This window comes from Myripristis murdjan, chromosome 2, assembly GCF_902150065.1.
Source record: "Myripristis murdjan chromosome 2, fMyrMur1.1, whole genome shotgun sequence".
In the NCBI taxonomy this organism is placed as follows: Eukaryota; Metazoa; Chordata; class Actinopteri; order Holocentriformes; family Holocentridae; genus Myripristis; species Myripristis murdjan.
This window is the reverse complement of record NC_043981.1, coordinates 4,138,657-4,427,014: the sequence shown is the minus strand read 5'-3', so window position 1 is coordinate 4,427,014 and position 288,358 is coordinate 4,138,657. Positions and strand designations below refer to the sequence as shown.

Here is a 288,358-nt window from a genome sequence, read left to right as displayed (position 1 = left end):
TTTAAAAAGTGTTCTTTGTGGCTCCAAAAGATACGGTCCAAAGCCAAAGAACATGCAAGAGTGCAGTTTCTATGAATACAGAAAGGAAATGTTAACACACCCCCGTTCTATATGCACATGAACAGCTCAATCCAATTTTCCGCCTAATGACTTTTAGGGGCTCGGTCAATGAATCAGGACTCATGTAAATCTTCAAATATGGAAATGTTACAAACACACACAAACTGGAGTTAATGGCACATCTGACAGACCTTTTTGATGGAGGGAGTGGTAGGGGGAGAGAGAGATAGTGTGTGTGTGTGTGTGGTGTGTGTGCATGTGGTTTGTGTGTGTGTGGCAGCAGCAGGCGTCGTTCAACAAGAGGCATGGCACCGATAAGCTTCTGGGAAACAGATGCAGGGGTGGAGAGGAGCCGGTGATGGCTGACTGTGAGTGTGTTCATCTGTGTGTGTCCCACTTTGATTCCAGTTCAGTAGTCGCATTAAATCTATTAGCTGAATAATTTCTTTTGACGGAAGCATAAATTCTGTGAGTGTGCATGCATGTATGTGACCACAAATGGACACAAGCAGTGGTCCGAGCATAGTGAAGATCTAATAAAATCTGATTTGAAGGTTGCTTCCTTTTGTACTATCATCAGTTATGAATAGAAGGACAGTAGACCGAGTGTGTAATAGGCGAGTGGTGAGATGTGGAATCCACTGCACAAACCACTGTATACTGTATTTAGAGGCAATATAAGATGACCAATCATTTGCTCATAATGCTATTGTTCCTTATATAAGTGCTATAGTGTTAAGTAAATGTGTCATGATTCTGAGTTTCTGGTGTTGTGGACTTTTGGTTTGGACTCTACTTTTGTTTTTTTCTGTGTTTTCCATGTGTTTTGGTGCAGTTTCCTTTGCCGTGGTATGTCATGCTCATCAGTGGTCTCACCTGTGTCTGATTAGCCTTGTTTGCCCCGCCCACTTCCTCACCTGTCCTGAGTCTGTGTGATGATCCCTGGTTGTCCTGATCCCTCCCAGTGTTTCCCTCAGCCTCTCCTCTGTGTTCTCCTGTCTGCTGCTCCAGCTCCTTCCCCAGGTCTTGTTATCTTATTAGTTCCTTGTGTATTTAAGTCCTGTCTTCAGCTCAGTTCTTTGTCTGATCATTGTCTTGTTATGTGCTTCCAGTGTTCCCTGTGTTTATTCCTAGTGCTCCTCGAGTTCCCAGTCTCTTTTTGTCGTTTTCTGTTAGTAAATTAATTTTCTTCACTGCATCCTGCTCCTGCATTTGGGTCTTAACAAACTTCCCCACACATGACAAATGACAACTTCCATTACTTTAATACAACTCATTATGAAAAATGGTTTGAATTTACATCATAAATTATTATCTGGCCTAAAAGGCAGACTAATCTCAGATGGGTTTCGACTCCACTACATTCTTGATTATATCTCACAGTGCTACATGGATTTTGTTCCTCTTATAAAGCCTTACTGAAGGCAGCGTCGCTTATCTGCAAAGCCTTTAAAAAAGTGAGTCAGAAGCAGTGTTGTGCCTCCATTTAAAAAGTATGGTTCTTCAAGGGTTCAGGGTAGGGTTTCTATATAGAACCATGAAGTATCAGACAATCCCCTGGTTTGTGAACTAACTGTGGTATTTTGGATTTGTTTTCAGCCTGGAACCTTTTGCTGCCTGTTGTCCTACCCTCTAACTCAATCCCAACCAGAAAGCACTCAGTAGAGCATACAGCCTCGCCAACACTATGCAACTGGGAAGATATACCATTTCCATGGGGTGGATATTCACCAAAGCTTAATCACACCCAACCCCATGACTCCTTTTGAAGTTTAATCCATTTTTATGCAAAGCCTTGCCTACTGCCCCCCTCTTTATCTTCCTTTCCCCATGACCACCCATTCCTCCAGTTTTCATTCAAATCTGTTCATTACTGAGATGTAATGATAAAAAAACAAACAAGTCCTCCAACCCATATGGTCATGTACATTATGTGTTCCAACCCCCTGGTACGACCCAAAGGACTGTTTCCTGAGCAAGCTAGTGAGCTAACATTCCTAATGTTAACCAAGTTAAGGTGAGGAAAAGGCCAGGGTTAAGTTTAGGAAATGTTACCCTAATATTAGTTAGCTGGCATAAGCTACCTATAAATGAACACTGCTATCACTTGAGACAGGATTTGGTTTAATGGAAGTCATGTTGATTGACCCACCTGCCACCCCTCGAACCTCCTTACATGGACTTTGTTGCTCCGTTAGTTCACCACAATCAGGACTATAGGTAGATAGAACTATAGGTCGTAGTAAGCTGCTGTACAAATGCTTTTTAGGTTGTTTTTTTTTTTGCCAGAGGACACTTTTCATGAAAACATAGTCCTTGTCCTGTTATTATTTCTGTCTTTGTTGGCAAATGTAATAAAAAAAGACTGGATGAACCACTGGGGCTCTTTGAAGGAGGGCTTTTTATACTGCTATTTTGGGATTTCATATTGTTCTTTAAGGCCTTTTCTCTTATTTGGAGGCTGTCTCCCCTCCAATACAAACTGAGTCATCAGCCACTTCTTTTTCACCTGATAGGGAGAGGCTTTGCTAGGAGATTATAATACATGCAGAGGTTCACACTGTCTCCCGCAGAGGAAGGTGAGAGCATGAACTTCCCTCTCAGGGATTTACAAAAAAAATGCCTATACAACCCACACCCAGCCACTGAGCAGTGCCACAGACGCCAGCACTCTCTTGTCATGCGTCGTGATGTAATATAACACAAATCTAATGCAAACCAGTCCACCAAAATAAACACCGCAAATCCAGTGGAGCCATTCTCTGTTATTCTCCTATAATATCACAAATCCAGCACACTCAGTCTTTGGCATCCACCTGTCATATCTTCTAAAACAAATGCACAAATCCTAGCACACCTGATCTCTCAAACTGAGATAATTCAAGCGCCCCCAATCTACTAAATATAAAATGAGACAAATCTAGCATGCCCCATCTTTGGCATCTCCTGTCATATGTCTCAAAATAGCTGTACAAATCCAGCACGCCTGATCTTTCAACCTAAAATAAATCAAATGCGCCCTAACAAGAATCATGTAGTGCCACAAAAGTAACCAAAAGCAGGCTACTGATGTAACAGAAATCCAGTGCGTCCAATCCCTGGCATTCACCTCGTCCTCCAATAAAAACCACATAAAACGAATACAGCTGGTCGCCCGAAATAAAACTCCACAAATCCCAAGCACCTGATCTGCATTGTCCTCTGTCATATCTCCAAAATAATCACACAGATCCAACGCCTCCAACGGATGGCATTCCCCATTGATACCCAACAACAATCACACAAATTTGGAATGCCCCAGGGCACCCAGCTTCTAAAAATAACTCCAACCCAGGCCACCGCATCTCTGACAACCGCCACCGCCCCCCCTTCGTGCCACCTAAAATAGGCTCCCAAATCAAGCAGGATCCATCGACCGCGAGATCAGGGGACACAAACATCATTTCAACACACTGAACACATGTTGTACACGGCGCACAAAGACAAATATAGAGGAATAAGAAAAGGCAGCAATCCACATTCAGCTGGTATGTCATGCAGACATGTAGTAATAAGTGTTAATCCGGCAACAGGGGCATGACTTGTCAGTGAGTAGAGAACAAAGCAGCTGTCACACAAAACTTTTAATGTTAAACTTATTTTTCAATATATAAAATACAGCACTTTCGCTGATTGCATACAGACAGTGTTCAGTGCTTCCATAATCTTTTTATAAATTTGTTTTATTGTGTTTTTGCCAATTCATGTCCCGAGGACAAATTTCCAACTAAATTCCAAAGACATTTTGATCATAATGCGCACAGAATGATCTGAATTATCCTGTGCAAAAAAAGGAAGGTACAATCGAAATTCAAGAGTTCCACATTGCTTTTGTGGTGACGACATGGAGAGCTGTCTGATGTTCAGTTTGGTTGAATGTGACCTCAGCTCTCCGGCTCCCTACTTCATCTCGTTTATAGAATACAGTAACACTGAGCTGCAAGCATTAACAAACATAGTACATTGAATCACTGCTTACACAACGGTGTCGTTTATTGTATTATGCCCAACTAGGGTGTATCATCATCTTTAAATTTAGCTGTGTGTATATGCATCATTGCATGGCAGCAATGGAGCTTTTTCACAGCAGGCGTTTTGACATGAAATAGCAGGGTAGACATAGGTGTTATTTCTGACATTAATCAAGGTTATATTCCTGCTGTTGTTCATGCTGAGTCACTGGAAAGACTCTGTTACACTTTAACCATAAATAATGTCATATCACCTGTGTTTTCCCTGCTATTTCATGTTAAAATGGCTGCTGTGAAAAAGGTCTATTGATTTAAACCAATGGAAGAATCCATAAGTTCCTTCTTTTGTCATTCGCCATCATTGAAAATGATCTGCACATCCTCCTGCACATCTTGTACTGCTGACGTTTTAAGTGCCTAACCAGCAAGTCTCTTTTGTTCAGGGTTAAAATCAAAAGTAGGTGAGTGTCGTTGGATGTTTCATCTTGTACTTCAGTTCACCTCTGTGCACTGAGGCTGATTTGATCGCTGCTCCTCAGTCCCCCTCCCTCACTGCTGAACTCTCTGCCCAGTGCGTGCCAGTTTTCAAATTAGTGGAGTAGACAGACTGGAAATAAAAATGATGCTCCAATATACAAGCATTTAAACCCATACTCCATCCTACAAGTGCCGTATAGGTCTAGCTTTGAACATTAATAAAAATACGCCTTTTACTTTATTTGATCATAGGCCTGACATGTACAATATTTACCCAATGTATTCTTCTCAAATTAAACTTGATAGCACAGTACAGTCAAAGCATACAGAGAGAGAAAGCTGAACCAGAGCCTTTGGCTGCTGTGAATCGTAGAGAGAGTGCAGTGCAGTCTTTTGTCCATCAGGGGCAGTGCTGAGCACCAGCAAAACAGTAGACTATATGGCCGTCAATGGGCTTAAATGCTATAAAATGATCAATACATTTGATTCCAAGTATTCCAGTTACTGGACCATTACTGTCATTGTCATACAGCCCAATATTTATATTAAAATCATAATTATGAACTGACGTGATTTCCCTTGCACTGATGCTGTTGACTTGCTGCATCACCACAGGAAAAAAAAAATATTCCAGATTACATTTAATTTAAAGAGCTAAAATAAATAATAATAATAATAATAATAAAAAGTCCCGTTGACTGCTGTTAATTTTCAGTGGTGGAATGTAACTATATGCATTTACTCAAGTACTGTATAATTTTGAGTTACTTTACTTGAGTATTTCCATTTTATGCAAGTTTATACTCCCACTCTACTACATTTATTTTGCATAGGACATCAATGCATCAGTGATTAGAGTCCAATTACATGATATATATATGATTCTGAGAAGAGCCATTCTGCATAATGAGTACTTTGGCTGTTGTCATTTAAAGTATATTTTGGTGCTAATACTTTTGTACTTTTACATGAGTAAAAATTTGAAGGCAAGACTTCTAACAAAGAATTTTAACACTGTGCATTTCTGCTTTTGCATCAACAACTACTCAACTAAATATTTCCTCCACTATTCATTTTGGTTGAGTTGTAGTGCTCTATACTGCCCCCTGGAGGTGGCCACAGATATCCTTGCAGGTGGAATATCCATGGATAAGTTTTGCGTATTATTCAGGTATATTTCCCTGTATAGACTACCTCTGGCACAATTACAGAAAAATTAGGCCATCAAAGTGAAAACTGGTTAATTATCTGCTCTCTGTGTTTATTCTGTGTGCCGCTGCCTAACTAAAACAGAAAGTGAACTCACTTTGAATTTCTCTACATGTTGTATTTGACATAACTGAGTCATGCTTGGTTCTGTATGGTCCACAGTCCAGTCTATATGAATGCAGTCATCCCTCTGGAATTGTTTTTAGATCCTTTCATTTTCTATAGTGGGGAATTTGTGAAATTATAAATGTTTATCCAGTTCCACATGGTAGTATGATGTACATCATGGTATTATAGTAATGTGATGGAAGCTCAAGATGGCTGCCATGAACTGAAGTGCTATTACAGGGGTTATTGAACATTGTAGAGGATAATGATTGCCTATGACTGCTTTTTATGATAATAATATTTGCTTAAAATATATTTCCTTTTGTCTTGTTTAACTTTTAACTGATTCATGTGACTTTTATAGGTGGGTTCAACCATTTTTGTGTGGTGGCCATGTTTGTAAAGCCTTCCAACAGGATGACGAGGTCATCTGAAGGACTTTGGGTAGTTTCTAAGGTGAACATGAAGGACCTTGACTGGCTGTCCAGGCATCTGCAGGGTCTGAACTGACTCATGTAGTTTCTTGGGCCTGGCGTGGGGACAACTTGGACCAGGCCAGTGGAAAAATAACTCGTCTATTTATAAAGGCCCATTTAACAGAAGAGGGTCATTCTCTGCCACTCATCGAAACACACACAGATATGCTGCCCTGGTGTTACCTCACACTGGTAGCATCATGTGGTATAAATACTTGTTTTACAAAAATTAAAAAATCTTAGACACACTTTCCTCTTCATGAAGAACACTGATGAGGTGAATCCAGACAAAATCCTTTATTGATCTCCTGTTTTAAGGATCCCAAAAAGAGGCTGAGGTGATGAAGATTGGTAAGCTTTGAGACAACCGAGATGTAGTTTGTCTGAGAGGGGCTACAACTCTATAGCAAAAAGATGGTCCTAATAGTTTGTAGATTCAGTGTATGTAAAGGTAAATAAGTCCTGTGAGAGAGACTACATGCTTCAGTTTATGAGCATTTAAAGTAGTTCATGTGGCCAGCTAAATATTTCACTGGAGTTTTTGCAGCTAAGCCACATGGTCGTGTCTACATTTAATTGATGTTTAAATATAATAGCTCTTAGTAGTCTGTGTTTGTAAAATGGCTACCACTTTGTGTGATTGTCAGTATCCATGCACATATGGTAATATTATGGTGCCACCATGTGGACCACTGGAGCATCACTGCAGCAGAAGATGTTCGTCCTGCCAGCGGAGGAAGTTCAGCCACCAGGCAGGACAGGAGCGGGCTAATACGGACCGTCGGGACTGCACAAAAGATCATCAGTGCCCCCCTGCCCACCCTGCAGGACTTGTTCTCTTCCAGAGTCCCAAAACAGGCAGGCAGAGTCAGTAGAGTCCAGCATACACCCAGGACACTGTCACTTTGAACTCCTAACCTCTGTCAAGTGCCACAGGGCACTGCAAAGCTAAAGACATGAGCAGTTTTCCCCACAGACCATTAAAACACTTCACATCATGGTGCAGTATAATGTACACTTCTTTAAATAACTCCTTCTCCCTTATGTCCTATTATTAAAGAGAGTCCTATGTCCCAGTCCAGGGGAAAAGACTGTCAGTAACAGTAATCTATCATTTTAATGTTTAAAAATGTTATGAATTGTATTTATTTATTTATTTGTTTATTTTGGGAGTGGGGGCATTTCTGTTTTGTTTGATAGTGACAGCAGAGAGAGAGGGGATGACATGCAGCAAGGGGCCCTGGGACAGATTAGAGGATAAGTGGTACACACTGTACCAGCTGAGCCACTGGGGTGCCCCACAAGTCATTATTATAATATTATGTTTTAATCTCATCGTTTTTGAATTTGTTTTGCTAATACAACACCTGGGCAATTCCATAATTAACACAAACCAAAAGATCTTTTCATATCCGTTTCCTGAGGGCAACATCACTTCAAGTGGGGGTTCAGAGCTTAACAAGAGTCAACCTGGGGGTCCAGAACATGAAAAAGTCTGAAAACCCCTGATAATACACTTGCTTAATTTTTATAGCCTATTCCCTAATACTGATATTGTGTCCCAGTCCAGGGAGACAGAATTCACTTACATACCTCAGATGTGCACAACCTCTTCTTCAATATCTCAGATTTTCATGAAATATAATTGTAAATAGCTCACAACTGCTGTACACTGATGGATGCTTATCCAAGAAACTCGTATAGTTGTGGCATACCTTGTTGTGAATACATACTTCTTTCTATTATTCCGTTTTTGTCATTTCAATTATTTTTTTTCCTCTTTAAATGGTGGCTTTGAACACTGTAGAAATGGCCCATGATCAGACTTACAACAGAAACTAGGCTATAATTTCCTCGACCTAGTCTGACAACTGACTCCACGACCATTCATTCTACAAAATGGACTGTATCTTAAAGCAATCGTTGACTTTACTTTAGGATTTGTCACTTTCTTATTGCCGCTGTCTCTCTGGATGAGAGTGGATGGAGCCCTGTTGGCAGGAGCAGGAACAGGACACTTGCACCTCCTGGTGGCCAATGCTGCCTGGTGCAGTCTGAGCTGCAGCAGCTCACTCACTGATCAGGAAGGATTCTCGTTTCAGTCCAGCCTGCATCTGGCCTCCACTGGCTCTCACGTCAACAATCAGATCAGCCTGCTTGGTTAAAGTTAGGGCTATGGTTGGGTGAGGGGTTTTGTCAAGTCTGTTTCAGCAAATGAGCAAGAAATTTTATCACCAGTCACAGTGCTGGTCGGTGGATCTTGTCCAGAAGTCAGTAGAATCCTTCATAAAACTTTACAGACATGTTGAAACGTAACTTATGGATTACTGATACTGAACTCTAAGAGATTTAAATCAACTGACATTCTGGTGAAGATCAATAGGAAACTATCCAAAGAAAATGTTACCTTATAATCAGTTCTAAAACTTACAGTGCTGGGGGCTAGGGTAGTACTGTTTCAAAGCCCTGCAGCTACATTGTGTTCAAATCACATTAATCACATTAGACAAAAGGGCTCTTATGTAACATAGAGGACAGTGCTAACTATTCAGCTTCATAAAACTAACAAGAGAGAAGTGGCAATGACAGTGCTGCCTATATGTGTAAATATCTGCACATTTTGGCAGGACATATTATTATCATTATTATTATTGTTGTTGTTGTTGTTATTATTGTTATTATTATTATTATTATTATTATTATTATTATTATTATTATTATTATTGGCATTGAATCAGGACTATTGCCTTTGTTGCTTACCTCTCCTGCCTAGGCTCAACTGACACCTGTTGAGTAACAATGGCAATATATCATGCCAATACTAAGTAACGGAGAGCGAGAGGGAGAGAGAGAGCCTGTTCATCTGGCAGCCTCGGTGTGGACGGGAGCCCCAGGCTGGTTCCTGCGGGCCACAGATGGCTCAGCCAGGTCTAATCCTCTTTCCAATGAGTCCCACTCCTCCTCCGCTCCCCCTCTCCTCTCCTCTCCTCATAATGCAGGTTACACGGGGGGATTTTCAAGTGGTAGCACTGCGCTATCGGGCGCTGTCAAGCTACAGTAACAAAACCTGATATCCGGTGCGCGTTTTCAAAGTAAATGACGTCTGCCGGACTCCCTCCCAGTGCATGGTGTTACTGTTTTTATTAATTAAATTTCAGATCATCAAACTAAACTTGATAAGACTCTGTACACATGCATTAGATTCCTTAGTGAAAATAAAATTATTATTATTATTATTGTTGTTGTTGTTGTTGTTGTTCTTCAGAAAGCGAGTCTATGCACTTCATTCCAGCTGATGATGATCTTTTTTTTTTTGTTTGTTTGTTTGTTTGTTTTGTTTTTTGTTTTGTTTTTGTTTTGTTTTTTGTTTGTTTGTTTGTTTGTTTTTGTTTGTTTGTTTTTTAATACACGTCAGTCCAGCAGAAGCCCTTATCCCGGCTGTATTTCCATGTATTTAAGCGTAAAACGTGTTGGACAGTCGGATAGCAGGAAACACACTGCGACGCTCTTATGATGAAAATGACGCACGACACGTCCGGGCTGATGCTGGCTGCGTGCGTCAGCCTTGACGCGGGGGGACTCACGCGCTCTCTGTGGAGCGAGCCTCCGGGGGACAGCAGCGGCCCTGTGGGGATCACGGAGCCGGCTTGAAGCTCAGTGCGGCTCGGCTGCGGCTCTGACTCTCGCCTCGGCGTCTCCTGTCATTTTCCCAGTTTGATGATCGGCTGTTCTCGCATCAGTGCCGTCGGGGACGCGTCCATGTTGGTGAGCCGCATCCTGTTGCTTTCCACCAGCCTTAATGAGAGATACAACTCTCATTGATTTGCTTTTATTGTGATTACTTGGGACTGTGTGTGTGTGTGTGTGTGTGTGTGTGTGTGTGTGTGTGTGTGTGTGTGTGTGTGTGTGTGTGTGTGTGTGTGTGTGTGTGTGTTGCTCCAGTTGTGTGGGATCTGAGGATGAGGTGAGTCATACACACCTGCTTATCTTATGGGATAAGAGTGTTTGTGTGTGTGTGTGTGTGTGTTTGAGAAAGATGTATTGAGCCCTTACGAAGAGACAGGAGAGGACACACAAATGTATGCCACATCATATACTGCAAGGTAAAGTACTTCTTTTAATTTCTTGTTATGGTTTTACACACACACACACACACACACACACACACACACACACACACACACACACACACACACACACACACACTTTTCTGTAATATGCAGAACACATTTCTAATCCTTGTTTAATAGCACAAGTGGTAGCAGCATCAGGTTTTAAAATCCAGCCATACTACTTGTGGAACAGATTTACCAGCTTTTTATGCAAAATACACATCATATGAACGTGATGTGAGTTTTCAATATTGTGGTGATATTGTAGGAATGAATATTGGTGATTTCATAGCATATTTTTTCTCACTGTATGCAGCCTTTACAATCAGGAAAACACAGTGTTTATGTAATATCATGATACTGCAATATCCAAAATCCAAGGCAACTAATTATAATGTTTAACCCTTTGAAACATGAGCAAATTCACTTGATATCTTTCTTTATCTCTGAGAAAAATATATTTGTATTCATTTTAATTATAGAATATTCAAAGTAAGTATTAGTAATATTAGACTACAAGTAAAAAATACCAGGAAATTCTCAAAGAAATTCCTCAAAAAATAGAAATAAAAACATATGAAGTGTATTTTGTGCACAGGGTGGAATGTAACCACCACAAGTTTTGGTTTCTTGCGGTTCTGAAAATGACATTTTGTTTCGTGTTGATGCTGGTAATCATTTGCCTCATAATGATCTCCAGATGCAGGTTAGATTTTATTTAGGACACTGAAAATGTGTAGCTTCCACAATACAAAGTAAGTTACTTATCCGTGTGTGGGGCAGTTGTTGCTTATCCAAAGCTTTACAGCTCTGACAGAATCTGAATTTAGAATGTGTAGCTCTAGAGGAGGAGACGGGGAGAGTCATGAAACTCCAGCTGGTGGCTTGTTTTCGCTGCAAAAACAGAGAACAGGCTGCAAAGTCTTGAAACACAGAAATGTCAGCTGCTGATGAGGCAGAGTTTGACTCAGTGGTGTTGATCAGCAAGCAAATCAGCCCCCTGCAGGTGAAAGATGCTCATTTGGTGGACGACTTCCAATCAGTGAAACTGTTTGATTGTAGCAGTTAAATCACTGAAATGAAACACGGGCATGCAGACACAGAATACACACATGGTGGCAAAGTGTTCACTGTTTGTGCAAACATTTGAAATTAAAAAGTGTAACCCTTTGAAACCTGAGCAAATTGACTTGATTTCACAAAGTAACATGGGTAAAATGCACTGAGCAAATTAGTAAGAAATTGCTTTATTTATTGCATTAATTATTTATTGATAGTATTGATTATTTATTTACTATTTATGTGCCTTTTTTTTTTTTTATTGTAAGTCCCCCCATGTGAGAGTTTTTAAAATCTTGTTATTTCAATATGACAATGACAATAAAGAACTTTCAACCTGAAAATTTGCAAGAAATTAGTAAAAGGTTACAAGAAAATAAACCTGAAAATTTGCAAAAAAAAAAAATAAAATAATAATAATAATAAATAAAATAAAATAAAATAAAAAAGGAAATGAGCTGAAATTTAGCAACCAAAAAAGGCTTGAAAATGAAATTTTAAAAAAGGAGAGAAAAGTCCAGATAATTAGCCAGAAAAGAAAATATTTTTCTTTCAACCAAATTTTATAAATAAATATAGTTAATAAATATAGTTTTCTGGATATTTTTCCTGAGTTGTGATAATTTTCTGATCTCTCTCTCTCTCTCTCTCTCTCTCTCTCTCTCTCTCTCTCTCTCTCCCTCTCTCTGCAATCAAGTCTATTTGCTGAGGTGTCAAAGGGTTAAAATGCTCATGAAATTTATTTAAACACTAGAAATCTGACATCCATCCAGGTCTCAGTGGGTTAAATGTAAAAACATGACACCTCTGGAAAGTGATGATTTGTTAGTTCATCCTTACACAAAGAGCAAACTGTTTGCACCAGCGGCTCTCCAGGGACGAAGCTCCTGGTTTGGCTGCCGAGCTCCTGTCAGCACAGGAACTACTCATCCATGACTTCCTGTCTACCCAGAATCCTCTGAGGCCCACCTTTTCTCTCTCTGGCTCGCTCATCAGAGCTGCAAACGTATGTCTCCCACCCAGTGAAGCGTGTGCCAGGCTCAGACCTCTGAAACACCGGCTTAGTATGAATTACAGCACTTGCTTCATAAAACAGTGAAATTCATTTAGTTAAGGTTTATATTTGTGGCTGATCAGTTGTTTGGATCAATAAACGCTGCAGAGTTGAGCTGTAGGCCAGGTTTACAAGTTGATGCTGGAGTGGAGGGTAACGATGATGCTGGGATTTCAAGTTCCTAAAGTATATCACCTGAGTTCATATGAACAATGGCACCTGTGAACACACACTAACAGTTACTGCTGGTCCTGTCTGCACCTGTCGGCCTCCGTCAGCCTCACATCATGCAGTCACAGTGACGGTCGTGTCTAGAAGGGAACCCTAGATTCGCTTCAAACTCCCACAAGTGCAGGTAGGGTTAACATTAAGGTTAGGTTTGCAGGCTTGGCAAGTCTAGGTTGCTCTGATTGGATAGCTCGACTCTTAAATCTTATGCTTTCATTCTGTTTTCTACACCCAATAACGACATGGTGAGTTTTAGATTACAAGTCAACTTTGCACGTTGGAGGCGAAACTAGGAGGCGAATTCCTGAAAGTTTGGAGGACCTCGTTACCTAGAAATTATGACGATATCAGGAATGATCTCTTCTGACTGGCTTGTTTTGTGCTTAAGTTTCAATTTGTCATGTCCTGCATGAGAAGACTTGCCGCCAGAATTAAGGATAAGAGAATTTGAGCCGGGCAGAGAGGGGCAATCTGTGGGGAATTATGAGGGATTGGATGTCCTTCTCTGTTATTCCAATTTAAACTTTGGACTTTGACTCAGAAGAATAAGATTCAGCAAACAAGGTGCAACTTAGGCTGTAGCCACCGTCTCTCTGTCTTGCTCTCTCTCTGACAGATGCCTCCCTGTTGATGCCATTATTAAGCTCAGGCCAGGATTGGCATTAATGGATCACTGCCCTCGAAAGAGAGGATTTTAAACCCAACAGGTCATTTACCTACATTTCCTTGAACCTAACCGTTTAATTTACGCTGCTGTGGTTGCTCATGTGTTCCCTGATCATTGCTGTAGCACTGTGCCAATATTAACTAGTTTGCCCATAATGCAGTTGGACATGTCGTCGGTGTTTTCTGTGATTTGTACACAGCAGGCACCCTGCTGAGAGACAGATTGTCTGGAGTTAAAATCCTCTCCCCCTAGAGGTGTGTGTGTGTGTGTGTGTGTGTGTGTGTTTGTGTGTGTGTGTGTGTGTGTCAGTAATAGACTGGAACAGAGAGAGAGAAAGAGGCGCTGGAAAGTTAGTAGATTTTTTTTACTTTTACAAACTTCTCCTTGTTATCAGGAAATCAGCTTTCCTCTCCCCCTTTGGCCTGACTGAAGTTCTTCAAACACACCACAGGACTAGGGGCTGGATTAAAAAAAAAAAAAAAAAAAAAAAAAAACACCCTCAAAACGCCCTTTTTCCCCATTTCAGACTCATAAACAGTTCTTATATATATATTTTCATTTTCTTCTTATGTCTCTTCCCTTCAAGATAACCCTTCACCTGAACTGGTATGCTTCCAGATTTGACAAAAATGACATTATTACCTATGCAGCATGTCAAAATTGAGAAGCTGCGGCACATGGTTGTTTTTGCGAGAGTGAAGACCTGTCTGGATTCCATAAACGGAGTCTGGTCTGTGTTTTCAATGAGGATGAAAAGTAACTGAGAGAGAGAGGTAACCATGCAGACTACATTTATTCTTGTTGACCATTCAGAAACAGCACTGAGATTTTTTGCATGTATGTGTGTTAGTATTTCTTACAAATAGACAGGCAGCTTTTGGAATTTGAACAAATTATTGGGTGGAAAATTAGGACAAAGGAGACAGCGGCAGAAGAGCAGAACAGAAATTTGTGTGCGCTTGTTATTGCAACCGGTGCATTCAATTGATTTTCACTATATAAATTAGTAAATTAATACTTCTCTTTGTGTTCAAGCCCCTGCCCCCCCCAACCCTCACCCCTCACCCCCAATGTACAGTATAAAATGTATGAATCCAGGTTTTCCACTGCTTGACAGACAGCATTAATATCGACTTTGACTTTTAATGAATGAAAATTTAAATTCAGTCTCCTAGCCTTAGTGGCAGTAAGGCTACATTTTGCTCACAATAATTCATTCAGGCCCTGATTTGAGACGATTGTTAGTAGGAATTTTAAACAGGTATGAAATGAGGGTGAGGAAAATAGTGAAGAATTGTATTTTTTAAGTGCTTTCTTCACTTTTTTCTCACATCATTTCTTCAGACTTATTTTAAGAACACATCGGGCTCAGATGGCAGCAGATGTGAGGGTCCAGTGACGTCGTGGTAAAAGAAAAGGACCTCCAGATGATGATCATTAACAACAGAACCACCAAATATTGTCATAGATCAAGTTATGTGTATATAAAAAAGTATAGTTTATATATTTTATATTTTTTTATTTACAACCTATAAAAACCGAAAAACAACATTAATCATAACAAATACAAAAGCATAATAATAAGAGTTATAGATAAGAGAGATAATTTAAGTTTATTTGACAGGCATAGTGCATATTAATAACATTTCTGAAAATATATCCAGAAAGGAATACAAAAACAATAATAATAACAGCAATAATAATAGGTAACTATGAGCCTAAAAGTGGGTTTAACTTAGTTGCATTTTAGTTAGAGGCTATAGAATCATATTTTACCTAATTTAACTTATTATTAAGTTTTCCATTTTATGGTCATTTTATTTAGATTATTTTTATATTTAGCAAAAATCACATTTGCTAAAAAAAAAAAAAAAAAAAAAAAAAACATAAATTAATTATATGCACTGTGCTCTGCAGGTCAGGTGCATCACTTGTCTCAACACCACCATCTTGGCCTCACCATAGCAACACCCCCCGCCCCACATACACACACACACACACACACACACACACACACACTCAAGTCAGATCCGAGGTGCTTAAGCAGGCTTTGTGTTCTATCCTTAGCCTCCCCTCCTCTCCTGTCTCCTGGTTTCTCCCCCCTCCCGTTCCCTCCTCCACCACCTGATTACTGGCCGCCATTTTACCAGGGGAGCCCTGGAACCCTGGGCTATGCTAGCCATCTCTGCGTGTGACCCAAACGGCACACACACACACATACATACACATACTCTCCTGGTCCGACTCGACCGGTCAGCCCCTGAGAGAATAGAAACCAACTCCCTCCGGCTGTTTTCTCTCTCTTTGGACCATGTTTCCTGAATATGTGAGTAGTGTGTTTTAATACCTGAGGGATGTAGTTAATGCATACTGGTGTGACTGTTGCTATAGGTGATAACTATTAGTGAAATTGCTCTTTAGGCAGCTTTAAAATGTTGCCATAGCTGATACACAGATATAAAACAGGTCTTCTGTTGGTGTATGGCAGTAAACTGGAGCTATAGCTCATATATACATTGGTAAAAGTGTTTCTTAATTTGATAAACAATGGCAAATAGGGGTCTTAAGTTGATGAATACTGATTAAAAAAGGTCCTTGAGATGATTGATAGTACTAAAAATAGATCTTTAGTTTACATATAGCGGTCAAAATGGTTTTGTAGTTGACATAGAGTGGTGAAATGGTTCTTTTGATCATAAATTCTGGTAAAATGTGCTCTTAAATTGCTTTAGTGGTGAGAATGATATTGACTTATAGTGTGAAAATGGTGTAGGAGTTGATATACAGCAATAAAAGTGAGTCTATATTTAATATTTAGTGGTGACAGTGGCTTTTAGTTGACGTTCGATCTTACATAGTGATTATTTCTTGCATCTTAAATTGCAAATTGCATGACTAAGAAAATTGCAAATATGGCTTGGTTCGTTTTATTCAGGGCTGTTGTGTTAATACAGTGACTGGGTGTGTGTTCCTCCGTGCCTGTGTAAACATTAACCTCTCTTGATGTTGGATTAAGTTGCCTCTTAAGGCCTCAGCGGGGGGAAATCATTTTTAAGCCGAGTTCTTAACCTGTGCAGTTCTTTCCACAGGACGGAGAGCATTAATCCTGAGTGACGGCTCAGGCCTACTTTTAGTGTAACAGCAGCATGCTCGCTCACCCTCAGTACTACCTCAGTGGGACTTTTAGGATGATAATATGATGACAATAACCGCGATCCACCAGCCATTTCATCACAATATTCAAATTTCTGAGCACCTCTGAAAACTTGCAACACAAAAAAGAAATACAGGATTCATCAGACTCAATCCTGGTTAAAAAAAAAAAAAAAAAAAGGTTCAAATGCACATTACAAGTTGTTATTGGCATTTCTTTTTTTTTTTTTTTTTGGCTTTGGCTTTGGCTTTGGCTTTGGCTTTTATTTTGATATACTTACTATTTTTGCGTGGGCCCTTTTTCTGACTCACCCAGATGTAGACAAGATATTCGATATCATTTTCATCTCTGTACATCCAGCGGTTTGATTCCTGTGGATAGCATTTTGTGTTAGCTTAGCATAAAGACTATGGGAGTCATTAGCCTAGCTCAGTCAAAGTGGAAAAAACTAAAGCTTCTCCTTCTCCTATTTTTTTTTTTAGTTCCAAGACATGTAATTCAAACACACAAGACACATTGTGTGACTAAGACAATGATCCCTATAGATTTCAAGTCTATCAGAGTCGTTAATGAGGAGCTAGCAGGACTACATTGCATCTTTAAGAGAACTAAGATGGTCCTTGCAGAAAGACAGAAAGAGAGAGAGAGAAAGTCCGATCAAAGGTGAAGTGGGATTAGGGAGCAGAGTGAGGCGGCCTCAGGTTAGGATTGTCCACAGCTATAGAGCAGTGATCTGCTGTGGCGTCTTGGCTCATGGGACTTAAGGTGCCCGCTAAGCTTGCTGACAACGCTCAGTGTTTCTTCATGTGTTCAGTTTTAAAAGTCATTGCCACTTTTTCCGTCATTCTGTATATTTTTTATTGCATTATTCTGTGTTTTTTCGGTGTTTGGCATGTTTGGAGTGCTGAAACATTGCAACTTACCGTGTGCACAGATTCATTTATTACCTTGCATTTCGATACTGCCCTGTCCACAGTACCATTGTGTAAAACGAGGTCTGGGTGATATCAACAAAATTCAATATCACAATATTTTTGACCAAACACCTTGACCATTATAGGGATGACTGCCTATTGGTGCGTTCATTAGAGATTGATGCACAAGAGATTTTTGATAAACAGTCATTAGTAATGTGGTTAAGATGACCAAGCAGGTGTAGAGGCAGATAATAAAACATCTATAAGAACAGCCAGAACGGAATTGCATCCCTTTACTGTAATGCAGCCTTTAAACTAGGAAAAGACAGTACTGATGCTAGATCACTATATTACAGTATCTGAAATCCTAAATGATATCTAGTTTTATATCATGACATCAGTGTAATATTGATGGATCGCCCAGCCCTAATTTTAACTGGGTTTCGGTTTTGCTTCATATGTATAATTAAAAAATGACTCACATGCACACAAACCCATGAAACTCATTCCAAACCCAACTGATGCTTCCAAGTATTGCCAACAAATATAAAGAGGTTCTTGTTGGTTGGATTCATGTTACAGTTTACTGTGATGATCAGTGTATTGTGATGTTATGAAAGTGAAGGTGAATTATGAGCTTGCATATTATGCAACCTAGCCTCTGCAGGCCATTCAGAAGCAGGGCAGACACTTTTTACTGTACGTCCTATCCAAATAGGATTTCTATACGCAGTAGCCTGCTCCTCTAAATATAGCAGCAGCAGTCTGTGGGAGGCTCTGTCTTTAGCCTGTGTATGCAGCTCCATGCATTTCATATGGAAAGCATATACTCTGACATTTCTGTTGTTGGGTTTATGGCAGTATAAGTCCATAAAGACGGGTCCACTGCGTCCAGAAGGACTGATCAAAGCACAGGACACAGCTGTACCAGGACAATAGGTGTCCTTTGATTGTATAATATAAAGATATCAGCAGCAACTGTAGTGTAAAATCACATCCAGGCCAGGGTGTTGTGAGAAACCTGGAGAATATGGTGTACAAGTGAATCATTAAATGTACACTGGGGTCAACTAAGTGAGGACTGTGCAGACTCAACCAAAAAAAATGGGATAAGCATGTGATTTGATCGCTGAGTCTACATGGTTCTCACACTTGCTGATAAATTGCATGCTGATTCCACATTTATGTGTAATAGGTCTAAAGAATCCTAGTTTCGATAGGCAGTTTTTCACAGTGTACCTTCAAAGGATCATCCCAGTGATTTTGCATGTTTAGCTTTAGCCACGTCACGTTTCTGCTAATCTTTTCCCAAAGCAAGCAGACACATTTTTAGAAGTGCCATATCATTTGCCCCCTTTTACCCAGCCACTGGTTTCCATTCTTTCCTCTGTGATATCAAAATGAACTTGTGTTTTGATCACTAAAATTGGCCAAAATGGTCCCTCCGCCAGTGAAAATAGTCCTCAGGGAAATGTTTGTTTTACACAGCCAATTATCACGTCTGTGGTTTATGAATGTTGATGATTTTGCTATCTGCCTGTTCATAACACTACAAGGTGGTTACTTCACCCAAAAAATCATATTTGAAAATCAGAGGATTTTGATTATTTGTTGTGAAATCTTAAGCACTCCCACATGAATTGCAAAATGGTGGGTAAAGTGGAGTAAGTGAGGTAAATATTCAAAATCACTGGTATGGTCCTTTAAGGAAAATGCAACAACAGTGAAACTACATCTATTGCGTGCATGACCTCAGCAGGAAAATAGGAAAACATGAATGTAACTTGTGTCAATCTACCAAATCATAGCTGTTCAGATTTAGTTGTAGACACACAATTGTAAGTGATCCTAGTTCGTTTAGGAGTTGCGTGACATGAATAGACCATACTGCTGTGTGATTTTTTTTTTTGTGACTTTAAATAGTTCTCTGTCCCCTTACAGTTCATTCCTAGCCATTTCAATGCACTGTGTGTAATAACATCGACATTTGAGCCTAATATGACGATTTTGCAGCAATAAGTGATGCAGAAAAGGAGGACTTAAGGATATCTCAAGGAAAAATTACATTTTCCTGGAGGTCTGCAGGCTTGATGTGAAAGTGGCTTTGTCCAAAAACATTTAGTCCTCTGATTGGATTAGCACCTTGTGAACTTTAACACCTCAGTCCTTGTTTTTTTGCCCGGTGTGTGCAGTCAAAAAAATACTGCTTCATCAAAACATAAGTAAAATCTTTTTTGCATAAAAATGACAATCACACTGTAGGTACTGTATGGTGTGTGTGTGTGTGTGTGTGTGTGTTTGTGTGTGTGAATTGAGTGCCTTTGTAATGTGAGCTTTTGTGTCTATGTGTAACTACTCTGCTACTTTAGGAGTGAAGGCTGGTCTAATATATAGGTTACATAAATAGATGTTATATATGTGTTATATAATATAAATGTTTTGTGTGTGTGTATCCCTCAGGTGAGAGTGAGTGGGCAGCATGTATTCGGTCCCAGTAGCGCTGTGGGACCCCCAGCCCCTGAATAAACATGGCTTGCCCCTCCCCTCTGCGCCCCCCTCCACCTCGCGCCACACCCATCTGACCACGACCACCCCGGCCAAGCGGATCACCTTCTATAAAAGCGGTGACAGCCAGTTCGGGGGCGTCAGGATGGCCATCCACAAGCGCAGCTTCAAATGCTTCGACGCCCTGCTGGACGACCTTTCCCAAAAGGTCAGAGCTCTGATCCGCAGTTTGCTAGAGATTTCTTTTGAAGCAGTCTGTGCGGATGCAGATGTACTCCACCCCGCAATACCTGCGCCTTTTCCTCAGCCCACTCCTGATGACATTTCCGTTATCAGGAGAGCTTCAACGAACAAAAATTAGTACATGAGCACCACCTTAAATTTTAACCTGTGCTGAAAGATACTCCCACCTTCCCATGGGAAAAATTCTAATTTAAATTAGCTTAAATTTTCCTGGGCTTCTGCGTGTTTTTTATTCAAGCCCTGTCTAGTAACAGTAGTGATTAAGCTGAGAACTGAAGAATCAGGGCACCTCAGTGGCTCAACTGGTAGAGCAACATATCAAGGCTCGAATAAAGCAGAAATTCCAGAAAAACATATTGAAAAATTATTGAATGATAGATAGATAGATAGTGCTGTGATGCTTAATGCGTATGTATGTGTATGTACATGTACAGGTTCCCCTGCCGTTCGGTGTGCGGACTGTGACCACCCCGCGCGGCACCCACAACATCAAACACCTGGAACAGCTCCAGGACGGAGGCTGCTACCTCTGCTCCGACCGGCGCCAGGCTAAGCCAATCAACATGGAGCTAGCGAGCAAACGCCTGGCCATCTGGCATCACCACGGCCGGCGTCCGCAGCGGCCCGAGGCCCCATCCTCCGCTCCGCCCAGCCACACTCCTTATAGGCAGCGGCGGATCCTGTTGGTGAAGAACAGCGATCCAGGGCTGAGGAGGAGCGTGGTGCTGAGCAGGAGGGTGACCAGGAGCCTCAGGGCTTTTCTGGACGAGATCTCTGAGCTGATGCAGTTCCACGTCCGCAAGCTCTATACGGTGGAGGGACGCAAGGTACAACACAACAGCCTTTAGGATTGTACACTATATTGCCAAAAGTATTCGCTCGGCTGCCTTCACACACATATGAACATGAGTGACATCCCATTCTTAAACCATAGGATTTAATATGATGTGGGCCCATCCTTTGCAGCTAGAACAGCTTCAACTCTTCTAGGAAGGCTTTCCACAAGGTTTAGGAGTGTGTTTATGGGAATTTTTGACCATTCTTCCAGAAGTGCATTTGTGAGGTCAAACACTGATGTTGGACAAGAAGGCCTGGCTCGCAGTCTCCGCTCTAATTCATCCCAAAGGTGTTCTCTCGGGTTGAGGTCAGGACTCTGTGCAGGCCAGTCAAGTTCTTCCACACCAAACTCGCTTATCCATGTCTTTATGGACCTTGCTTTGTGCACTGGTGCGCAGTCGTGTTGGAACAGGAAGGGCCATCTCCAAACTGTTCCCACAAAGTTGGGAGCATGAAATTGTCCAAAATGTCTTTGTATGCTGAAGCATTAAGAGTTCCTTTCACTGGAACTAAGGGGCCAAGCCCAACGTCCAAAAAACAACCCCACACCATAATCGCCCCTCCACCAAACTTTACACTTGGCACAATGCAGTCAGACAAGTACCGTTCTCTTGGCAACCATCAAACCCAGACTCGTCCATCAGATTGCCAGATGGAGAAGCGTGACTCGTCACTGCAGAGAACACGTCTCCACTGCTCTAGAGTCCAGTGGCGGTGTGCTTTACACCGCTGCATCTGATGCTTTGCATTGTGCTTGGTGATGTAAGGCTTGGATGCAGCTGCTCGGCCATGGAAACCCATTCCATGAAGCTCTCTACGCACTGCTCTTGAGCTAATCTGAAGATCACATGAAGTGTAAAGGTCTCAAGCTATTGACTCTGCAGAAAGTTGGCGTCCTCTGCGCACTATGCGTCTCAGCATCCGCTGACCCCGCTCTGTGATTTTATGTGGCCTACCACTCCGTGGCTGAGTTGCTGTCGTTCCCAATCGCTTCTACTTTGTTATAGTACCACTAACAGTTGATTGTGGAATATTTAGTAGCGAGGAAGTTTCACAACTGGACTTACTGCACAGGTGGCATCCTATTACATTACTATTACAGCACCATGCTGGAATTCACTGAGCTCCTGAGAGCGACCCATTCTTTCACAAATGTTTGTAGAAGTAGTCTGCATGCCTAGGTGCTTGATTTTATACACCTGTGGTCATGGAAGTGATTGGAACACCTGAATTCAATGATTTGGATAGATGAGCGAATACTTTTGGCAATATAGTGTATGTCTGGCATGGATTCTACTGTCCTGGTGGGAGCGTTGATTAAAACACCCAGGGAGAATTAATTTTACAGCTTCTTGATTAATTGGATATGGGGATGAACTGCAACTGATAGCAGGATGCTTTGAACTAAATAAAAACAGGAAGCACAGTTCCAGTGAACAAATTTGAGAAAATATCAAACAGTTTCTGAAATAAATCTGAAACTCTACTTTTAAAGTAAGCAGAAATGAATTTTGTTGTGTCGGAGAAGAGTTACTTTAGTTTAGTTTTGAAGATTTGTTATTCTTACTGATGTTCACAAAAGCAAAAATAACAATATGACATTATAAACTAAGGGGAAAAGGTCATGAAAAATTAATCATAATTGTAAAGAAATCATATTCAGAAAGGAGTAGGAAGAAGTTCAGCTTATTTAATCACAACTTTGGCAGTGGTTCCCTCCAAAAGTTGAGTGTATAAGTTAATATGTGCATGCCAGCACTTAGGTTTGTGTAGTGCTGGGCTAGATACTATGTCTGCATCAGCGTGTGTTTGGATGTCAGTGTCAGTATCAGTGTTTGGCTGTATGGTCAGTACCTGTTCAGCATTCTGTGTTGAAAATGGTGGGGTTTGCACATAAAAATGCTGATGTGTGTGTGTGTTTGTTTCCAGATTGACAGCGTGCAGAGCCTGATGACGTGTCCTGGTGTGTTGGTGTGTGTGGGTCGGGAGCCCTTCAGTCCACTGCTGCTAGATTTTATCAGGAAGAGCTCTGAGGAGAGGCTTCCTGGTCTGGGCAGCCGCTCCCCTGGTTTAGGCCCCAGGACCCCAGGGAATGGAGCCCGGTCGCCAGCTACTCAAGTAGTAAGATCCCCTCCTCATGGAGCTCACTCAAGAGGCAGCGAGTATAGTGAGGGGTATGACAGCAAGAAAAACGGTAAGTTGTTTAGGACTCAGGAGTTTGCATTAATGTTTGTGTTCACAGCTGCTCTACAGTAAGAGGAATTCATTTCCACTAAAATTTTCCCCTGTCTTTCCTTTCAGTGAACTTTGGTCTGCAAACTAAGAAGAGCATCATCCACCCACGCTCAGACTCCTCAAACCGCTCCACCCGTTTCTCTTTGTCTTCAGAGAAGTCGTACAGCAATGGGCTCAGCACTTGCTCCCACTCCCAGGCCAGGCCAGCCATTATGAACGATGACATTGAAAAGCGTGTACTCGTCAACAAAGATGGCAGCCTCTCGGTGGAGATGAGGGTGCGTTTCCGGCTCCAAAGCGACGAGACACTGCAGTGGTCCACACAGATCAAAAAATCCCCATCTATGAGCAATGACTCCTGCCCGCTGAGCCAGGCCCAGTCCCAGCCACATTACCTGCAGCAGGGCCAGTCAGAGAGCTGTTCTGACCCTGATTCCACCTCCTTTGACCCAGAAGGTATTGATTACGCCAACAAGCCTCTGCAACATGCCCTGGAACACCACTGCCCCTGCTGCTGCCAGAGACAGGAGCAGCATTATGACCTGTGGGAGAACCCTGCACACAGCCACAAACCACCTCCGGTCCCTCCACCGCATACATCCAGACACAACCACACTATGGTGAGACACACCCACTCCTCCAGCTCTTCATCCTCCTGTCATTCCCGGAGGGTGGTGCGCCGGCGAGCGAAGCTTTCCAACGGGGGAGGAGAGCAGGACCAGGTGGTCCAAGAGATGTGTGTGACAGAGGAGGTTCAGCGCAGAGTGGAGGTGGAGCAGGATGGAGACACCCACGTGGAGGTGTGCAGGATCAGCCGCTGCTGCAGCCGCAGTGAAGTCGTGGCCATGGAAAGCAACCTGCGACCCTGCAGCGGGAAGTCAGTTGAGGATGACAGGATTGACAATATTCAGGTCCATGATGAGTCAGTGATGTCAGAAGGGGTGGAGCGTCCATTATCTGCAGTCAGCAGCTCGTCACATGTCCTGCAGGCTCTGAAAGAAGATCAGGATGATGAGGTGGATGATCCGCCACCTGACTCCTGTCACTGTGGAATAGCCACCCCACATTTAGTGGATCAAGAGATGGATCAAGGTGCCAGGTCCTGGTCTAGAGCAAGCCGAGTCTCTCGCAGATCCAATAAAAGCAAAACCCCACATTTGGAGGAAGACGGGGTAGCAGATGATGAGGATGAGGAGGTGGAGCAGAGATTAGTAAGTGGCTTGTCCAATCAAACAAGGCTCTCAGTAGGCTCTGGTCAGTCAGAGGTATCAAAAGTATGTTCTCACTGTGGGGGCTGCAAAGGTGGGACCACCTCTGATTCTCGTGCCTCAGCTAGATCTGACCACAGGGTAAAGGAATCCAGCAGTAGAGCCTCATCCCATCATTCTCATCCTGCCACTCCAAAGCCTGCTTCACCTCTGTCAAACCAAAATAATGCTAATGGTGGCAGTGAAGATGCACGGACAGCCAGTGATATATCTGATGGCTCATGTGATTCAGCTGTGTCAACACGATCCAACAAGTCCAACCTTACCAATAATGAGCGCCTCTCCACAATGTCTAATGTCCTGGACGACAGAGCAGCTAGTGCCATGTCCAGAGCTTCCAGTCAAATTAAGCACTCTCGCTCTCCCACACCTGCAGAACCTTTGATAGCAGGAGAGGAGGAGGAGAGAGCACCAAGTGCTACCTCTACTACAAGCCACAAGTCCAGCAGGGCTCATGTCTGTAATGGCAGCACTGATCCCACAGCCAAAATAGATGAACAAAGAACCCCTAGCGCCATGTCAGCCAAATCCAACTTGTCTGCTAAGTCAAGAAATTCCCACAAGTCAACCAAAGTGTCAGAGCGGGCAGTTTCTCCCAAGTCAGAAACTGCTGAAGACATAACTGATAATCAAGGGCCTCAGGAGAGAGCTGCTAGTATTCTGTCAGTCAGATCAGCAAGATCTAATGTCTCAGGTAACTCTAGTAAGTCTCAAAAGACAAACTGCAGCTGTACTGCTCCTAACATCAAAACAACAGGAGAAGAAAGAGCAGCCAGCTCTATGTCTGCAAAGTCTGACAACTCAGTAAAGACTAGTGCTTCAGCTAAGTCTGAAAAGTCCCCTAAGTCCAACTGTCATTCAGGTGAGGGGGTTTCCTCTCCTGCTGACAATACAAGTGAAGAAGAGGCTGACAGAAACAAAAGAGCGTCCAGTGCCCTTTCTGCTACATCTAATGCTTCTGTTCAGTCTGGCAAGGCTTGTGCATCCATAGGTTCTGATGCACCGGGTAAAGACACAGCTGGGACCAATGAGCAGGGACATAGAGAGGAAGTCAGACCTAATAGCAAATTGTCCGCTAAATCAGCCAAATCAGCTAAATCAAATATTTCAGCAAAGTCCAGTACATCTCACAAGACTACTTGCAGTCGGTGTTCAAGAGCAGTGTCTCCAGGTTCTAAGGCAGCTAATGTCCCAGTTAGAGACTCAACAGACAGAGAAGAAGACCAAAATGAGGAAGGAAAGGAGATGGAGAAGAGAGCAGCAAGCACTATGTCAACTAAATCAAATGGGTCAGCCAAATCCAATAAATCTCACAAGTCCACCAATGCTTTTGAAAAGGCTCTTTCTCCTGAGTTAGAAGCTGAAGAAGATGGTGAAGACAGGACTGCCAAATCCACTAAATCTAGCATGTCGGTTAAGTCTGCAAAGTCTGATGTTCCTACAACTGAGACAAATGGAGAAGAGCGGGTGGCTAGTGCCATGTCTGGAAAATCTAAATGTTCAGTGAAGTCCAGCATTTCTCACAAGTCAAACTGTAACAGGAGTCTCAAAGCAATGTCACCCACTTCTAATCCACCAGATCCTGTCACCATGAAAACATCAGAGGAGGCTGGTGAGGATGGAAAAGAAACAACAGCAGAGAGAGCGTCAAGTGCCATGTCTACTAAATCAAGAAAATCTAATTTGTCAGATACCCCATCACATAAGTGCAGCTGCAATGGAACAACAGACATCCCTGTCATTGAAACCGAAGATGCAGATAAAGAGGAACAGGGAGTCGAAGACCGTGCACCCAGCACCATATCCTCCAAAACGGCCTCCACTATAAAATCCAAGCATTCAGGCAACAAAGGAGCAGGGAGGTCTAACAGAGCTTTGTCTCCTTCTGCTCAAACTCTCTCACCCAAGAACACACGCTCCCCTTCACCAAGATCCTCATCCAAAAATCCCTCCCTCAGTCCTGAACCTCCTGTGCAACAATTGCAACCAGGCTCCAGTGACGGGGAGCCAAGAGGGCCCAGTGCCCTCTCTCGTCACTCCACAGCCTCTTCTAAGTCTACCAGGTCAAAGTGTCAGTGTGGAGCTTCTTCAGTGCAGAAGGTGAAGAAAGAAGAAAATGAGGAGGTAGCAACAAAGGATGATGGACTTGAGGAGAAAGTTCTGAAAAGTGAGGAGGATAAAGAGGCTTCAGGAGTCACTGAGCAACCTCAGAGTTGTGCCTCATCAGGTTCCGTCTCTCTTGATTTGCCAGAGGATCAAGAACAAGAAACACCTGACTCAGACAGTGGCAAGTCCCACATCTCATTTCACACTCACCAGTCCACTCATTCTCAGAGTAAGGGCAGACACAAAACAGCAACTCCCAGTAATGTCCAAAAAAGCACTTTGTCTCCCAGTCCTCAATCAGTCATTATCCCCACTATTGAAACACCAAAAGGAGATGGAGAGAGTGCAGAATTGAAAGGGCAAACAACTGAAATAACAGTCAGAGCTTCTTCAGCCAAAAGCAATTCCTCACTTACAAGCAGTAGGTCTCATAAGCCTACCTCTAATGGCAGTGTCAAAGCAGCAGCACGAAAGCCAACCAGTAAGCCTGAGGACCAAGATACTAATGCCAGCCCAACCAAAACAGGAAAGGACCTTGGAACAGGAAGTGTGAAGTCTGCTTCCACTACAAGACCCCGCAGCACTGCAGGTAGCCATCAGGACACCTCTGACAACAGGACATCATCTGTAATGTCATCACAAAGTGCTAAGGTTCGGAGCAAATCTGCCATGAGTAATAGCTCCAAACCCACTGATGTTGCAAAAACACTTGCTGGCGATTCAGCCAATGAGGAATTCAAAAGTCCTAGTTGCCTCAGGCCAGAGTCAGCAGTCTCAGCTCACTCAGGCTCAAAAGTTAAAGCCTCAAAGGAGTGTAAGGGAGAGGAAAAATCAGTCCGCAGCACTTCAAATTCAGAAGTCAAAAGTCACAAGGTCAAATCCAGTGCAGCAAGCAACAATGGCAGTGTCCAATCTGTCAAAACATCTAGTTCTCAAAAGAAAGCAATGCCTAAAGAATCCTCAAGCCTCTGTCCGAACCCATGCATCAAAGTGGAGACCTCTAGTGAGAGCACTCTGTCTCAGTCTCTATCTGCTGCCGACCTGTTGAGAGAGACCATGCCTGCTGCACGTCCTCACAGCCGACAGTCAAAGGGCAGCGCTGGCAGCAAGAAGACCCAGAGTGAGAAGAGTGGGAAGTGCCATAGAACCAGGAACAAGGAGCAAGAGGAGTTGACACCCTCCTGTCTACCCAATGCATCCCCTAATGAGGTGGTCAGCGATTGGCTGCGGAGCATCCCGGCTAACAGCTGCATGCTCACACTTGGGGATGAATTGAATGAAGGAGAGGAAGAGGAGGAGGAGAAGGAGGCAGGAGAGGGACCTGTAGAGGAGGTGCCAGTTGAAGAGGAGAATCTTGAAGAGGACAAAGCGGAGGAGGAGGAGACAGTAGAGAAATATGAGGTGGAAGAGAAGGTGGACGAGCAAGATGATGATGTGGAGGATGAAGAGAAGTCAGATGCAGCTCCACCTGGTGCTGTGTGCACTTCCTCTCACCCCGCACTATTCTCCAGCAGTGACTCTCTGCCCAGGAGCTGCCATTCATCAGTTGCAGTGATGAAAGTTCTTCTGAACCCTACCGTAGGACGATGTAACAGCCTACCTGAGGTAAGTCAGTGATTACAATTGTTAGATGTAATTGTTACAAGTAAAATTATTTGTAATTTTCTGTAATCATGTAGTTATATATATCTTAACCTATCAAATTATCTGTCATATGGGACAATCTCAATGAGCTGATAAGGTTGTGTTCTTTGTCTCATAAGTATAAAAATATGATAAACATACACTACATAATAACACTATGAATAAATCATTATGAATAGCCATGCATTACATATTACATAATTGTATGTAAGACATACCCATTTAAAAGTATGTGATTCTGATTATTATGATTATATGATTATGATTATCACTGACAAATGATCAAGAAATTGTGACCAATTAACAGTGGATTCACAGCTCTCAAATGTGCATGTGTAATGTGCATGTGCAATGTGCATGTGCATGCAACTCTATGTCACACAGTGTTCACAGAGGTGAATCCAAACTGCAGATACCAGGCAAGTAGACCAGTGTAAAATCAAATGGTCTTTAATGAGACAAAAATCATAGTCCAAAATAATCCAGGTCAGAGCCACAGAAAGAAACAAGCAAGGTAAAGATACCAGAACAGCAGAGAGAAAATGAGAAAACCACTAAAACAGGCTACAGCTAGACACTGGACAAGACTTACTTAGGTAAGATTTACAGGTAATGCTGGCAAAACACAGGGAAAAACACTGGCACGATATGAGAAAGAACACGGATTAAACCACAGGTATATATACACAGAAGACTAACAAGGAAATGAGGTGCAGGTCTGAGAGGGCAGGAACAGAAAAGTGGAGGGAAATTGCATGATTGGCTCAGGGGAGGTGAAACCGGGGCCAGGGTGATGAGGCTAATTCAGGGCAGGTGTGCTTGGAAAAACAAACTAGGCATTGATATAGGATTAAAGGAGGGACATACAGAACACACAGACAACACCAGCACACTGAAGGCAAAGGAAAAAAGGGGATAGACAAACTGGAAAACTGGGAAGTGTGACTCTACATATTTATATAGTATGTAAATAATGAGAATTCTCTCATGCTTTCTTTCTTCTGCAGGTGTCTGCAGTGTATGGTCGAAGACTGAGCACATCAGCCAAGGGGCTGCTGGACTGCCTGGCACAGCTCCAGCTCATTGAGCCTGGAGCGAGCTCTGACTTTGAGCAACAAAAGGACCACAATGAGCGCTACAATGACATCATGGCCATTCTTCAGTCACTCTGGCTCACTGAACCCCAGGACAAGGAGAACAAGGATGCACGTGAAGAACAGATTACCCCACCGAGGTCCTCCTCAGGGGTGGATGTGAGAAGTGGTTCCGGTGGCTCAGGGAAGGGCAATGGGAATGAAACGCCACCAAAACCAACAGTACATGAGGGAGCAGCGGGAGAAATAAAAGAGGGAGAGGAAGGACCTGGAGAGGCAGGAGATGACAAAAATGCAACAGAGGAAGAATCAAAGCCTGAATTGCCAGAGCCATCTGCACAGAAAGAATCCTCAAAGCATGGAGAGGTCCTCCAGTGTCTGGACAGCCCAAAAGCTACTGACACCCCATCCTCATCAGACAAGAGCTCTGCCAACGAGGGCTCCAAATCCCCCACCGATAACGAGCGAGAAATACTTGAGGACTCCAGCTCTGGCACGCCCCCCACTGTCATGCGAGCCCCACTGTCCAAACGACAGTCCCAAGACCCTGATCCAGTGTGGGTCCTGCACCTTCTGAAGAAATTGGAGAAGCAGTTCATGGAGCATTACTCCAACGCAATGGCTGAGTTCAAAGTTCGCTGGGACCTGGATGACAGCATCATTCTGAACACCATGATCTCTGAGCTGAAGGACGAGGTGAGTCGGCGCATCCAGAGCAGCATCGAGCGCGAGCTGAAGAAGATCCAGGGTCGAGCCGGGAGAGGAGGGAAGTCACCAAGGCCACCAGAAGGAGGGAACCTCTCCAGAGAGTCCACTATGACAGAGAGGAGGCGCCGGATGTTAAAGGTTACAGAAACACACACAAAAAATCCAGTTGTCCAAAAAATCCCATAAGCATAACAGAAGCCCCATAGTTATGGTCTTTTTGTATTAACTTTTGATGATCTTTTTCAGATCATCCTCATATTAATTCTTACTTAAACACAAGAAGTCTGACCTCAATCCAGCATCACTGATTTGACCTTTTAATTTAAAAAATAAAATATAATTTTCTTATCACTATGTTGTCATCAAGTGAGTTTGCTCATGTTTCATATGGCGAATTGAGCTTTCAAAAAAACAACAAAAAAATGTGATTGGTTGTGGGGATCCTATACTGAGGATCAGGGCCCTTGGTGCCATGCCTGATCTGCCTAGTATACCCAATGGCTCTGACCTCCTCCTTTTTTATCCAGTGTAGTATTCTGGTTTGAATAGAAGATGAACAATGCTAATTTTTTGCAGGTCATGAAGAACCAATCGGTGAAGACTGCTGAGTCCCTCAGTGACGAGGAGATGGCAGGGGAGTTCAGCGACCAGCGCAGTGAGGACGAGTACTGCCCATGCGATGCTTGCATGCGCAAGAAAATGGCCACCCGGCCTCCCAAAATGGTCGCAGCGTCAGCTCCAGCACCGGTGATGATGGAGTTTGACCTTCTTAAGATCCTCCAGCTGAAGAAAGCCCCGGAGCCTGCAGCAGCAGCACAACCCATGGAGGCGAAAAGTGATAGTGATGTTGTAGGTGACGAGGGAGGAAATTTAGAGGTATTGCATGAGGAAGAGGAGGAGGAAGAGACAAAAGAGGATATCAGACCTGATGTTGTTTTAGAGGAGACGATCCCTGAGGAAAATGAGGAGGAAGGGAAGAGAGAGGAAGATGAGTCAGGAAAAGAGACTGAGGAGGGAGAAGAGCTAGAAGAGAAGGAAGGGGAAGAGGCCGAGGTCATGGAGGAAGAGGCGGCTGAGCAGGGGAATGAGGAAGAAGAGGAAGATGGAGAGGCTGAAAACGATGAGGGGGATGAGGTACAGGAGGTAGGACAAACAAGTGGTGAGGAAGCTGGAGAAGAGGAAGCCGAGGAGGAATGCACATGTCAGGCTTCGGGAAATGAGGGGGAGAGTGATGAAGTTGAGGAAGGAGAGGGGGGAGAAGGGGAAACAGCGGAAGGAGAGGAGGATGAGGAGGAGGCTGAAGATACAAGTGACAACACAGGTGAGGAAGAAACAGCAGCTGATGGAAAGACAGCAGAGGAGGGGGAGACAGGTGAGGAGGATGGAGAGAACGCAGGGGATGAGGGAGAGACAGGGGACAATGAGGGAGAGACAGGAAGCGAAGAAGAGGAGAGTGAGAAAGACACAGTAAAAGAGGTTAGAGGTGGAGAAACCATTGAAAATGGAGAGGAGGAGGACGAGGAGGAGGACGAGGAAAGTAAAGAGGAGGAGGGGGAGGAAGAGTGTGTGGTGTCGGAATTTCATCAGGATGAAGAGGAGACGACAGGGAAGGAGAGCGGAGATGATGAGGCATCTGGGGAGGCGGAGGATGACAACGCCGTGCACACTACAACAAACGAAGAGGAGTCGACGCTGGTGGAGGAGTTCGCCGAGGGAAACATCAGCGCCTCAGCGGAGGCAGAGGATGAAGATGATGGGGACGATGATGCTGCAGAGGGCACCTCAGACAAAGACACAAAGGGAGGAGAGAGTGAGGAGGCATCAGAGGAGGGAACAGCCTCACCACAGGTAAAGAGCAGTCAACCTGATGCAAAAAAGATGTTCCAGGCCTGTTTTTCATTTTTCTTTATACAGTCAAAATTTGCCCAGTCACCCTTTCTTTGGATAATCCACTACAGGTGTTCACCAGAATATCAACTGCTATATAAGTTAAATATAAGTAAAAATAAACAATGATAATATTTCCACATGTCAACATATCTATTAACATTCTGTTGTAGACGTTTGCTGCATTTTAACAAACATGTAAATGACGTTATTGCTTGCTGTGTTTTTATGAAACCCACCAGAGTTCTGGGTAATACACACATATACACACAGGCTTATGTCATGGTCAACAATTTTATTACCAATCACAGAACTGGTGGGCGTGTTTTGCCCATAACTCCAGTGGGATCTATAATAATGGACCACCGCTGGGGGGAAGACCTAGAAACTAGTCAGTTAACATTCTGTTGAATATCTATAACTGACTATCCAAAGAGGGTGTTTCCAGCTTCCCTCTTAACATGATTTATTATTTATCATTCCATACTAAAGACTATTAAAATTATTCAAATATCTAATAAGAGCTTTCTTTCCAAAGTAACGTCTGTGTTTAAGACAGAATTTTTCATGTTCTTGTCTGCCTTTCATTGTCACTACATTGTAAATTTCTTAATGTGGAACAAATCTCTTAAGATGTCAAGACAGATTTAGGGAGACAATTTTCATCCAGCTTCCAATGAGAATGATGAGAACACTTTACCGCCTCGCTAATGATGTTTAATACTAGTTTTAGTATCACCTTTCCTAAAGCATCAGTGAGTATTTGGATCCCAGTTTAAAAAGGAATCTGACCTACTGCAGCCTCCCACCCCCCCCCCCCCCTCGCCTCTAAGCCAGAGGGAAAAGATAATCTTGCTATCCAATTAGGCGGACTGAACAAATCTGTTTGGTTTGGCAACAACAGGGATCTGCCAGTGACGGACGCCTGCTGTTATTGCCACTCACCAACTGTTTTGTGAAAAATATTTGAGTATTTGGTTCTTTGGTTTGTATGACCCGGGTTAGGTTAAAAGTGCAATATGCAAAATCGAGGGTCAAATGAAGTGAGGCTGATTTTTACTTTTTATTTTTTATTTTTTCCCAGCTGAATCTAAATGATAGAGTCTTACCAAATTTGCACAGCACACTTTTAAATTTATCTTCAATATTTCGCAAATTTAAAAGTTAAATTTACATTTATTTTTTGTTTTTAACATTTATTAGAACAGGAGTCTCCCACAAAATGGGTTATATTAATGTGAACTGAGACCAAAGATGGAAAAGAAAAATAATTAATAAAGGACAAGAAAAAAAAAGCGATAGTAAAAAAAAAAGTAAGATTAAAGAAGAGGAGAGATATATCCTTATTTGCATTTTATATAGGCTTTCACATACACCTCAGATTATCCAGTAACATATAGTACACTAGTACAATTATACAGAGGATCATCTTTCAACATAAGCATCTATTCAGAGTTGTAGAGTTTTCCATACAGTTCATATTCTTAAGTTAAACGATAATTGTTAATAACCATTCATACAAAAGTTATAGAGGCTTCTTATCTGAGGAATTCATTGTGTTTGAAGCTATTTGACCACCACGTGGCTAGATTTACTGACACTCAGCTGCCACAGTAGTCCCTCAGTGATTTCACTTAGTCCATTGTAATTGCTCAAAGATGACCTCCAGTTGTGTTGGTTCCTACAGGGCCAGGAGGGGACTAAAGCTGCCTGTGTGACCGAAGGAGAGGAGGCAGATGCCGAAGACTCGGACAATGACAGCAAACGCCCGAGCGACAACAGCGCGGGCGAATCGGGACGCGAGGGGGACGGGACCACGGGAGACGAGGGCGAGAGAGAGGATGGAGGAGGAGAAAGCGAGGAGGTTGTGGAAGATGCTGTGGAGGAGTTTAAGCCTGAGCAGGAGGAGGAGGAGGAGGAGGAGGCGGCGGCAGTGAATGTTGAGGTGAGGAAAACCAAAGAGGAGGAAAAGCCTCTGCGCCATCAGTTCACCAGAACCTCCGTGGAGTCCCAGTCGGGATCCATGGAGGCCATCGACACGCTTACTCCCTCACGCGCCGCAACCGCTGTAGAGGAAACTGTGCACAAAGTGGCTCTATCCACCGGTGAGGGGGCTGCTGGGAAGGGCCAGAGGAGGAGCCGCTCACCGGCCAGAGTCAGACGCCGCAAACCCAAAGAGTGCGACGTGGAACTGGACGACCTGGAGCTCTAACTCACACGGAAACAACTCATGGTGCTTGAAAAGACCAGCCACCTGCTCCACCAAACACAACACACCTGTTACACTGACACAAAAAGCATAGAGCTGTGGAAACCATGAGGACCGCAACTTCCACAAACTCTCTCTCAGTCAGTGACGATGTAGGTAGACTTACTTAGGCCAGTGAACTGTAATCCTGACCACGAAAGAGACTGAAACACTAAAAGCACTTTATCACTGTAGATCTGGTGTAGGAGGAGTCTTTTCAGAGCGACGTCACATCATGTGACCGGGGGGGAAACGTCTGGCAAGGTTAGGAAACCAGAACCTGAAACTTGAAATTAACCATTATATCACCTAACACGATTAAAGACAGACTATGCTGTTTCAAATGGGAGGGTGCACCACTTTGCTTACTAATGTTTAAGATCAGGCCCAGGCAGGATAAATTATTAATGCAACACTTTTAAATGCCTGTCTTTAATTGAATGTTTTGGTGTCAAATGTACCAAAAAAAAGACCATAAAAATGCATAAAAATACTCCAATATTTGGGGTTATGATGGGGTTAAAGGCTTTTTGTAAAATATTTTCTTGTGAGAACTGAGTGGCATTCATCATTCTTTACCACATCATAACAAGTTAGGTGGGCTCCCCTTTGAAACTGCAGTCTTTCTTTAAAAACACAGCATATTTGTAATTGATATTTGTATATTTTTAGAAGCAAATTGTATTTATGTACATCTATTTTCAAGGGATATATCTATTCCTGTACTGTACATGTGCTTACAAATAAAGTGTGGTCGAGTATATTTTTGAACCACAAAAAAAAAAAAAGAAATCACATTTTTGAACACCTGAGCAACAGCTTGGTTCTGTACAGTGAAGCACAGATTAATGAATTATATCTTATAGCCATAAATATACCACATACCTCCAAGAGACGTTAGTCGACTGTTACCAATGTATCAATACTCGGTTAGTATCTCAGCTGATTGGGTAGGAGCTTTTGTCTTTTTCTGTTTATTTGTCTCAATAAGTCAGTGCTGGAGTCTCAGGGATCTGGGCTTGATATGACGCTGAATGCATGGGAGGGATGGGCATGTTGCATCCTACAGAAGCATAATGCATTCATTTCAGAATAATAATAAAAAAAAAAATCTACCCTGTTTTTTTCATTTAATGAGATAATTATCTCAATCTTTTTTAAATCTGTTTTTCAGATTTAATGAGAAGATTTTGCCAGAATTCTGATAAAAGATTTCTCTTTGAAATTGCTTTTCTGGTTTAATGAGATAATTATCTCATTAATTCAGAATTCTGATATACTTATATCATTATTCAGTTGTTTTCCTGAAATGAACACATTTTGCTTCCCTGGATTTCAAAGTGAAATCGATTGAGTATCCCTGATTAGATTTATAATCTGTAAAGTAAATGATACTCAAACTCAGCAATGTAATCTCTTACCATTATGAACCATTATTTGACAAAAAAAAAAATATATCTCATTTCTTTCTCAGCAACCTTACCTCATGATATTTACTGATTATATGTAATCAGATTGCTGTTACCCTTTACTCGCCCCCTGCAGCCCTGGTGGGAAGATTGCACACTCAGCAGAGCATTGTCACTGAAAAGGTGATTATTGTTCATGTGTGTGATGATAATAGCAGCCTTGTGTTTCTGATACATAAAGACTGAAATACCGGGATGCTGTAGTTTGACGCATACCTTCCCCCGTTCACAGCAATTTGCTTAGGTGTGTGTTAGACGTGCTGGACTCAGATGGGGCTTGCATAAGCGTGTGTCTGTGTGTGAGTGTGTTGGAGTGTGTTACTAATGCCTTACTGTATCCATGGTTATATGAGGGGAGATAGAGCGAGAGGAGGAGGAGGAGGGAGGCAGTTCGGTGTTTGTCTTTATTTGTACTGTGGTCTGACTGTGGCAATGGCTCTCAAGCAGAATGAGAGTCTATCAAACAAGCTGGGACGGGTGAAACCTATTTTTCAAAATGCTGGAGAACTTACTTTTTCAAATTTTTAACCGGGCTAGGTAATCGAGCAGGAGACGCTGCTGTCACCAAGCTAAAGTGAATTGTGCTGTTTAGGTTTCAAGAGGCCTGTTTGTTTGGGTTACCGAGGGGGAGGTGTGCCTATGCCTATGCTGCTATTGGTCTGTTTGGCTGTCCATCAGTGTATGACATCACCAAATGAAACACTATGTACCTAGAGCGAACAGTGTAAAGTTTCAAATGAACTATGACTGTAATAATATTGATAAAATCATCAAATAAAATGTTTGAATGTATAGTGAGGACTGTGTGTGTTATTTTCAACGTGTCTGATTAGTGTAACCCTTTGATTTTCCCTTAAATTTGCCCTGAAGTCACATCAAAGTTACAAAAAATAATTCATATTGTACAATCTGCATCCATATTGTGTATGTGCTGGTTGCTTTATTGAAGCTACATCGCACTTATATTGAGTGAAACATTCAAATCCATAATGACGTTGTTTTAGGATTATTTTACATCATTGCCCATTAATACAAAATTAAATTGTTAACTGAAATTGTGCTTTACAATTTCAAATGGAATGGAATTGTTCCAAAAAAAAAAAAAAAAGAAAGAAAGAAAGAAAATTTGCTCTTAAAGACTGATGGCCAACTGGTGAATCGTGAATTGAACTCAATTTACACAGACCTGAAAATAATCCAGTGATCAGTGAATATAATTAATTTGGTTTTGTTATATCTTTGTTTTATCTGAATGGCCTAGGTCTCTAGTTTGTGGTTGTAAAGCTGATTAGGATTGAAAAACTGTACAATCTTTTTACCTTGTTTGAAGAAAAACAAGATTCTAACACTGAAGATGAGACTCCATGACTTGTTAAGATGGAGATTTTTTTTAGTGTAATCGCGCTAGATATTGAAGTGGTCTCCATGCAGTACCACCATGTCAAGGCGTTACTTACTAAGAAACATCAGTAAGTGCTGTCTGGCCCTGGTCTGATGTGCACTTGACTTGTTTTTGCTCTGTACTTCCTTACCAGGAACTTGTTTGGCTCGGTCCCAGAGCTGGTTTGAAAGCTGCTCAGTTGCTCTCAAGATATACTCACACGTCATACTAATCCAGTGTGTGTGTGTGTGTGTGCATGTGTGTGTGCACGTGTGTCTGTGTGTGTGTGTGTGTGTTTAGTCACAGAGGGATTGGGGTTGACTTACATCACACAGACCAATATGGCAGAGTCTTTACTTCCAGAAAACTGTTACAGGACATAAACTGAAAGTATCGCGCACCATTCAAAGAAAATAATATTATATGTCACTTTAGACATGCATTTACCAAAAGCATGTCTATGGACATCATAAGAATAATAATTAAAAAAAAAAAAAAAAAAAAAAAAAAAAAAAGGCACAGGAAAATGACCCTAAAATTAGAACAAAAGGAAGGAAATGACCTGAAATTAAGCAACATAACCTGTTACATAATTTAATTGCAACCAAAAATTTTGTAAGTATAAATATAGCTTTCTGGACATTTTTAATATATTTTAGAATTTAATTGATAATTACATAATAATGTTTTTTTTTCATGTTCTTTTTTTTCATGAGACACTTTTATTGTATTTGCATGAGTCTGTAGTGCTCATTGTGTTGTCTTATGTGACACCTAACACATTAACAGGTTACAGAGCACGTTTGGCCTACCTGGCCACACATCAACAAAGCATATAACATGCTTACTGGCACTGAGGTGTTTTAAAGTAGTGTTATGTCTGCCACTTAGTGTCTGAATGTGGTATTGCAGCTAAGGCCTCCTCTTGCAGGGTGTGATACAAATACAAAGATCCCTTATATTGAAAACATAAGTAGACACCACTGTAGCAAAGATCAGAGTTATGTACATAAAGACATTTTGAAATAGCTTGCATGCAACTCACTTATTATGCCACATTCAATATAATTATGAATCTTTTTTCTTGAGATACACGTTTCACCAGATGAGCTTGGTGCCCTTAAGCAAAATATTAAACAGCTTCCAGCTACAGGCCCTGACCTTCCTGTGAACATAAAAGACCATCCCAGTGATTCTGCATGTTTAGATTTTCTACATTACATCATCATATCACTTAATAAATACATCAAGGCGTTTATATGCACGTGTGCAGGGATGATGTCGCAGCTGTGTTGATTATGACAGCCATGCCTTCACGGCGTCCCGTACTATTGGTTGCCGGCCCAAGTGAGCCTCCGCCTCCGAGAGAGAGCAGCCAGTCAGCAAGCAGACCAACGCAAGAGGGACCACCTAAAGAGAGAGAACATTTACATTTTGTTTATATGCAATTCTGTGTCTGATACACAGTTAAGTCAATCAAATCAGTGAATTGCAGAAAGAGGAAAGGGGCAAAGACAGAGTTAAAAAAAGAAGCAGGGTACCATATTTCAATAAGACTGCCCTTATAAAAAGTTCATGAATAATTAATAATTAGCTTAATAATTGGGTTGTGAACACTTCAAATCATACTATAAGATCAGAGTAAAAGCAGATCAGCAGCAATTTGATCTTGTCAAATAGTGAGCTTGCATAACTGTATGAAAACTTTTATACCTTGTTTGTAACTGGTTATTAACCCTATGAAGCCATTTGTATCATATATGATACACATTATCAAATAACACATTCCGTTTTCAGTTTAATCAATACTTGACCAAAATACTGTTGTATACCTGGACACTTCCCCTGTTCACCCTGGATCATACCATTGGCACTTCAAGTACTGTCATATATGATACAACAGAAAAATCATATGTAATAACATATTTTTTTGAAAAATCTTTTTTTTTTTTTTTTTAAATTTTGTTATAGGACTAAATAAAGGGTTCAATTTACAAAAAAATGGAATTTTCTGCCAATTCTTTCATAGTTCAGGCTTTATAGGGTTAATGATGTTTATAAGCTAAAATAACATTCATAAACTCTTTATAAGGTTAGTCTTATTGCAAGGTAGCAACAGAAGCAGCACAATCAGTAGATGTTACATCCATCCAAGCAGCTACAGGCGTCTTCTACCTTGCTCCTGGTGCTGGCGGTGTGTGTGTGCACGCTGAGGTCAGAGGACGCGATGGCCGGCGTCAGCTCGTCCACTCGGTACACGGCCTTCAGCAGCGCGTCCTCACACTGAGCCTCAGGGTGACCGGACAGCCTCTGGAAGGAGGAACAAGACTCAGCTCACCTTCAAAACCACTCTGTTCTCTTTCCCTCCCCTCAGAAACATGCAATCTGTTTATCAGTGTGTCATTAAAAAATGATAAAACATACAAGATGCTGATCAGACACAAGTCAAATTAAATGAGGTAAGACAAAACAGTGTACAAGCATTAATAAGTATCATTTAACATCACTGACTAATAAAGGTTTGCCTTTTGAGAATTTGGGGGGCAGGTCTTAGCACATCAACACAAAGTTTACCAGATAAAATAATACCCAATTTTTTGGTGTTATCAAGATCATAAAAAATAGCAACATATTCTTAAAGAAGGGAATAAGAGCTGTGTTGAGTGTATATCATGATAAATATTACAATGTAAAAGTCCATGGGATTGGGATTCAGCTTCAATATTACAAAGAGCACAGAGAGGTCTATTGATTGGAGTCTGAGTGAATCTATCTTGAGGTAATATTCTTAACATAAGGCTCGGTTTCCAGGGTAATTCTGATTAATACTCTGGCTTATTTACCAGCAGAAACCACTTCTGTTCATCACAGATTAACATTAAATAGAATTTTTTTAAACATTTGATAAGTGGGAGGCCAGGTGCTGTACATCCACAGCAACTGACGGTGCCGCTGTGTGTGTGTGTGTGTGTGTGTGTGTGTGTGTGAGTGAGTGTGCCTGTGTGTACCTGCAGTAAACGCGTGGCTCTGCGGTACAGTTTGCTGTTGGTGACCTGGACGTCGATCATGTGGTTCTGGTAAATCTTCCCCTTTAAGACGTGAGCCCCGGTGCTCACAGCGTTCAGCACCAGCTTAGTGGACAGCTCCCACTGCTGGGACACACAGAGACAGAGTGGACGTGTCTTCACCGCGTCAAAGGTAACGGCTGCTTCTCAGACAACTGTCCTCTGCAATGTCCTGACCATAAAGTGGCACTAAACAGCGAAAACCTGGGATTCATAATTCATAAGGAATAACCAAATATTCAGTGAAGACATAACCAGTCTTTAAAATGAACAGAGTCGGTCTCTGTCTGTGAGAGTGAATGAGGCAAAACAGTAATTTATCATGCTCCAGTCAGCCAGTGAATCAATGTGTGTGTGTGTGTGTGTGTGTGTGTGTGTGTGTGTGTGTGTGTGTGGTACCATGTGTAGTGAGCTCCCTGAAGCAGGTGATGGCCATGTGATTTTTAGCACCGATGAGCACAGCCCGCTGATGTGGTCCTGCAAAAATACATGCAGACACACAGCTCATTAAACTGACACACACACACACACACACGCGTACACCAGCCTGAAGTCAAACTGTATTCATGAATAAATCATAACGTTTATTTTACTGATTTGCCAGGTGTGGATGGAGAACACACATGCAGGAAAGTTTATTAAAACCGATTAACAAGGAGCGTTTTGTTTAGACTAAGCTATCGGCACTGCAATCAAAAAATGTTTTATTGCAAGTAAAATAAATTTGTGATTAAAATGGTCCAATCAAGACTGACCAAGAGACGTATCTTACATCTTTCAGCGTAGGTCCCCCCCACAAGACTCAGCTCAACAGCAAGCAAAACATTTGGACTCACAAATAAAACTTTTTGGATTTGCAAACAAAAGATTTTGATTTGCATTTTAATCACAGGTTTATTTTACTTGCAATTAAACAGTTGGTTGCAGTTTCTAGAGAATATTTATATAGAGTTGTGGAGAGTATTTCACTCAGTTCAGTTGTCAGATTAGAATAGAATAATGATCATTTCATACACATTTCCCTGCAATTGAACAGCACAGCATCACTGGAAACCAAATTAATTGATTTGTGATATATTGAAATATTTTCTCCATTCAGGCCAATAAGGGTTAGTTGAATTGAAGGGAAACAGTCTGGATTAACAAAAACAGATTTATATTTCTGCCAGGAAGGGTAGATGTCAAACAATATCTAGTCTGGTTGACTGATAACTAACTTGTCTTGCAGCTGCGGTGTCTCCATCAACCTGGTGATAGACAGCATGGAGGTTGGACGACTTTTCTCTTACTTTGCGTGCCAGCTTCTCAACTTCAGCCACATCCTCTGTAGAGAAATGAGTCATAAGACAAACATTTAATACCTTAAAATATACAGCAGGTCATCCAGTCTGTAAAAATGAGTTGCCTTATATTGAATTTGCAGGTTTTGTTTTACCTGTGGTTTAAAATGTATTTGTTTCTTTTTGTTGTTTTAACACCTCTCCAACATTATCACATGATGTGTGAGTGTGTGTGTGTACTTTTGTCCCACCAGTGTGTGTGTAGATAAGTAGAATAGTGTCTTGGTCAGTAAGCGAGGGCAGAACTAGATGCACAAAGTCCTCATGCGATATGCAGAACTCAGGACCCTTTAGAGCAAAGAAAACACAAAATGTACATAAAAACTCATTTAAAAACACTTTAAAGAATGCAGTTTTTGGTGGTTCAGGGGGCGTGGCATGGAATTTTAGCATTTCTGTGCCCTCCTTCTAGCCACATGGAAATTAAGAAAAGTTGGGCATCTACAAGTGGCAACAATGGGTCAGCTAAAACCTCCTGGATTGACATTTACTGGGACTGCAAAGAGATTAATATTTATCTGGCTGCAACTGGAGCGACGGAAAAATACAACCACTGAGTAAGCACTGGAGCGCTGCACACCTAAGAAAAACAAAACCTATGAAAGGTGTGTTAAATCTATGAAATGTACCTGAAATCTATAGGGCCACATGAAAAAAAAATGCATTCTGAGATTAATATCAGAATTTTGAGGGGAATTTTGAGGGGAAAAAAGTCTGATTTTACACTCAGTGCCTTTCGTTTTTCTCAGAGCTTTAAGATTAATTCTCATGTTCAGTTTTGTTGTTGTTGGTGTTGTTTTTTTTTTTTTTTTTTTTTTAAATGTCATAGCCCTAATCCTCTTCTGTATCTCTGTTATACTGTGTTCTGTATGTGATCAGAAGCATGCCTACAAATTCAACACACTCAAAAGTGTGTTGGTTCAGATTTTACTACTACTACTACTACTACTACTTCTACTACTACTTCTACTACTACTACTGTTATTATACTACTATAACAGTAGTAGAAGTAGTAGTAGTTGTTGTTGTTGTATTTAAATTCTATTTTATTGTAGCTATTCAGGTCAGGTTGCCATTGGGAATTCAGACCATTTGTCAAGCTGTGGAATTTGAGTGGCATTTCCCTTTAATGATGAAAAGCATCTCCTCAGCTTTGTGTGATTACAAACACCTACCAGCGAAGTCAAGGGACCCTCAGTGTTGCTCAGCTCTCTGTAGCCTCCACTGATGAAGCCTCGGACATCATCATAGTCTGACACACACACACACACACAGACACATTTTACATCTAAGTGAACCTCACCAGAACAATACTTGACCATCAAAATTCACTAATGAAGACCAGAATGATAGATATATGAATCAGAATATAATATGGAAGCAGACTAGTATTATAATGGTCTCCAACTGTTGTTTATTATTCACACAGATCCCATTTACTGTGCAGTTGCACCCGGGTAATGGCACAGTAAGAATCCATAAAATTCACATTGCATTTACATTTTGGTGTTTCAGTATTAAGTACGGGATGCATTCTGTTTACATTTGTTTTTGAAATAAACAGATGAGGAGCTAGGTGGCATGAGATCACCTGTCAATTATTTGATTGACAGGCGATGTCTGGAAACTGCAGAAACCCAACAGCAAGGGAGACTCAACTTTATGAAAACGAGGTGGATCATGCAGATTAATATAGCCAAAAGCATATCAAATTGTGGAGATGATTGGATGTGCAATGCATCTTGGGCGCATTCACACCTGGTTTTATGCATTTTTCCGCTACACAAACACAACCCAGTCATCTGTGAAACATGTTAACTTAGGCATGAAGGAGGCTGTGCTGTTTTGCCGCATATTAACTCATCCCTCTCACCTGCTCCGAAAGTAGGATTACACTCACTGGCATCGATGAGACCCAGCACAGCCAGAGACCCCCAGCCCAGGTAACACACCTGCCTCCCACTCCGCAAACTGAAGACACACACACACACACACACACAGTGGCATTCCAGATGGCAAGCATTCCAGACGGGGCTACAAAATGCAGGATGTACGATAGGAGTAAAGGGTCTGATGTGTTTGTATGAAGGATTTTCCTCCCTGACAAAGTAAAAATTCTAGGTGCAATATTATTGATGCTGGTGTGTGTCTGGATATGTGTATGTGAGTGTGTAGCTGGCTTAGTTTAGAGAAAACAAGAAGCAAAAAAGCACATTGCACCTCTCTCCTGCTGCCTCCACCAGAGCAGTCATCTCCCCGCTGTGAGCATAAGTGATGTCCACAGTTTTCTCATAGGTTCTCATGTGCTGCAGAATGCCCCTTTTGGAAACACACACAGCTCACTGTTGAATACAGTATCTCTGGTATACAGGCACAACCCAGTGATTTACTTTAAGGTGATTTTCAGCTGCTGGAGAAACAGTTAAAGAACAACAGATCCGCTCAGGTCAGCCCACTGTTCCCTCGCTCCCTAAGAAATCAATTCCCATCTAAATTAGCCTCTATATTCCCTCAAGCCTATGTCTGGTTAGTGTTGGGGGTTAGGGTATAGAGCTGGTGTATAAAACATAGGGCTGAGGGAACATGGGGGCTGAGGGAACATGGGGCTGAGGGAACATAGGGCTGAGGGAACATGGGGCTGAGGGAGCATAGGGCTGAGGGAACATGGGGCGTGGGAACATAGAGTTGAGGGAACATAGGGCTGTGGGAACATAGGGCTGGGGGAACATGGGGCTGAGGGAACATGGGGCTGAGGGAACATAGGGCTGAGGGAACATGGGACTGTGGGAACATAGAGTTCAGGGAACATAGGGCTGTGGGAACAAAGGGCTGAGGGAATATGGGGCTGTGGGAACATAGAGTTCAGGGAACATAGGGCTGTGGGAACATGGGGCTGGGGGAACATGGGGCTGAGGGAACATGGGGCTGAGGGAACATAGGGCTGAGGGAACATGGGACTGTGGGAACATAGAGTTCAGGGAACATAGGGCTGTGGGAATGTGGGGCTGTGGGAACATAGAGTTCAGGGAACATAGGGCTGAGGGAACATAGGGCTGAGGGAACATAGGGCTGAGGGAACATGGGGCTGAGGGAACACTTGTATGCTCTCAACAGGAGCAAGACTGGGAGTGTGAGTAAAAACTTAATGTTTGATGCTGTACATTTACATATTGTCACATATCCTAATGTCACTGCTCATACATCACCACAGTTCAGCTGTAGATGAATACATTTTTCCCCTTCAAGTTTTAACTGGTTACATTCTGGGCCTTGAACCATTTATTGTGATAAGCTACATTGTTAATGAGGAACTTATCCTGAATATTCAAATTTTTATTCTTAGGTAGATTTTTAAGAAGACATGTTTTGCAGGGAAACTAACATAGATGCACAACATATACAGTGTATACTATGTACTATATTATCTTGATCAGGTCAAAAGCCTTTTTGTCACAGTGAGCATATACATATATATATATAAATACACACACACACACACAAACACACACACACACACACACATATATATATATATATATATATATATATATATATATACACATACATACATACATACATACATACATACATATAATGACGTTAGTACATATATTATTTTTTACCATACTTTAAACTTTGGGTTTCACACTGAACTAAGAAATGAAAGCAAAACAAAATGAAAAGAGAGAAATACATGCCCTTCAGTGTGTATACAGGATGCTTACTTGTATGTGATAGGTGTGTGTGTGTAGGCAGCAGCATGGGCGGCAGATAAGACAGTTTCCAGCAGGATTTTAGTGGCACTGCCTCCCTTCATCCTGGAGGACCCACTGATGGCCTCAGGCTTCACACACACACACAAATACACACACATACAAGCACAATGAAAGGCAGGCTGTGAACTCTTCAGAGTGTTTTGACCCCCAGCTGAGTTTTATTTCTTTGTACAGCTCACACACTTCAACCAGAAAAACAAAACTGACCAGAGAGGCAAACCTTCCTAATGCTGTCTCAACAGAACAGCAGCAAGCAAGAGTCACTGGATAAAGCAGAGGCTTGACTGTCTTATTTATAAATCTGAGAGGGAACATGTTAATGTATAAAACCATAATGAACACAAATAGCGTTTTCTCTCTTACCCCAACTGTTGGGTTGAGAAGAAAAGCCTTTTGACTTGTGGCGAGCTCCTGCATCCTGTCAACCACACTGCGAAAAGTGAGGGAGCAGCCTGGCATGGGTTCATCCCTACACACACACACACACACACACACACACACACACACACACGGTGACAACGTCAAACATGGCGGCTTTAATTGGGAATTTTTATAAAAGTATCTGTTGACATTTTGACACATAATTTGCTGTGTTCCTATGCAATCTGCAAAATATATTCATATTTCACTCTAATTTTAGCACTATGTGATTCCGAGTTCTTTTGAACGCAGCAGGTGTCTACAAAACTAGCATTTCTTCAACACATTAACTAAAGATTTACATAAATCCAGTATTTATCATATTAATTTGCAGTCTTAGGACCAACAACTGTAATGACATATGAACCCTCTGGATTCTTGAGCTACATTATTGTATAATGTAGCTATAAAATGTTTGTTTTTTTTGGGGTTTTTTTCAGTGTGAACTGGAGAGATGGTAAATGTTTACATGATGTACAGAGGAGGGTGGAGTTTCATGACCTCAAGTTTTCAAAATGTCCACCAGGTGGATATGGTTGATTTCACTTTTAGTGTTACATGAAATGAAATGTACTTTTTCACAAGGGAAATCCCATTTTAATTCATGTAACTTGTATATCCTCATATATTGTCATAATTCAACATGTGAAAAAAAAAAAAAAAAAAGCTAAAGCCACACACACCGAGCCTGAAAAGCAGGGTTGAAGCCAACCAGCACAGGAGTGTAAACGTCAAGGTGCTGCAGGCAGAAGTCAAGCTGTCCTGCAACAAATGGAGCCTACAGAACCAGAGAACACACACACACACACACACACAAAGAGGAAGATGGCAAATACACATAAATGACTGTGAGATGACACACTCCTGTTCTTCCACAGAATTCAGCTTAGGGCCAATCAGGGGATGACGTACAGACAGGCCGCAGGAAATACCGATGAACAAGACCCGCCTCTTCCCCTCACACAGCTGCAGGGCACCAGAGACAAGAAGCTGGTTAGAAGTGCTGACATGTCAAAGCCTGATCTGTTTTTCAGAATCATGACAGTTAACGGCCTGTACTCTGACCTTCTGCAGGCTGAGCATGCCCAGTGCGGGGTCGTCCTCAGGGGCCTCCTGGGAGGAAAGCAAAGCCCTGAGGAGAGATGACACTTGAGCTGAAACACACTAAAACACAGCATTTCTCTGCATTTGGAATATATTCTAAACTATGCTGCTATCAGGCAAAGATCACTCACATCAGAATAGAGTTAATAATTGTTGCATGTTACTGCATCATTTGTGTTTCTATAATTGCCTGATTGTAATCTGGTTACATGAACTGTCGTGACACACCTGTCTCCTCCAGCAATGATGTACGAATAGAGCGGACTCTGGCTGAGCTCCTTCAGTGCTCTGTTGAAGCCTGTCTAACAAAGCAACAGACACAGAGAGAGAACATAATGAAGCCTTAGCTGTCACATACACTGTATGTAAATAACATATTGATTTTGAAGGAAATAGCATTACCTTAAGTTCATCTTTAGTCGCTCTACAATATATAGGATGTCTCTAACATGTTTTATCAACTTTGTGAAATCAGAAAAGTCTCCAACTGTCTCATTCACAAAAAAAAATGTCCAGATTAGATCCAGAAACACTCTGTTCAACCAAAACAAAACAACAACAACAAAAAAATGTTGTTGTTTCCAGTGCAAATGAATTTATTTCAAGACTTTTCCTGAATTTTGTCTTTTCTTAAGGTGTGATTTTCTTGACACCAGGAGAGTGATCTGTCTTGATTCAAAAAGTCCTGAGGCAAGTCAAACTGCATTTTAAAGAAAAGGAAAGAGCTCACTTGCTTTGCAGAATTTTGTGTTTAAAGAAAAACATTAATTGTTCGCCAGAATATGAGACTGGACTTGTTAAGATGGACATTGAGGTGTGATTCGCAGTGCACATTAATGTGCAGTAGACTGAAACATGTCAGAACCACTTTACCGCGATGAGGAAAGCCAGTCGACCAGAGGTGCCACATCCACTCAGGACAACCATGCTGTCCTCTGGATCCTGTCAGAGAAACGGAGGACAGGTTTTAACTTCAGAGATGAGAGAGGGAGACAGAGAAAGAGGCAGAGAGAGAGAGCGAGAGATACCTTGAGAATGAGCTCCACCCTCTTGGCGACATCAGTCATGGTTTTCACCACAGCGTCACTGAAAAGCCTCTGCAGATCAGATCAGAAATCACAGCAAAATCCAAAAAGGCACTGCTGATGTCAGTCATGTCTTAAAGGAAAATCTGTTGTGTTAATTGTCAAAGCCATTTTCACTGCCTTATAGAAAAATCCCAGCGATTTTTTAATGTTTGGGCCATTTATTACAATTTACATGACAACAAACCATTTTGCAAATCATGCAGGATTACTGAAGATTGCACAACATACAATCAAAATCCCTTTTTTTTTTTTTTTTTTTCAAATTTGAGCTTTTGGTTAAAACACCCACCTTGTAATGTTCTGCTTCTGTGTCTAACAAAGTCATCACCATTCATAAACCACAGAACTGATCATTTGCTGTGTAAAGCAAACATTTCCTTGGGGACTTTTTTCCATGGTGGAGGGTGCATTTCACTTCACCCAATTTCAAGTCATCAAAACACAACAGTGCTGCTGTTTTTAGGAAAAGTAATGTGGACGACTTTATTACGGTGATGGAATACTGATGTAGAGAAAGTCTGAGGTCTCTGAAAGTTCATTTTCATATCGTAGTGGAATGAATGGAAACCAATGGTTGGATAAACGGGAAAAGCATGATACTGGCATTTTAAAATATGACTTTGCTTTGGGAAAAGATATGTAGATTAATCTATTCAGATACAAGAATACTCCTTTATGTGATCATGTAATTCATTTTGCGTGTGATTGCGTAGATAGAAACAGCAGCTCAACCCAGCCCGTCCTCCCCTACTACCGAGTGCTAATTGCTTTTGTGCACACCTCATGTTCCAGCGCCCTCGCCCTGTTTCTCACCTTCCCCAGCTGACCTCACCTGGTAGGAGGTGCCTGCCTCCGCCTGAAACATTTGGGCATCACAGGCCTTTAACAGTCGCACAATTTGATTGGCCGATGCTCGGTCGACATCACGTGTCAAGGGGTTGGACTTTTCAGAAACAGGAAGCCACGGTTCATGATCTGGAGACTGGCAGGTGTAAAACAACAGAAAAGTTGCATTTAAAGGAACAATGCCACACAAACATACATATATTTTCCCATAGCAGTGTATTAAAAATGTAACTTACATCATAAACATGCTTTATTTTCAACTGACTTTATAGATTGAATGCAAGAGTCCTTGTATTTATGATGCATAGATATTGAATTTCTATGTAATTTCATGTTTTAAGTTTGTTTGTTCATTATCTTTTACACATTAAGGACGAATATTTATATTTTAGGAAGTTATACACTGGAGTATTTATTGTTATATGTCTCTCATGTCTTCCAATGTCCTTCTATGTCTTTTAAATTGTGACCAAAGGAAAATTTTCACTTGGACAATCAAGATTTGTATTGGTAAAGTGCAGCTGAACTGACCAGTATGGATTAATGATTATATGACCAGTCTCTAAACTGTGTTTGCACCTTCCTCTTACCTCCCATTCACTCATGGTGGACAGACTGCAGTCCCAACCCGATCCTGCCATTGTGTGTGAGGATACGAGTCGGCTTCTCTGAGGTAGCTCTCTGCCAGAAATGGTTTGTCACAGGGCCTTTTTTCCCTCTGTGCAGGAGGTTTTGTCTCGTCGCTTACAGGAACTCAAAATGAAAAGCAGAAAATGCTCGGCTCTATCTGCAGTAACAAAGTTCACTTAAGGACCTTTGAGACCGGAGAGCGAAAGGCAATATGCATTTCTCTGTCTCACACCAGCAGGAAAAAGGTGCAGCTGTACAAGCGGCACCATACTGAAGGCAGAAGTCATTCTTGAAATGATGTAATTGGAATCGACTATAGAGGAACAACAGCCACGCTGGCATTCAGATCAGCCGCGATGAAACTTTAATGATCCCAGTGGGGGAATTGGGAATTGTGCTACTTGCATCAGTTGTATTATTTGAATGAAAGGGAGGGGATATGCATATTGATTGTGTGCATTCATTCAGCCAGCCCTCCGAGGCTCCGTGCTGGTGTGACAGGGAGAGGGTGTGTGCCTTTTCATCCTGCCGGGGCAGAGGGAATGGAAGCCTTTGAAGCCTTTGAAATAAGAAGTCAACCAATGAAGTTGAGAAAGAATAAAGCACAAGATGATCTAAACAAGACAAAACTAATGTGACAGCGCACCAGTTTGTCCTGTCGAACACATTTCATCACCTGCAATGTACTCCAAGATGATTTCCACTGGATTTTTCAAATAATAGACCTTTTCCACAACAGCCATTATGGCATGAAAAGACAGGTAAATGACTTCATGTGTTTAAGAAGCCTCAGTGACAGTGGCAGCTGTAGAGGCCACAGGCCGCAGATTTCATTTTACTAACCCCCTGAAACCAAGGAGCAAGGGGTGGATTTTGCATTTGAAATGTTTTACTTAACCCACAAGATACAATTCACATTACTTCTCAAAAAAATAAATAAATAAATAAATAAATAAAAATAAAAAAATAATAATAATAATAAAAAAATGAATAAATAAATAAGTAAATAAATACACTAATTATAAGCATAAACATAGCCATAAAAATAATCATAAAATAAATAAAAATAATTATTAAAAGAAAATTAAAATGTCAATCAATAAAAAAAAAATCAAAAAGGAAAAACAAAGAAAAATACAAAGAAAAATTGCATCTTCATGGGTAACAGTAGGGATTTTTTTTTTTTAAATATGTGTCTTTGCTAGAAATAATGGGAAGTTGGGAACGTTGTTTGGAAGGTTAAATAAAACATTTGAAAATAGCCTGCTCTGGACTCAAGGATTTCACAAATCTTTATTTAATGTCAATGTCAATGTCAGCTTTATTTATATAGCACATTTAAAACAGCCAATGGCCTCCCACCAATTAACAGATTAGCCAAGGCCCATCTAAAGTGGCTAACCCCTTGTTGTCAAGAGTTCGTTAGTGCTCTGTCAGAAGGTGCTACAGGGAGGCTGACTGGGTTTGGTCAGGAAAGCTGGACCTCAGCCGCCTCAGACTGTCTAGACTGGCTGGACAGAGAAGTGCTGAGCTGCCTGCAGAGCCTGGCACCGTGCCAAATGTGAAAATAAACTGCACCTTCATAAGCAGCCTGAGGATTAATGTGCAGCACGGCTTACAAGGCTGTCTGCACATTATCGTCCTGATTGCACGGCTACTTATCATTAATCACTGCCAAGAACTGCTCATTCAAAAATGATTTTATTGCATGCTAAAGCTTCTACTGTATAGTACAGCAATACTGCAACCATAGCGGGACGGTAACTATGGCAACAAGAACAAATTAGGTAGGGCTGCCATTCAGCCTCTAACCAACAATGAAAAGCTTTTCATTTCCTTTTTTTTTTTTTTTTAATAAGTATTTTTCAGTTTTCCAAACACAGACAATGTCAGTATACAGAGACATGAAGCAGTGGTACCTTAATGTTGGGGAGAAAAGGGAAGAATAAACAAATACATAAATAAAAATGAACAATAAAATAACATTTAAAAAAAAGAAGAAAAAAGTTACCAAAAAGTTATGTTCCTTTACTTGACTTTAATTAATAAAACATCCTGTTAATATGGCAATTATAGAAGAAAACATTTAAAGGAGTTTTAGCATGACCTGTGAAGGTTTTTCAGTGCTTTTACGCCCAATGAATTTGAGGAAATTTTAGAAAAGAAAAAAAAAAACTTCCATATTTCTGTTCGAGATGAGTGAGCGTCTCTCTGGGATAATCATGCAGTAACATGTTTCTGCCACCAAGTGTCGCCAGTTAAATTTGCACAGAAACCAACTTGTGGATTTGTTCATTGTGGACTAATGGCCTGTGATGAGTGTGACACAGCAATCTGTCATTCAGAAATAACAGACATCCTTGTGTGTTCATTAGAAATGACTATTTAATGAACCTCTCTAATAACCTAACCTTTATTTTCACACTGCAACAATAGCGGCACTGATGATTAATGTTAAAATGAAACTGAAACACAAGCACCTGTGTGTGTGTGTGTGTGTGTGTGTGTGTGTGTTGGGGGGGTTATTGTAGTAATTGCTCAGCAGTTGTTTTCAGACATCATCACCGTCTGTTGATTTCCTTATTGTTGCAAATTGGCTTGTTTACCACTCGGCCCTAGTTTGCCAGCGACTGCACACACGCAAACAAACAGCTCCGTCGAGCATTCTGGCCGCTTTTCATTGTTTCTGTCTTAACAGAAACTTAACGAGCTGATTTAAAATGGAAATGTCTCCCTTTTAACGAGCCCCCCCGCCTCAGCTTCTGTGACAAGTTTCCTCCACGGCACATCTGCACTGCTGCATCTTTCACAAACGGGCGGGAAACATGTGGTGCTCCATGAATGATGCAGCTCTTCCCTTTAGCCAACCAGTGACAACAGACACTCAGCTTAGCAGGAGACTAAATGAGACTGGAAAGAATCTAAAGTTATACATAATATAATGATGCGTGGGATGTTATGGGCTGGATAAATAATCCAGAATGCCTCATTTACTTGACTTTAATAAATAAAAAACTCACTGGATGCTAACAGGGCTGGGTTTGCTTACACCCTCAATTACAATGAAATAATATCCTTACAACACATCACCTCTTCTTATACTGAAGCTCCATCACACCTACATTGAGTGAAATATTCAGAGCCAAGATGTCATTGTTTTATAGCTGCAGCATCACATCAAATAGAAAAGATCTACATGTGTTGTACATTAGATAGATAGATAGATAGATAGATAGATAGATAGATAGATAGATAGATAGATAGATAGATACTTTATTCATCCCGAAGGAAATTCACAATCTTATTTTATATACGTTTCCCTGCAATTCAGCATGACATGTTTGGGATCTTTGGAAAACTTGAGCAATGGTGAACCCATCCATGGGAGCAGCAACAAGGTTAAATTCATCATTCCTGAGTGATTTTCAGTTTCAGTCCCATCCTGAATGCACTACAATTCTGTAATATGCATACCTTTGTCTTCATGATCGTGAATTCCTAAGAAAAAAAGGTCAGTTCTTCGTGCGCCCCAAACCTGTGAATCATATCTAAGTGCACCTACACAGTGAAAGGAGAGGACATGAATAAGCAAAGTTGACTATGACTGTGTGTCTCTGTGGGTTTTCTGTGGATGATTGTGCATTTTCTGCTTCAAATAACACTAATTACCACATTACAAAGATTCAAACCTGTGCAACTCCAGAATCTCTTATTCACTGCCGCTGAAGCAGCTGGAGGGGACACTGACATCATAAATTTACTGCTTCCCTTTAGCTTTATTTTGCAAACCAGTATCATGAACAGATTTTGTAGCCATGTCCAAAATGTGATCAAAATTTTTCAATTAAGAGACACTGATCTTGATGCCAGAATCAGTGGATTGTCTCAACACTTGTCTGCCAAATGTGAATTGTAACATACAGTATCAGCAGACAAATCTAATCTACGATTGCTCAAGTTTTACAAGCTCAAGTAATTTTTTGTCATCTATAAAGTATCAGAGCAACTCTTATAAATAAGATGTGAGTTAGCAGCATTTGAAAAAAGTTTTCTCTGATCCTGATTGGGTCATTGTATGCTACGAAATTAAATTTGTGTATTGAAATTCATAAGTAAGTGCTATTCTCTCCACTTCCCTCAGGTCAGATTTTGAGCTCGGCTGCAGAAGTACAAGACCAAAATAATTGTGTTAATTAGGCAGAGTACCAAGTTCAAAAGAAGAGTCTGAAACATAAGAACAATCTTCCTCTGTATTAGCATGTGTTTGTTCTCTTGTATTTTTAACCACATTTGTTTTCGCTGCTGCCTTTTACAGCTATTTGTTAAAAGTACTTCATAAATAATAAATTGGACTTGACCTGAGCTGACTTTCCAGTTTCTGGCAGTCTCAAGCCCGGAAAGCCCGCTGCAGGATTGCACTGCACTGACCTTCCCAGCCATAGCACGAAAGCTCCTTTGGTTAAAAGCCGGCCATAGAACCTCATTTCCACCGTGCTTTCTCAACGATTCATTCCCACCATCGTTCTTAACTCTGGGCAAATCTTTTCCCTAAGGAGTCATCAACACTAATCAGTCACACAGCCCTGTAACACCAAATGGTTTGTTCATGTAACCATTTATGGAATGCAGTTTGACTTTCTTGGCTTGTCACTCCACCTTGTTTGGTGCTGGGGGAAAATGCAGCACCAATGCAGCATTTCTGCATTTAACAATCTATAAACATGCACGTCTCAATCAATAGCATCAGTTTGCACTCATTGACCCAGGCCTATAGCTGGCCTTAAGAATCCACACTTGAAAATCCAAGTCTAGGGTTATCAGTCCCTTCAACCTGAGGCTTACTATAAGACTTGGGTTAATAAGTAAGAGTGTGAACTGAGCCTGATCTCAGCCCAGGGCTTAGATTAGCCTCAGCTGCCCAGATGCAAGGGAAAAAAATGTTAGCATTTCACATTTATTCAAACCAAGGATACGGTGAAATATGTTGTCAAGTTTCATGACATAGTATACAGTGAGAGATAGGTGGCATGGTGGATGGCACAATCAACAGGTTCCGTAACATTTCCTAACCTTAACCATGATGACGAACGTTTTCCTAACCTTAACCAAGCAGGTTTGGTGGCTAACAAAGCAAATGAAAGTGGCTGAAGTAGCCGATGAGCAAACATCTGGCTTTAACAGTCATGTGACATTGACACAGGTTCCACCACACTGGCTGTAAGTGTAAACGTTGATATGCAATGTACTTTTGCTTCAGAAACATTGACGTTGCAATGTATTTACTGTTCTACAGAAACATCAAATGGCAACATTTCATTCGGGCGACTGGATTGCATCCCTCGGGCTGAGGAAGCATGAAAAGGGCCACTGTAAACCCTGGGGTAAGGATTCACATTTGAAAATCAAAGCCATGGTCACACTTTCTGTGGATAGTCCCATATAGGTTCAGCAGAATTTCAACTAATACTGTATGTAACTTAAATATCAACAAGAGGTCAGGAGACTGTGAACAGCCATAAATTATATTTCAACATATTGACATATCTACTGACATTCTGCTGTGTGTTTGCTGAATTTTAACAAACATGTAGGCGTAGCTGACATTATAGCTGGACTGGGTTAGGGTTCTGGTAGGGTGTGGGCTCATCTCATGCCTGTTTCAGCGAATGGGCAAAAAGCCAACAAATTTTATGAGCAATCACAGCATTGTTGGGCATATTTGGCTTCACAGACGTGAGGATATGCCCAAAAAATCAAGATTTAGTAGGCCCTATGCTGAGGCTGGCTGGCTTTATGTCTGGACTCAGCTGTTTGTTCATCCAGTGTTTCCCTGTGTCAGTCTCGTTTGCCCTTCCCAGCTTCCCGCACCTGTCCTGAGTTTGTGTTATCAGCCCTGATTGGTCTGTTCCCTCCCCAGCGTTCCCCTCAGCCAATCCTCTGTGTTCTCCTGTCTTGAGCTCCAGCCCCCGCCCCAGGTGTGTCTTGTTTCCTCATTAGTTTCTTGTGTATTTAAGTCTAGTCTAGTATTTAATCCAGTTTAGTCTTTGGCTGCTATTGTCATTTCTGCATGTAATGATTGTGATTTTTGTTCCTTAGTTCCCTGAGTTTGTTCTTAAATACAAGTTTTCTTCAACACAACCTGCCCCAGCTCATGCATTTGGGGCCACTCAGCTACCCCCACATGATAGTTAAGTGTGAAAAAGGGCTTACATGCTGCAAGTGGTGGTTTACGATATATATTATATTAAAATAATTTCAGTTATATTGAGCTACTGTGCTCTGGTTTTCTCTTAAATTTCCTCTTATATAGCTTCAAAGTAAGAAAAACAAACATTTTTTTCCCCATACTGGTTCCAGTGATTCTGAAGCTCCATCACACATATTGAGTGAAATGTTCAAAGCCAACATGCCATTGTTTTATCTGCAGCATCACATCAAACAGAAAAAAAAAAAAAAAATCCATGTTTTGTGCATCATTTTATAACTTTAAACTTTTTCAGCAACTGTCTTGCCTATAGACCATGCACATGCAAATGATCTGTTTTTAATTTTATTTAATTTAGTACAGTCATTTTATTATGTTGCCATATTTCTATTTGGACATAGTATTGATTTAATTATGTCTCAACGGGATTCACATTCTTCCAGTCTCTATTAAATATTCATTGTGTTTTTGAGCTGTGTGCCCTGTTTCATTCATGCCTGGGTAGGCATGGATGAATGTATGAATGTATATTTTTTTCATTATTGAGAATGATTTTGTACTTATTAATCAGCCTGGTTGCAAGCCCAAACCCCCCGAAACCCAGAAAACTCATCATACATTATTGAAGAATGCAATGCTCTATGTGCATAATTATTACCTATAAGTCCTCTCTCTTTTTCATTCATTTTCTTCATCTCTCACTCATAGCCTGCACAAACCAACATACATGCAGCACTCTCTCTCTCTCCCTCTCTTCGTCCTTCAACCCTCACAGCCACGGTCGTCATGACAACAGAGAGGCTAATCTCCAGTGGTCAGAGAGAGAGAAAGAGAATACATGTGCCTAGAGAGAGTCCATGTGCTTGCATAGCAACGTTTTTTCTGAGAGCGAAAGTGTGTGTGTGTGTGTGTGTGTGTGTGTGTGTGTGTGTGTGAGAGAGAGAGAGAGAGAGAGAGAGAGAGAGAGAGAGAGAGAGCGATAAAGAGATGCAATGCATGCATGGAACGAAACTGAGTGTGTGCATGTATGCAGGAGAGAGAGAGAGAGAGAGAGAGAGAGAGAGAGAGAGAGAGGACAGAGCTACACTGTCACTTTTCACATCCATTCGCTCTCTTACCGTTTCCTCAATTAAAAGACATTATTCTAGCCCTTCTGTTCCTCTCTCTTTCTCTCTTCCTTGCTTTCTGCCATGGCTTCCATTCCCAAATCTATTCTTCCCTCTTTTGTTAGGCAGTGCATCCCTCTTCCAATATCTAGCTCCATCCTCTCTGCTTTCTTTCCTCCATCCCTCCCATCTCTGTCCCTCTGTCCCCATCCATCCCCCTCATGCCTTCCAACCGTCTTCCTAAATTGATCCCCCTTTTCTTTCTTTCTCCTCTTAAACACTCCTTTCATCCCGCCAGCCATTCTTAAAAAATGTCCTATTCTGTCTCTCCTTCATCCCTCCTTTCCCTCCTCACCTCCTTCTTCTGATTCCTAAATCTATCCCTTTTTTCTCTATCTGCCTCTCGCGCCTTCCAGCTCTTATTTCCTAAATCCTCTCCCTCTCCTCTCTCGCTTTCACTCACACACACACACACACACACACACACACACACACACACACACACACACACACACACACACACACACACACACACACACTGCTTTCCCAGAGTACTAAATCCTTCCCTCTTTCTATCTGCCTGCGTGCCTAGGAGGGATCTCACACACACACACACGCACGAACGCATATGTTCTGGCTGATTAGGCTGGCAGAGCCACAGGGCAGGCGGCCCACTGGAGGGGACGAATGGAGAGAAGCTATAGGAGGAAAAGGAGAAGGGATGATGGAGGGACTGAGAAAATTAAGGATGGAGAGAAGGAACAAGAGCGGGGAACAGATGAATAGATATGAGGAAGGAGGGATGGATGGATAGAAATCTCATTTTTCCTCCTGGAGCACTCCTCCTCCTCCTCTGTGAAACTGCACGCTTTTACAGTGAAACAATCGCTCTCATCCTACAGCGCAGCATTGTACGCGCCCTGCACTTTGCGTGAGTGCGTGCGTGCGTCTGTGCGTGCGTGTGCAGATGTGGTGTCAGGATTGACGCCGTTATCCGGTAGAGGGCGGAGTGAGACAGAGTGTGTGGGGAAGCTGACGGAGCCGCAGAAGGCTGGAGCTGCGGAACGGAGAGGAGCGGACATGGGCTGCAGCGGTTACCGGTTACCGGCAGCCGGTGTGCGGGCGGGATGACGCGGGAGACGGGGCGCTTCCGGTTTACTGAACGGGAAGGTTGATATACTCGGGGGTCGTAGTTTGATCTGAGAGCATAATCTGGTGTTCCGTGCACACATAGGTCCACAAGTCTCAAGAACCGCGGGAGATGCATTACGTCATAGCCTCCCGTCGCCCTAGATGACCGTGCGCACAGGACAAGATGATGCAGGGCTGCTGGACTAGAACGGGAACGGATTCCGCTGCTGCTGCTGCCGCTAGAGCTCGCGAGCGCCCGGTGGCGGTGTCTAGACCGGACGAGGAAGAAGGGGAGCCGCCGTCGCGCGGCCGCCGGCTCTGATGGCTCCTCGCGCCCCGGGCGGGAAAGAGACACAGCAGTCGCCGCGGCGCGAGAGGGAAGGGGACAGCAGGTATCTGGGAAGTGACGTGGTATCCGTGCCTCGCCAACAAGCAAAACGGGGCGCGTGTCGTGCTTTTCGCAGGAGGGCAGGAGCGGGAAGGGGAACATGGCCGCGCAGTCGGACGGCGGCAAGTCGGGGGTCGCGTGCGGCGGCGGCGGTTTTGCCCAGCTGTACGACGGAGACGCCGAGGAGCCGCTGGACTCCGCCGCCATCCACATCTGCCAGTGCTGCCGCTCCTCCGCTTGCTACTGGGGCTGCCGCTCCGCCTGCCTCGGCTCTCTGCTCGGCGGGGGGCAGCCCACTGGAGGAGTGGGGGTCCGGGAGACTCACTGCCCGCCCCGGGAGCAGCTGTGGCTGGACTGCCTCTGGATCATCCTCGCCCTCCTCGTCTTCTTCTGGGACGTTGGCACGGACCTGTGCCTGGCGGCGGACTACTACCAGAGGCAGGACTACCTCTGGTTTGGCCTCACGCTCTTCTTCGTGCTGGTGCCGTCGGTGCTGGTCCAGATTCTGAGTTTCCGTTGGTTCGTGCAGGATTACACCGGCGGGGGGCTCGGGGTGGTGGAGGGGCTGACCAAGCGGGGCACGGCGGGTTTGGGGTGCCTGTACCCCGGCAGGGACCGCCTGAGGCTTGCCTCTATCTGGCTGTGGCAGGCCGCCATACACATCCTCCAGCTGGGACAGGTGTGGAGGTAGGGGGGCACTGTACACACACACACACACACACACACACACACACACACACACACACACACACACACACACACTTTATTGTTGCTAATGGGTAGAGTGGAGTGTCTACTTGATGTAGCTGGCAGAGAAGAAGGCTTGCCTCACACTGACAGGTAGGAGAGGAAGAGGATGAGCAGGAGGGGGGGGAGATGCTCTCTTTGACCTCTCCAGCTCTCCTGCAACTATCTGAGAATGAGAGAGAGACAATTAGAGAGAGGGGGAGAGAGAGAGAGAGAGAGAGAGAGAGAGAGAATGAGAGAGTGTGTAGGGTCTGGCTGAAGCGCTGTCCACGGTGCTGAAATATCCGTCCAGTTCACTATAGTTGATGGGAATAATCAGGGATGTGTGCATGTGTGCCCACTCGTGTGTGTGTGTGTGTGTGTGTATGTGTGTGTGTGTGTGTGTGTGTGTGTGTGTGTGTGTGTGTGTGTGTGTGTGTGTGTGTGAGGCCAGTGGAAAAAACGGTGTCACGGCTCTTCCTATGAGTGTCAGCATGCATGGAGAGTACAAAGAGGAAAAGCATCTGTGCTTCTGGCAACACACACTCTCTCACTCTCTCTTTTCTGTTCTCTCTCTCCCTCACACACAAACACCCCCCGAGTTGGACAAGGGTAGGTGATAATTGTGGCGCTAAAAGCACTGGCTGCAAAAGCAGAAACATTTTTGCACACACTTGCACAAACTCTTTCGCTTTCCCACACGCGCACACACACACACACTCAAGCTTGCCATTGCAGAAGTAAAAGGTTTCATGCTCTCACTCTCCTTCGACTCCATGCATGTGTGTGTTCACAGGCTGTATATATCTATACACATATATGAATGTCTGTGTGTATGTTTGTGTATTTGTGTGTGTGTGTGTGTGTGTGTGTGTGTGTGTGTGTTTGTAGCTTTGACAGCAGAAGTAGTCGCAGGAGTGTTTTAGCTTGTCTTCAGCCTTCTAGCCCTCTATGCAAGGACATCTCTCTCTCTCTCTCTCTCTCTCCATTTTCATTTTCCCTCGCTCCTCGTTTGCCCCCCCTTCCTGCTGAGAAGACTCTTTAATGGTGTCCGCTCGCCTCAGGGCAGGCAGCAAGGAGAGCAGAGTGATGACGAGTGAGTGTGTGTGTGTGTGTGTGTGTGTGTGTGTGTGTGTGTGGTGTGTATTTATCCCCCACTGCGTTAGGATGTGTAATGCGCTGCTTCTACAGTGGTGTTTGTGTAGTTGTAGGGTTAAATCTACCCCACCACACACCCCTGACTCACCCCCCCACCCCGCCCATACCACCTCCATCCCTTTCCTCCTCTTGGCCCAAACCTCCCACCCTCCCCAACCCCTTTCAGCCTGCAGAGTGGACTCTCCCTCTTGAAGGAAGGAGGAGGAGGAGGAGGAGAAGGAGGAGGAGGAGGAGGCGGAGGGTTGTTTGCTGAGGAAATGGTACAGCCTGATTGAGATAGATTGCATAGAGATGGAGGGAGTATGGGGGGAGGAGTGGTAGTGAACGAGAAAGACGATGGGGAAAAAAAAGCTTGCACATGCACAATGGGAGTAAAAAGGGGGGAGGGGAGAGAGTGAGAGAGAGAAACATGGAGAGAGACGTAGAAGGAGGAAGGGCTGTTCTGCGTGCGTGTGTGTGTGTGTGTGTGTGTGGTGGTTGGGGTGGGGGGCGCCGCATGAGTCATTTATGGTTTCTGATGATCAAATACACATTGCTCCATGACGGCGTTTAAGTGGCTTGCCAGTGTCACCTGTCAGGCTGCGCGGCAAAGCCTCACTCTGTCATCTAAATCTAAACCAAGGGACACCCTTTTTATAGACAAACAAACAAAAAAAATCATGAAAGTGGAAGCATTTCTTTATCCCCCCCTCCTATACGTCATTGACAAATTCAAGGGCAGACAAGACTTGCTAGCGAGTATGTTTGAATGTATGTTTGAATGGCTCTTTTTAAAGGTATTAATGCACTGCAGATGATGACAGCATGCATGTGCGTGCGTGTGTGTGTGTTTGTAGGTGTTTTCAAATGGATGGTGAATTATTTATGTTAAGTGAATTTAGCTGGAATATTTCTTACCAGATGGCTACATTATCCATACATACTGAGCCATGCATAATGTAGGACGACACACACACAGACACTTGTGCACGAACAAAGTGGTGTTACACACACGGGGAAAGAAGGAGGACTTCATTAGTGCACATATGCAGACATCTACAAAAACATACACATATGCACACATGCATACACACTGTGCTGTGAGTGCCTTGAGGCATATGGAAGCGAGATCACTGGCTGCATTCCACCCACACATAATTTCCTATATCCAGAAAACCGCCCAATGTACATCTAGCATATGTATGGATCTGACTGTTATGAACACCTTTGGCTCATGGACACACTCCCTTGGTTAGAAGGGTCTCAGGCCACATGTTTAGTAATGTATTTGTGTCTTTCATCACATCAAACCTCTGCAGCAAAATCATCCCTGACTTTCCCACTTTCTTACGTGACAATGAATAAGTAAGTTAGTTCCTCTTATGTATGCAATGTCATATATGGTGTACTGTTCTTATAGAAAAGGCACACTTAAACGCGCTGGCTAGTGAACCTCATTAATTCAGATTAAAGTCGATAAGGAAGACAAGGATGATCAAATCATAAATGGAGCTTTGAGTGTACAGATTTCCTTCCTCTTTTAAGTTAATGCTGCCATTACCATTACCTCAGCAAGGCTGCAGTGTGCATTTATTCATGCCTGTACATTATACTCTCCTAAGTCATGTTTAAAGGTAGTGCCCCAGCATTTAGAGGCCCTACGAATTAGGGTTGAACAATTAATCAAAATAATATTAAAATTACAATATTTCCAAATGCAATATCCAGATCACAGGAGCTGCAGTTTTTTGATAAAGGTTTCACTGCACTATTATTGGGTCAAAAATAATTCACGATATCGATATTATTGTGATAGCTATAGAAATTAGAAATATAGACTAGGACAAAAACGCCATCAGTCAAATTCATCTTTAACTTTGTTTTTTATGCCTTTTGTCTCTCTTTTTTTTTTGCCAACGAATTACACTGAAATAGAATGTAGTTAGATGGACTGAGTCTGTAACCATGTGAGATGTGTGTGTACGTGTGTGTGTTTGTGTGTGAGGCATTAGGGGAGGGAGGCAAAGCGAGAATGAAAAGAAGCAGAAATCATTTAACAGGCGCTGGATTATTTACACACTGTTATCGTATGTATGTTATTAATAAGATATAAGTATTTCTTTTATTAAAAACCATGTTTATCATCAATACCAGCACATTGTGACACCCCTAGTGTGGACCCAAAAACAAAAATCACACCATCATCATTTTAATAGCTTTTTCAGTGAAAGTGAAAATTATGCTGCAAAACTGATCATTTTTACTAAAATCATAAATCATGTCACAATCACAATATCTGTAAAAAAAAATTAGTCACAATATGATTTTTTTACCATATCATTCAGCTCTATAGGGAATGAAGCTGGCTGGTAAAACAGTGGAAGTGGCTAGTGGATTTTGTATCAAGTAGCCAAATAATTTTCAGGGTGATTAAGTTACATATAAAATAGTGTTGGGTGATATGGAAAAAATCAAATATCACAATATGCCTGACCAAATACTTCGATATCTGAATTGTGACAACATTGTAGGGATGACTGTTGGTGCTTTCATAAGATATTTAAACATGAGATTTTTGATAAACAGTTATTAGTAATCTGGATATGATGACCAAGCAGGTAGAGGCAAATAACAAAACGGCTACAACAATCTAATAAATTCAGAAAATAGCATCCTCTTACTGTAATGCAGCCTTTAAAACCAGGAAAAGACAACATTTATGTCATATAAAGATGTTATCAACATTCCCAGATGATATCTATAATATCAATATATTGCTGAGCCCTAATTTAAAACAGTAGTTTGCTGGTTTATAATGAAAAATGCATTCATTCGGTTGCACAGCCTCCCTGCTCCTCTAAGTGCCCTGAGAAAGCCTCTTAAAAAGTGTCCCGTCTGGGGTCGATGTGGCGCGGATGCTGAACTGGCTGAAATCTGAAGGTAACTGCTTATGTGGGGGTAAATAGAACCAACTCAGGATAGCACCAGCTGGTGTTACATAGCATCTCTCACCATCAAAGGCATTTTATTTAGGCCCAGTCATTGAAAAATGTGAAACTGCTCTTTAGGTAGTGTGATAGAGGTTGAGAGCGTGAGGTTAATGGAGCTTGAGTCGACAGGTAGGTTACATCATGAGGCTGCATGTCAGTATCCAGTTGCTCGCCCAGCATTTGCCCCCTTAGAACCCCTCCTGTAATGTTTGCCCGAGTATTCAATCACATTCTGTGCACGCACGCACATTTCCACTTTCAGTAAATGTTTGGCCTTTAATATCACCGTTGAACCCACTGACCTTTACATTTCCTCTACTTAACCATCTCCCTTAACATTTCCACTCAAACTTTTGCTGATTCACGTTTGCTTTTAATGTATCCTGTTAGGCCGATTTAACACTTAACCCTTAAACCTTTCCTCCTTGGCATTTTTGGCTGAACCTTTGTGCCCTTTAGCGTATGATCTTGGCCTTTACATTTAGATTTACATTTGAGGCATTAATGCTAAAATCGCCTCACTCAGGGACGCTTTGACGTGATCTATTGACTGTTGCACTGGTCAAACCTCTGACCTTTTGGCTTACAGGAAAGCCTCTCAGATCATGAGGTCACCCTGCCACCCTTTTCCCTTTTCCTTTTCACCTTTAATCCACCCTGAGATGCTCTGATCATTTGAACAGTGGTGTGTATTTTGAGTTATTAGTACAGAAACTGGATTCACATTAGGCTTTAAAGCTCAGATGTGATAACTGAATGCCTCCTTTATGTTGTCTATAAATAATGGTTACAAAATAATAGGTGCCATCAATGCAATATCCTAAATAAGTACAACCTTGTCAGTTTTGACAGTTTTATTTGATTTTCATGTCTTAAATTTGTCTTAAGTGTGACAATAAATTAACGCCAGAAAATCTAACCAAGTGTTTTAGTGGTCAAGAAGGCAATCAAGTTACAAGAGGTAGGAGTGAGGGTAACTGCATTGTCACCTGGCATTTGCCTAGACGATATTTTCTATAAAAGGTACTAAAATATGGAGTAATCTACCACATGAAATAAAAGTCTATAAGTTATTTATGAAATTGTTAATCTAAAAGTCAAATGCTGGCTGAAATCTATTCAGACCCGCATCACATGCGCTAAATTAATGAATAAATGCATGTCATTTTCCACTGCTAACACAGTGATATTGTGTGATATTTACATAGGCTGTTTGAAAATGTATGTACCTGTATTGTATGGCGTTTATGTCATTGCTGTTACATTAATTTCCAACTAGGGATGAGAGTTTGATATTAGCAAGTGCTACAAACTCTATGTGCAAAACAACTTTTGTATTTTAATCGACCAAATGAGGGAATAAGGGGACTAATATCAGTGAGTTGGCCTGATGTTGGGAACCACGTAGACTCAACCACTGTAATACGTGCTTATTCCACATTTGTCAGCTGAGTCTACAGGGTCCTCACTTCAATTAACAAACAGTAGTAATGATAAAAGTAGCAGTAGTAGTAATAGTTGTAAAATAAGTAGAGGTGGTAACAGTAGTAGTAGTAACAATAGAAGAAATAGCACGAGTGTTAGTTGTAACATTAGTGTAAGTAATGGTGGTGGTAGCAGTTGCAGTGATAGTAGTAGTAATACCAATAGTAGCAGTAGTAGTTATAAAATGAGTGGAAATGATAGTAGTAGTAGTAGTAGTAGTAGTTGTTGTTGTTGTTGTAACAATAGTAGTAGTAGTTCTAACAATAGTAGTAGTAGTAGTAGTTGTAACAATAGTAGTAGTAGTAGTAGTAGTTGTTGTAACAATTGTAGTAGTAGTTGTAACAATAGTAGTAATAGTAGTAGTAGTAGTAGTAGTTGTAACAATAGTAGTAGTAGTAGTTGTAACAATAGTAGTAGTAGTAGTAGTAGTAGTTGTTGTAACAATAGTAGTAGTGGTAGTAGTAGTAGTAGTTGTAACAATAGTAGTAGTAGTAGTTGTAACAATAGTAGTAGTAGTTGTTGTAACAATAGTAGAAACAGTAGTAGTAGTAACAATAGTAGTAATAGTAGTAGTAGCAGTTGTGACATTAGCAGCAGTGGTAATAGTAGTTGTAGTAGTAACAATGGTAACAATAGTAGTAGTAGTAGTAGTAGTAGTAGTTGTTGTAACAATAGTAGTAGTAGTTGTAACAATAGTAGTAATAGTAGTAGTAGTAGTAGTAGTTGTAACAATAGTAGTAGTAGTAGTAGTAGTAGTTGTAACAATAGTAGTAGTAGTAGTAGTAGTAGTAGTAGTAGTAGTTGCTGTTGTTGTTGTTGTTGTTGTAACAATAGTAGTAGTAGTTGTAACAATAGTAGTAGTAGTAGTAGTTGTTGTAACAATTGTAGTAGTAGTTGTAACAATAGTAGTAATAGTAGTAGTAGTAGTAGTAGTTGTAACAATAGTAGTAGTAGTAGTAGTAGTTGTAACAATAGTAGTAGTAGTAGTAGTAGTAGTTGTAACAATAGTAGTAGTGGTAGTAGTAGTAGTAGTTGTAACAATAGTAGTAGTAGTAGTTGTAACAATAGTAGTAGTAGCTGTTGTAACAATAGTAGTGGTAGTAGTAGTAGTTGTAACAATAGTAGAAATAGTAGTAGTAGTAACAATAGTAGTAATAGTAGTAGTAGCAGTTGTGACATTAGCAGCAGTGGTAATAGTAGTTGTAGTAGTAACAATGGTAGAAGTAGACATGGTAACAGAGGTAGTAGAGACAGAGGGATAAAAACTGTAAATAAAACAAAATCAAAATGCAGTACATTAATACTGAACTCCTTGACCTGTGACCCCCATCAGGTACATCAGGACGCTGTATCTTGGCATCCAGTCGCGGCGGCAGAGGGAGCACCAGCGGCGCTGGTACTGGGCCATGATGTTCGAGTACGCTGACGTCAACATGCTGCGACTGCTGGAGACGTTCCTGGAGTCGGCGCCTCAGCTGGTCCTGCAGCTCTGCATCATGATCCAGGAGAACCGAGCTGAGACGCTGCAGTGTAGGTGGAACACATCTCACACTGGGCGACGTACTCACATAATAAACACATGTTCATACACACTACAGTGCAGTGTGTCTATAAAGCCAGGGATCATGGAGAAATCACTCACTCTGTCATGGAAAGTGCTCAACATGAACATTCACTTTCCAACAAACAAATACTACATCTAACAAAGCACATACAGATTGACAGCTGCACAAACAGTAATTAGTCATTTGCACAAACAGAAGTCAGTCATTCACTGCCGCAGATGGTGCCAGTTTGGGATTTTCAGACAAACTCTTTACTTTCAGGTTGTTGCAGGAAGTAAAATCGAAAGGATTCAGGGGATGTGGGAGCTAAACTCCCCCAGCCACCTCCTCCTTCATCGGTCATAAAATGTGTCATCCAGTCGGCCACCCACCAGTGTTTACTTAATATTCTAAAGTTTTTCAGACACCTCATTATGTGACTAGCACAGGGGGGTGGATGCACACAGCGTCAGGCACGCAGTTTTAAAAAAAAACAAGTCTTTATTTAGTGTAATTTTTGAATATCACACAGTTGAGTCACAATAAAGCACCTAACCATTACCAAATGTCTCCTTCTTGTCATTCAAAATCGTGATTTGTCTAAGGCTGGCTTCACAAAAAGCACATTTTGTACAGATAAAAAAAGCGGACTGTGTGACGCATAATTTGTTTGCATGAGGACTAGTTGCAGTGGGTGGCTGCTATCGACTTTACTGATGTCCAACTCTCAAAGCACCCAGCATATCGCAGCCAATAAGCTCCATATTGACTCTCCATAATCAGACTAACAGCTACTACCAACTTTTTGACTGCTATTTTCTCTGTTTTCATGCTTGTTGTCACTGCCTACATGCTATGAAAGCTTGCCTCTTCTTTGTTGGTCGCAGGCATCTCCTCCCTGGCCTCCCTGCTCTCTCTGGCCTGGGTCCTGGCCTCCTACCACAAGCTGTTACGGGACTCGCGTGACGACCAGCGCAGCATGAGCTACCGCGGGGCGCTGCTACACCTCTTCTGGCGCCTCTTCACCATCTCCTCGCGCGTCCTCTCCCTCGCCCTCTTCGCCTCGCTCTTCCACATCTACTTCGGCATCTTCGTGGTGCTCCACTGGTGCGCCATGGCCTTCTGGGTGGTGCACGGTGGCACCGACTTCTGCATGTCCAAGTGGGAGGAGGTGCTCTTCAACATGGTGGTGGGCATCGTCTACATCTTCTGCTGGTTCAACGTCAAGGAGGGCCGGACGCGCTACCGCATGGTGGCGTACTACTCTGTGGTGCTGGCCGAGAACACCATTCTCACCGGGTTGTGGTGAGTATTGGCTGATTTCGACAGCTGTCTCTTGTGTCTCACCGTATACTGTAAAAATACTGATACTGACCGTTTTGAACCACTAGACATAGAAAATAGTATCAAACATCTTGTCGCAGTCTGGGTAAGTTGGAAAAAGGGGATTTTGCCCAAAACATTGGAGTATTATTTTAAAGCCCAAGTGAACCAAGAGCGGATCGCCTCCCTCTCATTGGCCGGTTGGCCTGTTATGTCACAGAGCACAGGTTCACTAAATGAGCCCACCCTATATGAAGCACATCACTGTATCCCAACACGTTGTTGGGACACTGAATCTAAATTTTTAACCACTGCAGATAGAAAGATGAAGCATTTTCCTATTTGTTTATCAGTATGGAGATCCGTACACCTCTATCACAGGGCATATTTGTCACTGTTGTGTACATGTAGAACTTTCCCATGTTGCAGACAACGTCAAGGAGTGTGACACAGTGTGATTGGATATCCGTCGCCAAAGGTGAAGCATGGCGCGTCCCTAAATGACTGGTGATTTGCAACCAACAGCAACAAACATGGCAGGGATAGAGGAAAGATTGGCAGGAGAAGTGAGAAAATAGCGTCATTTCGATGACACCTTATCTAAACAGTGCAGATACACACAAGTGGCAGCCAACTCTCGACAAGAGATTGCCAACACTGCGAGTACGAGCGCACTGGAGCACAAACATAAGTGGAGGAATATGCAAGACCAGTGTGCAAGGAGCTGAATATCCTTTCTTTCCGTAGTTTCACAGCACCATGTGTAGTTTTCTTCAAGTGCTCTCTCTGAGAATTTCATCCAGGGACTTTTAGTCTGACAAGTTGTTCTGCATGTTGGCAAGATCAGCCAACAGCACCTACATTTGAAATAAACCTCCACTGGTCAACACAGCCAGAGTAGAAGCAAAATATTAATTTTAGTGTTGGACAATGACTCAAATACTGGCTATCAAGCAACAACTTCAAAGTGGATATTTTGTTTGAAAAAACACTTAAAATACCACTGATTTTGAATGTGGGCTCACTTTATTTAAGTTTACCAACATTTTACATCTCAACAATCATTTTGCAAATCATTCAGGAGTACTTAAGATTTCACAATATATAATCAATCAATCAGAACTGATAATTACATGTGTAAAGCAAACGTTTCACTAGGGACTATTTTCTGGCGGACAGACCATTTCACTCTTTTCAAGTCAACTAATGTCACTAAAGCTAATGTGGACGCCTTTATTGTGTGAAAACAACTTTAAGTCTCTGAAAGTTCATTTTCATATCATATTTCCTATTTGACACTTAAAGGTCAGATCAGTGATGCTGGATCAGATTTTAAAATGCCCATGAGAGGCGGTTCATGAGCATTTAAACTGCAGTGAAATTAATCTATTCCTTGATTTGCTGAGGGCCCTCTAGAGGACCCTCAAGGACCTCTGGTGGCCCGCAGGCTCCAGTTTGAAAACCCCTGATCTCGACCACAGGAGCAGTGCAGGAAGAAGTGGTTGCAGGCTGTTGTTGTGTAAGTGCTCCGTGCACTTAGCGCCTCCAAATAGAACAGAGCGGTGCGTGTGACCCGCTGTATCTCCACCTCGCTGCAGGTACGCCTACAGGGATCCAGCGCTGACCGACTCCTACGCCGTCCCGGCGCTGTGCGGCGTCTACCTGTCGTTCGCCGGGGGCGTCCTGGTCATGCTGCTGTACTACGGCTTCCTGCACCCGGCGACCGCCCACCTCCACCCCAGCCCCGCCTCCTCCTGCTGCGCCGAGCTCCTCTGGGGCCTCCCGCTGCCGCCGTCCGCCCCGCCCAGCGCCCCGCCCACGCCGGCCCACATGGCCAAGTCGCAGACGGAGGAGAGCATCGCCGAGACCTGCCTCCCCGTCTTCCAGGTGAGGTCGGCGCCGCCCTCCACCAAGCCCGAGGGCCCGCTCATCAAGATTGACATGCCCCGGAAGCGCTACCCGGCCTGGGATGCCCACTACGTCGACAGGCGCCTGCGGAGGACTATCAACATTCTGCAGTACATCACGCCGGCCGCCGTGGGCATCCGCTACCGCGACGGACCGCTGCTCTACGAACTGCTGCAGTACGAGTCCTCGCTCTGACACACGTTAACACACACATCAGCACATGTACATGTAACATACATACGTATGCGCCACAGGGTCATGTGTGTATACGTGAATATTTATATTTAGAGAAGATTTAGAGCGACACAAATTCACACCTGAGACAAACACACAGACACAAAAACACTCATGCACACACACTCTTTCTCTCTCAGACACAAACGCACACATGATATGATGACACCGACAGCGAAACAATCAGTTTTATACACACACACACACACACACACACACACACACACACACATTCCTTGCGGGCACCTCTGACCTGTGAGTCCCATGGCCATGACTCAACAAGCTGCTTCAGCGCGAGTCTGTCTCTCTCTCGCTCTCTGTCTTTCTCTCTCTCTCTCTCTCTCTCTCTCCCTCTGTTTCCCCTTCTGTCTCTCTATTTCCAGCTCCTCCTAATCGCTCTTCATCTGTTGACGGTTTATTTGTTGTTTCATGCCCGCGCGCTCCGCTTTGAACAGTGAGGAGGAAAAAAAAAAAAAAAAACCCAGAAAAGAAAAGAATTAACGAGCGCAGTCTCACGCCGGAGTCTTCAGCCGCCGCATGCCGTTTCTTGCTACGCCGCGTTCACTCTCACGGGTTTCAGAAGAATAAAAAAGATGTGACACCATGGAAGAAAAAAAAAAAACGTCACTTTTACTATCAGGAGTTTGTGAACACATTGTCGTTAGTCTAGCTGAAAGGTAGTGTATATATTTTCGATGTACAGAGGGGATGTTTTTTTGAAGCGTTACGATGTCGTCGAGCGGGTACAGAAGTTTGCTGGGGGAGATGAGAGGGGCATTCTGGGAAAGATGGAGACAGAGGCGGGTATTCGTGGATGTATTTGTGTGTTTGAACTGATAATTCAGCTTCACACCCATATAATGACATTTGCTGCTAGTGTATTAGATGTAATAGAGTTTGTCCCATCAAATCCTTCCCTTTTGTGTGCTGCCCCAACATGAACAAAGTGGATATAAACCAAAAAACCAAACAAAGCTTAAAATGCATAACTCACATTTGTTTTGGATTTATTTAATTTTTCAAAATGATACTTTCATTCCTATTGTATCACAACGCAGCAGTGCTCCAGTCCACTTACAGTGTGACCTAGTGAGTTCACAGTGACTTTATTGAATCACATATAATACGACTGTAATATTCTTGTAATATTCTTACTCACTTACAGTGAGTTTGTAGTGACTCTGGTAATACTATCACCATTGACATCGCTGTAATATTCTAACATGTTGTGAGCTGTGGTACTCAATAGTGTACATGTAGGATAGCAGATAATAGTGTAGGACTGTAAGATAACACCTAGAAACACAGAAAAATGACACTCACATGAAAACGGGGCCGAAGCGCTGCCGCGTGGTGATACGGACGCAGTTCTAGGAGAGAAAATAGTTCTGCCATTTTGGAAGAGTGCGGATACTGAATCCCAAACAAATGTGTATCCTTAAGAAAACGCTTTTTTTCCAGCTTTTAGTCGCCAATCAAAATGGCGTGGCTTGCTGGTCTGAACCCACTTGGTTCATTTTGGAGAACAGTCCAGGTGAAGCGCTCCTTCTCACAACAGGGAAGGAGTTCATGGGCCAAACTTGGTGGATGTGTCACACTGGCATGGAGCAGCACATGCCATTATCTGGATAGGAACCCAAACTATCACTTTAAGATGCTGACTGATGTGTGTGCATGGGAAAATAAATGGTAGGGTGTGTGTGACTTTAACCCACAGTTTCCTCCCGGTCTACTCAAACAAACAAAGCATTACAGCCGCTCCAGTTCCCTTATAAATCACTTTGTGAATTAGTAAATAGGGAAAAAACAAGCATTACTGAAAGGATACTAACACTTTAGCATACACTATGCTGAGCAGCATTGCCAGATGGGAAACTATTATACCAGAGGCTTAAAATGATCACATAATGAAGAAAAGTATTGTTCAAGACCAAACGAAGAGAAACCATAGGCGGAAAAATGTGTCATTTCACCCACAAATAAAAAACATATTTATTGGAAGAAACAATCTAGTTTGACACCGCCTACTCACATGACTCTAGCCAATTACAAGAGCCAAAATGGAGGAATAAAAATTGAATTTTTCTCACTGCCATGCTGTTGCTGCTGTAGACATCATGCAGCAACAAGAGTAAATGACTGGCTGGATGTTTGAGAGTTATGCGTTTGAATGTGCTTCCCCCAAAACACAAATCTAAGATGGGGTTTCTCAATATTTGTGAATGTTAAAAAGAAAAACTCACCCTAAATCTGTAGCTAGGACATAAAGTTAATTTATGCATTATTTCCGTGAAATGGTTAAATTGTCCACTTTTTGGCCTTATTGATTATACATCATACAGAGGGCAAAATTACCATACAAACTTATTATCATACATCTGGCAGTGCTGATGTTCAACGATAGTAGATATCTAGGATAATAAGGATAATAATAATAATAATAATCTTAACTGAATTGCAACATTGATGTGTGATTTAGTTAAATTTTGTATGAAAGATGATTTAAAGTTTTTAACTGTCAGGTTATCAGGGTAACTAAAAGGTCAGCCTTACTTTTGGTAATGCTAGTCACCCACTATCAGTGGTGCTGAAGTGCTGGAGCCAGTGAGCTAACAGGGACACATGAATAAATGAATTATGGTAATTTGTCGCAAGGCAGATCCACTCACTGCTAAAAGAAAATGAAAGTAAAAACCTCGCCGTATACGTCAAATTGGAGCAGTGCAAAAAAAAAAAAAAAAATCCATATGTGTTTTGTCAGCCTGAGGCACAAAAGCAGGACGGTCAAAATTAGAAATGCCCTTGATGATAACTGCTAAAGCTCATGAGGGCTTATTGCTGCTGTCACGTGAAAACCTTGCAACTCCAAAAAGTGTCAAGTTTTCAGGAATAAAGACAAACAGGCTTGATGCTCGACTGACCACACAGGCCTGTTTCAGTCACAGGAAACATGTAAAAATCATCTCAGCTGGAGCACAAAATGTGAAATATCATTCATCTGACCTTGTGCCAAATGATGTTGCGATGCCATTCTGTGCTTTCTGTTCACAATATTCTGTTTATTATGCATACAGAATACAATAAAGGCTCTATCTCGAACATCACCATTACATCATGCACAAGCTGATAGAAGGGAAGTGCAGTACAGGTTTAGTGCATGAGCAGCTGTATGTGTGTGTTTGTGTGTGTTTGTGTGGGGGTCCAGCAGTTCTCCATCATTTCCAGTTATGCTCAGAGTCGATTCTGGGAGATGTAGTCCACAATACTTTGTTTTGGGGACTCATCTCTCCTCCAAAGTTTAAACAACCGATGATTAAAAAGAAGAAAAAAAGAAGAGTAAAAAAAAAATCTCCAAAATGTCAACAGGATGAGGAAAATGCCAGACTGATTAGGGGACGTGGGTGAAATTTGTTGACTACTTGGAATAACTCTTGTCTTATCTTTGCCATATTTATATCTGCGTAATGTCTTAATCACGTCAGTCCCACGCTAACGGGGTGCTGACACCGAAACTGATATCGGTTTTTTGACTTCAGTCGTCACAGTCCTCCCAGTGACTTGTCTTTCCCTGCAACGCATCCAACATCCACTCCTCCAGAGCCGCCCACGGGTGAGCTGTGATGTGTGGCTAATTATTTATTTCTTCATTTGTTTATTCCCGCAACCCAAGCTGTTACATTGGCAGGCGACAACAAATTAACCGAATTATCCCTCATGACAGATAGTGGCGGGAGTGCTGCTCCTGAAATCCCATGGCCGCCGGAGCCATGTGGCAGGCGGCGAGGAAAAACAGCGCTTTGGAACGCGGTGAAAGAGTTCGCCGCCGTCCACCGCACATTTAATCCGATCTCCATGTCAGTGCTAGGCCGGGTTAACTCCAACCCCCCCCTCACAATAAGCTCCTGCAGGTGGTGCACTTAGTACAAGAACACAAACACAATGCATGCTTCTTATTGTTGCTTTTCAAAAGGATCAAACCAGTGGAAGAGAAGTAAACTGCATTCAACAGCCCCTTAACCGTCTTAAGAGGCATGCCTTAAGATTTTGGAACTTTAGTCACTTGTTGCATTTTACAAGACCCCAAAAAATGTCTAAATATGTCTTTCAGGGCCCCTTAAGTGGCTTATTAGCATTTTTATTAGCACAGGTCAGCTGCTGCCTCAAACTGCTATTAGTTTTGCCCTTTTGTTGTAGGGACACTGGGAATTTAGGCATTTTTTTGGCCACAGTGTGACAGGTGTCCGAGTGACTAACACTGAAAATGTCAAGGCATCCCTTTAAAGCTGCTATCACTGACATCGTGAAAATGAGGACTTTAGATTCAACAGACTAAAAAAAAAAAAAAAACATGGAATAAGCATGGAATTTATCAGTGACTTGGCTGCATCTTGGGGAATCGTGTGGAGTTGCATCTCAGCTGAATTTTAATTATCAAACATGTAACTCCATCCAGGTGTTGCTCCGCCCACAATTGGAAAAGAGGCGAGGCGTTGGCCAATGGGAAGGCTTGAAAAGACGGGTGCATTTTCAGATGGAGTGGAATTTCTCCAGTCTTTGCGAAGCGGCAGGCAAAGCTCAAGTAGAAACTGGTTCTACTTTTGCGCTGTATTCCCGTGTGGTTCACCCAATCAGAGGAGATTAAGTTGATCAGCCAAAGTGATTTTATGATATTTTCTTGTGGATGATCAACTGTGGCAGAAGATAAGATAATTTTAGAGAATTCCCAGAGTTTTTTTGATGTGACACTACATACCTTAGATAAAAAGGCTTACACATGGGAACGGGTTGGAGCGCTTCTGCAGAATCCCAAATGATTTATTTTTAGCCTCCAAATCCATTCTTTCATGGGCCTGTTGACTCCTACCAAGTCCAATTACACTTGTCTTTATCTCTGTGGTGACACGTTAAATGTTTTTAGACTTTCCCTTTCTTAGACGCGGAAAGTATATGCACAAGTAACGAGGCGATTTGTATAGATTTGTCTGCTTGGCAAAAACTGGATGCTTACCGTCTGTTCAAGCCTTAAAGTTTGTGTTAGTACCTTAGTACCTACAGTGAACAGACTTTCATGAAAGATTTGAAAGCCTCTCGAAGCCTTTGAAACAGCTCAAACAAACACCTGAGATTCAGTGGCTCGTCCAAGACAATCCCACCCTCACACACGCTTCAGTGTCGATGCAGCAGACACTACCAGATTGCGGTACCGATTCACCTGAACAGATTAAACAAATGAGATTACAGCCCCGGGAGCAGCCAGGAATAAAAGATTTTGTCCCCAGTGTATTTAGTTTGGATTGGTCCCACTGTTGTCCCTTTTCCACCAAAAAACACCGGGTGCTAGTTTGGTGCTGGTGCTAGAGCCGGTGCTTAACTGGTTCCAACAAAGAACCGGTTTGCTTTTCCACCGGCCAAGAGCCAAGCGGAGCCAAGTCAGATCCACGTCATTACGTCAGCGTAAAACGTGATCACATGGGTGTGCGAGACGCTCGCTCGGAATCACAATAAGCAACATAGATGACAAATGGATGACCCATCATAGCGATGCAAATATTGCTCGTGTCTTTACAAGCCTACATTGCGATCCAGAGGCGAAAAACACAATTATCGCCGGCTACCCGTCGTATTTGTGGTCGGAACGAACAATGACTACGTTTAGCTCTACGTTTATAGCGTTCGCTGTTCCCATTTGGGTCTGTAACCCCACCCATCAATGACGTGGTGGGTTGCGTCATCGGTTCTTTCTCTGGCCCCTGTCTAGCCCCTGCTCGGACTTGGTGCTTGCCTGGAACCAGTTTGGAACCAGTTTGGCCGGTGCTTGGGCGGTGGAAAAACAAAGAACCGGTGCTAAGTCAGGCTCTGGCTCCGAACCAGCCCTGGAACCTCTTTGGTGGAAAAGGGGTATGTGTGTATAATGGTGATTTGTCCAAACGATGACAAAAAAGTGACCCACACAAGCTTTACCTCTGCCCCAAGCTGCAGGACACACTAAACCCAACCATCAAATCACATGCTTGTTCCTCGTTTTTTTCGTCAGCTGAGTCTAAACGGTCCTCACTTAAACCAGCCCTCGGCATTTTTGACGAACGCAGCTTTAAAAGTTCGGGCTTGTGGCGCAAACGGGGAGCGAGCTTACATTACTTTTCCGTGGTGCTAGTCAACATAAGAAGACAAATCAGCTCATCCGCTGCAAAACCGGCACGTAGATCCAGTTAGGTGCAAACATGGCAACCGTACGGCAACACTGATGTTCATATGGTGCAAAACGCTCAAGCTACAGAGTCAATTGGCTGCTAAACCCACTTCATATGGTGCAAACATGAAACACACATGTACTTATGGTGCAATAAGGGCAGGTTGTCTCTTTGAAATCTATGGTGCAACTTGAGTACTGCCTTCAGTCATCGGCCAAGGCTGTGCCAAAGGCTCCGTCCCAAACGGACAACTGCTCTTCCTGTCCTGCAGAAGCTATGCAAGTCTCCAGAGCAGGGAGATGTGCTTAGTGTACACGCTCACAACACACACACACACACACACACACACACACACACACATACACACACACATATAGTTCTCTTCTGCAGCAGGGAAGTATGCTTAGTGTACACATGTAACTAACATGCACATCCAAACACACAGTAAAATATAGTGTAACAACATGGGATGTATCCCTACCTCACCACCTCTCTCTCTCTCTCACACACACACACACACACACACACACACACACCAATCCAATACTCCCTTACCCCTTTATAATTTGGGAACAATATTCATATGGTGCTACTGAGTAAAGCTGGGTGTCCGCTGGTTGTGTATAGTTGTGGTTACAAAGATATGAAGTATTTAGCCAAATATGTGTGTCAACCTGAGACTTTCACAGTTAGTAGGTCCGATTGAGAGGCTGGTGCAGTTCATTCAATATGGGTTTTCTGATTTCAAGACACAAAATCAACACCTTCTGTTTCCGAGTGACAGCTCCGATGCCTTATCCACTTGATATGAAGGGGAGGTGGAGATAAAGCAGGATTACCGAGACCTGGACTGCACAAAATGATAATCCAACTCCTAGGTGGTGCTAATGGTTTGTGCACTCCCCGTATGGCGGAGGTGCTTTGTATGCCGGCGGAGTGCGTTCAGCTCTCTCGATCTCTGCAGGGATCTGGATATGCACTGTGCGCCGAGCATGGGTTCACTGTATCAGAGTAAGAAACTGAAGTGAAGGAAGCCCTTGAAAAACAGCATATTAACGCAGAAAACAGAAGAAAAAAAAATCAACAACAAACAAACACGAGATTCAAAGTCAGGTATTTTCATCCGCTTCTGAATTTCTTTCCTGTGCTCCTGAATGTTTTAGATTTGAGGGCACATGTGCTCCTCGGGGAAAAAAACAAAAACAAAACAACATATAGTATATATAGTACATATATATATACTGATTGCAGAGCTCTGCAAGCAAATGTTAAAGTTGGGAGATTTGAAGAGTCACAGCCTCTGATGTCCTTCTGTCAATCTTGAGTTGTAAAAGCGAGACATTCGCTGTATGCGCTGAGCTCAGCACAGCAGCTGTCCCACTAGCTTTCTCTAGCCGTGACCTCTGACCTTTCAACCCCCCGACCCGTTCTTTGAACCCGAGCCCCCCCCCCCACCCAGAGCTCCAGCCAAACAGAGAACCAAAAAATACATTTCACTCAAATTACGGAAGTATTCTGAGCGTTCACGCGTGGCCCTTCAGACCTGACTGTATATCCTCATGTATGATTTCACATTTTGTAATGATGACCAGCTGACACAACTGGTCCAGCTGCAGGTAAATGCATGGTCACTTTTTTTCCTGGAATTTACTCTATTTGGTTTTCTGTGGAAGACTAATAGGCCCATAAAACAATGCAATGCTCTTTAAGAACAAAGGGAAAATGTAGAAATCAAAGTAGGAATTTTGAGAATAAAGAAGAAAATTTGAGAATAAATGCAACACAACTGAGAATAATGCAGAACAGTTTGATAATAAAGTCACATTTTTGACATTGAAGACAAAATCATGACTCTAAATTTTGAGAATAAACCCAAACTAACTTTAAACTTCAACAGTTTGAGAATAAAGTCCATTTTTTAGATTAAAGTCATTTTTTTTTAGAATAAAGCCAACAGTTACATTATTACTTAGCTCTAAAGAGAAAGACTGAACACAGAATGAGAACAAGGACACTAACACCAACTAACAAAACAGGAAATGGGGGTTAAAATCAAAATTTGGGGATTAAAGTTGAAATTTTGAGAGTAAAGTCAAAAATGTTGAGATTAAAGTCAAGTTTTTGTAAATGAAGTTATTTCGCTCTAAAGAGTAAGATTCTTACTCAACGAGAACACCAACTTTGGAAAAACTGTGCCGTAATTTGCTCAGCTCCAACAACCTCACCTCAACAACACCTCACTAGAAGCCATATTGCTACTCTGTCACCTTAAACATTCAATTTGAAATTTACTTTCGAAAACGCCTTTGACTGAAAATCTTCAAACTTTGACGTTAATCTCAAAAATTTCACTTTAAACACTCTATTCTTAAAATCCTGACTGTACCCTTGAAGTTTTGACTTTTTTCTTAAAGGAGAGTAAGTGTATGTATATTTTTGGAAATTATGGCCCTATTAGTCCTCCATATCTCCCATTGCATTTCCTTTCCATGGGGGTTACAGTCGATTCTGCATCGCTACAAATGAACCTCGCCGTTTCTTCCGTCTCCAGGGAGAAGCAGAGTCTTAGCCATGCCCACACTGTAGGAAACCACAGCTCAGTGTTAATTCACTGCTGATGTATGGCTACATATCCACAGCTATGCAAGGACACAGACACTAGGTCACTTCTGGGCTTGTGTAATCGTTTGCAAATACCACATCACTGTTCTCAGTTAGTGCTTTGTTTTGTTTTGTTTTTTATTTTAGTTTTTTTTCCTATGAAAAGGTAAGGGAACACGTGTTCAGGCACGTGTGAATTAAACCCACAAAGTCACAATGCAAGGTGAAGGATGCAAACCAATGACCAAATTGGTACCATAACTTTTTTAAACCTTTTGTCTGTGCTTTATAACTTTGGTTTCTTAGATTTTTTTTGTATTTGTTGAATGATTTTTTTAATTTTATATGCTTTTCTTTGAACATTTGCTCTACCGCCCTTTCCACTGTATCAGTTGATGGGTTTTAAGCTGGTCGGGAGGGAATAAAACGTTGTAATGTACCTTTACTTGGGAGATAACTGGGATGGATGCAAGTCCTCCCGACTGAGGAATGTCCTTCTGATTGTTTAACTTAATTAAGAAGTTATTTTTCCTTTAGATAAATGCATAAACCTCCACTATCAGGGTCTGCAAAGCATATGAGGCCTGTGGTTAAGCTGTGTGTGTGCGTGTTTGTGTGTGTGTGAGTGTGTGTGTGTGTGTGTGTGTGAAAGCGAGAGAGAGAGAGAGCCTAAGCTGCCATATGTGTCAGTAAAGCTTCATATGCTTTTTTTCAGCCAAAGTTTTCCTCGCTTGGGTCCAGAGCTGTGAACGTATCGTTTCTCACCGTCGTTTTTGTAGAACTCAAGGCCAGACGCTATAAGCTCTTTCTGATCTCAGACCAGTTTCTGCCAGATCCGAGTCCAATTACGCTCGGGATCCTCTTCCCCAATCAAAAGCAGGAGGTGTTGGCCTTCAGCCGGGCAGGGTTCGGGTACTTTCTTTTTTTTTTTTCAGCCGGTGCCGCTCAATCATTGAAATGGAGTGGAAAGGATTTCTCCGTCATTTGACTCGGGTCTGGCCTCTATAAGCACAGGGCAGGGTCAAACTGAAACCTTATGTGGATGTATCTAAAAGATGTACCATGGGCTCAAAGTACTTTTATTTTGTAAGGGTCATGCTTTTCTACCATGTTTTTTGCCGTCTCATGTTGTTCAGCTTGGAGAAAAAAAAAACAACAAAAAAAAAAACAAACAGGAAAAAAAAAGCTGTAGCTGTAGAGATTCGATGTGCAAAAGTACCTTTTTTGTTTACTTTGTTGTGGTTGGCATTTTGATTGTAAATACCTTTTTCTGGTAATCTTCCTCTGTTGGATCTATGTTCGATGGGTTTTCTTAGATGGCTCTTTCCAGTGTACTGATAGTAAATGTTCTTTATAAATGTCCAGAATGTAAGACGGGAGAAAAAAAAAACACAAAACACACACTCAGAGAAAAAAAAAGAAAAAAAATACGGCTTGACTGGAAACTACTGTGTTTTTGTTATGAGTCTGTGCCCATCGTGTCGTCCTGATTATAAGCGATATTAGATCTTGGGAGGAAGACGTTTTTGAGATAATTTGCCAGACAGGGAAATCTAAAGCTTTCTCTTAAAACAAAAAAAAAAAAAATGAAGGTGTGGACAAATGTGGGTTCAGTGAATCAAACCCCAGTCAACTTTTCTCGCACATTCCCAGTGGGCACTGAGGATTGTTCTGTGGCACTCGGCACAGGAAGGTCATCTCAACAAGAAATCACAGCACTGGCATCTTTTTTTGTTTTTCTGTGTTTGATACAAATCTACCAGTGGGCTTCGCTTTTATTTCACATTTCTCAGTGTAAAATTCCACTGAAGCCAAATCGGAAATAGTTTGTGCAAAAATTATACTTGTTACGTGTCATTTGGCCTCAAACTTATATACTCATGTTCGTATTTTTCCTCAAAACAAATGAAAAATTCTATGGCGGTGTGTTAGGGCCATTGTAGAGAGAGAGAGAGAAAAAAAAAACTCAGAGTTTGTGAGATTATGACGTCATGAATTTGCGAGAAAAAAACTCTGAGACTCTTAATTCTGAGATTAAAGTTGTAAATTTGAGAGAAAAAAAAACTCACAAATTTATGAGAGAAAAAAAATTTACAAGAAAACACCTTGGAAAAGTAGTTTTTCTTCTACTCTGGGATTTAGTAAGAAGGAAATCCTGGTGATTTTAGTCCAGAATCACAATATTATCATCAGCATCGGGACTTTGAAGAGACATTGCTGTGACGTTTCAGGCCAGTTGATTTTTTTATGATTTTTTTTTTTTTTAAAAATTCCTTGTTACTAAATCCAATTGCAATGTGTGGTGGATCCAACCATGTGGTTCCTTGGCCAAAAAGTAAAAAAAAAAAAAAAAAAAAAAAAAAAAAAAAACTTTTTCCGAGTTTTTTTTTTTTTTTTTCTTATAAATTTGTGACTTTTTTCTTGCAAATGTACGACTTTAATTTTGGAAATTATGAGTTTTTTCTCGGAATATTATCCCCCCTTCTGACCTCTCCCGCCTCCATATTTTTTTTTTCTCCTTACAATGGCCCTAATACTGTAAAAGTTCCGTCATGCGCTGCTTTCCACTTGTTTTAAGTAACAATAGCAGTTTTAAGAATTAATTCTGCATCAGATGCCTCGATGAGATGGCCTTGCGGTGTTTGCCGTGTGCAGCTACACGCCAGCAAACAGTAAGACACATAACTAGCCTTCACACACTCAACCTTAGGGCAGAGAGCATCCAAAAAAGGGCAAACAGACGTGAAGCCAGTCGGCCTTTATCGTCGTTTCCATCCTGTCTAACGAGAGCAGAGGTTGTCTGGCTTTGTCATGATTTCACTGTAGAAGCGATGGCCGCCGTCATCGACTGTGTTCATTCTCGCATCGGTTCATAAGACACCGTTTCGGAAACCTTCTGGTCTTTGGGGTCTTTCCTGGTTCACATGGGGGGCTGTCTTCCTGTGGGACAGCGGCGAATGTTTGGGACCAGCCACAACATTCAAATAATACGCAGGGAAATAGGGGAAGGGTGACATGACATGTTCTGTATCTGCAGTCTGTCTGTGTATTCTGTGTCTATAATAGTGTTAAGCATTTTGGGGGAAAAAGCTGAATGATATTTTCAATGGCTCTACACGGCCAGCATTAGGAAATGTTATTTTTGTTACAATACCTCCTGGAAATAAAGTCTATTTATCTGTGAAGAGACAGAGATTTACAATAATACAGATGACTACATAAAAAATTATGACAGATTTTAATGATGTAAAACAGATATAAATGAGAACATGTACAGTTCATTTGATTTTCAACCAGAAAAAGAAATGTATATGCGTCAGTACTGAGTTGGATTTTATATATTTACCATTTTATTACATTGTAATGTTGTGACTGCAATGAAGAAGAAAAATATAAAGGAATATAAATTAATTTTTTTTCCAAATGTGTGTCGCTCCCTCCTTGCCGTTGTGTGCTTTAATAATGTTTAATTACCCTGTCACTGCTGGGGTGCTTACATTCCTTTGAATAACAACGCAGCAGTGCATGATTCTCATTTTCATTCCATTTTATTCATTCTGAAAAATCTCATTAATCCACAGAATTTGCTCGGTAACTCGCAGGCCCGGCAGGATTTGCATAGAACCAAAGGGAGTTTTTCCACCGGAGTCGCTGCCAAGGGCTGCAAACAGTACCGCGCGCAGAGGAAAACGATGATGATACAACATGTTAACACACACGAAACCTCAAAATGAATATCCATCCACTGAGCGCCTCAAACACATCTCTAGTCTCTGGCCTAAAAATAGGGACGGGTCGCTTTCCTCCGTGTTTCTGGAGGTGACGGCAACAGCATAGTGCAAAGGAGTTAAACTGCAAACACTCTGCATATTAATTAGAAGACATCACCACAAACAAATGGAGCAATCACAGGGAAGACCAGCAGCTTCGATCGGCTTTTAAGTCAAATTCAGCAGGATTGCTTTACGGCACAAAAAAAGGTTGTTTTCCAGCACAAACAGAGCTGAAGTACGGAGGCGTAATGCATTCACCTGAGAAAACAATCTGCCCTAGTTTTCTGAGTTAATAACATAAATTATGTCTGAGAAAACTTTATTGGAAAAAAAATCTGCCTTGCATTTCTGAATTGATGAAATAACGATCAGAATTCTGAGAAAAATTCTTTTTGAATTTTTGAATTTTTTTTAATTAATGGAATAGCTGTGACAGAATACTCAGTATTTCTCTCATTGATTGATGTTACTTCAAGAGAAAAAAAGAAATTAGAGAGAAATCCAGAATTTTTTCCAGTGAAAAGAGAATTATCTTGTTGAATCAGAAATATGAATGCACTATGCCTCCTTACTTAAGTGAAAGGCCGCTGGGAAACAGGGTTTACATGAAATGTGGTTCTGCGTTTTGAGAAAGACGACAAGCCGCTGGTGGGAGATAGAAGCTCCCGGTCGTCTCCACCGTGGCCTCATTTGTTTTTGGTCATCACACATATACACTCCTAAATACAGGCAAGAAGAGACAGAATGTCTGTGATAGCACAACGTAAAACAAGCAGCCTTATGAGCAGGAGGTGGCCCACTCAAGCACACAGAGCAGCTGGGAGAATGCACCATCAATGTGCCCCTGGGCAAGGCACTCAACCTCTACCTGCTCCCACCAACAGTAACAGTGGCCAGATGGCCTGGAGATTAAAACAGTGGTTCTCATATGGCGGGTCACAATCCACCTCGTCTAAAAAAGAAATAAAAATGAATTGTAACAAACATGGCTGATACAGCATCGCCTCTCCTCCTCACCCTTTTCCCAAACAGCTAAAAATTTTATTGTCATGCTGTTATTATTAATCGTGACGGTGTATTGCTGTTGCAAAGGCTGTTTCATTTCATTGGTTTTGAAGTCCTTTCATGTTTATTTTGTGGTGTAACAGTTCATGGATCTTTAAAAGGACCACACCGGTGATTTTGAATGTTTGGTCCATTTAGAATGATTTACCCACATCTGACACCGCAACAGACTGTTTCTGCAAATCATGTGGGCGTACATAAACGATTATCTTTGGTATAAATGACACACAGAAGCATTGATTGGATAAATGGCCCACCCACTCACACGTACAGATCAATTTTAAGTAGAAGTAACATTCATCAAACCATTATTTCACCTTGCTATGACATTTATGGCTCTCAGTGTTCCAATATCAGCAGCTTTGTAGTATGTGAAGTATGTGAATTAGGCTGAATTAGTAAAAATGGGTCAACGGAATTTACATTTAACAATTCTTATGTTTGCAATTATTTACAAAGAAGGCTCAGACATAAAATCAAGTGAATTCAAACATTAGAAAGTTAAATATGAGGCTGCCGATGCCAGTGAGCTCACACCAGGTGCCTCTACACAGACATTTAGCTGAGAGACAAAAACGTCATACCAAAGTGAAATATCAGTGCAAGAAATAAACAAGAGCAGAAACACACAAAGAAATCTGGAGAATAAACAGAATCTCAATGAGGTGCAATAAAATTCTAAAACTGAATGACTCATCAACCCACCGAGCTGACGCAAAAGTCAAATCAGTAGGACAACAAATACAGTTTAAATAACACACAACAGAAACTTCTTTTCATAATCCAATTCCCAAAGGACCTTCAGGTCTTAAATGAGTGGTTTGAACATTCAATGTTCAATGATTACTCAAAACATATTCCTCTCCACAAAACAAAAACATTTGTGGTTTCTCGTCGCACGCTCAAGTCATCCCTCTTGAAAGGGAATTTCACAACCAGTAACAGTTTTCAGAATTAATGACAAATGTAATATTCAGAAACGCCTGTGGCTGTTTTTGCTTTGTGAGCCGCAGTTCCACATGGCTTATGGAGCAACGTGCACACAAACACACACTCTCACACACACACCAAAAGGTTTTAGAGGGATGATCAGCTGATTAAAGTGCAACATCTCAAGTATCTGTTAAAGCATTCAGTAACGCCATCATCATCATCATCATCACTGACGATGACTCTTCACATACAAAAGTCTGAAAGGGTGACCGGCCTGATCATTATTCCAGTGACGTACAGTACAAAAAAATGAACAAACCAAAATAGGGAGGATGTGATTGGATACTGGCACATGACGGCTGCCTCTGATTGGTTTACTCCAAAAGGGGTTCGTCGTCGTCGTCGTCGTCCAGCTGCAGCCTCCTGAAGGGCCGCGGGCCCGCCGGGCGCCGGGACCTCAGCAGCCTAAACAGAACTGAAGGGCAGTGATGTCCCGGTTAGTCTGATCAACTGGAGAATTTCTGTTCACACCGACATTTTAGAGACTGAGAGCAACAAATGTTACAACAGTCATGCGTGACTGAGAAGTGAAGTGAGACTTGAGAGGTACGCAGACAGGTACAAGTGCCTATTCACAATATACAGGAACTGAGACTTGCACTGCACCAGTCTTAGTAGTTATAATTGTCTCTTAGTTTAAAAATCCTCACTTCAGCTTTCTCCATTCTTTCACGACTCAAATGGAAGTAAAGCCCGTGTAGGGAACATATTGCCCTCATAATTTTCAGAAATCAGCTTTACACACCGAGGGTGTGATGCAAAATACCTATCGCTTCCCTTCCTGAGCTTTAATGGGTGAAATGAAGAAGGGATAGGTAAGAAAAGTGAGATATCAAGAGTCGACTTCTCAAACACCAAACACTGCAGCTATTTTGAGAAAATTACAGGGGCGCCAGCATGTCAAGTTGCTGTCATTTGTCAGTCAAACAATAAAGCAATATTCAGAGGGTACGGTAATTTCATTGTGAATATAGATGTCTCCTTTTGAAACAAACTTTTTCATGAGTCATAATAATGTAAACTGTACAAAAAAACTCCATTGATCGGGTATTTCCCATCAAGACTCCTAGACTGATCAACCTATACTTTCTAAAAAATTAGAGACTCACTTGCAAAATGATCCTTTACAGAATTTCTGTGGATTTTAGAAAGCCAAACAAGGGTTTTAAGACATTTTCAATGCTATCTGTGTCTGGAATTCAATTTCGGACCAAAATAAAAAAAATAAATAAATAAAGCTGACTAAACACCAATAAAAGCCAATAAAAGATGCCTATGAATTTTTTTTAATACTTTACTTTCATGTTTGTTGGCTCATTTTCATTGTGTTTCCCTGCCAGTGAATCCACCACTTGCGTGAAGTACTTACACATAACCGCTACAGAAACAAGTGACTCACCGGTGATTACGGTGAGCACCACCAAGACGATCACCACCAGGCCGGCCACCAGGGCGGGCTCCATGCACGTCTCCCCGGCCAGCAAGCACCGAGAGTGGGCCAGGGAGCCGTTGTTGGGCCGGGGGGTCACGGAGAGCAGGTGGCACATCAGCGGGTAGATGTCCACGCTCTGTAACTCCCTGGTGCGGTAACCCTGACGGAAGCTGGGCCCCGCTGCCGCCAGTAACGGGTGCATGCTGGGTAGGGAGTTGTCGTAGCCATGATCGCCCACTGAGGGAGGGTGAGAGTGGGTGGAGGGGTGGCACTGTAAGTGTATCTCTGTATATAACAATGTGCAAATATTCGCATGCTGGAAATTCTACACTTTAAGATGTTATTAGTGTTACCTGGAATTTATTTTAAGATTATTTAAGAACAAAATAAAGACACAAAGCTGGCACTAGCACCCTATTTCTGAAAACTGTGAAAAAGGGATGGAATAAGAAAAAGGACAACATGAAGATCAAGTATGTTTAATAAAGCAGATATGATTTAGTTCTGTATTAATCTGAATGCACCACAAAGAAATCGATCACTGTCTATATTTATTTACGTCATTTTAATGTATTTTATGAGCTTAAACTGAAATCACTGACAATTTGTGTATGTGTGTGTTTCCTCTTTGTTAGTGGAAGCAAGACAGTTTTTTAAACAATCAGATATGATGTGAATCCATACCATGACCTGATTTTCTTCCGGCCTACTGCTTAGTCAGTGGATGTGTTGCTTTACTCTAACCCAGTTCCTAACCAACCTCAGGCTAATCTTAAATTGGATTAGAGCAACACACTGGTTTGCTGATACTGGCCTTTTCTTAAATATCAAATATCAGCCAGGAGCGTCATCCACTGCAGTGGAGATTCCTCTCTGACTAGTCGGTAAAACCTCAAGATCATTTTTTTTTCTACGTTTAACATATTCATAGAATTGTTCACTAATTTTCACCTCCCCCTGATAGGTGGAGTGGCTCACCTTGCCTTAAAAAAGCCGCTAGCGCTAAAAGAATTTCTGTCCTCTTGTTCCAGTGGAAACATTTATCATCACATGATGGTCTAAAATCTGTTTGAGATGTTTTTGCTCCCTGACATGAATAAAACTCTGGGGAAAATATTGAATGGTTGTATTTTGTATACAAATTTAAAGAGGTACAAAATATCATGTATAATAGGGGTGGAACAATTAATTGATCATGCAATAGATATTTGTGATAATTATTAGTACACTTGTGCCACATATTGACATTTGAGTTTTCAACTTCATTTGCACAGATCATAATAGCATCTTTATCATGGGTAAAATATTGTGATAGTTTTGTATTGTGAGTTATCCAGTGATTCCTCATTTTAAAGATATTGGTGCTGACCCTCAAAAACCTGTATCCTGTCTTTTTTTCCCCTCAAACCTAAGTGAAAACAAATAAAAAAACAAATAAAACAAAAACTAGTCTGTGACGGCTGAAAGAAAAGGTTAAAGGAAGCATTTTGTTGTTAAGCAAATTTCTCTCAAAAGTCAAACAACTGCAAAGAGCAATTTGTGCGATGAATGGACATACGTCTGGGCAGCTTGTTCCCGCTCTGCACGATGGTCCAGCCCTCGTCAGCCATCAATATGATTGGCTGGGTGAGCCTGTTGTTCCGGTAGTGCAGCCTCTCAGGGATGTTCTTCTTCAGGTAGGCTGTCATGTGCTGATGGCATTTGTTCAGCAGGGAGAAGGTGGCCTCTGGGTCTACAACACACACACACACACAGACACACCGACTTCAATTTGAAAACACATTACACATGGACTGAGGAGATGGCTTGGCTGCACTACACCAAGTTCATGTCTGCTTTGGTTTCATCTCTTCCTCTAGCTTCACTATGTAACACATAGCAGGAGGAACCACAGGCTTGATGCTCAACTCTTTTCATTTTGATTTATGAGCCAACATCACCATCTACTGGATCTTTATCAGCTCCTCATCTCATGTACACAACATGGATTGCAATGCAGTCGGCCACAATGTCTTCGATGATAAGAAAACCACAGAATATTTTAAGCTTTTGTGCTTTCACTGTAAGCTTTTTAAGATTTTGTGCCTAAAAAGTCATAAAGTGGGTATCTGGACGTGCCCAATGAGCCTTCCTGATTAAATCTAATGCTATGTGGAGCAGCCCAGTGGCTCACCTGTTAAAGCAGGCAGCACATATTTCCATCCCCCCTCCCTTTGTCCCGTCTTTCCTCCTTATCTCTACTGTCACTGTCCAGGAAACCATAATCTCATAGTAGAAATGAACAGGAAAACCTGAGATCTTTAAAACAAAGCATGTTTCTCTGACTTTGGCATATCTCATGTCTGACGAAGCTGGCTACCTTGCTTTGGGATGAGCGCTGTGACAGGCGTCAGGTCCACCAGCGTGTAGCTGCTGGAGTTGAGGCAGTCGTCCAGTCGTATGAGGCGCTCGGCTGAGCACTGCGCCATGCCGTGGTCGCTGGTTACCAGCAAGTTAACGCGACCCCAAAGATTGGCCCGCCTCAGCTCCGACACAAGCAGGCCGATGTTGTCGTCCACCTGATGGCATGCACAAGAACACACACATGAAGCTGCAGAGAAACACACAAACAGGCACAATGCAATCACATATGTACAAATATTCTCACGGGTTATGTAATAGATTGTTTCATCCCTGCTAATAAATTCCCACAAAGCAAGAATAGCATAAATAACTCTAACAAGCTAAGCTTGTTTCTCAAGTTCCACTGGAGTCTGTGAATGTGCATATTTGCATGAGAATGTGTGTATAACTATGTTTTGTTTTCTACTAGAAACTGTGAGGTTTTTAATGCACTTATCTATATTACAGTCTGTAATGAGAATGGTGGTTGCAAACGCCAGCTGCATTTGGGGCATGGTGTAAATTTAATTTAATGTCAGAAGGAGAACAAAAAAAAAAAAAAAAAAAAAAAAAAAAAAACAGCACGGGCTTACAAACAAAAACTCTCTCCACTTGTTCTGTTTTTCAAATCCAGATGTGTCACAGGCTCATAATTACATGCGGTCTATGAAAGATGAGGTTTAATTTATTGCAGAACTGGTTTTCAGCAACTTCTATTGGCATCTCTTTGGGACATTTTTTTTTTGGCCAAGATACAGTGAGGTTTTACCAAGTGACCTGCATACTGTGTACCTCTTTCAGAACCTTGCCCATGGCGGTCATGTTGTCGGGACCAAATATGTGACCCGACCGGTCCGGCTCCTCCCAGTAGAGTGCAGCAAACATCACTGTTTCATTCTGGAGAAAGAGACAGAGAGCAATTAGACAGAGAGAGTTTAGAATTTTTTCTACAAATGATTGCCTTGAAACCTGAAATAAAAGCCTATTAAATCAGCCTTTTTTCAAGTTCATTTGCATATATGTCTGTGACTATAACAGGCTAGATTATAGAGTAAAGTAAGATCCATGATAGCCACTTCCTACCGTCCTATTCCCCTGCATCCAGTTCACCACATTCCCCAGCCGCTCCTGGAACGTCATGGAAGAGTTGTAGCGAAAGAAGTGTGTTGCAGTGCGGTTCCTGATGGTCACATCCGAGCCAGGCCACATCACCGCCGCCGTCTTGTAGCCTGAGTCTTGTGCCGTATTCCAGAGGGGCTCTGCCAGGTTCCACCAAGTTGGGTCTTTGTCGCGGCCCGCCCTGAAGGGCTTGTGGCTGGCCGGGTCGTACATGGCGCTGGCCAGAATGCCGTGAGACTCGGCGTACAGCCCCGTCACCTGGACGGTAAATAACACATACAATAAAAAATAAGAATCACATTTGTGACAACTTTTTTATTGTTGCTTTTTGTTTGGTATGAGATTTGAGATGCTGCTGCTTGAAGCTTGGGGACTTCCCGGCCTGTTGGTGGCCCTGTGGTGGGCCAAATGAGCTTCATTTTGTGGACACAGGATACTGGATATCAAAGTAAAAAGGCATCATTCCCTAACAGTCCAGTCATTTTATGAAAAAACCTAGGACAAATTGCAAGAGAAGCAAACTCAACTGATTTTGTATTCTCAGTATGTCCTGAGTGAAAAAAAGCGAAAAAAAAGTCTGATTTGATATGCGCTAATTGGAATAAATGCCAGACCAGATTTTTAAACAATGAATTAAAAGGTTACTGTATATTTAGTAACCTTGAATTAAGATGTTACTATATAACAGTGAATTAAAAGGTTACTATATATATATATAGTGACCTTTTAATACTATATATATATATATATATATATATATATATATATATATATATATATAGTGTCCTTCAGAAACAGAATAATTCAAAGAACTTGTAATTGACTTATTTTCTTGTCTTTGTGTGTGTAATCAACTTGTGAATTTTTATAGTGATATCTGAAAGTAAAATTTTGAACCCCTTTCACCTGTGTGTTAAAAACAGTGTTTTTTGGTAAGTCATGTGGTCATATAGAGGTGATTTTCAAAACTTTCCACCAATGGGATTTCTTGGGACCCCCCCTTGGGGTCAGTGTCCTCTTTGGCCATCATCAGGGTCATTATCATTATGACAGCTCAAGAACAGCTGAGCACAAAAACACTCGCTCTGACAGTCACTCCTCCAGACAAAGCCACAGTGCAGAGTTACCAGGCTGTAGTGGTTAGGAAAAGTCTTGGTGATGAAGACGTTGTTGAGGTGCTCCACCAGGACCCCCTGGCTGTAGAGGAGCTTCAGGTTCGGCATGGGAAACTTCTGCAGATAGTCGGCGCGGAAGCCATCGAATGACACGATAAGCAGTGGTGGAGGCCGCTGGCTCGTGTCCCTCGCTTCAGCCAATGAGCTGAGACCACAAAGGAAGCCCAGCAGTATTTTGAGTAACATCCTGAAAAAGATCTGAGAGACACAGAGGATATTGCTCACTTAACAAGAGTCACTTGAGCAGCCTAATGTCCAACTATAATCAATATTGTAACACGGGGTTTTCAAACTGGCAGCCGGGGACCCCCAGGGGACCTTGACGGCCTTCCAGGGAGTCCTCAGCAAAACAAGCAACAATTTGGCTGCATCCAGAAGCTTTTCACAAGCAATTAAGCACAATAAATCTGCATCTGACCGTTAGATAAATCAATTTAACCGTTAAAAATATAGTTTAATTTTCAGGTAATTTTGGTCATTTTTTTTTCTATCCTGTGAATTGACTCATGTTTTGAAGGATTAATTCACTAGACATGTATGAGTGACATTATGTTTGAATCTCACCATTTTGAATTTATTTGGCAAGTATGACACCTAGACAATACCATAACCATAATCGTAGTACCATAAGGGCTTAGTGAGAGTCAACTTGGGGGTCCAAAACATGAAAAAGTTAAAAACGCCTGTCATAGTAAACATCAGCAATTCTGCTAATGAGGTAATTGATTAACCTAAAGACTGCATTTATTAATGTTTTTATGCTCAAATGTTTTCTTTTCAACTCACTTCAAAGAACACACTGCCAATATTAAGGTGGGACGGAAAACATTATGGTCTTAAATTTACAATGCTTAACTGTGATGAGATCAGAAATGCATAAAGCAAGACAAAGCTTAATAAATTAATAAATTATCTGGTAACAGAAACCTAATATCCCATCAGAAATTAAAATGATGATGTGCTCAAAAAGACTAAAATCAAAGAGGAAATAAAACTATTCCTGATGAAAATAGATCTTCCGAGAAATGGCTTACCCAAGCTGTGTGGAGTATAGATTCACTTTCACATTGTTAAAGGAGTCTCATAGACAGATAAACTGAGAGCCGCTTCCACAACGCATCAAATTATCTGTCAGCCACAGCTTTCAGTTCGGCAGAAACTGAGGCGGGTTATGAAAGTATTACAGCAACAAAACCCCTTAGAACATATATTGCATTTGTTATGTTAAAAAGCTGGCAAGGTTTAAGACCAATGTGTTGCATGCTCATACACAATGTCTCACCAGGCTGTATTAAAAAGTCTCTCGTATTTATCTACAAACCACACAGTGTGGAACGTTATTGTCTTATCAGTGGGAGCCAATGGAAAAAGCGGCATAAAAGAGATACACCAAGCAGCTCTTAATTTCAACAAAATTTCAGTTTTTAAAGGTGGTTCACCAGCTAACCCCCGGGCCCCACTCATACAGCAAGGCAGGTTATAGCAAGCAGTGTAAACTAATACAAATACTTACTCAAACTGAGACATGATGTTCAATACCATTTTCACCTCTGTACGTCCAGTGGTTCAGTTCCTGTGGGGAGCATTTCATGTTAGCTTAGCTTAATGACTTGACGTCTATGGGAGTCATTAGCCCGGCTCCGTCAACATGGAAAAATAAACCTCACAGCAACACCGCAACTGTCTTATTTACACTGCATATCATGTATTTGAAATGTTTTGTGTAAATAAGATAGCTTTGGACTTGCTGTAAGGTTTATTTTTTCACTTTGATGGAGCTAGGCTAATGACTCCTATTGACTTCAAGTCTTTATGCTAAGCTAACACAAAATACTACCCATAGGAACCAAACCACTGGATGTACAGAGGTGAAAATGGTATCGAACACCTTGTCTCAATCTGGGGAAGTCGGAAAAAGGCCAATTTACCAAAAATGTTATGGTATTCATTTATAAAGTACCTCTTGGTTGATTAAACCTATGAAAAATGTACCCAAAGTCTCGTTATTCATTAAAAAGTCTTATATATGTTCTCTCATATACATATTTAGACCAATATGCAAAGCAATGTCAACCTGCTAGATTTTTCAAATGGAGCCTTGCACTCATTCCAGTAATTCTTACTTATCTAATTAATAATAACTGATCGAGTCTGGCAACATGGTCTTTCCATGCGGAACATATTTGTCTTGTATAGCTTGCCAACTCTTAACCGAATCCAACAAGATGAGAAATATTCTGATAAATACTTAAAGGTGTTACAGAGCCTTGCTGCCATGTAACAGCGTCTTAGCAAAGCTTTTCGTTTCCACAGCCAAGTTCATATGAGGGTTTTGTTGTTGGAGCGATTCCAAATAGCTCTTATCTCAGCCCTGTGTTGTCTGTGTTAACATGAGAGTAGCCCGGTGGCATTTCAGTGGCTAGCAGACATGGTGTACATTGCTGTGCAGAGACGCAAAGATCTAATTTCACACACACACACAAAAACCATCTGGCCTTACAGTAAGTCAACGAAAACACAGTGTGCACACTCACTGTCCGGTCCAGGGCTTTTAGTTTGTAATGTAATAAGTCCCGCTGCACCCTGGCCTCCCCTCCCTGTCACTCCCATCAAATGAAGTTTTCTTGTTTACTTTGAGAATGGAGCGAGGTATGCAACTCTTCATTAAGACGAGCACAAGCTGTGATTGCAAACGAAGCATGAAAATTGGAATTAATCTGAGGAAATTTAGGCTGACTGGTGTCGCAGCTGTGCTTTGGCGAGGCTGAAAGTCAGCCATTCAGCCTCTCTCCCTTCAAGCTGATTCAGTTCACATGAAGTCTTACTGGCCTGAGTGGAGAGGAGAAGCAATGTTGCCAAAGCATTTCAGGACATTTGCAAAGCCGGCAGGTCGTTACATATACCGTAGTACAGGTAAATTGTGGCCATAAATTGTGTTTTCCTTTCCCCCTTTTTGTGTGGGCTTCTTGTCCCAAAAATGTTCTGGTTTATATATTTCCTCTTGTACAGTTGTACATGGATCAAAGTTATTGGTCTCCATGGGGTATGTATACTGTAGACATGGTCTATATCTTGCATATACACCCCTAATATGGAATCGATGCTTTTGGCAGCATCAAAAATACTTTTCTGAATGTACAGGATGTGGATGTTGTGTTATCTTCTCTCTTTTTCCAATTGAGGGAGTCTTGAACGACTCATTTGTTTGCAAGCACGGACACACCTCCTACACATCCATGGCATGTTACATGCACTTATGGATTGCACTAAAGCCCTGTGTCACTTGGTAGCTGGTGTGTCTTGAGAAAGGATCTTGTGACCAAAACATCGACTAACTCCCTGAAAGAAATCAATGCAGAGGTGAAGTGTAAACCGTGCATTGGAATTGACTTCTTTCTTTGGGAATTAAAGTTAAAAAAAAAAAAAAAAAAAAAAAAGGGAAATTAAGACCTGAAGTGATACAATGTTATGACAGATCCCAGGTTATAGATGTTGCTGTTATCTATAGAGAATAACTTTCCGGGACTTGCCTCTTCCCCAAGCAAGTTTCATCACATCGAGGGGAGAGGAATGAATGTTTTTACTTATTTTTATATATTTTTCCGAATTTAGTAATAATAGTAAGATAGTACTGGTCTCTGATTTCCGCATAGTTGAGTGCATTCAAAAATGACAACTTTCTCCCTCTCTCTCTCTTTCACACACACACACACACACACACACACACACACACACACACACACACACACACACACAAGAAAAAGGCGATAATAAGGAGAAAATGCAAACTATTTGCCAGTACTAGCATTATTCCCAAACGGCGAGTGGGAAAGTTAATTCAATAACCACAACCAGGAAGTAAAACATTTTGGACAAAGGCGGACAGAAATGCAATGACAGCTTTCTCTATCATTAACAGCTATAACTGTTATTTACAAGGCGGAACATGGCAAAAATACATTAACACATTACATGTCCAACAAGTTAATTCATTTTCAATATTTGCACCGTCCGGCTGTGACTGGCGGCAAATGTTAGCTTGCCAAGGCCACAAAGCACTTGTCAGGATGTGAGACAGTGGCTGTCTATCCGTAATAACATTACCTGTGGCTGTGAGCCTGTGTGTGAGTAGGGCCGGCCAGCTCTTGTCCTCCAAACAGAGACGTTCAATAAGTTTCACCCTCTATTTTTGCAGGACCATCATCAATGAACTTCCTCAAAATAAACCCCCATGCGGCGAAACTGTCAATTAACCAAAAGCGAAAACAAAACTTCCTGTCAAATTTAAAAAAATAAAAGTCGTTTTCCCCAAATAACGTGCGCGCCGTAATGTAACGTCATATTACTATGTGTCTATGTTTCAGCTGGCTTCGCTTCGTATATCATTTAAGTTTATATTATTAAATGTACAGTATTTTTTTCTGTGAATACCCGAATACTTTTTCTCATTTTCTCAAATATGACCACAACCATGCTTCAATTTTGGTAGCGAAACCTCCATGCTTCCGGTCTCATTCCGGCCGGCTTCACGCAGCTTTCCCACGGCGTTGTTTTGGTCAAACAAACTGACAGGTGCCTCAGCGAATCAGCGTCCGGAGACAGGAGGCGGGCCTCGTGCGCGCACAGTGAAACCATCACGATTAGTCGTTGACACATCCTAGCGCCCCGCCCACTTGACATTTTGCATATAGGGATAGGGAATGAATTCCAAAAATCTATATGAGAGGTCCCAACCTTCACCTACTGTGTTTTCATAAGAGCATTCACTGTGTCTTGCAGCTTGTGCAGATCATAACTGACACCTGTCAGCATGGACTAAATTTGTCCATACAAGCGGAGGTGAATTGTCACACGCATGTCACAAAAATATCTCTGATTATTATAACTACAAAGACAGGCACGTTACACTGCAAGAGGTTGTTCTTATTTGGATCAAAACTCTTCATATGTATTTGCGCTTGCACAGCCAACTTCAAATACCCTCATGAGATGGCTGCATATTACATTACATATAACATTCAGGATTGTTAAAGGTGCACTACACAAGTGAGGACCCTGTAGAATCAGCGGACAAAAATAATAAGGGATAAACATGGAATCTTTCACTGAGTCTGTGATGAACAGTGTAGACTCAACCATCTAATTATGTGTCTTCGCTTCACTTCAACTGGCCACCAGCGCCCTTAACCCCCTCCCACCCCCCACCCCACCCCCCACCACCACCACCCTCCCCCCGAGGTGATTTCGTAACCTCAGTCATTTTCAAAACTGCCTGTGACTGCTGCTGTTAATGCCAGCTTTTTGCATCCCTGCCAAGAAATGCATCCACTCCCTAACCTGTTTACCCTAACCTTCACCTGAGGAGACCTCTGCCTGAACTGAACCAGGTTTATGGAGTCAGTGCTTTTCTTTTCTTTCTTTCTTTCTTTCTTTCTTTCTTTCTTTCTTTCTTTCTTTTTCTTTTTCTTTTCTTTTTTTTTTTTTTTGGACTATAGGGGTTTCAGACTAATAGGTGTTTGTTTTTCATAATAATGGGCCTTTGGATCAATGGGAACTGCCCATCAATCTGACCAACATTGAGCTGCTGAGAAGCTGCAGCATTGAGATGCATGGTGGTGTCACTCAAGAGGTAGAGCGGTTGTCTGGTAATCTGACGGTTCCTGGTTTGATCCCCAGCTCCTCCAGCGTGTGTCAAAGTGTCCTTGAGCAACACACTGAACCCCCTCACTGCTCCTGATGGACAGCTAGGCGCCTTGCATGGTGGCCTCTGCCATCAGTGTGTGAATGGGTGGATGTGAAGCGCTTTGAGGGGTCAGTAGTGCTGTAGAAATGCAGTCCATTTACCATTTTCCCTCAACAACATGCAGACAAAAAGTCTTCTCCTTTAAGGATTGCAACTGTCCTGTCTTAGCATTGCCCTTCTCCCTCCCAGTCCAAAGTCCCGGGGCAAGTTGGTGATAACAGCAGGCTTCAGAGGGGCATCGCATGCACTCTTCTCTGCACCCTGCCTGTTGAACCTCAGCGTCAGGATGGAGCCTGTTGGAGAGAGCGTGTACGAGAACGTGGAGGCCACCTATGAAAACCAGAGGTCAGGCGGGTACGAGGTGCAGGGCGACGGCGACACCTCCCTCTACTGCTCCACCATCAACTACGAGGCGCCCTACGAGAATTTCCAGGACCCAGAGCCGGAGTACGAGAACACGGGCCGGGCCACCAGACAGATACCAGCGCCCCCTTCGATCCCCCCGCCCCAGCCTCCCAGCTTGGAGAGGCGAGGTAGTGGCTCCTCGTCCTCCTCTTCCTCTTCTTCGTCTTCCTCACACTCTGAAGATGGAGGCAGCGAGAAGGATAGAAAGGAGGTGGAGGGATCAGACAAGGAGGATGGGGAGGAAGAAGAGGAGGAAGTTGAGGACAGGGCGGTGAGCAGTGGCAGAGACCTGGAGTGGGACATGGCATCTCTGGACGTGGACGCGGGCAAAGCGTCACGCAGATCCTCCTCGTCTTCGTCATCCTCCTCCTCATCAGCATCAGAGAAAGAGAAACCAGAGCCAGCAGAGGATGAGCCAAAAGTCTCACTTTATGTCAAGGTATAGGGAGCAAGTGACAGTGTGTGTGTGTGTGTGTGTGTCAGACCTGAGTCATATTATACTCCAAAATAATTTTTAGTATTTGTTTTACCACATAGACTGACTGGCGGCCAGATGATTGAATCACCGCAGTCAACTTTCTGTGTGTGTGTGTGTGTGTGTGTGTGTGTGTGTGTGTGTGTGTGTGGATTCACATATAAAAAAAAAGTTGCCCTTTCAAAGTCACATCTTATCTCGGATGTAAGCTATAAAATGGTGACATATAAAATCTCTGTACACACGTATACACAAAAGGGCCCTCACACAAACACACACACACACACACATACACACACACACACACACACCTGCATTAATTGCTTAAATGTACACAAATGCACAACCTCACAAATTTGTGCTTCACATGCTGTATAAACTTGATGTGGATACTCATACACACATCTCTGAATTAGGCACACTCACTCACTCTCTCACACACACACACACACACACACACACACACACACACTTTCAGTCTTTCTTTAATTCTATCTCCCCCTCTTTTTCTGTTATACACACCCCTTCTAGCCCTCATAAATCTCCCTCATAACCCTATTTATATCACCTGAGTATTATGACATTTGAATAAGTGTGCAAGGTCAGTGACTATCTCCTGATGTGTGTGTGTGTGTGTGTGTGTGTGTCTGAGTTAGATGACTTGGGTAACTGCAGCATTAGATTTCTAAATGATATTTGGCCGACCTGCTGCACATCTCACTGTGTTGTTCGCGCACACTTAAGTCTATTAATAGGTAGTCTGCTTGGGTGTGTGTGTGCGCAGGTGCACGCGCGTGTGTGCATGCGCATGCACGTGTTGCTGTGGTTCTAAATATAAAATGAACTGTCAAGAATGTTCTGACATCCCCCGGGATAGTTGGGGATGGTTCCTGTCGCATGGCCGTGTGAACTGCCTATCTCTGTGTGCGTGCGTGTGTATGAGTGTGTGTGTGTGTGTCAGATTGTGTTCCCTTTTTATTGCTGCATGTCTGTGGTGGGTGTGTTGGTTCGTGGCCTTCTCAGAAATCCTAGCTATTGAAAGAAATTGAACCAATAAGAGCTAAATAATCCATTTTTCTATTTTTACTGTCCATTCCTATTTTATTTTATTTCATTTTTTATAATAACAGCTAAATAGCACGGCTTATGTTCTTTTAAATCATCGTGCTCTCTCCCTCACACACTCAAACACACACGCGCATGCACGCACACAGACACACACACACACAAACACAAAAAAGTCAATTTATTACTTTATAATCTCGACATCAGCAGTTCCACTCTAAAGTCCAGTTGTGATGGAATATAAATCCATAAATCCAGCACTTTGAAATAAGACCAGCACAAATTATAGCTATCATACCCCAGAGGGCCTTCTTGACACTTATTATGTGTATGATGGTGATGCAATAGAAAGAAACATTTTTCATATTGTCACTGACTCTGACAGTATCCACATAAATCACAGACTTGATAAAATTTGTTAAATGGACCCTTTTACAGGTAGATTAAATCTTGAACTGTGTAAATGTAAACACATGTACATGAGGAGATAATAGATCATAAAACTGATAATAAAAGTGATCTGGAAAATGTCACAGTCAACTGTCAGACTAATAGTTAACTAGAGCTGAAGGATCAATGTAACATAGAACGTTACTCCACCCACGTTTTTATGAGTGGAAGAGAGTAATAAAGTCCTCCACATTGGTTTTCCTAAAGGCAGCAGCACTGTTGTGTTTTGATGAGTGAGACAGTGCCTCCACCAGAGAAAATAGTCCCTGGGGAAACGTTTGCGTAACACAGCCAGTTATCAATTGTGTGGTTTATGAATGGTGATGACTTTCTAAGCAGCAGAAATACAACATTATAAGGTGGCTGATTCAACCAAAAATTCAAATTTAAACATCAAGGTGTTTTGATAATATGTTGTGAAATCCTTGGTACCCCGACATGATTTGTACACTACTCACAAAAAGTTAGGGATATTTGGCTTTTGGGTGAAATTTATGGAAAATATAAAAAGTTCAGTGATACAGTGATATTATATCATGAAAGTAGGGCATTTAAGTAGAAGCATACACTGGTGATTTCCTCATCTCAAACAATTTCTTGAAACAAAAGCCAACAACAGTGGTGGGTATACCACAACAAAAAATGTCAGTGTCAATAACTTGTCATGTGCCCTTGAGCATCAATTACAGCTTGACAACGACGTCTCATGCTGTTCACAAGTCGACTTATTGTCTGCTGAGGCATGGCATCCCACTCTTCTTGAAGGGCGGCCCTCAGGACATTGAGGTTCTGGGGTACAGAGCTCCGAGCCTCTACACGGCAACTCAGCTGATCCCATAGGTTTTCTATGGGATTCAGGTCTGAGAAAGTGCAGGCCACTCCATTTGAGGTACCCCAGTCTCCAGCAGCCGTTCCCTAATGATACGACCTCGATGAGCTGGAGCATCAAACACCTGATGTGAATTTTGCCGTTAAACTCCTTGTTAGAGAAGAGCAACTTGTGCAAAAAGTACTGAAACACTGAACAGTTGGACATGTACATTCAAAAGTTTACAGAAGGTCACATTAAGTTCACCTGGAAAGGTTATAATGCATTTTAGGTTCATCCTGAAATTTCACCCGAAAGCCGAATATCCCTAACTTTTTGTGAGTAGTGTATAGTGTTTTATTGCTTTGTAAAATGTGTAAAATTGTAGTAAATGGGCCAAACATTCAAAATCACTGGTGATTCTTTAAATGTACCACCAGCAGTCCATTAAGTTACAGGAAAGCTGTGAGGCATGGCTCCAGTCGGTAAAGTGAAACCCTTCCAAGCGCTCCGAGTGTTTGATTCCTCGCTCCAGGAGTGACCGGCGGGCTGTGACAGGATTCACGGTGACATCACTCCAGTAAATGATGAGTCTCGGTGATTCAGAGTCACCCGGTCGCCTGTGTCAGTCAGGGTTGCGAGAAGGAGGCGGAGATATGGTGGGTGGGTGGACGAGGGGAGCACCTTTGGGTGTGTAGGTCTGCCCTCGCACCCCCCCTCCCTCCCCAATCCCCTTGGGTTATTTTGGACCGGCAGTGTCACGCCCCTCTGCTGAGGCCACGGGTACAAATCGAACCCCTCCAACACACACACACACACACACACATACACATGCACTCTCCCTCTCACACACGCACACACTCACTCTCACTAGGTTACAGGAGAGCCACACACACACTGACAGAGCCGCTATGGGACCAAGTGGACTTATCCAAATAGAGCTGGAGTAGGAACTGGTGTAAGTGGAGACAGGTTTTATACACACACACACACACACACACACATCCCGACACCAAAACACACAAGTGGCACTTGTCATTTTCCTCACCATGACGGACACTGCAGCTGAAGAAGACAAGGACCCCGATATCGAGCTGTTTGTCAAGGTGGGGCGCTCTGTGTGTGTGTGTGTGTGTGTGTGTGTGTGACCCATGGGATTTGTTCATGTACACTAAGCCTTATGGACAGGTGTGTGTGTAAAATGTTGCGTGTGTTTGTATGTGCGTGTCTGGGTTGTATTAAGTGTGTCCTGGCCATGCTGTTGTTGTTGCGTGTTGATTTTCCGTGTGGTAACACGACACCCATGTGCATGGCAATCTCTCTCTCTCTCTCTCTCTCTCTCTCTCTCTCTCTCTCTCTCTCTCTCTCTCTCTCTCTCTCTCTCTCTTCAGCCGCTCAAACCCACTGAATAATTACTAGGGTACATTCAGTGTTGAGGGCATTGACTTTAAATGGTCCAGTTATGATGTGTCTTTGTGTGTGTGTGTGTGTATATGTGTGTGTGTTTAAGCAGGTCTCTGCACATGCCTCCCCTTGTAGAGTATAGTTTCAAAATGCTATTACTGCACTAGGTTTGGTTTTATACACAATTGAAGGTTTATTGGTAACGCATGTGTATCTCTATTAACCTACATATAAAGGTAATTTAACAGTGTGTGCTGTTGGGGTTATAATTCTCATATAATTCTCAACATGTTGGACCTCACCTGTGATGCAATCCAGAAAAGTGAAACTATCCCACTTGTTGGAACTGTGGCATTGCAGGATTAAGTTAGCTAATGTTTTCCTAATTCACTTTGCTTTGGAGCTCGCTTGCTACAAACTCACGAGGTTTGTGCTGGCAGAGTTGATGTGAGAAAGTCCATGACTAACACCATTGCTAGCCCTCACCTCTTGTAAATGGCAGATTATAAAGCAATAAAGTACACAAACCCATTTCACAGCAGCCATTCTAACAGAACAGCAGGTAAACTCAGGTGTTATCAATAACATTAATGAAGGTTCTGTTGTATTTAAGTCTAATAGAGCCAGGGTCCTGCTGTTGTTCATGTTGGTTCACTGGAAAGACTCTGCTCCACTTGGAAAAGAACCTTAATTAATGTCATTAGCAATGCCTGTGTTTACCCTGCTATTTCATGTTAAAATGGCTGCTGTGACAAATAAGACCAGCAATTAGAATGCCATGCTAATGAGTCAACAGTTAGTCTTACTACTGTTTGATGAGTCTAGCAAGAGAAAACAGGTGCAGCTGAAGAGTCTACCAAATGCTGGCAGCAGGAATAAAAGCTGTGGTGGTGTTCTGATTGGATCGCTCCACTCTTACATGTGAAAGCAACATTTTAATCCTGAGCAAAAAGTTGTTTTTTTCTCAGCAGAAATCAACAGATAGGCCTCTGTCTGCATAGAAAGGACTTTTTTGTCAGAATTACATGATGTTTGATGGCAGAGTAAGGCCCATCACTCCTCAGTGTCAAGAACCTCTGACTGAATTCAAGAAAACAGTTGATTTGCATCTCATTTGCATTTTAGGACTCAGTAAGACAAGATTAAAGGATGTTTGAAGATGGGTATTTTCTGGCAGGACCGCGTGTGTGTTTGTAATGACAGATGAGTCGTACAGCAGGACAACAGGACAGTCAGGCTTTTGGCCTGCTATATGTGCATTGTGATACACACTCCCACCATATAAACAAGCAGTCTGCATAGGAAGTGAGGCAGCTAATGGAAGCAGCGTGGATTATTCATGCTGGACCCGGTGTCTCCTTACGGTGTCCTGTTGCAGCCTTGCACACATGCACGCGCTCACACACACACACACACACATACACACACACACATACACACACATACAGCATCAGATGCATCAAAGCCCACCGCTTCAGTCAGACAATAGGCACTGATTCGCTGACTGGTTGGTTGATTGACAGTTTGAGTCATTTTTCATGAATTCATTGTTTGCTACTGTGTATTGTGCATTATATTGATGCACTGACTGATACAACCATTTTTCTGCTAATTTAAACTCTGTATCTGTGAAAATACTAGTATGTCACCTTGTGTCTGTCACTGTGTGTGTGTGTTTGTGTGTGTGTGCAGGCGGGGAGTGATGGGGAGAGTATTGGGAACTGTCCCTTCTCTCAGCGCCTCTTCATGATCCTCTGGCTGAAAGGAGTGGTCTTCAATGTAACCACAGTCGACCTCAAGAGGTACTGATGATACAAATGATACTATAAAATGATCATCTTCATTTGCGTGGCACTTCTAATAAGCGCTCTAAGAAAGGAGCGTGAAAATCATGTTTAAAGCACTTAATATAATAAAAGATATCACAGGTCGATAAAGATGGGTTTTAAAAAGTGATTTATAAGAGCACTTTGATTCAGCTAAACAGCTCTTCAAGCAGGTCTTTAGGGTTAAATTACTGCTGTTATGAAATTGTAATTGGCTTTTTGTTTATATAAATAGACGCTTGGTGAAGTGGCATCCAAGGCTTTTCCCGTCTTTTGAGTTCCGTCTCTCTTTGCAATACATTCAGCACGCCTGCTTCTCTGATATCCGACTGGATTCGGCTATCTCTGGAGAAGGAGATGGATAAGGCTAAAGCTTAGTTTGACATGCAAGTGATAAAACGGCGAGAAATGAGAAATTCAAAGTGTGCGGGCGAAGCAAAACAAAGCCTGGGGAGACGGCGGAAGCATTTCAGGACAGAACAGGGTCAAGATGGTGAAAACACAAGTGATGTAGATTGTCTTGAGGCTGGGACAGAATTGCATAAGATGCGCATACATTCCCACACACAGTGATAGGGTGATAGGAAATCCCTCTCCAGTCTTGCTGTGAAAACACAAACCTGTTCACAATTATTGATGGCATTCCAGTGAATCTGTGCCCAATCTGTGGTACTAAAACCTCAGTGTGGAGGGGCACACTGAGCTGTCAGGCCCACTGGGCAGATCAGGCACACCGCAAGACAAGAAAATGATGTGAGAATGAATAAATTTTAGCAAAATATTAGTGAAATTACCTGAAAATGAGGAAAATTAGGTGGGGTTAAAGTCATACATGACCTGAAAATTAGCCAACAAAAACGACAAGAAAATGGCCTGAAAATTTACATAATATTAGTAAAAAAATAAATAAATAAATAAAAAATACAAGAAAATAACCTCAAAATTAGAGTGGAAAATGACAAGAAAATTACTAGAAAATTAGCAAAGAAAAAAAGTGCATGCTTCATCCCCAATTTTTTTGCAACTGTCACTGCCATGCATATTGAGCGGGTATGGGTGCACAGATATGACAATATAGGGGTAATATATTGTATGCATGTATATAAGTTACACTTATAGCAGCTACACATATATCACTTTAATATGCAACATTTAGAAAGTAATGCAATCTAATATTAAAGGAGTTGTGATAACAACTAAGGGCATATCTTTTGGGCTGGCAAATTTGTTGCTGGACTTAGAATACTAAGTGGAAAGAGCTGATGATGTCACTCTGACCAGGAAACCAGCAGACCTTCATAACTTGGCCCCAGGGACGCACCCACCCTTCCTCACCTTCCAGGGAGAGGTCCGCACCGATGTCAACAAGATAGAGGAGTACCTGGAGGAGATGCTGGCTCCGCCCAAGTAGGCTTCCTGCTAACACACACACACACACACACACACACACACACAAATACATGCACAGTGTAAAGCCAACATTTGCATGTTTCTCAGGTATCCTAGGCTTGCGGCAAAGAACCGTGACTCCAACACTGCAGGAAATGACATATTTTCCAAGTTCTCAGCCTATGTCAAAAACACCAAGCCAGAGAAGAATAAAGGTGAGTGTATTTGTATGCAACACCAGTCAGAATGTGGATACAGTAAGCATGCACAGTATTAATACATATAATCATTTGTCAAGCAACCTTGGGTTTTAGAAAGGCGCTATATAAAACTCAGCTATCATTATTATTATTATTATTATTGTTGTTATTATTATTATTGTCATCCCTGTAATTCTTACTGGCAATAATAACCAATAACGGCAATAATAACCAGAAGTAGGTCCTCAGGTTTAACATTGAAGACTAATTTCATGACTTTTATCACTTTAACTATGTGTGTGTGTGTGTGTGTGTGTTTCAGCATTAGAAAAGAGTCTGAATAAGGCCCTGGCTAAGCTGGATGAGTATCTGCTGAGCCCGCTACCTGATGTAGGCTCCAACCGAAAATACCTGGACGGAGATGAGCTGACGCTGGCCGACTGCAACCTGCTGCCCAAACTGCACGTCGTCAAGGTAACCTGCCTTGGTTTCATTTGGATTTCACTTCATTTCATTTAAGTCTTGATCTGCATCTGTATGGATTTGATTTGACTGGACTAATCTATGCAAAGAAGCACAGCCAAAATAAATTTAGATTCATTAACAAAAAACCATGCTAAAAGGATACAAGTTCTAAATAGCTGATTGTGTGGTGGAGAACTGAGATGATGTAGAAGGGATGGATTGAGGTTCCATGATGGAACCTCATAGATAGATTGAGGAAGAGATGAGAGATTAAGATATGGAGGGATGAAGGGTTAGGGATGATGGGATAGGAGTCGAGGGATGAAGGATGAGGGTTGAAGGGATGAGGGTTAAGGGATGGAGGGATGGAAGGATGAGGGAAAAATCAGCATTGAATCAAGACTCTGAGTGGGACAATCAGATTTAGCCCCCAAAAGACTTCGAGTGGAAAGATGCATGTGGGCATTTCTGATCGTCATTTGGCCATCACGGATGTAGGCAAGGTATGCTTGAGAAGACAAGCAGAGTTGTGGTGAAACCAGAGGCGTTTCTGAGATAAACAGAGGGTCTTGGGAGAAGTTTGACTCACTAGTCATGAATTTATGTTTATGATTTATGGACTTAGGTCTCAATGAAATATGTGGACCAGATTGGCTGGCCTTGCCACATTTGAGGTGGTAGACAAGAGGTAGACAAGAGACTGAATAGGGACAGACTGGTCCCAGGTACTTCCTGGGACTCCCCACCAGTCTTTCAGAACTGAAGAAGCTTCTTGGATGAGAAGTGAAACATCTTCAAGAATCTAAAACACAGTTCAGTTCATCTCGATTCATCTCTGTGTGGATAACCATGACCTGGATGACAAGGAACCTACACAGACACTGTGCAGGTAAACCAACAGAGAATTTTTCTGCCTCGTTGCTAATAATATTTGTTTTAATCAGGTGGTCACAAAGAAATACCGAAACTACGACATCCCGTCTGAATTTCGAGGGGTGTGGCGTTACCTCAGCAACGCATACAGCCGTGACGAGTTCACCAACACGTGTGCTGCGGATGTGGAGATCGAGCTGGCCTACAAAGATGTCGCCAAGAGGCTCGGCAAGTGACAATGTTTAACTGCAACCACAGTCACTACACTACCGTTCACTCCTTCACATCTTGGAAACCCAGTCAAGTGAATCAACCTTCTAACACATCGATTTTAACAGAGGAAGATTTGTGTTCAATATGAGATGTCATTTTGCTTAAAGGTGCAATAATGCAGCATTTCTGAACATCAGTATATCATTGTCAAATTAACTGTGATCCCTTGGTGAAGATTACTGGAAACAAATGAGATGACTATTAGCCTCTATCTCACACCAGCGGTACTGTTGCATTTTCAGAATCAAGACCACATTTCTTATAAACCCGGTTACTTCCCATCACAAACAGGATGTCGCTACTTTTTCTCTTTACTGAACAGGATAAACATGTTGGAAGTCATTTCTTGATAATAGTTACTAGCAGGCTGTTAGAAACTCTGAGAGCTTGAGATCAGATTGTGCTGGAATAACAGCACCCTCTTATTATTTTGTGCCATAAAGCAATCAGCTGATTTCCATCAGTCACAGCAGCCCACAATGTCACACACAGTGAAAAACGCCAGTAGAGGCTGACAAACATCTTGACAATTGTCTTGTTTGTTTCCTGTAATTATACTAATATCACTGTGATACTGATTTATTGATGTTAAAATGATGCACATTGCACCTTCACTTGTATAATTATGCGAAATAGAATTATCAATATTACCAGATGGTAGACAGCGTGAATGTTGGTGGTGACAGCAGATGCCCAGTCAGCTGAGTCACCTTTTTTTTTTTTTTTTTTTTAAACTATGGATGTGTGTATCATGAGTATTCAGAGGTGGAAAAAATACTAGAAATTACTACTCAAGTGGAAGTATTGTTTCTTAGCTTGTGTTTTACTTAAAGGTACTACTGAAAACAATCGGCTTACTTAAAAGTAAAAATGAAAAAAATAGCAGTTCAATAGTTGCTCATCAAATGGTTAATGATTTACTTTTTAGGAACTTTAATTGTTTGGTGGATGCCATCTTTTCCATGCAATTCACGAGTTCAAAGTACAAAGTAGACAATCCGGCTTCTGCGGCTTATAGAGAGCAAATAAAATATGTACGCTGCAGAGAGCAAATAAAACTTGTACACAAAAAGATACACAATTACATAAACATGAGTGAAAGTAATCACTGTAGTTATTGTAGTTTCTTCCACCCCTGTGAACGGTATAAAGACTCTGCAGTTGCAAATCATTCCTGAACGTGTGCACTCCGCCCTCTGGAAATGCAAAGCAAAAAGTAGATCTTTAAATTCTGCGAGTAATCCAAATGTTCACATTATCCCAGTGGTGTGTTCTCGTAAGACTCAGTTCGCACTAATTGTAATGACTGTCATTTGGACTGGCTCATTTTAAACCACTACTGTAATATTACACACCTCAATCTGTCTTTTATACTAGTAACTTGCCTTGCCTTAAAGTATTGATTATTTAAGAGTATTACCACTGTGCAGCCACCGGTTTCACTCTAATGCTGTCAAGTCGTGTTTCTTTTCTTTAAAAAAAAAAATAATAATAAAAAAATAAGAAGAATGGGATTTATCAAGCAGTATTTGATTATTTTACCAGTGTCTTTTTTTTTTCTTTTTTTTTTTTGCCTCTTTAAATTCTGTGCATCTGTGTGCGACTGTAAGTGTCTCTCAGTGTGTATCAGCCAAAGTGATTTGACTTGTATCGGTACCTGTCACTCTCCGCCTGAAGATGTGGCGTCTTCTTCCTCTCTTAATGAGACAATCAACAGTTTATTCGACTATCTAACTATCGGGTATGTGTGCCTGCTTTGAGAGTTTGGGGAGCAGATGTGTTTTCTCGGCAACATCCCGACGTCATCCCGAAATGCAGTCTTTGTAAAAATATCACAAAAGCATACAAAACTCATGCGTCTCATATTTCTAGGTAGAAAAAGGTCATATGGTACATTTCAGATGAAAGCCAATAAATTAAACAAAAATAAATGACAGGGAGGACAAAGCACCTAAAGAAACCAGCTCTAATGTTATTTGAACTATGAGTGCCTTAGTGGGAATCACGCTTCGCTCTGCCTTCAAATCTATTTTTCTGTACAGTGAATTACTGTATATACAACTGAATAGGACATGAATGTGCAAGATGAATCTCTGATGTTGTCAAAGGACTTCAGATACAGCCGTGTGAGAGTAATAATTCATCTTAACACATGTCTATAAATGATTGTAACTCAGCTGTGTTCATACTCTTTGTGCTGATTTGAACCATGAACCCACTGTGTGTGTGTATTTCGCTTATTTGAATAATAAATCTATTTTCTCAGAGAGAGTTTGAGAACTGTGACTTATTTGTTTATTCATTTGACATTTGACTAGTGTCTCGGAACAAACACGAGTGGATGGATTCTGTGCAAATGTGAGCAGGTCATGCTGCCGCTGCACAGGGCAGAAGTGCCAAACGACATCAAAATAAGTGAGCCCTCTTGCTGAATTCATAATTGAAATCCATGCAAATTCATCTAGGGTGTGTCGCCTGTGTGTGCTGTCTCGGGCAAAATTACCAGATATAATTTTATTTGAAATTCTAATGGAGATCCCAAGGTTTGCAAAGACCCCAAACATGTCCTGCTGAATTCCAGGGAAATGCTGCACAAGACACAGAGATCTTTTCTATTTGATGTGATGCTGCAGCCATAAAACAACAGCATCCTTGAATGTTTCACCAAATATAACCTTCAATGGAGCTGCAACTAGTAGAAACACAATGTGACACTGTGGTACAAAATCTAAAAAAAAAAAAAAAAAAAAATCTAACTTTGAAGCTACATAAGGGTGAAATTTAACAGATTATTATCATTGTTATTGATACTGAGGCAAAAATTTGTTTCAAGTGTCTCTTTTATTTATATTTAACTAGCTGCATACCAACAGTCTTTATTTTCATTACCATAACTGAGTGGAAGAACAATCCTAGTGTGTATCTCTTCACAGCTTCTCTCTCTCAGATTCTTCTGTGAGAGAGTTTGTGCCTTACAAACTGATGACACCAGATGCCTCTAACATCTTTATAATCTGTGAAAATCACTTGCAGGTGCGTTGACTCCATATTCATGTGTCCAGATGCAAAGGCTGTTCATTTTTCATCTCAGCATTGCAGAGCTGTGCACCCGCTACTACTACATATTGTACATGGCGCATTCGCACACTTTAAGGGAATATATCTTTACTGTGATAAAGCCTTGCGCCAATAACAGGCAAGATCTTGGATAGATATTGAAAATGTGTGGACAATAAAAATCTGCATTATGCACACCACAGCTGATTTGATCTTCAGTTTATTGTTTAATTAATGTGCTGGTAAGTTCAAACTTTAAAGGGGCACTATGCAAAACCACCAGAGTTTCACTGCAGTAAGGAAAGTCTAAACTCAGCTGACAGAAAATGTGGAACAAGCACACAATTTGATCGTTGAGTCTACATCAGCTGGACTCACTTGACTTTAATTGACCATAGGCAATTTTGCATAGTGCACTTTTAAGTATGGCATACTGCAATAAAATAATGATAATAATTTTAATATAATCATAATATAATCATTTAATTTTATTTAAAATATTTAAATTTAAATGTAATTTTTATGTTTGATTTTTTAAATTTGAATGAAATGTTTATTTATTTATTTATTTATCTATCTATCTATCTATCTGGGTATTGCATTGGATTTTTTTTTGGACATTTTTATGTGATTCTGTTTATTCTATGTAATGTCTTAAAAACATAGTTTTAGCAAACTAAACGGTAAATACATATTCAAGCTGTTCCCCAGAAAAACTGCACTTGTTCCCCAGAAAAACTGCACTTGTTTCTAGAAATGCATCTGAACAGTCAAGAAAGACTGTAATCAGTCAGTCTGAACAGTGATATAAGTAAAGAAATCAGAGGAAGTGCAGTTGCAAATGGATGAGCCATGGATGAGAGACATTCTTTGCCCTTGTTTCGAGGCTGTGCAACAGCGACAGTTTTTTGGCTCATGTGTCTCCTAGAGGGCCTGTCCGGGCTAATCATTACAAACAGGCATTGTGCTTTATCATCTGGGGATTCTCTTACGATGTGGAAAACAATCCCTGTCTAATTACTACACTATTGGCAACATACTGTTAACAACATTATAATTCTGTTCAGTCCAGAGGATCACAGGATGAGGGCGATTGCTCAGAATTATATGCCAGCAGGCCTACTGATAAGAAATAATGCAAGAATATAAAATAAAGACTCAATCTGGTAGGTCAGTCAATGCACTGAATACCTGAGCAGTAGTTTTTCAGGATGCAAGACAAAAAAATGTTTGATTTCCTGCAAAGTAAAGAGGATATTTGAAATACATCGATAAAATAAAACCTGCATCAATGTGTCTACTAACATTTCTCTAAAATCTATCTGCTGAACCTAAACGTCAGGTGGGTCTCAGCGCCTGTAGCATTTGGTAACCAGCAGGTGGCAGCAAACACAAAGTTTTCGTTGGTCAGGAACAGCGCGAGCTCATAGTTAGCGACCTTCCTAGTTGTCGGCACTCTTTCATGTTTCAGGGTCACTGAATAACTTGGGTTATTTTATGTCATTTTATTTATTTTGATATGACTCTATTTTTTAAAGTTGGTACATGATTTACATGATTTGCATGGTGCATGACGTTTCCCTGTTCTACATGTTCCCTTTATTTGATTGCTAAGCGTCATTGTTTATAAAACGTGCCAAAAGAGAAAATCTATAAAAGTGCATGTGCTTTGCAAATAAACTTGTGGTTGTTATTGTTGATGCTGTTGATGATAATGATGGTGATGGTGATGTTGCTGCTGCTCTCTTGCTGTTATTGTTGTTCTACGTTTTCTTGGCTGGGGGTTACGATGCAGACGGTCCCTAATTTGTCATTTGCCTTCTGCAAGTGGGCAGAGCAAACGGAACAAGGCTCGTGCGCCGCTAAGCAAGAAGCCTATCGTCTCAGTGTGTACAGCCTAACGGTGTCTGCGACCAGCGTGCGGATTTTAACCAGCATTTCCCCCTCATTACGTTACTTTGGGATTTAGGAAAACAGACATAAAGGTAAGAGGCGATATGCGACCGTGAGCGCTTCGGGAATAGCTTGTTAATGTCTCCATGGCTGAAGCAAAACAGGGGGACGAGGCGCAGCGTTGAGCCGTGTGTCTGCTCGGGAGTGGGCGACTTGTCACTGCGGCGGTGTCGCCGTGTTGTGTTGTGAAATGTGAGGTGGTCGACCGAGCCTCTCAGCCGTTTCACTCCTCAAAACAGGGCTGCTGTAAGTTAGCGACGAAGGTAAAGGGCATGCTAGTCGGCTAGCTAAATCAAAGCGAACCTGGCGGGTAATGGAGTTAAATAGCTAACGTCAAGGCTAGCTGAATTTCAATGGGAATCTTTGGATTCATTACCGCCGCAGCAACGCGAGCGCAGGGTCCCATTGTTATTACCCGGCAGCTTTAGCTAGCTTGTAAACTAGCTATTAGTATACACAGTGAGGCTGATTTAACCTCTGCTTAAGTGTAGCACATCGGCACAGTGAGACTGGTGTTAGACGGTGAACACCGAGCATCATTAACGTATCGGGAATATGCCGTGAACAGGTTGTTCGAGAATAAACTCCAAGGCAGTCTTATTATGAGCTCCTTGCTCGTTTGTGGCAATCATAGAGAACTAAGCTATTTTAGACAGTTCACCTCGAAGCTGATTTTTTGTTACTTGACAGGGTTATTTGGCTAAATTTACAGCAAGAGCGGTGGTTGAGCTGCATTTGCCAGTCAGGCAGTGACAGGCGACCTTCCCTCCTTTAAGGTACAACAATGTATTTGTTGCATTTTACAGCCATCTCAGCCTTGCAGTTTAAATGGACTAACATGGTAAACCAGTAACCAGACATTTCAGCAAAAAGGGTAACTTGCATTGCACAAGCCAGAGATTTCCTGCCTCTTGTTTTTTTTTTTTTTTTTTTTTTTTCTTTTCCCAAGCTTTCTCTTACTGTTTTGGTGGTAGAAACCGAAACAACAGGCTCTACAAGTTAATCCTGTTAATTCATGCCCCTTCAGGCTTACAGGTTCATTGTCTTATACACTTCTAACTGCTGTGAAAAAAAGGTAGGACCCGTCTTTATCAGGAGGAGGTTATGTCTCACTTGAAATGGGCCAAGGTCGAAACTGAATCCTCTGGTGGGACCCTGTATTATAATTATATAATGATGTTATTGTAGTGTTGCAAGTATGATTTCCCTATGCATTCTTCTCCTTCTTCTTCTTTTTTTTTTTCTTTTTTTTTTTTTACAGAATACAGTCTAGACGTGAGCCTCCTTTTTTAGTAATGTGAAAGTAAAATGTGGCAGTGACAATGATGTGAACACAGGTATTTGGTTTAACTTCACCCGCCACTTTGGTTTGACTCTCACACATTTCTGTATCACTTAGCTCACCAGTTTATTCTACTAATTTTCAGCCTGCACCGTGAGTAGTTTCATGTAATCAGTTTATGTGAATCCATAGTGATTTGATTATGTGAGATGCATCTTATATCCTCATCATCATGTAGGCTACAAATGTGATTGGGCAGTGAAAAAGGCCCTGCTGCTTATGATCCTCAACTGGAGGCTATGAGCTAATACTGAGCGGAGTGACCGTCCAGAGGTGAGCTGCCGACTGGCTTTATAAAGAGCTCTTTCAGCGGCCTTTTTGCCGGAGCCCCCGGGGATTATAAATCTGGAGGAAAAGGAGCTTTGCTTCGGTGGCATGCTCCGCTGGCAAGAAATCGTTGGAGAAGGGATGAGGAGGGGGGTGGGGGGGTGGGGGGTCGTGGCAAAGGAGGGATTGAGGATGGAGGGATCAGGGAGAAGTGGGCTGCGGTGATGGATGCCATGCAGGGAAGTGGAACATTTGGCCTCTCTGTGATTAAAGGCCTCCTTTGCTCTCCCTGCTGTTGACCAACACACACACACACACACACACACACACATCTCACCTTTTCTTACCTGTGTGATTAATCTGGTTACCTGCTGCAAAGTCAAAAGTTGCTTTATTTTCAAAAATGGGTGCTCAGCATCATTGATTTTTTTTTTGGGTGTTGTTGTTATTTAAAGTTAAGGTTAGCTGCAAGGTGGAGTGAAGATTCGCTTCAGTTTTTGAGGGAAAACTGCGCCATGTTTGCTGCGGCTCGGCCGGAAAGTCAACCCGCCTAGCCACTCCAGTCTGAAGAGGCTGCCTTACATAGCCCAATGCACACAAACAGTTGTCTCTTTTTTTATAATCACCCTCCTGTTAGAGTGCTGTGTTGCAAGGCGGTCATGTATTAGTGAGGGAAAGGTTAGTCTGCAGCCTAAGTCACAACACCTACTGTCAGTCCTGTTTACAAACTGTTTTCACATCAAAGGCAAGGAAAACTGAAGAGCTTGTAAAATTAAAGGAAGATTAAATATCTGAAAAAGAGCAACCTGATGAACATTAACCAAACCCCCAGTTAGGACTTATTGAAACATTGGCTCACAGGGAGGACGCTGCATTGTTACAGTAGAGTGTGAGTCATGTAAATGAGTAACTGGCAATGGACAGGCTGAAGCCAAAACCACAGTCAGCTGTTTCCCTTACCGTTTGTTATGCTTTTCTTTACCATTTTATTCAGCGATGTGTCACACCTGGGAGACCACAGCCCCAGACACTTGAGTTTTTGCCGTCAGCTGCTTTCTCTGCTTTTTTTCATCATCATACTAACCTGAACCTCTGCTCTTTGCCTCAGCCTCTACTTGTTTATGAATGTTTTATAGCCGTGTTGGTACATAAAAGTCAGGAGTGTATGTTCATGTCAGCGTGTTTTGTTTGCCTTTGCTCGTTTTGATACGTAATATCATCTGACTCTAGAAATGTTGCAATTACTTGCCCAGGAGGAAACAAAACAGATGTGACAGATGTGTGTGTGTGCGCCTGTGTGGAGTTTGTGGTTTTGTGTTTTTGTACTGTGTGTCTGGGCAGTGGATCTGTGATAAACTAAACTGACCATGACTAGAGGGTGTGCGTGTGTGTGTGTGTGTGTGTGTGTGTGTGTGCGCACACGCGCACGCCTGGGCCCGGGCATATGGCCCAGTCCTGCCTCAGTGGATGCCTGGTGGCCGGATGGTGGTACCCTCACACTCACACCCACACACACCCACACACACACACACACGCGCACACACACACACGCACAGTGAGTGAGTGAGCTGTGGACATGTTTGTTCGCATGGTAATCTTTATTGGAAGCTGAGCGGTCAAAGAGCAGGAGCCCTTATCATGTGGTGTTGTAGTCACAGTTATGTGAGAATGCACAGGCACGGAAGCTCAGCATCACTGTTGAGGTATGTGTGTGTGTGCGCGCATGTGTGGCTGTTTGCTTTCTTCTGTTTCTGTCAGTGAAGGTCTCTGTCAGCAAAGGCCTTAGCAAGTACAGTAAGATAAACCTGTGTGCATACATCTGATTGCATAACAGTTGGTTGTTCTACAGTGCTGCTAGTGCTGCACTCCACTGCAGTGGCTTTTATTCTGAAATAATGTCTTATTTCACTAAAACCAGTTGTGCATTAGGGCATCAGGTTGTGTTTGAAACATAAACACATATTTTATTGTGGTTACCCAAAGAACAATTAGAACAATGTGGTGAAGAGTTTTGTAGCCAGTTCACCTGTTCTTGCAGGTAGGACTGTTTCCACCGAGGAACAAGGAGCTATCTATTCTCTCGTCAAGACGGCTTTGTCAGTTTTCCAAATTGTCAGCTTGTCTTGCTTGCTTCAGTATTGTGGTAGGAGTGCATATTGATGAGGTTAAGTTCTGTCATCACAACAGCAGCCTTAGCATGTGACTGTAACAGACAACGGGAAGTGTCGTGGCGTGACTGAAGCACTCACTAACCCTCAGCGCCTCTGTCTGCTGTTGCAACCTAGAAATTGACTTGTTGGCTGGCTTGTTCAACACCAACTTACTTGGTGTTGCGTTCAAGACCAACTTACTCTCTGTGTCTCACGACAGGTTGCATTGCTACACCAGCGCCAGTGTGAGGGAAGTGATGTACTAGTGATGTTTTTCAAGTATTGTAGACGGTCACTGCTTCCAGCAACAACAAACAAGTGAAGCGAAATTGCATCAGATTTATTTATAAAGTGCTTTTAAGAAGCATGTCACTTACAAAGTGCTTTACTGAGAGAACAAAGGACACAAAATGGCTTAAAAATAAGCGATAAGAACAATAAGTAACACATGTATCATAAATTGTATGATCTGGGAGTAGAGCTTGTGTGTGTTTTTGTCTCTGCGTTGTTGGACTTCCATCCCACTGAGAGCCATTTTCAGTGTTAGGTCTCAGGACATTTTGGGGAAATGAGGTTACAGTTATAATAAAGATGAAGTTTGCTTTAGGGTTAAGGGTCAGTGGAATGACATTGCAAGTAGAGTAAGACAAATGTTTGTGTGACAAGTGGATGTGAGTGTATCAGTTACAGGAAAATCTCCAGTTCCAACAAAAAGAGACCCAGGGTCAAAAATTTTATTGAATGTTTCCTGGGAAGAGTTACTGTGTTTTCAGCATGGCAAGTCTTTTGGGCCATGTTGTTCCCTAGCATTTCCTGAAAAGTTGCCCAGAATGCATGACGAAACTTAAAATAAACACGTTCTTCATCCAAGATGTAATGTCGCAGCATTCCTTTAACCCTGGCATGTGCTCCATGTGAAGATTGAGATAGGATGTTAATTATGAATCCCAAAGTTTATTAGTCCACAGTGTAGCAATAGAACTATACAGCTACAGTTTTTTTTTTTTTTTTTTAAAGTACTAAATAAAAAAAGAAACATTATTGGGTCACCCACGCTCTGGCGTTTGGCTTCATTTTCTGTGAAGTCGGTGTGAAACTCAGCATGTTTCATTTCTCCCCGCTGGAAAAACGCTGAGGCGATTCCTTTTTGCGAGGACACTGACTCTCACCAATGTGGGAAATGTGCCAGGCGACTTTACAGGCACTTTGGGTGTTAAGCACTCTGGGGACTCAGTCCATGAAGGTGACCTCTTCTTGAAAGGTCACATTTACAATTGACAGGGTTTAGGCTTCCAGGGTTCAGGCTGACCGCTGCTGTTGGGGTCAAGATCAACAGGTTGGAGGCTTCAGACTCCAGTGTCAACAACATGTTACTCAGGGACTGGAGGTAGAGAAAGTCACACAAAACTTTAGCCCTGCGGAAATGAATCTAATGTTGCATCGTAGCATTATGCTGGGGACTCTCTAGCTTTTGTTTTTTTGTTTAATCATGCTCTGTACCTAAGAGATTACTTCATTATTTATCATGCAGTTTAACATGATGTGTCCCTTGTTTATTATGAATAATTGAAGCCATGGCACTGAGAAATGTCTAAAACTGATTTTTGAAACCTTTCTGTCAATCTAGATGAGATAAAATTAGATGAAAATGCCACTTGAAAGGCAACACAGCAACTCAGTTTTGTTTGGCAATTCTTTTCAGGGACACAAAAATATTGCAAGTAAGCTTCCGCTCATAAACATGAAGTTTTATGGGCCCAATGTGGAGATAATGCATTCTGATGAAAACAAAAAAGTTTCCTTAAAAAAACAAAAATTAACTAACCTTTTTTTGCACAGTATTAAAGCTATGATTTGTCCCATCACATTCTATAATGTAATTGTTAGAGAGACTGAATTGACAGAGTTGAAATTATAACCCTAACCCTAAAGAAGGCAAGTTGGTTCATTGTGTTGTTTTATCTTTCTACAACAGCGAGAGTAGAACGTTTCCATCTAAATGAGCAAGACACACTTTCAAACAAGATTAATTGAGCTTACTGGGAATGATAGACCTAAACATTCTTCTTCTTTTGTTTCTCAGAGACATCTCTTTATTAGATGGCATGCAGCGGAGAGTGGCAAGGGAAATGAGAGAGAAAGATACAGAGGTTGACACAGCAAAGTTGGATTTATAGGCAGATTATGTAGTTTCAGCGGGGAGGGCGCACCACCTTGTTGTGATGTAGTAAAGAATGATGAATGCTACTCAGTTGTCACAAAAAATAACTTGAAAAGAAGTGCCTAAGGAGTTCAGGACCACATTTTTCCCCATCATAACCCAGCATATTAGAGTGTTTCACTCCACTGTTATTTTTTTTAATCATTATTATTATTATTATTATTATTATTGGACATTTGACGTCAAAACTTTTGATTCAAGACAAGCATTTTAAAATGTTGCATTTATCCTATTAGTTATTTATCCTGATAAGAATTAAAGAGGGATTTTATAATGAGTCAAATCATGTCAGTCATGAGTTCCTGGCCTGCCCTTTGTCAGCTAAGCCACAGGGAGGCTTGCATGTTGCCGTCCTCCTTCTTCTCAAGTTCTCTTCCTGGAAAAAGGGCCTACTGCTAGACAGTTATTTCATCATTTTTATGATGTAAAACCCTAACATAGTGAATCAGAATTGTATGTTTATTTTTATTGATTTAGGAAAGTTGCTAAAAGCTTATTTTCTCTGTATTAGTGAACCTCTTCAAAGTCCATGTGAATTTATATACATTTCAATGGCTAAATTGTGCATTGATGCTTCAAAGCAAAGACAGGAACTTGGTGTCCTTGTAGAACTCTTTCAGCCCATCAGCAACTCAATGAAGAGAGCATTAACATTGATCTGGGTGCCACTCACAGTTTATATAAAGTTCCTAAACTCAGCTCCAGGGAAAGCCTGTCCCGAACTATCATCTTGATACCTCCTTACAATCTGGGTTCACACCAGTAAGGAAGTGAAGCTGCAGCAGGGCCTGTTACTCTGGAGGGCCTAATGAATAATTAAGAGGCGGGGCTTGTGTGAAGAAGCCATTAAGATGCAGAGTCACACCGGTCTCCATGGTAGCAGGGCCTTATCATCAGTATCACGTCTCCATTAGCCAGGCAACAGGCAAGCAGGCACACCGCCGCTAGACTGTCGACCAGTCTTTGTCTTGAAGTGCACGGACACTGACTGGCAGGAGGAATTACATTTTCCTAAATGCGCAGTCAAAGTAAGACCTGAGAACGGCGTCTTCACGTGTCTGTGTCAGCCTCTCTGCTTTCAGATGGAGGGTTGCCATAGCCTGATCAGCAAGAGGAAAAGGTGGGATAAGTAAAGCATTCAGCTGTCTTCACATTCATAAAAATGTGTTGACGTGTTCATTTTGCTCTCTGTTTTGTCAAAGTTTTAACATGGCATGACACTGAGTCAAGCATGGGTTATTGTGCAGTTGTATTGCATGATTGCACTCTGAAATTTTGTGCTAATCACGACAAATTAATCTTTACCATCATGCCTCCTGTTCCATTACTTGCTATATCAAATGAATGAGTCAGAGTGCTCTGAGCCTGGAGGGAAAAATATCAGTATTATGTCAATACTGTGATATAGGCTTTGGAATAGTCTTACTGTCCTAGGTATGAGATTTTGAATATTGCAATGCCATGATCAGGCATAAGTTTTTTTTCCTGGTTTAAATGCTGAATTTCAGTATAGGAATAGAGTTTTCTGAACTTACTAGGCTCTAGGTGTTGCTGCTTGGCCATCAAATTCACATGAGTAATTATTGTTTATCAAAAATCACAGTTAAATATGTAAAATCACCAATAGTCATCCGCCACAACATCGATATCAAGGTATTCAGTCAAAAATATGGTGGTATTTGATTTTGTCCATATCGCCCAGCACTATCTGAACCTGGCTGTGAAAAGCCACACTGTATGAAAATCTATTTTTATTCAGCAGAAAAATGGATACATTTTCAAAGTTGATCCATAATTGATAGCTGAAGCTACATCTAGAGCATATTTCACTGCTGTCGTCTTTGGTTATGCAACAGGCTCTTAGTGAATGTTATTCCAGTTCAGTAAATTGCGCTCTCTTTTAGACCCGGAGTAATGCAGTGGAATTAATCTGAACCTCCCTCGGCCCGCTTCACCCTTATGGAATATTCCCCAAACTACACTTTGAAGTGGGCTATATTCAGCTTCAAACACACATGCAAAGGAAATGGACAGTCTTTACCTGGCTCAGCCATCTTGTTCGGCCTGAGCAATTCAAAGTACTGGAAAGCTTTCTGACTAGTTGTAAAGATACAGGCTTTAGAGGAGACAATTATGTTGATATGATGTAAAATCATTGATTACTCCCTAATCCCTATGCCTTCACCTTAATCCAATTGGTCAGTGGCATGCAAGTGGGGAAAAGCTGAGAGCCTATGATTACTCCAAATTAAAGCATACCCCTGGTTAGCACTATGGCCTAGATTAGACCTGTAGGAATCAGTGAAGGTGAACAGGTGTCTCTCAAAGCTGCTAACTATAAAAGCAATGTTTTATTCTTAATGTTATGCTTGGATATGCTGAGAAATGGTTTGATGAATGCACGTTGTCTTTGTCTGAAATTCTGCAGCCAAATAATAAGCAGTACATCATTTTGTGTCTGGTTAACATTAAAGTATCATATAATATAATTAATCCATATTTGTAATGGTGTAACATTATTTTACAGTTTTGGCTTCTCCAATGCAAAATCCACTATTAAAACTACATAATTATAGACTAAAAACCAACAGGTTCGCTCAGGTTTATACTGTGCTTTAAGTAAGTGAAATTAAGCAGTAAAAGCACAATATTAACCTGTATCATTTTTCATTTGGAACACAGACAATGTAAGAAAAAATGAAAATGAAAAATAATAGTCCAAATAGTTTGGGTTTTTGAAAGCTTACATTATCATTTTATTAGTTGGTCTCATGACCCTCAGGATTGTGAAACCTATTAAAAACACAATGTATAATTTCAAAATGGAAGTGTGGGCATTGCATTTGAGAAAATAAGCACACTTTTCTGCAGTTGTTTTTTTTTTTTTTTTTTTTTTTGTCTGATGAGAGCCAAATACTGCAGTGACTTATAAAATGATGCTGTACAATGCATCCATCTTTTCAAGATTTTCCTCCATCATTTCCACTGTAGGGGAAGTCACTTCTCTTTGTGTGCGGCTGCGGGAGACAGTAGAGAATGTTCACCAATATAAACTGAAGTACAAATGCAATTTAAAAGCCGAAATTCAGCGGTATTCTCCCTAAAGGGAAAAAACCTCTGTAGCAAATCCAGGAGGGCAGAGATTTCTCCCAGGCTAAGATGATTGAGTTATTTCTTCCTTCACTGCTTCTTGAACCTATAGGGCTTTGTGTGCTGCTTCTTCTTGCAACAATAAAAAAATCCATTCAGCGCCTTGTTACGTTATCATCTCAAGTTGCTAAGTATCATATATTCTGCAACCTAAGCTGGCTGTCAACACACAGGGTTTCATTGAGCCAGAGCTGCTGAGAGCCAGAGGGGACGCTGCCAGACAAATTAAGATCCTGAATTAGAAACCAGAAGGTAACTGAAAGCAGATATATCTTCTGCAAGGAAGGGGGTAGGGTGAATCGCTGCAATGCCATTTTCTCTACAGATTACAGAACAAATCAGGGCCTGTGATTAGAAAGCTTCCCATCTAAGGAATGCTGCTCCATGATCAGTTTCAGCTCTGAATAAGATGGGTGGACGCAGGAAATCAGGCCAGACACGAGATCCCACTCTAACTCAGAATGCGTGTGTATTCAGAAACAAAGGCAGTAAAGTCAACATTCCGTGTCGTTTTTGGCTCCTGCTTCTTCTATCGATGTACCATGAACAGTTTGAGCAGCGTTCTTCGCTGATAAACAGCCCCGGAGCCTCCCGTCCTCAGCAGAGCACTACCAGCGAGGGCTTGTCAGCCTTTTCTTGCCCTCCTCCAGCAGAGTCCTGAGCACTGAGACACAGTCGATGTTATCAGCACTGCAGATTGTACAGCGCCACTGCCAAGGGCTTGTCTCATGAATTCACAGTGCAGTGCAGAGATTTTTTTTTTTCTGACTGAAAGGCTTGTTTTGCACACATCACATTGAAAATTACAGTGAGCTAAATATACAGGAAAAAAACGATATGGGAATTTGCTTTTTTACTTGGCTTGTTTCTTTCCTTCAGACAGTTGAGTGTTCAGCATCTCTGAACGGCAGCTTTGTTAAAAATGCATAAAAAGATGAAAGTGATGATGTAATTTCCTATGCCCAGAAAAGAAAAAACATAGGCCTTTCTCCTGATATGAGGGGAGAACCACTGCTGCAGTGTCATAACCTGCTCTGAGATTTCAGCTGTGGTAGAAGCAGCTCTTGCATCTGTCTCTGACCTATTTATGAGGCTGATGGATCTAAGGTGAAAAGAGCCTTTTGTATGCCTGCTTTTGTGTTACGTGCAAAGGTGCTAGCAATTTCCCACACACAGGATAGTGTTGATAGTTCCTGCTTCCCCGAACGCCTTAGATCCAGGTTTTCGGGATGTGTGACTGATGACAACATCAAAAATTAGTGAAAAGGGTCGATAATATAATTTAAAATATTGACAGACAACAAAGTGTTCCTTGTTTGATAGTCAAGTCAATGCACCACAGTGTTGCATCCTTGGAGGCTGCTGTGGTCCTGACCTGGTTAGAGTTGCTTTGAAAGAGCATGAGAAAGACAGTTCAAAGGCAAGGCTGCAGAAATCCCCTCCCCACACTTAGCCTCATTTACAGCTGCAGTGGTTGAATGCAGATGAGAGAACATCTAAAACATCTTTTATTTCTGGCTTGATTGCATGCAGGAAAGTTTTTTTCTTTCTTTTTTTGTTGCTTAATGCCTAAAGCCAGAGGCATTTATTTAGCTGTGCATAGATTGCCTTGGGGTTGTAAGTTATTGAACTATTTAACAGCTTCAGAAGTGCTGCAGGGCCCTCTCACATCGCATTCTTTGCAAATGTTTGATGATTTTGGCCAAATTCGTTTTCCTGTTGTGTTCAATCAGCATTGCAGACAGCAAGAATGAAAATAGTATCTTACAGCTTAATTTGTCCATTACTATGATGAAACCTAGTGGTCTACCTGTTCACTGATCTATGAAGCTGGGAACTGTTAAATGGATGGGAATATCATTAATAAATTTTTAAGGATGTCAGGGTTTGTCAATACATAGTGCCTATTTATTTCTATGTGTAGTATTACTGTTTGCCAGATTTTCATGCAGTTTGGTTTCCAATCAATCACTCAAAATCTTTTTTTTTGTTTGCTGTAGCCCCTTTTTTAGTAGAATCATGTTAGGCTAAACTATATATTACATTTAGTACCACAAGCTCTTGAAAATGCATGTAAGCTAACTAGGAAAATGAAGAAACAAGCAAAGTAGAGGAGTAGGTTGTTAAATATTCTCCACGATTTTCCCATTAGTTTTCCTTCCACAGCTCTGAAAATATAAAAATAAGTTACTGCAGAGTGCTGTGCAATACTATAAACCTATGTTATATCTCTGATCTTCAGTGATCGCACTTAAGACTATAATATGTTAGCCAGTCATCATGGAGTTATTATACTTATTTTGCTGACAAAAATGGTGTTACCCCTAGTCAGCTTAGTGTATACGTACCCACAAATTACCTTAGCACTCCAACAGCTTTCATACCTGTCTGTTTCAATGGGCCTTAATGTTTTTCAGCTTTGATCAGACCTGTTCACAATATCAGTACTTACTAACTAAATCCAACTATTGCTCAAATGCAACGGGATATATATATCTAATATAACGGGATATATATATCTAATATGTAATGACACTGAATGTCGAAGCCAGGGAGTAAGCCCAAGTTCCAACTGTCCACATCTAATGCAGGCAAATACTCCTTGTTTATTTTACAGCACAGTGACTGTAAGAGCAACTCGGTTTATCACAGAGATAGGATGCATGTGCTGGCATGACATAACTTATCCCTTATGTTTGACTTCAGCTTGCCCAGATTTAGCCCTTAACACCAGAATCATTGGAGGGCAATCACTGGTGTGTCAAAAAGCTTCCACTCTCACGATCGACTCTATTAGTGCATTTATTTTATTTTATTTTATCTTATTTTATCTTATTTTATCTATCTATCTATCTATCTATCTATCTATCTATCTATCTATCTATCTATCTATCTATCTATCTATCTATTTTAGGAAAAGCCCAGTCATCAAGTCTTTTTTTCTGACATGTATATTTTGACTAGTACTACTTAAACAAACCATGCATCAAAACAATACTATATAGATGATGTCTTTGTATTAAAATGGATTTAGTTTTAATACATGTTAGGCAGACTTTTGGGTCAAGGAGAATCTGTGTCTCACAAAATAAACCAAAGTAATATTTTTCCATTGTCTTGATGACATTAACAAAATCCAAGTGATGACTTGAAAATTAGTATCTTGTGACAAAATGTTCAGATCTGGAGTTTGCACTGGAACAGTACTCAGTCTAAAGACAGATCTGATTACATTTATTTTCCTGTTTAAGTTTATTTTGTCAGTATTAAGACCTGTTTCATCTCAGTTTTCATGAGTCAGTGAAATGCAGTTGACAAGGCACAGTCTGGTAAATATTTGAACTGGTGAGGGTTTCACAGTTTGTATATACAAGGCCCTAAATGCCCCAACTCCTCAATAGCCTCAAGACTGTAAGTATAACAGCCACAATGTCCCATGTCTCTGGCATCTGGCAGCCGTGAGATTTTCCACCCAATTACTAATTTAGACTCGTGTTTAGACTTTGTTGGCATTTCTGCAGGGTATTTCAGGACAAAAACCCGTGGCAGCCCATCACAGCCATTCTGTAAAGGTGTTACGAAAAATAGACAAATCCTGTAACAGATGCATGTTCAACGACTATAATTTGTGAGGGTTTGCATAATGTAGGAAGGAATGACAGCCGTGTCAAATATTATTACCAGTGAAAATGTATTGTGTATGAAACACAATACAGTCAGCTGCAGCTACAGTGCCTGCCTTTCTGGATGATATCATATAGTGCAAACCTACAGCAAATTATCTTTTCACAATAACAGATGCTCGGTTGTTTACTGGCTGTGGATAAGTAGGTTGTTATAAAGCTGATAATGCAATCTGTGGGAAGAAAGCTATTTTAGAATTACAATAGAATATTATAGATTTTTTTGCCCCAAATAGACCACTAACAACAGGGTGGAAAGCGTGCGTGTATAGGAGTGCCCGTAGGGGGAAGCTGGCTGCCGAGTTCTCTTCTGCTTTGTCCAGGCCAAGCCATTTGGACATTCATAGATGATTGGCTCAGATGGAGTTACTGTCATGGGAAGACGAGGTCGTGGGGATAGAAAAGCACCAACACAGAGCACTTAAGCCCAGCCTGCCTCTCAAGAGTGAAACCATAGCTAAGTCAGATAGAGGTTCCTCTTTTAGAGCACTGATGAATAAAATAGTGGCACTTTTACATTCTATTGAAAAGACATAGCCTGAAGTCAGGAGCAGATGCACCACTGTGGAGCTTTGGCAATCTTCTCAATAGCTATTCCATCAAACTGCACGTTAGCCAGGAGCAGTTACTAGACAACAGCATGATTATCAGATTTGCAGTCACTTGGGAGAGAAAAACACAACATGCTAATTTAAGATCGGGATGAATAGTATCAACACTACATCCAACACTACACCAAATCAGCACTATGTAATAGTTTTTCTCAAAATCCCACATTCATGGGAGCATTCTGGAGGATGGCCTTGGCCTTTATCAGCCATCTTTATGTTCTCAGTCAGCCTTATATCATCTACAGCAGGAGGAGCTGTGTCTGCTAAGCTTTAAAAAGCCACAGTTTTACCTTAGTGCTTCACTGAAACTCCTTTACCTTTTTTATAAGTTGAGATATGCCAATTTTTTTGGTCTCTTTAACAGGTCTGTATGACAACACAGTGAGGCTGTGATATGCTGGAGGTGGAGGACAAATGACTCTGTCCTATGTCACAAACCCCATAGAGGAAATCAGGAAGTGGCAGATGTCAGTTTGGGGTCATTTGTTGATCAACACTGTATTACAAAAGACAACAGCAACAACGGTTGAGGGTTTGCCTCATTGTTATTGCACTAATGGAATTTGATCTTCTTGCTGATGGGAAAAAAAAAAAAAATCAATTAGTGTCCTGTTGCTTGAAATGTCCCTCGCCAAAAAATGTCTAGTTTAACACAGCCTTTATGATTTCAAGGCCATGTTGGCACATTGGAAAATGCAACACTGGGGCAATATATTAAACCAAGCCAAAGCTGCAATATCAAGAAATGAACTACAGCTTGCATTTTATGATTTCAAGGATAACAAACTGATCATTATGCCCCAGTTGTCATAAGATTTTTCTGACCTCAACACCAAAATCAAATTGCCCTGCTTCCACCATCTCACCCACTAAGCTGATGCCTCCTGAGCAGCTACACCACTGTTTCCTTACAGGTATATCTTGTCTCACTCCAGCAATCCAGTAAAGAGTTGTTGCTGCCATGATGAAGGCCACCCGATGGGAATGAGACCTAGCATTTAACTAGTTTTCTTCTTCCCTCCCACTGAGTTCACAGTTCATCCCTTAGTGGGAGTAAGTGATTGGCCTTTCACCTTTACACAGACACATGCACCCAGCCTACAGACACCAAGCATTTTACTGAGTGTTTACACGTGTGGGAGAGCTGTTTACTTACTTTAATTGTCTGGCAGAAAAGTCTACGGGCAGATTTCACATAAAGAGGATGAAGCAGCCACAGTAGCAGGCAATGCCTTCTGACATAGTTAAAATTCTGATCAGATTCTAGCTTGTTGGAAAAGAAGAAAAATTGCAGGCAACCTTAATTTTTAAATTTTGAAGAGGCCAACTTTGCCTTCAAAAATTCCATTTAGCTCTATCAATCGCGGACATCAAACTGGACCAGTGAAGCACGACTGTTGTGTGCAGCCTTTCTCTCAAGAGTGTAGAGGAGCATGACACCACTTTTAAATGATGTAGAGGAAGTTTACATCATTTTTAGTCAGCAGTAGCAAGTGTTTCTTCTTATAGGTCATGTTGTCATCCAGCCACCCAAACCATACTGTCCGTTCCCCCTAAACATCAAACTCTGCTATGATTTGACAGAATATTTTACTTTGTTACATTGGGGATGATCCTGTATAGGCTAATTATGTCAAAGTGTTTTCATTTATTAAAAAAAATTAATTCATACAGTATGTACTGCATGAAAGTCTGGCCCAGTAAAAGCCTCCATTCAGTCAATCCCTTCTAGTCAAATTAGGACAGGTTGGACATTTCAATATCACACACATTCCATAGGAACACAAACTGGCACAGACATTTTCTGTGCTGTGTGGTCTGCTGCAGTTAGAAATTGGCTGCCTAGTTTCAGGTAAACAGCATGAAGTCTGTATTCCACCCTGTTGTACCACATCCTGTTTGACCACCCGTGCTCGGTTGGTTCCTTATTCACTCGATGTCCTCAGGCGAACTTAACGGCAGCTACTTGTACCACAGTTTCACAGGGCACCATGTGTTTCTGCAGCAGTGATGTTGTGGTGAGGTGAAGCCTCAGAGCCTCCAGCTAGGGGTCTGAGGCAACAAAGCTGTGTATCACTCCCTCAAAGCTTATTGTTACTGTAAAGAATGAAAGGCACATACCTTTCTTTCATGATTTTATCTCACTGATGCATAAACCTTTGCTGAAAGAAAACACAGTGAGTACAAATGCACTGGCTGTTTTTGCTTGAGAGAATTATGTTGATTTGAATATAGTGATTGCTGTTTCTTCATTATGAAGTTACTCTCAATTATGAACATGCAAATTTAAGACTTAATTTTTATATAATAGCTGTGAGTGGCAACTCCCTCTTCATCAGTGTCTGCCAGACCAACTAACCAACCATTTCTCTTATCTCTTTTTGCTCTCTCTCTCTCTTATGTGTGGCAGAATGCAGCCTGGTATTAGACCCAGCCCTCTGAGATATGCCTGAGCCGTGAGGATGGGCCAGAGAAGGAAAACACACCGGTGAGGCAAACAGGCCACGCACCTCCACCAAAAACGACCATAGCTGCACGAGCCGACACCACCATGCCCCGCCTGCCATCCTGATTCTCCTCTCCGACCTCTGCACCCTCCTTCAGTCAAACCAGAGTCACCACACTCCTCCAACGCCAGCATGGCCGTGCCCTTCCTTTGGAAGCTGTCATCCCAGAAGCTGGGCTTCTTCCTGGTCAGCTTTGGGTTCATCTGGGGCATGATGCTGTTGCATTTCACCATCCAACAGAGAGCCAGCCACGAGAGCAGTGCTGTGCTGCGACAACAGATCCTGGACCTCAGCAAGCGCTACATCAAAGCCCTAGCTGAGGAGAACCAGAGTGTCATGGATGGGCCTTATGTGGGCACCATGACAGCCTATGGTGAGTAGCTAGCGCTTATGTTTTACTGCAGTCCATGTTAGGGATCAACCCGTCATCAGTCCCAGCTGATAATCAGGGCCGATGTCTAGACCTTTTCAATTATCAGTATCCTTATTTTGATTTACATGATGGTTGATATGAAAACCACTCACAGGCCGCCTCTCCATCTGAAAGACAGTGGAGCAAAAGCGAGAGGGCTGGGCAATGTTTACAATAATGTGGGTGCAATTGTCATTTCCCTTCTCACTGGATTTGTATTTAATTTAGTTTTACAGAAAGACAAAAATGCTAAGTTGTAGTGCCCTTACTAACTGATTGACAGGGTTACAATTTTTGTTTAAATTTAACTGGATTTACTCCGTTTTATTTAAATGCTTATGAAAGGTTGCATTCAGATGTTTTTCACAAACATTTCAATACAAGGTCATTCCAGATCGTATCGTTTTTGTTGGTCCCTAGTCCATGTGCCCTAGTGGCACAATGCCCTCATGGATCTGGCCTGTACTTGCATATCTGTACAAAATATAAAAGTGAAAAAGAGTATACACATATACCCCTTTTTTCAGCAACATCCTGCTGCTTTGTCACAGTAATCACTGTTTCACACCTTAGGTCTTCTCTGCTCTACTGGAGCAGTGACTCATTCACTTTCTTCACCCAGATTTGCCCAGGCAGTCCTGGGATTACAACTGGTGACTTTCTGGTCACTAGCCTGCTTCTCTAATCTTTACAGTACCTTCGGGCATATTGTGGCTTTTCGGTTCTTTCAGTCCAGTAAATCCTTCAGTGAGTCATCTCTCACTAAAAGATGGAGAAGGCTGTCGACAGGCCTGATGTTAGAGGACTTTACTAAGAAATGACTCACTGGATTCATATTGTTGGTCTTTGATTGAAAGGAGATGGTAAACCTGGAGACATGGATTTCAATTCTCTGGTGTCTGATATATAGGCTTCTTAAAAATTAAACAACAATTTTATTTGAATTTTGCCATTTTCTTAGCTGATGCTCTTAAAACACAGGGGTAAAAAACAGAAGTTATCCTTTAACAATCACTGTTTTAGTGTATGGTATATTGGCCTATGTCTTGTTCTTTCTTTTTTCCCCTCTTTAAATTGGATTGACCAGTTATATTTGTCTAACCCTTGAGCGGCCACAACAGTGTGTACCCAAGAAAACTTGTGGAGGGAGGTTGGGAGGTTTTAACGCTGATACAGCTACATTGGAGTGAAATAGTGTAATAGCACAGGTCCAGAAGACACATCAATAAGTTATTCATGCCATTAATAGACCTATATGGCTCGATGGGAGGCTTCATTAGAAACCTGAGATTGGAATTGATTGCGCTCTAATGCTCTGAGAAACAACAGGATACAGTAAAGCTTGGGGAAATTAAATCAGCTCCGAGAGAATTTGGACAGAAACTGAAGTAGTGCAGAAGTAGCCGACTTCCACTGTTGTCTGACCTTTCTGGCTAACTGTCACCAAGCGAGCCAAGACATTTTTCATGCAGAACCATATTTCTGTCAAAATGCATCATCGGTAGTGAGCTATGTCAGCACACACACATAATACGACTTTTAGATGGTAAGCAGCTGGAGCAAATAGTTACTTTGAAGGACACAAACTAGTAATGCCTGTGCTGAAAGGGGGCACACACAGCAGACCTGTTGGTGCTTCAGGAAATGTGTGGCTGTGGCTGTGGCTGTGGGTGTGTGTGCACACAAGATGCTTGCATGGAGTAGCTTATGCCTTACTACCTTGCACAGCTTGAGCTTTCATTACCCATCAGTGTTTAATGAAAGGGCTCTGGCCTGTTTCTCTCCACCACAATTATGAGATGGATACCTCCTCTCATCCCATGTGTGCAGTAAAAAAAATACCTGGTTAAATAACTGCTGAAATGAGGGATGCCATCTTCCATGAAGAACCAAGCCATACAACTTATTAGCATAGGCTTATTATGCCGTTTTAAGCCCATGCCTACAGCTGTTTAACTTGTAGAATTTTAACAACATTACTTACCTCTAGGATCATAATCAGCACAAATGCAGGCCATATTCTAAAGCAAGTGATTCTCATTACTCTCAGTACTCAAAAAACCCATTTGCTTGTCAGGGTGAGGCAGACAGCATAGCTCTTTTTTCATTAGACTGGTTCTGCCACAGTCTGCTAATCAGCACACCTCAAGAGGAATAGAGACAGGCAAGAGGAAGCAATAAGCTGCCCACGTTTATCTCCAGGTACATGCATAACGTATGCAAAATGCTCACAAATCAGCCTCTACGAAGCTTGCAAAGTGCCCCTTTCCCAAACCCATCATCAGCAGGCTCTTCTTTGTTAATTTCTCTTGACAATAATCTTCAAACCACTAATACAAAGCATGTTTATTCACATCATGAACATGTTATTCAGTATGGCTTTTTGTTGTACACAAGCTGATGAAAGAAATAAGGTTGACCTCTTAAAATATAAATACTCCTTCGTACCTCATCACCTGTAAGTAATGGTGCCCAGAAGAAGGGATTTACTAAAATCAGACTGTATAGTTGAATTTATTGGGAACAGTTGCTTACACTGTATCCTCCTTGGGGTTGTATTTGTCCATGTATATGTGTTCATATAGCGACTGTCCTGAATGATTGAATTAATTGAGGCAGATGTAATCCAACCCTAGCCAATAGATTTCACTGTAATATTAGCCTCTGATTCCTGAGACCACTGTCATATCATTTGTTTTGTTCCTTCATAAGCTGGATGTTGATGCTGTTGTCTGAGCTGCCAAAGCTTCTGCAGGCCCCTGTCTAATATCACAGTGAAATTCATTCCATGTCCTTGATTAGATAGTGAGGTAGCAGGGCACTTTGTGCTTCCTGTGTACACTCACTTGGTCAGTGATTTGCCCTCGTATGACCATAATGAGTTTAAGGGGAGCCATGGCTTCCTCTCTTGCAACCCGTAAATGACCCATAAAATCTTAATGCATGTGAATTAAATATGGTGACTCATTTGAAAGCCCATTTGTTGGACTGCTGGAACATTGTTTTATTGGTTTGGGCTGGTAGTGAGAATCTCACTTGTTGAAAAACATGAAGTCAAATGTGTCTGAACAGCTGGCAGTCTGCCCATTTAGTGTTACGTGGTCACTGATGATTCAGGACTAGAACTGCTATCCTCTCCTATAGAAGTACATGAAAGAGTGTCATTATATGTAGATACATACCTACATACATACATACCTGCTACATTATATGTAGGTATAATGTATGTTGATGTAGGTGTTGTTTATCTACATAAACTACTGCCTTATTTTCAATTAGTATTTGATAGTGGTTTGATCTTTTTGTCACTGATCTGTGTTAATACAATCATTTTTTTTACTTTCGTCCAAAGGCAGGGTTGGCAGGAAGTCCTACAAAGGTCTTAAAATATCTAACATTATACAATCCAAGCTCAAATAGACATAAATACACTTGAATAAAGTGAAACATAGCAGTACAACTTTTAAATTCATTTTTAGAGGTCTTAAAATGTTGTGGTTTCCTGGTGAGACAGGTCAGCCAAGTCATGTAGATATGTATTCTGTGAAGTCTGCAGTTGTTTTCATTGTCACTTGTAATTTTTCCTAGCTTTTTTCCCCCACATTGTGACACAGGTCTTAAATTTCACCCTGCCAACTTCCATTAACAAGGATAAAGTTTTGATGAAACTTGATGACATACCTGACATATCTCTGCAATTGCCTGCAGAGATTGTTTTTATTTATTCATTTAGTTTTATGCTGATAATTATCTGTTGGGGTGGATGATATCTGAGCGCTCCTGTCACCCATTTACCTACAGCACCTCTCACACAAGATAAAAGTAGGCCCCACATTAAGTGCCATGTGTGACTGAAAGCACATCCCCCCTCTCTCTGTAATGGAGCACAGGACGATGAGGATGAAATAGTACCACTCTACGTTAACAGAGTAGGCTGTAAGCACCCTCCCATCAGAGCCACTTGTTCACCTGCTGCACAGGAGCATCACAACCATCATAATACCTAAGGTTGTTTTCACAGCAGTTGAATATAACCCTGGTGCAAACAAGATTTCACGCTGATTCATCCCAATTGCATGAAATGAACCAAACATGCCACAGTGTATTATTACAGGTCATGGTAGGAATGTATTGTTGATAATTTGAAGCCTTAACACATGTTCATACAGAGCAACATTTTCCAAAGCAGAATTACTACAAGTATCACCAAACGTAACTGCAACACTGGCTCTGTGTTCTCTGTACTCAGTTAATTTCAGTGATTTCTGCATGCACTTACAAGAGGCTTGTTTTTGGTCCATATTTATGATGAATGAATCATCAGACATTTGCAAGCATGTATCCAGCCACTCCCCCTGTCACACCCCCTCAGCAAATGTTTCCTATTTGCTATTCTAATCCACTTAAATTTGTGCCATGTGCAACCAAATCAAACCAAATAGAAAACAAACCAAAAGTATCATTTTCACTCTGATTCAAACCAGGCAAATGGACTAACGGGTGAATAAGCATCATAAAGCTCCTGCGGGGGTGATCCTTTTCCCTCATAGTGAAGGATGGGATCTCTCCCATCCCGAGCCATACAGATAGGTGTGACAAGCAACATAACACCATGTCCTGTAACTAACCAGCCCAACAGCCATTGTGGACACATAATCACACTGGTTTTTTGCCTCCACTTCCTCTGTTGAGCTAATATCAGGATTCAGGCTTACATTCTGGCTTACACCAGAACTGGTTCTAGTGTAAGCTTATATTACTTACCTAATCCTCCCTGTCCCCTCTAGGTTGGAAGGTCATAGCCTGCTCCTTGTGTTTTTATCTGGTCTTTGCAACTTTACATTGAATGGACAGGACTGAAGTGGGTTAACTCTCACTGACAATAAACAATAGGGATCACTGACCGATACTATGGGCCCATATTTCCTTGTAATCACTCCTCTGTAATGCTTATGGGCTTAATGAAAACTGTGAATTTGTGGTACGTTGAGATTATCATCTTTATGACGCCATTGGCAAATGCAAAATGTAATGCAGTATCTTTACTGCTTCAAGTTTTATTTTGCAATTGCATTACCACGCTGAGAAATATTGAGACAGGCAGAACTGTGGCCCTAGGGAGGCTATTACTCATTTGGTTACCTGGCAGCAGTAGCCGCGTTTGGAGGGACAAGTTTAAGCATTACTCACAACAACATGGATGCTTTTGTAACACCCTGGCTGCTGAAGGCCTCTGCGACTGTAAACCTCACATTTATTTATTTTCTTGCAACTTGTAAACAGTTTTAACTGTGACACTGTTGCTCTTAATCTCACAATTGATGCTTTTTGTGCATCTGTCATTTCTGCTACTGCACATGAAGCATTTGAAATGGCACGTAACTGGTGATCTGCTTACGGAGAACATTTAACATTGCTAGGTCATCAGAGAGCACTCTGCGGCATAGAAATATGGATTATAGCTCCCATCTGTCAGCCCAACTAGTAGTGAATTAAAATCTCCACGGATTCACACACCAGCAGAAAATATGAACCAGTAATTCCACTAGCTTTAACTTTGTGACGTTTACTCTCCCCCAGCCCCCCACCCCCTCTATTGAACCAGTGTACAATTTCTTACTGCAGACTTTAGAGGAGGCCAGTCAGGATGTTTAAATTGAAGCTAACCTATTGTGCTAATTCAACTCATTGTAGTGAGGAGCAAATACAATCTGACCCATAGCTCTTATCCATTTTGACTTATGGCAGAATCTGTTAAGACTGCTTTACAAAGCTTTAAGAACATGAAGGCACTTTCCTTGTATTCAAATTTAAACATTCTTTTTGTTATATCATACACACAGTGGGCTACACTTAGTGAAATAAACACCATGACCACATTAGTGATATTTGCACCACTTTTGCGCAATCTATGATGTATGACTGAAGTGGATATAAATGGTGAAATCAATGTGGCATCATGGCTCTAAGCTGTATTCATCAAGTCAGTTTATTTCATCAAGAGAAAAATTGTTTCTAAAATAGTGTACACAGTGTATATTTGAAAACATAGCACTCCTGAGATTTGAGCACTCATGGGTGTGTGACAACAGTGCCCGTCTGTTTTGTAGGTCTATTGAAAATTGTTGCTTGGTTGATCAAGAGGCTCTTCACATATTACATCCCCAGGCCGTTTCACTGTATGTTCCAGCTAATGCACACAAAAGCACGGCTGGACCTCTTGGGACATTTTCAGACACAGTAGATCTTTATAGACCCTGCACAGGCCGCAGTGTCTTTGTATAATGGACAGGTGGCTGGTTGTTACTGTGTAGGCAGATGTGTGTCACAGCTTAATTTAGACTTGTGAGAAAACAGACAGAGGAGTAACACCTGAACTGACCTTGGTGACATTTTCTGTGGTTTGTTCATGGATGGCTTTGAGAACTGTGAAGCAAAGTGCTTCACAGCCTCTCCCTGTATGAAACTGGTTATTGAGCCCTAACTTCAGTTTTTGCCAACGCAAGCTTTTGTAAAGTATTTTATCACTGAACCTACTATATGACAATTCTATTTCAGTACACAGCTTTGGCCCATAGGATGTGACCCATTTCGGATGCAGATTGCAGAATGCTGTCATATTTTGTTTGGGAAAAATTGCTATGGCTGAAGTAGATGGAACTTCAGGCTAAGGAGACTGTTGTCCTTTGAAAATGGTCAACATTGAAACCACGACCAGTAAGAACTGAAGGTGATAAAAGAATGCATTATATCTTTTTCATCTTCACCCACAAGACTGCTAGATTTGTGTCTGTAAAAGTTGATACATACAATGACTCCTTTTCAACAAGTGGCTTTGATATGTCACTGCATTCTCGTTTGTTCCCCTTTGTAAGGGATTCTTCCGTTTTTCACTCTTGCACTTGAACACAACAATGCCATTAAACATGCAAATGGTTTGCATGTTTGCCAGTGTAACACATAGCAACAATAACAAAGATAGAAGGTGAGGCACTGAAGTGTTTTCAACAGGTTTGACAGGCTGGGGAATGTGACTAATGCAAAATTTGAAGCCACCATGGGGTGCAGGCCTATGTTGCTGAAGTGAACAGAGGGACGCATTCACTCAGGGCTCACCCCATTTTTTTTTCTAATTACGTTCAGCCCAATAACCTGGCAAGGCTGCCGCTCCTAAGCTTTCCAGTTGATTTCTTCCTCGTCTCACCGCGCTGCGCTCTGGGCATCTGCTTCTTCCAGCACACAGAGCCTGTCTAAAGCAGACAAATGCTCTGGCGTTTTTCTTCACGCAACTCAGGCTGGTGTGCCCTGCCAGGGCTCGTTGTGCCCTTGCCAATCTCTCTGACGTGATGAAGGCTGGCGTGTCAAATGCATCACGGTTAGGGAAAATGTGGCGCTCCGGTGTGATAGACAGGCAAACTGCAATTATCGTCATCTCAGTAAATCATTTTGATTCTGTATGAGAGCATGACCAAATCTAGCTCTGGTATTACAGTGGAGTCATACTGTATATAGGGTATAATCTGTCTTTAAGCACATAAGCCAATATTTTAACATAAAATCTTAGTCTTAGTTACAGCAATATATGATACTGCTAAAAGGTCATCATACAACATTTCCGGCTAATGAAAAATAATGTTATTTGTTGAGATTTTTTTCATAAAGCACCAGTCACACAAGCCTGGAGAAGCCTGGAAATGTCATTGCATTTGCTGTAGGTTACAGTATCAGACAAATACCACAAGGACTAAGGCAAAAATGTCATGCCTTGGGTACCAACATAGGGCAGACATTCAAAATGGCATTGTCAGTGTCCCATACTAGCTGGCGTCCCTCCCGCCTTCTCTACCGCTAGCCGTGTCCTGTGCAGATAAATGCCCATGGAAAGAAGATGCCCAGAGAAATGCAAAGACCCAAATTAAGCAGCAAGGTCACTTGCAAAGACACCGTGGCTCCGGTTTTACATTTAAATGAGCCTCAAGCCGGCAGCATGAAATCCAATGACTTACTGTAGTGGGAACTGAAGTGTCCCTGTTTCTCCATTTTCAGAGAAAGCTGAGCAAGGCCTCCCAGACTAAAAGGCTGGATCATAAATTAAATATATGTATTGATGGTAATGGTAAGCCTTGTGATGATTTACCATTACAAAAAAAAATTGTGAAGCGTTCCCTGGGCCGGACACAGGAGGAGCCTTACTTGTCTGCTCTTCAGCTGAAGTCCATGTTTTATGTAGTCTGCAAGTCCAAGTGTAGCGACTTCCTTTCAAATGTTAACACTTCAGACTATAAAACCCCACTTGTGTATGTTATTGTGTATATTTTTGTCCAGACGCACGATTATGATCACAGTGACAAATGGAAACAAGCTTGTGGACAGAGCAACACACACACTGCTGCCTAGAGTATTCCTAAATATTGCTATAGTTATGCAGTAGCAGTATCCATGTGCTATCTCATTGTTCTGACAAAGCTGCATAGTGAATCAAATTGGCTTGCAATTAAAATGCGCTTTTATGCACCTGGCTTAGTTTTTTAAATCCATAAATATGTTTATATTATTTTATTGCATTTGATTATGAGTGATTAAAATTGCTGTGATTATTATTAGCTTGGTCTAACAACACTGAAACTGAAACAAAATAAAATTTAAAATAATATTAAATGAATATTAAGTAAATAAATAAATAAACCAACTAACTAATAAAAACCTTAACTGTGAACTAAAAAAATGCACACTGAGTGGAATCACAATCAGTAGATACATCAAGCATTTCCCAAATTTTGATTATATCTGGTCAACCCACTCAGATAAAAGCGCTGCAGTCCAAGAGAACGTTTCTGTAAATACTGATTCTGAGCATGATGATGCAAGAAGATAATTTTGAGCTTCAAACCTGGAGATATTGGGTGGTGTTGGGTGACAACCGCTGTTAAATCATAGGCGGAGGATTAAACAACATTTCATAACACATTCATTACTCTGACATACAGACTTGAAGAAGACCCTTGCAGTGCTGCTGGATAACATCATGCTGAGGCTGGGCAAGCTGGAGTCCAAGGTGGAAAACATCTACAACGGCACAGGGGGCAACCTGACCAACGGCACCAGCACCGCCACACCCAGTGCCGCCAATGCAGAGAAAGTCAATGTGGCTGGTGAGTTTTACAGTTTTTAATATTTCTCAAACTTCAAATTCCTTACTGTTTAAAGTGCATGATACAACAAACAAAAGAACAGAAAACAGTTTAGTGATGTAGAAGTCAAACTGCATTACAGCTATATTATCAGGCCCCATAGATACACAAAAGTTATGAGAGGGTTTTTGTTTTGGAAGAGTATGGAGTTTGTGTGAGTTACTGCGTGTACGTGTGCTTGTGACAGTGAAGTGATAAGGGCAGGATAAACTGAAAGGGTTTGTTTTAAGTCTGTAGACTGAAGCTTCTCTCACAAAGGCACAAAAAGGAGTGGAGCTCTAAGAGAAGAGAAACAAAAGCTCTGGCTTTCTGCAGTTGTCATTTTTGATACCGCATCATTCAGAAAAATTGCAAATGCAAATCCATCGATGGATTCACTCGCTCAGACTTAGTTGAGCTTAGCCAGACTTTATTTATTTGCGCTGTGTGTGGATTTTTAATTTTCCTCAGCAATACCTTGTTGAATGTATTAACTTACATATAAGAAACAAGGATATGTTGCAAGTATGGATGTGAGGTCCAGAGACCCTTGTTGGTTTATGTTCATATTTCTTATAATTACTAACTTAATTATTAAAACCAACTAAAACACCTCCAGTAGTACACAGTGCACTCAAGGCACTTTACAAGCCCAGACTGCATCCTTGGACATAATTCAAATAAGGCCTCCTGTTCACGCTGTGTGACCCTTTTATTAGTTTTCATTGATTTTCCTGCCAGCTTTCAGATGATGAATTCACCCCAGTTGAGAGAATGAGGTGTTGGTTTTTCTGGGATCTAGGGACTTGCTCTTTGTCGTTTGCACAGTATTAAACAGTAGGAATGTGGAGCCAATGCTGTGATGCAATATATTCAGAATTGGATTAGGCTGATTAAGTTACACAAAGCCCCAGTTCTAATGGATCTAATCATAATGACAGCTGCATTGCCATCTATTAGCAAGTATTCATGCTTCCTGTGTGATTGAGAAATCTTCCTCATTTAAATCCTTGAGTTGTGTGGCCACAAATTAGAAATAATGGACTGAAGCTACTGTATATGGTATGGACATCCTGTGAAAGTCTGCACACCATCAACCCAGTGCATGTCATAAGAAAGTACATAACCCACAGGCTTAAGATTATAGTTTGAACATGAACAGGTCAGTATTAATAGTCCTTTGCAGGACTATTAATAATAGGGCAATGTGACGTTTCTCCTGGTGTACAGCTATCTAGATCTCATCTGTCTGCCATTGAGGGATTCATTTAGTTTGGGTTACTTTGTCTTTGAAAGGATACTTTTTTTTATAGTGTGCTGTCTGGCCTTGACACAAGTGCTTTTGTATGGGGATAAATGAAAGATGTTTTAATAACAATAAATGTCATTTATATAGTACTTTTCAAAACTGTGTTCCAAAGTGCTGTACAAACAATAAGGTAATACTAAATCAAAGTAAGATAAGTCATGAAAATGCTATGTGTTTTTAAGCAAGGTTACATCAGAATAAAATAACAATGAAAAGTAACAGTGTAATTGGTCACAACAAATTGTTTAAAAGCCGACTCAATAACAGTTCAATTTGACATATTCTTTAAAAGATGGCAGTAAATTTGTCAACCTTGGTTCCTCAGGCATGGTGTTCAAAAGTCACATGAAGTGTCTGGCCTAGACTGTAGAGGACACTCAAGGTGTAGAGCAGGTCTCAGTTGTAGCATGTTGGACATCAGAGACGAGAGACCTACCTCATTTACCATCAGTGAGGCACTCTTGGCTAGAGTCCCTATGTTTTGGAACGCCACTACCTGAACCTGTGACATGTGTCAATAAATTTGAATGCCCTATTTGCTTAAAAGTTCTAACAGAGCCCTTTTGTGACAGCATTTTGAACCTGAATACAGGTTCAGCTGATAAAGTGGCACCCAAATCTCTCTTGGCAATGGACTAAAGGTCCCAACACTCAAGAGTCTTCACTGGCGCATGTCTCCTGTCTTGGAGTGGGTGGCAGGCTGCGCCATTGCCAACTCCACTACTGCTCCTCCCTGGCTGGAAAGCAATTACAGAGATAGGGATCTGGACAGTGAAGGGAACACGCCTGCCTTTCAGGGAGGCCACTATCAAGATGGAGCAGAGCAGTAGCCCTGGGACTGCAGTGTTTCCGCATGAACTGTCTGAACTTTTCTAAACCCTGAACTCTGCTGTTTCAGGAGGCAGACCTGGGTCAAATAGTATTTGCAAGTTATTCCTAGAATTTAAACTGACCTGTTTGGAGTGCCAGATGGGTTGAGGATTCCCACACAGAACAGTGTGGTAGTTTAGACCATGTGCACTGTTTCCTCTGTATTTATTCAGCAGTGCTGTGCCACCACAAGAAGGAAGTGAAATGAAAATAAACATTGTAATTGTGTCTTAGTGTTATTCAAGTAAAAAAGTTGTAGAAGTGAACATTGTATTATGATTCACAACATTTGTAGTATTAGAGCCTCAACTTGAATCACAACTTCAGCCCAAACAGCAACAGATGTGGGACAAATGTAAAATTGTCACTGAAGGGCACTACAGCTGCACAAAAATCACAGAGGGCACACTGATAAATGATGGAGTGCGAAGAGTCAGCAGGTTTTGATTGTGACCAAAAACAACACCAGGTAATTTAATTTAAAGCAGACTTTCAACCAAAAAGTAGGAACTAATCATTACTACTACTCTAAATGACTCTAAATGTACTTTATATTGTACAAATTGTTCTCATGTTGTAAAAATCATTGGTACTCCATTGTGCTCCAAGTGCCAAAAATAATTGCTAAAACTTACAAAAATTCTTTGGCTCAGGTCAAAAGAGGCCATTCACCCTGGTAAAAATCAAATGTCAGTCAGAATAGCTGAATACCAACTATATTAGCTGGGACTGAATTTAATATAACAGAAGCTGAAAAACCCTACTCTTTGGCAAAATCAGATAAAAAAGCTACTCTTCAAAGTGAGTCACAATACACAATATGACATACATAATCAATACTACATTTTCATTGTGCAAAGCAATTCAATTGAAAACATTAATGTTTTGCATGATTGACAGATGGAATAAAGTACAGTATGTTACATCTTACTCAGAGGGTGTTGTTTATTGCCCCTTATTCATTTTCCCTTGTGGGAGTTCTTTGAAATCTCTCAATGCACAAATGTGGTTGAGGCTATTTTGAAATAAAACATTAATGAATTCTCTACAAATGTTTGGGGACACCAAAGCCAAAAGCCTCTGTTAGTTTGCTTATCGTGGAGGCTGTCTCCTTCATTGTAACCATGTGACAAAAAGAATTACAGTTTGCAAGGGTAGAGGTAGAAACAATCTATAGGTTAGGGACTGGCCTGTGACCAAAGCTTCATCAATTCCTGACCCTCAAACCGGCTTGAAAAATCTAGGTATGGCTAATGAATAGGCCATACTATAGTCCTTTAGATCTACAGCTGAGGTTCCATTTTACCTCCATCCATGGCTTGGAATTATCATGCCATAGCTAATGTAAACTACTTAGCAGTATAAATAGTGTCCCATTCTTCCCCTTAAGGCTCTGGTTGGACATTTTTTTTTTCAGAATAACACATTATGTTAAATGGTAGTTGATTAGACAATAAATAAATTAATACCTTATTATAAACTTGTGCAATCAATATTCATGCTATGATGTTTGCTATAATAATTTTGTTAGCAAACAGGATCTGACACTACCCATCACTTTCCGTCTACAGTGCTGTGTCTGAATTTCATCTTGAAGCACTTGCCTGCGGCTGCTCAGACTGCTCTAATGATGGCACTCCTCTGCTCAAGGAAGAGTGAGACAGCACTTTTTAGTGGCTGCAAATAGCTCTAGTCCTCTCAAGGACTTTCCAGTAGCAAAGTGCAGATGTGGATTGTGTAACTATGTGGTCATATAAACTCACCTGCTGCATTGATTTTCTAATATATGGCAATCTTGTTATAGCCTTTTATTAGGCCCAGTTCACAGTATCAAAACACAGCAAGAATACCCATATACTGGGCTGGGAAATGATCTAAGAAATGAGTGGTAGTGATATTTTTAACCAAGAAGCTAGCTAAATTTATTTACAGCAACAGCTGGTGAAAGTGGATAGAGAGGAAGGGGGACACACACGTCCTTCAGGACTGCCCAGTAAGGCTGTCTTTATACCTTTGAGCAGCTCCCAGTCAAGCTGTTTGAGGGTTAAACTCCTGGCTCAAGGGTAATTTACTTGCACCTGTTAAGCAAGTTCCTCTCTTATTCACTTCCTTTGTCCTGGTTTCCTCAGTAGGTGTGGATGTTTGAACATTGTCACCATTCAGTGACTGGCACACTTTTATAGCCCTTCAGGCTATGTGCTTTTTTTTTTGACTCATAGATGAGAAAACCCATGGGGCATGTTCACAGTATTCAACTTTCTTTGTAGAAGAAGTGCTGGCTTAACTGCATTTTGTGTTGATTATAAAAAAAAAAAACTCTGCCCCGATTGGAAAACCCTAACCCAAGCCTAACCTAACCTGAACCAACCTTACCAACAGGGCAACAATTACTAGTCAATCAGACACAGAGTAGGATGGATTTGCAGGCCCAGCAAGTCAATTTAGTCTCTCCTGGTTACATGCACTTTGTTTCCATGAAGAGTGTGGTTGTTGTAGCTGCAGCTGTTGGCAAACAGTATGGATGTCCAGCTCTGACACACAGCAGAGCGTCCAACAAAACAGCTAGTGATCATAGTAGAAAATAGCAATTTATTATTTTCTACTGCTGTTTCTCCATTTTCATACTGGTTGTTGTACTGGTTGTTTTATTCCACAAATCTCTACTTCCTCCTTGTGAATAGTCAGATAAAATATGTACTAGTTTATTTTTCTCAACTTCTCAACTTTACTCAACCTCAAAAGAATCCACACAGTTTTTGTTTTTTTTTTCTCCCCCAAATGGCCTCTCTTTAATCACCTTGCGCTCACTTTGCTATCCAAAACATTTTCAAACACTGGAAAAGTGTGAACATGCCTTAGCACATTTCTATGTGTGTCATGTAACAATGCCAGTGCTATCTATGCAGGGGAACAGCTTAGGCATTAGGCACCGTGTTCTATTGCCTTTAGCCGGGGGCAAGAAGCACAGAAGCCCCTTATGGGATCAAAACAAGTCAATCTGGTCTTGGTTGCTGCTTAGCAGGAGGCAGATGGGATTCGGTCCAACAGCAGTCTGTGACGCTTTGCCTGGCCATGCCTCGCTGATGTGGCTAATCAACCAACCCAGCGGTGTTTTCGTCTGTGGGTTGGCCCTGCATGGAAATGTAATCTCTTTCGGCGCACTCACAAACACACACATAATCACCCTGGCGTGAGGAGAGTTGTGAAAGAATGAAAGGTCAGGTTGTGGTCTGTAGAGATCTGACTGGCCCTGTTTTCTCTCTTTCTCTCTCCCAATCTGTCTCTCCAACCTTTGCTGGTGTTAAAAGTTATCGATGCCACATCTTCAACGCTGCCTGGGTGATTTGTAGCATCCTTTCTTTGAGACATTGTTCGCTTTTCCAGTGAATGGAGGCTTGGTTACACCTCAGAGCATCTTCAGGGCTTTGTCTGTTTCTGCCATTGATCCAACTGTGTCCCTCAGTGAAAGATGAGAGCCAAGGCTAGAGTATCAATAAAGAAAAGGAACAAGAACAGAGACTTTACTGGTGATCACAAGATTCTCTACCTACTGCTTGATTTTATTGACTGACCACTAATGTCTCTGCCACTGAATTTATTTACATTTTACATTTTAAGCATTTAGCTTATGTTCAGAGCCAGAACGACTTGCAGTGAGCAAGCAGTTCAATGTCATGGTCAAGGATGCTCTCAGAGGACACTCCACTATTGTTGGACCTTCTAATAGCAGGATGAGCTCTCTGACTATGCTATCCTGCCATCTTCAGGCACCAAGTGTTGAAAGTAGAACAAGGAACAATCTCCGACATGATCCTCATGCAGAAAGCTAACAGGCAGTCATTCCATATACCAAAGCACAGTCTCTCAAAAAACTTGAAAAATCACATCATCAGCCTGTCTTGGACTTGAATCAGAGCATGTTGCCTCCATCTTGTTGTGGACGGCCGGTTTACTTCCTCAGTGTCTGGATCAATACTAATGAAGTGCACACCCATCCGCCTACACACAAACACACACGTGCACACGCACACACACATACACACAAACATATACAACCACACACTCAATACTAATCAGTTGCTGAGAGATGCTGTCATCCACCACATACATATAGGCACTTGACTCCAGTCACGCACCACAGACAAAGCCCTGCATTTGACTGTAGACACAGCAGCCTGAGGGGAATCTGAATCTGAATCTGCATGGAATCTGAATCATTTTTGTAGGTGTGGCAGTTTGAGGGAAGTTGTGTTGTTTACTTAACATGAATTCCAGTTTTGCTTGTAATACAGGTTACAGCGGCAGAACAAAGCAAAATTAAATTGAATGGCTCTTAATTTAGCCTGTGTGTGTACTATGACTGAATAGTCATGGACACCATGTGAACGCCTGCTCTAAAGTATGCATAAACCAGTGGTTCCTCACTGGAACAGAAAGGCAAAACATTTTGCCAGACAGCTAAGGCAAGTCTGAAGATTTTCTCAAAGAAGATGTCAAAGTTATGCCACTTCCATCCATAAAATTCGGTTTAATCTCCCGACAGTCAAACATTTCCCTCTGACAGCTTCAAGCAGAGCCAAATTCAGCACAACACTGCATTTTCTGGAGAACATGTATGAAATCGCCAGGGTTTGTGTAATTCACTGAAGTGCCTCGGCACCAGAATCATTGTAAATCATTGAAAGCCACTGTGATAGATGAGAGCCCTGTGACACAGTGAGACAACATCTATGCTGATACAAAAAACCCAGTATCCTGTATGACAAGCAATCAAATCTGGGCCTGTAACCGGAGTGAGCAGGCCTAAATCTCCTGCCTTTGATGTGGAGATATGGGGAGGAAGTGTTTTTTGACTCCACAGTCTCCAGATCTCCCTAAATAAAGTCCTTGTGCTTACCTGCCAGCATGAGAGCATGAAGGGGAACAGCAGAGAAGACTGAGCCTCTCTGGGCCTTTCCTCCTTCTAACCAACATGGCCAGCTGGAAACAAGCTTCCTCTGCTTTGCATGTGGAGTTTAGTGCAGGAAGGCTTGCACACCGCATGCACAAGCATGTATGTGTGTCTGTATTTTGTGCGTTTGTGCATGCTCTGCTAATGCAAGTCTCTGGAGACCTCTCCCATATAGAGCACACTAAATCCCCTTATAGCACAGTTGTAAACAAACAGCAAAAACTGTGGACCATTTTGCTTTCATTAAGTTTGCTGCCTGCACTGAGTAGAGGATGCGAATACTGGCTGAGCTTTTGTTGACCACATCTGTGGAAGCTTTGTACCACTAGCTTGTGTGAATTTGTGATGTGCTCCATTGTCCTTGACTTGAAATTTTGCATGTAAATTACCATCAAGATTATGTTTTGAATCCCAATTATTGATTGTTTTAAAGGGTTCAGCCTGTTTTTATACGCCTCCCACATTGCTTGCCAGTGTTTTTATTTTTAATTTCCAGCTGCTCAAAAGTGGGCGTAAATTTGTTGTAGGTACAGCTGAACCTTGACCCCTTGGGAATTAAGGTATTTCGAATAGTTGAAATTTCTGATAATTGAAACATGCATAAAATACACCAAATCGTTTCGGGGGAAAAATCTATTTAATGAAATTGTCTTTAAACCATGTAATAAATATGTAGGCATGGCAATAAAATTACAGTTGTCTGCAAACACTTTGGGACAATAGCGGCATTGGTAGTGGGAAGTAGAAAAAAAAGGAGAAATGTCTGTGCAGTTGACCTGTCATTTCGTAGAATCGGAAGTTGAATAATTGAACTTTTGCTATACTTGATAAGTGACACCCTGATTATCAACTATAATGTTAGTTGGTTGTATCAATTTGGATTGTTTGATAAATTGAGAAGGGCTGAACCAGTCAGAGCTTGTCAGTGCAACCGCATCTTCTGCTGTTGGGGATAAGATGCTTTGCAACTCCATGGAAGTTGTTGAATGTTACTCATTCATTCTCTCAACCCAGTTTTCCAGCCCAGTGACCGGTCACAAGCCTACTTCTCAGCCTCTAGGCTGCTGCTGCCCCCATAGCTAGAGGAAAAACAGTCCACAGAGTGATCAAAGCCCTTCTACTGCACACTCAACAGCTTCAGACCCATTTCATATCATTTAATTAGATTAATTTATCTACACAGCAGGAAGAAAATCCATTGAAGTGAGCAAATTGTTTCACCACAAGACTTCACTGGCTCTTTAACACGCATTTAGAAATTTTAACATTGCAGCATTTATAACAACAAATATAGAAATGACAAGATCTGAGAATTAATAAGACATTTGAACAATTTCAAAAAAATTATTTTTAGTTATTTATATTTTTTAGTTCTAAAATGAACTTTGGCTCACTATAAAAGTAAGGTTCTTTGTGATGTTTGATCTTTGTTGCATTAATAGAATTAGTCAAATTGAATGAACTTGAATGTCCTCACAGGCTAACCAGTCACATTGCCGGAATCTGACTGGCTTCAAATAGCCTGTGGAATTGGGGCTTTCCAGTGGGTATTCAAATAATATAAACAGGCCTGATTGAATTGATACCAGTAGTTCTTCAGTGAAGGAAGTCAGTCAAGCCCAAATCCAGTTTTGAAACACTCTGAGTAGAGTTCATTATTTCGTTAGCTGTAAGGATCCAGGCTGTGAAAGTGTTAGGATTACATCATCGACACATTTAGGTAACTACTGTTATTTAAAAGAAATTGTAATGTTTGAATTTTATATTACTGATCATGTTGCGGAGGCCCTTTTTTGAAATGATGAACTAAATTCTTTGTTTTCTCTGCCGGCTCTATCAGCATTCTCACTGCAGTGTCCCTCACTGAAACAATGGGACCAGACCTAGCTGCAGCTTAGCAAGAATTAAGTGAGGATTTAGCTATTGGCATTTCAGCTGTGTATCACTTTGAATCAATCAAATCATGAGTGAACTGAGCTGGACTGTGGAAAACATGCATCTGCACACAAGCAGCCCTGTCCCAACTGCTCTCTGTTCTCCACACCCCCGTGGGCAGGCTTGCCCCTCTGGGGGTTGTGGCTGATCAGGGCCAGGGTGGGAATGAACAGGATGGGAGGAACATCTGGAGCTAAAACACCACTGGTTCGGCCACGTGCACCCCATCTCTTCTCTCTCCCTCTCTTTCTCTCCCTCTCTCTGACTCTCTCTCTCTCTCACTCTCTCTCTATTGAATTCAGTGACTTTATTGCAGAATTCCCACTGATTGTGCAGTTGTATTCAGGACAGGAATGGTCAGGGAATTCAATCATCTCTGGGAATATCAGGAAGTTTACAAGCTGTTCACGGGAATATGGGAAAATGTATGTCGCAGCTTGGTTGACACATTTGCCCATAAATTGCTCATAAATGTTGGAAGCTCTATATTTTCCACTTTAGAAAAACAACCAGGAAGCAAAAAGAATTTAATATCAGTCAGACTCAGTCATAAAAAGTCATGGAAAAGTTTTGGCAATTTAGACTACTATTTGCAGGGATGTTGCATGATATTGCCAAAACAGCATATATATACACTATAGACTTTTAAAACCCCTCTCTCTGACTTCTCTTACCTCTCCTCTCTCTCTGTAGTGTATGATTGCCTCTTTTTTGGTCTTCTCTTTCTATAAACCCCCCCATGCTCTCCTTCTCTGTGTATCTGCATCCCCCATATCCGTCCTTGTTTTCTCCGTACTGTATGGCTTTCTTTCTCTCTGTAAACGACCTCTTCTCTCTCATCCCCCCCCTCTCTCTCCCTGTCTTTGTATGCCGCACCCTGCCTCCCTCTCCATCTCCGTCTCTGTTTCCTCCATTGTCTTTCTATCTCTGCCTCGGTCTGGTATTGTTGCTGTGCTGGTTAAAGCTTTCTCCTGAGTCTTGTAGGAGTGTAATCTGCACTGCGTTATTTCCAGACCTCCTTCTCCCAAACAGCCTGTTTTCCAGGCACATCTGGCCCCAAATCCCCACCACACACAATCACACACACATCCACATACCTCCAACTCCTATTACATGTAATTCAGCGTCCAACAAAAGTGCCAAGGCCCAAGTATGAGGGTAGACACACTCACACGCACCACTTGTCATTGTAAACTTCACTCAGAAACACTCATACACACCCTTGTAAAAATGAGCTAAAAATTGACAGTGACTTAATTGTATGGCTGCAGCTGTGTGGCTATCAAGCTGTTTGTCAGGCGACAGCACACTAAAATATTTCCAGCTCTGCCATGAATTTGCAAGATGAACCAAAACAGACTGCAAACTACACACCTCACCGTTTTCAGGAAATGTATATATTTTTGGCAGGTGACTGAAGATGTTTCCTTATTTAAAGCGCTTGTGAGGAAACAAAACAGAACAAAAAAAAACGCTCCTGCAAATTTACTTAAGTAAGGTCACCTATAATTCTCAGTTGTACTCTGCTGTTCCTGCAGAAAGTCCTTCAGGCACACAATGCGTCGTGCTGCGGAGCCCCCCGAGCATCCCAAAGCCTAAACTCTCAGCCTTCCTCCATTTGTTCAAGTCAACAGCGGAACATTAGTCATAGCTCGGAAATGATGAGGGCTAATCAAAGTGTTCTGGCTGCCTGCGGTCCCCGCGCTGCTCTCAGCTCTCCTCTCGGTGCCAAAACACGAGCCTCCGGGGCTTCTCTTTGAATCTCCCTTTTGGATATTGTCATTGAGAGCAGGGGGCCGACCAGATCACCCCAGCTCAAAAGAGGGATTGATTACAGCCAGACATTGTGTTCGTTACAGTGGAGAAAGGGTGAAACAGCAAGAGGGAGATGGGAGCGTGGGCTGCGGAGCGGGACTCCATGGGGGAATTTGGATGTGTTTTTCGTTGCCTTCAGGACCTCAGAGTAGAACACTTGTGCAGACCAGAGGCAGTGTGAGACATGTGTTTTGACCAGCTCCAAACACGTGGCCCTCCACCATGGGAAGCCCCTCTGCTCTGTATTACCCAGCTACCCCTTCATCTGCCAGCCGTGGTATTTGGCACGAGTGCTGTCAGGTTGCAGGTCAGCCAAGAGCAGCGGTTTGTTAAATAGGGTTCAGGGGAGTCTCAGGGGTTCTTGAGTGGGTTCCAGAGGGTCCTTAGCAAAATGAGGAATAGTTTAATTTTACTATTATTTCACTCCCGTAGTGACTGAATTGATTTGAATTGTGTTGACAACTTTATTTACCCCCATGGGGAAAGCTTGATTAACCACCTCACAATAAGGAGCAAGAACAGAAACAGATGACAACAAAGTACATAAATATAAAAACCAAGCATCACATTCAACAAACACATTAAAAAACTACAAAAGTTTGTCATGTTACAAACAAAGCAATGCAGCTTCTACAGCTTATCATTAAAAAGTGTAGCAGCTACTGGCACAAAGGACCTTTTCAGAATGTTCTGAGGACCTCCTCACTGGCTCATTTATAAAAATCTCAAAGATAGGATCACTAAGATGGTAAGATTATATTCCTTTTTTTACATTCATATCATTATAAAATTAATATTATAATAATATAATAGTTTTTTGGTTGCTGATCAGACTAAGGAAGTAATTTGAAGCCATTCAATGCTGTAGATGAAATTATTAATTGATTAATTGAACAAAAAAATTGATAGATTCATTGACAGTGTACATAATCATTGGTTACAGTAAATAATATCAATATTTTCAGATATAATAATAGGGCTGCGTAGGACACAATCTTTTCAAAATTGGTGTTTGTGGGCTAATGTGTCACCAATCTCCTCCTGCCTCTCTTGTGCCATTTCTGTGCTCATCCCTCATCCTCCCCTCTGTAGATAAAGTGGCATCATTCTGAGAAAGACATAGGGGGAAAAAAGCAAGCAACTAAAACAAACCAGAAAATTGCTCCTCGGTCAGGCCTGATCTCTGCACCTCCTCCCCACCAGCTCAGCTGTTAATATTCTGTGGCTGAGAGGACACCGTCCATTAGCCAGCCCACCTCCTGTCTAATTGATGAGCTGCTGTGAGATGTACACACTGACACACACACTCACTCCGCTGATATCCCTGGCTGTCCTGCAACATGCATCTAAAATCAGCATTGGCCCTTTGGTCTCCAAGTAACAGAGTCAGTGAGAGAGAGGAAATTGAGACGGAAGGAAAAATGATACTGTTTTGACTCCAAAATTGCAGTTGTTGCTGTGCCATGTAAAGTTTAGTTTTGAAATTTTAATCCATTCATTCATTATTTAATTGATTATCATCATTATTATTATTTATTTATCTTTACCACAGCTTAATTATCAAGGCAGTGCTTTATCAACTTCTCTGCAAATCACATCTGTTCTTTGTGTAACACCGTCTTGTTAATGAAATGAAGTTGTGAAAACTTAATCATAAATCTTCACACTTTAGATGCACTTTGTCTCCAATAATCCTCCTCTTGTATGCAAATGAATTCAGATGACTTAGTACACTGTTGTATCATGATGTAAATAATAAAATCTATTTATAAGCAAGGCACATTTTATGATAAATAGCATTACTGTGTGAGCAGCACTTTTGTCTATGTTAATTTACCAGCCAAGCAGCCTAATGTGACTGTATTCTTTTGATGAGGGCAGCTCAACAACGAGGGAGACAGAGCCCCACACAGACTGTACTACTGTTTTTGTTCCTCAGTTAATTGTATTCCTGTGCTGGTCAGAATGGGTAATGGAAATAATAAATGTTGCTAAAATACTGCAAAGTGTTTGTATAAGGCCCCAATTTCTAGTAGGCTAGCAGATGGTGGAGAAAATATAAGAGCAGCTCTGCAAAAGTGAACGACAGCCACAGGAAAATGCACGGAGAGAAAGAGAGAGGGACTCGCTAATTGTGATATCTGTTTGCTTCACATTAAGACTGTTTGAACTGGCTTCAGTGAAACTGTGGGTGTTGGCATATATGCTGCAATTTGAGGTTTTTATTTGAGTGTGATGAAGAAAGCGAAAGAAAGAGGAGTGCAAAATAGGGCGCAGGAGAAGAAGAAAACAGAGTACTGTATAACATGAACCAGATGTACTCAATCCAATTTTGGAGTTGTCTAATGTTAGATTACCTCATGGACTTGGACGAACATTCAGAGGGGGAGAGGGAAAATAACCCTGTGTGTAATATCACTTATTGTTCCGCGATGCTATTTAAAGGCTATCAGATAGCCAACTCTGTGTGCAAGGAACGGGCTAATGGTGATCTCAGTACTGCGAGAGCCACTTGGACTTGGAGGTCTTATGCCAGCTTGAATGATCTCATCTCTTCTCTGCCTCTGTTTCTCTGTTTCCCGCTCTTTGTTTTGCTCAGTAACTCAATTTCAATCTCTTCTTATTTTTATAGACTTCCCTTCATGTCATGTCTGTGATCCTGATACTTTTCCTGTTATATTGTCTTTGCAAACTGTTGAGAAAGTGCTACGCAAACAGAGGATATCTTTATGACTGTTCTTGTTCTTTGCCTTGGTGTCTTCATCCCAGCTGTTTCATTGTCCAGTGCCAAGCTGAGGTGTTGTTTGGCACACAGCTTATCGCCTCTCGTCAGCACAGTGTGGCATTAGTCATGCCACATGTCAGCCTTTTTTTTTCCTCCTGTATGCGGATGGCAAAAATACTGTTTGTGATCATGCATATGTTTGTATATTCGTTGGTCAGTCTGCATAGCTGCAGCAAATCTGCACAGTGCTGTACCATGGTGTTGGCCTGTCTAACTCGGCCTTAATACAGCCAGTTTGTGTTTTTATCTAAACCACATTGAAACGGCTACAAGGTGAAAAGGCAGGTAAAGGTTTTGGCAGGATTGACATTGCTGTTGATATTGCCCTCAGCGGTTTGGCCGGCGGAGGTGGGCAACAAGGGATCGGCCTCTTTTGAAACGGTACCACCTCTGCTGTGTTTGATTATGAGGTGAGCTATATTTAGTTGCTCCTTGGCAGCAGCCCCTTCTGCTTGATTAAAGCTAAGAGAAGATTTGCCTGGTGGCTTTGGCTCTGACTGACTGACTGGCTGACTGACAGAACCAATGACAGGCTGGCTGGCTGGTTGGCTGGCTGAATTATCGAGTGACTTGATGTCTGAAGGATGAAATAATGGCATCTCATGATGTGCTCAAGAGCCACCTCACCTAATAACAAATCACAAGTCATGTCAGGTTTTGTTGAACAGGGACACAAAATGGATAAAACCAGTGGATACTAAAAAATAACAAGATAAAACAAGAACGTCACAAATTCCAAGGAAAAGAGCTAGAGTGTGTGTTTATGTGAATGGAAAACTGAGAGCACCAAGCGATACGACGGCAGTCTGCAGGATAAGAGAAGTGAATGACAAATTCCAGCTAAGAGATAAAGTAAGATGCAGGCTGTGAACAAGTATATCAGGTGTTTGTGTTGTTAGAAAGCTCTTCATAAAATAGTGGCTGCCACATGTATGACATGTATGCAGCTGAGTGGGAGGTCTCAGCTCTAGGCCTCTTGGTCCTCCTCCATTATGTAAAAAAGCTTTAATTCTCCGTTGATTGCAGCTTGACTCCTTCTGCCCTTGGAAACAATAAGAGGCTCTTTGGTCTTGTGTTCATCTTGTGACCAGCTGACTCTATCAGGAATGGATTGCAGACCTCCCACCTCCTCTCCCTCCCTACCAGTAACCATCATCTTAATCACCAACAGTGTGTGGTTCGCTGCTAAAAAAAAAAAAAAACATGCAACATATCGAAATTTTACTTTTTGCAAGGAGCAGTGTTTTTATTATGCTCCTTGTGACATTAGTTTTCCATTGTACATCTATAATTGGCAGTTGCATCCTCCCTTACCTTCCAAAATTCAGTATAATTCAGTTGCGTCCCTTCCCTCATGTCATTCTCTTGCTCGCTAAACTCAAGGAAGTCATAATGCTTCCACCCACATGGTTCAAGTTTGGCTTTAATCTGATATTTAGACAGGGAGATAACAAAATACTTTTTTGCATTCTTGATGGGTTATTGTACCCTTTTGGCTGAAATTGAAACAGTTAGGCAAGATGAGATGAGATCTTAACCAGAAAAAGCAATATTGTGTATACATAACATAAATACTGCCAAGTAACCAGACATGAAAAGACACAATCTGCCTTGTAAAAAAAAAATTCTCATTTATTTCAAAACACAATATATATGTAATATAGGTTTGGGAAATGGCCAAAAGTGTTATCGCCATAAAATGTATCATATCAGTTGATACCAATAATTATCTTTGATACACGTACATCAGATAAATATCATTTCACATTTAAAGGCTGCTTTTTGCTTCTGCAAGAAATCTGAAGAAACAAGAAGGCCTATTATGCTGATATTCCTCCCACATGATTTGTGCATCCATCACAGGTAATTTATGTTGAAAATAAATATGCTGAAACTTATTAACATTTTATTGGCCATTTATTATATTTATATTGAGGAAAAATATGTTGCTATAATTATTTGTATTGTTTTACTGCCCTGCTCTGATTAAAGCAGTGTGTGGAAACATGGGTGGAGCGACTTCAAGAAGGCTATGTTGAAAGCAAGCTAATGATACTGGTTTTTGTCATTCTATTGCACACAGCTCCTTTCTTATTACCTTTACTTCCATGATGCATGCTGTCTGGGATGAGAGCATTATCTATTTTTCCTTTTCATGTATACTATCAAGTTGACAGAGGGACAGAAAGACTGCTACACAAAACAGACACTTCTTTTACATGGGTCTGCTGTTTGCTTCTGAGCTTTTATCTATTCATCGCACAGCAACCATTATCCATTATTTATCTTCCGGCTACAAAGGTCAGTACAATGACATTAAAGTTTGAACAGGAATATCAAAAGGTGATTATGTGGAAGTGACATTCAAACTATGAATATTAATCCTGCTGTGATATTGTCTTCCTGGAATACAGAAGGCATCAACTAAGGGGTATCAGGCAGTTTGCCATCATACCTTTATGCCTTTATTTTGTCAGAAATAATTACAGAGTACAATGATTTTTTGTTATCTGCGCCCATACTGAGCTTAGGAAAAAGGCTTTTAAATAAGCTACTCCCAGTGCTTGGAACAAAATGCAAGATGCTTTTTAAGCTTATTAAATTTGATAAATAAAGGACTTTGAGAAGGATAACCTGGGCTGTTTTTGTTAGTTAGATCCGTTTTATTAATGCATATTATGCAGTTGTATATTTTGAGATCTGTATAATTTGCAAGTTTGTTTGTTTGGACTTGTGTTTTTTTTTTTTTTTTTTTTTTTTTGTCTGAAACTTCATGTGCTGCTGCTCGTGTTGGCCAGGACTCACTTGAAAAAGGCTTTATTGGTCTCAGTGGTACTGACTTGGTTAAAAAAAAAAAAAAGTAAAAAAGAAAATCAGACAGCTCAACCGTTAGATCCGTTGGTTTCTCCTCTGTGTAATACTACTACTGGATAATTAGTCAAGCAACCTCTTGAAGATATAGTTAAGATTTGAAACAAGTTTAGATGGTTTTCCCTGAACTTGGTCTGTTCAGCCCACCCATAAAAAGCACTTGGACCGGACATTTTGGTTATTTATATATTGGATTTTATCATTTAATGGCATTGCTAGTGTGAATGTATAACTTCTACATGTGGAACAGGATGTGTATTGAAAGGTGTTTCATGTGTTTTTTTTTTTTTTTTTCCAAGAAATGGTTTCAGCTCCGTCAACTTGCACCAATAATGCAAACAAATGTCATCACCTTCTGCTTTCAGCATCCCAGCTGCCAGAGCACTGATGCGAATAGTGTACCAATGTCCCACATCGTGATGAATCCGGTGTGCCTTTTAAAAACCTAGTCTACCTCTCTAAAGCATCCTGGAAAATGGCTCTCACTGAATAACAGTTAAGAGGATTCTTCTTTGATGTTTCAATCAGTACTTAGTGTCGGCAGAAGGGTGATCTAGTGCGCTTCAATCATCCACCCTGCTGAAGTGTCTTTAAGCAAAACTCATGCTCCACCCCAGCTCTAGAGATCCTAGCCTCTCTGTGGAGGTGGACAAGTGGGTTTCGTAATGAGGATCGAAAAAATCTCACATTTTTGCATGTGGTGCCGAATGTGCAGAGTTTACCTTGATCAGCAAGCAATTCCAACAGTGCCCAGCAAACACAGACACAGAAATGCAGACTAAATAAACTAGTGTGTGTAACTTCTGCTTCATCTGGGTCTGGGGCATTGTGGACTTGGCCGGCCCAGCTATCAGCACTCTGTGGTTTCCGTTGTTACAGGGCTTAGGTTACCAAACTAAAGGTGATCCTGTTGCTAACTGTCATCTCTGACCTCAAAGCCATGGGTGATCTCCAGCCATTCGGAAGTATCACAAAGCCTGTCAAACTGAACTGAAGTGCTGAAAAGCCAGCTTTGCTACCTCAAACACTTAGACTTGACTCCTCCTCTCCTCTCCTCGGCTAATTTCATATCAGGAATCACATCAAGACATTCCCACTCTTAAAACACAGCCAAAAGAAAGAAAACGTTGGGTCACGATAAAAGCTATACTCTACCAAAGAGTTTACAAATGCTATCCCTGTCCATCCATCCATGTATCAACCAGAGTGGAAAATTGACATCACCAACCAGCCAAATGCCCCTAGCACATGCAAAGATTGAAATTGGCAGGTAAATTTTGGAATGTCAGTGTTTTCTTTTTTGCTGTCTACAATCAATCAGACCTTTCATTACTATTCAGTCTAAACAGGAGGTTGGCCAGCTGAATCTTAACCATTGCTTTTGAATTTCAATAGGTGATTGTTTAGCCAATTTGAATTACTTTTGGTTAGTCCAAAAAGGTGATTAACTTATTCAAAGTCACTTTGTTGTTTATTCATCCATCATCTTGCACTACAGTATGTGGAGTCACTCACTTTAATCACAGGACTGTAGCCAGCTGCCTTGTCTCCTAGCTGTGTGATTGGATGACAAAGTGTTGATGGAAAAACTGCATGCCTGTAGTAAAAGAAATATGAAATTAAAAGTTTAATAATGATATTAAGAAGAAAAAAAACTCAAGGGGCCTGTGCTCAGTCTCATTACTCAGCTATTTCTCTCAAGCCCGTATCTCTTCTCCTGCCTCTGTCTGCCTCTTCCTCGCTCACTTTCCCTCGGTATCTCCCTTGCTGTCGTTCATTTCCCAGTCGTCCATATCACACAGCAAAACTAATCTGGTAAAATGAAAGAGAAGGGCTGTTAGGAGGATTAGGCAGATCTACAGTGGCCAGGCCATTGTGGTCCCTGCTCTGCTCTGGTCTCCATGGAAACCACCAAGGCTGTTGCTGACCCCAGATATGCACAGTTGACTAATGGTCACACAATTTTATCCACTAATGCAGCAGTCCTTATACGTAACTAGTGTAGGGGTGTGAGGGGCCTCACTGCTAACTGACCCGACTCTGCCTTTTGAGGACCGCGTTCCAGGGATGATCCTGCAGTGCTTAAAACAATTAAAGCCGATTAATCAACTGTGAAAGCCTCGGTTAACGAACTATAACCGCCAATTAGTCAACTAATCGACAAGGGAAGAACATGGGCAGGGCTTGAAGGAAAAATGCAGCTCAGCCTCGTGTTTTTTCATGTGTTCTGGATGATTCTCCCTTACCAGGGTAAAAAATACAGTCATGAAGTACTGTACATACATTTTGTATAAAGCTAAACAAGCAAAATCACTGGTGTAGTTCTTTAAGCCCTATCTTCTCTTATCTATAATAAAATGTTAAAAATGCAATTAGCCAAAAATATGCATATACAAAATGTGTTTATTTCAAACCCCATGTGTTACAAAAGCTAGACCTGTAAGAATTACCTGAATTATTCAAACATCCAGAGATGTAGAAATCATAACATCAGACACCATTGCATGTAAACTACCTTTGGTAATGACTCTTTTAAGTAACTTTAGCCATTCAAACTAGCAAAATTAACAAATTTGAAAACAAATAAGTGGATTACATTTTCCAAAAAAAAAATCATAATATAAAATATTCATAGGTGTATTGTGTATTTGAAATGAGATGGTGTAGCATATAGCTGTGTACTCTGACTCTGCTGTATTGCATTATGCTAAGTGTATGGCATGCATGTAGATGAGGACAAGAAGCCTGACAAGCTGTAGTTACAAAAGCACTTATGGAAGAAGGTGCCCCTGAAATTAATGATGTATTGGTAGTAGAACAAAGACATGTTGATTCAGTGGAAATTTTGTAATATTAAAGAATCACAATTTTGCACTCAATCAATTTTTCCCCACCCCTACAAAATTCCTTCTGTAATTGTAACCTTAACCCATCAGCTAGTCCTTACCAAAGTAGCTCCTTGGAGAAATTACACCTAGCTAAACATCCTTATTCAAAAATTTAAGCACACACAGACACAGACACCCATGCATCCATGTTCAAAAAGCCATAGCCCTCTCACGTGTACAGTGTGTAAACTGGACTTGTGTGTGCTGAGTTCTCCATGTTGAGTGATTGATCTTTGTTTGCAATATAAGAAACGAACTCAAACATGAAAGGTTGCGTCGGACCTAACATCAGGATCATACATCAAGTTAAAACTGCAGGCGATGACAGAGGTCCACAGCTGACTTGCCTGACCTTATTGATTTTTCTCTTTCTCCCTCTCTCTTTCTCCCCCCCCCCTCTCTCTCCAGACCTCCTAAACGGTGCCCAGGAGAAGTGCGAGCTGCCGCCTTTGGATGGATTTCCTCACTGCGAGGGCAAGCTCAAGGTGAATCACACATATACACAAACACAGCCGCTGTGTAGCTCCCTCTCTCCCTCTCAGTCACTCTCTCTGTCACACACCGTTTCTGTCATTGGGATTGTTCCCCCCGAACAGGATGATGACAACAGGAGATTTGATGCTGTAATTCCTCTCCCCCGCCCATTACTGCATCAGATGCAGCGACACAATCTCATTCCCAGTGTGGTTGTCTCTTTTATAAGAACAAAGAAATGAGGAAAATCAAAATGTTCCAGAAATTATGCGTAGCCATTTGGCTTCTGTTGTCACCCACGGGTACAGCGCCATTGTGGTGAACAACAGCAAACGGCTTGGCTGCTGGAATGCTTTATTCACCATAAGTGATGACCCATTTTCATATAAGTAAATACCTGTTTTGCTGCTTATTGTCATTGGTTAATATATATACCGCAATAGTGAGTAGTTACAACCTTAAGGATGGGAAATGTCTAGGGAATTTGAGGGAAGCAACCCAAACTGGTAAATAAAGAGCACAAAAAGGGAAATGCAGGGGAATGGTTACATGATGTAAAGCAAAATACACACAAAAGAAACAACACTGGCCTGCTCTATAACAAAAAAAAAAAAAAAAAAACACTAACCTACCTGGTCAACAGTTCAGCTTTTCGAAAACAGCTGAAAAGATAAACAAGAAGTGTCTACCTGGCTACACCAGTCTTACCTGATTAAAACAAATTTACATTTGGGTCAACACTCAAAACCCTACTACCTTTGAAAAATAAATGATCAGTGGCTAAGAAAACAAAACAAACTGATGCCGAAATAAATTCAACTAACAAAACAATGGCATCCAATCAAGTACAGGTTGTTAAACAGTCAGCCAAGCGAGGAAACACAGTTCACAATCATTCGAGTTAACAATGCGTTAACATCCACAACCACGTGTAGCTTACACAAAGCACAAAGTAGCCTACAAGGTACTGAGTCAAAAGACACAGAGGCGGACTGCTTACACTAAATCACAGCCTCCCCGGTGGCTGTCACAGAAACGCTTTTATGAGCAGGAGAAGGATGATTCGGCAGGCGACAATTGGACCAGCGGCAAATGAGAGGTGGGGAAAACAGCAGGTGGGCAACGCAGGCAACAGCACCGGTGGGTGTGGACCCGAGGAGGGGATCCCGGGGAATGCCTTGGCATCATTTCATTCAGAAAATAATACATTGACACAAGGAAAACACACTACAAGGAGCAGAAACTAAACAAGACAGCGAATGTATGAAATATACAATGAATGAATGTAAAATAATTAATGAATAATGAGGAGGCCGTAACAAATCTTAAGTTAGCTGGGTTGAGCGTACCTCTGGTCTGTACTACCCTGCCCTGCCCTGTTGTTTGTTTTTGTGCTCTGAACAAAAATGGGTATACTTTCCTCAGCAAAACAAAAACACACCAGTATTGTCAATTAAGATTAGCTTTTTTTCTTCTGGAGCTTTTGTTCATGCTACCAGCAATGATGGTACAACCCACTCCTGTGCCTCTGGTCATGGACAAAGTTGGTACAGTATTGTCAGGATACTAAAAGTTTTACTTGAACACCAATACTGAGTTCAAGATTCAGAAATCCGACACTACCGTGATACCATGGCAATCAAGAAAAGCTTCCAAGCAATATGATACTGTACTGGACCTTGACAACGTTGCAGAAGCTTTTGCATAGGAGGTTTTTGATATGCTGGTTGACGTACATTTTTGGTGACATAATAATTAAAATGGTTCTATATTCGATTCCAGCTTTGTTAGCATGTCTGGGTGGACGGGGAGTTTAGTTCAAGATATGGTTTGACCATATGTAATTCTTATATTTTACCCTGGGATTACATCCTGGGAAAGCAGTGTTTCAGTCATTAATAAATGTTGTTTGAATTTTATAGGCGATAACAGTTAATGGACATTTAAAAAGGCATACTATCATACCAAATCATATTGCTCAACTCTAATGCTCAGTTCATAAGAATTTACATTTGCTGTTCCAAACCCTTGATGACTTGTGGCTCTTTCCTGGGAAAAATGCTCTGGCTCACAGGATGTGATGTGTTTCCAGATGCAGCAGCTGTGTGTTATTTGAAAGTAGAGGAAGAACCGGGTAGTTAGCAGTTCTAATAGCCACCGCGGCTAAACAGACAAAGAAAAGAGCGCCGCCTGCAGAAACCCAACAGAAAACGATCCAAAGAAAGACATCACGTTACCACCCACCATGTTTGATTGACAGGCGATCTTTGAGAAATACAGTGGAGAGACACCACAGCAAGGAGCACTTAGCACCAGAGATGGAGACAAGATATACAGAAAATGCAAAAATTTGCAGATTACCACTTTAACCTTCAGATCAGGGCACAGCATTGGAAACATAGCTTCTTATGCAGATAGACAGAACTTTTGATTTTCCAGTTTCATCATCTTAATAATAATAATGATGATAGAGATCATAGTAAACTTTTTTTTTGTATAGCACAATGCAAAGAACAACGTGTTGTACAATAAAACAAAGACTGCACTTACATTCACCAACTGAGGTGTGTTCAAACATCTGAGTGAAATAGAATAGACAGCTGGATGTCATGATATTATTGGTTGAAAATGGTTGGTTCATCGCCATGTAAGCACACATCATATTTTGTTTAAGAGGAACAAGAAATTATTTTATATTATTATAAGAACAGACATTTTTGGCATGTATTGTTCAGTAGAAGCACAAAATGACCAGGGATGTGATATAAAAGGGTTAAAAAGACATTTTTCTTTTCTTCTCGACTTTCAGATGGTACACATTCATATACATACATATATAAAAGTGGTAGGCATAAGTTAAGGCAGATAAAGATAAATAATACTATACAATAAAAGCTCAAGAATAAAAGTAAAATTCTTTGAAACAGAAATAAGGAACAGATTGTGCACGCCTGGTCTCCTCTGGTCATGGTTTTAAATTGGACCTGCTGAGCAAGGCATCGGGCATTGCCTTGGGTACAGCCAGTTGCCAGTTTACAGCAAGTGAAGCCAGTCGCCAACCAGTTTCTACCACATTTGAGAACTGCAGGTGTTTGGAATGAATTTGATAAAATGACACATGGTAACAATTTCGCAAAATTCACTTTTGGGGAAAATGGGACTGCTCTAGGATGTTCATGGGCACCTGAATCGACACATAGGGTGCTGACACTGTTTTTCTGTGTGTGTGTGTGTGTGTGTGTGTGTGTGTGTGTGTGTGTGTGTGTGTGTGTGTGTGTGTGTGTGTGTGTGTGTGTTGTTTCTCCCTGGAGCTGATAGGGCCCTATCACACACACCATCTGCTCAGCCAGTCCCAATCCTCCACTGATACTGTCAGCATGTCCGACTGGGCGCCAGGCGATGCCAAAGCATGCTACACTCGCGCAAACACACACACACACGCCCACACACACACTCACACACACACAGTCACTTTTGCTTGAAACAGTTTAGAAATAAATCAAAATCAACAAAAATACAAAGCCGTTTGGTTAGGAGGGAATACAGATTTCACTGAGTGTCAGAAGATTTTGAGGTTGGCAGATGATGTTAAACTGGAAACAATCTATTGACCAGCCATATAAACCTGTAGAAGATCTTTTCCCCCTTGGATTGATTTAAACGTCCCTACTGAATTGTTTTCAGTTGTGGATATGTCCTCATTTATTTCCACAACCCTTTTGCTGCTTTCCAACCCGCCACTACTTTGGTAGTCCACAGTGGTTTCACTATCAGCAGAGTTTGTGCTTTGTAACATCTGATGAATCCATTTTCTCAGTTTACACTGGTCTAAGGTTATTTCTGCTAGAGTAGTGCTTGATTCAGTGACCATGCCTTTGCCCTCTGAGTGACGCAGATCCAGATCTACGTGCCAAGTAGTTCCTTTCCTCCAAAAAGCCTTGAACGCCGGAATTTGAATTTTCCTCCACTGCTCCCCTTAGGTTAAGTCGGCGTGTGTGATGTATTTGGTGCCCGTGAAACTAAGCAGGATAGCTGTCAGTTCACAGCTTAGCCCGGCGTAGTCCTCCTCTGGATGCATCCCAGCCCGTCACTCAGAACAATGCCACGGAAATCTGCCTGCTGTGGATCATCCCGGAAGAGCTCTCACGCCTATATGCACATTTCTCTCATCACGGTCCACATTCAAACTCTTACCGACAAGGGAGTCAACCTTCTCTTTCCCCTCTGCTGCACCTTCTTCCTCTGCTTGTTTTTTTCCCCTGTCCTTATTCAGGAGAATTTGACTGAGCATGCATGCTTCTTGTCAGCAATGCCCTGCTTTACATTTATACAATTCCACAGCCGGGAGCTGCTTTTACCATCACCCACTGAGCTGTTCCACTGGGTGGCTTGCACAAGTAGCTGAGGAAAGGGAGAGCATTTCTCATTCAATTTGCCTACTCAGCTTTTCCAAATGATTCCAAGAGTGAGAACCAGTGACCTTCATATGCCGCGTCCCAGTCCTGCTCCTACAACCTCCAAGCCAGATGACCTAGTACCTAAAGAGAACATTCTTTGACTAGACAGCCAACTTTGGGGCTCTATGTTGCAAACGATGACCCTGTTGAAGAGTCCTCAAACAAACATGCTGAATATCTAATAGCCGGAGCAGTGCAGGAGCTGACCCTGACTGCTGAGCTGACCTCGCTGTGGAGGACAGCCGGGAGAAAGTAAAAAGAGAACTTCCAATCAGGGTTCAAGTGAAAAAGTCTCGTGGTCTTGAGGATGGCGAAATGCAGACTAGTAAGCGAGTCCCCACAACATGGCATCTGTGAATTTTTGAAAAATCACAAGCTGTCCACACACCGAAGTGGCTGCTAAATAGCAAAATGTACCCAACACTTTCCGTGTGCAACCAAACAGCTGGATCACAAGAACAAAAAAGGCCTTCAAATTATGATTAGCTGTCAACATGATTTCCAGAACAGACTTTCTGAACAGCAGCTGATACAAGTTTACCTGCCTCTGTCTGCTGTTAACGTCCTTCTTCCTACTTGTATGAACTTTGTGTGTGTGTGTGTGTGATGTAATCAGTTGAAATAGGGTTATAATATTTACGTTTCCTCCTCTTCCTCAGTGGATGAAGGACATGTGGCGCTCTGATTCCTGCTATGCAAACTATGGCGTTGATGGATCCACCTGCTCCTTCTTCATCTACCTGAGTGAGGTGAGTCCTGCCTGCATACGGTGTTTTGAATGTAATGCGAATTTTAACCTAAAAACTACAGTTCCTCTTCAAAGTAAAAGCATGGCTGAATGGTTTAGTTCTCCTTGCATGTTAGACATTTCTCATCAGATTGCCAGTGGTGTGGATCAGTCTCAATGTCATTTGGTATTTTTCACATGGTGCACAGCAGCTGCCAATTAAATGTCAGGAGCATTTTACATTTTACATTTTATGGTTTAGTCATATGGCCAATGCTTTCATCCAGAGCGACTTACAGTGAGGGCAACAGTGAAATAAGCTTCATTTCCTCCATCAGTAACATTGCAGCACGAGTAATACATGATAAGAAATGCAAAGTTCAGAGCCACAGTGCCCTGAAAACATCCCTGTGACACTCAAATGATCGTGTCAGGGTGAAGTGCTAAAAATAAGAGCTAAGCGAGGTAGGGGAGGATTTTATTTTTAATGAGAGCAAATTAGAGCGAGTTGAGGAGGAAGCTATGTGAGAGAGGGTATGTGATTCAGTGGGGAGAGACAAGGGGATGATGTGACTTACTTCTTGAAGAGATGAGTTTTCAGCCTACAAGGGAAGACGCCGAGTGACTCTGCGGCCCCACCTCAGTCTCAACATGTCCTTGGCAAACGGCAAACAGCAGCTGGACCAGCGTGAAAGAAATCTCATTCATTACTGACAAGCACTAACATAGGGAATCCTGTATTGATTCAAAGGACATTTCAGCATTTTTAGTTTTGTATGATTATTTGTCGGAGGTGTCTGCAGGTCCTCAAGAAGCCTTAAAATGTCTTAAGTATGTACTTAAGACATTTTAATGTCTTACGTTTATTTCTAGTGGTGACGTTCATTCTATATTTAATTTTAATACTAATATTAAAAGTCTTTGATTTCACTTGATAGAGGTTGCTGTTGTAATTTAGGGTAAAATTACCAAAGCAAAATTCATTCTGTTATCACTTTGCCCACCACAATCTGCATACAGCCAGTGCTCAAGACATTGCTGTGGTTTTCAAGACTGGCATTCACATTGAGTTAAGTGGGGGGGTTTTTCTCCAAGATAATGAAAACAGCTCCGATATGCCCCATCCCATAAGACGCCAGTGAATTATCATTTCAAAAATTCTTAGTAGATCACGGTCATGATCATTATTGTTATTACATATGATTTTGATTCTGTTCCTCTCTCTCATGAAAAAAAAAAAAAAACTATCAATAGTAAATCTGGCACATAGTCATGTGAAAATCTTAAATCAAGTGTCAAAATGACTTGTAAGAATTTACCTGGGCAGTTTTGTTGTTCCATGTCCACGTCTTTCTACTTATTTCTGGAATGGTCACATAGCCAGCCATGAATATTGTATATGGGCTGAAAGCATTGCAGTGGACTGAGAGGGAACAGTGAGAGCCCAGCCCGCTCTGTCTGTATTTAGAAATAGACCTGAGATCGACAGCAAAGTCCATTAGGGCAAAGAGGAGAAGAGAAAACTTCCATCTCTGTCACTCTCGTTCTCTCTGGGTGTCTCTCTCTCTCTCTCTCTCTCTCACTCTGTCAATTAAATTCAAGTCAAATCCGTGCTTTATTAGCATTAGACAGTGATACATTGCCAGAGAAGAGGGAAACAAAATGATTTACATTCACTGTTGTTGAACAGTAACAGCTCACAACAGTGATGTGTCGAGTCTGTATCTCTTGCAGTCTCGCCCTCCCTCTCTCTATAATGTGACAGTCCTCAGCCTCCACTCAAGAGTCATGTGATCCTGTGGTCGCCATGGCAATATGCATGTATTTCCATTTAGAAACGATGCCCGTGCGATTGGTCTCTCAAGCCGCTGTGGCTCATCTGTTAAGAACACATGCACACTCACACACACACTCAAGAACTAAATAATAAAATAAACACACACCCCAGTGCCATGTATAATTCATTCTTGTCCACCGTAGCATTAACCTTGCACAGAGGCAAACCAGATAGGGCAACATATTGTGATGGATGGATGTCTGCTGTTAAAGGTCAGGGCTCAAGCAGCCTTTGTGTGTGTGTGTGTGTGTGTGTGTGTGTGTGAGAGAGGGAGAGGGAGAGAGAGAGGGATTGAGAGAGGGAGAGAGAGAGCAAGCATGCCTCCTTTGCCCCCCCTCCCCCCCGTAAGAGCAGTCTTTGGCCTGTCACTGCTCAGATAGACAGTGTGACACACACACACACACACACACTCCATCTTTCGGAACCATTTGCATGATCAAATGCTATTCACCTCTATCTGTTTACACTGGAGGAAGGAAATGGCAAGAATGAGAAAGAAGGAGGAAAACCCCTGTAGATGTAATAACAGTAATAGCAAGCTCTCTCTCTCTCTCACACACACACACAGACACACACACACACATACTCCTGAGCTGCGGTGACAGCAAAGGCAGTCTGTTTGGCATTCATTTTTGACAATGAACCATTTACTCACCTAACAACAGTCTGTGTGTGTGTGTGTGGGGGGGGTGGGATGGGGGTATCTGTATCCCAGCTTTTGTTTTGTCACGCGGGTAATCACAACATCCACCTATGACATTTGCCTCTGGGGGTTTGTTGCACTAACAAGGCTCGACTTTGAACCATAGCTGTGAAAAAATGCCTGGACCTTCAAATGTGTTTGTTGCGTTCATAACAAGATCCCACCTAGTTATGCAGCAGAGCATATTTGTAGGATTGTGGTTTAGAGTTTGGTGAAACGCACTGACCGTTTCCAGGCCATTAAATAATTTACTTTTGGTTTGTTGCACAGGTAGAGAACTGGTGTCCCCGCCTGCCCTGGAGGACAAAGACTCTGACTGAAGACACAGACAGGAGAGGACAGGTGAGAGACACCGCAAACAACTAACCTACTGCTGTTTACTTGAAGCCAAAACACAATGGACACTTGAGCTGCTCTTCAGCTGCTCTCGGAGACAAGCCTCTCATCACTTAAAATCAAAAGAAATGCCTCATAGTAAGCCAGCTAAAGTGTGTGTGTGTGATACTCTTCCACTGTATTTGCAGACGGAAAGTGGCCTTGGCAGCATTTTGTGCTGAAAAAGAGGGGTTGTTTTGATAGCGATTAACCACAGTGGCTGCCTTCTTGATCAGACTGTACTTATATCCAGCTTAACACTAAGCAGAAACAGCGCCATACTGACTCTTAATGATCTGAGTAACAACTGATACCAGCTCTGTTACTGGAACTTTCACTAAAAGCATCCTTGTGACTAGAATCAATAGGGTTTATGGGAATTGTGGTTGTAATTTTGAGGAACAGCAGCACTAATGATACCACTGGTATGAGACAGAGACAGAGGCTACCAATTATCTCCACTATTTGTTTATAGTCATTTGTTTATAGGCATTAGACAAAGGTAGCACAATTAAATTGAGAATATTGCATGCATTGTTGATATGTTGATGTTTAAAGGATCATCCCAGTGTTTTTGCATGTTTATTAGTGTAAAACTTCTTCACACCAGTGTTTATCAAACATGCAGTACATACTTATACTTAATTTTGTTTGTTTTCAAATTATGTAAAAAATCTGCCAGTGGGATGAGATAATCTTTCATATTTCTTGCGCTAATTAACCAGAAATATCATATAATAATTTCCAGAAATATCTTGAATCAGGTGTCATTTTCTTGAACTTAGTGTGCTGATCTGCTTTCTTGTGCCTTGTTTCAAGATGTTTATATTATACAAGATTTTAAGACACACAGTAAGATGGTCATTTTTTGCAGTGTTGTCAAACACACATGATGCATTCCTCCTCTGGATCAATTGGTAACAAATGTGTCACTATGTTTTGACTTGTAATTCCTCCTGGATGGTGAAAATATACTTTGTAAAGTGTGAGATGCATCATTGGTCTGAATTTTCAGCAAAAGTTTGATCCCTGGTGTCTGAGATATAGCTTGTAAAGAACTAAAATGAACAAATGAGCAGAGAGTGATCTATAGTAGCCCCGACCCCAGAGGAGTGTGAACACGCCTTCAGACAGCATAAACGAGTTGCGCCCTTCTCTTAGACCAAAGCCAGAGTGACGGGACCTTGGGACAAATCTGGAATAATGATCTTTTATCCCTGCCAACGGCTGCTCACTCAAATCCCACTTACAGCCCTTCTCTGGGCCCGCGGGCTTGTGCACAGTCCACAGTATCAGCGCTTCAAAGCACACTTTCTCCCCTCTGCTGCGGGTGAATCAATATTAAGCACTCTTCATCCCCTCTCTGGATGCATCAACAGCACCGAGCCCTCCACGCTGCTCAGATGCCATTTGACGGGCTTTCGAGATTTTAATTCAGGCCTAGATTTTAATAGGTTCCGTCCGTGGAAGTGATTTCCTGTCGCAATGAGGGATGCTAATGCTCTGCTACAGCCTTGTTTCAGCCACCTTAGTGGCTGGTAATGGCACTGTGGTTTCTCCTTTACTCTCTCTGTCTTTCCGTCTGGCTCTTTTATGTTTCTCTCACTGGCTCTCTTTTTTCCCCACTACTTTCTTCTTTTGTCAGGGTATGTGTGGGCCTTTAAAAAGTCAGAAAAAGTCGCATTTTCTCAGTTTAAGACCTTAAAAGTATTAAATAGTCTCACACACACTAAGTTGAGGCTTCATTTTTTTCAGGGAAGCTTTATTTTGATGCAACTACACAATTAAATTGTGATATTTATCATTATTTTCACCGTGTGGTATTTAGCTGGAGTGGAGTTGGAAAGTAGACAGCAGAAATGAGATAACTGGCATGTGCCATTGTGTTTTTTTTGCCAAAACATTTGCATGGTGCCAGCAGCAGTGTTGCCTGATGTTGCATCACATTACTTGGATTTCTAGTTGGCTTAAGAAACATGCAGTAAGTTGGACATCAATTTCCTCGCATCATTTTTCTTACACTACTCATTTATAGTTTTAGGAAATTCATTAGCTATGCTCTGTCAGAAATATTCCCTTAAATCCAGTTCCAGATAGCATTAAAACTTCTAAAATTTGTCTATTTCAAAATAGCCCTTCTCTTCTCTTCTCTTCTCTTCTCTTCTCTTCTCTTCTCTTCTCTTCTCTTCTCTCCTCTTCTCTCCTCTTCTCTCCTCTCCTCTCCTCTCCTCTCCAGCTACATAAAGCCTTCTTATACTCAGCTATTAAAGGTCTGAGTGATGTGTTCACTCCTCCCACACTATACAACAACAGCCCACATTTGCTCCTAGCTCGTAACACAGAACACTTGGCACACAGAAGGCTCCAGTGTTTGTTGTGGTTGTGGCCATAAATGCAATGCCTCCCTGAATTCACTGATAGATCCTTACAGTTTTCACTAAAGATTTAAACTAAGGTTTCCCTGCTATCTTCTTCACAGGAGAGATGTTAGACATAAGTTGTATATACAAAAGTAAATTTTCTTGTACTGACAGAATCACTTGAATTTCAAGGTTGAATAAACATACAGAAATTCCTCAGATAAATCAATGCAGAGACATTTAGTTTAACAGTACATAATAACACATGGTTTAATTACATTCAACATTCATCCATCCACCCATCCATCTGTCCATATACATCTTTTCCTATTCAATCCATCTGCCTATCTAAGAAGCTAACATTTAAGAATGAGGCAGTTGTGAAAAAAGGAAAGTTTTTCTGCAGCTTGATTTGTCGAACAGGGACTCTTTGCGGCAGCAGCAAATCCCTTGTAGGAGCTTTTCCCTCCAAGAAAACAGCCCTTTGGCAATTTGGAAATTGCAGTAGTCAATATTGCAATTTTAGATTAGATTTAATGAAACTTTAATGATCCCCATAGGGAAATTGGCTTGTGGCAGCAGCAAAGAGAAGACTATAGATACAAATAGAAACAAACACAATGCATTGAAGGAAATACAACACGTAATTACAGCAAAAGAGCATAATGAGAAAAACAACAGAGGCTGTTATAGCATCTTTTAGGACAGTTTTACAGGTTAGATGCAGTGGTGTAGTTGCTCACTAGGTTTTCACATTATCAGGTGCACAAATGGAAGAAGGTACATGTGCAGAACTATGTGCACAAGTGTTCATATTATCACAAAATTACAGGTGGTGGTATCATAGTACAGGAATGTGTTTGAGACGATATTTTCAATAGTATAATTTTATAATGATATCACAAGAGTTTATTTTAAGATATTTAATGTGATATTTATATTTATCTCTAAGTATGTGTCATGTGATTTGAAAATTAGGTATCTACCATTAAAAAAAAAAAAAAGGTGACACCTATTCATTATTAGTTTCTTGTCTTTCTCTGTCTCCGTGCGTGCAGACAGAGATCCGGACCAGTTTTGAGGAGCTTTACCGGGTCATGTCCAGGCGGGAAGAGTTCCGCTGGATGATGCTGAGGATCAAGCGCATGGCCGAGCCGTGGGTCAGCGCCATCCGCTCGCTGGCCGCCAAGCAGAACCTGGCCAAGCGTCAGAGGAAGAAGGTAAAGGATTTTTGCTATAAATATAAAACATGCAGCATCAACATTTGATTTATCCCAAGCACCATACAGAACAGTGAGCGTGAATATGGTATTATTTTTCCCAGGAAAGAGCTAACAGAGCAAGTGTGTTTAGAGCAGCAAATGGGAAAGCTTTAATTAAGTGGTTCGAAGTTGATTGTGTTATTTCAGTCAGCAATAGAGTAGTAAAACAGAAGTGTATTTGTATGAAAATGTGACAGATAATTACAGCCGACACACCCCAACAGAGAGGCACACAAGTAGATAAGTGCACCTAGATACAAAGTGTTTCATTTCAAAATGAGATCCTCCATTTAGAGCAATGTGACTCCTACTCTGACAAAATGATTGCTGGCACAGGGCTAAAACTCACTATTGAATATTAATGAAGTTAGTATCTATCATTTTTCTATTTCTATTCATTTGAGAAGTCCCATGCATCCTGGAAAACCTGGAAATGTATAGATTGGTATCCCAATCATTGAAAACACCTGGGAAATTATCCACAAACAACAGTCTCACAGTGTAGTATTTTAATCGTGAGCCACAAACACTCAGTAATATTTCTTTCTCAAAATGGATATGTAGTGTTTTGAAATAAGATCCAGCATATATACCCACACACATGGGCACACTGCAGTAATTTTACCTTGCATTACTGCATTGAGACTTCATTTTAACAGATTTCACTCTCATAAAATGGCTTGAATAAATAGTTTGGGGAGAATATTTAACTCATGATAATTCAGTTTAACTGTTTCTAGAACATACAGGAAAAGCGCAGTGTTTTATAAATACACTCACCACCCAAGCACAATGTCATGTATGGGTTAGGATGTAGCACGCGTCAGCCACACCTCTCAGGTACACTCACACTCGCTGCTATTGCATGGCGTGAGGAAAGAGAGACAAGGATATTCCATTGTGTCCCAAGCTGGCAGCGGCTCCCTGCGCTGAATAATTCACATCACATTCCCATGACACCTTGGCACTGATGCAAAGCAGCATCCCCTTGAGCAAGGCAGAGAATAGAAAAGGAGAGGAAGAAGCCTCCTTGCCTCTTTGTCTGTCCATCTATCTGTTCTTTCCATTTTCTGTAGCCTAGCTATCCTACCAATCTTGTCTCTTTGTCTGCTCTACCCAGTTTCTACTTAAATGAAGAGCCTTTTTTCCTGTAGCAGCACAAACTCCAGACAGGATAGGCTAAAGCTAGCTCTTTATTCCAGCCGCTAATCTCCTCTGGATATTAATCCACACACATTAATCCATGAACAATGCGACTGAGGTTGGCTGTCGACAATGAAAAACGTGTCGGTCACCTCAGTCAGGGCCCAGTATTACTACCTTCTCCTGCTGTGGAACACTGTGTTCCCACACAAACAGCAACCCATTCTGTGTATGTGTGTGTATGTGTGTGTGTGCGCACTCGCACGTGCGCTGTTGATAATGTAAGTTTGGTTACGTGCCTTTTTCTCAGCGTGAGTGCCGTGCACCTGACAGTGTTCCGAAAGCGACGTGAAACTGCCGTTGTGGCACCCTGCCGGGATGTTTTCGTAAGAATAAGCGCGCTCCCAGTCGGAGTCTTTTCAAAAGGGGAAACAATGCCGTGACGCACAGTCAGAAACTGCCGTGCCCTTTTCATTCGCTATTCAGTCCACTTTAACCCTTTTCCTTCCTTTTATCTGTCCAAGAGCGGCTTGTAGATCTCACAGCGATGTCCTGCCTTATACATTTACACACGTTCATATAAGCCCACTTCTCTTTCAAATTTAATGCTTCCTCTCAGCTCCTTGTCTCTCCTTTCAATACTCCCTTTTGTGCTCCCAATCTCCCATCTATACTGAGTGCTCTGTAGAAGTGCTCATCTTAACAAGTTATTTATTGAAGATTAGATTCTTTACCAGCACCATTTTATTATTGATTGATCTAAATGCTACAGGGTTGAGGGTGTTTGTATCCCATTAGTATATAAATGGTCACTTTTCCCTCAGTGTTTCCTTGAACTAAGCCAACAACACCTCAAGAAGGGTCAATAGTAAATTCTGGCTTCCCCAACAATAAGATTTTATGATATTGCAACATGCCATGGTTCATTAGAGGGTTTTTATTTCAACATGGAGCCTCTGGAGTCTCTAATTCAGTATTTATTCCTCATCTTCTTTCCTTCATCTGTCAGATCCTGGTACACCTGGGCCTTTTGACCAAGGAGTCGGGCTTCAAGATAGCGGAAAACGCCTTCAGCGGTGGCCCACTGGGTGAGCTGGTCCAGTGGAGCGACCTCATCACTACGCTCTACCTGCTGGGGCACGACGTCCGCATCTCAGCCTCCCTGGCGGAGCTCAAAGAGTCAGTATTGGACCCGTCATCTATCATGTTATGTTGCTGATAGATTGCTAGGGAAGCCATTTAAAGCCTGACAGCCGTGACCTCATCAACCATTTTCATCAAGCGAAACAGCCTCTCATACACTTTAAACCCATTCTGACCAGGACTGGGGCTGTTGGAGATAACCATAGTCACTTCAATAATGCAGCCTACTCAGTAGTGCTAATACATTCGAACAGTGTGATTAGGTTGGTGGAGGAGAGCTTTAAAGGCCCTTAAAGGGAGTGTTCAGCCCACTCAAAGTTGACATTGTTCATAAAATGTATATCTGGTTTGATTCTTCACCAGCCTGACCTCGCCATAACCTCAGAAACAGCAAATACATTAAAACTGCGACTGGTTTCTGTAGCATTACAGCTTTGCAAAACCCAGACACAAGTGAAAGCCCATATAAAATGATTGCTAAATGTGCATCCTAATATGCTGGAGAACCATTGCAGCCTGAGGTCAGTGATGTGATGGCAAACTCAGAAATAGAAGTGTTTTTATATTGTTATTTTCAGAAGGGAGAGTTGCAGACTAATATATTGTAACTCCCTTTGCTGCCTCAGTGCTGTGTAAAACCCAAATGCAACTCTAAGTGCGTATAAAATGACAGTTGAGTGTATAACCCAATGTATTGTAACACCTTAATAGCCTTAGGCTGGTGCTGAACAGGGCCTCAGGTGATAGTCTCCTCTGTTTGCCACTAAAAATAAGCCTCTTATCTGCTTTGTTTAGGCAAATCAACACACAAGCCATCACATTTACTTAAGGTTATTTGACTTAGAGTAAACAATTTTTTCCCTTGTCTTTGGTCTAATATTTGTTTTGGTGTTTTCCTGGTAGAGACAGCCCACTGATCAACAAAACTACATTTCTAATGCTTTTGTATTGTCCAGCTGCCGGGCTGACTCTTGCTCTGTCCTTTGTAATAAATGTATTTTCGTGAAAATGGCTGTTTGATGGGGAGACTGTATGGTGTTCAGCGCTCTGCTTTTACTTTTTGGGCTTGCAGAGAGAACACAGTAATCTGGTTTTGTGTTTTTGCGCGTGCAGTCCTTGCTGTCAAATGCCTTTTGTGTTTCCAGAGGTCAGGGCTATAGTTTCACTTCAATATCAACGAAAAATTAAACCGACAAATAATATTAAAGGATATTTAGTTCTCTGCTTTATATTTTGGGCAGCAGGAGATACGCTGAAATCATTTTCTCAAGGATATAGCAGTATTACTTAAACTACTATTGAAGTATAATATCAGTAACAGTTCCTCCTCTTGAGTCACATTCTCATACTCTTTCCACCTGTAAACAGTATCCAGTGCCAAGAAACTGAATTGCACAAATCCTCAAAGGTCTGTTGATGGAAATACCAACCTTTGTCTTCACAAAAACAAAAAAGAGAAAGAAAAAAAAAGTAGTGCTTTTGAGTTAATTTATTTCTCAGATTAAGTGTAAGATGTGTTCTTTGGTAATCTAAAAGTCAGTCATTTTCATGACCACTGCAGGAAAAAGAATTATTCCTCCCAAACACTCTCCCAACTCTCAGAGGGGGAGATGGGCAACACATTACAGTTACCAAGGTGATGTTTCTCACTCTTACACTGACAACAAGAGCTGTGTCAAAGCAGCATCCAGCTGTAGCAGTTACTATTTTATGCTTGGTTTTGGCTGTTGCCTTTTCTGAAGACGATCAGAGCATGCTGAATTAATTTCCTCTGAAACAATGCAGCCAAATAATCAAAAGTGGCATCCCTTTGTAAGAATAAAAAAATAAATGCTTTATGCCACCTCTGGATAGTATTTGTTGAGTAAAATCTGATTTGAATGCCAAATGTTTCCCCACAGGATCATGCGCAAGGTTATGGGGAACAAGTCGAGTTGTCCCACTCAGGGTGACAAGGTGGTGGAGCTCATCTACATCGACATTGTGGGCCTAACCCAGTTCAAGAAGACGCTGGGCCCTTCCTGGGTCCACTACCAGTGAGTATATTTATCTTTCTACCTTTCAGCAATGACAGAATAAGCCTCAAATCCTAGTCAACAGTATTCTGTACTGAGAATTGCTCCCACCATCCACAGCAAAGCAAGACCTGAGTGTTGAATATTTGGGGTAATAAAACAAACAAATATTTGCACATCTTAATTAATCTTACATGGGAAGCAGCATCAATCTTTTTGATGCTGCCTGGCGATTTCAGTCAAGCACTCCCCAACCACTGAACGGTAAGAAACATTTCTAGCTCGGAGACTCTGCTGAGACTATGATTTGATTTAGAAAGAAAGTGGTTCGCTGCTACACACTTTTAGACCCTGTGGATTCAACTGGATGCGCGTTTGGTGGCAGCTGATTTTGTTTTTTATTTATTTTTTATTTAACTTTATTTACCCAGGGAGGTTTTGCTGAGCACACACTTGTCTTTTCTGCAACACCCTACTGCACATTCATACAATTTTCTACTACTAGCACTGATGCAGCTGGAGAGGATTAATGGCCTTGCTCAAAAGCACCGCGATAGTAATTCTTGAAGATGAGCAAGTTGTTACTCTGTCATTGTCCCCATTAAAGGAAACTTCAACCCTCACGGCTTTGCAGGCTTAGATTGTTGTAGTTATATATGCTGATTACAGTTGTCATCCAAGTTGTCATGTGTTTTATGGTTGAAATGTCCTTTGAGATCATCGTATCAGCTGATCTGAAAATTTGAATTCAGCTGTTTGAACAATCCAGTGTGTCTAACCTTGAGCATCTGCTGCTAGCCATGGTTTCTGACCGCTTCTGTCACATGGGCAGATTGCGTCAGGTTGAGACCTTCTGTTCTTTGGCGGTTTGTCGACAGCCCTGGCCACTCGCTGGACAATGAGTCTATTTTCTGCCCCACACATCAGCACCATTTCCCAAAAGGCTGAAGTAGCCTCTGTTGTCTGTGTTGTTTTGACCCGCCGAGTCTATCCTCCGTGTGATTGCTCCGCTGAGAGCTGTGGACGAGGCCCTTCCTGGTCTTTCCTGTAAAGGCTCCCATCAGCTCCGACTGGCAGGAAAAGAAATAGAACAATGAGTCTAGGGCGCTAATGGCACACCCGGTTCCTCTTGGTTGTCACCAGGTTTTGTTTGCCTGTGTGTTAACACTTTAAACTACGTCCGGTCCCTTTGTGCCCTGAGGAAATGGACTCTACTTTAGTCTTAATGTAAGCTCCAGATGCTGTTTTCTGCACTGCCTGATTTCTTCCACAATTACTAACCACTTATGTCAGAGCTCTTATGTCAATATGTGCTTTCAAGGTGCTTTTTGAGAGAGGCCTGTTGTCTACAGCTATTACAGTCATCTCTCTGTATAGGGTTATTCTCTCACTAAATCTAGCCTAGTCCATCTCTCATCATCCCTTCTTCCATCCGTGCAGCTCAGCTATTTCTTTTGCTTCCTCTTGTTAGAGTGAATTATATTTTCTTCCTTCATGGCTGGAGAATCCCACAATCCCTTTGTGAAACCATCCTAATCTTTAGTTGACTTAATTTGTCACACAGGAGGGCAGGAAGATGCCCTATGGACTGAAAATGCCTGAACTCATTTCAGCTATCTGCTTCCAAGTGTTTGCATATCAGACTCAAAATGTTTGCAGACAGTAAACTGTTTCACTTTTATTCATCTTTGTTTTTATTGGTTTGTTTTTGTGTTTGGGGAAAAGGCAACCAGACGTCTGTCGGGCCTGTGTGTGATTAATGCGTTTTGTTATTGCCCCGGTCTTCTGGCTATCTGTCTCACTGTATCACTGTGTTTCATGCTGCTCTGGAGGAATGGGAATACTGTGAGCTATTGTTTTCCGGGTACAAGACCGAGCCAGTGTTGGCTCATTGTTCTGTTTCATTTAATCCTTCAATCCAGTAACTTCATCGGCCAGAGACGGTGCACTTTCATCTGCATCAGCGAGACTCTAGAAATTGTGCCAGTGTTAACCAGCTCCACCATCCATTCCCCAATGATTATCGTGTATGCTTAGTGAAAACACGCCAGAATTAAAACCGCACAGTGAGGAGTTGGTCATCAGTTGCCTGTATCACAGGTTTGATCTCATGGTTTTGTCTCAGTCTCTTTGTCTTTTCTGGCATCCATTTCTGAGAAACACTTCCTTGTTTTTTATTTAGCACATTCTTTTTGCATAGTGCTCTCTTTATGTCACTGTCTCTAGCACTGTGTGTTTGAGTGTGTGTATGTATGATTCATGGTGTTTTGGCCTTATTTGTCCAAAATGTCCATTCTTCAGGCATTTGTAGTGTTTTGAAGGCAGCTCCTTTGTTGGGGATTTAGGGGGTAATAGCTTAATAAAATGGTAGATGAAACACTAATGAGATTATATCTCCTTATTGGATGATTCATAAAAACATAGATAATGAGCCAATGAACAGTTCTATAAGTCTTGAGGTGGTTGATAAATGAAGATAACAACACCATACACTTTTCATTCTGTGCTGTGGTAACAGAAATTGTTGATAAAACAATAAAACAACAAAAAAATAATAATTTCAATGGATTCTGGAGGCAAAGTAATCCAAAAGTTACCAAAAAGAATGAGATTATTTAATACATGATAATTTATCATTCCCAATCCCATGGCCACCTCATGTATTTTACAACCCCAGTTTTGACACTGAGCAAATTTTCAATGTCATGCTGATGATTAAGTGCTATCTCTGTGTGCTGTCCTTATCTATTTCCACAAGGCTTGAGCTGTTCCATCAAGCCTATCAGACTCAGAAATTCTCAGAAATTTCACAAACAATAGACACACGACGCCATCAACCCCATTTGATAAGATCACATCCCATCAACCATATGAGATCATTTTAGCCATTACTGATAAATGTGTAATTATCGAAACTGTCCATGATGCAGTAATAAGCACAAGAGTGAAACCTGTTATGACAATAGTAATTCTTACCCATTGCGTATTTGGGGTTGTGTCTAGTGGATAAAATTGCCTTGAAATGACATTATTCTTTGTTTGGTTGTGGCTCTTTGAGAAGTCCTCCGTTCGACTCCCAACATGAGTACAGCACTGCGAAGTGTCAGGTCTGAATGCATTCCTGTCGAGCTCCAGCCGTGTTCTCGCTTTAGCATTGCTGACATTCCACACTGTCACCCCTATTGACTCATTGTACAGCCCGAAATTCAACAAGCCTCACTGCAGCCATATTCACATCACACTACGGCTTCTACAGCACCTCCCCATCTGCTAAGGATATTTACCGGCGACAGATGACGGTTGTTTTTCTCCTGAGCGAGCGGAGATGGCATGTGGGCATGTTGTTGTTGTTGTTGTTGTTCCCCTTCCAGTCTAAAGTTTCCCCCATAGTGGATGTGTTTCCCAGCTCTCTCCTCTCTGTGGGCCTTTCACAGTTCACACAGCCATCTGCACAGCATCTGCATGGGCGGAGAGACAAGTAGAAAGAGAGGTAGAGAGAGAATATTCACACGCGTTTACACCTGGCTCCTTATCACAATGATTAATGCTCAGTGTTCTACCTTGACACCAGCTGGAATATAATCACAGAACTATACTTTACTTGAATGGAAGAACATGACTGTACTTGCCCCAAAGAAAATTCTGGCTAAACAAAACAGACAAATTAAGATTTGAAGTGATCAAGATGAGCAAGAACCATGGATGAATCTGGAGGCCGGGATAAAGATGTTAGAAAGGGAAAAGAGGGATTTTACAGCCAGAGACAGAGATTGAACACTTTATTGCCACTTCAATAGATTGAAATTAGCCTCAGTGCATCTTAGAGTAAGAATTAAGAAGTTGCAAGTTTATCTCTTTGTCTTTTCTTTGCCCTTTCCATTCTTCCGAGTTTCCACATATTATACTTCCCAATCAAACCATGCTAGTACATTCCATAATAACCATGTATAAGCATACAGAAGAGGGGGAGGGCATACCAGAGATCAGACTAGCATCTAGAAAAAGGGAAGTAAGTAACGGCGAGCAACTTAGTGAATGCAGAGTGGGGAGTTAAAGGTCATGAATGAGTCGGTCCTCAGCATGTACCATTCTCTCTCCTGGTCGTGCTCTAATTAATCCTGCGCCGTGACCTTTGAGTCAGCTCAGATGTTCATTCACAGTCCTACGCCTCCACAGGACAGGCTCTCGCTATCTCTCCGTCTGAAATAGAGGCTGTAGTTCAGGGCCTCACATTTCTATATGGATACATTTGAAAGTTGGACACTCAGAGACATTTTGTAATTTAGTCTAGAGTTCATTTTCAGACTTGGCTTGTCACATACAGTTAGCCAATGCAAAAAATATGCAATCGTTTGGGCAAACAAAACCCCACTTTGACACTGCACTTAAAGGACCACCCCAGTGATTTGGCATGTTTAGCCTAAAATCTACAAAATGCATAAACTTTTAACATTTCTGCTTATCTTTTCCTAAAGCAAGCAGTCATATTTTAAAACTCCCATATCATTTTTCCTTCCTTTTTATCCAGGCACTGGTTTCTTTTCATTCCACTACAATATGAAAATTAACTTTCAGAGGGTTTCTCTCCACCGGAAAATAGTCTACGGAGAAACTCTTGCTTTCCGCAGCTAATTATCAGTTCTGTAGTTTATGAATTTTGATGTCTTTGTAAGACACAGAAGCAGAACATCATAAGATAGTTGTTTAACCAAAACTTCACATTGGAAAATTGGGGGATTTTAATATTGTGAAATATTTAGTACCTCCGTATGTAATGCAAAATGTTTTTTTCCGAGGTAAAATGTGGCTAAATTGTTGGCTAAACATTAAAAAAAAAACTGGTGTGGGCCTTTAACACAGATCTAACAAGATTCTTGAGTCTTACAGAACTATTGCTCTTGGTCATGAGTTACAGTTGTGGTGTATATGGGGAGTAAATTACAAATTAAATTATTGTAGTGTGTAAAAATGGCTATTTAGTAGTTGAGTGCATATACACTGTCTTCAACAGTGATTGAACAGTCTGTCCTATTGGGAATGAAGTCAGTAATAACTTTGCACTGGGTCTGGTTGTGCATTGTTGACTTATGGTCAAGGTGGTATACAGGTTATACTGATTTTGCACTCAATCAAAAATGCATTTTCTTCTAAAACAGTGATGTTTACTTTATGCATCTCTTCAAACATGCATCTGCACAGTCATTAAAATGGTTTGTTTATGTGTGTGTACGTGCATCATAGGTGCATGTTGAGGGTGCTGGATTCGTTTGGGACGGAGCCAGAGTTCAACCACGCCCATTACGCCCAGTCCAAGGGCCACAAGACGCCCTGGGGGAAGTGGAACCTCAACCCCCAGCAGTTCAACACTATGTTCCGTAAGTGAGCAGGACACCAACACACCCCACACCTGCTTTCTCCTACCACCATGCCTGTCAGACATCAGTAAAGGACATGGAAGCTTTAGCCTTTACAAACAAGGTGTTTGGCTTTTAGACAAGATCAAGCAAATTTATTCAGTTCTAATAAAAATGTTCAGCTCATTTTGATTTTCAGTTTAGAATTTTTACTTTTTGTCGGTGGTGGAAAAAACTGCCAGTTGATTCTGAGTCAGTATGAGTACACTGGGAAAAATCCTCATCAGTCCACGAAACAAAGTTCTCATACAAGCATAAGAAGCTATATTATTACTTGTACAGTGTAGTCAAGTGCAGAGGGATAATTGAATCTCTGTTTCTTAAGTGTTGAGATTAGGGATTGTGTAACAGCTGAAAAATGGCATCAGCTCAAACCGCTCTCTAAGGAAGTGATAGTCGAGAATGTCTTTGGCCTTCCTCAACACATGCCTCTTAAAAAGGTTTAGGCTCACTGGCTTTTCCCAGCGAGATCCACATTCTGTTGTTTCAACGCCATATCAAGCTGCCAACCCAGTTTACCCCTAACATACTAAATCAGACAAAATGGTAATTTGTACCTTGGTCTGGTTGCTACTACCACTGTTCCTGTTAGAATATTTTTCTGATCAGTGGTTGAAAGTCGGACATAAAAGATGCTCTGAACATCCAGCACGGCACTTGCTAATGGAATATCAGCCAGATTAACGGAAAATAAGAGGTCAGATGCTCAGCACTCAATTTTACAGTGATTATAAATGTAGGACGTGGGGATTTTATTGCCTTGTGTGAGCCTGCGTGGGCATCGCTGCCTCTGTGAGATCACTCTGTAACCGAAGTCAAGCGTGGCAGCCGAGGTGGGGTGGACGGGCGGCTGTGTAGCGGAGGAGGCTGGGTTCTGTGGAGGAAAGGGAGCCAAGCCCCCTGGGGCACTGACCTTTTCCCCACAGCTAAGAGAAAGTGAAATGTTACCCCTGCAGTCTTGGTTTGCAAGGTGAGGTCCAGAACGATCCAGAATGCCATTGCACCTGAATAGACCCTTTGTCTGGTGAGTAGGGTATGTCTTTCTCATAAGACACGAGGCCTTTGCAGGAAATCCAGTTAAGAGTCTGGGTTAGATGATATCGCAGGTGAAACAAGTGCACCATGGTTCATCTGAGTGTTAAAACCACAGAATGGCTGCACCGCTGGGCATGAGAGATGAGAGACTTTTTCGCCCCTCTGCATTGTGCATCACAACACCTTGTCTTGAGGCTAAAAAGCAGTCTGTGTACCTTGCAACCCAAACAGCATATTATATTAAAGCCTCCAAGAGCCTTGAACCAGATATCTCAGGTTTCTTATTGTTGCTTTCTGAGACACCAGGCTGTGGTCCACTATTACCTCTAAGTTATTTCAGAATGTTTTCCTTTGCTGTCCCAGATAACCAGATGGGTGGGGTTTACCAGTTGAAGGCATGCCAGTGACAGGTTACATGTCAGTCAAATTGTAATTCTTTCATGTGAGGATAAACGTTCTTACATCAACTGTATTTTATCGTTCATTAACCCAGTCATGTGGTATTCCACATGATTGGGTTAAGAAAAGGCTAACAGTTATTTGCAGATCTTGTTTCATTGAGGTGTGACTCACATGCATTCTTCTTAGTCAGGAAGTAAACACTTAGAACATAAAGTTGCTCTGCACCGACACGTTTAGTTCTGCTCAAAGCTTATCTAATATTTCATATTTGGTTCCCCTGGCTGTTAGATTGTATTTCCACTCACCTATTGAATGTAGATGTAACAGTGGACAAATCAGGTGGTAGTAAGTAATTTATCCTAGATTTGGATTGGTCCATTTGTTACCATTAGGCAGTCCTCCATAAATCATTGGTCAAGGGAAATGGGAGTAGGTGGCCTCTGGCCAATAAGACAAGACAAGGCCAAATCGACCTCATTAATCTATTTCCGTGTGCCCAGAGTAAGGATAGCAGGGAATGTTTTCTGGTATAGAATTTGTGTTTGAATGGGCTGTGCATCTTATTTTGCAAAGCACAGGTCATTTATATTGAGGATGAGCTAACACAGTATAGCTTTTTTCTTCTGCCCATATCCATAATCAGACCAACCTCAAATTTATTTATCAAGCACTTAACCAAGAGTTTTGTCACAAGAAAAATAATAAAGACAACCAATACAGGACAAACAATTATTAATTTTGAGGATGTGCTGTTTATGGTGTGTGTGTATGTGTGTGTGTGTGTGTGTGTGTGTGTGTGTGTGTGTGTGTGTGTGTGTGTGTGTGTGTGTGTGTGTGTGTGTGTGTGTGTGTGTGTGTGTGTGTGTGTGTGTGTGTGTGTGTGTGCGCGCGCAAGACAGAAAGGCACACATGCCCGCTCCTGTTAGTTCAGGTATTTTATTTAAACTATAAGCTCCTTTAAGGGATAACAGCTCTCAATGCATTTCTTACGGTATAGCAACATGTGAACCTAAAATGAACTACACTGCCGTCACGCTCCAGTTTGTTCCTTTCTTTCTTGATTTTGTGTCTTAGTGCATCCAGGATTTAGATTTTTACATCGACTGACATAACTTGATAAGCTATGCCGGAAGGCATGCACTGTACAAGTACTTTCTCCAACTCCACCCTCATTTAACTTGCCCTCATAGTTCAATACAAAACATAAGCTGTACGGTGGCCTGCAGGCACACAAACACATTTGCTTTCTTTTATAAAAATCACCCTTATGTAATCCCTCTTTTTCACATATATCAGATCATTTTTCAAACTGTGACCTAAACTGTGACAAACCATAGATTAGGTTCTTCTCAGTGATGTAGTGATATTTTATCTTTTGGCGTATATCGCAGGTTAACATGCATCTGGGTTTTTAAGCTTATTTTTTGAATTGCCATGCTAGGTTAGAAAAATATTGGAGCAGTAGAAGTTGTTCAAATATGGGTGACCTTCATGTCCATTCTATCAAAGTGTGTACTGTTAAGTTAACCACTTGCTACTGTATAGATGATACTGTGTGTGGCCATGCCTGTGTATGCTAAATTCTGGCAGCTGAGCAAGTCGTCAGTAAGATTTAATGCAGAAATGATGATTAATACTGGTCAGAGGTTGAACATAGCACTGTAGTATTTATCTTTGAAACATTGCCAGCCACCCAATTGACCCTGAGATCAGCTAGACTGATACTGCCTGACTGTCAAATTGATTGATCATGTCACTGGTACACCCCCTCAGTTCTCACAAGCGAGCTTTTTTAGCCTCATCCATGTGGTAGTCTGACCTTCTGTGAATTTAATTCAAAAACGTCTCCTTTTCTTGCTGCCCTTAGACCTGCACCTACACATTGTTCAAAACACCTCCAAAAGTTTGCTTGTAGGTTATATTGTTGGGTTCTAAAATGAGAAAATACACGCCTCCTCTTCCAAAATTATTGTTGGCTTAAAATAAACGTGGTAAAGTTATGAATCATTGTAGACCTGTGCTTGTATAAAAGAGAGATCTGTGTTTATCGAAATATTGACTGATACTTTTTGCAATAAAACACTTAATTTGAGGCAGTTATGCCAGACTAGTACAGTCACCCCTTGAATACTTCAGACCTTAGCAGGAGGCAAATGTTAAGGCCATTATGTAGCTCTAATAGAGCGCCCCATGGCATGAACCTTTTTCAATGCTTTGCTCTGACTGATTGCAGCAGCCTGGCTTAATGGAAGCATTTGCAGTATCCCAAAAAGCCCAAATGCTGAATCTGAATCTGAATGCCCAGTAATTCTGCAGAGAAAAATAGTATGACCACCTTATCCTTATCCATTTGTAAGGTCTTTCATTTTATTCAGTGAGAATGGGCAGTGCGCTCTGATGTAATTCTAAAATGACTTTCTGGGATAGTAGGCAGTTAGCATTATGGAGAGGCCAGAGACCCAGGAAAGACATTAACAGCAGAATAGTGAAATTGAATCCCATGTACCCACTGTAAATGGTGCACCTGCCCAACTCTGCAGTACCTGGCTTTCCATCTAAGTATTTTGTGCAATTTATGATGTGTCAAATTGGAAAAGCTGAATGGAAGTAACAAAGTTTAGGTAAATCCTATTTATTTTAAAAAGTGTTTGGTAACACACTGTTTTGATAAGGCCACTGCTGAGCCTCTGCAACATGTATTCAAACAACCACTGTTATTGTAGACTGTGAGGGCATCTCCGGGGCTAATCAGCTAACATAATCAACTGAATATATGCTGTATACGGTTGGCTAATGTGAAACATATTCTTTCATGTGAATATTTGCACATGTCGATTGCTTTATTGTCCTCGTTTTGCAAACTTATATGGCTACACTTATCTAGCAACTCATCTAATCTACGTTCCTGTGATTCTGCCAACAGTCTACCAAAAATTTGCACAGGTGTACCTGGTCAAGGTCTTTTTTTAATTGAAGAAATTGTGTTGTAAAAGGTGAAGAGAACACCTTTGGACACGGAAATGTTAGCCATAAAGCACTGTATTTTTCTTGCCTGAGTTCTCAGACAGGTACCTATTATGGTTGCATGGCCAGTAGCTGGTGCATTATCATAGTGCCAAGTAAATTTCTTTGTTTTGGCTTCAGACAGCATGAAATATGGCAAACATTAGCCAACACACTACACACAACACTGACAACTTCTCCAATGCTAATAAATTCTTGAATGTCTCTCCCTTTGTCTCATGGATTTCCCTTTGGAAGCCCAGTTATTTGCATCATCCTTGCTGATGCAAACACACAGAGTTCATATTTGATTTTCACTACATTTCAAAAGTTTGCTTCAAAATCAATCGGCAAATGGCTCACAGACTTGAAGACGGGTGCTACTGAATTGTATGCCAAATACAAATGCGCATCAATGTGCCAGAAACAACGCACCTCTATTGACAACATACAGCCACAACAGATGTACACAAGCATTACTTACTTGGCAGACAGTAACGTTCGTTTTCCCAATTAATAAATCAGATGGAAATAACCACTGATTACAGAGAATTACTTTGAGATTAAAGCCATCTAATGTGCATCGTCAGTCAAGCACCGTTTTAAAGGCTGAGTTTTTTGGACGGAAATTTTGGCAGTGCTGCAGGATTCTGCCAAGTTGATCAGATGGACATTTTTAAGTTCACCCCTCCCCCTTGCTCAAATCTTTGGAGCTGTCCAAACTAATCAACCCCCATCAGCACAACTCTCAAAGGAGGAGCTTTTGCGGAAGGATCACAGGTTTACTTTATTTATTTATTCCTCCCTTCATGCCTGTTCAGATAAGTGATAAGACCACTGTCTTTGATGTTCACTTCTCAAAGCACTGGAGAGAGTTTGTTGCTGATGATGCATCTTCACAGTTTTAAACCTTTTTTTTTTTTTTTTTTTTTTTTGGTCTGGCTGGCTGGCAATGTAAATGAAGAGAAGCGAGCTCCTTTTAAAATGAGCCTTGCTTCCTCAGTGTATTTTGCCAACATTAATTACTCCTTAGGTCAGTGATATGGGAGTATGTCTATGTGGTGCACTTTCTTAGGCAGTTCTCCATCATCATCACAAACTGCAGCTACCATTGTGTGATGATGTAGCATAATCCACCTTGTCCACTGATTTAATTAGACTTCTCTGCCCCTCGGAAAGAAACACAATGGAGGCCGATAGCTCTCACCTTCTCAGAGAAAATACCCTGCTCCTTAGAGAGATGGCAACACTTCTACATTCCTTCCCTCCCTACTCAACTCGACCAGGTCTGCCAATATTTACTCCCAATCTAATAGAGTGGATCCATGCTCTCCCACAAAGCAAATTTGTCCCCTGCTCGCAAGTTTGTCAAGAGCAACAAAGCAGACTCTTCCCAGGCAACAGTGTCCTCCCAGGCTGTTTGTTAGCTAACAGCGAAAGAAACTGCAGTCGAGAGGCATTTTGAGTGGCAGCCCTTGTGGGAGAGGAGGCATCTGTTGCCAAACGCACCAAGAGTGGCGAACACTAATTAACAGCCGCGGTCCTGTCCTGTTTACACAGTTCAGCACTGGAATGCTAGCGCGGCCTCCTCCTCATGCCTGGAGCTGTCTGTGTCGTGCTACCCTCACTGTTCACACGTATCAGTCATTCATAATCACCTGAATGGCTTGACGACGCTCCTTCAGTGTTGTCATATCACACTGTAAATGAGTAATTAACCTGAGTGATAACAATTAAAAAAATCAAAAGAAAGCAAAATTTGCCTTTATTGATGACTAAGGTTGTCACACATTTGCTGAGCTACTGAATTCCATCTTCAATACAGACAATTATTGCTTTTCACTTGTATGGTGTGCCTGGAATATTCTTTTATTGTTATCACAGTTCCCAATTTTCCCCATGGTTCCAAGAGTACCCATTTGTTTTAATTCTGTTTTACTTTGTTCAGCTGTGAGCACCAAGTACTTTTTCCTTTCGCGGAACATTGGCTTTAGTTTTGTTTATTTTTATTGGAGCAATGTACTAACTTTGCTGAATTATCACTTTCCAAACTCGGGTAACATTTACTAACATCTTGCGTCATGTACAAAACATGTATTTCTTTACTTTGCGTGACGACTAGTATTACTAATATTGCTACTGTTTAGTGAGCACACAGTTTATCTGCACACAGCACAGGTATTTCAGGAAGCTGCTCCTGCCCACACTGACACCTCACACAGAGCTGCTAATGTCTTCATAGCTCCCACTCCCACATTCCAGTCCTCTCCCATACTGTCCATGCGACAACACAAAAAGCGGCGATGTTCAGTGGGTGAAAGGTCCCGCTGCACTTTGTTACTGCAGGCCAGGAAAGTCCAGAGAACTGCACAAAAAGTTTGGAAAAGGCTGAGAAAATTCTTCTCAATCCCAAAACTGGTGGTACATGTTCTCCCCTCGAGAGTCTAGTGGCCTAGTTGACTGGCACATGGCCCAGATAACATCGGCAAACATCCCACTGAACAAGTCCAGTCAAGAAATGTAGCAGTTTGATGTATAAAATGTGTTGCAATTTTGCCTGTTGCCTCCCACAAGCATAAGAGAGAGGGCAGTTTTCTGCAAGCATGCACATGCATATAGTCTGCATATAAACTGAGGCAGAAACAAATGAATTATAAGAACCAAATCTGTGTCTGCCCTCATGGATGTCAAAAAATGATAATGCTTTACAGTTACCACAATCTTTTTTCTTTATTAATTATTTGCTTGAGCTGGTGTGGACTGTACTATCTTCTTTGCTCCTCATAAGTTATTTTCTGCTCTTCTTCTTTTCCTAAAGACAATCAGCCAAAGCCCAATATGTGAACGTCCTAGAGCAGCTGACTGAACAAACATCTTTTTATTGTTAGGGAGGAAAGGCCATATTAGAACCAACGCCCCTGCAAAGCACAAGTTCAGCAATCAGTCACCATTATTAGCCAAACAGTGCTGTTATCAGTGCAGTCCTACAGTCCTTTCTGTCCAGTGTTATTTAACACAGTGAAGCCATGACATCTATAAACACACCCCTGCTCTCATGTCGACGGTTATGAATGATGTACTGCTATGACACATCACTCAAGTTGTGTACACTGGTTAAACCTGAAGTGTTTCAGTGCTTAGGGCTTTCTCACACAACTGGTTTTAAAATATTATTTTTGGATGAACTTCAAACCTGGTTGTTTTCAGGATTGCCCTGCTTCTGATTTAAAAACTGGGAGCGGCAGAGTAAAAAAGCTAGTCCACCCAACTCAAAACATGTGAGAGCGTTTCTCAATCACTTGACCCACAAGGTCCATGAACTGTTTCTCCAACCTCTGGTCTACCATTACCACACCAAGGTGTGAATAATTATTCGTTAATTAATGATTGCTATCTACAGCATTTTGTGATGCCGCTATAAATATAACATTAACAATTATAATTACTACATCCTCCAAAGGCTTGTTTGCAGCTTCTTCTTCCATGATGATTTAATATTTGGAAACTGCATTGCCTTTTCATCAAATTTGTGTTGCTTTTATACTGCTTGGTATTTTCTCTCCATTCCCACTATCCTTCTCCCTGCCTGACATTCTGTTTGTGGAAACCTGGAGAGAAGAGTTTGACCATACCCTTCCAGCACTTGTTTATTTTTATTTTTTTTGCTCTAACAACTTCCATAAAATGACTGAAATCACATTAGGTATAGATTGCTTGGCCATGTGTCCTCTTGGTGTGGGCGTTTCATTGAAGGTGACGCGCTGGCATCTTGGCCGGGTCCAGCAAGGGCCAGGCACCTCTCAGCGTGGCGCAAACTGTCACATCCACTTTCAGCTGAGCTATGACCGAGAGCTCTCTTTTCCTCTCCTCTCCTCTCCTCTCCTCTCCTCTCCTCTCCTTCTACTTATGCATTAACGATGCATGTAAACTCAACTGATTTTTTTTTTTTACTAGCTCTCTGTGATGTTTTTGTTATGTAAGACACCTTTTCTCTCTTTACTACTGAAGCTGTCATAACAACCTGTGTGGCAACGATAAACACATCTTTATTTGGTCCTGTCACAGTCTCTTCTTGTTTTTTTAAGAAACAAATGTCATGACCATTTTAATCTTCTTGCATTTCACCACTAAAATTATCCCTGCCTTCCTTTCCCGGGGTCAGAGTTTCATTCCATTTCTTTGTAGCTGTGACATTCCCTCTGTATACATGAATACAACAGTTGGAGGAGAAACGTTGAAGCGGGATTGTTAAGATTCATAGCTATATTCTCACAGTAATAAAACATCCTTTTATTTACTATATTAGATACTGCTCAATAACAGACAGACATGATGTATGAAATATGATGCGATCACATCTGATGAAAAGTATAGAGGATTGAAGCATGTCTGCCCAGACTGACTGACCTGAATTAACTCTGTATCAGTAATGCGGTAGTAAAAAGTGAGCTCTAACCACAGAAACTCCCAGCTCACCAACTGCAGGCATGCAACATAGCACCTCACTTGCAACCTTCCTGACTTTTGCTTTTATAGACTAGTAGGACAGGCGATAACGTGTACTGTTTTGGTCTCGCAGAACAAGCCCCTTGTCTTTGAAATTAGAGGTTCAAGAGCATTCCAGCTTATTAATTGTAGTTTTCTCCACTCACATCCTGCCGTCTGCCTGCCCCGCTCTCCATGGAAAGAAACCCCCAAATCTTTATCTTCAGATTTGTGATGGTAGGCAGATGGTAGCAAGGTGAAGTGCTGCCAGCTCAGGGCTGCCTACTTGACCTACTGGTTTCGTAGTTCCCATAGTAACCATCCATCATTGGGTAATGAGGAAATGGAGGGAACAAAAAAAAATCTTGTTTGTCAAGATGTGTTGTGCAACACTTCCCGTCTCCATCTGGAATATTTACTCTGCTAAATGCAGATGGTGTAATTTGCTTCATTTATGGTGTTTTATCCAAAACTCTGTGCACTTTGTAAGGTTTGGTCCAGCCATTTTGTTTTGTTTTCACCTGAATGCAGAATAAAATAAGGCAAAGAAAATGTCAATTGTCCTTTTAATCTCTGAGAAGTTACCACTGACTTTTTCTTATTCTTTCTGTCTATCTTTCATTCTTTTCCTTTCTTTCTTTCTTCCTTTCTTGCTTCCGTTCCTCTGTTTAACAAAGTCTGCACGTTGAAATGGTCATAGTCTTTTTGGTTGCGACATCTGAGAGGCTGTAGTTTTGTCCTCTTGATCCCTTGGAGGTGACATTCATCTGTGTTTTTGTTTTGTTTTTTTTGTGCATGCTGCAGCTCACACCCCAGACAACAGTTTCCTCGGCTTCGTGGTGGAGCAGCACCTCAATGCCAGCGACATCAAGCACATCGACGACATCAAGCGGCAGAACCAGTCGCTGGTCTATGGCAAGGTGGACAATTTCTGGAAGGTACGCTCCCTCATGAGCACATACACTCTGATACATTTATACAGACCCTCAAACACACACTGTGCACATTCTACACCCTAGGAACACAGTCACCCCGCAAGTTGGATGCAGCTTCATAGGACGTTCATGATTTTGATGCCGAAGCAAAGACTTTTTGATCAGTAATGGATTTTGAATGAGACCATATAAAGCAGGACATAGTTCTGAGCTCTAAAAGTCAACTACATAGAGTTATGCTAAAACCTGTGTACAAGTGTGTATACTGTATACTTATGCTCAATCACTCACATTCACTATTTGAGTCACGCACACCTTTTCACACACGTATGCACACAGTCTCTCACTTTGACAGCCACACTGACATGTACATATAGACTTCATCTTTAGATGAAAGCAGAAGACTTCACTAGGCTTGCCAAAGAACACCAGCGCGCCACGGATAACCCATTTTCAGACCTCTGAGAGCCTCACAGAGAAACCCTTTGAGCAACCTTGGGCAAAACTTTTGCAGGAAACTTCATAACAGCCTAGTTTAGGAGCTCAGATTCAGCTTATCTTCTCCTCCGTAGAGTTTTAATATATTCAGATGCATGCTCACACTGCGGCAAGGAGACCAGGGGATTACTGTACCCTAGACAAAAATGACTCACAGACTCAGGGAGATTTGTGCATTGTTCGGCGTGCCGTGGATTGTTGGATTACTGCCCACGCCTTGATGAGCTTTCAACGAACACCCTGTATGTTTCAGAATGGGTCACCACAGATCTAAATGCTTTTTTGGATGTCTGACACGCGAATTTGGAGGAATGATGGCAAAAGCTACAAGAGAGAAATGCCTGCGTCTAGCTAATATGAAGTAACCTGACCAGACTGATTCATTGGGCGAAGGAAGGGGAGAGGGTGATCACTATCATGTCAACCTGTCATGGGTCTTTTCCACTTCCCTCTTACCTGCCAGTTTGGCTGTAGATCCACACAGCTGACTGTAGAGTGAAAATAAATTATGCATTACTCTGCTCATTTCTGGGGTGTTGTGAGCCTGGCCACTTAAGGGTGCACCCAAACCAGTCAGTGCATTCAAATGTGACGGGATGTTCAAAATTTAATTTGGCACCAACAGCACAACATAGTCCTAAAAGTAATCTGTCAAAAATTTTGCCAGATTTCTTGAGCGCACACTTTCAGTCCCCATGTTGAAGCTACATCACAGGGCACTGGATCCCAAGGACTTAAGAGTTTTCTAATCCACAGGCAGTCGGTGCGCTGCTGTAGTGGCTGCCTTCTAATAGTGAGTCAAAGCACACAGCGCCGTGCCATTCAGTTTAGCTTTAAAAGGGCAGACGGGGGAGCCCATCAGCTCACAGCAAGAGGCATTAGCTGCTAATCAGACTCCCAAGCGTGTTCATTACCTCCTACTTTTAATTAAAAGGCCATTTTGGGGTTGACTGATAACGAGCCGACTTGCTCTGAGCTTTCTCCGTTTCCCGCCTTCTCCCATTTCAGTTCCTCGGTCCTGCGATCTCTTTTTCTGCATTTGAAAGATTTCATTCTAAAACCATATATTCATCATCTTAAAAGGTGCCGGACCCACTGTTAAAAAATTGTCATGAAGGTAGATTTTCCTGTGGAATAGTATTTAAATTGTGAGTATAACGATCTGAAGACCTACATAGTCGTAGCACTGAAGAAGGTGCATTCAACCATGATTTGATTTAATGGTTAGCAATAAACACAAAGAATCTTTTTGCTTCAAAACATGCATGGCATTTTGAACTGAAACTTCTTTTTCCATCCCCAGCTCTGCTTATCCAACTAAATAATCAGTCCAAGCCTGAATCTGTCCTTTGTCAAGTTCTTGTTTTGTCCATCCACTTTTCATCTCTCTAGCACCCCTGTTGTTTCCCCCCCCACTATCCTTCCAACTTTCATCCCTCTCTCTGAATCCCATCCTGGCTTCATTTCAGTTTTAATTCAACTGTATTTATAGAGCACCTAGTGTGTTACAAAGTGCTTTATAGAGTAGACAGACCAGAAAGCCAAAAAGAAATCAGACACTAATAAAAGGCCAAACAGTAAAAATAGGTTTATTAAATTTTAATCTCAAAAGATTAATCCATCCAGAGATTATATTGAAGACCATTCCATCAGTCAGTCAGCTATAGCAAAGGCTTGCTCACCGTTTGATATCGTTTGAGATAGATAAGAGATTGTTATCAGTGGAGGGCAAAAGGATCTAGATGTGCAGTACGAACTGAGGATTTCAGAATACACAGCAGGGCAAAACCGTTTAAGGATTTGTAAACAAATTGTAAGATTTTAATTTCAATTCTGTAATTGGAAGGAAGCCATACGATATTATGTGGCCCTTTTTAGGTCCAGTAAGAGCCTGGCTGCAGCTTTATGCACCAGCTGGAAGGGACAGAGAGGTTTGGCTCGCACCAAAAAAACAGAGATGCATGACTCTCTCCAGATCTGAATATGTCAGAATCATTTTGAGATGGTAAAAGGGGATTTCACCAGTGAGGCAACCTGTTTGTCAAATTTCAATGCATGATAATGATTACATGCCATGAGATTTGACATATGATGACAGGTGGCATAGTTTCCTGTTTGTGGAATTGCTACCAAGCTTTATAGACTTTGTGTTCATTCTGCATCATTATCAGAGAAATAGGAACAATGGGAAGAAAGACACTTTGGGGTTTATCTTACAACACAGGTTGTGTGAAGTCAAACAGAATGGTGCAATTTGTTTCCACTGAGCTTTGGAAATGTTTGTGAAATTAATTTTCCAAGTCTAGTGAAGTTTGTGAAAAGATTGGATTGGCATCCAAAATGGATTAAATGTACATTTGACACACATATAACAAAACATTTTGTTTCACATAATATACTACCTGTTATTGTGAAGAATAATCTCCAGCTGTGTAGTATCTTAGTTGTTGAATTGAGACACGTTGCCCAGCCACTATAGGCAGACATCAAACAGCCTTAAAAAAAAGGCTGGAAATATTCTGGTTCTTGAAATTTCAAATGCATCTGGAGTAGCATTACTCAAATGAATGTGCTTAAGCCAGCTCTGCTATCAAAGTGATGTTTAGCCAAATGTTTTGTCCTTCCTGGCCTCTAATTTGGAGAGTTTGGTGTGGGTTAGGCAGGTAATGGTATTCATAGAAAACAAAGCCTGCTGAATGGCCCTCACTCTGCCTGATCAGTATGCAAAGGTGCTCAGGTCATACACATCCCCACAGGTATACGAAGTGCGCCATTGTGTAAGGCTGACTGAGTCATCATGACACAAACACACACACACGTGCACGCGCACTTCTCAAATCTAATTTCCAAAGTTCCAGCACCACCATAAGTAATTTTTCAGGGCTCTGTGACCGGTAACGGATATATTTAGGGTGTGTGTGTGTGTGTGTGTATGTGTGTGTGTGAGAGAGAGAGAGTATACACACGGAGACCTTCATACGACCAGCAATTTGTTTCAAGTCCATATGCTCCATCTATTTTAAACTCAGATCACTTCACTAAAGGACATATTGTGATAAATAAGAGGCCCATGTAATAGCTCAATCTTTCCTGGAAACCAAAACACTTAGTTACTGACTGTTCTCAGAATCAGAATCAGAAATACTTTATTGATCCCCGAGGGGAAATGGGTCAGTTGCAGTTGCTCAGTTCTCAAGAGAGGAATTAAATTATTAGAACTGGAAAAAAATACGAACTATAATAATATGTGCCTTACAAATTCAAAATAAAGTGCATTAAGTCTCAATGTGTGCATTAGTCCTACAATACATTGCAACAGTAAATGCAGAAATAAGAAATCAACCATATGTTAAAAAAAAAAAAAAAGTATACCAATATGATGAAATTGGCTCCAGTCTCCTCTTAGTATTTTTAGCAGCACCATGCCTGTTATTTTCCACTGAGTGCTATCTAATAACCCAAATCCTTAAATAAATAAATACGGTGAGACCCAAAAAGTCTCGTTCTGTTGCCAAGAACTCATAATTTATCAAAAACTAATACCAACGTTATGCCTAATATTTCTCAAACAAGATATTTATTTTTCACAATGCATACATACATGTCAACATTTCACAAGTCAAAATGTGTCCATGTTTGGTTTGTCCACCATCTGCACCATAATCACAGCTTGCTGAGCGTCCTCATCTCAGACATCTGGTAGGTCTTGGCGAAGCATTGAACTTGAAACCTCTCAATATCAGGACCAGTAATCTAACCAAATTGGGACGGGCATCTCTAATGCTTTAATATAGGAAATTAAAGACCACCATTTGGACTGGATGGCTGACTACACTGTATGTGGTGAGATGACAGTGGTGAGAGTGAAACCTAGGCTCACTATTTAGATGATTTCTTGTAAAATAAATTGTGGTGAAATGAAACCACCCCTCATTTTGCTGATGACTCCTGGCACCCATTTGACCCAAAGAAACGGATACAGAGATCTCGGGATTATAGAGCGAGACTGGCCGTAATTATTTTGTTGTTGAGGAAGCAGTGTCGGCTGCAAGACCCAAATAAAATAGCCAGACCACCTCTAAGGGAGCCGTTTCCATAGCAACTCATTTGGAGCACCAGAAAGGCAAAGGGACTGTCTGCCTTCTCCCTCTCTCTCTCTCTCTCTCTCTCGCTCTCTCTCTCGCTCACTCTCTCTCACTCTGTGTGTGTGTGTGTGTTTGTGTGTTTTACATTATGTCAGTGTATTTTACATTATGAGAAGCCTCACAACAAGAGAGAAAAATCCCTCTCTACCTCTTTTAAATCTACATCTCCTTTGTGATTGGTATAGTTTTAATAAGAGAAATCAATCAAGGATGGCAGCCTCCACCTGATTTCACCTTGCCTCACCCAAAAAGAGTCATTGACCCTAATATTTTGTACCCTTGGTAATATACAGGAAAGCTTTTGATGAGAAAAGAGAGAGAGAGAATGAGAGAAGGGAACATAGAGAAAGGTGAGAATGAGAGTATGATGTGTGGAAAGATGGAGAGCAAGCTCCAGGCCATTGGCTACTGATCAGAGGACATGGTGGAGAAAGAGACAAATCACACCAAGCTGACAGGGACACACACACACACACACACACACACACTGAGAGCTGGCATATGCAGAGCAGTAAGGGCAGCCTTCCCACTCTCTTATGCGAGCAGGCTCACAAACAAACCTCCACAGGCTTGTGCATCATCCCCATTCATATGACAATGCTTTTTTCACTGCTAGAATGTAGCATAATTGAGTTGTAAACTAAACCTGCCTTGTTCATCCTGCACTGGTGTATATTGTTATGTAATGGGACGTTATTCATCATTTCTGAGCTGATGTGTGATTACTAATATAAAAACCAGGCTTAAATGTTAGAGGAAAGTGTGGTAGGTGAGAGTAGGAAGTGTGATTGGGGTTGATACATAAATACCTCACATAATCCAACACCATCAGAAAGTGTTAGTCGTTTTCACTTTCTGTAATCATAGTACAGATACCAATCAAAAAATAAGTTGTTATATATTTTTGTTATACTGCCAGAGCTTTGGCTGTGTATCAGCTCTAATTTTCTAAATAGAGTTACTTTTTGCATCTTCAGCTGCATCTCTCCTACTTAAATTACATCTGAGGCTTTGGTATTATTAGTGTTATTTGAATATACACAAAAACACAACCATGATAAATGCAATGTTTTTTAATGCTAGAGGAATGTGCAGATTGCAAACTATGTACAGTACATTTGAGAGTCAGTCCAGTCTACTGCCCCAGCCGGGTTGTAGATCTGCTTCTCTTGGCCTCAGGTGCACCTTCTCCCATGTCCACCCTCTGCCTCTTTTTGGAGCGGTGTGGCATCTTGGCCCCTTGTGCTCCATGGTGGCCGGGCCTGTTCTCTTCCTCATCCAGGTGGCGGTCACAGTGCTTGCGCTTGTGCTTCCGCTTGTTCTTGGAGTTCTCATTAAATCTTGCAGTGGACTGAGTGTCACTGGCCTGGGGTGGGACCTGGACCTGGGCAAATGCGTTGTCAAGCCTCATTTCGCTGGAATCAAATCTCTTTCTCTCGTTTCTCCAACTGCGTCTGCCACCACGGAATGTGAGGGACTCAGAAGAGTCGGTGGAGGCCTCAGAGTCACTCTGGTGCACTCTGTCCCAGGTGTCCAGCAACAGGAAGTCTCCCTGGTCAACAGTCTTCAGCTCTTCAGAGCCTGAAACAGGCTGTGGACTTGCATTAGCCCCTTGGGTCTGTGCCTGGGGTTCAGAATCTGTAGTGCTGCCATCATTGGTGCACAAAGCCTTGCCAAGGTTAGACTCTGTATCTAACAAGAGGAGGGCAACATTAAGATACAGGAGCAACAATCCTAAAAATCAAGTCATATGTAGAAACTTAACAAGATAGTCATAACAAAGATTTACCATCAATTAATTCATTGCTTACTTCTCTGGCACCACAGTGAGTGAAGGCGCCTTTGTTCGTGGCGGCGCTTCGCTTTGCTCTTTCTGGCCTCTCTGTCACCAGGTAGGACAGCAGCAAGAGCACGGCGAGGCTCAAATGAAAAGGTGGAAGGCACGCAGATTTTCGAGGCAACAGATTTTCCAGGGAAGAAAACATTCTTTCCCTCCTCACATACAGATGGTCCATATGCTTTAAATGAAAAGAAAATATGCATCAATACACAAATAACAGTTATGCCAGGTACAGTTACATATCCAGCACCTGGCGGCATGAAGCATCTAAGCTTTCACTTAAGGTGCTGTGTTTTATTATTATCACTAGTATTATTTTTTAGCATATTAGTGTTGTTATTATTATTTTACCTTACCTAACCTTAGCTAATGTTGGTGCTTTAGGTCGTTTATTTAAAAACAGAAAAAAAAGGAAAAAGAAAGTGATTTCCTGAGGTAGTAGAATTCATAGAAGAGCGTTTTTTAACAGTTCACTTGTCATGGCCACACCTGCCTGTAGATAACTGTGGGGCTACATATGAAATAACAGCTCGTTACTACGCGGCTAACGCGTCTGCTGGTTAGCTTAAACTAACAACCACAAATCACTTCACTAGCGACGTCTTAGCTTGTTTGTTAACGTTGTTCAGGTTAAAAAATAGCCAGTTACAGGCAAAACATTCACCATGTGAGTTAGAGCTGATTTCACTTAGTCTATGTTCTTGAGACACTTGGAATCCCAGACACAGCAGCAGTTCACACACAGTGTGTGTGGAGGCAATAACTTCATTTCCAGTTCGTTACATTATCGGTTGTATTTGATCTGGATATTTGTTTGATAAACCTCCTCAGGGAAAACCCGTCAATGGTTCATGGTTTGGATCAAGAAGCTGTTGACGCTACCTTTAGTGTTGTTCCTTATTTCCCTCAACGTTTATGCTTCAGATAACGGACTAAAGTAGGATTTTAATCCTCGCCTACACCTCAAACCTCTGAAGAATTCCTGTAAGGATATTTCTTTAGTAAATGAAGTAATTAAGTAAGTAAATCAAGTGCAATGTCTGCAACACACTTTTCGTAAGGAAATCTTAAGCAAATTGCTGAGGGAAATGTTTCACTCAAGATGCTCCACCAGCCTTAATCTGTAAAGGCCTGTGCGGTACAGCACACTCACTAGAGTATTTCACAATTGTTTCATGATCACAGGCTTACCTCTCTTGTTTGAGTTCATCTTGAAGTTTCGGTGAGATTTCAAGGTTATCCAGGTTGTGTCCATCCTGTATTTTGTTTGTAATGAATTCTCAGTGACAATAATCCCCTTAAGTCTGCACAGGGTTCTGTTATGTCTTTATGACATGTGCTTTATGAAGCCATTGTTGCTTTCAGATGGAGATAAAGGTGTTTGGAATGTTCGGGTTTAAACAACTTAATATCACTGTATATAACTATGGCATGAAGAAATGTAATTTACAGGGGAACTGAATGAAAATGTATTTTGCACAGAATAGAATAGAATAGAATAGAATGCCTTTATTGTCATTATACAAGCAGTACAAGCACTTTGCATGTGACCTTATTTGTATAGTGCTTTAAAGTGGAGTTTATAAGATGCTTAAATGACAATTAAAACAAGAGACATGTTTGCATACCATATGCTTTTGTTATGCCCTCTAAAAATCGTAAAGTATGTCACCCCTATTGTCCAGTTCATTTCTTCCTAATTAGTCATTATCCCTTCCTGGCATGGGCACACAGTGAACTGTCGTAGATGCAAAATAACAGAAAGGGAGGAACTGTTTCCAGTTCTTAGAGTTTACTGAGCAAAACGGTGACAAGAGCACTGGGCATCGTTGTTGTTTCATGAGATAATAAAGTTGAGGTAGAGGATCCGGCTACTAAATTTGGGGGTGTAACCAAAAAATAATTTAACAAGTAGCATAACAAATTACTGCTTCCAGCAAGTACTGAGTAGTACATAAATTTATATTAGCTGCTTACATCAGTGGTTTTCAAAGCGGGGTCCGGAGACGCCCAGGGTCCCTGAGGGTCTTCCACCGGCTCCTCAGCGAATTGAGGAATAGTTTAATTTCACTGTCATTTAAATGCCTGTGAACGCACATCTTTCACAGCAAACACAAGAAATCTGACATTGATCCAGCATCAATGGTCCCTTTTGAATATATAATTTTAAGTGATAATTTTTAATGATGACTGATTTTTTTTTCTTGATTGGTGGTCATTTTTTCTAACTTTTTTTCTGATTTCTTGCAAATTTTAGGGCCATTTATTTATTGCCCTTTTCCCTCTGTTTTTGAAAGAAATCAAGTGGATTTTATCAGGTTGCAAAGGGTTAATTCACCGGAAATTGGTATGGAACAAAACTATGCACAAGTGATTTTTTTTTTTTATTGTTTTTTATATTATGTAGTAATTTCACCACTTTGAATTTATTTGACAAGTATGACACCTAGATAGTTTCCAAAAGTAGCACAAACCGAAATCATTTCAAGTGCGGTGTGTCCAGAACATGGAAAAGTTTGAACCCCCCTGGCTAACATGACATTGACCGAGGACACACAGTGTGCTTCGACGCCTGCGTCTCACCCAACAGCAAATTTTGTGGTAATTGGGCTTGAAACTATGTGAACTCCTCCCACAGGCAACTGTTTTGTTCCCAGCATGCTCCACTAAGCAGACTTTTTTTCATGTATGGAGATGGTGTTAAGATCCCCTCCGGTGTCATTAGCTTCTGTGTACATGGTGCAAAAGTTTTTAATTGCACCCAATGAAGCGTGCGACATTACAGGTGTCGCCATCGCCGCAGGACAGGCAGTGATATTATTGCTGGTGCATGTGTTTTTTACATTTATTTTTCCTGTACTTTGGTTAAACCTGGAAAATGGCTTAAGGTTTCACTGGCTCATATGCATGTTTCAGCCTCACTGTGCCGCCTTGGACTCTTTGTCTCCTCGTCTTACTCTTTTTCCCCTTCTCTCTCCACACTCTTTTTCCCCGCTTCCTGTTTAATCTCCCTATTTCCATCCTCTCGCATCTTCAGTTTCCCCTCTGTACACCTGGAGGATCACTGCGTTCCACCTCTTGACGCACACACACACACACACACACACACACACACACACACACACACAAGGCTAGGATTTGGGTTTTCATCTACCTTTTTAGCATAACGTGACCGTGAAAGTAAACTTCAGTGTCATCTTCAGTATTTGTAAAAACTCAAAATCTGCCAGGTCATTTGACAGGGAGCCTGGTGTGGGTGTGTTTACATGAGTAAGAGGCCACATAATATAATGCTGCATTTGCATAAACATTGAGGGCCACTTTCAAATAAATTTCAAAAATAAATGCCAGCAGGTGTATTGTGAGCTGGTTTTGGAGCTGTGTGGTCGGGGTTTCAGTGACTGTTATTGTCAGGAAATTTTACAACCTCTGCTCAACTCCCCAGATAGACAAATCCTTAAGCCTTGTAGATGCATGTCTGTGAATATGGCTGGTTAATGGTTTTTTACATCTATCCATCTGTATATGTAGCTACACAAACATTGCATCTGTCTATCTAGCTGTAACTACGTCTGTCTAACTAATACATTTGTGTGAGTAGCTAACGTAACATCTGTCTGTCATTAGATTTGTCTGTAGCAAACACCAAGTCTTTGTGTGTAGCTAACACTACAGCTGTCGATCCAGTTATCACCACATCTGGTTTTCTATCTGTACATCTCTCCATTTCACTAAGTGTGGATGGACCTGTCAGCCTGTGTGTGGGCGGGTGTCAGGGGTTACACGGCAAAAGGGATCTTTCCTTCCTCTGTGAAGGACAAGTGAAGTAAATTTTCGTCCTCACCACCATGCTTCTGGTTAAGGGGCACCAGAGACTGTCAATTTGAAACTATTTCAGATGGGAGGACGATCTGAGGTGCGTTTGATGTTGAAGGCCATCAAGGGCCGAGCAAGTCGGACCAAGTGCACTCGTCTGCATTCTGATGAGCCTTTCTTTCGCCAAGGTTCTCCTCAGCTCTACTACTGCAGCAGATTTGAAGATTATAGCACTACCATAGGAAGCTATGAGGATTTTCCAGGTTTTATTTAATCAGGTCAGGGGCACTGGTTGAAGAATCACTGTTAATTTTGTCTCCTCAAGCTGTGACGAATAGTATTGGTCAGACAAGACTTTTGCATGATGAAATCAACAAATAAAAATGAAAGGAAAATGTCAGAAATAGAGAAATGAAAACACAGCTTCTGACCTCAGTTTGAAAGGCATCCAGACATTAGTTTTGAAGAAGCACGAAGGTGTATGCCACTGGATAATGATATTTGAGTATCAATCTGTGTATGAAGGTCATTAACAAATAATTTGCGGGAGAATGTACAGAAGAAAAAATGTGAAATGATTCAGTAAACTCTGCCTGACTCTCACTGACTATACTTCATGTTAACTAAAGCTAGATTAAAACTAACAATTCAAATAACTAAAATGTGGCTAAAATCTAAAATGCATTTTAGCTAAAAGTCTGAAATGTACGCTGTAAAGAATCTCTTTTTCAGTGGAGACCTGAAATGGCAGACCCATGATGTGATATAAGACATCAGAATACAGTGAATATCACAGGAAAGAGAAAGAACACAGGGGAGAGACAGCCTGTGCTGAGTACTCAGCTGCCAGTGAGAGGTGAGGTTGATGGCTTCTGTTGGAAATGTGCTATAATGCAGAGATTAAGTTATTTCGGCCCTGGCATCTTGACATCTCTACCTGTCAAGCTAAAGCGCTGAAATATCAGAATAATGCTCTCAGCCCTGGAGCTTTGCCACTATAGGAACACACAGTCAGAATAAGTTTTATTAAAAAAAAAAAAAAGGAAAAAAACATGCTGTACACATGATTCTTATCTAAACTACAGACAATAAACATTCCCAGTCTCCTTTTGTGATTGGCTGAGCCACATTCAGAGCCACTGTGTCTGATCCCATAACAGTAAAATTAAATATTAATCATCAACCAATGAACCAAAATCATCCGTCACGGTGGGATTTATGTGGTGCTCGTTTGCTTTGGTTTTAATCAGTGAAAAGCTGATACTTTGTTCTGTTGTTCATTTGGTTCAGTTTGATTTTGCACAGCAAAAAATCCAAACAAATGAGAATGGTCAGGCTCAGACAAAAATTGCTAGGGTGCAAGGTGGAAAAAGGACATGTTTACTCTGGGGATGTTCTTTTCCTCTCTCACTTCATTGTACAAATACATTTACAGTCTCAAACATGGGCATGGAGCGCCATCAGCAGCTCTGGCATTTCTTCAGTATTGTAGTACTCGTTTGGGCTCAGTACCAAGAAGACAATTTGTTTCCTTGTTGCTGCATGTCAGCCCTTCATTCATTTGGTTCCTATGTTGCGTACTGCTAATGCTACCAGTTGCTTGTTTCTCTTATTAATAACAAGTCCATAATGTGCACCTGAGCTGTGGGAGCTGCTTTAGCCCAAAACGCAGGGTGCTTCCTGCAGTTAGGTTGAGCGTAGGCTGGTTCACACCACAAATGAACCGCTCCTTTCCTTTGTAATCGTGCCAATACCGCGTCCTCAAGTGTGCCTGCCTTTGACGGGTTGAACTGTTAATCTCTTCCTTTGTAAAAGCAGCAGGTGTGAACAGGGACCAGTGGCTTCAGCAGTGAATTAACTATGTGCTGTACCTATAACTGCTCTGCCTTTACTGCCTTGCCGCGGGTCTCGGAGGTTTTGTCTCTCAGCCACTAAGCTCTCCTCCCCGGACAGTCATCGCTCAACCCTCCCTCTGTCGACAGAAAGCAGCCGCCGCCTCTCCTGTTTCCTCTCCTGGCCAAGGTTTACAAATTCCCTCTGATTTACAAGGTCATAAAACTCCCCCCCCACCCCCCCACCCCCCTCCTCCTCTCCTGCTTCAATCAAGCTCTCCGGCTGAAGCAACGATTTTATAACCCCCCACCCACCCCTCCTCTGTACAAGGCTGCCGCAATTGATCTGCTTCCTGGTTTCAAATCACATATTGTGTGTGCACAGAAACGTATCTGTGGATACAAACACACACACACACATCTACATCTGCACACCCACGTGCAGAATATAGACAGACATCCACATGGGCCATCCAGGGACCTGCAGGGAGAAGCCAAGCCTTTCTTCATGCCTGTTAGCATTACAAAGTCATGATTTCTTGCCACTTCAGAGTCTGTCGACAGCAGAGGCAGACTAATTTATAATATATGAGCTGACATAATATTACAAGAAGGAAAGGCAAAGAAAACCCCAACATAGATGTTTAGATGGGAGTCCAGCAGAGATCTTAAAATGTACATGCACCTAACTAGTGTGATTTTCCCACCTGTCTTGCTCTCTGGTTGGTTTTCTTTGCGTGTTGCCCCTCTTCTGAAATCAGAGATCTGCCCGTGTCTCTTTGCCAGGGATGTGATGTTTTTTCTCTCACCTGATTTTCAGATTTTTGGGATTTTTTAAAACACAGCTCCCCTCTACCCAGTTTTCTTCAAGGTTGCTTTTTAGCCTTTTCTTCAGTTTGAATTTATTTAATTTTTTTTACTCCACTATGATGACATCCTAGCTCTGCTCTTTTCCTTTCTCTGCGTCTTTGTGTGAAGCAGCCTATGCTCCAGAGAGCATCTGGCGAGTGATGTCCTCTGACCGTAAAGCTTTGTACAGAGAGTGCTTGGGAGGGTCATGGCAATCCTTGTGCGCACGCACACATGCACACGCACACACACCCCTTACACATCCTGCTGCTTTTGTAATGTATATTTCCCCCCTGCTGTCACATTTCTGTCTCTCACATGGATCTAGGCATGAATTTCATTCTTGCAAACAACAAAACCACAGTTACATTACCTTCAATTCTCCAAAATAGAATTTATTTTGTAGCCATGTAATCTGAAGGTACTGAATATTCACTTGGTATTTTTCCCCTTTCAACAAGGCATCTGCATTATAAATAATGTGCTTGTTTTCTTAGAGTTTGACTTGAACTTGGAAAGTGAGGTTTTGCTGCTCCCAAGACCTCAAATTCAGCTCTGCCTCCCATTGATTTTTACAAAAAAAAATGACCGATCTTTTCCAGCCTCAAAATGCATATAAAATGAATGTCTCCCTTCATACTACCAGTCTTTATACCTAAAGCTCAGTAAATTGATTTTAGAGTTAAAAAATATATATATATATACTGACATCAACATTGATGTTAGGGTTGAACAATTAATTGAGATTTTATCAAAATCATAATATAACCAAATGCAGTATCCAAATCGCAGGAGCTGCAGCTTTTTGACTTTACTTTCCAGATGTAAGAAAATATCTTGGTACAGATCCCAGAAAAAAAAAAAAAACATCACATCGTCATCTTTTTAATAAAAAAAATCGCTAAATGATTTTTTTTTCACCATATCATTCAGCCCTAATTGACATCAGGGTAAATCCTGAAAAAAATACCAGCATCGATGGTTTATCTTGACTCATCTCTGTGTATTACAGTGACTGTCCGTCTCCGCTGATGACAGAACTCGTTATTTGTCATCAGCTTTTTCTGGCCTTATGTGCAACCCCTTCTTCACGCAGGAATATATGTGTGTGTGTTTTGCGTCATTGTGCATCATTTTACATCCGCATCTCCAAATACCTACCAGTAACCTTCCTCTAACAATCCCTCCATACAAACAAATACACGCAGGTCCTGCGCTCAGCTCTCTAGAGTGAAGGGATTACAGGGTAGTGATTTCACCTTCTAATTAGGACTTCAGCACACAGTTACACACACACACACACACACACACACACACAGGGCTGCTTTAGTTACAGCAGGCTGGATCGAGGCATCTGATAGTCAGGCCTCCAGGGACCCTGACGAGCGGCTACCTGGAATTCAAGCTCCAACAGAGAGAGAGACACACACACACACACACACACACACACACACACACACACTTACATACACATAGGCTGAACTGAGAAAACTGTGCAGAATGGGCTTCCTGGAAAGGCCTGCAGGCAGAAGCAGTTCGAAAGCAGGTTGTGCGTGGGAGCTGGTTTGTGTATAAGTTGGAAACATGTAGCCTTTTGCAATAATGAGGTTGTGTTGCCCCACAAGTGTTACACAGCAAAAGTATTCAAAATCAGTATATTTCTGTGTGCACACCTACTGTTGTGAGCGTACCTTTTCACTACCCTGTCCCTGTCATTACGGAGGAAATGGCTAGCTTTCATCTTTACTGCCTCCCTGAATAGCTGAGCTTGGAGCAGGGTGTATAGCGTGTCCCATATGGGTCTATCTGCAGCAGGCGCAGGACAAAACGAAAAAGACGAATGCTGCACCACAGTTCAGCAGCAGGCCCCCAGGGAAGTTTTTTTTTTTTTTTTTTTTTTTTTCACCAGCGAGTTTGCAGGGTTATACAGGAGACATGTCCTCTTTTTCAAAATCAAAGACCTGCAGTGACAATCCCAGTGCTAGGCATGATCAAAGCTTTTTTTATTATGCAAGTCAATATGCTCGCATACAAATTAATAAAGACAAGTATTATTTTTTTTATTAGATGTCCATATGGTGCTTCCACAGGTGTTTGACTAATGTAGTGGAGTTTTACTGTACTGTACATGACTGGGAATGCCAGTGTTGTCCCACTCAGCCTCAAGCCTGTCTGCATAGCTTTTTTATAAGGAAGCAGTTTACTTGCTCAAAGCTGATCTAGGTTTTTAGGATATTCAATGACCATACTAATGATTCTGAATGTTTGTCCCATCTACTCCAATTAACCCACATTTTACATTTCAACCAAACCATTTTGCAAGTAATGTGGGGGTACTAAAGATTTCACAACATATAATCAAAATCCTTTTTCCTGGCACAGAGACTGTTCACCCGTTTTTCAAGTCATAAAACACAACAGTGTTGCTGCTTTTAGGAAAACTAATGTGGACGACTTTATTACAATGACGGAATACTGTTGTGAAGAAAGTTTCAAGTGTCTGAAAGTTCATTTTTGTTGTAATTTCACACCCTGGTGATGGTTGGTTAATGTATCTAGTTATCTAAAAGAAGGGCACTGAGTTTTACCAAGAAGTCACAAAACACAGGGGAGCACTTTCAAAAGGAAAGGGGGTAAAAATAAAACAATATAGAATAATGCTATCTTAAAACATTAGCAAAAACCCCAACTGCTTAAAAACATGTTGCTAGAGGTGTGTTTTAAGAAGTGATTTATGGTACTGACTAGTATGGAGTTCATAGCTTTCTGACATTTTCATTCATGCTCCATATCGACCTCTGAGGTTGTTTTATATGTGTGTAATGTCTCTTCGATACATACTGGACTGCACTTTGCGTTAAGCTACTCCATTTAGTGCTCTGAAAAACACGACTGTTTGCTAAATGTAATGCTTTTACTCTCAAATCTTTTTCAATGTCACAGTGCCCTCGCAGAAAATGACTTGTTCGACATTTTTTCTGTCCCATCTTGTGTGGGAGCGACTGCTCAACAATCACACTTACTCTCTGAAATTGAATTCATGCTGTTGGAAACCAGCCGATTCTCCACAAGAGCTGCTATTACCTGAGTACATTTATTTCTGCCCCCCTCCCCCCCAACCCCATTTTCATTATTTGGATTATGAGGAAATTGGCATTGGAGAAGTTAGGTCAGCTGCTCCGCCTTGTTCTTTTTGATTATGATGTCTGGCAGGTAAGATTAGAAGAGAAATTTAATCAGGGTGTCTTGCAAAGATTAATAAATAGACAAAGATTGTTTTTTTATTCATCTTCAGAGATTACGGGGTGTGTCAGTGCTCAGCTTACTGCATGATGTTCAGATATTTTGATCCTCTGTTTGAAGCAGTTTATTTCTATAAGCACAGTTTAATTAAGTTCCATAACTTAAAAGGGATGTGAAACACTGAAGTGTGTTTTTGATCTGTTAACTATCCATGTGTGTAGAGTTGCAAGGATTGGTGATATTATCAGTTAGTCGCCAGCTATCAAATTAATCACCAACTATTTTGATATTCAGTTAATCGTTTTGAGTCATTTTTAAGAAGAAATTTTCTAAATTCTCTGACTCCAGGCTCTCCAATGTGAATATTCTCTGGTTTCTTTAGTCAGTGACAGTAAACTAAATATCCTTGGCTTGTGGACCGTTGGTTGGAACAAAACAAGACATTGAAGGACATTGCCTTGGGCTGTGGGAAATTGTGATCAGCATTTTTCATCATGTTCTGACATTTTATGGACCAAACAACTAATTGAAAACAAAAGAACCAGATTAATCAATAATGGAAATAATTGTTTTCGTTGCAGCTTTATACATCTTTGAGTTAGATGACAGTAAAATTAGTTGTAATCTTCTCCTAGTAGTGCACACGTTGACCTACCTATGTTTTTAGTGCTAAATCGACTGTTTCCTCTTTTTCCAAATCAGTCGTTGGATATGTGATCCCTCTCCTACTTTTACTTTTAAGTGCATTTAGGCCAACCATAAATTCGGATTGGGTAACATTCTGTTATTACAAAAGTAGGCTAAACTTGATTTTTTTTTTTTTTTTATCATCATGGGAGAAAGTTGCATTGGCACTGTGTTGGCGCTTTATCATCCCTTCTGATCAAGGACGCTGTGGATCAGGTAGACTTTGATAACAATAGCAGGCTATTGTGTGCACTGATGCTCTTCACAGGATGCTATTTTTAGCGCTGTCTGCCATTGTGGCCAGATGGTCAGTCAGGTAGCTCGAACAAAAGTTCACCAGGCCAAACAACAAAGTAATGATACTGATCCACTCTTACAAAACAAGTCCAGTTTTTCAGAACATTTCCTCTCAGGATGCTGCAGTGTATATTTTTAACTAACTTTTTAGCTGTGCAAAAATTAAATTTGTTGACATCTGAACTGAACACAATATATATATACCTTAAAATACACTTCATACTCAACACCACTGATTTGAGCATTGCTAATAACCTAGAGCTTTTTACAAGATCAGTTTGACATGAAAGAAATTAAAAACTAGGGTTTCCAAGACCCTTAGGTTTGTAGACATGTCTCAGTGTATCTGAAGAAGTCTTGTTTTTCTCTCCCTGTTTGTTACAGGACAAGAAGAAATACCTGGACATCATCCACAGCTATATGGAGGTCCACGGCACAGTGCACGGCACCAGCACTGTGCACCTGCCCAGCTATGTGAAGAACCACGGCATCCTGAGTGGCCGCGACTTGCAGTTCCTCCTCCGAGAAACCAAGGTGAGACATCTCAGCCTCGCCCGAGCCTCGATGAACCTCTCACACACTATTAATACAGTTAACACAACTTAACACTGAGTTGAAAAAAATCTGTTCACAATTGAAAGGCCAAGAGTTTAAGGCAAATGTATGTCACTCAGTAGATGACTATGAAAGCCACAAACTGTCTCAAAGATTTTTTTACTTTCTCCACAAACCATAGCCTCTTTTAAATACCAACGCCTAGAGCTGCTGCTTGGAGGATTCAAGTGATAGGTTGTTCACGAATGAGCCAATTATTCTGAATAGGGGTTTGATAGAAAGCAGTGAATAGAGAGGCAGCGAGAAATAAGATATTTGGGGCAAATGTGATGCGTTTTATTATGATAGGAAGAAACAGGATTGCCCAGATATGACTGAATTACAAAAGAAAATGTTAGGTTAGGGTATTTATATGTTCCATATTCAAAGTCGGCTCATTTGCTGTCATCAGACATTCAAGGTTTAAGTTTTGAAACAGTTCAGTTCATCAGCATAATCTAAATGATCCGTTAGGAAGATCAACATTTGATGTTTGTAGAGATGTTGGGAAAACCAAAAATCCCGCTGAACAAAGAGACACTTGGGTGACAAAAGAGCGCGAGCAGAGGCAAAACATCCAGCTCTCCTGAAAGAGCCTTGAGCAGAGAGCCTGTGGTTTTCATCAGTCTGTCCTCAGTCCAACCCTCCACCAAGGCACTTCTCCATTCATGTCGTGACTTGTCCCTTCTTCTCACAACTCAGCCACTCTTCATTCACAGAGACAAGGACACAGCAACAAAGACTGTACAGACACTGCTGTGTAACATGGACATGGAGCTGTCTGAAAGAGGCCTCATATCACTGTCACTAGCTTTAACAAAAAGGAAGAACGCGACATTTTTTATTCATCTCAGTGGCAAAGAGAGCTGGAATTTAAAGGCGCTGATGGCATGTAATGTAAGAACTTGGGTGTGTTGTGGATGTGGCCCTGAATAATTCAAGCAGCACTTGCGAATATGAACTTACTTTAACCAAGATGTTGTCAAGACGTACACGCTGAGACGCAACTTAAAGCGCTCATGCAGGGTGTCTGCAGGTCTACAAACACTGAATGTATGAGTTCTTCATTTCCATGTAAACACCACATTTTCTTCAGCCATCTTTAATTTCTTTTTGTCATAAGTAGTCAGGCTCTTCTGCATGAAAATCGAGGCCTCCTCCAGATAGCTCTATGTTTCTGATGTTAGAAAACTTTAAACATACCACAGAACCTAGTACTTTCTTTATACTGACGTGCTACACTTAACCTGTTGGGAAGACGCCTGGTAGAGATTAACCTAATTTACACTTAATCTCATATTCTACATTTACACGCACACAAGAAAGCAGATTATTGATTTAAGCATCTATAGAGAAAAATCCACAAAATCCTTGGACTTACTAAGTCTTTGTTCAGACTACAGGCAAATCAGATTTGTTTCTCAAATCAGGTCTTTAAGACAGACTGTTAGCACTGTGATTTGCAAGTGATCAGATCAGATTACGGTGTAGAGACATCACCATCCTGTCTGAATGGATCGCTGTGGTAATGACATAGACGTGAAACTGCTGCTGACGTGGTATTCCAACATGGAAGCAGGAGAAAGGGTGCCTCGTGTGACGCAAAACACAGTTTGAAATCCGATTGAGTGGTCAGAGTGTCTGGACTGAGACACAACTGTAGAAATCCAATTGGAATTGCATTTCATGTGGTGTCCAGACTTGATCAAAATCAATCTGGATACAATGTGGATATGCCAAAAAAAAAACAGTTGGGATGGCAGTCTGAAGAGGGACTAACTGTCCCAAGTTCAGCATAAAAAGTCCTGGTTCAATTTATTCCAGCAGCAGCTGTTATCTAAGCTACAGGAGGTGCTGCAGTTCTTTTAGATCATGTAGTCAATAACCAACCATATTCCCACCTAAAACTGACTTCAGCACAAGACAGGATATGTTGTGCTTAACCTTTACACCTTTTTTGTCATAATGTGTGTGCTGCACTTGCCAAAGCAAATTTTAAAAATGTACAAACAAGATTTAGCTTGTGGCAATGCAGTTGTGGTGGTAATAACAACAAACAACTAATTAATCAGTGGATGGATTTGATTGATTTGATTTATTTAGGGAAATACAACCTGATCTCCCCACATTTTTTCCATTGGTAAAGTCTGATATTTCTCTGGAGCTGTACATCAATACTGCATTGCAGATTAGGGCATGGGAGCTGCTGTTCGCTCACACTCACAGCAACAGCAGCGAATGCTCACCCGTGGAAATGCAGCTGCCCAGGGGCACATGTGGAACATATATGAATGCAGTCAACATCGCGTGGACCTGCAGTCCCTGCTCAAGTGAAAACTGTGGCTGTTGCTGGTGTTGGTCGGCCTGTTGGCTCCGGTCTTTTTCCCCTTCTGAAGAAGATGAAAGTAAAGTTTGATTTCCTGAGCGTCTGAAACCAGACGCTCTCCTGCTGGCCTGCTTCAAACAACAACTTTGAAAAAGAAACCAGGGAGGGAGGAGATACAGAGAGAGACATCAAGCTAGTGTTGGAGAGGAGTAGAAAGTGCATGAAAGAGGCCTAGATCATTCAGGGAGTGATAGAAGGAGTAGGAGATGGTTAGAGGTAGAGAATGATATATATAGAGAGAGAGAGTGGGAGACTGAATTGAGAGGGAATAGAGAGAAAAAGAGAAAGACATGGAGCCAGAGTTTTAGGACAGAAAAAGACAGAGAGAGGGAGACTTATATACCTTGGTATTATTCATGGTTCTGTGTGGAACTCAGAGGGGAACGGCCAATTAAATCCCACAAAACCCCACCAGTTTAGCCACGCTGTTGTTTATGAGCTAACAAGAAAAACAGGAGGCGTTGGAGCCACGAGTTTCCTCGTTACTTAAACAACACATTTACTGTACCTGCAAACAGACTGCCTGAGCTAATTGGCCCCTTGGGGTTTACAACCACAGGCTGGGTGTACAGTCAAAATGCTCTCTGCACCGAGGCTCTTCTGTGAAGGGGAAGATGTCACCTTTGACGTCTCGGACTTTTGATTTCGTCTCAGACAAATTTCCGAGAGAGAACTCTGACGTGTGCGCTGGTTATCAGGAAAAAGACAGCATCAGTGATCAAACCGCTGATAGACAGCTGTGGCAAAGCTCATCATGCGATAGGCTGCGCTAACCCCGATGACGAAGAGTCAGAGGTTTCTCACTTCCTCTCTTCCTGTCTCTCACTTTGTCTCTCTCACTTTGTCTCTTCCAACATCTTTCTGCCTCTCTTCTTTTCTAATTGCCTCTCACTGGGTCTGCCTAAGCCTTGCTCTCTCTCTCTCTCTCTCTCTCTCTCTCCCTCCCACCCACACCCACTCAAGTATATCAACCTGCACTGCATGAATCACTTGAGTATTTAAAAAGTGGAAGTTGTTCATTTCCCTTCAAAGAAATGTTCCGATTTTCGATCTTAATTTGTTTATTATTTTCGTCAGCATAACACCAATCCAGCGAACCCAGGCAGTTACATTTACACGTGACAAACGTAAAATGGAGCCACCTGCTCGCTTAACCGTTTTGTGCTTCAGTGCTCTGTCTAAAACTACTCTTGTAAAAATGCAGGAATGGTAGCACTCCCAAAAAATTGATTTTTATTGGCTTCCAAGAAATAAAAGGGTCAGTTTATCAACCAGAAAACACCAGATGCCAAGTGTTTAGAACAGAAAATGAAAAAGCTTTCAAGAAATGTGTTTGAATCACCATTGTTTTACATCAGTCAGCAACAGATTTTATACCTTACATTAAAATGTCCAGTGCATTACCACATCATTTTGCAAGTCTTGTCCTATTTTTTTTTTTTTAATAATTTAGATTAGAAGATTAGAATTGTTGTTTTAAATTTGAGCAAAGGGGATTTATATTGAGCAGTTGTGTCATTCACTGACCCTGCATCAGTGTGGGTTTTGACATGTGATTGGTGGAACACTGGTACATGCAAACTGACCTTGACGTACAGGAATCGATGCTGCCATATAGTTCTGTTTGTGCTTTCCACTGAGGACACAGTGTCTTCTCATAAAGTGCACCGATGAAGTGAATGCAAAGTGAAAGCTGTTGATTTTCCTTATTAGAACGATACCAAACACAGAGGAGACGTGGAAAAGAAAAGCAGACGGGTTGGAGGAAGCTTTTTTTTCTCAATTGAGATGTGGATTGTGCAAATCAGGCTGCATATCCCTGATATTTTGTGCATCCATTGTGCATCCAAATTCAAATGACAAAGCTAAGTTTGTGCAGTTTATTCCAAATTGGGCACATGATTCATTTCCTTGTCTTTATCCGTCTCTTCATCCATCCATTCCAGTTCCATTCAGTGAGTCCAGCAGCTTCAGCACTAGCGCAGAATAACACTACACTCCCTCCAAACCATAGTAGCTCCCTCTCTCTCTCTCTGACTCTTCCTCCCTCTTCATCCCCTCCCCTCCTCTTTGCTCCCTATAAATAGTGGTTGACTGTTTCCTCAGCGCCCAGGAGCTTCTGCAGACACACGCTCATGTGTAGAGACATAAACAGTGAGCTCTGCTGCCACCTGTTGGCCACAAAGTAGTCAGACTTCCTTACACGGCAGTTGGAATCCATAAGTCATCAGACCACCTACGCTTTGGGTTTGATGGAGTTTAGATGGAAGCTTTTTGAACCAATCATAACTCAAAACACAGGTCATATTTATTACAGCATCGGCAGATGTGTGTGGTACAGCTTGGGAATGTGTGTGTATTTGTGTGTGTGTGTGTGTGTGTGTGTGTGTGTGTGTGTGTGTGTGTGTGTATGAGAGAGAGAGAGAGAGACAGAGAGAGAGAGTGAGAGTCATCAGTCCAGCAGTGTGAGGAGGACCTGAAGAGGCTTTCTGTTCTTTTCCTATGGACACACACACACACACACACACACACACACACACACACACACACGCAAGGCCACTCACAGACTAACCATTGTAGCCAGCTCAGGCCATCCAATAAATGAGCACTAGCCCTAATTGTGCCTTCTCTCCCCCTCTTTCTCTCTCTCACTCACTTTCTCTCTCTCTCACACACACACACACACACACACGCACACACACACACTCGATTACTGAGTCACGCTCGGCGGACAAGCCACCTCTGGTTATGGCATGCGTCGGCGGCCTCGCAAATATTTGCTTTGCCTGTCTCGAAGAATGAGCTTGTTATTAGACCCGCCTCCAGCCCTGTCTATATATGCGTGTGAGTTTGGGAGTGTTTGACTTCTCTACTGTATGTGCATTCAAAATTAGCATTTTTATTTGTGTTTTTTTTTTCCTCCCAACCTTTGGCATGTTTTAAATAGCCCTCTTTGTGTGCATGTGATTGTGTGTATGTGTGCCTGTCCATGGGTAGTGTATGTTTATATGTGCTTGTCCCTCTGTTGCTGGATACATACTAAAATTGCAGATGGAGTAATTCAAAGTAACACAGTATTACTTCCACAGATACATTTATAAAAGACAGGCTGAACCATTGATCATCTGTCTGCTTTTTGAAGAGCATTAACGCTGTATGCTAGATTTTTATTTAAAAAAAAAAAAAATCTACACAGGCTACCATGTGTTTCCTCTTCCCAAACTTGTCGCTGCCTGTGGAATGAGTAAACCCTGTAAAAATTAATGGTGCAGCGTGGAACAGAAGGGGAAAGCAGTCATAGAGCGAGTTCACACTCGAAAAAACAACGTCGTAGCTGCATTTTGTGCTCAGAGTGAAAAGGTGGGGTTGCATCTGTAGCTGCAATAAACGCCACAATCAGCTAACTTTTAGCAGATCAGCTAACATTGCGGGCTATTTTGATTGTTGTAAACAATCAACTACATACATAAAATGTAAAAAATCCCTGCCACTGCTTCTTTGGTCAGATTATGAAAAAGATTTCTCAGGTCATATGCTATTAGACAACATCCTGTGTTCATTTTCTATCAGTCTTCTCACTGTTGTCCTTTGTTAGCACTTTAAAACCACAGAATCCTGTCACCCACAGCAGTGTTTGCAGCACTGTTGCACAGTGTGTCCAAACTGCAGTAGCATCGCAGTGTAATCGTTTGAGAGGAGGGTTTCTACCTTTCCCTCTTTCATGATGATTCCTCTTATATTTTATTCTGTTTCTTCAACTTGGAGTGAAAGATGACGGTAATTTGGAATATATGCTTGCAGACTAAATTTTAGCAGAAGATGAAGAGAGAGAGCAGATTTTTCCCCTGAATTTGAATAGTGGGTGAACTGTGTATAGATGTGCTGGCAGTTCACAATCCACATATAGTGGGACTCTTCATCACCTGAATGTACACAACCTGCAGAATCCTCCAGAACTGCAAGGATGAATGTGCCCTCCAGCTTACACCCATTTGAAAACATCACTCAACTGTGAACTCATTTTTGAGATTAATGGATTTGGTTGCTGCTGTTGTTTCCTCTCCCACACAGCTGTTTGTGGGTCTGTCCTTCCCCTATGAGGGTCCCGCCCCCCTGGAGGCCATAGCCAATGGCTGCGCATTCCTCAACCCCAAGTTCAATCCGCCCAAGAGCAGCAAGAACACCGATTTCTTCAAGGGCAAGCCCACTCTGAGAGAGGTGAGAGATCAGGATCTGTCCAGTAGCTCTCAGTGTGATTCTGCTGACATCATCAGTATACACAAGTTTGTGTGTGTGTGTTTCAGCCACTCGCTGATCTTTCCTTTCATCTCCTCTCCTTTTCTATATTCTTCTGTCTCCAGCTGACCTCTCAACATCCCTACGCTGAGGTCTACATCGGTCAGCCTCATGTTTGGACCGTGGACATTGAAAACTCTGCCGAGGTGGAGAGAGCCATCCGCTCCATCCTCAGCCAGAAGGTAACTGTGGAGGAAACATGCCTGATGACATTTAGAAAAGCGATTTAGATCCCATTCGATGTTTCCCGGGTGATTGAATTGTGTTCAGAACAAGACAAAAAGAAGAAAGTGTAAATGAAGTCAAGATCATATAAAAGACAGAATAAAGTGAACCCTCCTTTATAAGTTGTTTGAAAGACACCAATCTAATATCAGACCAGCATGTTCTCAGTGTCAAACCTATTTATATCTTGACTAAACAAAATAAAGACAGCTTTTTATTGAGTCGGCCACAAAGTCCCTTGTTATCAGTTTAAACTCGCCGAGAGACAGCAGCTCTTTCAGCTAAATCATTTTCACAGCGAGGTCCATGTAGAGGGAGCGGAATGCATTAGGACGCTTTGACTAATTCATTTGTGACTTTGGGGACAGATAACAACTCTGTCTTGTCTTAACCGCTACCCCATCTCCGCAGACAGCCACGCCAGAATTGATAACACTCCAATGCCGTGGCACAGGCCAGCTGTCTGTGGCTGCACGCCTGCCGAGCTGAGACACACACAAGCTGGGTGTTAGTGTTGTCATGACGTGTTTGATGCCAGTTACCGAATTAGAAAGGATAAATCAAAATGTCAGTTGCAAGAAAATAAACAGGAAAAAAGGTAAGAAATTACAAGGAAATGGTTAGAAAAGTAGCTAAAAATGACCATAAAATCACCAGACAACTGGCAAGAACTACCAAAATTCAACAGAAACCTCCTGTAAAAAGTAAAAAAAAAATAAAAAGTGGGTAAAATAAAACCTTTAAAACTTGTTAGACAGCTTGTTCATCTTTTGGACCTACATGTATCTATTCATGGTATAATGCAAGGACCCCCAAAATACTTTTTTTTTTTTCCCCTTGGGCGACACTGCCCGTTGTTGTTAATAGTAAGCAATAAAAACTTGCTAAATATTTATTAGTACCTCAGATATTGAAATGTGTGTGTGTTTCTTCCTGAGACCTGTTTATTTGCTTCAACTCGGCTGATCTAAACACATACGATGCACTTTATAGTTTTATAGTTTTATAGTTCACTTACATTGCAGACATCAGTACACAGCATCAGAAAGACAGGCTGCTTCCATTTAACATTCAAGCAAGTCTTTTAAATTTATCAAAAAATTTGAATATGAATAAGACATTCCCATCAGCTGATTTGAAGTGAATAAATAGGCTTCCTAAATGTCAGGACAAAAGCCTTCCAATAACTGATTGTTACTGCGGAGATTATTATTCTTTTGTGTCAGCTTATTTTAATCATATTTCAAACTTCATTTGAGGATGAAAACGAAGAAATGCACTTGATTCTGTTTTCACACTCTCACTATCGGACATTCATCAATGAGGGGCTCCTTACACACGCATGCCTGATACGTCTGGTCAGGTTGTGGTGGACAGACATTTCAGAAAGACACTTTTGACCTGCTGTTCCCTGAGAATCAAACCGTTTCCACTCCCGTTTCTAACAGGATGCGTCATGTTTGAAGGCATTCTTGAGCAGAAACACAATATGAGAGAGTGACGGCGTGTGGAAAACAGAGGGACAGATGGATTCCTGTCCTTGTTGCCGTCCAGAGTCCATGCATATTTAAAGTTGGTGGCCTGGACCTCGTGTTGAGCTGTGCCCCGCCAAGCGGGTCGGCACAATGGGTTTGTTCATGGGACGAGCCTGCAGAGCCTCATATGCTTTGTGAGCCGTGGTGGGCTGCAGCCTACCAGGCTCCGGCTTGGCTTTCACACCCTCCCTCCCGCCCCCGCTTCCCCTTCTCCCCCCCTCCTCCTCCTCATCTTCCTCAGCACACAGTGATATTCAGAAAGCACCAGCACAACAATGGCTTCAGTTGTTGGCCCGTCCCGTTTGAAGTTTTCCTCCGCAAATGAGAATGTTTGGAGAACTGGGCTGACAACACTCGAAAGACGCTGATTACAAAGAGCTGACAGCAGGCTTATGTTTCAGCAGGCCCAGCTCACTGCTGCTGGAAGACGTGTGTGCATGCATACACACACACAAACCAGCTCAATGGCCTCCAGTGACTCTTCTCTGACAAGTGTGTGTGTGTGTGTGTGTGTGTTCTCAGATTGAGCCCTACCTGCCCTACGAGTTCACCTGCGAGGGGATGCTGCAAAGAGTCAATGCCTTCATTGAGAACCAGGTACCAGCTGGACATTTATCACCAGGAAAAGAGCCTGGAAAGGACAAAAGCAGTGGGACAAGAGATGACATTGTTTTTTTGTTATTGTTAATCAATTATTTTGAGAACTCAATGCCAGACGTGCACAAATATTTCACTTATAAAAGCTTTGGATAAAAGCTCATCAGAGCCTAACAGTTAAACTGAGATGTGATGATTACTGAAAAAAATGAAACCCAAACCCCCTCTTGAAGACCGATCTATGAATTTATTGCCCTCTGGTGGTGAATTGTAGGAAGTGTAGCAACTTTGGCAGGTTAGTGACAGCAGATAGAAAGCAAAAAAAAAAAAAAAAAGAAATAGAAAAGTCACATTTTCACTTTGGAACAAGTAGCTGATTACTTCAGAGACCAGGAAGTGTGTTTTGAAAGCCAGAAATCTCAGCAGCTGGCCAAGTCCTATCTGAGTCATATTCATATTGGTCAGCAGCTCTGTCCGCCCTGCACATGTATTATGTGGTAGAAAGCAGAAAAAATGTACGTCATTTTTTGCCAGTTAGACCCATGAGCAGCCAGGCTGCAGAGCCTCTGTTCTGACGCTGTGTCATGTGCTGTGGTGTCGCTCAGGACTTCTGCCACGGCCAGGTGATGTGGCCTCCCCTCAGCGCCCTGCAGGTCCGCCTGGCTGAACCCGGCCGCTCCTGCAAGCAGGTCTGTCAGGAGGACCAGCTCATCTGTGAGCCCTCCTTCTTCCAGCACCTCAACAAGGACAAGGACCTGGCCAGGTGGGTTAGGCTCATAATGGACACACATCATGCACACAAACCAGATTTACAATAACACACAACAGTTCCACTGAATGTAGAGATGATAATCAGTGAATATTGGTATATTGTTAGATTAGATCACAGGGGGAAACAAAACAAGGTTTGTCATAAGTGTTGAGACAAATGTACTAACATACTATGATAATAATTACAAAAAAAGCTAATTCAGTCCAATTTAGTAAAATAGTAAAAAATAAAAAATAAAAGCAATGAGCTGAAACATCAAGCAAAAGTAAAGTTTGCTTAGAATTAAAACAGTTTAACAGCCATTTGTAATTATTGTAAGGATCATTATGCATAGCAGTGGAACTGACTGTTAACAGGGTTAAAGTGCCACAGTGCAGCTAATATTAAATTTCTCTGGTAATGGAGCCCCCTTTTTCTAAATCAATGCTGTCCTTTAGCCAACAGGGGGCGCTACAGCACAGACATGAGCTCCCTCTCTTGCCATTTATGAGAGGTTTTAAGTTATCTGCCATCTGCAGTAGCAAGTTATTACCACTGGGGGTGCACTTTGTTTTGATGTTAATGCTGATAAAGGTGACATTAGCTCTGTGTGTGTGTGTGTGTGTGTGTGGCCCTCACTTCTCTCTCATTCTTTCTCTCTCTTCATGTTTCTCCCTCTAACATCAAATTTCAAATGTGCAGGATAAGAATATTTGCATTTCCGAGATAGTGACAAGAACATGATCACTATGGATTCAAAAAGCATTAGTCAAGCAGAAGTGATATGAAATGATGTGTGTGGATAACGTCTCTGTGTGTGTGTGTGTGTGTGTGTGTGTGTGTCAGGTTCGGTGTGGACTGTCAGACGGTGGAGTCGAGCGCTGACACGGTGGTGCCGGCCTACAGCGAGACGCGTCACCACTGCATCTTCCAGTCCGACCTGCTGCTGTTCAGCTGCGCCGGCGCCCACCCGACGCTGCGGCGCATCTGCCCCTGCCGCGACTACATGAAGGGCCAGGTGGCACTGTGCAAAGGCTGCTTATAGCACGGACGCACGGGCTGACGGGCGGGCCGGGGGCCGGAGGGGGAGGAGGAGGAGGAGCGGGCGCCGCCGGGGGTCGGGCTGCAGCCGGGCCGCTTCAGACTGAAAGAGGCGCCGAGTACAAATCGACGTGTGCACGCGTGTGTGTGTCCATGGCGTGGACACACACTCGTTCAAAGGACTCCAGGGCCTTGTGGTGGAACTGATGCACACACACACACACACACACACACACACACACACTCCTGCAACACGCTCCACACCTGCATCCCGCCCGCTGGCCTCCAGTCTGGGAAGCTGTGTGGACTCACAAACAGACGGAGCCGTGTTTGGAATCTCGCCGTTTGCTTCGTGCGGCGCGGCCGAGCGCCCGTCAGCCCGCAGGGTCCCGGGACACGCCGCTCTTTGTTGTGCGAGCACCTCGCTGTCGGTCCGCATGTCAGTGTCGTGTCTGAATTACTTGAATCAAAAGAAAAAAGGGAGCCGTCGTAGATTTAGAGATCTCAGCCGCCGAGCTCTCTGCTGCCACCGGTGGCCACCGGCGGTACTGCAGCCCAGAGCACTGTGTGTGTCTGTCTCCAGGCTCACGGGACAAAAAGGGACCAAGGAGGCAGCAGACTGAGACTGAGGTGACGCTCCCTGCACCCGCGCCCCCTCCATCCGCCCCGCTCAGCCACAGGACTCTTTCATCTTTGATTTTAGGTAGGTTTGCACTGGACTGGCACGCCCCAAGGCCCGAATCCCCACTGCACACACACACACACACACACACACACTCACACACAGGCCTACCAGACGGCGGCTGAAGAAGAAACCAGTTTTACACTGTAAGCGTCTCGTCGCTCTCCGCCGGGACGCGGGGGCGGCGAGGGCGGATCCGTCATGTAGATATCTAGATTTTTATTCTGGGAGTTTTATCGTCGCCTGTAAGTGCTCATCGCCCCCCCCACACACCACCTCACCCCCACCCCGCCCCTGTAAAAGACAGCCGCAAAACACACCAAACCAGTCACCGCCATGGTAGCTTTTTCCTTTGATTTCTCACTTTACGTCGTGCATTAACTCCACGGGGCGCACATGGTTTCCGTTTCTGTTGAGGAGGAGCGAGCGTGTGTGCAACAGGCCAGTAAAAGAATTATAAGCTTTTTTTTTTTCTTTTCTTTTCTTTTTTTTTTCCAGCCTTATTTAATGTTGTGGCACCGTCCTGTACGAGGAGCGCCCCAGGAGGAGACGCCGAGGGGGTTTAGGGCCGGGCTCAGCTCATCTCGCCAGATACTCGTCTCCATCGCTTATCGAGGCGTTTGTCTTTGTCTGTATGTTCGCTAGATATACAGGAGGCTTTAAAAAAAAAAAATTAAAATCGAAAATAAAAAAAAACAGGTTCACGTACATTTCCCATCTGTGCGCCGGTCCTCTCGAGCTGTACTGTAAAGTGGTCGCGACACAACATCGCCAAACACGCCACACCCCGCCCACTCCCATCCCCTCCTTTCAGTTGTTTGGATCATTCTTAGGATCTTAATTTGCCTGCAGATTTCCCAAGAGAAAAAAAAAATCTGTTTTAAGATGGAAAAAAAAGAAAATTAGTAGTTTTTGTGGTGAATGGAAAAAAAAACTGCACTATGTTAATCTATTTACAGAGGTTTAACGAGATGATATTAGTAACACTGTATATTGTTCATATGGGTTTTAAATTTTTCTTTTTTTATTTATTTTGTATACAAATCTTTTATCTCTGTGTTCTGCTGGAAACAAATCCTTTGTTTTTTATTTATAGGAGGGGTGTCTTTTATTTCCTTTTATAGATTTTATTTATGGAGAGTAATTTAAAAAAGAAAAAAAGCATTTAAAATAAATGAGTAAAAGCGAGCGTGCTTTTATTCGGGCGTACGGCCGACAGGGAAGCGCTTTGTTCCTGCGGAGCCGCCGGCGGTGATGACAGGAGGGGAGAGAAGAGCAAACCCTGACACAGGTCTCCAACCGGACTGGGAAAAACCAGAGCCCAGAAACAGCTTTTTGTCATGTCTTCTGATCCATGCACAGCATAACTCAGCCCACGATCCTGCAAGAAGGTTCCTCTCTTGAGCAAAGACGGAAGAAGTTGCGATTTTTCCTCTAAAATCTCTCACTCTGCTTGACATTCTCTTATTAATTGGAACTATTTGGTCTTAAAAATGCTTGGATTTGGGCTTTAAAAGTAAAATTACAATGTGCGATTTGGGCTTCTTTAAAAAAAAAAAAAAAAAAAAAGTGGTTTCTCCCACACTGGGTTTCGTTTTAAGCCGAGCTTTGTGATTCAGGTCGGCCCCCGGTCTCCAGTTTCCGAGGCCGAGTCAGCTTGGACGTCCTGTGGCGCAGCGACAGGGGATCATTGTGATCGTCGGGCTCCTCAGCCCACCTGCCCGCTTGTCGCCGGTGACAAAACCAGCCCAAACAGTCACTGTGGCAGGACGTTAGAGAGCAGAGCGTTCAGAGCTGAGTCGCCACCAGATCTCCTGGAGGTCACGAACACACCGTCTGAGGCCTCTGGAGGTCAGTAAACACACATGGATCCCCACCAGTCTGCTCTCAGCAAGGAGCTCTTTACTGACGCAAAGGACCAGCCAGTGACTCTGCAGGTTTAACACAATACCTACATGCATAAACTGTGTGTTTTAGAACTCCTAAATCATTTTTCCTCCGTTATCCAGCTGTTGATTTCCATTCATTCCACTACGATTTGAAAATGAACTTTGAGAGACTTCAAACTTTCTTCACACCAGTATTCCATCACTGTAATAAAGTCGTCCACATTAGTTTTCCTAAAAGCAGCAGCACTGTGTTTTGATGACTTGAAATTGGGGGGAGTGAAACGGTCCCTCCACCATAAAATAGTCCCCAGGGAAACATTTGCATTACACAACCAAAAATTCACATTCAAAAATGGAGAGATTTTGATTGCATGTGAAATGTGAAGCATTGCCATGTGAAATGTGGCCAAACCTTCAGAAGCACTGGTGTGGTCCTTTAAAGATGAATGGCTAATAAAGCTGATATGTGTGTGTTTACGTGACTTCAGACCTCCTCACACAGCGTCACACAGCTTTCAGGCACTGCAGCAGATTCATCTCACTGAATGCTTTGCAGTAGAAACTAAGCCTGACATCTTTTTTTTTTTTTTTTTCCTTCTCCTGCTCCCCCCCTCTCATCACTGCCACTGAGGCTGACAGCAGTGGACAAACGCAGCGCGGCTCGTTTGATTGTGCGAGCCAGCAGGAGCCTCACACACGACGCTTTGATTTCCGACTCTCTGTTTGCACACGTGTAAATACAGATCGACTCAGTTCGCTAACGCCACCTTTTCTTTCTCATTCTGTTGCTCCGAGTGTTTTTTTGTTTTTGTAAGGAGGCCAGAGATCTGCCGCCTAGTTAGCGTTTTAAAGAACATGATGTGCCTTTTTCTGGAAAAGTTAGGTCCGCTTGTGTCATATCTGTCCACAGGGCGAGAGGACACCCAGTGTCAGGAAGCTGTTTGAAAGCGACACATGTCCCACACATCAGGGTTTGGGTCAGGTCCCTTTAAATTCACTCAGTTCAACATGTCAGACACCTGCTCACCACAGAGCCTTGACACCCACCATCTTCACAGACTGGAGAGACAAACCGTGCTGATCCAAACCCTGTGATGTGCTTTGTTCTGTGGTTTGGGTTCAAAATGTGGAAAACTACACTTACTAGCTGTTCAGTATTAGTTAGCCATTAGTGATGTCAGCTTGATAGAAAGAAACTGGGGCAGAGAAGGGTTTAGTGTTTGGGTCCACTGGGTTAGTAAGCTAAGTTAGAGTTTAGACTGAAGTCTGTGGGTTTGGTTAGTCGAGGCTCGGGCCCTCAGGCCTGAGCTCCACTGTTGTTGTCAAACATAAAGCTAACGTGTCTTACATGCCAGGGCTGGCCATTGTTGGGCTCCATTCAGATTGTAAATCAGATCTGATTGTGAGACCAAGGCTTTGTTTTGGCTTTTTTCCAAAGCTAGCAGGAAACATTTTGCTCTGGTTTTGGGATTACAAGGCCACAAAGTGCAGTGACGTGTTTCACTGTGAAGCGAACAGTGAGCGGAGCCCCAGCCCTGCACCTCGCTGATCAGAGTGTTTGGTCAAGCCTGTTTTGTTGTGGTAAAAGCCTTATTCACTTTGTTTTCGCCAGGCTTACTCAGCATGCTTTTGAGTCCGATGATGAAACTATTGGTTTCCTTCTGCCAGTTAGCAATGAGGGATCTTGAGGTTTTGTTAAACAAAAAGGTTTCCTCACCATATCTGTCTTTGCTAACCTCAGCATTGAATGTCTCCATTGTAAAAACTTGGTACTTACAGTCATACAAACATTTATCAGTCTGTTTGTTTTTCAATCTCAAATTAGTTTGAAGCTGTCAGTCAGCATTCAGTGTCGGAAACACCAGAGCGATGATTGTGGTCCAAGCTATGAGGTAAAAAATGAAATGACAACATTTTTGTTTTCACAGTCCTTGACAAGTAAGAGGGATATAACTTTATTTTTAAATAAACCTTTTTTCTGTGACAAAAGGCTCTCTGACTCTTTGTTGCAATATTCACTTTACATTTGTTTTACATCACAGCGATACAGTTGTAATATTTACACCAGCACAGAAATGTACAATCAGCAGGGCTAAGGAGCAACTTGAGTCCCATAGTTTGTTTGTGTGTGTGTGTGTGTGTGTGTGTGTGTGTGTGTGTGTGTGTGTGTGTGTACATGTGTCTTACTTCTTTGTCTATTCCGTAAGGTCATGCAAAATTGAGCTGATAGTTCTCATAACCTATAGGATGAACATTTCAAAGAAAAATCCTTAAATGCACAGTGAGTTGCCAGCCAGCAGAGCCGTGACTGCATGCTTGTGTTTGTACGCCGATGTACGTGTGTGTGCTCCTGTCAGTGTGTGTTTATGTGCTTGCACATCTATTTAGGAGAGCGTGACTGTTTCAGGACTGATTCTACATAATCAATACCACCAAAACTGAAGCATAATCCACATTTTGCCACCAACCTCTCCGATGTGCCAGAAGCCAAAGGTCAAACAGTAAATAACACATTCATGTGCCAGATAAGTCACAGTCTTACAACACAGTATGTACATTCAACTACAGTCACAGCAGCAAGCACGGACCTTAGGAAAATACATGAACACCCTGTGAAAAATAAGCAGGCCCCCCTGCCTCCTGTGGGAAAAACCTCCCTTGTAACACTCCACCTGGGAATGACTTCATGTTCAACAGTCACCAGACACTGGTCAGTAAGATTAAGGCTTTGGAATTAACAGTGAAACAAAGTGTGGAGGTGAAGGACTTGAGCGTGCCAACACCAAGCTCAGGGTTGATGGATGTAGCGTGGTCAGGAACCTGACTAGCCGTTTCCAGATCTGGCATACACACACTCACAGACAAGCAGAAGGTGTTCATCTTCCCTGTTATCACACACCTCTTTGAAAACATGCCATAAAATACAGAGGACCATCACTGTGAAATACCAGTCCCCTCTCTTTCAAAACCTGTCCGTCATTGTCAGTATTTAAATGTAACATGTGCCACAGTTCATGTGCTCAGCATGTGTGCTTACGTGTTTGTGTGTTCACATTTGTTTCATTTAGGATTACTGTTTCTATCACTTTTACATTACACCTGTTGCTTTTCAGAAGTTTTCAAATGCGTTTCTAACCTTGATTCACATTATAGACCTTTGCCCTGAATTTTTAGGGATCTCCACAGAAAATCAGGCCTGACTGCTCTGCAGCAGAGCTTGGTTAGTCCTGAGCTAAGAGTGGGGAAGCCCCACATTCTAGGTTGCAAGTGTGAAAAGGCAGTCAGGGCTAATGAAGGTGTTAGCCAAGGTCTAAGTGTTGAAAGGGCTTATGCTTCTCTGTTTACTGTAACAGCAGCTGTTCAGTGATGTTAAAGAATTGTGCTGTACTGGCAACAGAAAAAATGCTTCCTTTTCTTCCTTTTATCAATTTGAAAGCCACTTTGCTTCAGCAAAACCCACACCACCATACCTTCACTGATGTTCTAAATTTCAGGGTGAAGCTTACCAGCAGCAAATGGAAAAAAGGAGCCTGCACACCAGCCAATTAGTGTGTCAAGCCTGAAAGAAGGTTCTTTAGTTTGACAGTCAAGTAGATTGGTTCTTTTCCCCTTTTTTCCCTTTTGGTCTTTCAAGTGAAGCTTCTGAGCCTCTACACCCAAAGTAATCACTTGTGCCTCGGTCAATACCGGCAGAGTCAAATGTTTCTATTCACATTTCAAAGGTAAAACCAAAGCCACTGAACTCTCAGTCCATAACCGTCTCTGAAACATTTCTTACCTATTAGAGCGCACAGCCGCTTCAGATAAGAGAGAGCACGTAATGACTCTTGACACACAGTGTGAAGATAGATGTTGGCTGGCTTAGTGTCCAACAAGCATCATAGCAACTTATAAGTCATGACCAGTTTCTAACTCCTTTGGCCAACATGGAGCCAAAAACATGATTTTCACTAAGAGTCAAGTACCAAGTCAAAATACTGGTAAATTCAGCCTTTGAGCTGGAATTACAGATCAGACTGAAAGTTTGATTGGTTTGTCATTATCACCTTTTTCTGGACAGCAGTGTCGTGTTCCAGGCTGCACATTGAAATTCTCTATAGAAACTTTCTTTAAAACTAAAAATAACAATCAAAGAGTAGGAAGAGAGCTTTTTTTAAACACTGCTTTGCATGTGAGGGTGACCTTTGTGAAGGGGATTATTCTTAGACTTCTGTTTATTTTGTGTTTTCTCTCACTTTGACTCACTAACCTATGTGGTACTTTCCTCCACTGGTCAGTAGAGGGCACTAGATGTGGGGAATTATAGAAATGTGTCAATGTATAATTGATTAACACATTTCATCCTAACAGCTGTTTCACCTCTTTTCCTTCCTTCGCCTCTGTTATGACAGTGACTCTGAGGCGGAGGCAGACCGTGACTCCATGGTGCTGCTGAGTGCCAGCCGGCTAGGTTTTGTTGGAAATGGCTACTTTTATCCTCTAGTGCTGTAAGCTGGTTTAGGCAAGTGAGAACTGAAACACTGCCCGTTGAAGGCTTTCCCCCTCCTGACACAACACTCTGGAGGAATACTGTAGACAGCACAGCCTGTGCCACAAGGCACACACATCCCTTTTCTGTCTGTCTGCTGTGTCTGTAAGAGGTGTATGCTTTGTATCGATTATACTCTGCTATCACGGCCATCTCTGTGTAGCTGCTTGTACCTAAAATCATCACAGAAGAAAAACACCCTTGGTACTTTACTGCTACATCAATCAGTTTGATCTGCAACACTGCAAAATCTGAAAGTGCCGCTGAGCAAAGGCCTCTGGGAACCATGAGAAAAGAACCTGTTGTGCTCTGACAGGAAGATGAGGTGTAACTGAGGTATTGCACATCAAATTGCTGCTCACAAATCTGTTCCCTTTATGGAGTTTGAATCCTCCCAACTTTGAGTCCCAACTTGTCTGTCTTGTTAAGACTCTCTTGTCTCTAAATTAACCGTTTCCACAAATAGAGGACAGTAGCCCTCTCCAACACAAACAAGCCAACTCCCAAATTATCCAAACCCCTCAAGTAAAATTCCCTTGCACAGCTCTTTCTCTACTGTGACTCCTAAACCTTCTCTACACCTCCCTTTTTAAAATGGGGGACGGGACATAAAAGGAGAGCCTTCCCATTCCCAGCTAAAAGACAAAGAAAAGATATATACACCAAACTGTAAACAAATGAGAAGGTGCTAAAAGTTCTCGCCATGGTGATGTCCTGCAAGCCCAACACATCTTCATCCACCAGGTAATTCAAGTCTTCGGATCTTCCCACGATAAACATCAACCAAGAGGAGCGACCGTCGTCGACATCCCCTCTCTTGTCTGTCGTCACAGAAACGCTGAGAATGGGAGGAACATGGAGAAACTGAAGCTTCCACTGGCACCTCGAGGACTTGATGTACTGTGATAGTCTATGAAGAGACTGTAAGGGCCTGTAAACTGTATAAACCCCACCCGTCCCTCTCCTGTCAGCCAGTCAGCCCACCCCACCCCTCCCCCAACCCAACCCTCCTGTCCCTCGTGTCTTCTTCATCCTCCCTGTCGTGGTCCATCACTCAAAACGCTCGTAGTTCCTGGTCTGTCGGACCCGCGGGACCATGTCAAGCAGCAGCCTGTAGCAGAAGAAAAGGAGGCTTTTTAGATAGCAAGGGGGAAATGGAGGGCCTCAGCAAAAACCTCAATCATACTTAAAGGCACAGTAAACCCATTTTGAACACACATTTATTACTCATGTTATTTTGTTTCCCTTCTAGCTGTTATGATTGTTCTTGAGTGCTGGATACTGTCTGGATGCTCCAAATGCTAACTGTTAGCCTCCTGCCACTGAAGTGGATTTGAAACCCCTCAAAGTTTTTTCACCATCTCTGACCCAGCTAGCTATTAAGAACAATCTGTGATCTTTGATCTGATCTGTTTCCACCTTTTGTAAGTTGAGCACATCCAACCCCTGCTGGAAGAGTTTGTTACAAACAAAACAGATCCAAAGGAGGATAAAACAACAAATCCCGCGCTGCGGTGCAGTGATCACTTACTTGACTCCGTAGGCCAGGATGATGAGGCCTATGAGGACACCTATTGTCCCATCCAGGTACCAAATCTTGGGCTCATGCTTGAATACTTCAGCACTGATGAGAATGGAGAAACCCATGACTCCCCCGACCAGGGAGTTGAAACCTTGAGAGAGAACAAAGAGAACAAACACTCCTGATTCATGTGGAATACAAACAAGCTGTATGTGAGTGTATCTGTGGGTTTTGTCACACAACAGTAGGAGAACATGCTCTTTGCGAGAAAACAGGCTCATGAAATCATATCACAAACCTCATAAGCCAGGCTTGGTTTATAAGTCTTTGCACCCCTCAGGACCTGTTTCTCTGTTTGTTTGTTTTTTGCCCTTTTTGGTTGGTGTTGCTGGGCACACGCTGATTGTCATCCTCAGGTGTTTCTGCTTCTTTTTAATGACTGAACTATTTGCTGTCCATCTTGTGAGTTGAAATAAGCCCAATTCTTTGAGTGGACATTTTGTGACCTTGAAATTATATGGTTACATTTGACATTTTTAGTCAAAAATGAGTTGCATACATAATGTAACTTGACAAGGGTTACACTTGTTGCCTTAGCCTCTGTTTTTGTTTTCTTCAAATATGTAAGCCACGTGAGAGAGGCAACAGTAACCTCAGACTGAATCTGCAGTCAGTGGACAAACATCCTTGCAGCTGTTGGTGTGCCGTGTTAACATTCATCTCTTGTCTTTTCAAGGATTCCCGCAGCAGCCTGCTAACTGTGAGTACAGTGGACACGTGACAGCGACTGCAATGCAAACAGTGGGCAGAATCTACAGAGGTGCCAGATTTCTGAAATGCTTCTTGTGTCTGTCAGATATTGAAAGGTCACCTCGGTGGTTTCTCCATGCCAGGGAGGTTCGCATGAGTGAGAGACGTGAGTTGTATTACGGACGTGTGAGCAGGGTTAGAGTAATGGCAGATTCCCTGTGGTGTAATGAGCAGTCCACATGATATGTCACTTTGGGAGTCACACTTCAATGCAATTACTCCACACATCTGAGTAAAATGGCTCACACACAAGTGAGGGGATGAGGTGAGTGATGTGTTCATTAAGAGGAAAATCATATGCAGCATATACTGAAAATGATACCATGTTTCCCCCATGTTTTTGAAAGCAGTCAGGTGTATTTGCTCATGTTTCAAAGGGTTAAAAAGCCTGTGAAAAGTGTGCATTGGGAATGGCAGCACAGTAGGTGAACTATTAAGTACCTGGACTCTTTGAGGGTGGGATAAAGTGAAGGGGACTGAGGGGCACTTACACCCCTGCCAAACACACACAGCAGATAATTATCTCGAAACAGCATCACACTGAGTCAAATTCTTTTGAAGCATGAGCTCTGTGAGGTTTACCCTAGTGTTAGTATTGAAATTGAACTCAGGTAACAGAAATAAAATCTGTATGAAAGTCTGTTCATTAAAACAAAACTTTAGAACTTTGAAGATTCTGACCTGGTAATAAATTAGCCATCATGTGTGTGTGTGTGTGTGTGTGTGTGTGTGTGTGTGTGTATATACCTACCATCAGTGATGAGGGCTCTGCTGGTGAGCACTTTGCCAAGCATAAACTTGATCACAGCCAGGATGATGCACACCAAGCCACTGACGATGGACACGCTGAACAGAAAGTCATCCTGAGAGAGAGAGACAGACAGACAGACAGACAGACAGACAATGAGGCAGATGGAGAGTCAAACTGAGAGCCTCATGAATTACCTCCCATCTGCCACACAGTTATCACCAAGCATCATGGAGGAGAGCTTTGTCTCCACTGCCCTCTTGCTCTCTCCAGTGGGGTTCCCCAAGGCTCATTCCTAAGCCCTCTTGTTTTCTCTTGTACATCAGGATCACTCATTCATTCATGTACTTGCAAGGCCAAAGAGTAAACAGCTTTTCTTTCAAACCAAGCAAACCTGATTGCCTCCCCATCTCTGGCTAAATTTATGCAAACCTGTGATCTCAGGTGGTGCAGTAATAGGTGCACTGCCTGGTCCAGATCATCACATCCAACAAAATATACTGTCAACACTCTGCTTTTGCTTTCTGTTCTCTTGACACTGATACACCACTGAACGTCCGCTGAACTTTCTATGACTGCACTTACTGAAATCTAAACCTGCTGCTGGCGCACAAGACTGCCGAGGAATCCTCAACCCCACACCTCCATGACTTGCCAGGTGAGTCATGACTTTTCTCCTTCCTGGTTCCCACCCGTCAGAATGACCTTCTCTCTCTAGACAGATCAGCCCATTCATACCTATACTGCAGCATGAACTCATGAGTGTGAAACAGTGTTGAAGAAACAAAATCACGATGAGGTAAAAAGAGAATGGGACAGATGACAGTAGAACAAGAATAAATATCGGCTCTGCTTTTTACTCAGTAGAATTCAGTAGCTTTTCCCATATTGATGTTCCAAAAACTCATAAAAACTTAATAGCTGCAGAGAGTTTAATTTTACACGCAGGTGCTTCAAAAACAGTTTGACAGTGGTATGTTGATGAGAAGGTATCACATCACAACACTAATGTTCTTATCTTTTGTGTAAGTCATAACGTTTTGAGTGTAAATCACTTTAAAATGGCAACTAAAATAACCCCATCACCTGTCAACGTCATCTCAGATGACGATGCCATAACTGAGACTATAGCTAAGAAAGGTGGACTCCTCGGGGGACGTTTCTAGAAATGGGAGGGGTGGGTGGGTACTGCCATTTTTTTTTTTGTTGCATTCTACCCCGTAACCATTAGATGCCGCTAAGTCCTACACACTGTTCCTTTAAATGCCTAAAATATAAAAGCGAAAGACAAGGACAGAAGAGGAAGAACGGATGAGAGGAGAGAAAGGGAGAGAGCTGCAGAGCGCCTGCTGCCTCTGCGGCAACATTAATATTGCACTATGGCCTTGGAGCCATGAAAAAGCTGCCTTGGCGAGGTTACAGACATCACAGAGCAGCCATGAGATGGAGAGAAAACATCAACATGCTGCATAGTCCTGAGTCACTGTTTACCGGAGTCAAGAAAATCCAAACAGCAACATCTCACCTGCCAATGAATGCATTTTGCAACAAGAGTTACCTTTCAGTAAACACAGCTCCTTTACCATTTATAGCTGTATCAGGCAAGGTTTTATGTAAAAATAAACTTGTCTTTCATCTTAGATCAGAAAGTGGTGCTGCAACACAGAGGAGCATTTTACCTTCTATAAGTAAGACACTGCAGATTTGCTCTATTTGCTACAGTCAAAGCTGTAGGTGTTGGTCACTAGTCGGAAATCTTCTCCATGCATAAAAAGCGACTAATCAAAACTGAAGTGAAATGCAAATTGCCTCCTAATCAGCAGTGGAGTGAGCATTTCATCCACAGCAAGATGCTCTCAACAACAATGGCTAAAGCTCTTCAACTCCTCCACCACAAATTTAGTGACATATCACATGATTCAAATCCTCAAAAGTCAAAGTTACCTCTCACTGCCATTTGAGCTTCAAAATCACAAAAATGCTTAGTGTAGCCTCAGTTAAACAGACAAAAAATACCATGTGGATCATAGTTTTTCAATAATTTTGGAAAGTTCTGCTTCCAGTTTAGAGTTAAGTGTTCCTCCTTTCCGCACTTACACTATGAATCACAGTCAGCTATCATGGGAAATCCTGCCCCCCAAAATGACCTTCTCAGCCATCGAGACTCAGAGTGTTTTATGTTTGAGGCAGTCAGAGCTCAAGCCAGGGGGGCTTGGCATTTCGGCTGTCAGAGGAAAGGGGAGGGCTGGGCAGAAATCCCCATGAGAGCGGGAAATGCACACACATGCACACACAAAAACACACACACAAGCAAGACCACGACAAACAGAGCCCTGACTAGAATTTGAACACAGTCCTTGACATTTACATTTGACAGGGCAATGGGACATCCCTGTGCAGAATATGAATATGATATGATATGGTATAACTGTTGCTCTTCTTTAAAGCAGAATAGTGTGTAGGCATGGAGACATTTTTTCATATTTGCTTCACTGAAAAATATTCTAAAATAACTAACAAGTAAGCTGGCTAAAGTTGCTTCTAAATTCAAGCAGTCATTGTTCTTCCTTATATTGCCCTGGTGCCTTGGGCCGATGATGGGAATCATCAGCCCAAGTCAAACCAATGAATGATCAGATCGTATTTATGTTTCGCCACACAGTTTTTTCATCATCACATCAAACCAACGTATCAGTTTCTGATCTCCTCCCTATGTCAACCTGATGTAGTCTGGAGATTGTTTTAATATCGGGCTTCTGCAGGAAAAATCAGGGGAATGCCTACATCCCACCTACATAGATAAGACACTTTTTCTAACTTTCAACTGATTTTCAATCTTAGATCTACAGACTATGTCAGATCAATATTTGTGTGATATCTGGGTATTCTGACTATAGATGCTGGTCTAGCAAGACAGAATTTCCCACCACATGGCCGATGCATGACTTAAATTCAAAATGACTGTCATCTGGCCTGCTTGATTGCATTCAGCAAATTTATTGAACGTGTAGCCAATACAATCAAACAACCATGGCACTTCTTTTTGCAAAAAATACTTAAAAAGTCTTTACTAAACTGGCTAAATAATTCTAGATATAAATCCTGTTTTTTCATCTTTATTTATTGTGTTTTAAAGAGCCACATTATAAACCCTTGGGGATTTTTTTTTTGGTCTTCTTTTGCCGTTTTTGGTTCTGTCCAATTTTACTGCATGAAATTGTGCTAAAATAAAAAAAATAAAAAAAATTTAAATTTAAAAAAGGCAATGGCAAAAATGGATGGGTCGCACAGGGTCAATTGTAAGGTCAAACTGCGCTTGCGACTGTTTGACCTTACAATTGAAAGTTGTCAATAGAATGGGGGACTTACAAAAGTCTTGTTTTCAGCTTGATGACCGTGTATGTTTTGGGTTACCCAGTGGTGTGAATGCACTTGCTGAGCATTTTCTACTCATGGAATCAACTAAAACATGAAAATCCCATAGAGTTACAAGGTTTTCATGTAGCAGTGATATGCTTCTATAAAAAGTACTGCTTGGTTTTGGCTGCTAACTAACATTAATTAGGCTCAGAAGACTAACTGTGCAGGAATGGTCGGGTGTCACTTCAAACGCCAAACATCCGCCTCCGCATGCTTCCTCTCTCATCCCTTCTCTCTCTTTCTCCATCCTCTTCTTTCTCTCTTTCCCTCCCCTTCTCACCACAGCATACCCAAGCAACTCAGTATCTTATTAACATTTCATAGCGCAGAGCAGAGGGGGAGGGAGTCGGAGAAAATAAACCTTGTTTCTAACATCAGCACAGTGAGGAGAGTTGTGAAGCATACACGAGCTATATATAGCTTGCACTTGGATGCACCAGAAACCAGTCTGGTATAACCTGGGTGTCTGACAGAGAAGGAACAGGTCTACTCAAAAAAACACAATCTGTCTGCTTCACCGTTCCCAACTCTGCCTTTGTTTATGCTTTGCTGCTTTCTGTCTGTCACTCCTGTCTCTTTTTCACCTTCCTGTGCTACATGTCATAGCTGAACAAATGAAAAACACAGTTGATCCGATAAATCAATAAAGGATTAAAAAAGTAATTGAATTTTGAGCCTCGGTGCGTTGCAGAGGCTACTTGAAACTCTTGAAAAGCGTATGTCTCAAAATGTTGTACTGTCATTTTGAGGCTGCTCATCCAGGAGCCTCAAAAATGTACTCAAGTGCTCCCAAAGTAAGGTGAACCTGAGTACATTTTGATGAGAGGTTTTAAGATTTTCAAGATTCATGTATTCTTGTTTTCTGTGCCAATTACTAACCATAACCTTAACCCTAAAAGGCCAATCCATAGCTCCAAGCTGACTGCATAATCACTTCACTTCACAGTCAAGGCAAGCTAAGGGGAACAGGTCAGTTAACTCTGAAAAATAAAATCATCTTTTAGCCCCTGTTCTCTTTATTAATGCTGTCTTTTGCGCTTTCATGCTCCTCAGTTTTTATTGACAACAGCATAAGATAATTGTTCCAAAAATACATGGTCACTTTAGGCCATGTCCACATGGAGACCGATTTTTTTGAAAATGCAACTTTATCTGTTTTGAAGAAAACACATGTCTTCATGATATGCACGTGCAAAGAAGCTGAATGACTGAAGCAGTTGACATCCCAGAGTTACCTACAAATCCAAGTGCAAATACAATTAAAAGCATCTTAACAACGCCCAAAACTGTAGGGAAAACAACATGGAATGCTAAAAAAAAAAAACAAGGTGAGTCCAAATTGCTGAAGATAGCTGCATTAACAAAGTGGCACCTGTGTGAGGTCAGCGTCCCCACTGTGAGCATGTGCAATGCAGCAAAGTCGCATCAGCCACAACATCCACACCATCCACACCACAGGAGGAAAACAACATTTTCAAAAAAACTTTCATTTGTAATCCTGGCCCATAGAGAAGTGTATACCTAGTGTTCATATATGGTCGTGCAAGTGATTATTGGTGGTTTCCTATATGGGTGGGGCCGGAGAACAAAAAGAGGAAGGTATGAGATTGAAGGAATGTTTGGGGTGTGAGAGAAGAAAAAGAGGGAGCAGAGAGAGAAAAGCAGGGAGCAGTGAGCGGAGCTTTATTTAAAAATGTTAAATTAATAGAATGAGTCTTAGTTTGAGAAGACCAGCTATGTCCAAGGGAAAGGTTCCCCTGCACTGAAAACCTCAAAGCAAGAACAAAAGCTGCATTCTAAAGCATCTGTATGGACCTTCATTCACTCCTCCCTTTCCTGGATATTTTCCGGTGAGATCGAGACTTTCTGTTTGTTTTCCTTTTTTTGCAATGTATTGCTGTTTTTGAGATCTATTTTTGCATTTGAAGGGACTTTTGCCTGTGGATTGATATAAAGGATTTTTGAGTTTGAATTTGAGTTGGTCCCATAGCGTTAATAAACCTGTTCATTAAAAGCAAATCTTTTGGTTCATTAAGTTTTGAGAGTGAACATATAATTTAGTCTTTTAACATAACACTGACAGTAAAAATTATAGTAGTGTCCCGAACTTTTGTGGTTACTAGGCTTTGAATATAAGGCTGCGTCTCAATTCCTTCAAAGGTCTCATTTCATGGGGGCCGCCCAGTAGTTCACGGGATAAGAGTGTCACAGCATCCCAGAAATGGGTCATAAAGTGCTTATATATTCCTTAATTAAACTACCATTATACAGGAAATGATTGCAGTTTTGACCACCCTGTCAGGGTTGTAAGGAACTAGGAGAGGCAGCCCTGTTTGTAACTTGAAAACAGTGCATTTCTGAATTTTTGTAATGGGTTAAGAATGGATTTCACAAACCCCAGGGTCGAAGAAATTTCTCAATCCATGGAGTGCCATGCAATCTTTAGACTGAAGTTAAACCATGAAAAAGAAACAACAAAAACAAAACTGAAGTTGTGAGATTTCCACGTAGCAGTTAGATGAGTGCAGAGCATGAAGCAAACCTGTTCAGAGGCAACAACGGGCCTGGGGAGTAAAAGGCAGTGATTTCAGTAATTTAGCTCACCAAAGCATCATGTTCCCGTATTTACTGATCACCATCATTGCTTTCAGATCCTCGACAGTGTTTCTAAAGAGAGTGCTATTGCCTAGCAACCAGACGATAATACTATTCCAGGAAGTGTGGATGCTCCTGAGGCTTCACACCTGAGATTTGAGACATTCGTCATGCAACAGCAATAACAGTCTTACACTCCCTCTGTCTTTCTCTGTGTCTTTGTCTCATGCACACAAACTGAAAAGAGATCTCAATCTTCTGTAATCTGATCTCACATTAAGTCCTTAAGCTTATTTCAAGGTTTTGCTGGTGTCTTAAAATAAGGCATATCACTTGTTTCATGATATTGTCACAAGCTGAATTATGTCTTAGCAAATACAATTATCTCCCACTACAAGTAGATATTTTCAACACATGGAATTTTAAGACACAGTGCAGTGTTCAATAGCAGCACATAAACTAAAATGAACCCTTTTTGTGTTCATTGTCACCTGGCACCACCACCACCTCAGAACATATCACTGGCCTGAGGATGAGAGTCAAATTCTTCCATTTTGATTTGATTTGATTTTGACCAAATAATTCCAACAAAGCCAGACTGCTGTAGGTATTCTCCTCTCCTGGATTCTCTGTCCTGGTCCCACACGACGCCACTCTTCCATGGTCAGGCTCCATCACTACTGGAGATGAACCGATGGCGTCCACCAGAAACACAGCTTTTTGAAAATGCTCTCCCAAGTGGATAACTTTGAAAAAATGCTGTTTTGGCAAACAGGGAAAATGGGAAAACGGAGGGTTTTGATGACATATAACATATAGTGTATGATTGTAATGTGATCCTGATTAGAACTAAACACAAGTGTTGTTCCATGCATACCTATCAAAGAACTTTAAGTGTTTTTGCATTTTGGTGTGGATAGCCAACTTTTTGAAAACTTGAGTGTTTTTCTGCAAACACTCATGTGGGTAGAAAACAATTTGACACAAAAACAGCGTTAGCATCCATGGTTCCCAAAGGAACCATGTTTGTGCTTTGGCACAAACATTTTGCTACAAGGGTGCCTGTATCCAGGATATTAACTTTACAGCTCCTACAAGAGCATAACTCAGCCTAAACTGTTGTTATCCATGCCGTAAAAAATAATATTAAATTCAAACGCAAGAAGATTTTGTCAGTCTCACTGGCAATTTACTAGACTCAACTAAATGCTGAATCATCTCCAGCCCATCCCAAGTTGATTATGAACCATCTTCCTTTTTCTATCAGATCTGAAAACTTAATTCTATAATTTGGCATTTTTTATTTTTAGCAAACTCCTTTGCCTTTTTATATCAGTTTGTTACTGTTTTAACTTTATGTAGTGAATTTTAGGTACATTTTCCATTATCTAAAGCACTCCCTTTACACTACTACATTAAAGTCTTTTTCTACAGTAGAAATGGCATTTTTTATTGTTTCCCTCTGGGCAAATCTAGACATCACACAAAGATATACACACAATGCAAAAAAAAAAAAAAATCAAAAGTCATTTAATCTGGTTTGAAGTCTTAAAATAAAATTCTTCTGAAAACAAGGGCATAAAACTGACAGTGTGGCGCTTTCTTTCAAATGCAAATCATCTCAGTTCATGTCTTTTCTTGTCTTTCAAGTCTTCTCCTTGATCATGGGGAGTCGTAAAATAAGAAACTGTACTGGAAACAAGTGGAATGATCTCATCTTCATTAGCAGAATTTTGTTTGTCAGATCATTATATTATTATTACTATTATTATCATCATCATCATCATCATCATCATCATCATCATTAATCCTGTATTGACTGGTGACCTGTCCAGGGTTTTTCCCTGCTTTCAGCCCAGTGCATGTTGGGACAGGTTCCAGCCCCTGTGACCCTGAATAGAAATTCACAGGTATGGGTAAATGAATGGGTGGCTGGACTTTGTATTGGATAGGTCATATTAAAGAGAGACAGGACAGGGTTTTATTTGAAAGCAGTCTACAATGTATGGCAGTAAGAGTCTGTAAATAGTAAAGTACTATTTTTCAGTCGCTCAGCAACCCTGTTTGTTTTGTCTGTCTTATCCCCTACTGGCATTTGGAGCTTTACCATTAAGTCAATGTAAATAATTCATACAAACTTGATACTGACTTCGTTTTGGCTGAAGCTGAAGTACTGGGCCACAAACGTCCCATCTGTTCAGTAATAACTTTAAGCTCTGGCACCACTGGCCCCCAGCCTGGCTTGAACTGCAAACTCTCTGCTGACCAGCACAGCGTCACGGCAAAGCTGAAAATGTCCTCTCTTATCAGATCCGCCAGCTGAAAAGGATCCATTTCAAATGGCAATTTATATGAGAAGGGATCTGGATCACACAGAATCCACTTTGTTACATCTGCAGCCTTCATGGGAGTGAAACTGCAGCCCGCATCTAACCACATTGTCTGCCTGCTGTTTGTCTAGGATGCAGAGCAGTACTGTCAGTTTTGAGCTGATATTAGATACAGGCAAAATGTCAAGAGGGCTTTTCTGTGTTATAAATTAAATCCTGCTTTCTGGCAGACTTTTGGAAACTGGTATTACCACAGGGACAGCAGACAGGTCCTGGCCTGCCAAAAGGGCTGTTACTTCCTGTCCGAGCTGCAGCACTGGAACTCATCATTACTTTCATCCTAAAGAGCTGACTATGGATCCAAGCGTCACCTTGAGCCTGACCTTCACCCCTCTGGAGACCTCACATCTAACTCTGGCTTTAAATTAACATGAAAAGAAGTTTGTGATAATCAATTATTGACTGTGTGGCCAGGCTATTGAAAGTCACATGAGGCATTTCTCGCAAGCTTTAGCAGACCAGATCAATGTGGGCAGTGAGAGGGAAGCAACAGGTAGACTTAATACAAAGAGTAGGGAAATGTTTGCCTCCATTCTGAAGCAATATGGAACAGATAATACTCAAATGTCTGCCCTGTAGTGTAACATTTTAATGTGTTTCTGTGTATTTTCCTGAATGCTTTTATCCAAAGCTCCAATCTAATCTAATCACATTGAATACAGTCTAACTTAGTCTAGTGTAATGTAATAAATAATACTATGTGTGGTATTAAGCATTTCTGATTAATTAATTTATTAGGTGAAAAATTCATGGCCTTACCAGCACTAATAAGTGGCAGCATCCACCAACAAACAAAAACCAAAACAGACTGACCTTGGACTTTTCATTAAATAGATTGATCAATTTGAATTTGAGAGTAAAAAAAAAAAGGATGATGCTTTCTAAATCTCCAATTCAAACCTTTCACACAGCCTTTCAATTTTATGAGGACAGTTCATATGAGCACACATATTATTTGTGTAAATGTTTGAACCCCAGTGTGGGTTTCATGCAGGTCGCTCTTTGCAGTCTTACCACTTCAGGTAGCAGCTTGGTGGCCAGGTCATGGATGGCCTTACCCAGAATGCACAGGGAAGAGAGGATGAAAATAACTCCAAGGATAGCACAGGCTCTGTGGGGAAAAACAGACAATGAAATGAATGAGAGGTAGTCTATGACAGGAAATGGGCATGGAACTGTTTCACAGCAGCCATTTTGATATGAAATAGCATGAAAACACAGGTGTTACTAATGGCATTTATTAAGGTTCAGTTCCATTGCAGTGTATCTGAGTCTTTCCAAAGAGATAGCATGAGCAACAGCGGGACCCTGGCTCTGTCAGACCTAAATGGAACAGAACCTTTATTAATATCATTAGTAACACCTGTGCTGACCCTGCTATGGCATGTCAAAATGTCTGCTGTAAAAAAAAGTCTGTTATTCCACTAAGCTGTTAAGTAAGAATACAGTCATTCATGTGTCCCTGGTAGACTGTTTGCTGTGATGCTCTATGCTAAAGGCCTTTGCACAAGTCTGAATTTTTCATCCGAAATCGTGAAACGTTTAAAAATAAACACAATGTCACATTGTGTCACCCACATTTACATATTGACTCCAACACGTTTATCCATCATCAAGGTTTTCGGCACAGCGCTGAAGCACTGATACTATCAGCTCTGCAGAAAAGAGTGATAAACAGACTGACCCCAGGACAGCTGCTGACCAGGATCTGGTCTGTATGTTGCAGTGTTTTGAGGTTGTGTCCTGAATATCCGTGGATCCAGTTGAAAGGCTGATCACCACAGAAACTGACATGAACCAATTCAGTTTCTATAGTGATCAACTAGTGCGCACTTTTCCCATGGCACATGGATCGCCATTCAACCTCCTCGCTGCTCGAGGCCTTCTCAGTACTGGATGGAATCAATGTTTTCTTTTTGTCTCATATTGTGAACTTTGGCAAAGAATAGAATAATAAAATGCATCAGACTCAGTATGCAAGGTATCTGTGTGTAACAATTTTTAACAAATAAAAATAGACAGAAAAAACACAGACTTGGTGTGCAAAGGCCCTAACACTTGAGCATACCCTGAACAGGACAAGCAGTACCGCGGAAGCAGTTGCTTGAAGACTGAGGTTCTTTGCTAGCCCTCACCTTGGTAAAATAATCCTTAGAAAAACATAATCCTTAGTAAAAGCCCCCTTGAGACCTAGAATGTCTCATGGGGGTATGTCTTCACCTGACAGGAATAATACGATAAGCAAAAACTGTTTTATTTTTTTATTCATGCCATTGGTATGATCATCTCTTTACCATTTTCTTCTCTCTCTCCTCCTGTGTCTGTGTTTTACATTTGAGTAATTTTGCTGAAGATAACAGTAGAATAAGCTTCAGTTCCTCATTCAGCAACACTACAAGCAGCAAACAGTAAGGACAACAGGGGTCAGAGCTGCAACACCCAGACAACAGATGGCATTAAATTTCCCTCTGACTCTAAAATGATCCTGAATGACAGATGAATGAGTGTCTCCACCTCTCCCTCTTTCTGCTGATGTAGACAGTGCAGATACTCTCTGAGGATTTATTTGGAGGCGGCAGATTTTCTTTAAACATTTCCCCCCAATTAACAAAGCCTGCAGGGAGACAAAAAACCTCAACAACTGGAGCATCTGCATGAGTCATGCATGACTACATTCGCTGTGTTTATGTGTGTGTGTGTGTGTGTGTGTGTGTGTGTGTGCTTCCACCAAAGCCATAGTGGATACCCAGGGGTGCCCTGGGTTTTGGTCGAAAGGTAACCAAGGCAACGCCCAATGTAGAAAGAGGAAATCTACAGCAGGAGATGCATACACACAAGTACACACAGTCCAGACAATGGTTCACTAACCACACACGCACACACACACACACCAGGGGAAGTCTTGATCCCCAGTAAATGGCCACCCATTGAGTCTTGCGAACTGTTTGTGAAAACTGTCGATACACAGCGCTGCTTCCAGCTTCACAACAAATACAACACAAACAAATCAGCAAAAAGACAACTGGAGGCTATTCTTTGGTTTAAGCTCGTCCTGTCCATATTCAAATAGGACTAGCTTTACATGAGGAGGTGGGATGATGTAATTATTACAAGAGCATCGCTGAGATTTTAGCCCTGTCCAAATCAGTCATGTCAGAAACTCTGAAGCTGCACTAAGAGCTCAAACAACTTTGACAAAAATATAGTAAATCTTCAGGATGTTTGTCATGATAGATTATATATCTCAAGCATGCTTGATGGAACATTTTTGGTAGTAATGTAAAGTACACCTGCAGATGAAAGGTATGGTCCTTCAAGAAGGTGCTGTCATGAGTGCGTTGATGTTTTTCAAATATTACATATTTCCCTCAGAAAAAACTTAATTCATCTTGCTTTTGACACATCAAGCTTCTGACTTTGGCAACTGAACTCCACCTGGCCATCGCCCCTCAACCACATCTCCTCCATCAAAAACTGACGGATAAAAAAAATAGAGGAGAATAATGTTTATTCCCTGGTTGTACGTCAGGTTGTTTTCTCTCCAGTCTGCCTGCTGATAGCCGGCAGCGCTCTGGAAACAGCATTGTAAGGAGGAGATAGAAGAAAAATAATAAGCTGCACAAAACCATGGGGAAGAAGTGTGTGTTTGTTAGTCTGAGCCCAATGTTGAATGTGTATACTAATCTTTTTAGTTAAAAAGGCATGTTCATGATGTGTGTGGGTCTTTCTGTGTTTGTGTGTATGGAAGAGAGAGAGAGAGAGAGAGAGAGAGAGAGAGAGAGAGAGAGAGGGAGGGAGGGAGAGAGAGAGAGAGAGAGAGAGAGAGAGAGAGAGAGGGAGGGAGGGAGAGGAAGGCAATTGACAGCAAAACAACACATTTCCCACTCGATGCATAACCTTGACCCCCCCTCTGCCCATTTCCCCTCTCCCCCTGCCATCCAAACCATCAACTAGTTAATGGGCTCACTGTTACCATGATGCTACACTAATGATCTGTGTGTGTGCGTGTGTGTGTGTGGATTCTCATATGTGCATGCACAGTAGACCAACATGTCTGTTTAAAAGACCATACCAGTGATTTTGAATGCTTGGCACTTTTACTACAGTTTCCCCACACTTAAGATTTGCAACAAACCATTCTGCAAAGCATGCAGGGGTACTAAAGATTTCACAAGTTACAATCAAAATCCCTCAATTTTCAAATTAGAATATTTGGTTGACACACCCACCTTATAATGTTCTGCTTCTGCAGACACTTTTCATAAACCACAGAACTTATAACTGGCTGTGAAAAACAAATGTTTCCCCAGGGGACTGTTTTCTGCACAGTTTCACAGACCGTTTTACTCTGACCAATTTCAAGTCATCGAAACTCAACAGTGCTGCTGCTTTTAGGAAACCTAACTTTTTTTCATTACCTCCTTTTAACTTTTGCATTGCCTTGCAATATGTCTTGCATTCTGTTGCGATATGTTTTGCATTCTCTCACAATACTTTTGAATTACCTCGCAATACATCTGTACCTCCACTCCCTGTAAGCCTTATGTCTATTTCCGCTCAGCTGCTCCCAGCTCATATGTCTCTTGATCTGAGAATGTGTTTCAGTTTACTTTCACTCATAACATAATCGTGCCTAGTGAGCAGTTGTACCATATCAACAGAACTAATGTCCAGTTCAAAGTAAAATTCAATGAGCTGATCCGTACTGGGGCGTCGTACTGTCCCTAACCCTAACCCTAACCCACAAAAATATCTTGCCATGATCTTTAGGGAGCTCTAAAATACGACTGCCTGCTTAGAAGATTAGCAGGAATGTGAAGTACATACATTGTGTAGATACTAAATAAGCAAAATCACTGGTGTGATCCTTTAAGTACTTGTGCACTAGTGCATCCATGCATGCTCGTGTGGGTGTGTGTGTGTGTGTTTGTATCCGTTCATGTGTGTATGAGCATGTGTATTTGCCTGTCTTTATGTGTTTGTACAAATTTTTGTGTCCATGCACGCATGCATGTTTCTATGTTTGCATCGTATCTGACGGTCCTTGCGTGCATCAGTGTGTGTGTATGTATGTCTTTTTAGTTTTGTGTGTGTGTGTGTGTGTGTGTGTGTGTGTGTGTGTGTGTGGGTGTGGGTGTGTGTGTGTGTGTGTCTGTGTGTCTCCTGGTGAAGCCAATTACTGGCTGGCAAGCTTCCTTGACTTTGTCCAAAACCTCCAATTAGCTGTGAAGTGACAGCGTGTTAATGGAAATTCACTTCGCCGCTGCGGTGTAAAACAATAATAAAGCATCCCAGTGAGGACATTTTGATTTGATTGGAGGATTTAACACTGTGTCTGCCAGACATTTATGAAAGTAGACTGTTTTTATTGAAGAACCAGGTGGTTGTCAGACGAATCCTGCAGTTCAGACTATTACATTGTTAAAGAAAGCAGAGATGAAACCGAGCAATTCAGACTCCTACTAGTCCTCTGGTCCAGTGGTTGTTAAAGTGCATTTGTTTGTTGTGGTGTTCACCAGTTTTAATTTAGTTTTAGACTTTATACTAAAGTGCATTTTAGTTTCAGTCACATTTGAAATTTGTTAGTTTTAGCTGATGGAAGTGGTTTTAGTCAGTGAAAAATAAGTTTTAGTCTAATTCTGCTCATTCATTTTACATTTGTTCTCAGTAAATTCCTCAAATTATTACTACATTCCTCATTATAGCTTTTTGTATTTTGTGTTTTGTATCTACCTTTATTTTCTTATACAGTACTTAATATAAATATATATAAAAGCAAAGATTGTTTCATTTTGGGTAGTTTTCATCTCATTTTCATCCTGGAAAACGTGTCAATGAAAGCGGTTAGTCATAATCTCAGTCAACAAGCCTACTTATTCACTTCAACCCAGCTGATGGAAATGTACCTAATTGGCATTTTGCAGCATTTCAACATTAGCATAAGCTGTGCTTGATAGATTGATGGAAACTGATGTCTCTCTCTCCTCTTTCTCTGTCAAAATGTTCGTCTCTAGAGGCAGTGATCTCATCCGTCTTCTCTACAACAATTAGCACCACAATGGAGGACTGTCGCTCCTCTGAGACCATGACTCGCGTCTGCTCCAGTGTGCGTGTGTGTGTCTGTGTGTCTGTGTGTGTGTTGAGACCAAGAGACTGAGACATCACTTTACTAATCTGCCAGATGCTCAGATTGAGGAAAAGTGACAGATAGATTTCTCCATTTGATTCATGATTTTTTTTTTTGAGTGACTGACTTTCATTTTTTATTTTCCAACTGGTTGATGCTGTTTAGTAGAGTCAGTTAAAGCCACTATTGCCTGAATGGTGATTCTTTAGAATAGAATAAAATAGTATAGAACAGAATAGAAGTCAACTAACTGAACTGAACTGAATTGTATTGAACTGAGAGACAGCTTGGTTTACACCTCTTTCACCTCTTCCCCTTGCTCTTTTCTTTCTTTCATTCTCCTGCTTGCTGCTGACACTCTGTCCATTCAACAGGCACTGAAAAGTCCACCTGCCGTCTATACACACACATACACACACACCATTCTAGGCCAGGTGGAGATAAGATGCGAGGCGCTCGTCTGTGATCGGTCCCTGCGGGCGGAGGCGGACAGACTTGAAGAGCCCCACTGTCTGATACACTGCTCTACAGGACAAAGCAGCCCACACACACACTCCCACTCACTCACACACTGCACATGTTGTCAGCTAAAACAGATTTCATTATTTTTTATGGTATTGTGTGGTCTGTCTTGCTATAAAATGAACAAAGCCAATTGGACCAGCTGAAACAAAGGTTCAGTTAAACTGGGTTTATCTGGCAAAATTTAAGACTTTTTAATGCATGGAAATGATAATGACAACTTTCAGGCTGATTTTTTAAAAAAAACTAAAGAAACAAAGCTGATAAAGCCACGTTATTTCTGACAGAATATCACTAATGAATGTTTCAAAACTATAAACTGGCAGAGTATAAAAATCTCACTTGCAAAAATCCTAAAGCCATAATCCACAAAATTCTTCTTTTCCTCATTTTGGCAACACATTGCTATCAAATCTACAGATGATAACATAAACTATATCAAAATATCAAAATGTGTTATAAAATGATTTAATAACTCTTAAGTTACAGTATTACTGCATATCATTATAGTTGATATCTGTATGACTGACAACAACCAATCGATAACACTGCTTCAAAAGACCGTGACTGCTAACAGTGACATTTCATAGGCCAGCAGTTCTCAACCTGGGGTGTGGGGACCCCCAGGGGTCCTTGAAGGGGTACCAGAGCGTCCCCAGTAAAATGAAATATTTAATATTTACAATTTTCACTATTATTTCATTGACCAGAAGTTACCAATGAGAGAATGTATAAGAATGACTGTTGTAGGTTTCACACTCTTCACTGTTAATCCGCCAATCTACAGTGCAAACAGTTAAGGAATCACTAAATCTTATCAGATGGCAATCCCTAAGACTACATCTTATCAAATACAGGTCCACGGCCTGATGTGTATCAGTTTGGGGGTACTTGGCACCAAAAAGGTTGAGAACCACTGACTACATAGTATACCTAGAATACAAAGCAACAGATCAAATAAGCTGCCACTCAGAGTAGGCACCAGCCAAACATAATAAACGTACTCAGTGTACACTGCCGCCAGAAAAACAAGACATACCGGTCAGAAAGAAAAGGATTTATCCCAGGAGGGGACCACCCAGAAACCAAGTGTTTAGAAAAGCAAATGCAAATGTTTTTATGAACTGGCTAAGTAGAGTCACATGGCATGACATAACAGGTGAACACAGGTGTTACTAATAATATTAATTAAGGATCTGTTGCGTTTAGGTCTAACAGAGCCAGGGTCCTGTTTCATGCTATTTCACTGGAAAGACTCTGCTCCGCTGGAACAGAACCTTATTTAATGTCTTTAATAACACCTGTGTTTACCCACTGTTTTTGTCATTAAGTCAAGTTTTGCAGGTATATCAATGAAGGTGATCAAGTCAACAGCTGTTCAACCTCAATTTTTTATCAAGATTTTCAGTCCTTAAATAAAGATAAGTTATTTTTCAGGATATGAAGATAAGCACAAAGGAAAGAACTGATTCTTTTGAACAAGATGTGAGTGGATGTAGAAGAAAGGTGACTGTTACTCACATGTATTCACGATGCGCTGAGTGGACGGCGGCAGCGTTGCTGTACCGCCATAATACGATGATGGAGGACAACACGTCCAGCGTGGCATCAAACTAGAGTGATTGAAAAAATGCAGTCAGTGAATCTGGGTTTATTGCAGTTGTGGAAAACCATTATGTAAAGTCATGGAAACATGGCCACTGAAGAGCCTAAACACCACACCAGGTATGTAGATGAACAGCTTAAATATGTTTTGGCTGTTGATTTCTACTTCAAATTCAGTGGACATTGCCTTCATTTGGCTAAGACTAAACAAAAGTACTGAACTAATTTACTCTGCATAAAATGGCACATTGCATTACAATCCTCTGAAATGTACTTTTCATCCAATATTTCTCTATGTCCTTCTGGCATGGCCAAACAAAGTTTTGATCTTAATTTGATGCACCTTGTTTTAAATGCTAAAAAGCTTGGTGGGTTGTGGGATGTTGTATAACAGAACAGTTCCAAAACACTTTCAGTATTACGTTTAAGTTAAATGAAAAGGTTTAAGGACTACTTACTGCAAATCCAAAAGCTGAGGCACTGTGTCGCATGATGGAAACAGCTGGAAAGAAGACCAGAAAATGAGCCTTGTTAATAACAGTAATCCATTGTTAATAGTTTGGCTGACATTTTGCATCCACTTGTTCGTAGTTAGCACTGCAGTTCATTCAAAACATATTCACATAAATAAAGACTGTCGTCACTGGTGCGCTGTCTACTGCCAGAGTGACTTACACTAGCTGCTGCAAACTAAAAACCTCTTCAACCTTGCCAGTTCCATCAGTTGATTCCTCTTTACGAATGCATGCTGCAGCCGACGTTTGTACAAATTTGGACTTTTTTTTTTTCAAATTCTAGTGGAGAACCCAAGGTCTCCAACAATCCCAAACATGTCCTGCTGAATTCCTGGGAAAGGTCTATAAAATGATGCACAAGACGTGATATTTTCTGTTTGATGTGATGCTGCAGCCTTAAAATTATGTTTTTTTGCCTTTGAATATTTTGCTCAATATAAGTGTGATAACTTCAATGAGGTTACAACCAGCAGAGACACAACATGGATTGTTGTAACATTGTTGTAAAATATGGAAAAATATTGTTTTTTTCCTACGTTTGAAGCTAATTAAGTGGGATTTAAGAGGAAATATGAGTTTTATGGGTTAAATGTATGCTTTAAAAAAATCACTTGAAAACCGGACATGTGGGAAAAATCAACCCTCTCCCAGGTACAGGGAAAAAATACACTGCCCTCCTTTGTCCCTTATTAATTTCAGTAATCAAAGCACACAGCATTTACTGGAGGCAGGTTACGAGTGGAGACAAACATTGGTTTCACAAAAAAATGATAAGTTGGTGCTGCGATTGCTTCTATGTCAACATATCCTTCAGTACTGATGTACTCTGCCTCCCGGAATTTGCTCTTCATATTATCTTCCTTGTATAATGAATTTTTTGTCAAGGCTTCCTGGTGCAATTCTGTTGGCTTCTCTTTTGAACGTACACAAGGCCAAAGCAGCGAGCTCTTTTCTTTTCAACCATGTAGGCTGCTGACATCAAATAGTTTACATTCCCACTTACTTTTGAGATGTTTTTTTCTCTATTTTGTTGTGCAGATTTACAAAGGATCATCTCAGTGATTTCGCATGTTTAGCGTAATATCTACAAAATGCATACACTTCACGTTCCTGCTAATCTTTTCCGAAAGCAAGCAGTGGTATTTTAGAACTCCTATATCATTTTCCTCCCTTTTATCCAGCCATCGGTTTCCATTCATTCCACTACGATATGAAAACGAAGTTTCAGAGACTTCAAACTTTCTTCACACCAGTACTGTGTCACCTCAGTGAAGTCGCTCACATTAGTTTTCCTAAAAGCAGCATCACTGTTTGATGACTTCTTCATCTGTGTCTTGTAATGATACCCCGAAACATCACAAATAAATATGTCATTGCAGTTCGGGTGGGTGTTTCAACCAAAAATTCAGATTTGAAACTGGAGGGCTTTTTTATAAGATGTGAAATCTTAAGCACCCAGACATGATTTGCAAAATGTTTTGTTGCAATGTAAAATGTGGGGAAATTCTAGTAAATAGTTCCAAATATTTTACATCACTAGGATGGTACTTTCGTTAAAGATGTTGGGGATTTTTGTGGACAGTGATGACAGAATGATTTTCTTCCACCATCTGCTGGGGTCGACATGAACAAATAAGAGGTGACTGCTGGCTTCATCCTGCTGGGCACAGTGTCGGCCCTCATTAAAACACCACTCACACAACAAAATTTTCTGGAAGCACTTTGGCAGTCAGCAGCTAGTCTGCGGTTCAGGATATTGATTGGAGGCGTTGTTGTTTACTTGGAGTTGACCACTCACAGGTGATTATCATATTGAATAGGTTATTTTTAGCAGTACCAGTCCAGAGGCATTTATGGTGACATGATAGTCATGCAGTATGACATCTCTTAACCATGAAAAGTAAGAGGTCAGCGAGGCTCAAAAGCAGAGAGTATCCAATTAAAAGCAGGAGTGTGGCTTCCTGTCAAACCACAATGGTGTTAGGCAAGGTTAGTGTCACTGTGAAACGACTGGTTTAGTGTAAGCATGGAAACAGCCAGTGCATGAAAGCTTTCCTGTCATAAGAGGTTGCATGAAAAATGTCAAACATATTTGCAGATGTGATTACAGTGGAAGAATGTTCTAAGCACTCCAAACACGTAAAGACATTAACAGTATTTACTGATGACTAAAACTAGTTCTCAAGGTAGGGTCCGGAGACCGTATAAGGGTCCTTGAAGGGCTTCCAAGGGGCCCTCAGCAAAATGTGGAAAAGTTTAATTTCACTGTATATATATATGATATGATATGATATGATATGATATGATATGATATATTGAAATGTCAGATCAGTGGTGCTGAATTGATGTTAGATTTCGTGAGTTTAAATGTTAGTGAAACTTGGCAATGGAAGAAGGAAGAGGAGGAAAATGCACATGCATGCATTTGTGCTTTTGTTATTTGTCAAAAGCTGTAGTATGTATCAGTGTTTTTCAAATTGGGTCCAGGGAGCCCCAGGGGTCCCTTGAGGGCTTCCAGCTTCTGGTTTAATCGCGCAGTGATTTCTCACTGCTCAAGAATGGACAGTTTAACCATTTGAAACCTGCACAAATTCATTTGATTTCTTTCTGAAACACAGAAAAAATGGGATTGCAAACTAGCAAAAAAGACCCTGCAACATTAGTAAAAAGAAAATTGAAAAAAAGAACATTTTAAGAAAATAAACGTAACCCTTGAAAATTAGATTTAAAAAACAAAAGAAAAACAACATGCTTGCCTGTTACAGAGCCTGTGCCTGGTGTGTGTTGGGGGTTAGATTCTTTTTGATTGGCTATTTAAGGGACAGATGTCTCATTGTAATTATAACCTGATGAAGACCAGGTGTGGTCAAAACAGATCGGCTTTTGAATTTCACCCTGCGTTCCAATACTCATACTATCATACTATTTAGTAGGGAAAAAAAAGATTTAGTATGTCCCAGTACACAGTATGTCAGATGCAGTATGCCAAGAGTACCAGGATGTTCTTCTACATCCGGTCAGATTTCGCAGTATGGATTTCAGCATGCTGCTCTGGCCATTCTGACCCACAATCCTTTGTGCAGCGGACGTTACGTCACACTGACCAAGTTGCGTGTACAAGCCACGCCCACATACGGACGACAACAAAACACACATATCGCACAAAACTTGCTCAGTGACAGCAGAAGCGTCAGGAAGACAGAAGATCAGATATATGACAGAGGACAGCACAGTATGAAACAGCAGTGGCATTTTGACAACAGCATTCAAATTTGCCGCTACGGACGGCGGCGGAAGTGAGCAAGAGGGCCGGACTTCAGGGAGGACGGATGTAGTGTGTCCCAATAGTATGCATTATGCATGCATATTTCATACTAAACTACATACTTTGTAAGGGCAGCTGCAGTACCTACTAAAAGTAAAAAGTGTAAGTATGCGATTTGGAACGCAGGGTCAGTTTCTCCCATGGCTCCAAGAGTCCCCTTTTTTTGAAATTCTAATTTACTTTGTTCAGCAGTGAGCACCCAGGATTTTTCTCCTTTCATACATTTGCAGAGGCACCCACCCACACATACGCATACTTCTACATGAAGGAAGCTTTCAGAATGTTTTGCTAGCAGATACAGTGTTCCTGTTCCAATTAAGCCCTGTACCCATCCATGTCTGAACATCGATCTAATGTGTGGAGCTGCTGGTCTCCTGACACTTCCCACAATCCAACACCCAGCCAGCGTTACTGAGGTTCCAAATTGGCAAGAAACAACACTGATATTTGGAGGCTGTGCCATGGTATAATAGATAATGACATCACAGCACAAAATCGCAGCTATTATGCATGCAGCCGCTGCATTATTTATTTATTTATGGTTTATTTGACAGGGACAGACACAGTGTACATACATAATCTGACAACATTTATCCAATGCTCCAGTGCTTCAGTTTTCAAAGTGAGGATCTGGGACCCACAGGGGTCCTTGAGGGGCTTCCAGTTTTCTAGAGGACAGTCTTAATTGTTTACATTAATCAAATTAATGTGATCATGATTCAGTGATGCTAAGGGGGGAAGTGGGAGGGCTTAAAGGACTATATCAGTTTTGCAGGTTTAGTGTAATATCTACAAGATGTATAAACCTTATATTTCTGCTAATTTTTTTCCCAAAGCAAGCAGTCATATTTAACAGCTCCAATACCATTTTTCCACCTTTTTATCCAGCCATTGGTGCCGATTCATTCCACTACAACATGAAAATGAACTTTTAGAGACTTCAAACTTTCTTCACACCAGTATTCTATCACCCTAATAAAGTCGTCCACATTAGTTTTCCTAAAAGCAGCAGCACTGTTGTGTTTTGATGACTTGAAATTGGGTTGACTGAAACAATCTCAACACTGGAAAATAGTGCCCAGGGGAAATGTTTACTTTACACAGCCAATTATCAGTTCTGTGCTTTATGAATTGCGACTACTGAGAGGTCACAGGTTAGTTCCCCCACCAGACACGAGTCCTGACAAAGTAAGTAGTAAAACACTATACAGCTTCTTTCTCACTCAGGGTAAGCCACTATTTGATTAGACATCAGCAAACAGCCTCAAATGTAGAATAAAAATGTGAATGTTGAGCGACTCTTTTTTTCATCGTACCATCTGCCAACGTGTATCTTCCTTTGGCTGTAATTTTATTACCTTGCCCCCCAGTTTAGACTAACCAACTCATGAATAACTAATGTTTCCAGTTGTCAAATCAATAACAAGCAGCACAGATTACTTTGATTACCCAGAATACATAAATATGCAGTTCAAAATAGTATTCAATTTTCACAAATAAAAATGTTTCAGTGGTCCACTAATCCCCTGTTTTTGTTATTACTTATTATTAATTATTATTAATGTTGAAACAAACCTGGCAGGCAGGATAAGTTGCACTGTGTTAACTGAGCAAATTTAATTAACAGCGCTATCTATGTGCGTGTCTGTCTTGGCCCAGTGATAGCGTGCTGTAGATTTGTTGAAAACAAACACTGCAATGTGTACCCATCCTGCATCAACCCACTTGCTCAGACACACACACTCACACACACACACACACACACACACACACACACACACACACACACACACCACCTCTCCTCCCTGCCTATCGCTATGGGAAAGAAACAGAGGGGAGAGGGAAGAGGAGCGGAAAAAAGATGTGAAAAGAGAGATAGAAAGAAACAGAGAGCGATGCAGAGAGATAGAGAGCAGGGATCCTCTCCTCTCCTCCCAGGTTTATTTTTAGTCAGCAGACTCATCGGGGGCCGGCAACCTGCTTCAGCTTTTACAGGCACACAGCCCTGAATGCATTAATATGGGACGGGTTGCACCCCTCCCGCTCACTCATTATGTATGCACCACAACAATGCTAAAATCATGATTTTTTTTTCCAAACTGCCTCATTCTCCCTCTCTCCTTTATTCCTTCTCCTTCTCCCCCTGACTCTCTTGGTCCCCCCACCCCTTTCTTATTGTTTTCTCTGCATTCAGGAGCTTTCTCTGCTTCTCTGAGCTGATTGCACAAGCAGCTGCTCTTCTGTCATCAACAAGGCCAACCTGACAGCAGCAACAAGCCAAAACAAATGCCACCCTCAAATCCCAATGGAAACATTGTAATTACAAGTTGAGTGCACACGAACGACCCATCAAAATGGTAATCACAACAGAGGAAATGGAAAATTTCAGTGGTGACCAAGTTGCAGATACATAGTGCTTAGTGAGGCAACAGCATGGGGGTCATGACAACAACTGATGGATACGGTCTTACATATCAAATGTTTTATCAAAAACCTTTTCATGTTCTGGACGCCTGAGTTGCCAACATGCCATGGACCCTCATTTGAAGGTCCTAGTTTTTCCAAGCAGGGACCATTATATCACGACATATTTTACTTTGTCGTAAGTATTAGATGCTTAAGAGTTGTGTTTAAATTCTTGTGAAGATGCTAATGTTTAATATATACTACTCACAAAAAGTTAGGGATATTTGGCTTTCGGGTGAAATTTCAGGATGAACCTAAAATGCATTACAACCTTTACAGGTGAACTTAATGTGACCTTCTGTAAACTTTTGAATGCACATGTCCAACTGTTCAGTGTTTCAGTACTTTTTGCACAAGTTGCTGTTCTCTAACAAGGAGTTTAACGGCAAAATTCACATCAGGTGTTTGATGCTCAAGCTCATCGAGGTCGTATCATTAGGAAATGGCTGCTGGAGACTGGGGTACCTCAAATGGAGTGGCCTGCACTTTCTCAGACCTGAATCCCATAGAAAACCTATGGGATCAGCTGAGTCGCCGTGTAGAGGCTCGGAGCTCTGTACCCCAGAACCTCAATGTCCTGAGGGCCGCCCTTCAAGAAGAGTGGGATGCCATGCCTCAGCAGACAATAAGTCGACTTGTGAACAGCATGAGATGTCGTTGTCAAGCTGTAATTGATGCTCAAGGGCACATGACAAGTTATTGACACTGACATTTTTTGTTGTGGTATACCCACCACTGTTGTTGGCTTTTGTTTCAACAAATTGTTTGAGATGAGGAAATCACCAGTGTATGCTTCTACTTAAATGCCCTACTTTCATGATATAATATCACTGTAGCGTGAACTTTTTATATTTTCCATAAATTTCACCCAAAAGCCAAATGCCATAGTGTATATGCCATACAGGGAAGTCCCCTGTATATACATGTATCGCATTTCTGAATCCGTAAAGGTCCATGGTAGAAAAAACGACTTCAACCCCACTGTGGTTCAGCCCTGAGCTCTGGCAACAGCAGTGTATGATACAGCAATAAATAGAAGCAGGTATAAAAGTAAACAGAGCACAAGGCACAGTTTACGATGGTAGAGGTGTGGTGGGCGTCAACATGGGAGAACATCACACATTTGCAACAGTCAACACACCGAAAAAGAAAACAACAAGGCATTCTTCTTTTGTTTACATTTGGACTTATAGGTTTCACACAGCAGCAGAAGGGTGTGAATAATCTTGTCCACACACTCACACACGCTCTCTCAACATCTCTCTACAACAGAAACACCCAGGGCTGAGCTCAAGTTTGTCCAACTCAAATAATTTGGGAGGTTGAACATTTAAACCCTAAAAAAACAGAAATGCATAACGCTTACAGAAACACTTATCTTAAAACAAAGTACAAAGTACTTTACAATGAAGCATAAATCATGCATAAAATAAAAAAAAAAATTAAAGGATCATACCACTATTTTGAATGTTTGGCCCATTTACTACAATTAATTAATTTTGGAATTTCCCCTTGTGGGATTAATAAAGTGTAACTTACTTACTTACTTACTTAACCCACATTTTATATTGCAACAAATCATTTTGCAAATCATGTGGGCTCCTAAGATTTCACAACATATAATCAAAATTCCTCCGTTTTCAAATTTGAATTTTTGGCTGAAAAAGTCACCTTGTAATGTTCTGCTTCTGTTGCTAATTAATTCATCGCTATTCATAAACCACAGAACTGACAACTGGCTGTGGAAAGCAGCTGTTTCCCTATGGACTATTTATCAGCACAGGAACCTTTTTCATTCTGCCCAATTTCAAGTCATCAAAACACAACAGTGCTGCTGCTGAAAGTTTGAGGTCTCCGAAACTTCAGTTTCATATCATAGTGGAATGAATGGAAACCGATGGCTGGATAAAAGGGAGGAAAATGATATTGGAGTTCTAAAATACCACTGCTCACTTTGGGAAAAGATTACCAGAAACATGAAGTTTATACATATTGTTGATATTATGTTAAATATGCAAAATCAGTGGTACGGTTGTTTAAGGAGCTGGAAGATTCCAGATAGAGGCTCCTGCTTCAGTGAAATGACATTAAATTGGGCCCAAGCTTGACACACACACACACACACACACACACATGCACACACACATACTACTACAGATCAGACAAAGGACACACGTCTAATCACCTTTTCTCCTAACAGATTTATTGGTGTGCGAGGGCTTTTACTCATACATACACATCCATCCTGAGAGCAAATGGTTACCCACAGGTAATTTGAACACAGCCACTACAGCTTCTATTTTGCAAGTTTAGTTCTTCAGATGGTTAAAAACTTTAATCCGACCCCATGGTGAGGTTTATTTCATCCTAGCTATCAATTTTTAGGAGGTGCTACATTTTTCAAATGGTAGGGATCCCATTTGGAACGGGAACCCCTCTGATGTGTCATGGCCTACAATGTCATGGGCTGGGGGAACCATCGCCGGCAGTCTATATCTGCTGCTCCACCTAACTCCTCCTTGCGCCTTCATTAGGAGGAGAGAAAAGAAACCTTCATCATGTGCAAATGAATCTGCTGCCGCTCTGCTTGTCGTCAAAATGTAGCCCAGCAGAGGCTAATTGGCTCCCAAGAAAGCTGGGTGGGTGTCAGGGGGGATGGAGCTCCAGCTATCGCAAGTGCACACATACACACACTCTGTTTTGTCTTCACCCTTCCTCCTCTTTATTTTCCCCTGCCCTCCTCCCACCCACCATATCTGGCAAAGAAAGCAGGAGAACAGAAGATGAAACATCGTCTGAGCGATGCTGTTTTGTTGGTTGTTGTCGGAGCTGCATCATGACAGTGCACATCACTGAGATTCCTCCCTATTCAGGCTGTTTTACCCTTGGTGGACTAATGATGTTTGTCTCCCTTTAGCTGTTGTTGCCTTGCCACAGGACCGCATAACATTATATTCAAGCATTCTTTCACCATTTTCTTCACTCCCTCATTCTTTCCTGCCTTCATTCATTCATCCAAAACTGGGTTTGTAATTACTACTCTGTTCTTCTCTGTTCTGCTCTACTCTGTTTAGTTTGCACCGTAGCTACATTTTTATTGCCATTCTGCAGTACAGTGTGCACTGTACAAATAAGTCATTTGAACTAGTTGCACATTTAACAAACCACATTGTGAGAATACCATTGAGCTAATATATTCCAATATATTCCAGTGAGTTGGATTATTTTCCTGTCCTTTCCTGACCAGAACAGAATTTACCTGAATTTGGGAAGATGAGCTGATGATGAAACAGGGAGCTGCCACAAATTCTGGGTCTCCTAAAGCTCTACATTAGCGATTACAACTGCTTAAATGTTGCCCGATGAAGACGTTCCTACTAGGCAATGGGGCACTGATGGATGTCTCGCACACATTACACACATTAGCAGACTTTGCCATTTAACATTTAGTGTCATTTAGTTTGTGCTGTGTTGTGACAGCTGTGTGTTTTGGAGGAAGAGCATGCACGAGAGTAGTTAATTTCCTTGACAACCCTGCTGGTCCCATTGGTCGCCCATCAGTGGATTTGTTATTGCTGTGCGGCCAAGTTTTGTTCAAAACCAAGGAACTTTATTTGAATTTCTAGAGCAGATCCTAAGGTTTCTAAAGATACAGTACCAGGTATAGTACCAAGTATGTGCTACAGATTCCAGGGAAATATGGATAAAATGATGCAAAAGACATCTATCATTTCTTTCTCGATGGCAGAGAGGCTAGAGATTACATTTACAAACGCATATAAATGTATTTTCAAGTCACATTGCATGAGACTTCTTTCATCCTCCCAGCCTGCTGCCATCTTCCACAATTTAATAGGAGATTTTTTCCTCCAACTGAAACAAAATGGCAACTTGTCAAGAGTGGAACAAGTGCAGACTGGGAATCTCCACTGATGTTAACCGTCTGTGTGAGTGGGAGCTGTTGTTAAAAGCAACTTCTCTTCCAGTTCATTCTCTCTTTCTTCTCATCTCGCACTAAACTTCCTTTGGCTGCTGCCAGGGTCTCATTCTGGTGTCAGTCTCTGTGAGTCTCTTGGACAACTTCACACTACATAAGCCTGACCAGACCGGACTGAAAGATTCAAACATGCTTGGAAAAAAAGGATAGCAAGTAGTATAATCTGCATCAGTATGGTCTAGAATCAGCATACAAATCATATGGTGCAATTCGGGCTTAAAATAGTATAGTAGTTTGGCTGTATCCCACTAACCCCTTCGCCCTGCCACTTGTTTCTTTTTGGGATCGAAGGGTAGTCGTCATCTAGCCCTCCAGCTGGTGTTTCCGGATGCAGACTCAAAAACAAGTAGTAGCATGAAATTTCCCATAACGCTTTGCAAATTGTGGCAGTCTAATATGAAATATGACTACCGGTGTGGGGGGAAAAGCCCATAAATACAAATATTTCTTTGCAGAAAATGTAAAATCTGTCGGAATATCTTAGTTTAATATAGATGCAAGGAATTATGTAATTGGTTCTTTATGACAAGCATATCACGAAAATCATTCTGCATGTGGAACCTAATGTTAGTTTAAAGGGTGATTTGTGTGTGACAGCCCAGCTTGTATGAAGCTTGAAATTTTCCCTGCTCCTCTGATAAAAGTGGAGGGCAGGAGTACAACAGTTGCAGAAGTTGCAAAACCATTATGCTGTCCTGTATTCTGCTTCATAGAATAAGTACAGGAGCCTAGTAATGAAGCATTAGGGTTCTGTTTTGATTGATTTGTCTTTATCCAGACTAGTTCCCCCTCAGCTCTGAATAACTTATGTAATGGGAATCACAAAACATCTTGCTGTCACAACTATTGTCAAATAAATATGAAAACACATAGTGTCACACTTTGGCCATATTGCCATAGATGTAGGAGGGAAGCAAAGCAAAAACAAATAAAAATTCCAAAATTCCTCCATTATTTTTACATAGATAAACAGCCTGTAGTGGCATCCCCCATAGGTAAAGATTTCAGCCCATACCCCTTATAACCCTTGTACCTCCATTCTGAAGGGCCGGTCAGGGGCACTCTGAAATGAGAGGTACAGCAAAACGGGGAAAAAATGGGACAGGTCACCTACAGTTTAGGACTCTATGAAAATGCGCCCCACCCCCTTTTCTTGTTACTCACTAGCCGCATCCCTGTGATAAAGTGTTGTACCAAAGCAGCACCTGTACATCATGAAGAAAATTCACACACACTCACTGAAGTCAGAGTTGCTTTCTTTCATCATGTTTACATAATGCTAATGGTTTACCGTGTGCATTACCCAGTGGCTATCAGTCTTCCATCATGTGCAGAGGGAACAGCAGCAGGTGGTGGAGACTGCAAGGGTCCTCATATAGATTTACAGCCGCCCCGGGGCTCTAACAGGCCTCTCTTCATCCATTATAGTCAGACGCAATGCTGTGTTCAGTGTAGCTTTATTGATGCAGTGTAGCAATAACACTGCCCAGCTTTGGGTTTTAAGGCCCCACATACTCAAAATGTCCAAACATGCGCAACTATAGGTTGTCAGACTAGGTCTTACAAGAGAAATGTACAAACACTTTGGGACATCTTCCTGATCCTACACTGCAGACATTTATGCGCAATCCACATCCCAAGTGTCTCAAAAATCTCTCTTCAGCTAAATCTTCTCCTTTGCGTTTGGTACAGATTCAACCTTAGCAGTTTACGTCATAAAAAGAGTGTTAGAGTGTTATCATATAGGAGTGCCGGTATTTTTTGCATTATTTTGTGTAATGCCAAAAACAGTGACGCAAAGAACAAATACTTCAGCATAGCACATGATGCTAACACTGCATTATTAAGGCAGAGATTCTTAGAATTATAAATTAAAATTGTACAAACCCCTATGCAAGGATCTCACTGCTCAAACATGCGGGAGTGAGACACTCGGTGATTGATTAATACCAAAAAATGTTTGTTGTGACTCACTAACAAATAAACAATAACTTCAAGGCAAGCCAGCATAAAAGCACGGCAAAACATTGGTTGTTTACACATGCATCTGTAGAAAAATCCAACACCTCGCTCACAATTGAAGCTATACATCATCCCCACTGTAATGTTGCCCCAAGCTAGTCAGAATAGCAGATGAGTAATTTTGACGGTGGCTGGGGCTCACTGCTCTGTACCCTGATGACTCAAACTGGTTGTCGAGAAGGATGCAATATAGTTTGTTCACAAAACATGAAAAAATACATTTTGGAGGAATATTGTACCCTTTGTTAAAGCAAAATCAGACAGTTTTTCAGATTTTTTTCCGGAATTGAAATACTATGTTTTTGGATTTTGGATATTGTAATACGAACATAAGTGTTGTCTTTTTCTGGTTCTAAAGGCTGCATTACAGCAAAGGGATGTAATTTTCTGGTCTTTTGTTATTTGACTCTACTGGCCTGGTCATCATATCCACATTACTAAAAAAAATTTCCCAGCCCTATTACCGTGAAATATATTATTTATCATATCACAAAATCAAAAACCATGAATGCAGTCCAAAATACAATTTAGGATAAAGTTAACTGTCAAGACAGACTAGAGACAACGCAAAAATTGTTTTTTCTCCTACAGGACCACTGTCACTGTGGGGCATTGTGTTACTGCTCCACAATTTGCCTTCTATATGAACATCCAGCATACCATAACATAACATGACATTCAGCCGTGAACATGGTGAAATGTATACAACACCTTCAACACAACATAATCCATCTACAACAAAATGATATCAGATAGCAGTAACTGGTGTTCTCATTTAACAGCAGAAAATTAAAACTTCTTGTAGCCTAAAATAAATGTTTGCCTATGCTTCCTGTTATTTGACCTCAAGCCTCTTGTAGTTCCTTTGAACATTTCTAACCTTATTTGTTGATGTAACTTGTGTTATGCTGTAAAAATGTGGCCTCCAACTATGATATATAAAATACTTTTTACCCCATAATTCCCATACTCTCAAGTCTGTATACAGATGTGGAAAGAAAGGCCACTAGGTGGTGCTAAAGCCCCATAAAATTACACAGCGTACCTTTAATGAATAAACTTCTATTAAAGAGGAATGCATTTAACACATCAGTCCTTAAGTAAGTATGAAGCAGACACAGGGTCTCTTTCTCTTTCTCTCTCTCTCTCTCTCACTCTCTCTCTCTCACTCACACACACACACACACACAGACACACACATCATGCAAGAGCAGGAAGGAAACTACAGTAGCTATCAGTGAAGCAAGCCTGTCCTGTCCTGTTCTGCTCTGCCAGCCTTTCCTCACCAGAACAGGAACTGGGTAAAATGCTGGGAACAACATGGACTGGACTCAGGAAGAGGCTCTAATTTTCAAAACAAAATCCCTGCCTCTTCCAGCCACTTGACTTCAACAAACCACTGGGTCGCTCCACTAAATCTTCACAATGACCAAAGTGGCCAAAGTTGGGACAGCTACAAATCGAATCCCTTGTTTTAATTTCATCCTGACACACCAGTCCAATAAATAATTCAACCAGAGTGCTTTCTTCAGCTCGATCTGCTTTTCTCAAGGGGCCATCAAATCGAAATGAAATAATTATCAGTGTGGGTAATGACACTGGCCTGGAATGACTGCAAATCAGATGCAAGTTTGCAAGGCCCACTGCTTCTACACTGTTACACTGTCAGACACTAAATAGGTATTATTCTCATTCATGTCAGAGCAGTCAGTACACTGACTGCTCTGACAGTCATACAGGATTTCATATGCAAAATGAGCAAAATGTGCAAGATCAACACATTAACAGGGCCTTGTTACAGGAATTCAGTTTTCCAGTATTTATATCGGAATACAACCAAAGATGTTTGATGGAATTGTTAAAATTTGAATTTCTTACATTTTTCATCCTTCCCATCTTTCATCCTAGTTTTTAAGATACATTAGCTATTTGTTATGGAGGAAAGCTTAGTTTTAGCAATTTCTTAAATTACCTAACTTCCTCCTCCACATTACAATCTTTCACCTTGTCCTCCTCACCAATAAAAATGCCAAAATCCATCTCTTTCTGGTTTTAAGAAAATATTTTCCAAAACCAATAGCTACTCAAAATCAGGGTGTCCCATCTTGGACTGCTGACATTTAGTACTCTGGGACTTAACACATTAAACCCGCAATTGTTTGGGTGACTGCAAAGCCTTCAAATTCATTCAACATATGTAATGTGAACTAAATTAAATGTATTTGTAAAACATCATGCGCAACATTTCTTGTTCTCTACTACTGTAATTTGAAAATGAAATCACAAAATTGGAATAGCTTCTGTGATCCTTTCCTGTCCCTTACATCAGTAGGCCCTTGCAACATTAAAGGGAAACCCTCATGCTCCATATTTCTGTTCATATCAAATCTACTGGCATGGTCAGGCTGTGATCCTGCTGACAGATATATCTGCTGAATCTGCACTTACTGCAGAGAAGAGCATCAGTTGAATCTGAAGTGGTTAGGGTTGACTGCAGATCTGTGGCACGGATCTGATTTAAAACAGATTTCTAGACAAAATTCCAAAATGTGGGCACATATCTTGCAAAATGTGACTTGGTTCAGATATTTGAAACATGTTAATCTCCAAATTTGATCAGGCCTGATTGACTTGAAAGCCATTTCGTGAAAATAATGCTGCCCAAAAACTGGGACTTTATTAAATCTCCATTCATTTCCCTGGACAGATGGAGAACCATATTGAAATATCACTTGAATTACCTCCACAAAGTAAACCATTCCAATCCCAAAGTAGACTGAGAGGAAAAACTTCAACACAGCAGAATGAAAAGGTGTGAAAGTTTGAGAGGCAGTCAGTTCTCTCCATGTCTCTTCTCAGACTCACAACTCACAATGAGTCATCGTATTCGCACAGGGGTTTAATATCTTACATGCCTGAGGGAGGTTCAACAAAAAGAAAAATGTGATAGTTTACAACAAAGATTCTCCCCTAAGAGCTCAGACATGTTCTTTCTTTCTTTCCGCAGGAGAAAGTGACGCTCTACAAGTATTTGAAAAAAGATGCTTTGAGTAAAAGGAGCGACCGACAGGCAGTCAACACCGAGTTTGAACTCTTGACTTTGTATCTGCTCAGCGTCACTTTCTTGTTGGACGGAGGCTAGAATTCAAAATAGAAGCAGTGGGAGGCTAAAAGTTCATAAAGTGGGCTAGTGGGAAGAGGGTCACTGGTTCAAATGCAGCAGAATCATGGCAGGGTAAAATGAAAGAGCAACATTCTCCCAATTGGCATGCCCTTGAGCAAGGCACTAAACATACAACTGCTCTAGTAGTTGAGGACTGTGGTGCTACTGGGCAGCTCCAAGTGGTGAATGGGCCCACAAGGCAGATCAGGCACAATGTCAAGAGCCCCATATTCTTCAATATAGGGCCCCAACACCCAATCTCAATCTCAATCTCAAAAGTTCAATTAACCCTTTGAAACCTGAGAAAATTCACTTTATTTCTCAGGTTGCCCATCTTTTGGACCTACATGGATATATTCATGGTGAAATGCAAAGGCCCCCAAATGATTTTTGTGCCTAGGGCCGTGAGATATCTAGAAATGGCACTAGATGACTGTAAATAATCACAAGTGTGTATATCAAGATAGAAAATGAGCAGATTGTCAGGAGCACTGTTCTAAATATGAATTTTACTTGTCAACATTTAGGAAATAATGGATGCAAGTGAAGACAAACAAATGCAATTTCTGTAGTAGCTATTGCAGAGGGTAGTGCAGTGGTAGCTATTGCAAAAGTGCTATAGTTATCACTGCACTACACACAAACACACACACACACACTCAAAAATGTATGCACAAGCCTAAGCATAAACTTTCTGTTGGCACCAGCAAGCATGACACATCTGGCTTGTGATCATAAAGAGTCAGATCGGCTTCATTTCCTCTTAAGTCTGTGCTGATATCAAAATTTTATAGTTCAATTATTTTGGCCTAAATTATCATGGTGCAATCCATCATAGAAGAGGCAGAGACATCAATTTCTTCCCTGGCAGCAGGCTCAATAGACCACAATGCATTGCAGTCACAGGACATGTTTTATGTTCATGTATTTTGAGCTTGTGAGTAAGGGGCATGGATTTTGATTTTTCTTGACTAAAACCATCATTACTGCTCTTCCCTTGCTACACTTACTGAATGTAAACCTGGTTCAGGTGTGTTCTCATGGGAGCTGCCAAAAGTCATTCTAGGAAATACAGACATTCACTAACAGAAGCACTCTATGATCTGAGGCAGAAGTAGATATGGTAGGTTGGGGGAAAATGAGTACACCAGAAAAAGCGAATCACATCACTTAATCACAAAATAACTCCTGGAAAACACTGACAGATCATACATTAGAGACTGATGAAGGGTTGGGTTTTCCTTTGAGCTTGTCCTCTTTTAAGGCCATTTTAACTCTGGAACAGCCATATTCATTGATTATATCATGAAACAGAGTCTGGTCTGTTGAGTTCAAACCATTTAGAAAAGAGATGGGAGCAACAGACATTTCTAAGAATATGTAGCAGGTGATTGGATCAACCATCTGTCTATCATTTATTAATTCTTCCAGTCAGACAAATGAATCATATTGGTGGTATGAGACTGCTCAAGCTACAAAAACAGCAGCAGCTGTGATGGTGAAAGCATATTGTTAAGCATACTGCTAACTTGTTTAGCCTGGATCCAGCCCTCATGAATTTCCACACCCGTATTTTTTAATTACATGGTGTTTCCTGAGGTCTGGAACAGCTCTCATTCCCAAGGGTAGAGTCAATCAGAATCTGTGTGAGATGCCTGATTGGCAACAAATTCTCTAATGACACCTACACTTCAGAGAAGTAAACAAACATGACAGCGGCCATAAAGAGTTGTGATGTTACTGACGACAAGCTAAATTTGGCTATTTCTTCTGTTCTTGACAAATCTTAGAGCAACTGTAAATTATAAGACAAACAATTAGCCAATCTAAAAGTCACTGTTGTCGGGGTGATGCCAGATAATACAGTCTAGTAACCTACTATGATTGGTTTAATCCTGCCGAATGGCCTAGGCCAATAAGAGGGACAAGCACTGACTTCTGCAAATAATCTCTGATAGAACACTTGGCTGGATCCACTGAATTGCAGTGGGATTCATGGGATCTGGAAAGCACACTTGCTGGAAAGGATGCTGATTGGTCCAGCTGTTTTGTGGTTTCCATGCCACAAGCTTGGCCAGATGCTTTCGCAAGTGAAAAGAAAATGAACTTGCAAGATTAGCTACCTGTGCCAAGTTGAGACATGTTCATAAAACAGTGAACTAGTTCTTACAATTGTTGAAAGTGAATTTTCTTAACAAGGCATCCATGTCTGTTGTTCAAATCTTATTATGTATTCACAAATCAGGCAGTCTCTGAATGCACTGGGATTCAATACTAGGTGTCAGATTGGGCAGGGGATGCTGCCCTGCTAAGGCAAAGCCTTGAGCAAAATGCTGAACTCCTACATAATGTTCAATAGCTGAGACCGACAGACCTCTGACCTCCCTGTGGGAGTGTGGGAGGGGGGTTCGAGAAAAGAGAAATTCTTCTTCGAGGGAATGTGACTGGTTCTAAGATGCAGCAGCTCAGGTTTGGCTTGTGGACCAAAGTCTGACACAACCACTCATAGTGATGAATTTGTTCAAACAGGTGGAAATGATGGGGGAATGTCAAATTTTCCCATTATTAACTAGAATGAGGTGGGATACAGGCAAGCTGCCCAGAATGTAAAAGGGATCACTTCCAGTGCACCAAAGGACTCTTCCCAGCAAAACATGGCTTAAATCACTATTGTGTTAAATCAGTCAACAAAAAATAGAAAATGCATATTTATTTATATGAAAATGTAATTATTACTTAATAATATAAATGTCACCAGCCTTGAGTCTGTCAAACCCCCCCTGCCTGTGAGGTACTCACTGAAAGCAGCTATGGCCAGAATGATGGTGACCACGATGGAGGCCCAGGACACCCACAAGGCTTTCTTGCGGTAGCTTTGTGCTTCGTGAGGCTTCAGTCTCATACTGCTCTCCAGAAGACCTGCAAACAACAGCAACACATGGCACTGTGACCTCTGAAAACCAACAGCAGACATAATATTATCTATGACTCTGGTAGGACTAGCAACAGCAGTGTAATAAAGTAAACTCAACTAAACTGTGGTACAGATGTTTATGAGGTCAGTTCATTTGGACTGATCACAGTAAGTAGTTTCAAATTGATGTAAATTACACAAATTAATGACGCTAGTTGTAAGTAGACACTAGGGGAAAATGTATTTTAAAAGCAAAGTATATAAATTTGGGAGTCAAAGTGAACCAGAAGTACCTGATAATAATCAAACTGCATTACTGACTTTCAGTATTCCAGTGAGTTTACAACGCTGGTTCAAATTTTAAGTAGGCAGTCAGTAATCTGTAAATGATTGCATTTTGAAACCATGCAGTCCATACTTTCTGTCTATGTGCTGGTGTTGTAACCCTCTGACAGGAGGATGAATACAAAGATGAGCTGATGCTCATGTGTGCTGCTGTTGTTTTGCTTGTTACAGCCTTTACTCCACTGTCTAATCTGTTACTCCACCTATAGGCATATGGATTACATGCATAACCATCATTTCTTTGGCTTCCAAAGTATAAGTAACACAACACCAGTGAACATAAAGCATACAGGTCTTACTTATCTATGGACTGACATAAATTGCTTAAGGTGCCATAGCCTAAAGAAGGAACAGATATGATTTTGCAGTTTTCCTCATTATAACTGAGGGGGGAAAAAATATGACAAAATATCTAAACAGTTCAAGAAAACAAATTATTTTAAAAAAATCCCAGAAGGCAGGCATTCAAGACAAATCTCCTTTACAGCATCTGCACACCCCTACCAACCTAATTAACAGGATAGACTGCTTGCTTTAAAAATGCATTCCACATAGTTAATAGTGTAATTCAATGACTGACTCAACTTGGTGGTATTTTCTGACTATTTTCAGCCACATTTTACCACTGCTGCTTATATATTTAAGGTACACTGTGAGCTAAATGTAGGCTACAGGTCAGAAAAGTGGAAAACAAATTACATCATTTGTGACTTATATATTTAGACTTGCATAAGCTAGAAACACAAAATTGATTCTTATCTTATAAAAGCACCTGCCACGAAACAAATGGCTCTTTAAATTTATGGCTTTCAACATATAAGAATTCCCAAGAGTAATCCCCCAATTATATTCACGCCAGCTGTAATAAGAATTTATTGTTTTTAGGGAATAGAGGAACAGGCTACAACATTTGTTTTTATAACAGCCTAAATATGATTTCCCTGCAAATAACTGATCGAGCTGACCAAAATAATATCTTATCAGCCATTGCTCCACTTTCCCCTCCAAAAGTGTTATTTTGGAAGTTTTGGTGGCATATGATATGAAATGCAAAGACTTTGCTATATCTAAAGTAATGGATATTAAATGCATGCACAGGCTTACATGGTACAACACAGGCATAACTACGATACCGGCCTATTGAGGTACCTCACCTGCATTACGCACCGAGCTGTGCGCACTGGCCACAGGCTACCGGTCCAGTCTAAATGTACCTGGCCTGTTTGAAACTTTCAGCTTCCCAGTATCTCCCACAGCCTACCTTGGTCTTCTATGCTGTCGGTTATCTTCATCTCCTGGTCCATCTTGAGAGCTTGTCCCTGACTTTCTGTCTTGGGCTGCTGTTGTTGAGGGTCCGACTGCTCGCACTGTCCGTTCACCGCCGTCGGGTCCACTACCGCCGGGTCCGGGACGGCGGCGGGGTCTGGCGGTGTAGAGTCCGTCATTTTCCCGGTGAGTTTGCGGTTCAAATGAGGCACTCAAAATATGTCACACCCGGACGAGAAGTGCGAGCTTTCGACGGGGAGAGACCCGGGGAGGGAGAGAGGAGGGAGGGGTGGCGGAGCAGCAGGTTCGGCGGAGTCAAGTCAACCACGGTAAGACAGCATATTACCGGAAATACTGAATTCAAAATCACAGCGTTTGTCTACTGTGTCATATGAACAAGAGCTAGCGTTTTATGAACTATGCTACTAATATCATGCAATGGACACAAAACAGCTAATGTTATGTTCAAATACAGCGATTTTTTCAGTGGCCATACCCTGAAAAAGACATTGAGTAAAATATATAAGCAAATATCCTAACTAAACAAGCACTGTCACTCACTACAGGCTCCTCATTTGGTGTACACTTTACCATATTGTATTTAAAATGATGCAGCGTATCTGTTGTAACATGAGAAACTGTAATTAGTGATAGCTTAAGTTTCTGCTTCAGTTTAAAGGTGGAACAGTGACTGGCCCTTCGCCTTCCTTTGCAAAGACACTGGATAAACGAGCATAAACGACCGCTAATTTGTCCCTTGACGTTTAAAATTTTCGACAGCCTTTATTTTAAAAGTTACAACCGGAAGTACCGACTTGGTAAATGTCTGTCTTGACGCTGGTGGTGTTGAGCGCAGTCTTGGAAAAAAAAAAAGAAAAGAAAAGAAAACATTTAATGCCCAACACGACTTCGCGAGGTCGTGACGCCGCAGCACCTGGACTCTAATTACTGATGTGGATATTGAGTTCACGAGAGCTGTTTTCTGCTCGTGCTGGAATCTCACACGTTGATAGGCTCCCGTCGCCGCGCGCTTTGCGCACCACTGCAGCTCTACACGGCGCGAGGAAAAACATGTGTCCCAGGTGGTTTGGTGTGGAGAGACTGGCCCCGCTGCTCAGCTGCTGTTTCAACTGTCGCTACTCACAACATAATGCCATAAACGGGTTTCTCATTTCAAAAGTAACATTATTGCCATGTTAATTCGGCACACCACTCATTTGGCTACTTTTCCCTTACATTTTATCCTTTACACATCGCGATAACTTGTTACCTCTCTTGTAACCAAACAGCGGTAATGGCGGTTGTTTTGCTCACGAAATGAATAAAACTTCTGCAGTTTCTCATTTCAACGGGCTGATAAGTATAACTGAATTAAAAAATAAAGAAAAAAAGAACATTAAATTACACCAATTTGGCGTGTGTTTGCTGTGGATACCAGAAGCCCACACAACTTTTCAAATGTTTAAACTTTATTGCCTTGGGGCTAAACTGAAAATCCATTTAACCACTAAGTCACTTAGATAAAGGCACCAGAGAAAGATTACCCCTCTATAATTGGTTGTCATAAATGTATGAAGATATCAAAGCTTGTGCTAATCTAATCTGCCTCTTCTCAAATCAGTTAAAGTGATTTAAATAAGATCAACCAAGCCAGGGTTTGACTTAAGGTTTCTTTGTTGCATATTCAGTAAACAAGACACTAAAATATAACACAAGACAAGTGCATTTTAGGGAAGAGACACTGCATCTATACATGCAACAACCATTTCCCAATACTGGACGATGGGGAAGTGTGGCAAGATGTAAACCACTTTTCATTATATACCAATATCTTTAAGGGGTGAATATCTGCTTTCCTTTGCGAAAGCTCAAGAAATAATAATTACATCTTAAAATATGTCAGTGATGCATGCTTGTGGGCCTATATCCAGATGAAAGACAATAAGACGCCTGCATTTAATCCAATAAAAACAAGAATAATTCAAAGGGAGAGTTGACTTTTGACCTCCATACTGAATGCATGACTTGTCAGATTCAGTTGCTGAGCGATAATCAAATAAGATGAATTACATTTCAGTCACTGTTGTGGGAACCAGTCATCTGTGTCCATCAGCTGGAGAGAAACAGTGATCAGAGTAAATATGGCTCTCCCGCCTCCGTTACTTCACCCCCACCCCTCTGTGTACACAAATGCCTGTGTGTGTTTGTGTGTGTGTGTGTGTGTGTGTGTGTGTGTGTGTGTGTGTGCGTTTGTGTGTGCATTCGTGTGTGCGTGCGTGTGTGTCATAGGGGTCATCTGAGAATGTTGACCTAACCAGTGTCAGGTCAGCCAGAATAAAAAATAAACTTCCGGTCTATTCTGGTGTGTTTATTTATTTATTTCTATGTATAGCACAAAGTACATTTGTGAAAATGAAGAATACACTAAAGGGAAAATCTCTTTTTAAAAAAATGCCATCATTTCCCATGAAATGTCCTTCTCCCATGTACATTCATAGTCTCACTCGTGACGTAATATAGAATATGCCCAACTGTGTAATTAATAAATGCACAGACAAAATGCATGCCATATTCTTGTCAAATAAAACCGAGATACTGCCTGAGAAAATTAATTTCAAGGCAAAATTGAATAATTTATAAAAAGCCTTTATTCCATGCTGACTTCAAAATGACATGTTAAAAACAAACTGTAATTGCATAGTGCCATGCTGAGACCTTCATCAGGGAGTTGCACACCTAACAAGGTGCCATTAAATAAAACCATTTCATTTTTTTTCTGGAAGAGTGTCTAGGATCTCCTTTTATTACATTTTTATTCAGCAACCACATCGAATCATACAGCACAATCAACTTTAAGGTCTTTAATTGTGAAGTCAGTGAATTTCACTATAGTTGACTCTCTGCTCTGCGTTGGTCCAGGTGTTTTAACACCGCAGGATGCTGAGACCTTCACTTCGGCTCTTGATCTATGCTGCCATCTAGTGGTGGAAAGTGAGTAATGCATGACCAAAGAGGTTGCGCTTGGAGGAGGCGATGATACATAAAAAGTAAAGGCTATGATAATGTATGTACAGGGCAGTTGCTAGGAATTCTGGGCCCCCTGAAAGAATATCGGTGTGGGCCCCTCTACCCCATTCATTGCCACTTTTTTAACTGTGTGTGGGCCCTAGTGGGCCGTGGGCCCTTAGAATTGTCATCACCTTTCCCCCCTATACAACGGCACGGTGTATGCATATAAATGTAGAATAATGTATGCAAACTAATGTGTAATAGCCCATACATTGGAAAATATTTTATAACAACTTAGAAGTTGAACTCTATATTACATAAAATGTTTTGTTTTCCATAAAACTGAACCAAGTCTGACAATCTCTGCCACCCAGTACTGGGCATCAGGGACTGCCACATGTTACTTCAAATTCAAACTTCAAATTATACATTATGAGTATAGATCTATTTTATATATAAATATCCTATTCCATCGAAATTTTGCAGTTATATTTCATTACGCATATAGTCTATGAAAAGGTTCAAAGGTGAACGGTCTATACATATCCTATAGATATATTTTAGTATATTTAGTATTTTTAATACTCTAATACAGCATACAAAGGTTTTTCTTTTTTCTATTATTCTTTGTATTGATACACTATAAACTATTTATTTTGCTACTTGTGTATATTTTAGATATACATTTCTTCTAGTGTTGTTGATCTATTTATCTATAAGGTGAGCAAGCACTCATTTGGGCACACATTTCAAGATCATTTGATTGGTTAATTACGCACTTTTTAAAAATTCCACGGGGTATCAAAACAGCGCGAGAACGCATTTTGTGTGTAGACGCTGAAACAAACATGTTGCTGTCAACCATATCCCGCACCTGTCTGGGTGTTGTTCCCACCATCGACCACCGGCGGCGCTGTTCAGAAAACCCAGAACCACGTTTAGCCGAGCTGCGCCTGCGCGTATAGTCCTTCCGCTACCCCCGCAGCCCCCCGTGCCGTCTGCCTGCCACCGTCGGTCTGGATGCGGGAGCGTAATGGCGGTGCACCGGGGACCCTCTACGAAATGGCTCTTCACCCGGGAGCAGCTCGAAAACACGCCGTCTCGACGCTGCGGAGTCGAGTCTGACAGGGAGCTCTCCTACCGGCAGCAGGCCGCCAACTTAATCCAGGACATGGGCCAGAGACTCAACGTGTATCCTTTCTGAACACGGGACTAGCTGCCCAGCTACCCCGCTAGCAAAAGTTAACATGTAGCTTAGCCAAAGGTGCCTCGGGTAGGCCGAAGTGAGAATGCTAGCCTTGTCAGTCGGGGTCATATACTATTTTACTTTCAAAATACACGAAACTCTGTTGAAATTTGTGTCTTTAATCCCCCAACTAATGACGGTTAGCTAGCTATCACCGCGCAGTGACATTTATACACTCTGGTGTTTATACCCAGCTAGCAGCACTGGGGCCTAGTAGCTAGCAAGCTATTGTTTCGCTTTTTCAGACGACCGACCCTTTCCCTATTGTTAGCATTTTTATATTACTACACACTGGTCGCTGTAATTTGCTGTTCAAGTCTTATCTTACATTACAAAGTGGTGCTTGATTTGTCGGACGAAGTTTCTTAATGATATTGAGAGAGAATTCATGGTCGGTGTCTGGTTTTCTAGGGCACACGTTTTGTTAGCTGTCCACCTTGTGTCAGCGTGCTAATGTGAGAAGGTTTTCCTTTCGGCCAACGCATTTTAATAGATTGTACGTCCTTATTGCTTCATGGTATTGATGTTTTGTTATGCCTTAACGTTTCCACCCAGCTCTCAATTGGTGATTAATACTGCTATAGTGTATATGCATAGATTTTATATGATTCACTCCTTCACTAAATTCCATAGAAATGTAAGTACTCTTCTTTTATTCTCCCGTCCATTTGTTTCTGCTCTATCTGACTGTAAAAGCTGACTTAAGCTTTTGTCTTTGTAGATCATCTCCCAGACCACCTTGTTCCTGGCAGCTAAAGTAGAGGAGCAGCCCAGGAAGCTGGAACACGTCATTAAAGTGGCACATGCCTGCATTAACCCCCAAGAGGCCCCGTTAGACACTAAGAGTAATGTAAGTAAAGCATGATGGAGGACAAGGGGCCTTGCCCTTGATCAAATTTGGTCATTTTTGTAGCAGTGCAACGTTAAACTCCACGCAGTCCTTTTTTCCCCCAAAATAAACATTACATGTCTGGCTGAACTTCACTCAAGTTCTTTAATGAGTCATCACAGATAAATTCAGGATCAAACAGGAGTGATCCTCCAAGCAGCTCCGCTCTCAACTTTTTGACTGTTTAGCCTAAACAACAACTGGTTCAGCTGCACGGTGCAGTAGTTGGGACATTTGTGTTTAGTAAGTTTGACCACAAGACAGTCAGTCAGACATAAGAGTCTCATAACAGTCTTTGAGTTGCATGAATTGGGTTTGACTGGAAAGCTGAGACTCTTGTGGATTCAGAGAGCCACATTTGGTTCATGTGTGACGATGTTAGCCCCCAGAGTCGCTGTGTCATTGTCATGAGAACATTTTTTAAAACTTGATATCACTGTATAAATTGACCCAGTGTGACCTTTAAGATAATCACAGCCTCATGAAACTTAACATCCACTAACTCGAGGATAATTCCAAAAACAGAAATCACAGTAAATCATAATATCACAGTGCAGTACTTGTAGGATTCAAATGGGCTAGCCACATTGGAGCCAGTGGGCATCAGGTATTGCTGCTGTCAGTCATCAAGCCACATGACCCCACTACACCAGCTGCAGTGTGTTGCATCCAGTAACAGCACCTGGAAAGCTTCTAGGGTCAAGATTTGCCTATATCCAATTTCTAGTGGCTGACACTGGAGTTATTTCATTTCAGGTCTGGGAAAAATGATTAAGACAACAACACTACTTTGTTTCTATTGGTGTACTATAAATTATTTAACATTCTTAATGTAAATGCTCAGAAATTTTCAAATTGAAGTTGGTCAGTATACAACAGTGAAGATGGCGGCCTATATAATAGTCAAGATTTCTAGTGGGATTGCAGCAGTATATGCAGTCAATGAAATCAATATATTGCAGTGCAGAAATGTTCACCTTTATGCATTTTGGGGCAGTAAAATTAAGTGACACACTTGCTATATTTGATTCTGCAGCAGTAGCCCCAGAAGGCACACACTTTTGTAATTATATTATTCGCAGTTTGCAATGATAACCATTTTAAATTGCTCACGTACAAGCAAGCGGATACTGTTGCTAGAAAGATCTGCACAGTCATGCTTTGCCGTGACTGAATATTTAATTTCACTTACCAAATTGTAACATGTGAGTAGTGTATCATCCCATCTTAAATGTCCAGTATTTTCTGTTTCATGCTAACTGACAGCTAAATGTTAAATAACCTGAAGCCAAGATCATGACTTTAATAGAACACAGTAAAACAAAATTGTCTGTAGATAATTTGTGAGGGAATTAGGATGGTAGATAATCAGCACTATGGAGCGGGCAGCTTCATTCCCAGCAGCTCACCCTTACTGGTGTGGCATCTTTGCAGCAAATCTGAAACGGACTGCGTAATGTTGCACGAGGCGTGTTATGTTTGCCAGTTAAAATGTCTTACTAGAGGAGTACCATCTTAAGTGAAATATTCTCTCCATACATAAGAAAATGACACATCCGCATAATAATTTAAGTAGTTAGTTAAGGACTGAATTAGGTTTGTTTTTTATATTTGAGTAATAAAAACAGCGTGTCAAGTACCCTCGGCAGAATAACTCAAGTAGCCGCTTTAGTTACTAATGGTAGTGGTTTGTAGAGATATTTATTTTCAAAGATGTTTAGAAACACATTATGAATCCTCCTGTTGAGTGATTTTTTTTTCCCTCTTTCCCAGGCATACCACCAGCAAGCCCAAGAACTTGTATTACTAGAAACAATAGTGCTGCAAACGCTGGGTAAGTGCTTCAGTCGTCTGTCATACTGTAGATGTTTTTGTACAGGAATTATTGATTGGTATAAAAATACTGAGCTGTGAAGTACTTTACTCTGCTGGTTTCTAAAATGGAAGCATTTCAGAAGATTTATTCTCATCTAAATAAATACCTGCAAGCCCGAACATTAGCACATGTGCACTTAAACATTTAAATGGTGGAATGGACATTTTCACTTGTTTAACAGGTCAAGCTTTTGAGATTTTTTCTTTGCTGCTTTTTTATCGTAAGTGAATGTGTGTGGTTTGGAGAAATATGGCCTTCAAGTTCTGCTGTTCACTTGTTTTGACTTTGTGCATGCACCAATGGCTGAATGGCTTCATTCAATCTTCACAGGTTTTGAAATAACAGTTGAACATCCGCACACAGATGTTGTGAGGTGTTCCCAGCTAGTGCGAGGTATAGGCTCCCTTCTTAGCTACTTTCTCACTTGAAATTACTTTTGAAGAATTCGTTTCCAAAATGAAGAACATACCTGAGGTTCATCATTCAGTCTCTAAAGTAAAGAGGATGACATCTCTAAAAGAGCTATTATTTTCATCCATGGACTTGTGTTGCATACTGTCCTTTATAAAGTTCCACAATTTAATGTTGTGAAGTCATTTTGTTTAAGTCTCATTTTTCTAACATGCAAGTCTCATTTTGGAACAGAAATTTTCATTTGTATAACCACATGAATTGTATTGTCACATTATTCCATATATATATATACATATATAAGCTTCCATACATGCATGAATGTGAATTAATACCTTTCTCAGTGCACTGCTGAGTGGTAACATTAAGTCTCTTTCTTTCCTTTTACAGCAAGCAAGGATTTGGCACAGACTTCCTATTTCATGGCTACCAACAGGTTGTTATCCTGTCCCCTTATTGCACTGTGATGGCACACTATAGCTTCCTGTCCTGCAGGGTCCCCCTTCCTGTGTCCAACGCCCTGTCTGCGCCAAGGTCCTGGGAACCCCCATCTGGGGAAGTACCGGCCTGGCTGCTGTGTGCGGTGTATTGTACAAGGGCTCTGTGTTGGCACATAGGGGTTGAATGCACAATGTGGAGTGTAGTGGTGCTGTATACCTCTCAAGGTTGCTTGGTACAGAGTGCATATGTCTAAAAAACACATTGGTAGCCTGAATATAGATTGCCACTAAAGATTGAAAAGATGTAAACTTAGAGATTGTCCTGGTAAGTATGAGTCATGGTTCTTTTTTTCCATTTTTTGACTTTTACATATTTTCACCTCAAAAGAGCTAACATTGAAACCCCAAACTATACTGCAAACTGTTTGATCTGCAATAGTTTTTACAGTTTTGCGTTAGCATCTCGGTAATGAAACGATGCAAACATGCATGTGGCGTAAGGGAGCTATAATGCAAGGTTATTTGATTTTAAAGACTATACAGAATTAGAAAACCATTGTTATGGTTTCTTTATGTTTTCCTGTACTGAGCTCTCAGCGTCATCCTACAGTCATTGAGGTTTTTGGTTTAATTGCATTGTTGTTTATTGCAATGACTCAAACTATAAATAAGTAGTTGCCAGTCAGCTTGTTTTTTATTGTCGCACTATGTTTTGCACCCTCATCAGAGCATTTGCCAAGACTCTGCTTTTTTAGTACATGAGTCTAGGAGTTTGATTTGCTGCTCCTAACAAATGATGGCAGGCGAGCATCTTTTCATTATGACTTTATAAAGAGTTTATGGACATGGATAAAGTTGAGTTTACAGTGTAGTTGTTTTTTTATAGGCCTTATGTCCAGTAAAAGGTTTAGTCAAGGTTCTGGAAAGGAGATATTAGATTTTAAAAAAGGACATCCTTGCTCCACATTCTTAAAACCTCTTTAAATTGAAATTTAGAATCCAAAAAAATGAAATTTGTTTACATGGTCTTAATGCTCCTGTTGCTATAAGTGTTGTGTTTTCTGTATTTTAGTGTCATTTGCAGTGTAGTTTGGGATTCAGGTTGTAGAGGAAATTAGCTGTAGAAATTTATAACAGTAACCTAATCATTTGTCTTGGTTAACAACAGTGTTTCTCAAGCTTCGTTACTTAAGATCCAATGTAGGAGTTTCTCACATGTTAAATTGTCAAATTAATGTAACAATTACATTCAGCAGCATGTAGCCCCTGTCAACTGCTTTCAGTTGGCAGAGCTACATATTTTCTTTCTCCCTGCTGATTTTGATGTGAAACTCAATATTTTACTGCCTGTTGAAAGGGCAGTTTTTTGCAGGACATTAAGACAGATTATTTTTTTAAAAAGCGTCAAAAGTAAATGGCCAAAGCTTTTGGCAGTTTGTAGAAGAGACTGTAATTTTTTTTGTGTGTTTCACAATGTGTTATCTCGGCTGCGCTCACTTTTATCAATAACACAATCCTACACAGATCACATTTCATTTATTAGTTTGCTGAATTAAGTCTTCTGGTTACATATACATACATTAGCTGACACTAGTCATGCTTTTTGTGCCTTTTATTTAAGAAGGATTGAGAAACACTTGTTATTGATAATTTACCACAAATTTTGAATGGAATCAAATTTTTATAATTGTTAAAGTAGTGCTCTATTTAATTACATGTCTTAGAAGTGTATGTAAAACACGTTCCAGCTAGGTGTTCATAGTAGATGTTGTGCTTGGATGGAAAGTTATTCAATTGAAGGAATTTTAAAGAACATTATTTGAGGAATCTAAATAATTGAAGGAATTGTGAAATACCAAAAATGTAGTTCCAGATATATATTCATATAAAAAAAATGATGAAACTAAAGTTAAGAAAAGGTGAACCTTTTTGGGACCATGCTATGCTTGCAGAATTAAAATATGAAGTTAGGCAGACTCACAGAAGATCTGAACATTTGCATAGCCCAATTTGATCTAACTGAGACATGTAAGGATAAGTCTTGACAAATGTTGTTTTTTTTTTTTCAATGTGCCAATTTTTTAAGGTAAGGATGTGTGTTTGCAGTAGTGGAAACATTCTTCTTCATGAGTTGGATTCATTGTTCAGTGAATGGTCCCACTTAAATTGCTGTAATCAAGATTTGTGTGTGCGCGTGTGTGAGTGCACGAATCAGGTTTGGGCTAAATTCACTTTCAGTTTATTTCATTCACCATGGAATTTGTTCACCATCAAAATGTGCCGATATCAAATCTTCAGATAAATTGGGTTGGAAGGCTCCAAGGTGTGAATAAAAATTTGCTGTTTAAATTTGAAATCTCTAATATACACCTTTATCTGGCTGTGTATGAGAGATTTTGAGAATAGAGTGCATGTATGCACAATGTACAAAACGTTAGCGTCTTGAAAAGATGCTTATCATGGTCCTCTAAAAGAGACATAGGGCTGACAGCTGTATTTTTTTTCTCTCTCCTGTCTCCTCTCTTGCAGCCTGCACCTTACTACCTTCTGCCTGCAGCACAAGCCCACAGTCATTGCATGTGTCTGCATCCACCTGGCCTGCAAGTGGTCCAACTGGGAGATCCCTGTCTCCACGGATGGCAAACACTGGTGGGAGTACCTGGACCGCACAGTAACGTTACAGCTGCTGGATGGTAAGAACTGATATTGTCTGGTTGGCCCACACCCATGATGTGATTATTCAATTGAAATTTTAAATTTGTGAATTGCTGTATGTAATAGGGATTGGGGGATTGCTAGACAACTCTGAACGGTTGGAGAAATAAATCTGTCTATAGCTTATCTCAGTTCAAAAGATATATGCCCTACAAACTTGTTGATAATGTCCAGAGTAAAATTGGCCTCCCATTTGATATTTTCTGCACATTCACAGACAAAACAGTTCAAAAGATCTGCAAAACATTCACTGAAGTGTCGATCACACATGGAGAGTGGCTTCTCTAAAAAAGTGTTTGAAAAAGTTGTCATCTTTTTGGTTGGTTGTTAAATTCTCCAGTTCAAAAGTTAAGTTTTACAAAAGTGGACTGTGACGTCAATTGTTTTTTTCATCATCTGACCCATCGATCAGAATATTTGATACAGAATTTGTTGTTATGGTTACAGTTAGGATAACGTTAAAGTAAGGTTTTAAAAAATCATTGACGTTAAAAGGCTAATATAATGATGGTGGTGTGATTTGCTGGGGTCTTTACAACAATGTTTTGTCACACATTTTACTTTTATCAAAAAATTCCAGCTCCTGTGAATTGGATATATTGTGATTTTGATAATAATTGGATTAATTGTTGAGTCCCAGTTACAGTATGTCATCAGTGCCACCGACCATTTTTATTAGCCAAGACTGTGCTCTTGGTGGAAAATTACATATGTTGAATGTCCCTAACTGAGTCCGCCCATCACTGACATCCGTTGTCGAAACGCACATGCTTCAAAATTCAGGTAGAGCTTGAAGCAGTTTTATTTGGCTAAGTAACTGGACACACGAGGTAAGTTGTAATTGTCTTAAATGTCTGCTCTGCTGATCTTGTGTACCTCTTGGTTACAAAGATGGTGGCATCTGAGAAAACATATTGTAGTCACAGCTATGACACTTGATCAGATAAGAAAATGGCATTGTGATTTCGACTTGCTCTCAAGCCCTCATTTTAGAGGGATGTTCTCTGATGTGGTTGTTTTCTCCTTGTTTAGAGCTGACACACGAGTTCCTTCAGATCCTGGAAAAGACACCCAGCAGGCTAAAGAGGATAAGAAACTGGAGGGTATGTTACAGATGGCTGTCAGGCCACCATTTGAGTAGTTGTGGATAGTCCATGCTGACACTAATTCAGTCTTGTATGAGACAATCAAATGATGGTACCCCATGGTTACTTGGATGTCTGCTGTGTTTGTAGGCTACACAAGCTGCTAAGAAGCCAAAGACAGATGGCTCAGCGGTGGAGAGTGCCTTTCAGGGGACCTCTTCATTAGAATCCCTTCCTGGCGTCACCAACTCCTTCTTCCCATCCACCTCGACGTCAGATTCTGCAGAGATGCCCTCAGTGGACGCAATGGGGGGCACCTATGCCTCCTACCAGCCACTAGATGACCAGTCAAAGGCCTGTGGCTACGACCAGTTCCCCTCCCAAGCCTCTCATTCAGACTACACACTGGGGAAACATGAACACAAAGCTGCTGGCGTGTCTAGTAGTAAACACCAGCAGCTCGGTGCAAATCCCACACCTTTCGCCCGGCCGCAGAAAGTCTTGACTTTGGACAAGTACCGAGAGAAACAAGCGGCAGAGTTAGCTTTGCAGAATGGCAGGACAGAGGAGCAGAGCGCAGACATGTACGGGCCTCCTCCAGCCCTCTCGTCCCACCACCATAAGAAACGCTCTCAGCCACAGCAGGCTGCCCAGCCCAGTGATGGCAGGAGAGACAAGTCCAGCTCCAAAAAGTCACGCCTCCCTCCGTCCTTTGCTGAGAACGGCACCGCCAGCAGCGAGGAGCTTAAGATGAGAATCAAAGTATCATCAGAGCGCCACGGAGGCTCAGAGCAGGGCGGCTCTTTGCCCAGCAAAGACAAGCACAAAGAACATTCTGGCCACCGCCACCCTAAGCATGGCCATTCCCACCCATACTCCCTCAGTGGAAACAGTCGGGGGACAGTGGACAACCCTGCCTTATCCCTCCGAGCCCCCGGCAGCCACTGCGGTGACATGGGCTCTTCCAGCTCATCTCGGAAGAGAGCTCACCCCGACTCTGGCGGCCACAACCACCACCACCATTCGACCAAGAGCAGCCGCAGCTCCAAGGGAGGTGTCGGCTCGTCCCACTACTCATCAGAGGGCGGCCAGAGGATGGTGGTGGAGCGCCACGGTCATGAGGGAACCAACGGCATGCTGGGTTCCAACGGCCAACACACAGACTACAAAGACACTTTTGACATGCTGGACTCCTTACTAAGTGCCCAAGGAATGAACCTGTAACCCCCCCTAAGGGTCCAGAATGTTGTCTAGATTTCAACAGTTAGGTATTATCATAATTTAATAGAATAAAAAAAATGAATTTATTTCTCTTAAGTTATCTGAATTCCATATCACCCTCAGTCGTGTCTACACACTGATTATTGATTATCCTCGTAAAGCTGTCAAAAAATGTAAAAATATATGCATAGAGCTGTGTGCTACTAGCTTGCAACAAAAACAAACTATTGACATTTCTGAATATGTGATTGGAAAAATGGGATTTTAAATCTGTTTCTTTTAATGCGAGCTGTTCTTATGTTTTTAAATGATGTGCATGTTTTCAATCACAAAAGGGAAGACATAGCTAGTGTTCGCAGCCATGGTGACAGTTTACAGACAGTTGACATTAATGTATGTACATTTTTGTATGTTAAGACATTTTATTCCACTTAAAAAAAACTCAGGTCTTGAACTTTTTTGATATGAGAACGAATCTTCCTCTTTGGGTTTATTACCTGTATCTGTGGAGATGTATCACTTTGTCCATTTGTTGGTGAAGATGGCAGAAATTTGGTATCTGTCTTAGGAGACATGGTCTGCTTATTTTTCCAAGAGCGCATTGTATATGATAGTTCGACAAACAATACAGATGTGAGCCAGAGGCCATTTGCTGTCTATTAGCTGTCCAATGGGGACGCCCAATGCACCTCTAAACTTAATGCGCAGACCCATTTTAGAGCTACAAATGAAGTTTACGTTATATCTGCTGTGAAAGTGCATTTAAGATATCTCGGCTAAAATTGCAAAAAGGCCTTGTGATTGTACGTTGTCAATCGCTATTCAGTATGATAAATGTCTTATTAACCATCAGAAAATAAAGACCTCTAAAATAAAATTGTATATATAGGACTGTAGTTCTGATTAAAACGTTGGCTTGTTGCATCAGTCCGAACCTTCCTCCATTCAGTGTATTATGAGACCTAAAGCAGACTCTGTATTGATGAGCATATCCTTGATTTGTGTATTGGGAGCCCAAATAAAGGTGTAAAAGTGATTTTTACACAACACAGCCATTGTCCTTGTGCCTTCTTGAATATGCCATGACTGAACTGTGGGAAATGATAGTTGTTTTTAGTCTACCATCTTATTTTTAGGCTTTGGTGAAGACATTCCAGTGATCAAAGTTGGCATCCTGTGTATTTTCCTTCAGTTTTGGTTTGGTTTCTGCCTTTCCCACTGTCTAAAGCTCGTTTCTGAGTCGGCTTGTCAGCAGCAGCCCACCATAACATGTACATGAACGTGTTTTGTTACTTGACCTCAGTCATTTCTGCAATTTCCCCACAGAAATGACCAACATTCATAAGAAAAAAAAAAAAAACTCATTGCATGCGACATCATTTACACCAACAAGAAGGTTAGAATTCTGTATCTGTCTCTTGTTGATGACAGGGAGTTTTTCAAAGGCCCCTTGTCAATTATTAACAGTACTGGCAGTCAAAATAATGTATGCAACTTTACATTAAGAGGTCCTGTGTTAAATGGTGTCATGAAATTGAGAAATTCAGTTCTCTTTGCTGTAGCCTCTTGAAAACATTCTCCATACCTGAAACTAGATGGTTATCAAGAGTTCTTTCCTAAAGTCAAAAGTTGACACTAATAACATTTACAGGATGAGTTGCCAATATTATAGATATTTAACAAACTTTAGTTTTCTTTTGTTTGTCTTCTCCATTAAATAGATGTAGAAATCTGAATTATTAATTTCCTCCTAGGAAGTATACTTGGAGGAGAGGCACTCCAGCATAAATAGTTTAACATGAATGAGCTGATCTGCTGTCATCACATCTCAGGCTATTGCACCGTCCTTAACCTTTTAACAGTCACACCCCTGGACTTTTTTTTTTCTTTTTTTTTTTTTTTTTTGGAATGCATTAATTTGCATTTATTTTAGTCTGGGATAATCCTGAAGTAAATGCATTCATTTTTAGACTGACATCTGTGCTGGGTCCTCTGCTGTGGAGATCCCAAGGCGTGACTTACTCATTAGAAAATAAAACATTTGTAATCAAAACATGATGCCGACTGCTCATTAAAGCAGAATAAGCAGAACGATGATTTCCTCATTAGACTGTCAAAATAGCAATAGGTGAAACTTTTCTAATCTTGTCGTCCTTTTGAAATTATACATTGTGAGCATTCCCTGTGATACTCTGGATTTAAATTATTTAGACGGTGTTTGATTGCTATCATCGATAAAAATGAACAAACAAAGCACAGTTATGAGACATGATTAAATATACATGTTTAGTGGGAACATCGCACTTACATATGAAGGATGTATTCAGAGGTAAGCTTGTGATTTTGTGTCGTGCACAAAAAAACAAACAAACAAAAAAAAAATGGGCCTCACTCTTCACATTTTACCTCAAGTACCTACCTCAAGGGCTGTTTTTATATTTGATATTTCATATTGCCTATACAGCATGTTTGAGGTTCTGAATAATGTTTTTCTTTTAAAAAATTTGTCTTAATTCTTAAGTCTTTCTTCCCTAAAGAGGGTTTAATGTTGAGGTTGGACTAGACTGTTCAGTTCCTGTGGCGCTCTAAGGGAAAATTACCGAGCAGCTTCTTACCATTTTCATTAGGGTCTGCCTTCTAATTTTAGCCTGGAAGACAATGGGAGAAATTCAGCAGGTGGACCTCGGTGCAAATTCACCATCTGTACTTTTTCACATACTGGTGGGAAGGTGATAATTTATTTTGAGAAACCTCTAGAGATGAATCGGAGCTGCCTACTCCCTAAAACCCACACTAGAGCCATGTGAGAGGAGAACTTTCTCTAACCCCAAATTATAACTCTTATATAACACTTAATATTATTAGAATTGTGGTAGTTGCATTCACTTTGTAATAATCTTATATTTGTGTAGCAATTTGGAAGAGAATTCAGTGTTTCAGTGCTTCACAGTCACAAAACCAAATAACATTAAAAACAATGAAAATAATTTCAGAAGAAAAAAAGAGGAGGAGTGACATGCTCTATAATGCAGTGCAATTCAGACTAAGATTAACACTAATAAAAAGCTGGAAAATATTTAAGAAAACATTTAGAAGAGCATACTGAAAACTGACATTTTTAGTTGTTGTTGTTCAGCCAGACAAAATATTTATGGAAGCATAAAGTTGAGACAGCATGAGTTTGCATTTATTGTGTTTTGGAGAAACAGAAAAGAGTAATGTCAGTGTCGGTGGCTCTCCATCTCAAGTGCAGGCTCAGATGTGCAGATTCAGATATGCAATTATTGTCTTAATCTAAGGCTGTTTTTATGTATAATGTCCACTAGATGGCAGTATTACCATTAGTCTTTCACATCTGCAGACATTCAGAAGGAGATATAAGCAATTCAAACATCCAACATCATTTTCCTTTTGTTTTGAGAAGAATTTCAGGAAAAAAAAAGTAAGCACTGAGGCAGGTTTTATAACGTCCATTTTAAGGTTTTCTCAGCCCAGTTTATGATCGGCAGCAGAAGCAATCACAATCTAATGTCAGCCTTTGTACATTGATTCGGCCACACTTTTATCCATCCAATTAACGGATTCAGAATCACTGGATGGTGGAGGCTCAAAAACATTCCTGGAAATGTCACAGTACTCGGCCATTTCAGTTGCGGAGCTGATCAAAAAGGGCTTTGTAGAGCTGCATGTGGTGCACTTGTACCTGTATATGGGTCTTAACGCAAAAGATCCCGAGGAAATTGCAGAGGAAAGTGGCCTAATTACAAGCCATTGAAAGTCCATTGTCATTCCAGTCTGAGAGGTCTCTCTTGTAAAATCAGGAGCTGATGGAAACCCCTCTAAGTACCTGAGATAATGCAGGGTGGGGAAATGACTAGACTGCCATTATACACTAATAGAGCAATTATATCAAATGATTGGCAGGTGCATAAAATTAGTCTTAGGCTTCACGGTGTGGTTTACTTTGAGTTTACAACCGGTGACGTGCAGGGCTAAGATATCCCTTTTTACACGACAGAAAGCCTCTGCAGTGCTCCCTCAAGCTGGCTGTTCTCAGTGAAAAACAAGACATTATTTCATAGTTTATCCTCTGTAATTATCTCCTTTATTACCCCAGTTTATTTCTCCACCTGATGCAAATGCATCCTCTTGCGGCCTCAACACCAGAGATTCATGTTTGTGGTGGGAACCATGAAGCACCAGCTGTCCTTTAAAAAGAAACAGATATTTAAAAAAAAAAAAAAAAAAAAAAAAAGGAGTCAATGTGAAATGTCCTCTCCCCTTCTCGTCCCCAGTCATCAATAATTCACTGACTTCGACATTTGAACTAATTATGGTGCACCAATGGCCTATTTGAGCAGGGTCCTGTCAGATGAAAGCAAATAAGTTCTTCCTGTCACTGGTGGAAGCCGCAGAATGAAGGAAGACGCTGAAGGCATCAGTGTAAGAATGAATGGAAAATATCCAAAAGACTCAGATACATGAACACACACACACACACACACACACACACACACACACAATAACACAGAGAACATGGTTTGCAACCTCTCATAGACACACACATACACACACACAATAACACAGAAAACATGGTTTGCAACCTCTCATAGACACACACATACACGCGCTCACTGCTTCTTTAAACACACTCATATAGACACATAAACACCCACATAAACATAATTTCCCACTATTTGCTTTGTACTGCACACACAGAGTCACACACACACAGATGTGCTTACCACCTGTGTGGGTTGTTTGGCCTCCTCATCCAGACCTCTCTGGTTTTAATTAGTCTGCCGCTGAAGTGTTTTCCTATTTATATTCTCTAAAGGGTGATGATAACGGCCACAGCTCAGATGGAGGTTCTCTGTTGGTTTGTTTCATTAGGGAGTGCATAATGACCCTGCAATCACAACACCCAAAAAAACCCTATACCTATTAATTATTTTCTCTATAAATGTTCACTTACACTCCCTGTTTTTGGTGATAAACTTTTTAATAAAAGTAACAATAATACTAATACTTCTATTCTTCTACCGTGACTACTACTACATCACCAGTAGTGCCAACGCTGCTTATAAACTACTACTGTGTGAAATGAACAAAAGGAATAAAAGTATGTACGGTTCTATTCATAAATTACAGATCATCTTTAAAATCTGCAGAAGCCTGAAAATCCATCAACATCCTTCAACTGAACAGTGCTACCTTCGTAATCCGATCTTCAAAGTCATTATCAAAAAACATCACCAGATATCTGCCCTTTGTTTTGATATTTGCAGGTAAATTCTATGGCTTTTTGGCGTACTTAGCATGATGCCTCTGCAACTAGGAGGGCTTAATAAAATTATTTCTGGTATACCATTATCGAACTGTTCTGGGATATCCAACCCTTGTTATTATTATGTTATTTGGTGAGTCACTGCTGTTTGGATTTTGAGAGTTGACTGAGAGATATAGCTGGATGTCATCAGCATAACAATGAAACGAAATGTAGAGCCTACTGATTATGTATCCGAGTACAAACATGTGCAGTGAAAAGAGGATGGGACCAAGCATTGAGCCTTGTGGCACTCCACATGTGATTTGCTGAGGAGGATGAAGAGTTGTTGTGTCTTAATGGAAAGGTAGGAGATGACACAGAACAGAGCAGGTGATACATATCCAGTGGCTATCGTGATTGTTCGAGTTCTTACCCATATAGTGGTATTTGCCATTCCAGGCCAGTGTAATAGATCCTCCAAGTTTGACCCATCAGCTTCTTCCCCATCACAAGAATCAGCAGAACTACTTTCCTTGAACTGCTGCAGCTTCAGGAGAGAAAGTAGTTCTGCCCTTGTGGAAGTAAATGGGCTGGAAAAGAGCATCAATAATGAATCCCAATGTGTTGTGCATCTTGCAAAACATTTTTTCCGCTCTGGGACTCAAAATTGTATTGTTTGCTGGGCCAGATCCACTTGGAGGATCTATTACATTCGTATGGAGTAGCAGATACCACAACATGGGTAAAAACTTGAATTTCACTTTAAGGTGTTGACTTAAAGCTGTGCTGAGGTCTTAAAGGTTTGACATTTAGCAGTCTCCTGTCCTGTTATGAGGATTTTGTCAGTTACTTTAAGAAGTCCCTTTTCTATCCCCATAAAGCGTTAAAACCAGGCTGAAATTCATCCAATATTTTTTCTGTTTGAAAAAAGAAACAAATCAGACTTTCTTGAACACTTGCCATTGTAACCTAGGGTTTGAAAGGTGTTGCATGAATTCGATTTTACTTACTTTTGATAAAAATGGCTGTGTAGAGTTAGTCTACAGTCAAGGCTGAGCTTCTTGCAGGGGGGGTTGAACTACTGCAAGTCTGAAACTGGAAGGGAAAATACCTGTGGCCAGAGAGCTCTTTATAATTGATAAAATACCAGCGGCAACTAAGGCCATACTGAATTGAAACAGTTTCAAACAGCAGTGTTTTTGAAATTACATTTTAGCCCTGGGTTGGAAGGGAGACTTGGAGTGTGATGCTCTCGACCTTCTTGGTGAAAAATAAAAGAAACTACACATTTCTCTAGGCTTTGAGGCTTTGATATTTTGCCTGGAGTTAGGATTAACAGCATAGTTGATCACAATGAACACAGTTGCGGCAATTATTAGAAATTTAATTTAAGAAATATATTGCTGTTGTATCCTTAGCTGTTTCCTGGTACTTCAACAGTAGGTCTTTCATAATAGAGTAGAAGATCTGCAGTCTGTTGCCTTTCTATTTCCGTTTATATTTTCTGCATTCGCTTTTCAAGGTTTTAGTGTGACTCACTGAGCCAAGGCAAGGCTTTCAGCTTGGATTTCTTTTTTTTCTTTTTTCTTTTTTTTTTATATGGTGCAATAAAATCGAGGATTGGTTCAGCAAGTACTGTTAAAAATGTTAACCAATTCCTCACTGGTTTTGCAGCAGAGTTTCAGACTCCAGTGTAAAAAGGTGACTGAAAAGCATGTGAAAAAATTGAGAACTCACAATCAGGTTTATGTGTCAAGACACATAGGGGGATCTTTTAATTTCTGTATATTTGTACATGTTAATTGAAATTTGTCAGAGAAATTCAGGCAACCAACCAATGATCAGGGAGCTCAGTCAACTGAAAATGAGGACTAAATAGAGAAGAGCACTTGAAAATGTAATGTTTGAATTGCTGGTAGTCCATCGCTCCCTCCACAGAGCTGGGGATGGTGGAGATTGGAGGAAAGTGGAATCACAGATTGCAAACTAGAATCAGTGGCAATGCATCAACACAGCTAACACAGACTCACAGAAAAACATAGTCATAGTTACCCTCTTGTTTATGTTGTTCACACACTCTCACACACACCTCTACGGCTGGACCGAACAGCATGTGGCTTTTTTATCCTTTCAGTGTTGTTGGGCTCACTATCTTCCCACAGGTCGACCTGGCAATGAGGAAAATTCGGAGTACTCCACATGACCTGAATGCAGGGGACCGAGGGGAGAAAGAGTTAAAATATAACCCGGTGAGATAAACACATTGAAGTAATGGACGGCATTGCAAGTTCAAATCTCAAGCGTCTTGATGAAGGTATGGTAGAAGGCCGCTGGCTATAGCTCAATGAGATTAACAGCTATCCATAAGTTGTCCATGTGTAGACTTGTAGAAATAAGATGATGAACACTGCTGCCTTTCAAGTGAGAATTAGCTCACCGTGATGAGCAGCTGACTTGTCTGTCCCCGTCTGACAGCCTGAGCATTAGTTCAATCCCTCATGGGGCAGGAGTGTTATTGTTAAACCCAGACTGCACTGACTATAACATGACTGGGAAAGACACTGGTGCACAGAGCACTGCTCCTATAAGCTAAGAAACGTAGACCAGCTCCTGTCAGGAAAACATGCACCCTTGCTCCCAGAGGTAATCGCAGTGACATGCATAAAGTGTAATTCATACGATATGTGGAAAGGTGAAAATCAAATGCAAGACACTGCATGCAAATCAGCAATGCATCGATGCAAATACATAAAGTTAGAGCCGCAAAGAGTTTCCCCATGGCAGAGGACTTCCAACGTTTTTCAAAACCTCAACACAACTTCACGTATCAGTAAAACCCTCGCTGGCTGGTGCTTTCTGCCTCATAACCCCCTGCTTACAGACCTCTGGAGGGCTGGGCTTTTCAATCTTCACTTTGATTGTTGGCTTTCAAAATTTGTAGTCCCACTCAGGCTTGAACCCACAACCTGTAAATCTTCCTGCGGCCACCAAGCACTTAGAGCCTCTGGGTCACGCTGCATCAGGGCGTTTCGTAGAACTTTTCAGTCCTCGTTTGTGAGATTGGTTTTCAAAAGCCGCTGAGTGAGTCAGGCTCGAACCCGCAGCCTAAAAGCAGCTCTGCAGCCGCTCGGCACTCTGAGCCGACAGGTCACGCTGCTGCTTCATCATTTTGTCAGAGCTCTTCAATCTTAAGTCACGACGCCGGCTTTCAAAGGTTTCTAAATGACTCGGACTTGAACCAACATCCCCGGGACTTTCTTGCGCTGTAGTTGCCTACCAATTTGAGCAACTGGGTCACTCTGCTTCATCATTGTTTTGTCAGAGCTTTTCAATCTTTACTCAAGATGGTGGCTTTAAAAAGTTTCCAAATGATTCAGACTTGAACCCACAATCTCAAAGGCTTCATGTAGCCAACCAGCGCTTAGAGCTACTGGGTCACTCTACTACAGAGTGATGTATGTCAGAGTATTTCAGTCTTTACTTCCGATTTTGGCTTTCAAAATTTAGCAATTTACTTAGGCTGAAACGCACAACCTTAAAATGTTGCCATATGTGTCTGACATTACAATCTAATGGCTCATACAACTTCATTTTCCCTTTGTCTTACAGCTTTATTTGGGTTGTTGGTTTTCAAAACTTACTGTCAAAATGCACGGAAACCAAGTCAAGCCTGAAACCCAGAGCCTAAGTTTCAAGTTGCTGCACAGATATTTTAACCAGTGAGTTGTTCTGTTTAGCAAAACTTCACCAGCAACTCCAGAGTGACAAGTCAAACCCGTAAACCCAGGAAATTAAAATGCACACAAAGCCATCTAGCACTTAAAGCCACAGGGGCATGTTGCCTTTTTACACCGCAAAAGCAATCAAGCAATCACCATTGATTCAATGTTAATTTAACATTGAGTTTTCAACCCCAACAAAACCGATTCTAGTGTAAATTCAACACTCAATCAATGCCTCCTTGCTATGTGAGACAGCTTCACTTAAGAGCGAATCTTGAATTCACTAGAAAACTGTGAAAAGCTCTAATTTGTGTGAGCTGATGAAATCATGGCAGATAAATGACTTGTTTCCTAAGGATCTCACATTAAGTAAACTGAAACTGACAGACGTCGAGGTGGAGGCAGAGAGGGATTTGGATAGACAGGGAAAAGAAATAAGGATTCCAGTGTTTTCTGCCGCAGAGCGAAATGGTGGAGGCGCTGCCAAGAGGCACACATGAAAATGGTGATTTTGGCTGGATGGGCCATATTTTATTTTGTTGCCTCTATAACAACTGCAGCTTTATCAAATACACAAAACAACAATCTAAAACACTGATAAATAGTTGAGTTATACATTTTGATGCCAGCATTGCCAGCCAAGCACCAAACCCAAATGCAATAAATAAATATGTCATTTTCTCCAAAAATAACACTTTTTGCTGGAAAACAGCTAAAAACATACAATACAACCCTTTATACATATTGTGTAAATGAATAAAATGCATAAAAAATAAAATGCACTCCAGGCTTATGAGAAAATATGATGATTTCCATTAAAAGAGGGGAACCACATAATTACTGAAGGAACATAACGCTTGACATTAAGATTTTTAAAGTTCTGGTCAAAGCTGCTCTTAACTGATCCAGGATCATATTTTTCATCCTAGCGACAAAAACCTCTATCCATGCAGGTTGAGCCAAGCATACTATGGTATTTCATTCATATTCAGGCATTTTAGAGTCTTTGATCCATTCCATATTTATTTATATATGCAGACTCACGTCAAACCTGTGAATCCACCAACAAACTGCATCGTAATTCACTGTCTAGGTTTCTCTGAATATATGTGATCACTCTATTGTCTGCATTGGTGTCTAGTGCTCTCTATATGTCTTAGTCTTATCTATATCCTTTTTTTTTCTGCTGCTACCATGACCCACTTTCCCCACTGAGATGATTAAAATTTCATCTAAATTTAACTAATCTAATAAAGAGCTGCAACCGTGATGCTGAGTGGTATTAAGTGGCGAGTGACGCTGAGAAACTTTTGTCACCGAGAGGAAAAGGCTAAATGGACGGAACACACGCGGCGCTGTGCTGTGCTGTGCTGTGCTGCTGTGGCTGGAAAACAACGGCTGGCCCTCGTGTGTGTGTGTGTGTGCCTGAGCACCACAAGCCAGGTAACGCTCATGAAACAGGAAAAAAAAAAAAAAAAAAAAAAGACGTGAATGAAGCTTCTGTCTCTAATAAAACCGACGCTGAGATCAGATGACTTCCAGCATGTCTTGACTAATGGATCGTGACATCTACCATCCACCTGTCATGACGCTACACAGGTTTGAGCAAATTTGCCGGTGTGGAGTGTTTTCAGTGACAATCATTTGGAGCTGACATGTTCATTGGAGTGTTGAAGAGCTAATATAGCCCCGAGACGGCTGCTCTCAACTATCTCAAAGTATTAAATCAACGTGGATGGATGTAGATTTATGTAAACACTGGCACGGTGTTGAGGCGCACTCTCATATTTAAATCTACCCTCCTGATTTTGCTGTGTGTTGAATAACACAGCGTTACCTCTCCAGGTATATGTGAACACCTCACTCTTTTCATCGCAGTTGGCAGAGCTGTCTGCTATCACATAATTAAATAAGATTTGTATCATCACAGAGAATAATTCTGTGTGGGCCGATACGGAATGTTGCAACAGCCAACTTTCCCCTTTTACACCATCCCACTCACACGGCAATTGAGAAACTGGCAGAGCTGCATATACAAAAATGTGGTGTGGGTGTGAAGATGTCCACGGTTGAGTGGCCAAACAGCGTCTGCAAATGCAACCCACTCAAACAGCCGATTGCAAAACTACTTATCAATACATGTCCATAGGCATTAGTGACACATGGAACTGATTTAGCATCGGCGTTTAGTCAGATTTACATATGTGGTGAAAAATCACGTGTGGACAGCAGTCGGCCAACATTCACAGCGCTGGCAGCGGACGCCTTAATGTGCAGTCCTCATCTGTCGTCGTGCGTTGAACACTGGTGCAACCACAGTTGGCAAAATGACTTTCAGATGAAGCCGAGGATATCTCCAGATATTGTTTTCCGCAAGAGCTATCCATGTGAACAAATGGATGGAAAGACCTTCCAGTGGAGTTTTTAGCTCTCTGAGAACACTGATGTTGATATCAGCCCATGTCGTAATGCAATATATGTGTATATGTATGTATGTGGAGTTCCCTACATTTTGTTAACCAAGACTATGACTAAAAGTATTCACCAGCCACCCTTTTTACTGGATGAACACAAGATGAAAACGAAACAAAAGTGAACCTTTGTGCATAAAAACTATGATTACATATAATGACATTTTCATCACACAGTACAAGAAGATGGAATGAGGAATGTCAATCAATCACAAACACAGTTTGAGGAATTTACACAGGAAAAAATGTGAAAATTAATCAAGTAGAATGAGACTCAAACTTAGTTTTCATCAAATAAAACAATGATGGTGTTCATCAACTAACACCAGACTAAAACCAACAAAATTTAAATGATTAAAACCTGACTAAAAGTAAAAGTAAAATGCACTACAATATGTTGACAATACATGACTATGCATGTAACATTTCTCAGGTTTAGTTTCATGTTTGTTCATATGTTTCCATATAAGAGGAAGGTGTTTTTGCCACGTCTTGGGCCTCAGTTAGCCTTCAACTGTAGATTTATATGCCAATTTGACTTTCCTGAATGGGAACATTTGTGTTTACTGCTGATTTGATTGGACCAATTTACTAACTAGACCTGTGCCAGTGCTGAACAATTCTCCATCTTACACCCAAGGACATCATTCCTGTCACTTCACTACGACAATAAATGGATTTATTCACCCTGCAGATGCACCATTATGATTGGGAATTGAGACTCCCTTTCCATTTGTTTCATAGTTACGGCTAAAATGATAATCATCTGCTGGTGGAGAAATGGAGATCCCACACCCAGATCACCGCCGACATGTAATCAATTGCTGTGTTGGCTCAATAGGGAGATCTGGCTGTTACATTTCATGGAAATTCATACATAATATTTGGAGATATCCTGCTGACAAACAAAACAGCGGTGAAAACAGAATGTCCTTGGCTGAGGTAATTAAGAACTAATTTCCTTTTGAACTCCGTGGAAAAACACTGCCAGAGCTGCACTTCACAAACCTGCAGCTCGGCTTCAGATGCTTGATGGTTTGAAGTTTCATGGCAATTTGTGGCGGGCAGCAGGGTGGCCTGGTGATTAGAGCGCCT

At 41.4% G+C, this 288,358-nt stretch overlaps 8 protein-coding genes across 13 annotated transcripts; 5 read left to right on the top strand and 3 right to left on the bottom strand.

The window, feature by feature from the left end:
• Window positions 1-9,968: 9,968 nt before the first annotated feature.
• Window positions 9,969-36,567, top strand: rp1l1a (rp1 like 1a). Of its 5 annotated transcripts, none has more exons than XM_030066920.1 (9): window positions 10,355-10,443; window positions 19,992-20,244; window positions 20,714-21,106; window positions 23,046-23,310; window positions 23,418-28,330; window positions 29,377-30,309; window positions 30,748-31,149; window positions 31,579-32,019; window positions 33,746-36,567. In XM_030066920.1, the coding sequence occupies exons 2-9, from the start codon at window positions 20,011-20,013 to the stop codon at window positions 34,268-34,270; spliced, it is 8,106 nt and encodes a 2,701-aa protein (XP_029922780.1). In that variant the 5' UTR covers window positions 10,355-10,443; window positions 19,992-20,010; the 3' UTR covers window positions 34,271-36,567. The 5 variants fall into 5 exon arrangements, with proteins under 5 accessions (XP_029922762.1, XP_029922780.1, XP_029922771.1 ...); XM_030066911.1 differs by having other exon boundaries at window positions 10,356-10,443; window positions 23,418-27,355; window positions 27,524-28,330; window positions 30,748-32,019; XM_030066902.1 differs by lacking the exon at window positions 10,355-10,443 and adding an exon at window positions 9,969-10,105 and having other exon boundaries at window positions 30,748-32,019.
• A 1,770-nt stretch (window positions 36,568-38,337) lies between these two features.
• gckr (glucokinase (hexokinase 4) regulator) lies at window positions 38,338-58,357 on the bottom strand. The gene is made up of 19 exons (XM_030075244.1): window positions 57,842-58,357; window positions 48,782-48,931; window positions 47,890-47,958; window positions 47,735-47,803; window positions 47,090-47,163; window positions 46,823-46,889; window positions 46,670-46,723; window positions 46,441-46,535; window positions 45,701-45,806; window positions 45,287-45,405; window positions 43,782-43,880; window positions 43,435-43,532; window positions 42,737-42,813; window positions 41,753-41,849; window positions 41,439-41,545; window positions 40,621-40,698; window positions 40,165-40,308; window positions 39,332-39,466; window positions 38,338-38,566 (listed from the first exon to the last, which is right to left on the bottom strand). Exons 1-19 carry the CDS (start codon window positions 58,355-58,357, stop codon window positions 38,453-38,455), a joined length of 2,268 nt encoding a protein of 755 aa, XP_029931104.1. The 3' UTR covers window positions 38,338-38,452.
• On the top strand, window positions 58,356-69,563 carry LOC115373569 (XK-related protein 6-like). The gene is made up of 4 exons (XM_030072045.1): window positions 58,356-58,942; window positions 65,927-66,123; window positions 67,025-67,442; window positions 69,059-69,563. The coding sequence occupies exons 1-4, from the start codon at window positions 58,356-58,358 to the stop codon at window positions 69,561-69,563; spliced, it is 1,707 nt and encodes a 568-aa protein (XP_029927905.1).
• Window positions 69,564-81,450: 11,887 nt separating this feature from the next.
• Window positions 81,451-94,570, bottom strand: enpp4 (ectonucleotide pyrophosphatase/phosphodiesterase 4). Its single transcript, XM_030074542.1, has 8 exons — window positions 94,438-94,570; window positions 90,286-90,531; window positions 89,123-89,416; window positions 88,832-88,936; window positions 88,017-88,215; window positions 87,216-87,389; window positions 85,625-85,894; window positions 81,451-84,640 (listed from the first exon to the last, which is right to left on the bottom strand). Exons 2-8 carry the CDS (start codon window positions 90,517-90,519, stop codon window positions 84,540-84,542), a joined length of 1,377 nt encoding a protein of 458 aa, XP_029930402.1. The 5' UTR covers window positions 90,520-90,531; window positions 94,438-94,570; the 3' UTR covers window positions 81,451-84,539.
• Window positions 94,571-100,308: 5,738 nt separating this feature from the next.
• LOC115373426 (chloride intracellular channel protein 5-like) lies at window positions 100,309-105,672 on the top strand. The gene is made up of 6 exons (XM_030071816.1): window positions 100,309-100,385; window positions 102,376-102,485; window positions 103,791-103,916; window positions 104,007-104,113; window positions 104,421-104,572; window positions 105,508-105,672. Exons 1-6 carry the CDS (start codon window positions 100,329-100,331, stop codon window positions 105,670-105,672), a joined length of 717 nt encoding a protein of 238 aa, XP_029927676.1. The 5' UTR covers window positions 100,309-100,328.
• Window positions 105,673-110,615: 4,943 nt separating this feature from the next.
• Window positions 110,616-218,340, top strand: mgat5 (alpha-1,6-mannosylglycoprotein 6-beta-N-acetylglucosaminyltransferase). Its single transcript, XM_030069887.1, has 17 exons — window positions 110,616-110,751; window positions 126,554-127,023; window positions 136,050-136,214; window positions 156,065-156,141; window positions 161,247-161,336; window positions 164,125-164,196; window positions 167,648-167,809; window positions 170,004-170,173; window positions 172,039-172,173; window positions 177,394-177,527; window positions 187,296-187,429; window positions 205,018-205,167; window positions 211,685-211,831; window positions 211,975-212,091; window positions 214,192-214,266; window positions 214,872-215,029; window positions 215,864-218,340. The coding sequence occupies exons 2-17, from the start codon at window positions 126,783-126,785 to the stop codon at window positions 216,060-216,062; spliced, it is 2,226 nt and encodes a 741-aa protein (XP_029925747.1). The 5' UTR covers window positions 110,616-110,751; window positions 126,554-126,782; the 3' UTR covers window positions 216,063-218,340.
• Window positions 218,341-220,548: 2,208 nt separating this feature from the next.
• On the bottom strand, window positions 220,549-263,170 carry LOC115372205 (transmembrane protein 163-like). Of its 2 annotated transcripts, XM_030069899.1 has the most exons (8): window positions 262,905-263,170; window positions 261,184-261,303; window positions 243,355-243,398; window positions 242,813-242,904; window positions 235,657-235,753; window positions 226,241-226,352; window positions 224,689-224,830; window positions 220,549-224,268 (listed from the first exon to the last, which is right to left on the bottom strand). In XM_030069899.1, exons 1-8 carry the CDS (start codon window positions 263,086-263,088, stop codon window positions 224,208-224,210), a joined length of 852 nt encoding a protein of 283 aa, XP_029925759.1. In that variant the 5' UTR covers window positions 263,089-263,170; the 3' UTR covers window positions 220,549-224,207. The 2 variants fall into 2 exon arrangements, with proteins under 2 accessions (XP_029925759.1, XP_029925767.1); XM_030069907.1 differs by lacking the exons at window positions 220,549-224,268; window positions 224,689-224,830; window positions 226,241-226,352 and adding exons at window positions 233,926-234,144; window positions 234,402-234,571.
• Window positions 263,171-266,884: 3,714 nt separating this feature from the next.
• LOC115372442 (cyclin-T2-like) lies at window positions 266,885-276,853 on the top strand. Its single transcript, XM_030070347.1, has 9 exons — window positions 266,885-267,109; window positions 267,720-267,801; window positions 267,886-268,014; window positions 269,827-269,887; window positions 270,260-270,322; window positions 270,731-270,776; window positions 273,310-273,473; window positions 274,528-274,598; window positions 274,731-276,853. The coding sequence occupies exons 1-9, from the start codon at window positions 266,952-266,954 to the stop codon at window positions 275,802-275,804; spliced, it is 1,848 nt and encodes a 615-aa protein (XP_029926207.1). The 5' UTR covers window positions 266,885-266,951; the 3' UTR covers window positions 275,805-276,853.
• Window positions 276,854-288,358: the final 11,505 nt, after the last annotated feature.

What these genes read in the sequence shown, in the direction of transcription:
- LOC115373569 (XM_030072045.1), top strand. Translation starts at nt 58,356, where the DNA reads ATGGCCGCGCAGTCGGACGGCGGCAAGTCGGGGGTCGCGTGCGGCGGC. An exon ending in CAGCTGGGACAGGTGTGGAG is followed by an intron (nt 58,943 to 65,926) that starts GTAGGGGGGCAC and finishes GACCCCCATCAG; the next exon opens with GTACATCAGGACGCTGTATC. An exon ending in ACCATTCTCACCGGGTTGTG is followed by an intron (nt 67,443 to 69,058) that starts GTGAGTATTGGC and finishes ACCTCGCTGCAG; the next exon opens with GTACGCCTACAGGGATCCAG.
- LOC115372205 (XM_030069899.1), bottom strand. Translation starts at nt 263,088, where the DNA reads ATGACGGACTCTACACCGCCAGACCCCGCCGCCGTCCCGGACCCGGCG. An exon ending in CCTCAGCTTTTGGATTTGCA is followed by an intron (nt 242,905 to 243,354) that starts GTAAGTAGTCCT and finishes CAATCACTCTAG; the next exon opens with TTTGATGCCACGCTGGACGT. An exon ending in TCAGCGCATCGTGAATACAT is followed by an intron (nt 235,754 to 242,812) that starts GTGAGTAACAGT and finishes TTTTCCCCACAG; the next exon opens with AGCCTGTGCTATCCTTGGAG.
- LOC115373426 (XM_030071816.1), top strand. Translation starts at nt 100,329, where the DNA reads ATGACGGACACTGCAGCTGAAGAAGACAAGGACCCCGATATCGAGCTG. An exon ending in ACCACAGTCGACCTCAAGAG is followed by an intron (nt 102,486 to 103,790) that starts GTACTGATGATA and finishes CACTCTGACCAG; the next exon opens with GAAACCAGCAGACCTTCATA. An exon ending in CAAGCCAGAGAAGAATAAAG is followed by an intron (nt 104,114 to 104,420) that starts GTGAGTGTATTT and finishes TGTGTGTTTCAG; the next exon opens with CATTAGAAAAGAGTCTGAAT.
- rp1l1a (XM_030066902.1), top strand. Translation starts at nt 20,011, where the DNA reads ATGTATTCGGTCCCAGTAGCGCTGTGGGACCCCCAGCCCCTGAATAAA. An exon ending in GTATGACAGCAAGAAAAACG is followed by an intron (nt 23,311 to 23,417) that starts GTAAGTTGTTTA and finishes CTTTCCTTTCAG; the next exon opens with TGAACTTTGGTCTGCAAACT. An exon ending in AGGGAACAGCCTCACCACAG is followed by an intron (nt 32,020 to 33,745) that starts GTAAAGAGCAGT and finishes TGGTTCCTACAG; the next exon opens with GGCCAGGAGGGGACTAAAGC.
- enpp4 (XM_030074542.1), bottom strand. Translation starts at nt 90,519, where the DNA reads ATGTTACTCAAAATACTGCTGGGCTTCCTTTGTGGTCTCAGCTCATTG. An exon ending in TGGGCAAGGTTCTGAAAGAG is followed by an intron (nt 88,216 to 88,831) that starts GTACACAGTATG and finishes GCATGCCATCAG; the next exon opens with GTGGACGACAACATCGGCCT. An exon ending in GGTGCTCACCGTAATCACCG is followed by an intron (nt 84,641 to 85,624) that starts GTGAGTCACTTG and finishes ACTGCCCTTCAG; the next exon opens with TTCTGTTTAGGCTGCTGAGG.
- LOC115372442 (XM_030070347.1), top strand. Translation starts at nt 266,952, where the DNA reads ATGGCGGTGCACCGGGGACCCTCTACGAAATGGCTCTTCACCCGGGAG. An exon ending in TATTTCATGGCTACCAACAG is followed by an intron (nt 270,777 to 273,309) that starts GTTGTTATCCTG and finishes CCTCTCTTGCAG; the next exon opens with CCTGCACCTTACTACCTTCT. An exon ending in AACGTTACAGCTGCTGGATG is followed by an intron (nt 273,474 to 274,527) that starts GTAAGAACTGAT and finishes CTCCTTGTTTAG; the next exon opens with AGCTGACACACGAGTTCCTT.
- mgat5 (XM_030069887.1), top strand. Translation starts at nt 126,783, where the DNA reads ATGGCCGTGCCCTTCCTTTGGAAGCTGTCATCCCAGAAGCTGGGCTTC. An exon ending in TCCTCCTCCGAGAAACCAAG is followed by an intron (nt 205,168 to 211,684) that starts GTGAGACATCTC and finishes TCTCCCACACAG; the next exon opens with CTGTTTGTGGGTCTGTCCTT. An exon ending in ATGCCTTCATTGAGAACCAG is followed by an intron (nt 214,267 to 214,871) that starts GTACCAGCTGGA and finishes GGTGTCGCTCAG; the next exon opens with GACTTCTGCCACGGCCAGGT.
- gckr (XM_030075244.1), bottom strand. Translation starts at nt 58,357, where the DNA reads ATGTTCCCCTTCCCGCTCCTGCCCTCCTGCGAAAAGCACGACACGCGC. An exon ending in TTCTCAACCCAACAGTTGGG is followed by an intron (nt 45,406 to 45,700) that starts GTAAGAGAGAAA and finishes GTGTGTGTGAAG; the next exon opens with CCTGAGGCCATCAGTGGGTC. An exon ending in AGGGTCCCTTGACTTCGCTG is followed by an intron (nt 41,850 to 42,736) that starts GTAGGTGTTTGT and finishes TTTGCTCTAAAG; the next exon opens with GGTCCTGAGTTCTGCATATC.